Here is a 288358-nt window from a genome sequence, read left to right on the forward strand (position 1 = left end):
GAGAATAACGGTTTTAGATTTCTGAAAAAATGGAATAAATGCTATAGAGAGTAGCGGAAGAAATTGTTGAAGTTTGGTAACTTTTTAAAACAATTTTCATTTTCCAACCTACATAAATATTTTTCTTCCTTTTGGAACATGAACTCCAAACTTTTGGGGGAGAGCCTCTTTTTCTCTGTCTTATTTAGCTGTTGGCCTTACGTTTTATTGAGAATGAGGCCAGTCCATGTGGACTCTTCCAATATCTCCTGCGGGGTAACCCTCTCGTCCCTTTTACTACCTCATAAGAAGGCAGCTTGTTCTTTTTCTTGCCAAGAACGCTGCTCTTGGTTCTATTACTGCTCACCTCCTGTTGGCTTTGCCCCATCCTTTAGGTCCTATCTTTCTTCCATCACCAATCTTTCCTCCTCTGCTCGCAGATATGCTCAGGGTCCTGCCTGTCCTAGAGTAACCCTCCTCCCACCCTGCTTCTCGAGCAGGCTGCCGCTTGTCTCTCTCGCATTCACCACCAAACTTCTTGAAGAGTACAAATTCCGCTTTCGCTTCTTGTTGACACATTCACTTCTTTTTTTTTTTTTTTTGTGAGGAAGACCGGCCCTGAGCTAACCTCCATGCTAATCCTCCTCTTTTTGCTGAGGAAGACCGGCTCTGAGCTAACGTCTATTGCCAGTCCTCCTCCTTTTTTTCCCCCAAAGCCCAGGTAGACAGTTGTACGTCATAGCTGCACATCCCTCTAGTTGCTGTATGTGGGACGTGGCCTCAGCATGGCCGGAGGAGCGGTGCGTCGGTGCGCGCCCGGGATCCGAACCTGGGCCGCCAGTAGCGGAGCGCGCGCACTTAACCGCTAAGCCACGGGGCTGGCCCCACACGTTCACTTCTTAACCCCTTGTAATATGGCTTCCATCTCTACCCCTCTGTGGAAGCACCTTTTGGAAGGTCACTAGGTATTTCATTCCCAAGAAACCTAGTAAGTTTTTCTCAGTCCTCATTCTCCTTGTCCTCTTTGCAGAAATTTCACTTCTTGGAGCTGTCTTCGCCTGCGGCCTCTGTAATACCATAGTCTGCTAGTTCTTTCGTCTCTCGGAGAAGTTGCCTTCCACCTCCTTCACCACCTGCTTTTTCTTCCTCTTCCTGCTCCATAATGAAGATGTTCTCTTTTCCACATTCTTTATGCATTGCTTTACACATGAATTTTTTCAATCTTTTTTCCTTTCATCTTGAAATCTCTCTCCTGATGATTCCCAAACCTAGCAATTTCCAGCTGTCGTTAGGATTTTCTTACTCAGATAATCAGCCAGGATTTCAATCTCAGTGCCTTTAAAACTAAGCTCATTAACTTACAGCCACCAAACTCCAAACTCTATCTGATTGTCTTTGTTTTTATTACTGATGCCACCGTTAATGAGTCATCTTTCAAAACTCACTAGTAATTTTTTATTCTTACTTCTCGTGCTCCATGCCTAATAAATTGTTGTGTATTGAGGATTCTATAGGCTTTGTGGCACAGACAGTGGGAAGAGCCTCTATTTTGGGGCCACGTAAATCTGGGTTCAGATCATGGTTTTGCTACTTACTATCGTTTTGGCCTTGAGCAAGTTGCTTAAGCTCATGGAGTCTTGGTATCCTTATCTATAAAACGGGGAAAATAACATCTCCTATATGGCCAATTGAGAGGAGTGGAAGGGAGCTGCACATTTTATACTTCCTCCTCAATAAATAGTAATCTCATTCCTTTCCCTGACCCTAGTTATGTCTCTCATACCCACTTTTCTTTTCCACTAAATGGAACAATACGTATCAAGGTCCTTCATGCAGTTCGCAACTTGTAGGTGTTCATTGCAAGTTGTCTTTCTCCTTCTTTCCTCTGTGTTGCCTCTGCAGTCCAGACCTGCATTGCTTCTTGTCTGGACAAGTGGTGTGGCTCCTACATGGCCCTGGCTCCTGCCCTGGACATTTGGATTCACCCCACGCACTGCTGGTCATTCGCCTTCCTCAGGCATGCTCTGAGGAGGCCACCTGTCTGCTCAGAAACCTTCACTGCTTCATTATTTTCCCAAAAGTGAGATATGGTATGGTCCAAGTTATCCTCAGAGACCTACAGGTCACAATTTTCCTACACACAGCCTGTGTTTGGCCAGGTAGTACCATTCTCTGTTCCGTTAACACATTCTTACTTTTCTGTTCTGTTGCCTTTCCTCCTGGGTCTGGAAGGATATATAAACAGTCTCTGTCTGCCGAATCCATTCCCACCATGATGCTCTCTCTGATCACCCAAACACTGGGAACTCCTCTCTCCTTTGACCCCACAAAGACGTACTTCTCATCCTCGCTTTAGTCCCCATTTTAGTGGCTATTTATCTACTCTTCACACTTACCCACTCCTCCCTCTGTGAGACCATAGCTTTTTGAGATGTGGTCTAACCATTACAGCCATTTTTTGAGAAAGCTAGTCTAGTAGGCCTCCAATACCTTTTGGCTTAATTAAAATAAAATGATACACAGACCCATTTGTGAAAGTGAAAATTTTATAGACAACAGAACCACTGTTTATGAGAGGAGAAAGACAGAAGAGGAATAATAATAAGAAGGAGAATAAGAAAAAAGAAAGACAGTTCACTTGGGGAATGAGGTAATTATCTTCTGATTGGGTCAGAAAAGTAGGAAACGCAAAGAAGTATGAGTTCCAAGAAAAGTGGCAATAACTAGGATATGCTCACAGAGTTGAGGGGGTTTTGAACGAAGTCTCCATTCTAATCCCATTCGAATTCTTGGCATAGTATAATGATTAATATTTCAAGAAAGAAGACATGCTGGCAAACTGCCCTGTGTTTGAAAATAGAGGAAACACCCTGGAAAGAATGAGGTGGGTAAAGAGAGGAAATGACAGTGTACTGAAAGGGCGAGCTCTAAGTCATCACAGGAGCACCCTAAATCTCTGCCTGTGTTAAGAAAGCAGATGGGATCCTGGTATCCCTCTTGTCACTGGGTAAAGTCACTTGTCACTTTGACACAAGCAGAGATAAAGCAGCCTATGTAGGTGGTGGGGGTCTAAGGTTTTAGGACTGTTAAGTGTTGAGTACTTAATGGTGAACTATAAAAGGCTGTTATTGATGGACTGCAGTTTAGACAGAACTTCTCTAGGGTGAGATCTGAGAGCAAGGTAAGCGCTTCAGAAAATGCCTTGGTTTCCCAGATCACTCGATAACATTGGGACAAGTAGGCTTGCCTTGGCTAAGACAAGATAATAGCCGTATCTTCCTCCTCTGGAAGCCATTTGTTTCACAGCCTTAAATCCTCCGTGAGAACTTGCTGTATTCCAAGAAAGTCTTTGATCAGCTAAATTAACTATGCTTTTAAAAAGTTCTTTAAGCTGAAAAATAGCAGTTTATCCCTGACGAGGAAAATGTGTTCTCTGACCAGGCCTTTCTTCTAGTTAAGAGAGCTTACAACTATGTGTAAAAAAATTTATTTACCCATCATTTTACTATCAAAAGTACCATCACATATATAGCAAGCAAAGACCAAGGAAATGGCCAAATTATTAATATTGATGTTTTAATTCAAATGCAGGTTAAAAAATGTCTGATTAACTTCATCTTCCCAAACAGTTGTTTATGTTTTTCGAGCCATAAAAATGAGTTATGTGACATGCAACTTTTTGCTTGGCTTCCTCTGTTTCGCTTAGTTTCTGCTTGTAAAGAGGCTTTGCTATCTAAGGGGGTTCTAAAATTGCCTTTGAGGGAAACCTGAAGCAATTTCTATTTAGCATTTTTGATTGTGTTTTTTCATTGAATTCTGGTGTTCTTCCTTAAAATTTGCATAACTGGTTTTTAAAGAATTCTGCTAGCCTCATGGTCTTGGACAATTATTATTCCAGGATTTCTTGAACAAAGGTCACAAAACTTTATCAAATCTCCGAAATACTGAGGAAAACACTTTAAACTCGCATGTGAGAACAGCCTATGATTGCCTTCTGTTGATTTACTGCTTGTTTGACAGGATATTGCAATCATGCTTCCCACTACCAGGTTCATGTGGGAAATCTTAGGAACTACTCCATAACTGTCACATCTGTGGACAATTTCAGGTTTTTCTGAATTTCCCTCAGTATCTTCTGTATTTTCACTGGTTTCAAGGTTACTCATCAAACTTCCTGTTTTTAACCGCTGATCCATGCTCCCAGTTGAAAAGACAATTTGAAACTATTCACTTGAAAAAGTTAAGTGTAGTATAACTTTACAACACACAAAACCTCAGAATTTGGGGTTATTTTGTGTTATGGGAGAATTCACTGTGTTTAGAGAAAGAACTAAACACAGATATATATTTGTAAAATGAAGTATTTTAATCTCATAATTGCAGTGGTAGTTTAATCTATGGGAATTATTGCATGTGTGTGTGTGAGTGTCTGTGTGTAGGCAAAAGTTAGAAAAGCCCCACTGATTCTTAACAGGACAGACTCATTAAAAATATTATCAACTGTAAAGACTGTGGACTTGCCTCGAGATTATGTAACCTGACACACTTCACCAGTCTTCCCGCCAGGTAGAGTGACACTCCCATATGCTGTTCTCATCTTAGGAGTGTTTTCAGCTTTCCTTACTGTAGGAGCCGTGTTTGTACTCTGTGATGTTGGCCATTTTGATTGGAGCAGAGGTGGTAACTTGACAAGCCTGGGCCAATCAAATATTCTTTTCTATTATTAGGGAATTGGGACTAAAGCTTTCTAGTGTAGTCTAGTTGCGTTTTGTTGCAGTCAGAATTCTAAGCTGACCCCAATCTCCCTTCAGGCTGGTGCAGTGCTAACCTGCAGCTACTTTGAAAACGAGGTCCGGGCTGCTAATACCCGTGAATACCCTCTGAGCTGTGGAGAACAATCTGCTCCTTTGCAAGATGAGCGTAGACCACCATGTCTTTTTGGGTTCTTGTATTTACCCTTGGTACTTTTCTGACTCCTCTCTCAGGCTTTTAGCCATCATTTCTTCTTGCAATCTGATGCCCATGCAAGAGGAGGAGAGCAGTCATGATTCTACCCAGTTCTGCCCCTTCTGGACCCATATTTTCTATGCTGGCCCTTCTTAACTTTTTAGTTGAAGGTGTACCACAAAGACATCTGATCATCGAGAACATACGGATTTCCAAACATATCTTGGCAGAGAGGTATCCTTTTTCCTTTTAGTTCACTTGCAATATGTTGGAATCTTCCAAAAGGAACTCTGGCAAAAACTAAGGGTGGCGTATGCTGGGATTGGAGGAGTGGGATGGTGGGAGAGCACAGAAATCAATGAATTCACAAGGTGCAGAGTTCTGGTCTGTCTCCTATGTCCAGCCAAGATCCAGTGTGGCTAGGATAGCTTTGGAGCAGGTAGTCCCTGGTCCCTGGACTAGTTTTAAAATTTTTTTTTTATTATTTATTTATTTTTTTGGTGAGGGAGATTGGCCATGAGGTAAATCTGTGCCCATCTTCCTCCATTTTATACATGGGACGCTGCCACAGCATGGCTTGATGAGCAGTGGGTAGGTCCGCTCCTGGGATCTGAACCTGTGAACCCCGGGCCACCAAAGCAGAGCGCATGAACTTAACCACAGTGCCACCCAGCCGCCCCCTAATTTTCTTATTTTTTAAGTAATATTTTAATTGAGGTATAACAAACATGCAGGGGAAAACACAAGTCATGACTACACAGCTTGATGAATTATCACGAAGAGAACACAAACCAGGACAAAAAATGTGTTTTCCCAGCATCTGAATTGCTCCACGCATGCCCCTTCCCAGCCAATAACCTGAAAGTAAACACTCTTTCTTTTTTTTTTTTTTTTTTTTTTTAAAGATTTTATTTATTCAGTTTTTTCCCCCCAAAGCCCCAGTAGATAGTTGTATGTCATAGGTTCACATCCTTCTAGTTGCTGTACGTGGGACTCGGCCTCACGTTGGACGGAGAAGTGGTGCCTCGGGGCACTCCCGGGATCCGAACCCGGGCCGCCAGCATCAGAGCGCGCACACTTAACCGCTAAGCCACGGAGCCGGCCCTAAACACTCTTTCAACTTTTATAAACATCAATTAGTTTTGGCTGTTTTTGAACTTATATAAATGCCACCTTGTTATTAACTAAGCAGTCTATATATAAAAGTTTGTTAATTCTTATACTGCAATGAATGCTGTTATTCATGATTCCTAACATTACTATGACTCTAGTATGCTTTGTGGTTCTACCTTTTCTATTCTTTCCTTAGCAGCAATATAAAGAATAGTAAATGATTGAATCAATATTTTCCAGTTACTAATCGAGCAATATATATTTTTTCTATTCGTTTTTCTCTTTCACAGTCAGTAGTTGTTTAAGACAAAGAAATATAGTGTACCAGTTAAAAACTTTGGCTCTGGGATCAGACAGACCAGGTTTCAAATCCTAACTTGGCCCCTAATTATCTGTGTGACTCTGCAAATCCCTGAACTAGTTTTAAACCTCTCTGTATTGTGTATATATAATTGAACGAGTGCAAAACTAGAAAAGAAGACACTAAAAGCACAAGCTACAGAAGAAAAGAACCAAATAAATGGGACTTTTTTTTTTTTTTTGTGAGGAATGTCAGCCATGAGCTAACATCTGTGCTAATCCTCCACTTTTTGCTGAGGAAAACTGGCTCTGAGCTAACATCTGTTGCCAATCTTCTTCCTTTTTTTTCCCCAAAGCCCCAGTAGATAGTTGTATGTCATAGTTGCACATCCTTCTAGTCGCTGTGTGTAGGACGCGGCCTCAGCATGGCCAGAGAAGTGGTGCGTCGGTGCGAGCCCGGGATCCGAACCCCGGGCCGCCAGTAGTGGAGCTCACGCACTTAACCGCTAAGCCACTGGGCCGGCCCTAAATGGGACTTTATCAAAATTAAGAACTTGATGCTTCCAATGACACCATCAAGAAAGTAAAAAGACAACCAATGGAATGGGAGAATGTATTTGCAAATACATCTCTGGTAAGGAATTTGTATTCGGTATATAAAAAGTACTTTCACAACTAACAATAAAAAGACAAATAATCCAACTAAAAATGAGGAATGGAATTGAATAGACATTTCTCCAAATGATGTGCAAATGGTCAATAAGCACATGAAAAGTTGTTCAATATCATTAGTCATCAGGGAAATGCAAATCAAAACCACAATGAGATACCACTTCTCATCCACTAGGATAGCTAAAACAGAATTAAAAAAAAAGCAACAACCAGACAATAACAAGTGTGCGTGCACATGTGCATGTGTGTGTAGAGGTGTGTAGTTTTTGCTGGACTGCTGTTTCTTTGTAATACTCTGCATAAACTGGGCCACATGGAATATTCATCATGTTTGAGTTTCACTGCCATAGCACTTTACAGTTTACTGTGACCTCTACCGTGCACTATCTACCTTATTTGATCCCTGCAACCACATAAGGTTGGCAGAGTAGTTCATCACTTTCTCTTCTTTTGGAAGATGAAGCTCAGGCTCAAAGATATGAAGGGACTTGGCTAATCATCCCATAAATGGTTAAACTAGGACTTAAATTCAGGTTCTCTTTATAAGATACCATGCTACTTCTCAAATAATACTGCCTTACCTTTCACTGCAATGTTTAGATAACTTTAAAATAGTGCATTCATCTAAATTACTTCATTTTAAACTTCACAACTACCCAGTGAGGTGAGTAGGCCAGGAAATATATAAATAAATAACACTTATTTTACAGTTGAAGAACATGACAGAATGATCAGAAGTTTTATTTTAAGCTCTGCCACTCACCTGGGACAAATTATTTAACTTCTCTGATTTAAGCTTTGTTATGTGTCAATTGAAGGCTCCTACTCGATGATCTCAAAGGTCTCTTCTAAGCCTACTATTCTGCTATTCTGTCATTTAGTGTGTCCCTCCATTAGCAGTGTATGTGCTGTGAGCCGCTTTTCCAGCCACGGTGAGTGAGTTTCTGCTGGATGACCTGTACTTGCTCACTGAGTTATTTCCTGACCCTAATACACATTCTTGAAAAGACTGGTCACGGTTGGGGAGCAGGCTTTAGCTGTGGAACAGTGCCTATGCAGCTGAACACTATGGGCATTAAATTTATTGGCTTCATTGACTTGGGCTCAAAACTAATTAAACTACTCACAGACTTCCTAGAATGTACTGATTTCATCTAATTGGACAACAAAATCCTAACACATCACAGTTAACCTTTTATGGTAAATACTGTGTCTAGCATTTTTATAACAAAGAGTTTCTGCTGTACTAGCACTTTGCAACCTGGCTGTGGAAAAAAATATTCTTAATTTCCACCTCAGCAGGAAGGGTGCATCGGAAGAGATTTTTCTGCTATTTCCCGCTTACTTTCTGCACTATATATCATTTGTTTTCATTTATTTACAATGATAATACAATAATAATGGATTTTAAAAGATACATTAAAAAACACTTTTCGTATTTACACATTTTCTTGGCATCTGAAAATGAAGTAGTGAACTAGAGATTTTCAATATGCTTCTAGCTCAAGAGTTCTGTGACCTTTCTTCACTGATAATGCAAAGGTAAATTTCAGCTCTTTCCGGGATATTGGTTAAGGAGAATTGGTGGGTGTGAATTTTGCCTAACAGTTTTTAAGTTGTGTACATAATCTTTTGATAACAATCAATTAAGTTTCAGATTCTGTCAATATTTCCTCTACAACCCAAGACCCAGTGATCTTATGGAGCAGTTACAGCACTTAAAAAAATCTCCATCTTTCTCTGTTTTTTCCTCTCTCTTCTGTTAAAATAGGCTATAAATACACTGATATTGCTTACTGTTCATTGACTATGTGGGAAATTATCATCCTTCCACTTTCCCAAGAATTGAAAGAAGTTCCGTGAAAGAAGAGGGCTCTCAGTGGTGGGCTGAATTAAACACAGGAAGTCAAAATAGATGGGAAAATCTTGAGAAATTGAAGAGTCAACTTCGGGACAGCTTAATTTCCGACATCTTCCTTTTGATGTCTCTAGAAAGGCCACCAAGATTCAAGAGTAATAGTTCTCCCACTAAATGATAGTTTAGTGATAAAGCCCATCAGGAGAGAGAAGAGTATGAGGCTTTCTTTAAAAAGTATGTAGAACTAGTCAAAAGTATCATACTAAATTTCCAACACAGTCTTGCAGAGCCAGGAAGCCAAATTTAATTTTTACAGGGGCAATGGCTGTTTCTGATAGGTGTTTACAGAGCTGCTGCACTTTATTCAATAAGAGAGTCAAAACCTATTTCACCAAATCATATTATGAAATATTTATTTCAATTAGTCAGACCTTATTTATTTTATTTCATGAAATGTATAAATTTCTCTTTCTAACAATAAGAAATAAAATTTAAAAACCTATAATAAAAAACTAAATTTAGGGGCCAGCCTGGTGATGTAGTGGTTAAGTTTGTGTGCTCCACTTTGGTGGCCTGGGGTTCGCAGGTTTGGATCCTGGGCGCGGACATATGCACCACTTATCAAGCCATGCTGTGGCAGGCGTCCCACATATAAAATAAAGGAAGATGGGCACGGATGTTAGTTCAGGGCCAATCTTCCTCAGGAAAAAGAGGAGGATTGTCAACGGAGGTTAGCTCAGGGCTAATCTTTCGCACCAAAAAAAAAAAAAAATGTAAACTTAAATATGTAAAGAGATACATAGTTAAAAAAAATCTTTTAGAGGGATTGTGAACTAAAAAGTTTGAAAGCATGATTTAAGACTATGCTGCACTAGGACAATTGGGGCTGAGGTTGTTTCACAATATTGTGGGCTCCCGAATATTTTATAACCTAAGCTTTCAAAAGATGGCTTTCTTGGATCTCTTCCACAGAACATATTTCACTAAAGGTTGAACATAGTTCTTCAAATTTTCAATATCTATCTTCAAATATACTGTTACTATTTGGTATTTAATGATTATTTGAATATATGAATACATGAAGCATTCTGCTAAGCACTTTCCACATGAAATCCTATGTAATAGCACCATGATCCCCCAACTTTATTGAGGTATAATTGACAAATAAAAATTGTATATTTAAGGTGTGTGATGATGTTTTGATATGTGTGTACACTGTGAAATAATTGCCACAATCAAGCTAATTAACATATCCATCACCTCACATAGTTACCATTTTCTTTCTTTTTCTTTTTCATGGTGAGAATTGTTAAGATCTACCCTCTTAGCAAATTTCAGGTATGCAGCACAGTGTTGTTAACTACGTTCATATTGCCGTACATTAGATCTTCAGAACTTATTCGTCTTGCATAACTGAAACTTTGTATCCTTTGACCAACATCTTTCCATTTCCCTCTCCCGAGTCCCTGGCAACCACCATTCTACTCTCTACTTCTATAGATTCCACATATATGTGAGATCATGCAGTATTTGTCTTTCTGTCAGCTTATTTCATTTAGCATAAGGTCCTCCAGGTTCATCCATGTTGTTGTAAATGTCAGGATTTCGTTCTTTTTAAAGGCTGAATAATATTCCATTTTGTATATGTACTTTACTTTTGTTTTATCCATCTGTCAATGGACATTTAGATTGTTTCCATATCTTGGCTATTGTGAATAATGCTGCAATGAACATGGGAGAGCAGATATCTCCTTGAGACACTGATTTCGTTTCCGTTGGATATATATCCAGATTGCTGGATCATAAAGTAGTTCTACTTTTAATTTTTTGAGGAACATTCATACTGTTTTCCATAACGGCTGTACCAATTTACATTCCCACTAATAGTGTACGAGGGTTCCTTTTTCTCCACATCCACGCCAGCACTTGTTATCTTTCCACTTTTTGATAATAGTCATTCTAACAGGTGAACTCCCATGGCATTTGGTGAGACCACTGTTGTTTCTGTATCACAGTTCAATCTCGCCTTCTGTCCAATCCTTCATTCTTCACCCCCTTACAGATATTCCTGAGACCAATAAAATCCTGATGCAAATCTCCATCGTAGTCTTTTCCCCAGGGAACATGACCTACACTAGCTAAGGAAGAGTTTTAAGTCCAAAATGATTTCTTCTTGTCACTAATTCAGCATTCTTCTGCTATATCTCCCTCCTTCTGACAGCTGTGTACTCTGGGAAATCGAGCTTTTTGATAGTTAGCCTAATTACAATATAAGTAGGAAGGCAAGTGTATTAAAAATAAAATTTAAGGGGCCGGCACGGTGGTGTAGTGGTTAAGTTCACGCAGTCTGCTTCAGTGGCCCGGGGTTCACAGGTTTGGATCCCGGGCATGGACCTACACACTGCTTATCAAGCCATGCTGTGGTGGCAACCCATATAAAGTAGAGGAAGATGGGCATGGATGTTAGCCCAGGGCCAATCTTCCTCAGCAAAAAGAGGAGGATTTGCAACAGATTTTAGCCCAGAGCTAATCTTCCTCACCAAAAAAAAAAAAAAAAATTTAAGAGAAATTTGGATTCTTGTTAATCCTTTCCCTCCGTTAGGACATTTAGAGATATTCCCACGTAATAGTACATGACCAGAAAATTGAAGCCATTCATTCAATTAATATTTTGGGTGCTACTATGCATAAGGTATTATGAAAAATTAGAAAAAAGTAAGACATGGCTCCTGCTCTCAAGGAAAAGAAACAAATAACTATAAAATAAAGGAAGAAAAGGGCAATATTAGTGTTTCTAATAAATTGTTATGAGTTCTGATTAGGAGGGAATGAATCAGTTTTAGCTGGGGTAATCAGAGCAGATATCTGAAAAATGTGATATTAAGAGGGCATTGCAGAAGGGCACAGTGTAACAGAGGATGAGAGCTTAGTCTACTCAGCATTTTAAGTCAGTTAACTGACTTTTTAGAAACTCCTGACTCTGATACTATTGTTAAATCTTGTGGGTCTAATACGAGTCAGTCGGAGTTGATTGATTTTGCCAATGAGCTAGGGTCAGATAATATTTACATGGCTCCACACTCCCATTTCATTCCTTTCCTAAACCACAAGATCAAGTGACCTTTCAGTAACTTAAAATTTCAAAGTTTGCCAAAAGTGTTTTCATTGGTTCCTTGTAACTCTGTGTGGGATAAATCATGAGAAAATTTAACAAGGACTTAAGTGTGACCACTTACGTTGGTGAATCATTGGCTTCGAGCTCTGGAGTCCCCACTTCCTCCTGTGTCGTTGACTCTAATTGTTAGTGAGTGATTTTGTCTAAGTTATGCTGGAAGCAAAAGATCTGGTGAGAGTGGATCATGTCGTGAGTGAATGAAATGTCAATTGAAATGAGAAGCTAAAGACGTGACTATAGACACCTAACCTATATTCTTTCAACTTGAGACTTGAACTTCTCATTTTCAAGATACAGATGCAGTAATCTAAGTTGGAACCAGTTCTGAGTTAATGCCATATTGAGAGACCTCCTCAACAGAGTAGGGGATTTAACAACAATCTGTCAACTAAATAGTAATCTTTGAGATTTTCCCCAAAGCATTGTTTCTGTGCTTCTTAGATATATCTTAGGGTATATCTGTACCCAAAGCAGCCTAACGAACCTGACCAAATTGGTGCATTTGCCATTTATGCTGCTTTGTGGCCACAAATAGAAACCCCTGGATCTATTAGTGGACCCAGGTCAGCTGTTGTGATTTGCCAACTGAAGGAACATATCAAGAATGAAGAACAACTTATCTAATTTACGTGTAATTTTAGTTCTTTCTTTTATTTCACCTAAGCTTTTATTGAGATTTTGGAAACCATGGCAGGAATAGGGACAGGGGTAGGGTTGCAGAGCAGAGAGAAGAGAAGAAAACCTGAAAATAGAGCTTCCCTTCCTTGCTCACTTCTTGGCGTCCTGGGGCATTGGCTTCTGTTCCTCATCACTTTATTCCAAACAATAGAACCAGTCAGGCCTGTAGTGCTGTATCTCAGACATCAAATCCTACTTGGACAAACACGTGGACAGATAATAGTCATGTGGCTTCTCTATTCTTTCTTGAAGCACTATCTCTTTATTATTGGAGCTTGGAAATTAACTGAAAGGAACCCTCCAAAGAATTAAGGCATTTAAGTTACCTGTTTTAAAAGCTTATATTTTGTTCTACTTGGCAGCAGGAATGCTCTAAGGATTTCTGGGTAATCAGCTCCACGGAAAATCATTTAAACTTTAAACTTCTTTAAAGTTTCTATTAAAAGAATTTACATTAAACGTTTACATTTTACATTAAATAGATCCCACCATTGAAGGCAAAACTGGTGTGTTGTTTATATTTAAAAGATTCAGTCGCCTCTGGTAGCAAGCATTATGGAAGGGAATATTTTTGAAATGTCTGGGGTTATTTTTTAAAAGAGGAAATTGAACACATATAATGATGGTAAAAGTTAATTTTTATTCAGCTCTTATATGTACTGGGTATAGTTCCATTTAATTGTCATTAAACACATTAGTTTGATATTATTATTATCCCTATCTTTCAGCTTAGGAAACCAAGGCACAGAGAAAGTAAGGAGGTTGCCTGAGGACCCACAGCTAGTAGGTTGAAAAGCCAGTATTTGTTTCTAGGCAGGCTGCTTCTAGAACTATGCTACACTGCCTCTAGCAAGCTGTCATTTTATAGATGACAAAATTGAGATCCAAAGAGATGGAATAAGTTGCCAAGATCATATGCCTCTTATGTGGTAGAGTTGAGATTTGACCTCAAGTCCCTTGGGTATCTTGCCAATGCTTTTGTTTTTATTTCAGGTTGACCCATAGGTCAAGTTAAAGAAACTGGAATCATTCCATCTGAAGAACACTGAGGGGAAGTTTGACTTTTTTTTTTCATTATGCTAGACAAATGAAACCTGAAAAACATAGACTTTTACTTCCATATATCCAAATATAATAAAATTACATGCTTGGCATCAGTTTTTCCCAGCCAAGCTTCTTGATTTAGGTCTCTTTCATGGACTGAATGTTTGTGTTCTCCCTCCAAGTTCATATGTTGAAGTTCTAACCCCCAATGGGATGGTATTTAGAGATGGGGCCTTTGGGAGGTAATTAGGTTTAGATGAAGTCTTGAAGGTGGGACCTCTGTGATGGCATTAACGTCCTTATAAGAAGAGGAAGAGATACCAGAGATCTCTCTCTCTCTCTCCACCATGTGAGGACACATTGAGAAGGTGGCCACCTGCAAATCAAGAAGCAGGCTCTCACCAGGAAGCGAATCTGCTGGCACCTTGATCTTGGATTTTCCAGCTTCTAGAACTGTGAGAAATAAATGTCTATTGTTTAAGCCACCCAGACTATGATATTTTGTTATAGTAGCCTGAGCTGACTAAGACAGTCTCTGATCCATATATCTTTGATGTCTTCATTGTCACCTGCCCCCACCCAAAGATGGCCAGGCCTGAGACCTTGACTGTAAAAGTGAACAATTAAATGTACTCAGGTTCTACTGCTGAAGAGCATCTCTAACTGCTCATCTGTCTAGTGCTAGTGGGGCAGCTGTGAAGATAGTCCCGAGAAGTCATGTAGGACACCAGAGATGTTGCACAATGGTCAGGTCCTTAAGAAATTTGTTTTTAGTATTATTTTTATTATGGTAAAATGTACATAACATAAAAATGACCATTTTTAATACCATAACATAAAAATTTTAACCATTTTTAAGTGTACCATTCAGTGGCATTAAATACATTCATAGTGTGGTACAACCATCACAGCCATCCATCTCCAGAAATATTTCATCTTCTCAAACTGAAACTCTGTATCCATTAAATAATAACTCCCCATTTCCCCCTCCTCTAGACCATGGTAACCACCATTTTACTTTCTGTCTCTATGAATTTGACTACTCTGTGTACCTTATGTAAGTGAAATTGTACAGTATCTGTCATTTTGTGATTGGTTTACTTCACTTAGCACCATGTCCTCAAGGGTCATCCACGTTGTAGCATGTGACAGAATTTCCTTCATTTTTAGGGCTGAGTAATATTCCTTTGTATGTATACACCACATTTTGTTTATCTATTCATCTGTTGATGGACATTTGGGTTGTTTCACCTTTTGGCTATTGTGAATAATGTTGCTATGAACCTCGGTGTGCAAGTATCTGTTTGAGCCCCTGCTTTCAATTCTTTTGGGTATTTACCTAAATACCCAAATGCTGGATCATATGGTAATTCTATTTTTAACTTTTTGGGGAACTGCCAACTGTTTTCCACAGTGGCTGCACGATTTTACATTCCCACTAGCAATGCACAAGATTTCCATATCCTCACCAGCACTTGTTATTTTTCATTTCTTTTATAATAGCCATCCTAATGGATGTGAAGTGGTATCTCATTGTGGTTTTGATGTGCATTCATTTCCCTAATGATTAGCGATGTTGACATCTTTTCATGTGCTTAGTGAACATTTGTATATCTTCTTTGGAGAAATGTCTATTCAAGTTCTTTGCCTATTTTTTTTTATATTTTATTTATTTATTTATTTTCCAACTATGTGTCATAGTTGCACATCCTTCTAGTTGCTGTATGTGGGACGCGGCCTAAGCACGGCCGGAGAAGCGGTGCGTGGGTGCGTGCCTGGGATCCAAACCCGGGCTGCCAGCAGTGGAGTGCTCGCACCCAACCGCTAAGCCACGGGGTCGGCCCCTCTTTGCCCATTTTTGAATTGGGATGTTTGTATTTTCATTGTAGAGTTGAAGGTGTTCTTTAGATAATCTGGGTGTTAGTCTCTTATCAGATAAAAGACTTGGAAATATTTTATCCCATTTTCTGGGTTATCTTTTCACGCTTTTATTTATTCATTTTTATTTATTTATTTTTTTGTGAGGAAGAGCAGCCCTGAGTTAACATCTATGCCAATCCTCCTCTTTTTCTTGAGGAAGACTGGCCCTGAGCTAACATTTGTGCCCATCTTCCTCCACTTTATATGGGACGCCACCACAGCATGGCCTGACAAGTGGTGCATAGGTGCACGCCCAGGACCTGAACCTGGGCCACCAGCAGTGGAGCGTGCGCACTTAACCGCTATGCCACAGGGCTGGCCCCATCTTTTCACTCTTTTGATAGTGTTCTTTGATGCACAAAAGTTTTTAATTTTGATGAAGTCCAATTTATCTATATTTTCTTTTGTTGTCTGTGTTTTTCGTGTCATATCCAAGAAATCATTGCAAATCCAATGTCATGAAGATTTTCCCTACCTTTTTTTGGTAAAGAAAAGTCTTAAGGGAAATAGAGAATAATTGAGATCAGTGTATAATCATTTCTAATTGAAAAGGTGGCAGATACTAAGTCCATCGTTGTTCAGAGAAGAGAGAGAACAATCCAGGTCACTGAATAAAATCTCAACTTCACACCAATTTACTTCCAGCAAGAAGAGACAAACTGGAAACACAGGAGACACAGTGGTTGCCAACCAAAGAGGAGCTCCAGGAGTAAGCCAAATACTTGGAATTAAGTGACAGTTGGGTAATCATTTTAAATAAACAATTTGGATTTACGTGGCCCTTTGTATATATTTATTTATTGCTTATGCTTTTATCTCCCAAATCCAATTAACCTTCAAGAACAGGAAGCTTGTCATGAGGTGGTGGATTGATGGTGGATGGGTGGATGGGTTGTGAGCGGCTTAGCAATTTTTGCAAGCAAGGAGATCTAATTTTGCAATCTGGTAGACCTTTCCCTTTCCACTGAAAATATCTGTTTGTATGGTTTTGTTTCATTGATGAAGAGAAACTATTTGCTATGGTATCCACGTGTCCTGAAGTTTCCAGGCCACTTGCAACTTCAGATCGTTTTGTCCTGTTGTAAGACTAGAGACTTTGATTTTTGGTTTAGAAAGGAAGGATTTCCACCATAGTTAGGTAATATATATATATATTTTTTTTAATATTTTTTTTTAACGTCATGCCAATCACCTTATCAATGACCTTTCAAGTCAGAGTGTGAATTTGTAATTAAATGCTTAGTACTTTCTTGGAATGGTCTGGGTCTGTTAAGAACACCAAACTGAATTTTATTGCTACCCTAATACCTGAAGCCTAACTCTCAATTTCTGCTTGTTACGTAATTCTTTGTTGGATTGGTATTCAAACACACAATCCCTGTATCTTTATCCTTTATTTCTGGGGAGCTTAATTTTCTTCTTAGACCTAACTGATCCTCAGCTTTAGGAGAGGCCAGATCATGAAGGGTCTTGTGTGTCTTGTCAGGATGTGTGGACTTTATCCGGCATAGACTGAGAAGCTACAAGGCTCACCCTGGAAGCATTATGGGAAAGGGCCTGGAAGCAGGTGGGCTGGCTGATGGTTTTGCTCTTTCCTTCATATTTCAGCCTCACTGGGGAGAGGAGCCTTATGTCAGGTATCATAATCCTGTGAAGAAACAAGGAGAAAGGGGTTTGAGAAACAGAAACACAACCAACACCCAAACACAAACATGTTCCCATGGGGTTTTCTTGTCAGAACGCTGAGATGTCCTTTGTAATGTTTACTAAGGAGCCAGCTGATCAGCCACTAACACGCAGGCTCACCATCACTGCTTCCCCACTCCCCTTTATTTCTACCAGGCGCGTTTCCTTATTTCCAGTTCGCTGATGGTCCCTACAGGGCAGCTGGTCGGATGCTGAGCCTTGGGGATTGGGACAGGCAGTTTATATTCTGAAACGAAGGCTATATATTTGTAATTTTCCCTTGAAGAATTTCAAATATACACAACAATAGAGATAATGGTATTATGAACCCCCACACACATTCCTATCACCATGTTCAATAATTAGGAAGATTTTTCCATCTTTGCCTTATTAGTAAACCCACCTTTTTTGCCGAAGAATCTTAAAGCTAATTCCAGACCTTGTGTCATTTCGCCCCACATACTTCATTAGGGACCTTTTAAAATAGAAACGTTTTCTCACATAACTACAATTTTATTATCACACCCAGTGGTATTAACAAGAATTCCTTGGTATTCTCTGATATCCAGTCGACATTCAAATGTCTCGTATTGTCTAAAAAATGTATTTTTTCAGTTGGTTTATTGAACTAAGATCCAAATAAAATAAAAGATATTTTATAATAATTTCATTATACTCCAGGTATTAGGTTTTTTCTGACAACTTCCTTAATCCCCAACTTTTTTGGTTTGCATTTGAGTGTTTTCATGTAAGCCACAATTTGAGAAGATGCTACGCTATTGCCTTTGAAGGTGCAAGAAGAGGCCACAAGCCAAGGAATACAGGTGGCTACTAAAAACCGGAAAAGGCAAGAAGAAGGATTCTCCCCTAGAGCCTTTAGAAGGAGCATGGCCCTACTGACACCTTGATTTTGTCCTAGTGAAGTTGATTTCAGGCTTCTGGCCTCCAGAACTGTAAGAGAATAAATTTGTGTTGCTTTAAGGCACCAAGTTGATAGCAATTTGTTACAGCAGCTGTAGGAATCTAAGACATCATGGTTCAAAGGTATTTATTAAGAAGGAATTCCATTCTCTGTAGAAGATGAAATAATTCAGAGGCCAGTGCTACTGGAGAGGAAGCAGGCAGTAGAGGGAAGAGTAAAGACCTGGGAAATGGATTCTAGACCCCTTTCTGCCAGGCTTTGGGCCAAACCACTTGGCCTGTCTGAGATTTGATTCCCACATATATAAAAATCAAGGGAGAGGGCTGGCACCGTGGCTTAATGGTTAAGTGCGGCGCTCCGCTACTGGTGGCCCGGGTTCGGATCCTGGGCACGCACTGATGCACTGCTTGTCCGGCCATGGTGAGGCGGCGTCCCACATACAGCAACTGGAATGATGTGCAACTATGACATACAACTATCTACTGGGGCTTTGGGGAGTAAGAGGGAAAAAAAGGAGGAGGATTGGCAATACACGTTAGCTCAGGGCCAGTCTTCCTCAGCAAAAAGTGGAGGATTAGCACGGATGTTAGCTCAGGGCTGATCTTCCTCACACACACACACACACACACACACACACAAATCAAGGGAATCGATGGGATAAACAATCCTTGACGGCCTTTTAGTCTCGTACTTTGTTTCACCAGATGAAATCAAGTAGAGTGGACAGGGCAATAAAACAGTAGGGCAGAGGAAAACATCAGAGGACACTGAATTCTTAAAAAATGCCTTGCAGCTGAAGGGCATGTAGCAAAGATAAGGAGGGGCAGCACCTCAAGGCAATCAAAGCCACCTTATTACTTTATGTTGGTGTTTGTGCCGGCATTGGGTGTGTTTAAGTGCTGTGGGTGGGTCTGCTGCGGGTCTTCCGAGAGCGGGGCCCTGGTCATTCTGCCTTTCCTTCCCTGAGTCCTGACACAGCCACAGCAGCCTGATCTCCAAATCCAGGGTGCACAGGGCTCCAAATCTCAAGGCCAAAGGCCATTTATTTGAGTTTCCTCATCCCAGCGAAGTCTCTGAATGCAGAACTTGGGAGCCTCTGGGCTTCTTATGCAACAGCTTTCTTAATAAACCTGGGAAGGTCCTCTGACTGGGAATAACAACAACATTTATTGAGAGTTTAATGGGCCCTCTACTGGGTTAAAAGCTTTATGTGTAAAATCATTCAACCTTCACAAAAATCTCTATGAAGTAGTTGTCAGCACCTCTGTTGTATTGGCAAAGAAACTAAGGTTTAGAGAGGACGTGACTTGACTCTAGGTGACATAGCTGGTAAGCGGCTGTGTCTGAAATTGAACCTAGGCCATCTGGAACCAGAGGCATATATGTGAGATGCTCTTCTCCTTGAAAGGTACTTGAAGCGATGGGGATTGGCACTTAAGTCTAAGGCAAGGCAGCCAATTGTGTCTCAGACTCGGAACTGTTGCATTTCAAAGTTGTCTTCTTAGATTAAAGAACAGTGTGAAGGAAACCTTTGTGCCTCGGCTTAGGAAACTGCCCTAAAACGGGTTTAGCCCCGTCTCACCTACCACCTGGGATCACTTTATCAGTGCCTCAGAATTTGGAAAAATCTAAACTTGTACCACGCTAGTAGTTTATAACATATACTTTAGTATTTACCTAAATACTTGATTCTTTTCTCTTGGATATTGTTCTTTTTTTTTTTTTTTTTTTCCCCCCAAAGCCCCAGTAGATAGTTGTATGTCATAGGTTCACATCCTTCTAGTTGCTGTACGTGGGACTCGGCCTCACGTTGGACGGAGAAGTGGTGCCCCGGGGCGCTCCCGGGATCCGAACCCGGGCCGCCAGCATCAGAGCGCGCGCACTTAACCGCCAAGCCACGGAGCCGGCCCGGATATTGTTCTTAATTCTTCCTCAGATGATATGTTCTTTCAGTCCAAGAATGATTTCATGGCTTTTTTTCCTATAGACTCCCAATTCTCTAGAGCATTGCTGAACATGTGAAATAAGTAAATACCCTTTATACTTAAAAGTTTCAATGAATCATAGAAAGGAGCATGGAAAAAAACAATGTTTTTCTCCTATCTTAAAGTGGGGATAATGATGTTCACCTTACGTGGTGATTGAGTTGGTATATATAAAGTGCCAGGCACAGGTGTTTTTATTGGTATTGAAATAAAGGGATTTCAAGATATTACCTAGTTTAGTGTTTCTTAAATGGAGTCCATGAGTATGTTCTGTTTAAAAGAAATTTTATTTTGATGACAAAATTATTTTCCTAATTATAAAGACTTCAGTTTCTTAAGTCAGTGTTTCTGAAACTGTAGTCTCTGGATGTATCTCTTGGGCTCCATGAGAATCTTTTCCTTTAAAAGGGGTCAGTACATTCCCTGAGGTTGAAACTAATTTAGTTTTTACCCAGTTTTCAGGATAACAGCCTATAATTGATCAAGGTGGATCTGTACGTGCTCTCGCACACGCACACACACACCCACCCACCCACACTCCTTCACGCTCATGCTATTATTTTTCTGAACCAATTGAGAATAAGTTTCAGGCGTAATGTCTCTTTACCACTAAATATTTCACTATTTCCTAAAAACAATGACATTATCTTATATAAATAGGTGTGTAATATTAAATCAATGGATTTTATGTATAATCATTAATACAGTCATTGATATAGTGCTATTGTAATAAGAACAGACCTTATTCAAATTTCTCCAATTATTTTACTAGTGTCATTTATAGTAAAAGACAAAAAATAATTTATTTTCTGGTCCAGGATCAATTCAGAATAACATGTTATATTTAGTTGTCATGTCTTTTTTTTTGTGACCTTTAATCTGGAATTGCTTGAAGTTTTCCTTTGTCTTTCACGACCTTGACTTTTTTAAAAAAAATTATAGGCCATTGTTTTGTAAAATTGCCGTCAATTTGGGTTTGTTCAATTTTGTCTCTGTGATTCGATTCAGGTTATGTATTTTTGGCTGGAATACCACAGAAGTGTTTTCCTGTTCTTTTTAGTCCATCATATCAAGAAATGGATGATAGCTATTTGTCCTATCACTGGTGATGGTAACTTCAATCATGTATGAGTCTTCATATTATATTCTGTATATAATTCCTTTGTGGGTTATGTGTTGCAAATATCTTTTACTCTGTAGCTTGTCTTTTCATTCTCCTAATAACTATCATAGAACAGAAGTTCTTGATTTCAAAGTTGTAAATTTAACTTTTTTCCTTTTAATTGCTGCTTTTGTGTCCAATTTAAGGAATCTTTCCTAATTCCCAAGGTCATAAAGATATTCTCATATAGTCTTCTAGGAACTTTATTTTGCCTTTCATGTTTAGATCTGCAATCTATGAGGAGTTGATTTTTCTGTGTGGTGTGAGGTAGGGGTTATATTTGTTTTTTCCATATGGCTATCCATTGTCCCAGCATTATTTAAAAAGGATATCCTTTTCTAACTGCTCTGCGGGGCATTTTTTCACAAATCAGGTGTTCATAAATGTCTGGGTCTGCTGCTAGACTTAGTATTCTGTTCCATCATTTTATTTGTCTGTCTTTGTGCCAATATCACCTTGTCTCAATTACATAATCAATTCTTTCATTTTTTTAAGTTTTGTATATAACCTTCCAGACTTTTATGTATATTTAAACATATATGCATACTTTGAGTGAAACCATACATATTGTTCTATATTGCCTCCCCCATTCCAACATACACATATTGAGCACATCATGGTTATTTCTGCAATGTTAATTCATGCAGATTTACCTCATTCTTTATATGGTAGCTTAGCATCCTGTTGGATGAATGTAACTTAATATAAACAATCCTCTTCTAATGGACACTTAGGTTGTTTCTAGGTTTGTGCTATTATAAATAATGCCTTGACAAACACCATATTACAAATATTTTGACCAGTTATCAGATAATTTCCTTAAATATTCAACAAATATTGTTGTAAAATTCTAGGAAGTAACTACACTGGATTAAAAGGTATGCACATTTAAAATTTCAACACATATTAATAGACAGCCCTCCAAAAATGTTATAATTGATTACAACCTCACCAAGATCATACAAGAGGGCCTGTTCTCCTCACTATTAAAACCTCTAGGCCAGTGTTTGTCAAAATATGGTTTAGGGACCACCTGCCTTAGGTGGTCATACATGTACATCACTGGGCCTCATAGCTGGCCTGCTAGGTGACAACTGAAATGAGTTGAGTCTGGGGATCTCTATTTTTACAAGTTTGATAAACATTATCCTGGCCATGCCAATTTAAAAGGTACTTACTGAACAGATGGTTAAAGATATCTTTTAAAGGACATTTATTTGTGTATATCTTTTCATATATTTATTAATTATTTCCCTGTCTCAACTGTCAGTATATCTATTTTGTCCGTTTTTCATTTGGGACGGGGTTTCAATTTTTATTGATTGATATAATCTTATCATATATTAAGGATATTAACTTTCTTCTAGTTATATATCTTATAAATATTTGTTTTTATTTTTGTTACTTGTGTGGTGAGATTTTTTTTTAACCATGTAAAGTTTATGATTTTTGTGTAGTCAAATCATTCAGTTTTCTTTACATTCTCAGCCCCTCTCCCCACTCAATATTGGAAACATCTTTTAGATTGTCCTTTTTCTACTTAAAATTTTTTTAACCAACCTAGAACTCTTTTTTGGTATATATTTTTTAAACAAAAAGCTAATTTTCTAAATATCATTTACTGAACAATTTTCTAATATTGCCTTACCTGAAACACCGATGCTAGAAATCTGATGCTGCTCTGATTTTCTTTTCCTTGTCTATAAGAACATTATTATTTTTTTAAAGCTTGGAATTCAGAAATTCTACTAGAATAAGGATACATTAATTTATTTAGCGCTTGGAAAGCTTGGTCAGTATATATTAAAAAAGTTTCTTGTCCTTTTTTTTAACCCCACAGATATTTTCTAATAGTTTTAAAAAAATAGTTCTTTCATTTTCTCTGTTCTTTTTATAATTTCTACCATGTAGAAGAAATTTGATGCTATGAGGCTTTCTTCCGTGTCAATGTATTTCTAAAAGTTTACCCATAAACTTTTAGAAGGTAATATTGTCAGAAGAAGTTTATGCACATAGGTGACCATCTATGTTATTATTTATACACACAGAAAAGGGGAAATATTATTCAATAATATTGTTCAGCCAATAAATAAAATATGCGCATGAAGAGCTAAGGTAACATAAGAAAATACTTTCGTTTCAATGTTCAGAGGAAAAGGGGATACACACTTGTATGTAGTACAACTACCTGAAACGGTAACAAAAACCATACAAGAAAATACGCCAAACTAAACTCTTAACAGTTATCATCTGGACATGAGACTGCGGATGACTATTTTTTTCTGTTGCTTCTCTGAGTGCATTTGTGTGCTTCTGTAATGGGAAAACTCAGTACGTATTCTTACTTTAAAGCTCATCATAAGCACCAAATCAGCATCTACGAATCTTTGGATCTGAAGAAAAAACCACATGGTGGTCTGGCAGGCTCTGTCTGTGCTGAGCCTTGTGGAGGGCATAGATGGGGCTGCAAGGAGTGAAGGGGCCTTGCAGGGAAAGAGGGAGAAAAATGACAAATGCAGCCCTGAAATCACTGAGACGTCTCACAGACGTGACCTGTTGATTCTTTCTATTAAAGCTTTATTTTATCAATTTCTGCTCTTGTCCTTACTGTTCCCATTATTTATTTTCTTTTGCTTTCCTTGGCTTTAATTTGCTGTTCTTTTTACTTTCTTGAGATGATCATTGATTTTCACACTTTCTTTTTTCCTAATACACATTTAAGGTTATAAATTTGCCTTTAAATATATAGTTTTAAATACATCTGATAACTTTTAATATACCATACTTTCATTATTACTAGTTCAAAATATTTTCTAATTTCTAATGAAATTTTTTTCATTGATCTGTAGGTTATTAAGAAGTATATTTTAAATTTCCAAGTATGTGGAATTTTCAGTTATCTGTCAGGTATTAATTCTAGTTTACTCGAACTGTGGTCAGAGAACATTTTCTGTATAATATTAAACTTTGGGATGTGTTAAGACTAGCTTATGACTTTATTTATATTTCATATAATATTTGTATTATGACTATATTTATATTTCAATTTTTATAAATGTCTGTTTATACTTGAAGAATGTATTCTGAAGTTGTTAGCTATCCTCTGTTAATTAAATGAATTTCTTTATTATGCTGTTCAGATCTTCGATATCTCTACTAATATTTTTATATGCATTTTCTATCTGTTACTGAGAAAAGTAGATTAAAATCTTCTGCTAAGATTGCGAATTTCCCTATTTTTCCTTTTAGTTTTGTCAATTTTTTGCCTTTTGTTTTGATGTTGTGTTATTAGGGGTATATGAATTTATTATATATTTCTTTTGAATTGAAATATTTATCTTTATAGAGCGTCCCTCTTTATCTCTAGTGGTGTTTTTTGCCTTAAAGTCTATTTTAACTATGTATTAGATCCTGTTGATATCCTCATATTTCCTTGGCTCTCACCATTTCTGTGTGCAATAACGGTTTCCGACTGCAATCGCCTGTGACTCTCCACCTGACGGCTTTCTCTGGTAACCTTGGCCCATATGTAGGACAAGCAGGCCAGAAGTTCTGGGGAGTTGATACCCCAGTAGCAGCCCCTAGTGACAGATGGGAACTGGAGGATAAGTACCTTACCTTCATCATCTATTGTGCTATTACATCTCATCTCTCAGAGGTCCTTAGTGGGATTGAGTCCCAGTTGCCCACAGAGTAACTTGATCACTACTGCACCACTTTTGGTTTCCTTTTCTTTCTTTTATCACCCTTCATCCTTCCCAATTCTCTCACTGGAGATTTCTGGGATTATTTCCCAAATAAACTATATGTTTTCACATATTTGTCTCAGGTCTGCTTCAGAGGAAACACAACCAAAGACAGTTTTATATGTTTTGGTGTTTGCATGACATCTCTCTTTTTTTTGACTTCCCGTCTTTCTGTATCCTTTTATTTTAAATATGTCTCTAGTAAGCAGTATATAGTGTGTTTTTTTCTCTTTATTTAATAATACAATCATTTGTTTTTAATTGGATTATTTAGTTCATTTCCATCTAACGTAATTACTGATACATTTGGGTTAAATTTTAATCTTTGCTTTCTATTTCCCTTTTTATTCTATGCTCTGTTTTCTTCTTTTTTTCACTTTTTGTTTTAGATTGACTTAATGTTTTTCATTATTCCATTTAGCCCTTTATTAGTTTGATATTTGCACACCCTCTTACTATTTCTGATTAGAGATTACCATATCCATCCTCAAGTTATCAAAATCAACTTTGCTAGTTGAAGCTATGACTCATTGTTTATAGCTGATATTCACAGAGGTGTAGGTTTTATTCCTATCAGCATCTCATGTCAAATCTTTGTTAGCGTTCATTGCTTTTTTCTTTTTATTTGGGCAGAGCTGACCAATGATCTTATAGGGATCTTAAAGGCAGGAGTGGGCCGGCCTGGTGGCTTAGCTGTTAGGTGTGTGTGCTCCACTTTGGCAGCCCAGGGTTCGCTGGTTGGGATCTTGGGCATGGACCTATGCACTGCTCATCAAGCCATGTTGAGGCGGCATCCCACAAGAGCAACTAGAAGGATGTGCAACTGTGACATACACCTGTCTACTGGGGCTTTGGGGAGAAAAAAAGGAGGAAGATTGACAACAGATGTTAGCTCAGGGCCAATCTTCCTCCAAAAAAAAATAACACACAAAAAAAGAGGCAGGAGGGAGTAATGGTGAGAACGGTGAGGCTGGAGATGAGGGGAGGTATCATCATGGAACCAAAGAAACTATTTTTGGTTTTGGGGGTTTTGGTGACATCACCTTTTCCTTTGCTCCAGTTATGTTTCCTTAGAATTTCTCAGCCTCTGGTTCTTTGCCACTGACCTTCCTATAAACTTTCTTCCATCTCTACCCTTCCTGCTGTCTCTTTCTCTGTTTCTTTCTTTCTCTTATACTGTTTCTTTCTCTAGCTTTGTATTAGTTTACTAGGTCTGCTGTAACAAAGTACCACAAACTTGGAGGCTTAAAACTAGTTTATTGTCTCATAGTTCTGGAGGCCAGAAGTCTAAAATCAAGGTGTTGGCAGGGCCATGCTTCCTCTGAAGGCTTTAGGGAAGAATTCTTCTTTGCCTTTTTCTGGCTTCTGGTGGTTGCCATCAATCCTTGGCATTCCTTAGCTTGTAGACATATCACTCCAGTCTCTGCCTCCGTGTTTATATGGTGTCCTTCCCTGTGTGTCTCTGTGTCTTCATGTGGCATCCTCCTCTTTCTGTGTCTATATTCAAATTTCCCTCTTCTTTTCAGGACACAAGTTATTGGTTTAGAGGCCACTCTAATCCAGTATGACCTCATCTTAACTTGATTACGTTTTCAAAGACCCTATTACCAAATAAGGTCACATTCTGAGCTTCCAGGTGGACGTGAGTTTTGGGAGAACACTATTCAACCCAGTGCAAACTCACTTACCCCAAATAGTGTGGTAAAAGTAGCACTGGCCTAAAAGTTAGAAGTCCTAGGTGCTAATTCTGCCTGTGCTACTCATTGTGTGAGTACCGAGTTTGGAATTCACAAGCAGGGTTTTAAATCTCAGCTCTGTCTTTTAACTTCACTGAGCCTCACTGTCTTCATCTGTAAACTGAGGATAATTATACCTCTCCTTTAGGACTAAATAAGATCATGCTTTATAAATGCTGGGTATAGTGCTTAGTACATTGTACTACTCCTTAGTTTCTCCACAGTGAAATTAAGTGGGTTTATATTCTAGATCCTTCTAGCTTCAAGGTTCTGATTGTTCCTTTGAGCTACTTCTTCATACTCCGCCTTACCCATTTCTCTCATCCTTTTCCTCTCTAACAACTTAGCCTCTTCATTCCAGTGTCTTTTTTTTTTTTTCCCCATTCTCCTCCTAATTATTTTCTTCCCACTTTTATTACTTGTGGCTAGGATGACATATATCCGGTTTTCCCAGGAACAGTCCCAGTTTATTTATGCATGTGGTACCAGTGTGAATTATTGATAACACCCTCTTTCACTCTCGAAGCATTCTGGTTTGGATAATGGGTTATATAGTTGCCCTTAGAGTGTTCTCATTGCATTTAGACCTGCTCTACCATTGCATGATCCACAGTGTATCATGTTGTATTTTAATTGTTTTGTGGGTCTGTCTCTTTGGCAGGATGGAGGGCAGTAATTAGGAAGGATTTTCTTTGTTTCTCCAAAGTCTACTGCACACCTGGCACGTGAGAGGTGCTCAGGAATCTTTGCTGGACATGTGAATATTTTTGAAAACTTGCTTCCTTTATTCTGTGCATCACAGGTGCTCAAAAAATAATCTTTATTATTATTATTATTTTTTGTTTATTACAGTAACATTGGTTTATAACATTGTATAAATTTCAGTGTACATCATTATACTTCTATTTCTGCATAGATTACATCATATTCACCACCCAAATACTAATTACAACCCATCACCACACACATGTGCCGAATTATCCCTTTCACCCTCTTCCCTCCCCGCTTCCCCTCTGGTAACCACCAATCCAATCTCTGTCTCTATGTGTTTGTTTGTTGTTGTTATTACCTACTACTTAATAAGTGAGATCATACAGTATTTGACCTTCTCCCTCTGACTTATTTCACTTTGCATAATACCCTCAATGTCCATCCATGTTGTCACAAATGGCTGGATTTCATCGTTTCTTATGGCTGAGTAGTATTCCATTGTGTATATATACCACATCTTCCTTATCCATTTGTCCCTTGATGGGCACTTTAGGTTGCTTCCAAGTCTTGGCTATTGTGAATAACGCTGCAATGAACACAGGGGTGCTTGTATCTTTACGCATTGGTGTTTTCAAGTTCTTTGGATAAATACCCAGCGGTGGAATAGCTGGATCATATGGTAGTTCTATCTTTAATTTTTTGAGGAATCTCCCTACTGTTTTCCGTAGTGGCTGCACCAGTTTGCACTCCCACCAGCAGTGTATGAGAGTTCCCTTCTCTCCACATCCTCTCCAACACTTGTTGTTTCCTATCTTAATTATAGCCATTCTAGCGGGTGTGAGGTGATATCTCATTGTAGTTTTGATTTGCATTTCCCTGATAGCTAATGACGTTGAACATCTTTTCATGTGCCTGTTGGCCATCTGTATATCTTCTTTGGAGAAATGTCTGTTCAGGTCTTTCGCCCATTTTTTGATTGGGTTGTTAGTTTTTTTGCTGTTGAGATGCATGAGTTCTTTATATATTTTGGAGATTAACCCCTTATCAGATGTATGGTTTGCAAATATCTTCTCCCAATTGTTAGGTTGTCTTTTTGTTTTGTTGATGGTTTCCTTTGCTGTGCAGAAGCTTTTTAGTTTGATGTAGTCCCATTTGTTTATTTTTTGTATTGTTTCTCTTGCCCGGTCAGACATGGTGCTTGAGAATATGTTGCTAAGACCGATGTCGAAGAGCGTACTGCCTATGTTTTCTTCTAGAAGTTTCATAGTTTCAGGTCTTACATTCAAGTCTTTAATCCATTTTGAGTTAATTTTTGTGTATGGTGTAAGGTAAGAGTCTACTTTCATTTTTTTGCATGTGGCTGTGCAGTTTTCCCAACACCATTTGTTGAAGAGACTTTCTTTTCTCCATTGTATGTTCTTGGCTCCTTTGTCGAAGATTGGCTGTCCATAGGTGTGTGGGTTTATTTCTGGGCTTTCAATTCTATTCCGTTGATCTGTGTGTCTGTTTTTGTGCCAGTACCATGCTGTTTTGGTTACTATAGCTTTGTAGTATATTTTGAAATCAGGGAGTGTGATACCTCCAGCTTTGTTCTTTTTTCTCAGGATTCCTTTAGCTATTCGGGGTCTTTTGTTGTTCCATATAAATTTTAGGATTCTTTATTCTATTTCTGTGAAAAATGCTGTTGGAACTTTGATAGGGATTTCACTGAATCTATAGATTGCATTAGGAAGTATGGACATCTTAACTATGTTAATTCTTCCAATCCAAGAGCACGGAATATCTTTCCACTTCTTTGTGTCTTCTTCAATTTCTTTCAGCAATGTTTTATAGTTTTTGGTGTACAGATCTTTCACCTCTTTGGTTAAATTTATTCCTAGGTATTTTATTCTTTTTGTTGCAATTGTAAATGGGATGGTATTCTTAATTTCTCTTTCTGCTACTTCGTTGTTAATGTATAGAAATGCAACTGATTTTTGTATGTTGATTTTGTAGCCTGCAACTTTACCATATTCGTTTATTACTTCTAAAAGTTTTTTGGTGGATTCTTTAGGGTTTTCTATATATAAAATCATGTCATCTGCAAATAGTGAGAGTTTCATTTCTTCCTTTCCAGTTTGGATCCCTTTTATTTCTTTTTCTTGTCTGATTGCTCTGGCTAGGACTTCCAGTACTGTGTTAAATAGGAGTGGTGAAAATGGGCATCCTTGTCTGGTTTCTGTTCTTAAAGGGATAGCTTTCAGTTTTTCACCATTGAGGATGATATTAGCTGTGGGTTTCTCATATATGGTCTTTATTATGTTGAGGTACTTTCCTTCTATACCCATTTTATTCAGAGTTTTTATCATAAATGGATGCCGTATCTTGTCAAATGCTTTCTCTGCATCTATTGAGATGATCATGTGATTTTTATTCTTCATTTTATTAATGTGGTGTATCACGTTGATTGATTTGTGAATGTTGAACCATCCCTGCATCCCTGGAATAAATCCCACTTGATCATGGTGTATAATCTTTTTAACGTATTGTTGTATGCGATTTGCTAGTATTTTGTTGAGGATTTTTGAGTCGATGTTCATCAGTGATATTGGCCTATAATTTTCTTTTTTTGTGTTGTCCTTGTCTGGTTTTGGAATCAGGGTAATGTTGGCTTGGTAGAATGAGTTAGGGAGCTTCCCCCCCCCCTCAATTTTTTGGAAGAGTTTGAGAAGGATAGGTATTAATTCTTCTTTGAATGTTTGGTACAATTCACCAGGGAAGCCGTCTGGTCCAGGACTTTTATTTTTGGGGAGGTTTTTGATTACTGTTTCGATCTCCTTGCTGGTGATTGGTCTATTCAAATTCTCTATTTCTTCTTGATCCAGTTTTGGAAGGTTGTATGATTCTAAGAATTTATCCATTTCTTCCAGATTGTCGAATTGGTTGGCATATAGCTTTTCATAGTATTCTCTTATAATCTTTTGTATTTCTGAGGTGTCTGTTGTAATTTCTCCTCTTTCATTTCTGATTTTACTTATTTGAGCCTTCTCTCTTTTTTTCTTGGTGAGTCTAGCTAAAGGTTTGTCAATTTTGTTTATCTTTTCAAAGTACCAGCTCTTGGTTTTATTAATTTTTTCTATTGTTTTTTCAGTCTCCATTTCATTTATTTCTGCTCTGATTTTTATTATTTCCCTTCTTCTACTGATTTTGGGCTTTGTTTGTTCTTCTTTTTCCAGTTCCTTTAGGTGCATTGTTAGATTGTTTATTTGAGGTTTTTCTTGTTTGTTGAGATAGGCCTGTATTGCTATAAACTTCCCTCTTAGAACCACTTTTGCTGTATCCCATAAATTCTGGCATGTCATATTTTCATTTTCTTTTGTCTCCAGGTATTTTTTGATTTCTCCTTTGATTTCTTTGTTGACTCAATCGTTGTTCAGTAGCATTTTGTATAATCTCCACATATTTGTGGCTTTTCTTATTTTCTTCCTATAGTTGATTTCTAGTTTCATACCATTGTGGTCAGAAAAGATATTGGTATTATTTCAATCTTCTTAAATTTATGTAGACATGTTTGTGGCCTAATATGTGATCAATCCTGGAGAATGTTCCATGTGCATTTGAAAAGAACGTGTATTCTTTGGTTTTTGGATGGAATGCTCTGTATATATCTACTAGGTCCATCTGTGCTAGTGTGTCACTTAAGGCCAATGTTTCCTTATTGATCTTCTGTTTGGATGATCTATCCATTGGCGTAAGTGGAGTGTTAAAATCCCCTACTATTATTGTGTTACTGTCTATTTCTCTTTTTATGTCTGCTAATAATTGCTTTATATATCTAGGTGCTCCTATGTTGGGTGCATAGATTTTTACAAGTGTTATATCCTCTTGTTGGATTGTTCCCTTGATCATTATGTAATGCCCTTCTTTGTCTCTTTTTACAGTTTTTGTTTTAAAGTCTATTTTGTCTGATATGAGTATTGCTACCCCAGCTTTCTTTTCATTGCCATTTGCATGGAGTATCTTTTTCCATCCCTTCACTTCCAGTTTGTGAGTGTCTTTAGGTCTCAAGTGTGTCTCTTGTATGCAGCATATGTATGGGTCTTGTTTTTTTATCCAATCAGCCACCCTATGCCTTTTAATTGGAGCATTTAGTCCATTGATGTTTAAAGTAGCTATTGGTAAGTATGTACTTACTGCCATTTTTTAACTTTTTTTTCCTCAGTGTTTTAGTAGTCCTCTATACAGAATTGATGGTCTCTTTAGTTTGACTTCTGTCTGAAAGCTCTACTTTTTAACTCCCTCCTCCCTCATTTTATGTTTTTGATATCATATCTAACCTCTTTTTTGTTCAGTTGTATCCATTACCCTCTTATTGTGAAAATAGATAATTTTTCCTATTTGTGATCTTCTCTTTTCCCCTTAAATCAGTCCCTTTAACATTTCTTGTAGCACTGGTTTCTTGGTGACAAACTCCTTTAATTTTTGCTTGTCTAGGAAACTTTTTATCTCTCCTTCCATTTTTAATGATAACCTTGCCGGGTAGAGTATTCTTGGCTGTAAGTTTTTTCCTTTTAGCACTTTAAATATATCGTGCCACTCTCTTCTAGCCTGTAAGGTTTCTGCTGAGAAGTCAGTTGATAGCCTTATGGGGTTTCCTTTGTATGTAACTTGTCTTTCTTTTGCGGCTTTTAAGATTCTCTCTTTATCTTTAATTCTGGACATTTTGATTATGATGTGTCTTGGTGTGGGCCTCTTTGGGTTTATCTTGTTTGGTGCTCTCTGTGCTTCCTGTACCTGGATATCTGTTTCCTTCCTTAGGTTAGGGAAGTTTTCATCTATTATTTCATCAAATAGATTCTCTGCTCCTTTGTCTTGCTCTTCTCCTTCTGGGACACCTATAACACGGGTGTTAGTGCGCTTGATGTTGTCCCAGAGGTCCCTTAGACTGTCCTCACTCTTTTTAATTCTTTTTTCTTTTACCCGTTCAGCTTGGGTAATTTCTTCTAGTTTTTTGTCCAGCTCGCAGATCGGTTCTTCTATATCCTCTACTCTGCTTTTGAGTCCCTCTAGTGAATTTTTCATTTCTAGTATTGTATTCTTCATTTCTGATTGGTTCTTTTTTATATCTTCCATTTCTTTGTTGATGTTCTCACTGAGTTCATCTATTCTTCTCCCCAGATCAGTGAGCATCCTTAACACTCTTTGTTTGAACTCTCTGTCAAGTAGGTTGCTCATTTCTGTTTCACTTAGTTCCTTTTCTGGGGTTTTGTCCTGTTCCCTTACTTGGAATGTATTCCTTTGCCTTCTCATTTTGCCTCTTTCCCTGTGCTTGTGTCTGTGTATTAGGTAGGTCAGCTACGTCTCCTGCTCTTGGATAGGTGACCTTATATAAGTGATGCCTTAGGAGGCCTGCAGTATGCTTCCCTCAGTTCTCAATGTTCCAGGAGTGACCCCTATGTGGGCTATGTGTGTCCTTCTATGTGGCGTGTTTGCTCTCCCTGTAGGCACCCAGGGAGGCCGAATTATGCTTCTGGCCAGCTGTTGTAATGCTCAGCTGCTTGTAGTTGTTGTGGGCCCTTCAGTCTCTTTATAGGGTGTGGGGAGCCCAGCACAGTTGGCTACAAGTTCTAATACCACATTTGTGTTGCAGTATTTCTTTTAAGTGAGTAGGCCCCCAGCGTGGCAGGTTGTTAGGCTCAGGGCCTTAGAATTGCTATAAGCCTCCAGCCTTTAGGTCTCTTGTCAGCTTTCTGAGGATTGCAGCTGGGTGGAGCTGGCCTCAGGCACAGGAGCACCCAATTGTTTCAGGCTTTGGAAGGTGTGGCAAACCCCCATGTGGGTCTTTGAGAAGCACAAGTCTTCTGCAGCTAACAAGCCCTGCCCCCCACAGGTCCACACACACAGTCAACACAGCCCTGCCTGGTGTGCGTGCCCTGACCTCCCGATGTGGACCCAGTTTCTCCATGGCGGGAGCCCCACACACTCCACCACTGCCCCACACTCTCCCCCCGCTCCTTGTGCATGCCCTGCCCCACTGAAGTGGGCTCAGTCACCAAGCTGCAGAGAATCCAGTCACCAATCTATGCAGGCCCACAAGTTGCCTGAAGGCTTGTTGTTGGGTGGGGCCAGTCTCTAGGGTGGGCTGCCTGCCCTGGCTGAGCTGGATTAAATCGGTGCTCTAGTGGCTGGGGCAGACCTGGGCTAGCAGGCCTCAGGGAGAGCTCCAATGGCGTCTGTGTCAGCATGCCCATACCAGGCCACAGCAATGGCCGCTGCCAATGTCCCAGTCCCTGGAGAGGTCTCACCTCTCACTGAGATGCACTCAGAGCCTATCAGGTGAGTCTCTTTTCCCCAAAGGGCTGTGCACCTTTCTTTCTGGTGATTTTAGGTTGCTGTCTGAAATGGGTGAGTTTGCGCATGGGTCCTTTAAGAGCCGGTTTTAATTTCTTTGTGAACCAGCTTTACTGGGGGTCCTCCTCAATGTTTTAGTAGCAGGCAAAGTCAGATATTATGCCACTCATCTCGATTGTGCTGGGTCCACAAAATTCCCACAGGGGGAGCGCTCCTGGCTCAGGGCTCCGCTCCTCCAGGGAGGGCTGCTCACCTGTGGGCTGCTCCTGGCGGCCGTGATGCTGGCGGCTTGTGAAGGTGGCATTTTTCCTCTCCAGAAGGGAATTTCTGCCTCTTCCACCTCAATTAAGATTGTCCTTTGTTGCAGGAGTTCCTCTTATCCAGTTTTCAGTTCTGTCTCAGGGGTAATTTTTCCAAGAGTAGTTGTAAATTGGCTGTGTCTGCGGGAGGAGGTGAGTTCAGAGTCCGCCTATGCCACCATCTTGACTTTTCTCTAAATAATCTTTAAATTGAAGTAGACTGCTGCCCTTTATGAAAGTGAGAAATGAACCCAATAAGAACACTCCTCCTCTCTCTGCCTTCCTTTATTTGTGGTCATTAGCTTAGAGATCTCATTTCACGTCTGGATTGGTGACTCATTGCTTCCTCTTGCCTCACTCCCGACTATTTTGTTTCTTTGCAAACTGGAGTTATCCTTTTCAAGACTCCTGTGAGTGCTGTGGTGACCTGCTTCCTGGTTGCTGGGCACTTTGGGCAAGTGAACCTCCATGACTAAACTCTCCTGAGCTCCCCAGCTTTCTCTGCTCTGTGGTCTGTTTCAGAAGCACCTTATCTGCCATCTTGTTTCTACCTTCCAGGCCACACCCTTTGTTGATTGCTTCATCCTGAAGCTGTGTCTATACAAGTGAAATTAAGTGGATAATCAAATCAATGATGGGTTTAATTCAGGCCTCAATGTCACTTTTCATTACGCTTCTTGCGTAAGGCTCACAGCCTCAGTGCCACCCCACTCCACTTTTTGTTTGTGGGTTGGGATCTTTTATGCCACAGGAATATTTTCTGTGGCCTTATCATTTAGTACAAATGGTGGAAAACATCTCCCTTTTCCAGGAATTACGAAATTGAATCCACCTGGATTGAGTAAATGGGTTTCTCTTCCTGCTGGTGGCTGAAAACCAGCACTTCAGCATTCAACACACAATTGAGAATTACTAAGCATAAGTAGTTGTACCAATAGCTACTGTCTTCAGGAGTTCTGTAGAGGCCCTAGAGGTGTGCTGCTCACGTCGACTTTCATGAGACCCTCCTGTGAAGAGTGTTAGCTCATAGTTAGGAGTTACGAGCAGCTCATAGTTAGAGGAGTGTTAGCTCAGCAGCACCTGTGGACCAAGCCCTGCTTTCAGACTGCCAGGCCTCACTCTTCCTGGGCTTCTCTTAGCTAGTGACTGAGCATGGAGAGGTACTAGAGCCAGGCCATTTCTGCCCAACACGGGACTCCCTTCATGGAGAATCTTCGCTTGAGGACTCCCAGTCAGCATGGCTTAGACTCTCTCAGAGCTCTACTTCAGTCTGACCCTTCTATGACCCAGTCCTTTCTTATCTCATCTTCTTTCCCAGGGGTCAGACCTGCATCATGGTCTGAAGACTCTCCCCACTTATGCTGGCTGCCTCTTCTCTTAATTCTTCACAGATGTTTCTCCTAAGAAATCTCCTGCATGACTAATTTCATCCTGGCATCTGTTTCTTGGAAGAGTCAAGCTGACACAAGTTCTCAGTCCAGTAGTGTGGATGAAACATGTGCACAAGTAACACAGAATACTCTTCATTCCATTCATCTCAAACACTAAGTGGTGGGATTAAAGTACAATCTTAGATTAAAAAAATATATATATTTCTCATAGTATGTCATTTCCTTAAGGGCAAGGACCATGACTGATATAATTCTTTGTTCAGTTTTCAGAACACCTGTCATGGGTGATAAATAAAAGCACTGCAGAGGAGAAAAATAATAGTAGTAATAATAATAATTTGAGAGCCCTCCCTATGTCAGGCATCAAGTACTTCTTACGTTTTTTTCTAATCCTCCTAACAACCCCACAAAGAAGATATTGTTGTCATGCTCATTTTGCAGATGAGGAAAACGAAAACAGAGAGGTTAAGTAGATTGCTCAAGGTCACCCTAGAGCTGATGAATTACTGTTCTGGGGTTGGATTCATGGGCCTCTGATGCCCTTGAGTTTCCCATGATATCATGCTCAGTTTTAGAAGAGATCTTTAAACTTAGGCCGGACCTTAATCAACCTGCGAAGTTTGAGCAGTGTCCTTTCCTATGGGCTGGAGATAGGCTAGACCAGAGTCTTGATCCATAAGTTATATATTCTAAGCATTTCATATGGTATTTTTAAGAATTTTTGGAAAAGAAAGGTGACGTCTTTAAGATGGATTTCTCCTTTCTTATTAGAGTCTGTGGTCTGGTGTTGCAGAGCAAGAAAGGAGCACAGAAAGAAGCCAGACGCGAAAGGTCACATATTGTATGACTCCATTTATAAATAATGTGCAGAACAGTCATATCCATAGACAGGAAATAGATTAGTGGTTGCCAGGGGCTGAGGGGAGGGGAGAATGGGAGTGCCTGCTAATGGGTGCAGGGTTTCTTTTTTGGGTGATGAAAATGTGCTGAAATTAGATAGTAATGATAGTTGCACAATCCTTTAAATATATTAAAAACCACTGAATTATATGTATACTTATGAAAGGGCAAATTTCTATGATATGTAAATTATCTCTCAATAAAAAAATTATGTGTATATTTATCGCAGAAAGCTCCCAGACTCTCTCTTCAAAAACTCAAACTACTGAGTTAGATGAAACTTCTCACATTACAAATGTTTCATGTTAAACTAAACAATGATTCATGATTCTTATCTTCTGACGGGATGAATGGACTTCTTAGTCTAAAATGTGTGCATACACTCCATCCTTTTAGACTACTTCTTTTCAAGGTTTCAAAACAATCTATTTGGATGTGGGTGTCTGAACCAGTGGCCAGTCAAGTTCTCCACTCTGGACTTGGTCCTGGATCTAGTTGTCAGACTCAGATGACGCCCCAATGACTACAGCAGGCAGGATGACCTAGACAAGACTCCTGTTCTCATAGGTGGAGCTTGAGCAATTTCTGTCCCCAGGTGAGTGGCAGTGACATCAATTAAGACATCCTTGCATGGCTCCTATTTGGAGCCAGGAGGTTGTGCTGACTGCCAACACCATGCACTCAGTTGGCTCCCACGGGTGTGGGAACTTCCTGTTCTTGGCAAAGGGTAGAGAAGCTTTGACTCTCCCCATAATTCTCCTCTGCTAGGTGTGGGGTGCCTCTGCAGGGCTGGGCCCCAGACAGGGAGTCTTTCCATCCATGGTCCACCCTTAACTCTGGCAGCTGGTTGCTGTAAGCTTCTGGAATGAGTTGGTTGTAGTATTTGTCTCGATTTTTCTAGCTGTAGAATGAGGTTAGGGACAGTGGATCCAGATGTTGTGTTGTGTGGGGTGAGAGTTTGAAAGGACCTTATGAATCATTCTGTCCAACCACACACTTAGAGACAGAAAGTGACATACGCAGTTCATAGCAGAGCTGGGACTAAATTCAGGTCTCTAAATTCCTAGTCTAGGATTCTTTCCATCTTGCTTTGACCTCTCATAAGTAACGATGTGATCAGAGAATTGGAAACCAAAATAAATAGAGCATGGACTGATTTATGAACTCAGAACCTTCTGCTTTGCTATGTTATACATACAGCACAGGAACTAGTGCTCCTTCTACAATTCTTCTAGGCAGATTTTAGCATTCATACATAGGAAAGTCAGCTCCTGTAGGACCTGAACTAACCTAACCTTACACAACTTTTAGGGTCAAGGTTTTATTGTATTTTTTTCTGACTTGAGATATCCTTTTCCTTAAGTCTATCATTATGGTGGTGCCAGAGGAAAGATGTTTTAAGACTTGAGCTAGAGAGGTTTCTAAGTCCTCGTTTGATGTGAACTCTTATCTTCTTTTCCACTGTTCTTCAATTCTGACCCATGAACTACTTGTTATATTTAAAAAAAGAAAAAGATCTGTTCAGCTTACTTTTCAAATCACGTTGGTCTACATTCTTTCCATATTCAAGGATCACTACACCTACAGCATGAGCTAAACTAGTTTTCATACAAGGCAGATTTTGAAATCCATGGTTGAAAAAGCTGAAATTGTATACATTTCCTGACTTCAGCAAGAAAAATTTAGTAACAGCCTTGGTCAGGAAAAGTAAAAATTAAGTTTAAAGCTAGCGGAAGAAGCAAGGAAAGGAGACTGGTACTGTGTGACGTTCTGGAAAGCTGGTAGGACCATTTGATTCATGTGTTCAGAGCTGTGAAGGTTTTGTGCCTCATTTTTTGTGGTCACACAGCAGTATCTTGGGTATCAGCCAAGACCAGCTTTATGACCAACTGGTGACTGGAAAGACTTCAGGAAGGGTTTCTCTACACCTGAAGTCTTACCATCAAAGTTTCATTCTTTTGAGTTTAAGAGATTTTTTCAAGAGTTTTCTTTTTAAAACATAGTTACCCTTTAAAGTAGTAGCACATTATGCTCTTAATATCTCAATGATTGGCTAATAATTCATTTACCATTTTATTGGGTAATAGGTTCAATTCTTGGACTATCAAGCAGAAGTGACCTTAGGTATCACGGAGTCCAACCCTCTCACTTTCTAGATGAGGGAATAGAGGCCCTGGGAGATCAAGTGATTTGCCTAAGATTAATTAGGAGAACAGGAATGAGAAATCAGGACTTCTTATTCTCATCCATTCTTTTGAAAGAGAATTTTTATTTTTTTACTTCTTGTACAAGAATACATGAATATATATATATTATGCATATATATATGTGTGTGTTTTCTTCATACAGAATTATATAATATCAAACCATAAAGAGTAAAAAGATTACAGTCCCCTTTCTCCTTTTCTATCCCCCCGTGTGAATACCACTGGAATACTGTTGGACCCTATGCACATATGCACATGGATATATACATAGTGAAATAATGAAATCTAGTTTTTTATATTAATGGAGCTCACGTTGTATGTGTTTTGCAGCTGGCTTCATTTTATTTTTAAAATTTGTATTTTTTTGAATAAGTAATATATACATATTTAAAAATTCAAAACATTAAAAAAAAAAAGTGGAAGGTCTCTCACCTCCCTCCGTGTGTCCCTCACGTGGTTCTTCCTGGAGGCCGGCAGTGTCACCAGTTCCTCGGGTGGCTGCCCGGAGAGAGTCCGTGCTCACACAAGTCTTTATCCCCCTGTCTTTAAAAAACAAATTGTAGCATACTGTACATACTTATTTGTACCTTACTTTTTAAAAAACTTAGTATTTCTTGGAGATTATTCCGGATTAGCAGATAAAAGCCTCCTCTTTTTTTTTTTTAATGGTTGCAGCAGTGTGGCATGCAGTACAGTTCTGGGATAATGTATTTTCTGGATAGTATTTTATGGTATTGCATTATATGGACTTCTCATAATTTATTTAACCTGTCACCTCCTGATTTAGTTTGTTTTCAATATTTCTCTATTTAAAAATCGTGGCGATACACAACTTTGCATATAGAGTAGTTCACACATATAAAAGAAAATTTATGGAATAAATTCCTAGAAGTGGCATTTCTGGGTCAAATGTGTGCATTTGTAATTTTGACAGATATTACCAAATTGCCCTGCATGGAGATTATATCAAGTTACCTCTCTCTAGCATTATATGAGAGCAACTTGCCTTCCCATGACAGTACATAGAAATTTTCTACATTCTATTTTTTTTTGTTTTTCTGGCTGACAAAGATTTGCCCTGAGCTAACATCTGTGGCCAATCTTCCTTTTGTTGCCTGAGGAAGATTCGCCCTGAGCGCTGACATCTATGTCAATCTTCCTCTAATTTTTTTTTTTTTTAAACTGAGGGAGGAGAGATGACAACTACTTTCTTTTTTTTTTTTAATTTATTTTTCCCCCAAAGCCCTAGTAGATAGTTGTATATCATAGTTGCACATCCTTCTAGTTGCTGTATGTGGGACGCGGCCTCAGCATGGCCGGAGAAGCGGTGTGTCGGTGCGCGCCGGGATCCGAACCTGGGCCGCCAGCAGCGGAGCGCGCTCACTTAACCGCCAAGCCACAGGGCCGGCCCTCTTCCTCTAATTTTTGTATGTGGGTCACTGCCACAGCATGGCTGATGAGTGTATAGGGCCGTGACCAGGATCCAAACCCCGGGTTGTTGAAGCAAAGCGTGCCAAACTCAACCACTAGGCCATGAGGCTGGCTACATTCTTTTTCATGCCTTCTTGGTCTTCCCCAGAATGGCTGGCCCATGGTTTAAGCAATCCCTTATTGATGGACATTTATTTCCAATTTTTCAGTATTGCCAACAATGCTACATTGAACATTCTTGTGCCAGTTTGTGAGCATCAATCTAGGTAATACCTAAAAGTGGAAACCCTGCTTCAAAGTACATGCACACATTTTATTTTGACAGATAATGCCAAATTTCTCCGTGAATAGGCTCAAGCAAATCATGCCCCCGCCAAAGTACAACAGCGTATCTGTTTCCACACATTCACACTAAAATCAGGTATTATCAATTCACTTAATTTTTGCTATTCTGATGAAAATTAAGACAGGGATTAAACTGTTATTTCTCTGATACTAGTGATGTTGAACGCATATTCATATACTTATTGCCCGAAAAGAGTAGTCATTAAGAGCAGTCTCTGGAGCAAGATGGTCTGGATACAGACCCCAGTGCTCACACTTGATGACTCTTTTTAAGCAACAAACCCAGGGCAGATTACTTCCCCTCTCTGTGCCTCGATAGGGATGTTATGAGGATTTCATGAGCCAATACTTGCTCACTGAATGTTCACTATTGTACTTGTTGTTAATATAGTTATTTCTATTTCCTCTTCTTTGAATTGCCAAATTTGTATCCTTTGCCAATTTAAAGAAAATGGTTTGTCACCTGTTAATTCACATATGCTCTTTTGTATTCTGGTTATTTAGCTTTTTTTCTTTTGATGTCTATGTTGCTAATATTTTCTCCCAGTTTGACAAGCACGTGTACTTCATCACTACCATACATATATTTCAGAGGCTCATGCTGATTGTGTATGCCTACATCCTTCTTAAGTCTTTAAGGGTAAAATCTACAAAGGATGCCACGGGTATCTGCTGTGACACATATTATATATTCCTATTGGTTAGAAGACCATTTTGAACCACCTATTTGGTGTGATCAAATTTTATAATTAACTACATAAAATAGGATAGTTTCTGCTTTTCTTCCTGCTTTCTCAGCTTGGGGAGATCTTACTTGCTCCATCTATCCTTAAAGTACAAGTGCTTGAGTCCGATTCACAACTAGCTTTTAGTCCTTGTACATTCACCTCATGGTTTCAAAATGGCTGCTATAGCTCCAAACATCATCACAGGCAGTAAAGAAAGAGATGTGCCACCAGCAAGCTCTCTTTGAATATATGTCTCTTATCAGAATGCAAAACCTTTTCCGGAAGCCCCAGGAAGAATTTCTCCTATGACCTATTGGCCAGAACAGAGTCAGATGACCACTTCTTGTAGTGAGGGAGACTGGGAAAGTAACTACATGGAAGAAGGAATGGGATCACCATAGTTGGCGAAATATACTATTGCTCTAAACAAACAAGAACCAGAGTTCTACGGGAAAGGAAGACGTGTGTGTGTGTGTGGTCGTGAGGCCTCTTGGGTAGTCAATCAGTGCTGTATCTTTGCTCGGCTTGTTAGTTTGCATTTACAAAATTGTATCACTATATATATATCTATATATATGACATTCATGGACTTGATGTAGATGAGAATCACCTTGGAGCCTATGTGAAAACTACAGCTATTAAGCTCTATACCAAGCCTACTGAACCTGCTGTGCAGGGTCCACATGCCCGTGTCCTGAATCCCCTCCTTTTACTTAATGTTATATTTTAAGCTTTTCCAGTGCTATTACATTTTTTATGCATATATTTATTACACAGTATGATTCTTAATGGTTGTGCAATTTTTCATTCCACTATTGTCAGGCATTTAATTGGTTTCCAGCTTTTATAACATTATAAACAATTCTGATATAAACTTCTAAATGAATTCAAGCTTTTTACATAATTAGCAATATTTAATTTCCTAGGAAATCTCAAAAGTGGGATTATTGGATCAATGGGCCTGAATATTTTGAAGATTCTTTATGTATTGCTAGAATGATTTCTACAAGCGATTATAAGATCTAGAACTTTTATGTGTTAATAAAAAGGGACATTTTCTCAAAAAAGCAAAGGCAAGTACAATAAAAATGGAATATAAATATAAAAAAATGTAAAGGTCAACCTACATTGTTTTCTTCTCATAATTACCTGCATGGCTCTACCTCAGAGGGATGCTGTAATTGATGAACTGTAGTCCAGCAGGCAAAAAGTGATTCCGAAATAACTCGTGTTTTTTTTGGTGAGGAAGATAGTCCCTGAGCTAACATCTGTGCCAATCTTCCTCTATTTTGCATGTAGGACGTTGCCACAGCATGGCTTGAGGAGCAGTGTGTAGGTTCAACCCAGGATCCAAACCTGCGAACCACAGGCTGCTGAAGTGGATTGCACGAACTTCACCACTGTGCCACTGGGCCAGCCCCTCAAGTCTTCATTTGTATTTCTCAAGTCCCGGAAGAGGACGCACCACCCAGAGCAACACGTCTTCCTGCTCCCTGTCCTTTCCCAGCCTCTTTCTTTGCGCCCTGTGGCGCTTCTCTTCTCCGACTCTGGAGAAAACTTTCCTCCATCCTTAGGGTTATATCCTGTGCCATTTCCTTCTGATTGTGCATCACAAAAGAGAGGATGAGTCTGGCTAAGGCAGAGCAGTCCTCAAAGGGCAGGGCAGGGCAGGGGGAAGCCAGACCCTGGTACTGATGAGCAAAGGCAGGGGAAATGTTCAGTGTTCTTAGCTCAGATACCCCCGGGGCTTGTCTGATTGTCAAAAGGGTTGAACACACTAGAATTAAACAGAAAATAATTTTTAATGAAAGAATAAACATTCCTGCTATTTAGTATGAGTTGTTGTGTTGATAGTTTATATTTTTCGGTTACTTTTATTACTATGGATCATAGCACCAGAGCCCGGTAGCAGTATAATTAGGAGGTCTGGATTCAAATCCTAGTTCTGATTTTAATAAGTTTTATGACTATGTTGTTTCACCTCTCTGAGGCAAGTTTCCTTACTATAAGTAAGGGAATTAGACTCTGCTACCTTAAAGTCTCTTCCTACTCTAAAATTTGATTATTCTTTGTATTTTCAGAAGATCTAATGGTCAAAGAGCCTGACCTGTGGGTTGGGGCCAAGTTATCACAAGTTCTTTAGAAGGAAATCCTAGGAACATAGCATGCAGTGAACAAGAGATTAAAAATTCATCTCCCCCACAAGGCTCCCTAACAAGATGTGCACTTCTTCTCGGGGAAGTTATTGCTCATTTTCTTCCATAAATTCATGACCAGTGCATACCCCAGAGACCTAGTTGAAAGCCCTTCTCTGGAAGGCATCCCCTTATTAGCCTCCTTGACGTGGCAAATGCCATGTTGGGGGAGGGAAGATTTCCTTCCTCCAGCAAACCACTGTCCAAATCTCCACACGATGGAATGTTGAAATTCATCACTGTGGGGAAGACATAGAATCTGATAGAGTTTAAGTCCCAGGACAAACTTGGAAGAGGCCTGAAATAAAATGCCTCTGTGTGAAACTTGGGCCTGAGACTTCTTTCTGGGGCTGGTTCGGTCTAAATGCCGTGAATATTAAGTCAACCCAAACTGAACTGAGTAAACAATCTCTTTTTATAAAAGTGGCCCACTGAAACACCCTCATATTGCATTTACAATTTTATGTTTGAATCTGTAAACATTTAACTGAGTAAAGGCTGTGGTGGAGAAGCTTATCGGAGGAGGAGGCACTGCAGAGAGTAGAAATGGGGCAAGGGTGTGACCCCAAGGTATAATATCCCCTCCTTTGGAAGAGAAACCTCTGGGTCTTGGGGTAGAAGTAGCAAAAACTTAGTTGCTCTGACAGCTGGGAAGTGCTTGGTTTGGCGTTTGCCCTGGGCCGTTGTCCCCTCTCCAGAGCAAGAAAGTCAAACAGATGGGAAGGACCCAGTTAGGTGTCTGAGGGACAGAGAGAATGAAGAGCAGAGGTAACAGGGCAAATAGGACAGGCAAGATGAGTGCAGAATAATATGCCACACCTGCTGAGGCGACAGAAGAATGAGGAAAGGAAAAAACAGCGTGATGGGTGGGACCCACATAATTTTTAATCAACTAAATCAGTGCTTTTCTTGGAGCGTAGGCTAGATGTTATCTAGTCAGTCACCTTTAGCTTCAGCTGGGCTTTCTCTTTCCTCCTCCTCATACCTTTTCCCTTTTTTACTAAAACCCTCCACATTTTTAGATCATCAGCCATGTGCTATTTACCATTACAGTCTCTGACCTTCAGGTGTTTACAGTCATGTACGCAACCAACCAGAACGAGATGATGCCTATGCAAATCCAGTGCTGTGGTCTTGCAGGGGAGGGAATTCGTAGTAATGCTTAAAGTTAGAGCTCTCAAGGAAGATGTGGAAAGGGAAAGGTGGAACAGCTGGTCTCTAAAATCCCTTCTGTCTCTTAGCGCTTACATAATTTCGCTAGTTTGTATCTTCCCTTTCCAAGGCCCCTAACCTTATGCATTTATTAGGCGAACACTTACATGTGGCTGCCATGTTTCAGGCACTATTCTTCAGGCAATACAGATGCCTCCTTATTTAATGTTCATAAAAACCCTTTGGGGGAGGTGCTCTTACTGTCCTCATTTTATCCATGGAGAAACTGTGGGGCAGAGAAGGTAAGTCACTCTCCCAAGGTCATACGGCTAGTAAGTGGCAGAGCTGGGATTTGAACCAGGGACTCTGGCTCCAGAGTCTATGGTCTTAACCATTTCACCATGTTGCTTGGTTTTGAATTTGAATCGATATTCACAAAAAAAGAAAAATATTTGAACAATGAACACATCCAATTTTTAGCTAATTTCCCATTAGAGAGGAAAAGAGTTCGTTTTCCCTTTTTTTAAAAGTAAGAGCCAGTTGCTTCTAAGTAATTTTCAAACCTATGTCATTTTAATTTTTCACTGTGCAGGAAATGACTTGCAATAAGTGAATTATTTAGGTGTCCATTAGGGTTTCTTCCAAAGATCAGACTATTTCTGGGAAGCCAAAAGAAAAGAGGCTGTTCTTGTGTTCCCTTGGGCTACCGTGATCCCCAGATCTGCTATTCTCTAGGCTGTTGGGCTCTTTCACTCATTAAACAACTCCTGACGGGATACCATTTATGCACCCACACCGTGCCAGTTGAGATGGGGATACATGGAAATAGAGGTGTGGTACCTGCCATTAATGAGCGTAAAATTTAACAGAGGAGATGAAACACGCCCATGCACATGCACACCACCTTTAAATAATGTTTATAACCTAGTGGTAGGTGAGAAAGCACTCAAACAAGGAATTCAGGGAACTGAACGATTAGTGGGTAAACTTTATGGAAGGGCTGGCTATGGCTGGATGGGGAGATGGCATACTGAACTTATCTTATACACCTCTGTAGGTTCTCTTGACCTCATCTGGTTCTAGGACCTTCACCTCTTCCACGCATCCGCTCTACCTCAGCTGCTGAGCCTGATGGAGTCTGTGGTCTGTGAGGTTCTACCATCTGAGACCGGCCAGCTCCAGGCCTGGAGTCTTCGGCTCCTCCCACCACTGTGAGACTTGTGTGAAATATCACACCATTAAGCCTGGGCTCTGGCTTCCTAAGCAGCTTCCAAAGTGTCCAGAAGATACATCCTAGAAATGTGGGAGAGCTGACTTCGGCCAAAGAAAAACATGAGCTGGAAAGAACTTGGGCAGATAAGTACTCTTTCCCTTTCTCCCTCTAATAGACTCATCTGAGACATAGTGTCTCTGACCAGCTTGTCTGGAGACATCCTGGGTAGCTGAGAAGGTGACCTGCCAAGTAACTGGCCGAGATTCTTCCAGCTCGCTGTGACGTCAAGGCCACCGTTGTTACGTTTATCTCATGTTGCTTGCCATCTTTCCCTGGCTCACTTTCCTCTTTCTTCACTCTCATTCTGGGGTTGCATCTCCCTAAGTGAAGTAATGCTTTGTAATCTTTGCCTCAGTTTCTGTTTTCCAGAAGTCTTGGAGTAAGACGAAAGAGAAGACAATCTTTGATGAGTATAGAATATACAAAGGAATGATCTGGGTTGACAACATTTATGTCGGAAATAGCCAGGGTCAAATTTTAGAGGGCCCTGCTGAGAGACCTGTGGATTCTTTGAAGGCTTTTGAGTAGACGAGTGCCATTATGGAAATTGGGATTCAGGAAGGTAGATCAGGTTGAAATAGAAAATTGGAGTGATGGAGGTGGGGAAAAATGGAGGCAGGAAGACTAGTTATGATTTAAATGTGAGGACGAGTCTAGGCCCAAGCTGTAGAGATTAAATGGTAGACGAGGAATCTTTACGATGGCTTTAGCCGTCTTGGTAAAATAGGAAGCAAGGTCATTCGCTAGAAGCGAGTAAGAGGACGGTACAATTGGAGAGTTGAGGAGGAGAATGTCAGTGTACCCTCTGGAGTCGCACTCCTGAGCATCCATGGTCCAGATTGGGTCATGTTGCTTCTTGCTGGGCCTGGCTGTGTGGCTGTAGGTGTTTCTGCTCTCCATCAATACACTTTTAGGCCACCCACAGGATTTCTCATTTCATGATTAGTTTGTGTACTGTGAACAAATTGCCAAAAGACTGATAAGATATTGACATGGTCCATTCAATTTGGATTTTGTTAATTCTGTAAGTTAGTTAACAGATTAAAATTAACTTGCTAAATTTTGTTAATAGTACTACTACTATAGAAACTGTTGTTTACAGCACTTTTTGATGAGCAAACAGATGAGTTGGGTTTTCTTATAAAGCCAGAGTGACCACAGAGACTCATGTAGTCGTGACTTTTGTCTTGATCTTGCAGTTTGTGAGAAGGCAGAAGTGGGCTGAGCAAGCCATGTATTCATCCTGGATCTGAAATACAGAAGCGTGTGCTCGGTTTTATGTTTTTTAAGTCCTCAGCTACATTTTAAAATATTTGTGAATACTTTTAGAATTTGTGAGTACTTTATACATCAGCCAGTTCCTGCACACTTGGGTTTGTGCTGAAGTTCTCTGAGTCCAAGAGAGTTTGTTTGCCTAGAGGAGAGAATAATTCATGTTCCAAAGCGTGACTTAAGTACAGTAGATAGGCTGAGGCCGGTGGGCGGAGGTAAATGATGAACCAGAGGAGTTGATATATCTACACAGGCTCTGAGTTGAGAATACTCAAAGAATCCTTAAGTTAAAAACACAAACAAACCAGAAACATGAAATGGTTTCCCCTAAAGAAAAAGGCGACTTGTTGTGCATGTTGTGGTTTCCAGGGACGGAGGGTGTTGTGTGGCTAGTGACTCAGGCGGGAACCTGATTTTGACTCAGCTAGTTGGTCTTTCTGTGGTGGTACAGGTGCCAACGTGGGTCCTTTCTCTGGGGGTGGTACCCTGACAGCGGTGCCCCGTTTGTCTTCAGCATTGAAGGGGCAATCCTGCGGCTTTTGACGGGTTGTCATTTCCTCTGAGCCCTCACGATTGTTCTTGCAGGGATCAGGCCTCACCCAGAGACGAGTGTCTGCTGCTTTTTGGCTGTGTTTATTGGTGAAGAGTCAGCTGCTTGTCATCGGGAGCTAATTGGTTTCAGTTTCATCACAGGAAAATGTGAGCCAGGAACAGCATTTAGAAATCAACCAAAGGCTTGTGGGAGTCTGACCCGTGTCAGGGGTGGAAGGCTGAACAAGGGGAGTTTCAGAAATGGGGGGAATTTCAAAAGCAGGGGAGCATCACATTTTGAAGTGATGGAGGATGGGCAAAAATAAAAGCCATCTCAGCACGGAAGTGTGAAGTACAAGGAACATATGGAGGAAAATTGAACAAGACACAGACTTTTTTCTTTTTACTCTTGCACGCAGGAGAAAGTATGCACTACGAGCTGGCTCCTTTAAGCGTACCAAGAAGTCCAGGCCAGAAGCTTTGAGCACTGCTTTACAAATTGCCACAAGGTCATGGAGCCTCTCTAGGCTAAGTTTCCTTCTCACTTCCGGTCTTTCCATGCATCGACTTACTTCAGCCACTGACGTGCGCGGCTGTCTCACTTGACCTCAGCCCAGTGGGATTCAGCTTAGGTCTATTTATCATGGCTCTGGCCCGGCGGGCTCATACGATGCTGCCTGTAATAACTGTCTCTTGGCATCATAAATCTCATTCATGGACTAGAAGTTTCCTTATCTGAGCTGCCCATGTCCCAGGACACAGATGTCCAGTATTTATCCAACAGGCCTGTTGAGAAAGCTTGCTTTTCTGTGAAAAAAACATAAAAACAAAATAAAACAAAACTCGACCAATCAACCAATCAACAAACCCACACCCAAATCCCCAAAGGTCCTCACCTGCAGGGAGTGATTGCAGGCTGCCTGCATTCCCAAGGCAAATACCCTCTGAAGGCGTCTCCCAGGCTGCAGCCACTGGTCCCTGCTTCTGCTTCAGGGGCCAGCACGTGGCTGAGCCAGCGCTGCTGCACAGACGCTCAGTGACCCCTGAGCCTTGTGGTGCCGGCTTCTGAAGGGACCTGATTATGTCTCTGAGTTCAGAACTGACAGTTGGCAGGTGTCTGAGTGGTGCCCTACAAAGTGCTGGTGTGTGCTTTGGGTTCAAGGATTTGTCATTCTGTGTCTTTTTTTAATATAGGAGAATGAGGCAGAAATGGGGCTCCCACCACCACCCCTTGACAGATAATTGGTGGCCTTCTTGCCAAATCCAGTGGTGTTTGTTTAGTTCTCCTCGAATCCCCTCCCTGGGAATCTGCCGTGTACACTGTCTTTTTCATCGCTCCTCTCTTTTGTCTCTTATCTAGCGGTGTTCCTAAAGCTTGGCCCTAAGTCCTCTGATATTATCTGTCTCTACTATCTTTCTTCCCTGGAGAACAGGTTTATTTTGATCTCAGCTCTCACCTCTCTGTAGATAACGCTGGCCATTTACCCAGCCCCAGATTTTCACCTGAGCATAGTACTCACAGAGAGCTGCCTATGTACATGCCTTCACCAGTCAGAAATCAGTATGTCCCAGGCCGAACTTACCTTCCTATCAAACCTCCCCGACTTGCTCCCAGTTTTACATTTCTAAGCCTAGAATAGATGGTTTGTCTTTCAGTCCCTGCATGCATTCATTAGCTTGTCCTAGCAAATTTTCTTTTAAATAGTTCTGTACTTATTTTGTTTTCCTTTCTGTTCGTTTTCACTGCCACCCTCCAAGCCTCATGTTCTTAAATAACAGCCTCTTAACTTATCTTCCTAGTGCTCGATGTAGCATCCCCAAACACGGTTTATCCTATAGAACTATTTGTTGCTCTCCAGAGCCTACATGGCAAAGCAAAACCTCCCAGCCCAGGCTGCTCGAGTATAACCCGCATACTCAACCTTATGTTGCTTAGCAGGTTGGGGAGAACCTGGATTCCGGTGGCTCACAGAGAAGTAGGCTTGATAAGAAGGAGATGGAGCATGTCATAAAGGCAGCTGTCACCTCCCCAGTGCAGGTTTCTAAAATTTCGTATTGAGCTGGGTCACTGTTCCGTCGACGTGGGGAGAAGGAATTGACTAGAGACCTGGGTGAAGTAGCCTGGGGTAAACTTCAGATGAATACTTGGTCTCTGTTGTGCTGATGCCAGATGAAGTGAGAGGGTGGGAAACAGAAATGGGGCGATGCTACAGCGGCTGGATTCAAGTTCGACAAAGGAGAGAAAGTTGGAGAGATGCAGGGCCGTGGGACCACATAGAGGCGACTTTCCCAGTCCTTAAACCAGCACCGCGGCCCTGCCTGACAGGCCTGTGCCCTCCCCGACCTTTTCCCCAGAGCAGTTATTCCATCTGACACGGTCTCTATTTTACTTGATTGCTGTGTCTCCCCAACTGGAACTCAACTCCAGGAGGGTGGGGATTCTGCGCCCGTGTTGTTCACTACTGTCTCCTCACTGCCTAGAACCATGACTGGCAGAAAGGACAGGCTCAATACTTACATACATGTTTGTATATAGTTATAGATATTTGTTGAATGAACGGATAGACTCTAGCATAAAAGCTTATTTATTGGTCAGTCTGATTGCTTCTACCCTCCAACATATTAAATTTATTTCTCTTCTAAACAATTCCTTATGCTATTCACCTGCTAGAACTTTCTACTTGCTCTTCAGCTATCCAACCTCCACCCCTACTTGGGGTCCTGGTCAGGTTGCATTACCACAGGGAGGCTTCCCCACGTGCCATGTAATCGCTTCTCTCTCCGCTCCCCTGAAGCTCCGGCTATCTGTACCGTTCCCCTCTGGAATTATCACCAGCTCAGATGATGGTGTGCTTTGCAGTTTAATGCCTCCCTCAGACCCTGATCTCGCTCTTTCTGAACTTCACCTTCTCTTACTATCCGTGTTATACTCCTTAGCCTTCACAGGTGTCGTGTATTTTGCTTATTCATGCATTATTTATTCATTCAACACACATTCATCTGACGCCCACTGCGTGTTACACCATGGGAAACAGAAATAAACCAGGCCCAATACAAGCCCTTAGGAAAATAATAGAATCTAATAGAGTGTAAACTAGTTAGATTTTGATCTCCCTGAAGGTGGAAGTATTTTAAAATATTTTTTTGTGCGTTCCCACCGTACCTCAATTAATGCTAGATACTTAGTGAGCTCAATCAATGTATCAAAATTATGGATGTGTGGAACTTTAGCATTGACAGAAATTTAGATTATTTTAATCCAGTCACCTCATTTTGTGAGTGAAGATACAAAAAAGAGTGGTTCAACAGCTTGCCTGTCACAGAGCTAACTGGTGGAGGATCTGGGCTGAGAGAAACCAGGGTCTTTGATTCCCAGGTCAAACACATTTCTGCTATGTCTCCGTATCAATCTCAGAAAGACAGTACAGAAAACCAGGCTGATTTATGTAAAAATACCTGTGTTAAAAAGAACTGATTGAAATTCCAGAGGGCTGATATCAATAAAATGTAATATCTAATATGAAAGTGCTTAATATTCTTGGATGCTCTCTTTGGTTAGAATTAGAGCATATAAAGGATTCTTGGGGAGTAAAGGCATCACACCAAATGTCAAATTCTCTGTGGTCACCAGCATGTGATGCTGCACCTCTGGTAATGACCCAGCAATTACCTCCGGGACCGTTGCTTGAGGTCTCTAGAAACATTCTGGTGCCCCTATCTTGGCTCTTCCTGGCTGCCACTCCCTGACCCCATCTCCTGCCTCATCCTCTTTGCTTCTATTCAGTTAACAGACATTTTTGGGAAATGAGAGAATGGAGATTCACGGGACCCAGCTCCCTGCTGCCCCTTGGGAGATTACCACAGTAGCAACCACAAGAATCTTGCTCATCTTGGTTTGCACACTCAGTCCCTCTTCTGGATCTAGGAACTTCATTCTCAGCAAGGCTAGACCCTCATTCACTCCATATTTCTTTTAAGTCCCAGGTGGTGTCGGTATACGACAAAGGGAAGGATTTGGTGACAGAAAGTTTCTTCAAAGTGGAGTTTAAGAGAAGGGTTTAGAAGTAGATATCCCCATTGAGCCAAACTGACTGATTCTGAGCCCTCAGTGAGTTGTGGTACATCTTTGAATGCATTTAACCCTAGTAGAACTTTTCTGACAGGGATCTTGTATGGAATAAAACAATGGAAGACTCAATATATTTGCAAATATAAAATCATACATGGAATATTGCTGGGAGCTATAAGTTTTCCACTAAAGAGTAGGATTAAAAATTATTAGCTGACCACAGAGACCTGGGAGTAACATGTGAAAGAGAATCCTGGGGGAGCCACTTGCAAACTAGAGGAATGTAGTATCATTTTTACTTCTTTCCCGTGGCCATCACATAATGTGTGACACGTAAGGATTGACTTCCACACAGAGGTGGAGCATTTCCCAAAGCCATTAGGGAGATTAATTTTGCATTGATCTAGGCTAGGCTGGTGCTCTTCCTCCCTTCGTTCAGTGCTTAGAAAATGGCTTATAGAACATGAAAAGACACATGCGTAAAGATACGTGCACCCCTATGTTCATTGCAGCGTTATTTATAATAGCCAAGACTTGGAAGCAACCTAGGTGTCCATCAAGGGATGAATGGATAAAGAAGATGTAGTATATATACACAGTGGAATACTGCTCAGCCATAAGAAACGATGAAATCCAGCCATCTGTGACAACATCGATGGACCTTGAGGGTATTATGCTAAGCGAAATAAGTCAGAGGGAGAAAGTTCAAATACCGTACGATCTTGCTCATAAGTAGAAGATAAAAACAACAACAAACAATCACACAGAGACAGAGATTGGGTTGGTGGTTACCATAAGGGAAGGGGAGAGGGTGGAAGGGATGATTAGCCACATGTGTGTGGTGATGGATGGTAATTAGTCTTTGGGTGGTGAACATGATATAATCTATACAGAAATCAAAATATAATGATGTACACCTGCAATTTATATAACATTATAAACCAATGTTACCACAATAAAAAAAAATGGCTTATGATTTTTGTCTTCAAGGACATTTGGTTGCTTTCCATGAACCCACCAGGCCAGATTTGGCCTAATATTCTGAGCAGCTCCAGCAGTGGCAGAGATAGAACAATCCATCACCCAAGGGCACATGAGGCTGCACCAGATTTGAAGCATAGAAGTCAGGAACAATCAGAGGGTATGTAGATACTGGGGCAAAGTACTGATTTGGAAATATAAGTTATATGTGGGTGTTCCTAGCCTGGCATGTAGAGAGGCTTCCTGGGGCAAATTTCATCCTTCTATCTTTGAGATATACCATGTGCCAGGCTCAGTGGGCACCTTCCCTTCCGGATGAAAAGAAACTGGCAGAACTTGGGTTGGTGACTTGCTCGTGGCTAAAAAGGCCCACCCCCAGTCTTGGGAACTTTAGTGATGGTGGTGAGATGAGGAGAAGCAGGTGCTCCGCACGCTGAGCTCCTCGCCTCCCCGCGTGAGGTCAGCAGCAGCCTTTGAACCTTGGTCCTTTTCAGATCAAATACTGGCAATTTCACTTTGATCACAGGGCCGATTACTTTTTCCTGCTGTAATTTTCCAAGTGTTCAACCATATTCTGTAAAATTGCAATTACAATTTGTGAATCGTGTCTCTCCAGACCGAATTGGTCTTTGCTGGTGCTCAAAGGCTGTAGAAACATTCTAGTTTTTAGTCCTTGGATGAGCTAGAACTGACGGTGACTCTGTAGCTAAACCCAAACAAACTGTCTTCATTCCAATTGGCGTTTTATAGAAAATGTCTGTTTATCTTTCCCATGTTATTAGAGTTAGCAGTTAAATTGGAGGCAAGATGGGGGCGATAGCAATGCATACTTATTGATTGAGGAAGAAGTAAGCAGGTGACCTCCTTTGTATTCTTATCCTTATGGTGTATAGTGAAGAAATAAACGGTGTGGAATCAATGTTACAAACCCTGGTGCTCCATAACGTATTCCAAGTGTCTGACAGGGATCTGGGTCTAACCCAGACATGGTCTGAAGCAAAGAGGGGAGACATCTAATGTCATCTTGTCACTCACCCCCACCATTCCTTCTTCTTCTCACGAACAGAGGAATTTTTGAATCCAAAAGTAGGACTCACTTGTTTGAATCTGGGATTCTGGGTCAGACTATACCCACTATATTTTCCATAGAGCAGGTTCAAGGCCCAGGACATCTGTGCCAAACAGATTTTTTTGTTTTACCAAGAATGGGAATGATCCAGAATTGACCAAAGCTTGGACTTGCCTCTCTAGAGCAGGGCCAATCCCCGAGTTAAGACATAGACTCTCAAGTCTGGGAATCCGGCTTTGCTCTGCTGCTTCTTGATGTTGAGAGAATTTATGAAGCTGAAAAAAATACATTACCCTAGAAAAAATTGAAGTTGTACTTATCTTGCCCCTTGCCCCTTGGCATACCATTCCTCATAGGATTGTCTGTTTCCCTAAGGCAGGGTGGGAAAAGTTTTCTGAAGGCAGGTGGGAAAGATGCTCCCTGGTCAGTGAAGGAGGGGCGAAGGGTCTATAGAGGGCAAAGGAGAAGGACCACCTTAGGAGCTGTCTTCATGGGGAAGGAACCCAAATTATTACCTTTCCCTGTTGTTCATGTTTTTCCTTGCAGATACCTTCACTATGAAAAATAATTTTAATAAGAAAGACAGTATGAGTTCTGACAGGCTGGTTGGGAGCTGTGACAAGCAGAAGAAAAATGAAGTCGAACAGCATAGCAGTGTGTCATCACCACTGGGCTTTACCTTGGTCTACCTTCAGTCACCTGCTTCCTTTCAAAATGCCAGGCACTCATTCAGGAAACAGCATATGTATTCTGCCTTTGAAGTAATGGGTGAACCTTCAGGTGCAGTCTATGGATATAAGTCTCATTACTTTCTTCCCACTATGAATTCATTAATACATCCATCCATTCAAGAGTCATTTATTGAGAGCTCACAATGTGCTTGGCACAGTGGTGGGTACTGTAGGTTATCAACCACTTATTATCCAGAAATTTTATAGTAGGGAACAATTTATTTATTTTTTTAACAATTTGCTTTTATTTTAAGACTTGTTTTGGTTTCATGACTTATGCTAAAGGCTTAAAAACAGGAATCCCTGAATGAATAAAAAAGGAGGTGATATTTGTGATGTTTTACAGCTTTTTAGATCCTATTTCAGTAGACCTGTAAAGGCACTGCCATATTCACTATTTGCAATATTGTCCTGTTATTGCGAGCCAGTTGTGAGTAGGAGAGGATTCTGATTGACCCTAGAGATGCCCTAGCTGTTGCTCAGAAGTAAAGGGACTAGCCTTCTGGGTGCTTATCCTTCTGAATAAAATTTATAGCAGTAAACTGTTATATTTCTCAGTATGGATTTTGTGCCTATTATTATTTACTGTGTAAGGCTACAGTAATACCTGCATAAACTCACAGGCATGAATGTAGGAAATGTGATAGAAAAAGGAGACTGGATCAAAGAAGCAGCCTTGAGATAAGACAGAAAGAAAGTCACTGACACAAACATAGGAGAAGTCCTTGTTATAGGAGAAGTCCACATTACTATAGGAGAAGTCGTGTTATTATAGGAGAAGTCCACGTTATTATAGGAGAAGTCTATGTTATTACAGGAGATGTCTGTGTTATTATAGGAGAAGTCCATGTTATAGGAGAAGTCCGTGTTATTATAGAAGTCCATGTTATTATAGGAGAAGTCCATGTTATTATAGGAGAATTCCACGTTATTATAGAAGTCCATGTTATTATAGGAGAATTCCATGTTATTATAGGAGGAGTACACGTTATTGGGTGGGATGGTGGAGGAGGAGAAACAAATTTGTGATCATCAGTGAAAGGAATTATGAATAAGTTGCTCTTCTGGTAGTTACAGTGACAGGCATGTAAGTGATGAGGGCCTCCAGTGGAGAAGAAGCATGGCAAGCAAGAGTTAGTAGGTGACCCGTGCCTTCTAGTACCTGGGAAGGAAAAAGGTTAAAACCTGAGCAATCGAAGCCAGGGTCAGTGTTCACAGAGAGGAAAGGTAGTGGTGTAGCTGTGAGGCTTCGGGAGGGTTTTCCTGGTTCTCCAAGGCTTAGTGTGTGCTGTGCAAGAGGGCGTCCTGTGGAAAGAGTGGGCCGGCTACCCGGTGAAGATGTGGATAACACGCACGTGGGAGGGGATTGGAGATGTAATTTGCGGTGATGTCCCAGGAAATCCGAGAGGCTGAATGCAGGTCTTGTGCATCTGCTGGGGAAAGGAAGAATGAATCTCTGGTTGTAGCAGTGGAGAGAATTTTTGTGCACTAAGGTTAGCTAGGAAGTTTTAGCATCTACGTGCAGACGATCACTTCATATCTGATTTCTGTGATAATTTGGAGTTTTAGTTAAACACCTTAATAAAACTTCCTGGTAGGAGGATTTGTCCCATGTTTCAAATGTTTCCCGACTGCTGGGAAATGGAAATTTCCACTGGCAGCATTTTGTAATCCTGATTACCTGGGAAAATTAGTATAACAAATACAGTGATTTAGGTTTTATCGTTGAATTACACATCCCCCTGCCCCTGGAAATATCACTTTAATTGTTTTTGGTTACTGAAGAGTCAGTTTTGTAGAAGGTTGAGCTGCAGCACAGCTTATATATGAATGATGTATTTTGGAGAAATCTAATGTGAGCTCCATCACTCCTCTCACAGTCAAACCTTGGAGAATCAGAAAAAGAACCTTTGAGTTTGTAATAAACAATCAAATCTCAAGTGAAGACTATAGGCATTTGAAAACACTCTACTGTCCTTTCTTCAGAGGTTCGTGCTAATAAACATCTTGGGCTGTCTCTTGACTGCTGGCGTCATAGTGCTGGAATGGTCATAATAACTGGCCAGCAGTGCTTGTCTGAACACAGTCCCTGAGAGCAGGTGCTGTGAAATACAGAAGCCAAGGGAGACACAGGAGACCAAGATGAATTCACCCCCAGGAATGCTCGGATTGGGAGAAATACTATCCAATAACTATGGAAGACAGAAGAGAAAGGCCATTAGCCCATCCAAATGATGGGAGAAAAGCAAAGCATAGTGCAGAAGTGAGAAAAACAACCACCACCAAATTGAAAAGGAAACCTTTATAATGAAAACTAGATTGATGAGTGACATTTAGCTGTGGAAAGATAGCATTCTGACGAATCAAGAACTGAAAGGATTTCTTCTGAGGGCTCATTTACATTTTTGGTTTTTCGGTCTTCAGCGTATTTTAGTAGACACATGGTTCAGCATGGTTAGTACCTTTGTCTCTCCGAAAAAGAAAAATGAGTCAGCTTACACACCTGGGTGCAAGCAGTCAAGTGACCCCTGTGGGAGACATGACTAAGGCCAGAGCGAGCCTTGTTAGGACAGGGGGCATTTGGGGGCTTGCCCTGAGGTGGTATCTTATGATTTCATTTATGGAGGGATTTCCCTCCCAGGCTGAGCACGGCTGACACTGAACTTGCTGCAGGGGAACAGGACCCTTCTAAGAGGCGGTGAGGAAATTTGCCTGATACAGCCCAATGGTACTTGACTGGAGGACATTTGTGGTGGGCAAAATGATAGCTCCCCAAATATCTGGACACTGTGATTACATTACTTTACATATGAAAAGGGGCTTTGCAGATGTGATTAAGGTAAGGATCTTGACATGAGGAGATTATCCTGGATTACCTAGGTGGGTCCAATCTATTCACATATGTCTTTAAAAGCTGAGAAACTTTCATAGCTGGGTCAGAGAGAGATGTGATGATAGAACAAGGGTCAGATAGATGCAGTATGAGAAGATTCATCCCACGGTTGCTGGCTTTGAAGATGGAGGAAGGGGGCTGTGAGCCAGGGGATGTGAGTGGCCTCTAGAAGCTGGAAAATGCCAGGAAGTGGATTCTCCCTGAGAGCCTCTGGAAAGGAACGCAGCCCTATTGATACCTTGATTTTAACCCAGTGAGACTCAGTTTGAACTTCTGACCTCAAGAACTATAAGATAATACATTCGTGTTGTTTTAAGCCACTAAGTTTATGATAATTGGTTACAGCAGCGCTAGAAAAGTCATACAACATGGCATTATGCCAGCACTATCCCTTCGTTGTCCATTGCTAGTTTGCTTTATGAATTCCGTCCAAATAATGAAGCTGTGATGTTAGGCTAGCTCCCTAAGGAAAATCTTGAACATCTGAACATGATTTTAAAGGCTGAAGCAAGTTAATAGGCCTACCAGTAGATACATTAGCAATTTAACACATTCACCTTTTTCATTCACAAATACTTTTTGAGCTCCTATTATCAGGATTTTATTAGGTTCTGGGATTAAAACCTGAATGAAGACAGATTCCATCCTGCCCTCAAGGAGGAGTTTATAGACTTTTTGGGGGGACTGACTATCAAACAAGCAATTCCAGTGTGAGGAGAGGTGAGCTCCCTTCTCTTTGTTGTCCTCACTATAGGTATTTAGAGTTTACGTTCCTCTAAGTCACCTCTCCTTCACCCAGTTCCCATCTTCCTCAAATTTGTTTAAATCTATGGTGTATTGCCACTTGTCTTGTCTTTTCGTTTGTTCCTGCGGTCATGTGGCTTATCTCTTGTGTGTTATTGACCTTGGTTTTCTTTGAGGAACCTGGTACGTCATGACCCTGCATTATCCCTCCGAAAAAATAAACCAGAAATCAATCCTTCCGTGTGCTAAGAGTAGGACAAAGGAAATAAACAAGTCCACTTCCTGAGCTACAGCCTTGATTCCAGGAGACGAGCTAGGTACAGCTAGATCTTGCAAATAATTTAGCATTTCTTTCTGCAGAGGTAGTTCAGAATAAGTTGGAATGATGAACAGGAATAATGTAGTAAAGAAAATAATTTAGGTCATAATTTTTTTATTGCCACCCATTATCTTCTAGAATCGTATATCGTAAGGGTGTTGGCAGATTCTCTTGGTAAAGACATAGCCTCCCTTGCCAGTGATCAGTATCCTAATCATGAGAGATACATCTGCCCGGGCGAGTACCTGGACCAGGAATAACTAGATTAACTCCCCAAGAGTCTTTTTCTCTCCCTCTTCATTTGCGGACTATACTAATAAAAGGATGATATCAGGCAAAGGGAAAAACACATCTATTACCAAGTAAAAATGTTTGGGAGACTTAAAGGTGTAGAATTCTCTGCCTGTAAACATCTAGTCAAATATTTTTTTCTGGAGGAATGGTCTTTAATCCCCTCCCTGTATTTTAAGGGGGTGCCCTTTTCAAAACAAGGCCCTGATTTATACAGATTAAATAGTGTTTGAAGGGGCCAGAAAGAGAATGTGAGAAATGGTTGTGTCGTAGCTTGTTTGTTTGTGTTTGTCCTTCCTTTCCATTTCTGAGATGGTATGGCTCTGTGGCAAGTCTGACATCTTTGGCTCACCTCTGTAGGAGGGGTATAGTGGCTATTGGAAGGGAGCATGCAGAAGCAGCAGATGAGCGACAAAGTGTGTTGCGTTAAATCTACTCAGGGAGGAGATTTATGGGCATATGATAAAATGGACGGATGTTAATTGCTCTTCCTCTTCGCACGCATGATTGCTGTCCTACCCCGCCCGTGTGCCTGCAGAGAGCATGTGATAGATGTTACAAATAGGAGGTACAGAGAGGGTGTAGTGTGAGAACAAAGGCACTGGGAGTGGGCGAGTGACAGATCAGAGTAAGAGCAGGCGGCAAGTCTGGGCAGAGAAAAGAAGCAATCTTCAGGCTAGGAGGGCAGACAACCAGAGCCTGAGAACATCATAAAGCCCCAAAGGCAAGACCATGGCCTGATCTGGGATGTCCCTGGCTTCCATCGTGCACATGAAGAAATCATCTCACCTACTCTGAAGATTCAATTGTCTAACCAGGAATTCCATCTGGGTTGGAAAAAGTCAGAATTCTTCTCCACCCTCTAACTGATTTGTTCATGGCAATTCCCATCCTGAAGCAACATGTCAGGTTTGGCACAGGTTACATGGGTCACCTAGAGAGACAGAATTCCCAGGACCCAGCCCTGGAGCACTTAATATTTAGATATCCTGAGAAGATGAGGAGCCTGTGAAGAATACCTAACAGGAGAAAACACTGTGGGATTGGAGAAAAATTAGGAAAGAGTGGTCTCACAAAAGCCCAGAAAGGAGTTTCATAGAGTGAATTGTGGACTAATGTGGAAACAGAATAACATATATGGAGAGATGTGTCTACTGGATTTGGAAACATGGAGCAGCTTCATTGGCATGACGTGGAAGGAAGCTAGATTAGAATGGGTTTTTCATTAACGAATTCTTGTCATCCACACAAATTTTTTTTGAGTGCTTGGTACATACCAGATATTATTCTGGGTGTTGGGGATTCATCAGTAAAAAAACAAATATGATTCCTACTTTCATGGTGGCTTGCGCAAGGGGACAAAAAAAAAGAAAACAAAACAATAATCACAAAGGCAGAAATGACCTTGAAATGTTGGAGTGAGAGAGAAAATGTCGTTTTATCAGAGGCATAGTGATTGAACAAAATGGAAAAATTAAGAGAAAATATGAAATGATTGGGGGCCAGATCACATAGGGCTTTGTAGACTATGTGGTAAAGGATAAAATTTTATCCCACAGAAAACAGGAAGACTTTAGAGAAGTTTTTGTGTGGGTGCCTTGTTTGTTGATTTTTGTTTTGAAGAGTTGAATGAGAGGTGAGGAAGTTGAGACCCCACAAATATAGCCAACTTCCTCAAGATATTGTGCTGGATAGAGTAGTCACTAACACTTATTGAATGCTTGCCATGAGCCAGACAATATTTTAAGTATTTTTACACATCACTAATTTAATACTCATCATAACCCAACTGTGTTGGAGCAATTATTAGCCTTACTTTACTTATAGATGAGGAAACTGAGGCACAGAGAGAGGACTCAGAATAATAGTGGAGTTTTTTTGTTTAATGGTACTTGCTTGTTTTTAATCTGGACAGAGGTAGAGTTTCTATTTTAATAAGAAGGAAAATAGAGAAAATGGACATAAGTTCAGGTAGGTTTATTGTTGGACAGAAGATGTGAGTCTTCCCCTCTGATAGCATCAATATTCTCCATGTTCCTCGGTTGAGGAAGAAAGAGCAGGAGGGGCAAGGGTGAAAGTGATTAGGTGAGAGAGGGATCTCTGTGGGTGAGGAAATGTATAATGGTTTGTTTTCCTCTGAAAGCTTGTCCTTTACAGTTAGATCTACAATGTGTATGTAGTTAATTTTTTAGTGTGGTGTGAGGTAGGGATCAAAATGTATTATGTTTCACATGGAAATCCAATTAGCTCAGCACTGTTTATTAAAATGACGATTCTTTCTCTGCCTAGAGCACAGTGTCACCTTTGTCAGTCATCAGTTGATTTTGTATGTCTGGGCCTGTCTCTGGACCCTTTACCCTGTTTCATTGACCAGTTGAAACCTCTGTTTTTCACTAAAGTTTTCAATCTCTACAGTGAAGGCTCAGGTAAGACCTCTTGGCTTACTTTTACAACCGCCAGGAATTGTACTGAGGTCGAGTACAGATGTCTACATATGACATTCAAGGTCCCCCCAGTACCTTCTCCAAATACAGTGTGGAGTGGATGGAAACTAGTGTGATGCACTGCCCAGATTCTCCTGCAAGATGGCGAGTCTTATTTCTCTAGCTGCTGAGAATGCTGTCAACATTCAGCCCAGAGCCGCCATCCTCTTCAGGATTGCTGAAGAGAGCCACCTCACCCAAAGTCACCCGACATCAAGTGACTCCTCTTATTGCCTGCTGATGTCTTGGGATGGGAAGCTGAAGGGCTCAGAAGGCAGAGGTACTGTTTAGATTAGTGGGACTTTTTCTGCGTCCACTGTCCAATGTTTCCCTCTTTGGGAACCAAGACCTCAAAACCTACAGAGCTCTGAGTTGCAACAACGGGAAGCTTCAACAACTTGGGGAAAATCCCCAAGTAGGTCACCGGGAGTGATGGTAAGTGGGGCCACTTCTGCCTCCACTTTTCAGTTCCTGGACCCATGTGTTCTATTAGGGACCTATTAGGAAACTTATAAACGTCAACCATTTAAAGTACTACATCCTGATGGATGGCACTCCTATCCTTGCGAGGTATTGCCTCTGATCTGGCATTTTAGCTCATTCTGCGGTGTGCAGTATGTGATATGACTAGTAGATTCCACAGTCATGTGCTAACTCCTGCACCTCCTTTGCTGTTGTTCCCTTGATATGAGGTGATGTTGTTATGTGGGATGCTGGGACAGTGTGTCAAATACGGTCTAAGCTCATAGGCCTGCAAATAGGAGAGGCTAACCCCTACTTGGAATATTTGCATATTACTGTCAAATGAATTGTTGCCTTTTCCAAGGTGGAAGGGATCTAATGTAGCCAATTTGCCAGCAACTGCCTGTTTGGTCTTTATTGTTGTGTAATAAACCACCCCATAACTTAGTGGCTTAAAATAACAGTTCAATTTTACCCATGACTTCTTGGTTTAGAAATTCAGGAAGGTCTCAGCTATATGTCTCTGATCTACATGGCATCAGCTGGGATGTCTGAGGCTTGAGGATTCACCTCTAAGGTGGTTTCTCCCTTACAAGTCTGGCGTCTCAGTGTACCTTGGCTTCTCTCTCTCTGTACATGAAGTCTCATCCTTCAAGGCCTCTCTAGATGGTGTGGTCTTCTCACAGCATGGTAGTCTCAAGGTAGAAGTCTGACTTCTATGACAGCTAACTTCTCTCAAACAAGAGTTCCAAGAGCTCTGGGTGGCAGTCGCAAGGCTTCTTACAACCTAGCGTTGGAAATCCCAGAGTGTTTATATTTCTGTTGGTCAAGCAGGTCACTAAGGCTCAGCCTGGATTCTAGGGAAAGGAGGATTAGATTCCACCTCTTGATGGGGGAGTGGCATGTGCACACAGGGAAGGAAGGAATCGATGGTGGCCGCGTTGAAGACAGCTACCATAGGGGTGCTGTAACAGGGATTTAGGGGTGATCTCTCTTGTTGGAAGGTAGGAGATTGGCAGTAGCAGTAGCTAGATCAGCTTTGGTAAGTGGGCACCCATGCCTTTCGGCAAGTGCACAGCTTCCGTGTCTGCCACCAGGCTACTTTGTGCATGTGCCCATGGCATGGGGCGGCCAGTGCAGAAGCTGACTGACGGCCGCTCGTTGAATAATTTTGTCTACCTGTGTGTTTAGGGCTTTTTCTGTCATAGGTTCTCTTTGGGGGCCATAAGCAATACAAAACCTTCAGACTTTGAATCCACTTCCATATGTCCATCCACGTGCTCCTACTATAGATTTCCTTGACCCATATCTTTCAATTTTTCTCCTTCCAGAACCTTGATCAGCTGCACTAAACCATTCTCCAGTGACCACTCATTTTGCCACCTCAAGCAGATGACCATGTGTCCCACTCAAAGCTCTGCCTAAGGGGAGGAGTTCCTCTTACCACTCTCTTTCAGGGCCACTTCTGAATACGGAAGTAATTCAGCCACTGTCTACTTTGGCTTACACCCATGTACTGAGCTGACCCAACCGTGGACCAAGCTTAGGCATTTTCCCCTTTGTGAGTATACTAGTCAGTGTTCTTTAGAGAAACAGAATATATATAAAGAGATTTATTATAAGGAATTGGCTGATGTGATTATTATCTGCAAATTAGTTTGCCAGAACTAATGTTTCATTTTGAGTCTAAAGGCCAGAAGTTGCTGTAGATCCAGGCAGAGGGGATGTCCCAGTTTGAAAGCCAACAGACAGGAAGAGCTGATGTTTCAACTTGAAGGCTGGAGAATTCTCTCATTCAGAGGAGAGTCAGCCTTTTGTGCTATTCAGGTCTTCAACTTTGGATGAGGCCTGCCTACATTATGGAGGACAATCTCCTTTATGCAATCTACCAATTTAAATGTTAATCTCATCCAAAAACACCCTTATGGAAACACCCAGAATAATGTTTGAGCAAATATCTGGGCACCCCGTGGCCCAGTCAAGTTGACACATAAAATTAGCTATCACAGTGAGCTAGTCATAAAGTAACACATATGTGGCTACATGTGTGAGCTGGGACAACAGTGGTAGATGACAATGACATGCATCTTATGATGGCCTGCTGCTGGGCCCTCTGGCCTTATGATTTTGTGGGTCTGACAGCTTATGATCAGCAGTTCTGGCCAGTTGTTCACTTGATGTCCCAGAAACAAGCTCTCCATCTCTACTATAGTTCAGCAGACCTGTTGCTGGTAAGATGTATGATTCTCCATTGCAGGGGGTATGGCTTTGCTCCCTCGCTAGTGCTGTCATAAACTTCACACAATATCTTTTCCCCCTGCTTACACCTCCAATGAGATAGCGATGCTGGTCACATGATTCAAGAAGCAGGGCCTGCTCTGTTGCTCCTTCCTGGTTGGGCCCCACAGTAAATGGGTAGAAGCAACACCCCAGGTATGGAATATACTTCCTCCAGAACTCACAGTAGCCTGTTATGTGTTGTACTTCCTGGTGGGAGGTACAAAGTACAATAATCTACGCTTCACTTTGGAGGATATGTCCAGCATGCTTCAGACCACTAAGCCCCCCAAAATTTAATTGATATGACAGGCCCTGAGCTTATCTCCCATTCTCTTATGTTCTGAGCGATGCTCAGGCGGTTCGGGAAATGTATACGGTCAATATCTGCTGCTATCCATTCTAAGTGAATGGGAACTGTTTCTGATAGGATTGGAAAAGAATGCATTTACCAAATGCATTTGTTGTCCCAACAACTTATATGGAATATTTCTGTATTTTGCTCCTTATTAAAAATGTCACTTCATATATGCGTGAGTCTCATTGGGAATCTCTATTTTGGTCTACTGATCTATTTGCCTATATTGGGGCCAGGGCCGTGCTTCTTTAGATTCTGTAACATTATTTTATGTGTTGATACCTGGAAAAAAGGCATGTTTTTCCACACTATTTATTTATATCTATTTCTTAAATTTTTGGTTATTTTTGCAAATTTACTCTACCACAAACACTTTGAGGTTAGTTTGTAAAGTTCCATAAAAGAAAGCCATAGTGGAACTTTTGTTGAGATTCAACTGAATTTATAGATTTCGCTGTTGAACAAATGATGCTGAGAGAATATAAATGCATAAAAGTGAAGAGGGTTAGAGGAAGTTTGAGTCATAGATACACTGATCATTTTTGATAGAAATAAATAGGCAAAACCTCATCCTTAAGTAAATGTCCTAAAACTCAGCAGCCAGATATTTTTCCTCTGATGTGAACATTTGTTGTGAGCTACAGAGTACATTTCCAGAATTTCTATTGAGGGTCTTTTTTTGGTGAGGAAGTTTGGCCCTGAGCTAACACCTGTTGCCAATCTTCCTCTTTTTGCTTGAGGAAGATTGTTGCTGAGCTAACATCTGTGTCAATCTTCCTCTCTTTTGTATGTGGGATGCCTGCCACAGCATGGCTTGATGAGTAGTGTAGGTCTGCGTCTGGGATCTGAACCTGCAAACCCTGGGCCGCAGAAGTGGAGCACGCCGAACTTAACCACTGTGCCAGCACCCTCTCTTTTTTTTTTAAATCGGAGTAACACTGGTTTATAACATTACATAAATTTCAGATATACTTCATTGTATTTTGATTTCTGTATAGACTACATTGTGTTCACCACCAAAAGTCTAGTTTCTATCCGTCACCATGCAAATGTGCCCCTTTACATTTTTTGCCCTCCCCCCCACCCCCTTCCCCTCTGGTAACCACCAATCTGTTCTCTGTAGCTATGCATTTGTTTGTTTTTGTTGTTTTATCTTCCACATATCAGTGAAATATGGTATTTAGCTTTTTCCATCTGATTTATTTCGCTTAGCATAATACCCTCAAGGTCCACCCATGTTGTCACAAATGGCAAGATTTCATCTTTTCTTTTTATGGTTGAGTAGTATTCCATTGTGTATATATACCACATCTTCTTTACCCATTCTTCCATTGATGGGCATTTAGGTTGTTTCCAAGTCTTGGCTATTGTGAATAATGCTGCAATGAACATAGGGGTGCCTATATCTCTTTGAATTAGTATTTTCATGTTCTTTGGATAAACATCCAGAAGTGGAATAGCTGGATCATATGGTAGTTCTATTTTGTATTTTTTGAGGAATCTCCATTCTGTTTTCCATAATGGCTGTACCAATTTGCATTCCCACCAGCAGTGTATGAGGGTTCCCTTTGCTCCACATCCTCTCCAATAGTTGTTATTTTTTGTCTTTTTAATAATAGGTGTTCAGATGGGCATGAAGTGATATCTCATTGTAGTTTTGATTTGCATGTCTGTAATAATTAGTGATGTTGAACATCTTTTCCTATGCTTGTTGGCCATCTGTATCTCTTCGGAAAAATGTCTGTTCAGATCCTCTGCCAAATTTTTAATTGAGTTGTTTGTTGTTTTGTTGTTAAGCTGTATGAGTTCTTTATATATTTTGGAGATTAACCCCTTATCACATATATGGTTTGCAAATATCTTCTCCCAATTGCTAGGTTGTCTTTCCATTTTGTTGATGGTTTCCTTTGCTGTGCAGAAATTTTTTAGTTTGGTGTAGTCCTATTTGTTCGTTTTTTCTTTTGTTTCCCTTGCCTGAGGGGCTTATCCACAAAGATATTGCTAAGACTGACATCAAAGAGCATACTGCCTATGTTTTCTTCTAGAAGTTTTATGGTTTCAGGTCTTACATTCAAGTCTTTAACCCATTTTGAGTTAATTTTTGTGTATGGTATAAGACAGTGGTCTAGTTTCATTCTTTTGCATGTGGCTGTCCAGTTTTCCCAACACTATTTATTGAAGAGATTTTCCTTTCTCTATTGTATGTTCTTAGCTCCCTTGTCGAAAATTAGCTGTCCAAAGATGCATGGGTTTATTCCCGGGCTCTCAATTCTGTTCCATTGATCTGTGTGTCTGTTTTTGTGCCAGTACAATGCTGTTTTGATTACTATAGCTTTGTAGTATACTTTGAAATCAGGGAGTGTGAAGCCACCAGCTTTGTTCTTTTTTCTCATGATTTCTTTGGTTATGCAGGGTCTTTTGTTGTTCCATATAAATTTTACGATTCTTTGTTCTATTTCTGTGAAAATGTTGTTGGTATTTTGATAAGGATTGCATTGAGTCTGTAGATTGATTTAGGTAATATGGACATTTTAACTATGTTAATTCTTCCAACCCATGAGTATGGAATATCTTTCCATTTCTTTGTGTCTTCTTCTACTTCTTTCAACAATGTCTTATAGTTTTCAGTGTATAGGTCTCTCACCTCCTTGGTTAAATTATTCCTAAGTAGTTTATTCCTCCTGTTGCAATTGTAAACGGGATTGTATTCTTGATTTCTCTTTCTGCTAGTTCATGTTAGTGTATGGAAATGCAACTGATTTTTGTATGTTGATTTTGTACCCTGCAACTTTACTATCTTCGTTTATTATTTCTAATAGTTTTTTTGTGAATTCTTTAGGGTTTTCTGTATACAAGATTATGTCATCTGCAAATAGTGACAGTTTTACTTCTCCCTTTTCAATTTGGATCGCTTTTATTTCTTTTTCTTGCCTAACTGCTCTGTCTAGGACTTCCAATACTAAGTTGAATAAGAGTGGTGAGAGTGGGCATCCTTGTCTTGTTCTTGTTATTAGAGGGGTATCTTTCAGTTTTTTACCATTGAGTATGATGTTAGCTGTGGGTTTGTCATATGTGGACTTTATTATTTTGAGGTACTTTCCTTCTATACCCATTTTATTCAGAGTTTTTATCCTTAACGGATGCTAAATCTTGTTGAAAGATTTCTCTGCATCTATTGAGACAACCATGTGATTTTTATTCGTCATTTTATTAATGTAGTGTACCATGTTGATTGATTTGTGCAATAAATCCTTGCATCCCTGGAATAAATCCCACTTGGTCATGGTATATGATCCTTTTAACGTATTGTTGTATTCGATTTGCTAGTGTTTTGTTGAGGAATTTTGCATCTATGTTCATCAGTGATATTGGCCTGTAATTTTCCTTTTTTGTGTTGTCCTTGTCTGGTTTTGGTATCAGGGTAATGTGGAGCTCTGAAGGTCTTTCTTAACGCATTATTTCTGGATATATATATATTTTTTATTCTGTAATTGATTTTAACAGTTCATGTAGTAGATTCATGAACAATGTATGTAGTGGACATTGTGACGAATTGCTTAAATCCTCCTTCCAGAGTGAATTATTATCTGCTTTTGGAAGTGCTGTCGGAAAACACCCCTTAGCTGTCAGCCCACTCTGGGGGAAATGCCTCAGTTGGAGGGTCACCTCCTTCCAGAGCATGATCCCTTTCCAGGGAAGCCCACACTTAAGCGTAAAGGACTGTGAGTGTAAACACCCTCTCACCCCAATGAGGGGCAATCTTAGTTTCAGAATGCCTCCTGGTTGGCTGAGGCTTTCATGTGGAATTTATTGTAGTATAAAATACACGCAGAAGAGTGTACAAAAAAGAGTATACAGATAAAGTGAGTTATTACAAAGTTAACACCCTGGTAGATTACCCCAGTGGCCAAGAGCTCACCTCATGTCCCCTCTCCAGTAATATTCCCTTCCTCCTCCCCAAAGTTAACCACTACTCTGACTTCCAATATCAAAGGTTAGTTGGAAGTATGATTTTCGTATCATGAGATGCACAGATATTAAGCATATAGCTCAATAAAATTTGGTAAATGCATACAGCTGTGTAACCCACAACCCTATCAACCTATCATAGAATGAGATGGATGTCTTTCAAATGGATGCCCAGCAATCAAAATCTGAATGTCAGGCACTTACACTACAATAAAAAAGTTTGTCAGGTACTTACATTACATATGTTTTTCAAAAAATTTGTATATTTCATCAAAGTTGTCAAATTTTTTGGCAAAAAGTTGTTTGAAAATATCCCCTGATTATTGTTTTTAATATCTGTAGGATCTGTAGTAATGTACCTTCTTTCTTTTCTGATATTTGGAGATTGTATTTTCTTTCTTTGTTTCTTAGTTGCTCTTTCTAGAGATTTATCAATTTTATTAATCTTAAAGAATACCTTTGACTTTGTTGATTTTTTCCATTGCTTTGCCATTTTCTACTTTATTGATTTTTACTCTTATTTTTATTTCCTTTCTTCTACTCACTTTGAGTTTTATTTACTCTTTTTTTTTTAAAGTAGCTTCTTAAAGTAGAAACACAGATTTTATACGTTTCTTCTTTTCTAAGGTACTGAAAGTAATATGATTTCCCTAAGGACTGTCTAACTACATCCCACAAATTTTGATATGTTGTGATTTCATTATTCAGTTCAATATGTTTTAAAATTTCCCTTAGTGTTTCTTATTTTACTCGTCCTTTATTTAGAAGCATGTTGTTAATTTTCAAGTCGTTTTAGATTTTGAAAGAATCTTATTGTTACTGATTACTAACTTCACAGTGAGGTGAGCAGAGAAAATACTCTGTTAGATTTTAGTCTCTTGACATTTATTGAGACTTGATTTATTGCCCAGCATATGGTCAAGCTTAATGAATGTTCCATGTGCACTTGAGAAGAATGTGTATTCTGCCTTTGTTAAGTAGGGTGTTCTTTCAATGTCATTTACATAAAGGTGGTTGATAGTGTCCTTCAAATTCTTTAATATCCTTGCTGATTTGTTGTTTACTTGTTCTATCAGTTATTGAGAAACAAGTTATATCAATTAGGATTCAACTAGGAAAGTAGAAACAGTGCAAGTGATATGGAATAAGGGAATCAGATCTTATGCAACTTTTAGAAGATAGACTTTATTTTTTTATGTTTTTTTATTTTTTTTGTGAGGAAGATCAGCCCTGAGCTAACATCTGCCAATCCTCCTCTTTTTGCTGAGGAAGACTGGCCCTGGGCTAACATCCGTGACCATCTTCCTCCACTTTATATGGGACGCCACCACAGCATGGCTTGACAAGCAGTGTGTCAGTGTGCACCCGGGATCCGAACCCTGGGCTGCCACAGTGGAGCATGCTCACTTAACTGCTATGCCACTGGGCTGGCCCTGAAAGTAGACTCTATTTTTTAGAACAGTTTTAAGACCTCATGCAATTTTAAGGGCTGGTGAAGAAGTCTATGTAATGTTTTTGCCTCTTTTTCTGTAGGTAGGTCTGAAGTCGCTATGGATCAGCAGGGCTAATAGTGAGGAATAACAATTGGATGTGAAGCAGAGAAGAGTGAGGACAAATTGGGTCTTGTGAGGACAAACTGGACCCCATGAGGATAAACTGGAACCTGGATCTGTCTTTACTTCCCCAATCTTGATGAAGTGAGTGACCTACAGACGGAACTGTCATCCTTCACCACTGAGGTGCACATGTGCATTGTCCAGGACTCAGAGAAACTAAAATAGGAGACACAATGGGAGCTTGAGATGCTGCAGGATCTGCTGCTGTTCTGTGAACATAAGATGAGCCAACAGGTCAGTGACAACTTGTGTGACCTGTAACAGCACTTGGTGCTCTAAATCAGCCTTCAGAGTATAATAGCTGTTGCTTCACTTTTGTTCACTAAATCTTACTCAAATTTCTCCTGTGGCCAATGCTGAGAAAAGGGAATTCTGGGAAACAGTTTTAGTTTAGCTAAGTTGACACAGTACAAATTACCATAGGGATGTTAAGGTCTCCAATTATGATTGAGATTTGTCTATTTCTCCATTTAGTTCTGTCAATTTTTGCTTCACGTATTTGGTTGCCTTTTTATTAGATGTATACTTATTTAAGAGATTTATGTCCTCTTAATGAATTGACCAATTTATTTTTATGGAATATTACTCTTCATGTCTGATAATACTCTTTATCCTGAAGTCTACTTTGTCTGATATTAATGTAGCCACAACAGCTTGCTTTTGTTTACTGTTTGTATATCTTTTCCTTTCTTTGCTATTTGTCTCTTTATTTTTAAAGTATATTTCTTTTCAACAGAATACAGTTCTGTCTTGTATTTTTGCCCATTCTGACATCCTTGCTTGTTAATTAGTTTTAAGTTTATTTACAGGTGTCATTATTAATACGTTGGGCTTAATTCTACCATCTTCTTGTTTGTTTTCTATTTTCCTTTTATGCTCTATTTTCTTCTCTTCCTCATTTTTTGCCTCTTTTCCTAAACTGAATATCTTTAGTATTCCACTGCACCTCCGCTATTGTTTTTTTTAGTTATGCTACTTTATACTAATTTTTAGTGATCTAAAGATTACAATACATATCTTTAATTTATTACTGCCAACTTTCAAAAAATGTTCTTCTACTTCACACGCTTTGTAAATACCTTATAATTTCCACTCCTGCCTTTTTTGCTTTTGTTGTTATATAGTTTATTTCAACATAGACAATAAACTATACAATAGAGTGTTATTATTTTTATTTTTAACAATCAACAATCTTTTGGAGATTTAAAAATATTTGTATAAATAATTTTTTAAAAGGTCTTATATATTTTCTAACATATTTACGCTTTTTGGTGTTTCTTTTTTTTTTTAATAATTTTATTTATTTATTTATTTTTTCCCCCAAAGCCCCAGTAGATAGTTGTATGTCATAGCTGCACATCCTTCTAGTTGCTGTATGTGGGACGTGGCCTCAGCATGGCCGGAGAAGTGGTACGTCGCTGCGTGCCCGGGATCTGAAACCTGGCTGCCAGCAGCAGAGCGTGTGCACTTAACCGCTAAGCCACGGGGCCGGCCCTTGGTGTTTCTCATCCCTTTTTGCAGAACTAGATTTCTATCTGGTATCATTGCCCATCAGCCTAAGAAACTTCTTTTAGCATTTTTTGTAATTCAGGTGAGTTTGGGATTCATTCTTTCAACTTTTGTGTGTTAGGATATTATTTCACCTTCACTTTTGATGAATAGTTTTTCTGATAGAATACTAAGTTAACAGTGCTTTTTTCTTTTGGCACTTAAAAAAAGTTCTATTTTCTTCTAGATTCCATTATTTTGGATGACTCAATCATTATTCTTATCATTGTTCCTTTGTATGTAATGTGTCTTTTTTCTCTTGATGCTTTCAAGATTTTCTGCTTATCTTTGTTTTTCAGCAGTTTGACTATGATGTAATAACATGTGGTTTTATTTTATTTAATCTGTTTGAGTCCACTGAACTTCTTGGATCTGAGGGTTGATATCTTTCATCAATTTTGAAAGATTCTCAACCATTTTCTCTTTAAATATTTTTCTGTCCTCTCTATTCCTCCTTCTTCTGAGACTCCAATTATTTCCATGTTAGACCATTTGCTATTGTCACACAATTCTTGGAATCTGTGTTCCACTTTTTTTCACTCTTCTTTTCTCTTTATGATTCAATTTTGATAATTACTTTGAGCACAGTGATTTTTTTTTCATCTGGTATGTCTGGTCTGCTGATAAACCCATTGAAAGGTGCCTTTATTTTTCTAATTTTATTTTTTATTTCTAGCATTTGCATTAGCCTTTTATATAGTTTCCCTCTGCCTGCTGAAATTCCCCATCTGTACATGCATGTTGTTCACCTTTTTCATTAGCTCTTTTCATATATTCATTATGGTTATTTAGAAATCCCTATCTAATAATTCTAACCTCTGAGCTATATCTGGACCTGATTTTATTGAATGTTTCCTCTTTGTATTAGCCAGCTAAACTGCTATAACATGCTAGAGATTGGTGGCTTAAACAACAGATATATTTTCTCTCAGTTCTAGAGGCTGGAAGTCCAAGATCAAGGTGTCAGCAGGGTCGGGTCTGATAAGTACTCTCTTCCTGGGTTGCAGATGGTCCACCTTCTTTTTTTTTTTTTTTTGTGAGGAAGATCAGCTCTGAGCTAACATCCGTGCTAATCCTCCTCTTTTTGCTGAGGAAGACCGGCTCTGAGCTAATATCTATTGCCAATCCTCCTCCTTTTTTTTCCCCAAAGCCCCAGTAGATAGTTGTATGTCATAGTTGCACATCCTTCTAGTTGCTGTATGTGGGACGCGGCCTCAGCATGGCCGGAGAAATGGTGCGTAAGTGCACACCCAGGATCCAAACCTGGGCCGCCAGTAGCGGAGCGTGCGCACTTAACCACTAAGCCACGGGGCCGGCCCCGATGGTCCACCTTCTTGCTGTGTGTTCACATGGCCTTTCCTCTGTGTGTGTCCTGAGAGAGAGTAAGGTCTCTGGTGTCTTGTCTTCTTCTTATGAGGATACCAATCCTATCAGATTAGGATCCCACCATTATGACCTCATTTAACTTTAATTACTTCCTTAAAGGATTTATCTCCAAATACAATCACGTTGGAGGTTAGGGCTTCAACATATAAATTTTGGGGGACAAAATTTAATTCATAGCACTCTCCTAGGAATGGGTTACATAACCTTCTTCTTCGTATGTCTCATAAATTTTTATTAAATTTTAGATTCTGAGTGTAAAGAACAATAGATATTGAAGTAAATAATATTTTTGCCCATAAAAGGCATATCTCTTCTTTTGTCAGCTACTAGGGGACTGAGTTAATGTAGTCTGTAGTTGAGCTGGGTTTGGATTTAGTGGTTGCTTTGGTTAGATTCAGTTCACCAATGTCTTCAAATTATTTGAAGATAGGATAAGGATCCTTTAGCTTTAGCAGGTTGGGATCGAAATGCCTGGATCTTTCCTTGCCTTTAGCATTTAGCAGGTCCCACAAGCCTGCATGTCAAGGAGTCTCTCTTAGTTACACTGCTTTCTTCAAACACAGGAGGCTACCGTTTGTACTCAGTGTGAGGTCCAGTGTGAGTGATCAGAGTGTTTTTCTCAGTTCTTCTGCCCTGGCATCAGACTTGACCTGACCCCTCATATCTGCACCTCAGAGGGGATCTCCCTCAGCTGTTCTGCCCTTTCTTCAGCTATAGATTGCTGCTGCCTTTACTCAGTGTAAGGACTAGAGTTCCTGGAAGCTTTCTTTCAGTTCTCCTACTCTGTTCTCAGACTTTAGCAGGCCCCACATGCTTGTGCCACATGGGGGTTTCTCTCGGCTCCTCTGCCCCATCCCAGCTACAGTTGACCACTTCTTCACACTTAATGAAGGCCTAGGGACCTCTCTGGATCCAGTAGGATCCAGACGGGTATTCCCTGGACCTCTATAGAATTCTCCTGTTAAATAGCTCCCTCTCAGCAGTCATTAAAACCAAAGATGTTGAGAGAGGGAGTCAAGATGGCGGCGTAGGCAGACTCTGAACTCACCTCCTCCCGTGCACACAGCCAATTTACAACTACTCGTGGAAAAATTACCCCTGAGACAGAACTGAAAACTGGATGAGAGGAACTCCTGCAACAACGGACAATCCTAACTGGGGTGGAAGAGGCAGAGACTCCCTTCCGGAGAGGAAAAACGCCGCCTTCACAAGCCGCCAGTGTCACGGCCGCCGGGAGCAGCTCACAGGTACGCAGCCTCCCTGGAGGCGCGGGGCCCTGAGCCGGGGAGCGCCCCCGCTGTGGGCATTTTGTGGACCCAGCACAATCGACACCAGTGGCATAATATCTGACCTTGCCTGCTACTAAAGCATTGGGGAGCACCCCCAGAAAACCCGGTTCACAAAGAAACTAAAACTGGCTCTTAAAGGGCCCGCGCACAAACTCACCCGTTCCAGAAAGCATCCTAAAATCACCAGAAAGGAAGGTGCACACTGCTTTGGTGACAAGAGACTCACCTAATAGGCCCTGAGTGCATCTCGGTGAGGGGTGAGACCTCTCCAGGGACTGGGACATTGGCGGCGGCCATTGTTGTGGCCTGGTGTGAGCATGCTGACACAGACGCCATTGGAGTTTTCCCTGAGACCTGCTAGCCCAGGGTCTGCTCCACCCGCTAGAGCACCGATTTAATCCAGCTCAGCCAAGGCAGGCAGCCCACCCTAGAGACTGGCCCCACCTAACAACAAGCCCTCAGGCAACGTGTGGGCCTGCATAGATTGGTGACTGGATTTTCTGCAGCCTGGCAACTGAGCTGACTTGAGCGGGGCAGGGTGTGCACAAGGAGCGGGTGGAGAGTGTGGGGTGGTGGCGGAGTGTGTGGGGCTCCCGCCGTGGAGAGACTGGGTCCCCTTGGGGAGGTCGGGGTGCTCACACGGGGCAGGACTGTGTTGACTGTGTGTGTGGACCTCTGGGCGGCAGGGCTTGTCAGCTGCAGAAGACTTGTGCTTCTCAAAGACCCACATAGGAGGTTTGCCCCACCTTCCAAAGCCTGAAACAATTGGGTGCTCCTGTGCCTGAGGCCAGCCCCACCCAGCTGCAATCCTCAGAGAGCTGACAAGAGACCTAATAGGCTAGAGGTTTACAGCAATTCTAAGGCCCTGAGCCTAACAACCTGCCACACTGGGGGCCTACTCACTTAAAAGAAATACTGCAACACAAATGTGGTATTAGAACTTACAGCCAACTGTGCTGGGGCTCCCCACACCTGATAAAGAGACTGAAGGGCCCACAACAACTACAAGCAGCTGAGCATTACAACAGCTGGCCAGGAGCATAACTCAGCCTCCCTGGGCGCCTATAGGGAGAGCTAACAGGCCACAATAGAAGCACACACGTAGCCCACATAGGGGCCACCCCTGGAACATTGAGAACTGAGGGAAGCACACTGGAAGCCTCCTAAGCCATCACTTACATAAGGTCACCTATCCAAGAGCAGGAGACGTAGCTGACCTACCTAATACGTAGACACAAGCACAGGGAAAGAGGCAAAATGAGGAGGCAAAAGAATACATTCCAAGTAAGGGAACAGGACAAAACCCCAGAAAAGGAACTAAGTGAAACAGAAATGAGCAACCTACCTGACAGAGAGTTCAAACTAAGAGTGTTAAGGATGCTCACTGATCTGGGGAGAAGAATAGATGAACTCAGTGAGAATGTCAACAAAGAAATGGAAGATATAAAAAGAACCAATCAGAAATGAAGAATACAATACTGGAAATGAAAAACTCATTAGAGGGACTCAAAAGCAGAGTAGAGGATACAGAAGAACGGATCAGTGAGCTGGAAGAAAGACTAGAAGAAATTACCCAAGGTGAACAGGTAAAAGAGAAAAGAATTAAAAAGAGTGAGGACAGTCTAAGGGACCTCTGGGACAACATCAAGCGCACTAACATCCGTGTTATAGGTGTCCCGGAAGGAGAAGAGCGAGACAAGGGGGCAGAGAATCTATTTCAAGAAATAATAGATGAAAACTTCCCTAACCTAAGGAAGGAAACAGACATCCAGGTACAGGAGGCACAGAGAGCCCCAAACAAGATAAACCCAAAGAGGCCCACACCAAGACACATCATAATCAAAATGTCCAGAATTAAAGATAAAGAGAGAATCCTAAAAGCCGCAAGAGAATGTCAAGTTACATACAAAGGAAACCCCATAAGGCTATCAGCTGACTTCTCAGCAGAAACCTTACAGGCTAGAAGAGAATGGCACGATATATTTAAAGTGCTAAAAGGAAAAAACTTACAGCCAAGAATACTCTACCCGGCAAGGTTATCGGTCAAAATCGAAGGAGAGATCAAAATTTTCCCAGATAAGCAAAAATTAAAGGAGTTTGTCACCAAGAAACCAGTGTTACAAGAAATGTTAAAGGGACTGATTTAAGGGGAAAAGAGAAGACCACAAATAGGAAAAATTATCTATTTCCACGATTAGAACGTAATGGATACAAATGCACAAAAAGAGGTTAGATATGATATCAAAAACATAAAAGGAGGGAGGAGGGTAGTTAAAGAGTTCAGCTTTCAGACAGAGGTCAAACTAAAGTGACCATCAATTCTGTATAGAAGAAGTAAGGAACAGAGAAGGACTACTTAAACACTGAGGAAAAAAAAATAAAAAGTTAAAAAATGGCAGTAAGTACATACTTATCAATAGCTACTTTAAACGTCAATGGACTAAATGCCCCAATTAAAAGGCATAGGGTGGCTGACTGGATAAAAACAAGACCCATATATATGCTGCATACAAGAGACACACTTCAGACCTAAAGACACTCACAAACTGAAAGTGAAGGGATGGAAAAAGATACTCCACGCAAATGGCAATGAAAAGAAAGCTGGGGTAGCAGTACTCATATCAGACAAAATAGACTTTAAAACAAAAACTGTAAAAAGAGACAAAGAAGGGCATTACATAATGATCAAGGGAACAATCCAACAAGAGGATATAACACTTGTAAATATCTACGCACCCAATGTAGGTGCACCTAAATATATAAAGCAATTATTAACAGACATAAAAACAGAAATAGACAGTAACACAATAATAGTAGGGGACTTTAACACTCCACTTACACCAACAGATAGATCATCCAAACAGAAGATCAAAAAGGAAACATTGGCCTTAAACGACACCTTAGAACAGATGGACCTAGTAGATATATACAGAGCATTCCATCCAAAAACCGAAGAATACACGTTCTTTTCAAATGCACATGGAACATTCTCCAAGATTGATCACATATTAGGCCACAAAACAAGTCTCCATAAATTTAAGAAGATTGAAATAATACCAAGCATGTTTGCTGACCACAACGGTATGAAACTAGAAATCAAGTATAGGAAGAAAATCAGAAAAGCCACAAATACATGGAGATTAAACAAAATGCTACTGAACAACGACTGGGTTAACGAAGAAATCAAAGAAGAAATCAAAAATACCTGGAGACAAATGAAAATGAAAATACGACATGCCAGAATTTATGGGATACAGCAAAAGCGGTTCTAAGAGGGAAGTTTATAGCGATACAGGCCTATCTCAACAAACAAGAAAAATCTCAAATAAACAATCTAAAAATGCACCTAAAGGAACTGGAAAAAGAAGAACAAACAAAGCCCAAAATCAGTAGAAGAAGGGAAATAATAAAAATCAGAGCAGAAATAAATGAAATAGAGACCAAAAAAACAATAGAAAAAATTAATAAAACCAAGAGCTGGTTCTTTGAAAAGATCAACAAAATTGACAAACCTTTAGCTAGACTCACCAAGAAAAAAAGAGAGAAGGCACAAATAAGTAAAATCAGAAATGAAAGAGGAGAGGTTACAACAGACACCTCAGAAATACAAAAGATTATAAGAGAATACTATGAAAAACTATATGCCAACCAATTCGACAATCTGGAAGAAATGGATAAATTCTTAGAATCATACAACCTTCCAAAACTGGATCAAGAAGAAGTGGAGAATTTGAATAGACCAATCACCAGTAAGGAGATCGAAACAGTAATCAAAAACCTCCCCAAAAATAAAAGTCCAGGACCAGACGGCTTCCCTGGTGAATTCTACCAAACATTCAAAGAAGACTTAATACCTATCCTTCTCAAACTCTTCCAAAAAATTGAGGAGGGGGGGAAGCTCCTAACTCATTCTACGAAGCTGACATTACCCTGATACCAAAACCAGACAAGGACAACACAAAAAAGAAAATTACAGGCCAATATCACTGATGAACATCGATGCGAAAATCCTCAACAAAATACTAGCAAATCGCATACAACAATACGTTAAAAGATTATACACCATGATCAAGTGGGATTTATTCCAGGGATGCAGGGATGGTTTAACATTCGCAAATCAATCAACGTAATACACCACATTAATAAAATGAAGAACAAAAATCACATGATCATCTCAATAGATGCAGAGAAAGCATTTGACAAGATCCAGCATCCATTTATGATAAAAACTCTGAATAAAATGGGTATAGAAGGAAAGTACCTCAACATAATAAAGACCATATATGAGAAACCCACAGCTAATATCATCCTCAATGGTGAAAAACTGAAAGCTATCCCTCTAAGAACAGGAACCAGACAAGGATGCCCACTGTCACCACTCCTATTTAACATAGTATTGGAAGTCCTAGCCAGAGCAATCAGGCAAGAGAAAGAAATAAAAGGGATCCAAATTGGAAAGGAAGAAGTGAAACTGTCACTATTTGCAGATGACATGATTTTATATATAGAAAACCCTGAAGAATCCACCAGAAAACTTTTAGAAGTAATAAACGAATATGGTAAAGTTGCAGGATACAAAATCAACATACAAAAATCAGTTGCATTTCTGTACACTAACAACGAAGTAGCAGAAAGAGAAATTAAGAATACCATCCCATTTACAATTGCAACAAAAAGAATAAAATACCTAGGAATAAATTTAACCAAAGAGGTGAAAGATCTGTACACGAAAACTATAAAACATTTCTGAAAGAAATTGAAGAAGACACAAAGAAATGGAAAGATATTCCGTGCTCTTGGATTGGAAGAATTAACATAGTTAAGATGTCCATACTTCCTAAAGCCATCTATAGATTCAATGCAATCCCTATCAAAGTTCCAACAACATTTTTCACAGAAATAGAACAAAGAATCCTAAAATTTATATGGAACAACAAAAGACCCCGAATAGCTAAAGGAATCCTGAGAAAAAAGAACAAAGCTGGAGGTATCACACTCCCTGATTTCAAAATATACTACAAAGCTATAGTAACCAAAACAGCATGGTACTGGCACAAAAACAGACACACAGATCAATGGAATAGAATCGAAAGCCCAGAAATAAACCCACACATCTATGGACAGCTAATCTTTGACAAAGGAGCCGAGAACATACAATGGGGAAAAGAAAGTCTCTTCAACAAATGGTGTTGGGAAAACTGGATAGCCATATGCAAAAAAATGAAAGTAGATCCTTACCTTACACCATACACAAAAATTAACTCCAAATGGATTAAAGACTTGAATGTAAGACCTGAAACTGTGAAAGTTCTAGAAGAAAACATAGGCAGTACGCTCTTCGACATCGGTCTTAGCAACATCTTTTCAAACACCACATCTGACCGGGCAAGAGAAACAATAGAAAAAATAAACAAATGGGACTACATCAAACTAAAAAGCTTCTGCACAGCAAAGGAAACCATCAACAAAACGAAAAGACAACCTAACAATTGGGAGAAGATATTTGCAAACCATACATCTGATAAGGGCTTAATCTCCAAAATATATAAAGAACTCATGCATCTCAACAACAAAAACTACCAACCCAATTAAAAATGGGCAAAAGACCTGAACAGACATTTCTCCAAAGAAGATATACAGATGGCCAACAGACACATGAAAAGATGTTCAAAATCACTAACTATCAGGAAATGCAAATCAAAACTACAATGAGATATCACCTCACGCCTGTCAGAATGGCTATAATTAACAAGACAGGAAACAACATGTGTTGGAGAGGATGTGGAGAGAAGGGAACTCTCATACACTGCTGGTGGGAGTGCAAACTGGTGCAGCCACTATGGAAAACAGTATGGAGATTCCTCAAAAAATCAACGATAGAACTACCATATGATCCAGCTATTCCACTGTTGGGTATTTATCCAAAGAACTTGAAAACACCAATTTGCAAAGGTACATGCACCCCTGTGTTCATTGCAGCGTTATTCACAATAGCCAAGACTTGGAAGCAACCTAAGTGCCCATCAAGGGACGAATGGATAAAGAAGCTGTGGTATATATACACAATGGAATACTACTCAGCCATAAGAAACGACTTAAATCCAGCCATTTGTGACAACATGGATGGACATTGAGGGTATAATGCAAAGTGAAATAAGTCAGAGGGAGAAGGCCAAATACCGTATGATTTCCTTCATTAAGTAGTAGATAATAACAACAATAAACAAACACATAGGGACAGAGATTGGATTGGTGGTTACCAGAGGGGAAGGGGGGAGGGAGGAGAGTGAAAGGGATAATTCGGTACATGTGTGTGGGGATGGGCTGTAATTAGTATTTTGGTGGTGAACTTGATGTAGTCCATGCAGAAATAGAAGTACAATGATGTGCACCTGAAATTTTTGCAATGTTATAAACCAATGTTACTGCAATGAAAAAAAAAAAAAAGAAAATTAAAAATAAAAAAATAAATAAAAAAATCAAAAAAAAAAAAAAAAACAAAAAAAAACCAAAGATGTTGCTCTTTAGAAAATATTCATTTGTTCTTTTATGGGGAACGAGGATATCGAATATGAAACTTGCCATTGCTACATTGCTGCTACAGTTGATTTTCCACTTGATAGCTATGTCAGCTCTTTGGGCAGGCTCATCTGCCGCCTTTTAAAAATATACATATTATATGAAAGAAAGTATTGACACTAATAGGAAACAACTTCTAAAGAGGAAATGATGAAGGGAAAGAGGAAGTTGATGGGCACCAAAAGAATGGTGTCAGCAGTTTTGTGCGAGAGTAGTATAATTAATGTCTTAAGCTTCTGAGGTCACAAAGAATCCAAGAGAGAAAATCCCTTATCCATTCTTCTTCCTCTTCCCCAGCAGGATAAAAAATAATTTGGGAGCATTATTTCATAGTTTATGGGTTAGGTTAGAGGTTGTGTGTGGGGAAATCTCAGTTATCATTTACTGTAACTGTGTTCAGAAAAAAAATTCTGAACAGCATTGCTGCCTCCAAAACTGCTAGAATTTCTAGGTTAAATAAAGTCTGAGTATTTCAGGGCATTATTCTAGCCACAAATTGAAGAATACAGCTATGGGTAAAACAACTCTGGTATTTTCCTTCATAGAGAAGATGGTAAGTAAATGTCTGAATCACAAAGATCTATTATTCTTTCTATGGGGGGGAAGTCTTTTTTGATGTACTTTTGTTAAAATAAAAATAAAAGTGACTAGCTCCCTTCCCTTTTATAAAATAATATATATTAACTGACAAGCCCAATGAACAACCAAAGCAAAACAAAACAAAACAGATGACTCACAAAACATATTTAGATTGTACCCAGAATAAGACTTCGTGTCATCTGCATAACCGTTTTAGTCAGGAAAAAACTAAAGGCTGGCCTTTTACTGAAATATGAAGTTCTTGGGGTTAGAAGCAAGATTCATCTTGGAATCCTTATGTCTTGTACAATGTTTGAAATATAGTAGGTTTTTTAATGAATGTTTGAATAAATACATGGATAAACAAACTGGAAACAAAGAAAATCTAGAACTGACTATTATAAGATAACATGTTGCCATAGGAACTGTGGAAGAGTGAGACACTCCCATAGTCATCATGGCCAGGTGAGCGCCTGGTAATTCTGTTGTTGGCAAGGCCCAGCGTTCATTGTTCCATGGCAGTTGCCACCAGCCCCACCCACCAGTAGGACAGAGATTACATAATCTAACCCTAACCTGCCTTTCCAGCTGTATCTCTCAGTATCCCCAACGTGAACTCTCTCCTTTGGTTAAACTGTGGCACTTATGATTCTCTGAACACCTCATACTCTGTTGACTCTCTACGCCAAGTTCACATTGAACTTGGAATGTATTTCTCTGCCTCTTTGCTTACAGAATCCCACCTATTCTTCCGTGTCTATCTCAAGCACCAAATACTTCAAGAAGACCCCTCAATCACCCTCACTCTAAATAAGATGGCCTTAGAGTGCTGATCGTCTCTTCAACCACAGAGCGTTGATTACATACGCTCTTGCAGTGTAGTTATTTTAGAGAGCAAGGAATCCATCTGACACACCTTTTTTTCCCTTCATAAAGCATTGAAATTTGGTGAATTGACTGATTGATTAATTGAGCATTAAGTGTTTATTGATTACTTTTATCATTTACCATGTGGGCATCATGAAGAATGCAAAGGTAATTTGAATGTGAAGAAGTTTACAGTCTGCTAAGGGAGACAGGATATACAAAAATCGCTGCAATACAAAGTAAAAAGTAAAGAAAAAAGAACGACACAGAAAGTATTATGGGATTAAGAGTATTGATAACATACTTCTAGGTTTGCTGATGACAGGAAAGCTAAATTAAGAGGGCGAATTTTAGCTGGCTTTGAAGGAAGGATAGGATTAAGGCACAGAGAAAGGCATTTCAATAAAAAGAAACAGCATAAACCACCTGGGGGTCTGAGGTGGGGAAACACTGATTTTTTTGGGAACAGAGAATGTTTCAATTAGGTTTAGGTCTGGGATGTATGATGAGGTGTTTTAGGAAATAAAGGTAGAAAGTCTGTGACATTTTATACACTAAGAAGTTAAGACTTTTTTGGTAGTCAAAGGCATTTGAGTGAGGAGTTGTATTTGATAAGGGCTGTACTTCCAGATTAGACTAGCACAAATGGGACCATGCTTTGAAGAAACAGAGAGACTGAAGGACCAGTGGACTGCCCTAGTCTATGTAGAAGTAACGAGGGCAGGATAGTGGCGTGGGAATGCAGAGGAGCAGACAGTTTTAAATATAAGACTCAGATTTGATCAGCTGAATGAGGTCACTGATTGTGAGGTGGCAAGGGTGGCACCAGAGTCAAAGAGAATCAAGAGGCTTTGATCCTGGGTGACTGGGTAGTTGAGTATGTTGTAAAATAAATTACAGAATACAGAAGGGAATAAATTTGGAAAGAAAAGTCTTAACTTTAGTCATTGACATAGCGTGAGATGTTTTACAGGGAAATCTAGGTGGAGATGTCTCCCATATCAATGGAAAATGAGGGATCTAAATTTAGCAGAAACTGGAGGGCTGGAGATAGAGAGTCAGGAGCCATATTTCTAGAAGTCATAGTTGAAGCCATGATATTGGATGAGAATGTTGAGGGAGAGAATGTAACTAAGAACAGGAAAAAGCTACAAAGGTTTATTCTTGGTGAAAGCCTGCATGTAGGGGTCAGGGGCAGAAAGAGGAGCCTGGTAAGTAGGCAGAGAAGATTGGGTTGCAGATGTAGGAGGAATGCTGCAAGAGTGTTGTGTCATAAATGCCAACAGAGAGAGACTTTCAAAAGAGAGTGATCTGGGGCCGGCCCCGTGGCTTAGCGGTTAAGTGCACGTGCTCTGCTGCTGGCGGCCTGGGTTCGGATCCCGGGCGCGCATCGATGCACCACCTCTCCGGCCATGCTGAGGCCACGTCCCACATACAGCAACTAGAAGGATGTGCAGCTATGACATACAACTATCTACTGGGGCTTTGGGGGACAAAAAAAGGAGGAGGATTGGCAATAGATGTTAGCTCAGAGCCGGTCTTCCTCAGCAAAAAGAGGAGGATTAGCACAGATGTTAGCTCAGGGCTGATCTCCCTCACAAAAATAAAATAAAATAAAATAAAATAAAATAAAATAAAATAAAATAAAATAAAATAAAAGAGAGTGATCTGTCATGTCAAATGTTGCAGGGTTGTAAAGGTGGAAGAGGACTTGGTTTGTTACTACTTGATCAGATAAGGGCCCCTATAGTCTAGCTTCAGACTAGACTGTGGTGTAGTCAGTTAATAGGGGACAAAAGCCAGATTATAAGGAGTTAGGAGTGAGTAGGGAAGGAGGCTGCAAGTATTTGAAAAAGTTTGATGGCGAGGGGAAGGAGGGACATAGGACACATTTCAGGAAAGGAGGAGGATTCCCCCGACCTTTTTTGTTGTTGTTGTGTTGTTATTGTTATTGTGTAGTTTTGTTTTGAGAATGAAGATACTGTTGACAGGCCTAATGGAAGGTAAGGATGCAAGAGAGAAGGGTCAGTGGAACAGAGCGCTCTTCAAAATGTTGCCTCACAGAGAAGACTTCTACGACTATCCATCAACAAAGCAAAACACACCACCATGACAGCAAAGGTCTTTCAGTATTTTACAGAATTAACTAGAACACTTACTAGTTGTGTCCGAACATTTTATTTGTAAAAAGACAAGTTAGAAGGTGAAATCACTCACCTTGTAAAGGGATTTCAAAAGTATTGTTGGGTTAAGCGCTAATTTTGCAAGTGTTTCTTTATAGGTCATCAAATGCTCAACAGTGTAAAAAACTAAAAAGTATAGTATTCCAGGCCAATGCTGATTAAGTGTCATCAGAAAATAAGATAAAATGAACTGAAATAATGCTAAAAAGGGGTATTCACATTGCTGGTTTAAATTTTTTTACTTTATCAAAAAGGAAGTTAATCACCCTTCTATCTTGTTCAATATAAGATACTTGGGACCCTGAATGAGACTAGCTACTGGTTTTGTGCCTGGTGGGAAAGCCCCATCAGAAAAGTCATTTGAACCACCTGAGTGGGCTGGAACGTGGCAAGGAGATGACTTGTCACTTTAGAAAGTTCTGAATGTACGTCATCTTCAAGAAAATTAATGATGCACCTGTAGTCTACATTTTACTGTGAAAAGTGCTATATGAAATAAAAACAAAAATCCTTCACGTGTATAACAGTTTTTTGAACATCAAAAGAGATACATCACCTACTTAGAGAGAACACTCTGTGATTTTAACTACTGTGTACACTGCTGGAAGCACCTTAAGGGATTAGCAACAACATAGGGCTGAGGTATTTGACAGGAATAAGAAAACACTTGGGTCCCTTAGAATGAAAGTAGAAGGTATTTTCAGATATTCGAACTCTGCAGAACTGCAGAGGGGCCCATTCAAGTATTGGTTTGAGTTCTGACCAGCACTTGCATTTGAGGAAGTTATTCAGGGTTGGAAAAAAACCACTTAAAAGGAGCAGATAGAATAGATCCTGTACTCACACCAGGAATAGTGTGTTCCCACTAGCCAGACTGGCAAATGTCATAATTCATAGGTAGAGCACCTAAAGATTCTTGCTTCTATAGTTAGAAATAATTAGCTCTAGAATAAACACAGGTCTGATCCTGCCTAACAAATTTTAAAAGCAAGACCTGAAATGATCAAACTGTCCCCAGGTAACTTAACTGCGTCCTAGGACAAAGCTCAAGAGGATTTTCAGAATACCAAAATATTCAGCATTCAATAAGGTAAAACTAACAATGTCTGACATCCTATCAAAAATTACCAGACATGCAAAGAAGCAGGGAAATATGACTCATAATGAAGAGAAAAATCAATCAAAACCAATCCCTAACTGGCATGGATGTTAGAATTAACAAACAGGCATTTAAATAGTTATTATAACTGTATTCTATATGTTCAATAAGATACGTAAGGACAGAGAAGACATAAAAAAAGTCCCAGATCAACTTCTAGAGATGAAAATTACAATGTCTGAGATGACAAATACACTGGATTTGATTAATGGAAGATTAGACATCACAGGAAAAATATTGAACTTGAAGACATAGCAACAGAAACAATCTGAAATGAAACACACAGAGAAAAAGGGAATAAGGAACGAACAGAGCATCAGTGAACTTCAAGACAACTTCAAGCATCTTAATATAGATGTAATAGGAGTTCCTGAAAAAGGAAAAGACAGAAAAGTATTTGAAGAAATAACGGTTGAGCACTTTCCAAATTTAGTGAAAATTATAAACCCACAGATCCAAGTACAATGAACCCCAAACACACACAACTTGAAGAGAACTACTCCAAAGCACATCATTATCAAATTCCTAAAAAAAGTTGATAAAGAGAAAATCTTGTAAGTACTAAAAGAAAGATGGCATGTTATGTATAGAGCAACAAAGATAATGATGATAGCAGATTTTTCATCAGAAACAATGCAATTGAGAAGACAGTGATTCAACATCTTGAAGTAAAATGAAGAATGAAGGAAAATGAAAAATGGTCACCTAGAATTATATACCCAGTAAAAATATCTTTGAGAAACAAAGGTGAAATAAGGATTTTTAGACATGCAAAAGCCTAAAGAATTCATCCTTAGCAGAGCTGCACAACAAGAAATCTTAAAGGAATTTGTTCAAGAAGGAAAAAGATAGATGGAAATATGGTTCTACATGAAGAAATGAAGAGCACTGGACATGGTAACTACATGGGTAAATATAGAAGATATTTTTATTACTATTAAGATATTTTAAAAGAAGAGTAAATATTAAAAAAGATAATGACAACATAGTGTGAGGTTTATAACCTATTGCGGCAGACAGAATTCTAAAAATGGCCCCCTGAGATTCCACACCCTAGTCTCTGGGATCATTGAATATGATGATATCACTGTTCCTATGCTATGCTATACTATATTATGCATTTTCTGCCATGTTATGCTCTACAGCACAGTTGACCTTGAGATGGGGGACTATCCAGGTGGACATAACTAATCATATGGGACCTTTTAAAATCAGAGTGTTTTCTCCATCTGGTAGCAGAGGGAGAAGGCAAAGAGATTGAAAGCACACGGAGGATTTTGGTGCCGGCTTTGTCGATGGAGGGGTTCATGTGCAAAGACTGGAGAGTGGCCACAAGGAGCTGAGAGTGCCCCCTTGTTGACCATCAACAGGAAATGGGGACCACAGTCCTAAAACCACAAGGAACTGAATTTTGTCAGTAATAGGAATGAGGCTGGAAGAAGAGCCCATGCTCCAGAGGAGAACATAGTGGGCTGATATCTTGATTTCAGCCTATGAGACCCGGAGCAGAAAACCCAGCCAGGTCATCCCAGACTTCTGACGTACAGAACTATGAGATAATAAATGGGTGTTGTGTTAAGCCTCTACTTTTGTGGTAATTTGTTATGCAGAAAACTAGTTAGAAAACTAATAGACATATGTAGAAGTAAAATGTATGACAAAAATAACATGGAGACTGGAAGGGGCAAATGAAAGTATTGTTGAAACAAAAGTCATGGTTAATATTGTCAACAAAGGAGATAAAATGCAATCATAAAAAATATTCAATTAATTCAGAAAGGCAGAAAATAAAAAAGAGAACAAAGACTATATGAGACAAATATAAAAAAAAGCAGCAAGATGATAGGTTTAAACCTAACCATATCAATAGTCACATTAATTGTAAATGGACTAAATACTCTAGGTAAAAGGTAGAAATTGTCACATTGGTTAAAAAGGAAGATCTAACTATATGTTGGCTACAAGAAACGCACTTTAAATATAATGATATGAGAAGATGAAAAATAAAAGGTTGGAAAAAGATATATTATGTTAACATTAGTCAAAAGAAAGCTGAAGTGGCTATATTAATAACAGACAAAGTATATTTCAGAGCAAAGACTATTACTTTGGATAAAGAGGGTCTTTTCATATTAATAAACGTGTCAATTTATCAGGAGGAAATAACAGTCCTAAATGTTCATGCTGATCTCAATAACAAGCTTCAAAACACATGAAGCAAAAACTGATAGATCTACAAGAAGAAATAGATAAATCCACAATTATAACCAGATATTTCAATATAATACTCTCAATAATTGGTAGAACAAGTAGACAGAAAACCAGTTAAGATATATGACTGGAACACAACAATCCACCAGCCTGACCTAATTGACATTTATAGAACACTTCATTCAACAATGGCAGCTTATTTTCAAGTGCAGACATTCATTTTCAAGTGCATATAGAACATTTACAAAGACCATATTCTGGGCCATAAAACAAGTCTCAATAATTTTAAAAGGATAGAAGTCATACAAAGTATGTTCTCAGGCCACGGTGGAATTAAATTAGAAATCAATAACAGAAGGATCTCTGGAAAGTCACCAAATATTTGGAAACCAAACAGCACATTTCTAAATTACTCATGGGTCAAAGAAGAAATCAAAAGGGAAATTAGGAAGTACTGTGAACTGAATGAAAATAAAATCACAACATAGAAAAATCTGTGAGATGCTGCTAAATCAGTAGTTATAAGGAAATTTATAGTACTAAACAAAGAAAAAAAAAGGCATTCAGGTTGGAAAAAAAGAAATAAAACTGTCTTTATTCACAGACAACATGATCTTCCATGTAGAGAATCCAATGTAATCTAAGAAAAGCAGCTAGATCTAATAAATGAGTTATCAAGGTTGCAAGATACAACATCAGTATACAAAAATCAACTATATGTGTATATACTAACGATGAGCAATAAGAAATTGAAAAAAATGCAGCTTAAAATAGCATCAAAAATATGAAAATACTTAGAGTTTTATTTGACAAAAGATGAGCAAGACTTGTATACTGAAAGCTACAGAACATCATTGAGAAGAACTCAATAGTGGAGAGATATACAGTGTCATAGGTGAAGAGAGTCAATGTTGCTGTGATGTCAGTTCTCCCCCAAATGATCTAAAGATTCAAAACAATCCAATCAAAATTCCCACAGGCTTTTATATATAAATTGCAAGGTGATTATAAAATTCAAATGAAGAAGGCAAAAGACCTAAAATAGCCAAAACAACTTAGAAAAGAACAAAGTTGAAGGACTAACATTATCTGATTTCAAGTCTTATTATAAATTACAGTATTCAAGAGACTGTGCTAATGATATAAAGATAGACAAATAGATGAATGTAATAGACCAGAGTCCAAAAATAGACCCACACATATATGGATAACTGAAGGTGCAAAAATAATTCAGTGGAGAAAGTTATGGGCTTTTCAACCAATGGTGCTGGAACAATTAGATATTTTATATGCAAAACAGAGAACTTCAATTCATATCTTGCACCATCTACAAAGCTTGATTCAAAATGGACCATAGACCTAAATGTAAGAACTAAAACTATAAAATATCTAGAAGAAAACATAAGAGAAAATCTTTTTGACCTTGGGTTAGGCAAAGATTTTTTAGATATGGTACCAAAAGCCCAATTTATAAAGAAAATGTTCATAAATTGGACTTAAAAACTTCTGCCTTTTGAAATATACTGTTAAGAGAACAAATAGACAAGCCACAGATTGGCATAAAATATTTGCAAATCATGTCTATATTCAGAATATATAAAGAACTCTCAAAATCCAACAATAAAAAAAACACAAAACAATAAAAAATGGGAAAGGGATTAGAACAGGCACTTCATCTAAGAAGATTTACAAATGGCAAATAAGTACATGAAAAGATGTTTGACGTCATTTATGATTCAAGAAGTGCAAATTAAAGTGACAATGAGATTCCAAGATAAACCTATTACAATGGCTAACATTAAAATGACTGACCACAATAAGCATTGGTAAAGGAAATGGAGGAACTAGAACTCCCTTATACTGCTGATGGGAACGTAAAATGTTATAAGCTCTTTGGAAGACAGATTAGTAGGTTGAATTATTGCCCCTCAAAGATGTTCATATCTTTATCCCTGGAACCTGTGAATATGTTTCTTTTCATGGTAAAAGGACTTTGTGATTAAGATGTGATTAAGTGAAAGATCTTGGAGATCCAGGAGATTCTCCTGGATTATCCAGATGGGTATAATATAATCATAAAGGTCCTCATAAGAGGGAAGCAGGAGGTTCAGAGTAAGTAGTGGGAGATGTGATCACAGAAGCAGGAAGTTAGAGTGTTCTGAGAAAGAGGACATGAGCCAAAGAATGCAGGCGGACTAGTGGCTAAAAAAGAAAGCAAATGGATTCTCCGCTGAAGCCTCCAGAAAGAACACAGCCCAGCCAACACCTTGCCTTTAGACATTTCACCTCTAGAATTGTAAGAGATAAGTTTGTGTTGTTTTAAGCCTCTCAGTTTTTGGTAAATTGTTACAGCAGCAGCAGGACTGGCAGATTCTTAAAATGCTAAACATATGTCTGCGATGTAAACTAGTTCTTCCACTCTTAGATATTTATGCAAGAGAAATGAAAGCACATGCTCATCCAGAGCCTTGTATATGAATGTTTGCAGCAGCTTTATGTGTAATAGCCAAAACCTGGAAACAAGTCAAATGTCACAGGTGAATGGATAAACAAATCATGGTGTAGCCAGACAATGGAATATGGAACTAGGCAACAAACATGGATGAACTATTGGTAAGTACAACAACATGGATGAATCTCAGAATAATTATGCTGAGTAAAGAAGCCAAAAAAAGAGAGTAGGATTCAATTTTTTAAAAATTCTAGGGGCCAACCCACCCCATGGCTGAGTGGTTAAAATTCTGTGTGCTCTGCTTCGGCAGCCTGGGTTTGTGGGTTTGGATCCCGGGTGCAGACCTACTCCACTTGTCAGCCACGCTGTGGCGGCGACCAACATACAAAGTGGAGGAAGATTGGCACAGATGTTAGCTCAGGGCTAATGTTCCTCAGAAAAAAAAATTCTAGAATTCCATTTTTTAAAATTCTAGAAAATGCAAACTAATCTGCAGTTACAGATCAGTATTTGCTTGGGATGGGAAGGAGGGAGAGAAGGAGGAGTGAAAGGGAAGGATTATAAAAGGCCATGAGGAAACATTTGGGGGTGATGGATATATTATTTATCTTGATTGTGGTGGTGGTTTCAGAGGAATATATATCATTAAAACTTATCAAATTGAATACTTTAAATATGTGCTCTTTATTGCATGGGAATTACACCTAAAACAACAATAAGAGCAGCAGCCAAGAGCATATACCTCAGAGGGTTGTTGTGAAGCTTAAATGAGATGCTATGCACAGAACACTTGCTATAACTCCTGGCACATAGTAAGAACTCAATAATTTCTAGCTACCGTTATTTCTTAGTTTAGAAGAGGGAGTTCTTGAGCAATAACTGGTTGTCAAATATCAAGGATCTTTTGAAAGAAATGTCAAGTCTAATTTTCCCACAGTACATGCTGTGTAAGAAAATGAGGAACAGACTTATTAAATGTAGCATCTTACTAAATACACTGCACAAAGGTATGATGCAACCAGGCTGTGGCTTGATAGTGGTCTTTCTATTTTGGAGTAAGAGCTGTGAAATCCTTTGTTGTTCTTGGAATATGAAGTTTGCTTACTAAGTGACAAGGGTTCTATCATATTCTTTTTGGACATAGTAGCTGCTTAAAAGATATCTGCCAAATTGAACTGAATTAATCATCATCTTGCTTCTCTAATTCAGGAACCTGAAATTCATGGCCACCTGTACGTTGTAGGATAATTAACCTCAACTCAATTTTGGAGATTCCTCGCCTCAAGATACTTAATCTTCCCTGATGCAAAATATTTAGGTAATGATTGACAGGAAGCAGTGACTTATGAGGAGAACATGCCTGGGGAACTCCAGAAAGTGCAGGGGAGTGTCTAGGAGAGGTTGGCTGGACTGCGCTGTGGCTGGCAGGGTACATCCGTTTCCCACAGCTTCCACACGTCCTTTCCTGAGTGGAGTAGACTCTTCACCAAGCAATAGATATTTGCGTTTACTTTCCTATTCCTTGTTCTTGCTGAGTTAGGTGCTGATGCTGCTGTATGGGATGACAATTCTTTCTTCCACAATTGTGTCTACTCCTGAAGTGAGTCTGTCCCTTAATGTGCACTGAGCAACTCCATGCTGGATGTGTGGAAAGGTTTAACAGCCACAGTCAGTCCCAGACAGAGCTAGTTTTACAGAACATCATCGTCTTGAGAGTGTGTTACTTAATCAATCAAATCCCAAGGTACAATTGTTTGAAACTGGTCAAGTTCATCATCTAAGTGAGGATAGGACTGTAAATCTCCAGTGTTCTTCAGGGTTGACTGAAAAACTTTCCTATATGGACAACAGCTAGCTGTGGTATAGATTTTAATTAAAAGAAAAGAAGATATTTTCTGATTATAAAGGCACTATAGGAATGGGATACTTTTCATATATAATTAACATATGAAAGATGCTCATTCTCGTTAATGATCAGGGAAATGCAAATCAAAATCATAATGAGATACCATGATGTTGGCAAATTTTAATCTGACAATATCAAGGGTGGTAAGGATGTGGAGAAACAAGACCGTTCATACGCTGTAGGTGGGAGTATGTGTAAACTGATGTAACCACTTTGAAAACAATTAGGTATTGCCAAGTAAAACTGAATTTGTGTGCATTCTATGACATAGCAATTTCACTCCTGGTTTCTTAACCTAGGGAAACTCTTCTCGCATGTGTGTACCAGGACATAACAACAAATAACCAAACACCCCAAACAACCCAAATACCCACCTCAAGTCACATGGAGAAATAAATTGAAGTATATTCATTTAACAGAAAGTAAATGAATTATAGCTACATGCATCACCACGAGTAAATCTCCAACATATACAGTTGAAGGAAGGAAGAAGGTCATGGAAGCATACATAAGTAAAGGCTGAGTTCCTTTCTGGACATGTTAGGTGTGAAGTGCTGACTGAACATCCTTGTGGAAATACCCAGGTTGTGGTTGGAAAAGCAGAGTTGAAGCTCGGGATTCAGTTAACATAGTTGGGTGGCATTTGATGCAGTGGAAGCTGAAGCCATTGGCGAGAATAACAAAGGAGAAAGGTAAGGTGGGTGATGGTTGCCCACCATTATAATGAACTGAATTTAGTGAGTGAAATAGAAAAGAGAGGTTAGAGATGTAGGAAAAGGAGAATGTAGTGTCGGAAGCTAAGAGAAGAGTCAGGACCAGCTGCATATTTTGCAGGGCCCAGTGCAAAATGAAAATATGGGGTCCCTGTTAAAAAATTAAGAATTTCAGGGGGCTGGCCCAGTGGTGCAGTGATTAACTTTGCGCACTCTGCTTCAGCGGCCCGGGGTTCGCAGGTTCGGATCCCAGGCACGGACCTATGCATCACTCATCAAACCATGCTGTGGCAGGTGTCCCACATATAAAGTAGAGCAAGATGGGCACGGATGTTAGCCCAGGGCCAATCTTCCTCACCAAAAAGAGGAGGATTGGCAACAGATGTTAGCTCAGGGCTAATCTTTCTCACCAAAACAAAAAAAAATAATAATAATAATTAAGAATTTCAAAACAGAGACAGAAGAGCCCTAAACAGAGAACAGAGTCTTCCTAAGTGTGGGACTCTATACACCTGCACGGCTTGCACACCTCTGAGGCTGGTCCTGGGAAGGGTTTTGGGGACTAGCGATCAATAGAGTCAAATGTGTCAGGGGGACTGAGAAAGAGGAGTGAGGAAAAAAATACTTAAATCCTTTTTTGCCCCTCTGATTGTGAAAGTAATACTCATTAAAGAATATTTGGAAAAGACAAAAATGTATAAAAAAGTCCATAATTTGATCTCCTTGCCAGTAACCCTTAAACTGATAACTATTAACATTTTGATGATTTTTTTCCCCACTTACTTTCTGAACAGACTCACACATTAACATGCATATCAACACTTTAAATAATATAAATTGGGACTATACTCTATAATTTTGTTACTTTAAAAAATTTAACATTATATCATGGGAATTTTCCCATGTCCTTAAATGTTCTTTGAGAAAATGGTTATTAATAAAAAAGATTATATGACCAGTTGGTCATTGGTGACTTTGGAGAGGCTGACCTTGTTGGTCAGATGCACATGATGAGGAGTAAGGAAACTTGAAGTGGAGGCATCAAGCACAGACACTTCCAAGAAGTTTGAGGGTTGCAAAAGGATACAGGAAGGGTGGTACCTCACGGAGGTAGGATGGTTGAGGGAACATTTTCGTTTGGGAAACCCGGATGTAATTGTAGGCTAAGGAGGAATGCCAGAGAGGAAGAGATGGGCGTGATGACGGATAGAATACATTCTTAGAGGAGTTGGGAAAGGAATGCACACATGTAGTCAGCACGACAGAAATGCCCTTCTCTGATAAAAGAGTAAGGAAGGAGAGGATGGATTATACATGCTGAAATTTTAAAGCACAGAGAAGGGAAAATGATTAAACTCACATCATATAGAGTGCTATTAAGAAAATAGAAGATGATAAGGAGGGTAGACTTTCAGATTAACGATAACAATTTGATATGACAAAAGTGATAGAGGCTGATTCAGAGATAAATTCCTAAACTGTGAACAGCAGTGAGTGCCCAGCTGAGGTCAGATGGTATGATTTTGGAATGAAAACAAGTGACCCACATTCAAGATTTTCTTTAGTAATATTCAGCAGCCTGACACACAAGCAGACATAGTGAATAATAGAGTTTGCTCAGAGCTGGGGCTTCCGAGGCAAGTGTCATGGGAGCAGGAAAGCACAAGGGATTCTGAGGTACTAATGGAAATAATAACAAATTGTTCATCATCAGAACCAAGAATGGATAAGGAGGCAAGTAAAGGAGGAAATGAGGTAATGGAGGAAACTGAGGAACGAGCAGGCTGAAAGCTGTGATGGGGTGATTGCAACAATTTCAGTAGATGTGAAAGGGGAGGAATGATAGATAGTGGTCAATGAAGGGAAATTTAGGCTGAAAAACCTCATAAGGGAGCAATTCTGCAGAATAACAGATGGAAAGGTAAACAGGTGCTTCAAGGGAGGTGCAGAGGTGGTGTAAGAATGTGGAGGCTAGAGTGAGGGGAAAGGGCCATTCATATGGGTATTGAGACTAACAAGACATTGCCATGAATCATTTGGGAGAAGACTATAAACCAAAGGCTAACTATTGAGAGAGATACTGAAGAGTCCAGAGGTTGGTAGAAAACAGCAGCAAGGAGGGAGCTGAGACTCAAAAGGCTAGGCATATAGCTGAGAGCTGGTGGTAGAATGAGGGTATGGGAGTGGCTGGGAGGAGGTAAGAGTATGTTGCCTCCTAAGTTATGATAATTCTGAGGAGTAGCAGGAGTAGACACTGCTGGGGAGTTTGGCCTGCTGTCAGGTCAAGGTCAGGGGAGGAACAATCCAAGAGAAGGCCAATGATGTAGGTGAGCTAGTTCACAATCAGTTGGATTCCACAGGGCACAAGGCTAGCGTTGGCTTACACACCTGGGGGTCTATGGGAGTCCTTGTCCCCATATCTATCTCCAATCTCTGTCTGTACAGCACCTCTACTACATCACCATTAAATACCCTCCTCATTTAATACTCTTCGAGTCTCCCAAGTTTCCCAAATTTTCACTACATTCCTGGGAACTCAATGAGTGTGACAGGCAAGATTCTACCAGAATCTGCCAGACAGGTAAATGAGTTGACCAGAATAACAGAATAAGTCAGTGTTGAACCTGGGAAAGGAAAAGACAATAACAAGGGACAATGGCAATTACCTCAAGGAACTCAAATCTCAAGGTGGTGACGAGCATAGATGAGTCTAGAACTCTCACACTTGTTTCTCCCTTCCAAGTATCTATGCAGTATTGGCAACAGTCAAACTGAAAACAAGATTCTCTCAAGCACTTTGTAGCATCTATTTGCTGTCTTTGATGTCTATGGGAAATCACTACCTTTAATTACAGCAATTGAAAACCAGAAATAGCAAAGTCAGGAAAATAAATTTTCAACCAGTTGTTAATTTTTCCCTTGGCTTTATCTTTAAGCACATATGTTATCCATCAACGTTTGAATTGTAGGCTATTTCTCTTTATATTTGTCCTTTACTCTCTTACTCCAGGATACTTTTGAGCATGGGTTTATAAAAATGTCTCTAGCAACGCTATGCAGCCTGGGAACAAGAATGGAGAAGTCAGATGCAGGAGTTTAACAAGGGCTGGGAATTAGTAAAGATACTACTCTTTTCTATTTGAAAGAAGTTTAGATTACTGGTTTGAATGAATTGTAAAATGTAAACATTTTAAACTCTATACCTTTTTATTATGTTGTAAAATCTGCTTTATATCACCAAGTACAATGTCTTGAAATGTGGAACCCCTAAAAGAATACGTGGTACGTGAAGCACAAACAAATTGTGGAATTCACAGGTATGTATGATTCGGCATAGATGCTAGAGCAAGATAAGGTTACTTGATAGCTTTCCCAATAAAAGAGTAAACCATGGAGGGGCTGGCCCGGTGGCACAAGCGGTTAAGTGCGCGCGCTCTGCTTCAGCAGCCTGGGGTTCACAGGTTCGGATCCCGGGCGCGCACCGACACAACGCTTGTCAAGCCATGCTGTGGCAGTGTCCCATATAAAGTAGAGGAAGATGGGCACAGAAGTTATCTCAGGGCCAATCTTCCTCAAGAAAAAAGGGGAGGATTGGCATCAGATGTTAACTCAGGGCTAGTCCTCCTCACAAAAAAAAAAAAAGAGTAAACCATGGAGACTCCCTCCATATACCAAATAAAAGTGAAACTCTTCAATGCATTGCATATATTTTTTTATGGTGTTTTTAAATAGGATCCACATAACTTTGTCAATAAAAGGCAGATTTTGTTAATTGGCAAATCAGTGATCAGCCATCGATTGTTGCTTGATGGATTATTATGTGATAGATATTGAGTTAGAAAAAGATCTAATCCCATTCCTGGAGGAATTTACAATCTAAGTAGAGGGACAAAGCACACAGACACACACAAATCAAAAATTATATTGAGAAAGGAAAAGGGACTCACAGAGACCCCTAAAATATTGGTCTGTTTCCTGTTCGGGTTCCAAGAAATTGGAGCAATTGGGTCTTTCAGAGATTTCTGTTACATTTGGATTGTCTATATAAGAGGCCTAGTTTCACTGAGTTTAATTTCCCATGTTATTATTTTTGTTAACTTTAAGGTTGACTATTTTTACTTTCATTTATATACGACGCTTGGCATATAGTCATAGAATCTCAGAGCTTCAGTAGACCCTGGAGCCACCTAGCTCTACCTATAAGTGCACTGAATCCCAGAGACGTGACATGACTGGCTTGAGGCCTCATAGCTCTGCTGGGCAGTTGCAGAGACAAGACCTCTGGAGGGATCCTTAGCAGCACCTACGATGTTGGTCACTAGACTGTTCCTGGTGCAGCGATGCGAGGCTTTGTGCTTCTGTGACGGTGGAAGAGAGAAGGTGAAAGGAGAAATTAAAGCCTACCCTTCAGTGAACTAGAGGAGGGAAACCGGAAGTTGATGAGAAGAACCACCATCAAAAAAGTGCTAAGGGAACAAGAGGCCCTAGGTCCTTGATTTGGTTATAAGTTCAAGGAAGGGACTTGTAATGGAAGTTGAGCGAGTTACCAAGATTTGGTATTGAAATAATCACTATCAGTTAAATATTAATGAAAAAGCTACCAAAGTGTTGCCCTTCTGTATTTTTTTTTTTTAGATTGTTGGCTTTGGAATATGTGGTCTGTATATCTATTACTTATATATTTAAAGATATAGCTCTATTTTACTTACCAAATAAGAAAAGCACACTTATTTCCATCTCAGGTAAACTATACCTGAAGCATGGTTAGTGGACTGAAAACCAAGAGGCCTGACAGGGAGACTTTGGGCAAAAACCTTCTCTAGTTTGGTAAAATGTAAAAAGGAGACAAGACGATTTCTGCTACTCAGGCCATAGAGACATCAACGTCGTCTGTGGCTTCTTAACTTCATCGCAGGCACAATACATTAGGATTTAAATAACCTCTTGAGTAATGACAGAAATATCAAAAATATAGCTATAATTTATTGAGCACCGTCTATATACCAGATTTTTGTCTCATTGCTTTATATACATTATCTTTCATCTTCACATCAACTATCTTGTGAGGTAGATCTTGTCGCCTCCATCTCACATGCTAGTACCTTAGGCTCAGGCTCCTTCAGTGATTTGTTCAAGATCAAGCAGCTCGTGGCTGAGCTCAGTGGATTCCAAAGATGACTCACCACCCTGTCACTGTCAAACCTAAAATGTGGAGTGATGGCGGCAAAAAGTACTTACAGCCTATTAGTAGTTTCAGATTCTTAATGTCTGGTTCTCTTGTCGCTAATATGTACCGTCAAATGCATCAGAGTCCTCCTCTTGAGTTTATACAGGGAGAGAAGAATATGTCTTTTTCTCAAAGAATTCTTTTCTACCCAAAAGATTTGGAGACTAAGAATAACCCCCAAAAGATTAAAGAGAGTTGATCATATATGTTTGCAAGGTGTGTATATATGGGGGTCTCAGGTATTTAAAAATGTATAAGAAAACAAAACAGCTTTTCTGAGGGTTGATTCTCTTTAAAAAATAAATATGACCAAATTCTTGAGGTGGTTCTGGGTTTACCACGGCAAGGAGATGGGGCCCTTCTCGCTGCAGGATGGCTGCTGATGCTACAGGAGAAGTGTGGAAAGAAACAGTTAATTTCTAGGGAGATTCATAAATTAACTCAACAAATATTTAATAACAGCTTCCTAGGTGTCAGGCACTATTCTAGATGCTCAAGGTACAGCAGTGAGCAAAGCAGACCAAAACCCCCACCTTCATGGAGCTGATATTAGATCAGTTGATTCATTAATATGAAGGGGGAAAAATGTAATGCAGGGTGAATTAATCTCTTAGGGCCGGGGGAAGAGCTGACCACAAGAGCCCAAGATCGTGGCCAGGTAGAGACAAATAAGAAATGGGATGTGGGAGCTAGGGGCTTGGGAGGCAAGAAATGCTGATGGAGATGGGGGGCTCTGCTTGGGGGCCTTGACTCAGGAAAAAGGGGCTGGACCCCAGGAGAAAGGCCAAGGAGACGCTCCCAAGGCAGGACCTGAAACAGTAGTGGCAGGTAAGCAGGAATGTGAAGCCTTAAGGTGGACCTGGGGCCCAGACAGGAAGAGGTGGCATTTCCAAATATCTAAGGATGGGGAAGAGAGCATCCCAGCTCTCCGAATGGTGATCTCCCTAGGGAAGGAGCCACTGAGCAACTCTTGGCTGTGTAATTCACTGGCAGCCCCATTCCTTTACTATTGATGGGATTGTCTTAGTGCGCCTTCAGCGAGGCCATCGTCTGCAGGTGGATTTTCCTTATGGCCCAGCAGTCCACAGTGAGGGGCTGGTGATGCCCTCACCTGGTTGTGATAAGGGAGTTAGTGACTCACTTTCCCTCAACCCAAAACACACTGAACCTCAGTGAAGGCTTGCATGGTTTTATACTGGAGAGTTTAGGTACTTTTCTCAAAGTTCTACAAGTTTGTGGGCGGGGGAGGAAATTGGGCACCTTGCCCATGGTGTGTCTCCACAGCTCCCTCGCTCTCTTGCTCCTACAAGGACTGAGGCTCTCTGCTTAGGCCTTGGGCACTGTCACCCAGGGACAATCCCTTTCTTAATACCTCTCCCTTCTTTTCTTTCTAGCATGTCCTTTAACCCCTTCCCTGTTGGTATTTTTGACCTACTTGCACACTTTTTCCTAGGACTCTCATTATAATAGTCAAATTTCTAGTCTCTCAGTCCTTTTTGTGAATTGCAAATTTTGCAGCCTCAGACATTACTGACTGTCAATGTTTAACATAATACTCCGACCTTATATTCTCTTGAATGAATAATTCTGGTTAATATTGCTAACACAGTATTCACCAATTCTGTGGCCCTGAGTTACAGTACGATGTGTTCTCACACTGGCTGATGAGAAATGATGTCTGGTTCCAATTGCTCCCCTCTAATCCTTAGATTCACCCCCATCCTTAGGAACAAGAAGGAGGTGAGAGATGGTTCAGATGACTCTACTAGAGTAGCTTTGCAACCTGAATATACTCTGAACATCCCTCAGTCAGGTGGCAATAGCTGCTACTCCAACAGTTTTCCAACTTGCTTTAAAAGTAAGGTTTTTAAGCTCAAGGACAATTAGAAGTGGAGAAAAAGGAGAATAGTATCCTTTGCTGATTTTAACACAGAGGTTGGAATTTGGTAGAACATTGTAGTAAATTTTGATCACGTTTTGTCTCCTCCTACCACCTCAAGCCAGCCCTCTTTCTCCTGTTTTGAAATTAAACCTTTAAAATACTTATAGAAAGATAATGAATAAAAAAAGGAAAAACAAGACCATAGTAGATGATAAGGCAAGTATGACAAATTAAAGGGGAGAGGATAGAGTAATCAATAAATGATTGCGAGACTTGGTTATTTAAAACAAAAATGCATTTGAAGCCTAACCTCACACCACACTCAAAGATAAATTAGAAATATCTTGAAACATTAAATGTAAAAATTTTAAACTATAAAAAAATAGTAAAAGTATCAGTGAATTTCTACCTACATTTTAGCTGAGAAAAGTCATTCTAAGTATAAAAGCACTGAAAAAATTGCAAAGGAAAAATATTTGGATTTCATTATATAGTAAAGTTTAAGATACAAACAAACAGAAAGGCAATTTAAGGGTAAATAACACATTGGGAAAATCTAGGAGATAAATATAACAGATGAAGAGTTAAAAAGTTAGAGATGCCTCAGCTTTTATGAGAGAAATATGAAAGCAAGTCTTTATTTACTTCTGATATAAATACTTTTTAAGATACAGCTCATTAGTTCATCTTGCTGAGAACTTCTTGGAGCTAATTGTCAAAATTTTGTCCATATAATTTTAAGTTGGGCCAATTTGATAACCATGATATTTAGGTCCCCATAGAAGCTCTTGATAATGTGTTAAGTAGCACAGAGCTGAGAACGAGCTCCGTGTCAAGTGGCTCAACTCCCTCAGGTGGGCATGGATCCTGAGCCTGGGGATGGGGTAGCCATTCAACTCGAAGAGAAGTCACTCAACTGTACTGGCATCCAGCCCATACTTCTTCATCAGGATTCATGAAGATTATGAAAGACAGCACGTTTCACGAAATCTAGATACACAGTAGTCATGGAGTTCTCCAGCTCTTGCAAGAGTTGAATTTTCAAAAATGGAAATGAACTCAATTTCATAGACTTGTTCTTAGTGCATACGTGATATCTTCTAGTGAGCCGTAATTTCCTCTTTGGTTCATAAACCATCTGTTTATTAATGTCTTTGATAATGTTTTCATTATTTAGAGTTTGTGGCCTTTAATTTCATTCCTCTTTTGAAAATGAGGACTATAATTTGCTTTTTCTAGTTGTCTGGCACACCTTTCTTTCTCTGCATTTCCTTAAAGGTTCTTGAGAGTCTTTGCCTTTCCATTCTCTCAAAATAAAAAACCCAGGAAGCATAGGTGAATTATCAGTAAGGCCAAAGAACATTTTATTTAAGCTTGCAGGTTTCCGGTGGGAATTACCATTTCCAAAGGGAGTGAGTGAGTGTGTGTGTGTGCTGGGGAAGAGGCTGGGAAGAAGGCAGGGCAGAGGGAGGGACTGTGGCTTGTTTTTCTTCTCCTATGGATGTCTGGGACAGGGAAAGTGTTAGGAGAACAAAGCTCCAAGAATGGGACATGTGCAGTTAGGATTTTACTATGTTGAGCTTACTCTTCATTTTTTTTCTACCTCATATTATTATTGGGTTGAATATAGGCTCAATGGGGGAGTCTTACAGAAGGAAAAAAATCGAGAATCTGCTGCCTTCGTAGAATTCCTTTCTACAGTGCAAATCCTTGAGCATGTTGACTTCAAGACCAATTCAAACAGAACCAAATTAAACTAAATAAACAGATAAACAAAAAACCCTAAAACAATAATGGTTATTTCAGACCAGAGAGAGGATAAATAAAAGCTTGAATGCTTAAAACCTTAGTTTTTGACAAAAATCATTACAGTTGAGGATGCTTCTGCCAAAAATCCAGAATGCCATAAGGCTTGGTAACTAACAATATGGCTTTTCCCCCAGTTAAAGTTTTCATCTTTAAGTGATCTATGAATAAAAAAGACTGCATAGTTTTTATCTTTTGAAAATGCCACCACATTCACTTTTGTTTGTTTGTTTTAATGGCAGCTAGGAGCTATTTCATAAGCTTGTCATTATAAGGGTTCTTCTAAATTAAGCTCTGGGGTTTGTTATTTCGGGCTTCCTGCTCAGTAAGCCCCATGCCTCGTGACATTACTTCTGCTCTGTTTACCAATAGTGTGAGTCAGGGCTTGTGGTTGTGGCAGTCAGACCCACAGCAGCTTTATCTTCTCTGACTTAAGGGAAGGCACCAATGAACTGGAACGGGAGCCGGGAAGATCCAGTGGTCTGAGACATATCATCTCTGCATGGTAACCTCTGGCCTAATGAAGTTTAGAAACTACAGCCTGGATTGTCCCCGGCTTTGGCCTGAAAGAAGGTTTCTGTTCATGAAGTAATTCTTTTCTGAAATGGCACACAATCACTACTTCACAGCTGAACTTTGGTATTAGCTGCTTTCTTTGTGTACAATTTTTAACCCATTCAGCAATAAAAATGTCATCAGATTAATCTTTCTAAATTATGGTCCTGATTGTCAAGATGGTGGCCACTCCCAACCCCAACCCTGGATTGAATTTGCTTCTTATCTGGAAGAGTGAAGAAAAAAACATATGCCCACTTTATAATCATTGAACATTTTCTTGATTGGAAAAAAGTTTATAGATAAATATTATTTCTTGGTAAATAAAGCAGTTGCCTTTATAATAAGTCTTAGAGCGAAGAATACCCAAACAAGTACACGATTCACAAGGTAATTTCAAATTTTATTGAGTTGACGTTTGTTGAAATCATTTCAATTTTGTCTAATTTATGTCTTGAATTTTTTTCATAGAAAGAATTTCAGTATAATTCACAATGTGTGGACTTATAAGCAAAGCAAGAATGTACGTACAACTAATGCTAAGTAAAGATATTTTCTTCAACATTCCATATAGTTACCCTGAAAGAGAGAACTGTTTCTAAAAAAAATTAAAATTATTATAAAATCCATTTTGTTGTGACTTAGAGAGCTAATGCTCACCAAATATTATGTTTCCCTTCATTTCCTAGCCTCCTCTGGCATTAGGTTGGGGCCACGTGACTAGTTCTGGCCAATGGATAGTAAGTAGGAGACACATGTCTCTTTTGGGCCAAGGCAAACTGGGAGGCCACACATTCCAGATGGTGCAGGCACAACGGGTAGAACCTCTGTCAGCCTGGGTTCCTGGGACTCTGTGCCAGACAGCATTCCACAGACCAGTGCTGAACATGAAATTAGAGCAAGAAATAAACTTTTTGAGATTTGAGAGTTAACTTCTTACCCCACATAATCTAGCCTCTCCTAACTAATAGAGCAGCTCAACAATAAGCACCAAGTGTCAGCTACTCCTGCAAGTGTATTGAAACAAATGAAGGATGAATTCCTTTCCCCTGCTCCTGTGGTTTTCTGTGCTGTGGAGGACACCCGGCTCCTTGCTGACTGCCAGTTGAGACATCTTGCCATGTCATCTTGAAGTCCTGGTCCTGAGCGTATTCTGAACTGAGGCTGAAGATGACCAAATGCTTCAATACTGCCTGGCAGAATCTCGGCTGATGCTGGTCTACAGGGCAGGACAAGTGCTAGGCCCCTTGCCGCCCTCTCTTGTCATGAAGAAGCTGCCTGCTCATGGCACTCAATCATGTGCACCAAGAATCACAACTCTTTTGATTAAAAGTCACTGTGCCCTCTGACTGCTTTCCATAAGGAAGTCTCAAATTTTAGCCTGACCTCCCAAAGTCTTTTCCCAACCTACCTTTCAAATCTTAGGTGTTACCACAACCCTTCCAAACCGATTTCCATGGACTTCCTGGACTTGTCTGTCTTCCTCTACATCTTTCAGTCATGTCACTGCTTCTGTCTAAATGTCTTCCCTCCGTTACAAGTCCTACTTAGTCTTCAAGGTGCAACTCCCGTTTCATTTTGTTCTGATACTTTCTCCGAGCCATGCTAAGCTTTCTACAGATTCACAGTCCCTTATTTTCAATTCTAAAATCCAAGAAGCTCTGAAAATGGAAAGCTTTTAAATAACTCATTTGGCAGCAAAACCTAGACTGATATGAAAAAATTTGGAGACAAAACTTGAACTGTGCTGACTTGTCTTTGTTTTATCTCACATAGTGTTTCTGTTCATATTCTGTTTGATGTAATGTGCTCCCTTAGACCCTTCTGGGGCTATTATACAATATATAGTATTATGTGTCTAAAATCTGAAATATTCTGAGATCAGAAACTCATCTGCCCACAGGGGTTTTGGTAATAAGATTATGGTTCTGTTATTGTCCTTATGGAGAAACTACTGTGTTTCTCTGTTTTCAACTTTACGATCTATCTGAATGTGCTTTAATAAAACTAACTTCTTAACCAAAATATTTATTATTAGTGTTTTGGGTACAAATTTTTACAAGTCATAAATTCAGTTGCACAAAAATGTGCTTGCTTTATTTTCTTATAACTGAACAAGCCCCCATCTCCACCTGCAGAAAACATCAGGTAAATTCAGTTAAATTAGTGACTACTCAGTCGTTTAAGGTTTTTACTCAGTTCAGGGAAATGAGCCTGAAATTCCTGCCCCACTCATAGGGCCCCCATTTGGCCACTTCCCATGCTCCTCTTGGAGGACAGGAGGCTTCTGGCTACTTCTTGCAGTCCCGCTCTGCCTCCACTGTTTTCACACGCCTGTTGCCAGACCACCCTGATGTGGGTAAATGTACCAAAATCTGCACCAGGTTTGTTGTTTCCTGGATCTGTGCATGGCAGCGAGGCCCAGCTTTCAGAACTCCCCAGACCAGAGGGAACTGATCCTTCTTCGCTCCCTTCTCCCAAGGGGTAGGAATGGGACCACGCCCATGTCTTCCAGAAAGATTATTGATTAATTAACTGTTATTCTCCTCTTCAAGTGACTAGGCAAGAATTCTTCTACACTTATTTTTTATGCTGATGACTCAGTTTTGGATATTTAAAAAGCCACATCTCACAAAGCTATCGTATATGACATGGATTTACACAAGAACACTTTAAGGCTTGAAATATGTAAAACTAGAACATATGTGACTGGAATTCTTTGTTCTCTGCCTGTGATTGTTTTGGCTCGAACCCTGAGGAATTAATGTTATTTGACTCCTGGGTAAAGCCTCGAAGACAAGGAACAGGTGGGTGGTGGGGTGGGTGGCGAGGACCTAGTTAATATGGTAGAAGTTCATTCCATTACATGTGTACTCCCATTTGGCATCATTCAAACTCCAGACTGAAAAAGCTGCCTCGAAGACAAGGAACAGGTGGGTGGTGGGGTGGGTGGCGAGGACCTAGTTAATATGGTAGAAGTTCATTCCATTACATGTGTACTCCCATTTGGCATCATTCAAACTCCAGACTGAAAAAGCTGCCTCCTGTGCAAAATTAGAAGCCTTATTTATCCTTGCATAAGTAATTTTCAAACTGGTTTCCAGAAGGAGCACAGAGGAGGCTGTTGAGAATTTCTTTCCTTCACGCCCCTCTCCCCATGCCAACCTCAAACACATCACATCCATATTTAGTCAAATAGTTCAGCCTTTTACATCTTTTGTATATTGTGGATCTGTGCATGATTTAATTTAAATAAAGAATACTGCTAGGAAAAATATTTTGAAAATCCTTGTATCTAAATAGGGTTATACAAATAATTTTTTGAACATCCAGGTCCATTTAGGAATCTATTTCACCTGTAATCAATCACTACTTAACCAGAACCAGCTTCTATTTTTAGCTGTGAGTAACAATTTGAGAAGACTCTTCTAACTCAGAGATGGACGCTCCCTAGTTCTCACGAATGGCGCCTGCATGGCTCAGGTTCTGGGTAGTGTAATTTCAAAAGCCCTTGCCATCAGCTTCCTTTCAGTGCTTGCTCCCTGCAAAGCTGTACAGAACCTGGGCTGCTTGTTTAGAGGGCCCAGGGCAGAAAAGTGTTATCATTTTGGCTGCTGTCTCTTTTCCTCTTGGGAGACACAGAGAGAATTAAACAAAAAGAAGCCTTTCCTAGGCTCACTTGAATATCCCCATTCCTGCTGACTGAGAACACACACAATCAGTTTGTATGTTTTGGCCAGTTTCAGTGCACCTCCTCAGAGCTCGGTGCACACACCCCTCGTGCGTCACCTGGAACCTTGTACTGGCATCCAAACCGGTCTCCTTCCCTTTATCGCTCCCCGATCTTGTCCACTTCTAAAGAGTCACCCTAGTGTTCTTTTTCTAAAACGTACATCTAATCATATGGCTTTTAAACATTTTTTAAAGATTTAAGGAAAATCCTGTGTTGGCTTTGCATTTTTATAGGATATAATTCAAATTCTTTGACTTGGATCATGATTTATGATTTATCCATATTATGCTGGATCATGATTTCCAGCATAATACTGGACAGTTGTTATTAACATTATTAACTGGACAGTTATGAACAATTATGTGTTGATGGCTAGTCAATGTGAGAGGACATCTCCGTTAACCTCATTTAACCTTCACAACAACTCTGTGAGGTTAGATTTATCTCCATTTTTTAAATGAGAAAGCTGAGCGTAGAGCGACTAAATAATTTTCCCAAAGACAACGCACAGCATATTCTCTTCTATTACTGTTCTTTCCTATGCACGCTCAAGTACCCACAGCCCTGCAGGCCTCTCGAGAGCAGTGCTGAAATACACACTGTTACCCATCATGCCTCTCGACCTCCTCATGCTGGGTCCTCTGCCTGCACTGGGAAGAAAGCTTATTCATGGTCAGTCTTGAAGCCTCAGATCCAGATCACTGGTTCGTTCTCTGTTTAACTATTTCCTGCCTTGGAGGTAAAAATGGTTAGATGCCCCTCCCTTGTGAACCAGCGACCCTTTGTGGACATGTCACATCACTAGATGGGGAATCCTAGATATGAAAAGTATCCTCTACCTCACTCCTCACTCAGGGACTATTGGTTCCAGCAGAAGACAATTGTTTCAGGAAACCGAGGAAGAGTAGACTATAGAGGAACTTTCAATCACTGTGGTATTCCCACTGTAGACCATCTAATACCTGCTGATTTTTTCCTTCTTTTAAAACATGTTTTTGATATATTGAGACCAATGTGCTTGCACAGGAAGGACTTGGTGCCCATGTATTCACATGTCCAACAGAGAGATTTCTCTTGTTTCCTAGGTGTGCTTTTTTTAATGAAAGAAATGTTAATGGTGGTAAAATATGAATAACATAAGATTTACCATCTTAATCATTTTTAAGTGTACAGTTTAGTAGTGTTAAGTAGATTCACGTTGTTGTGCAACCATCTCCAGAACTTTTACATCTTGCAAAACTGAAACTCTATACCCATTAAACAACAACTACCCACTTCCCCTCCTCCCAGCTCCTGACGACCATTCTACTTTCAGTTTCTATGAGTTTGAGGAGTCTCGGTATCTCATATAAATGGAATAATACAGTATTTGTCTTTCTGTGACTGGCTTACTTCACTTAGCATAGTGTCCTCAAGGTTCATTCATGTTGTAGCATATGTCTGAATTTCCTTCCTTTTTAAGGCTGAATAATATTCCATTGTATGTATATAACACATTTTGTTTAACCATTCATCTACCAATGGACATTGGGGTTGCTTCCACCTTTTGGCTATTATGAACAATATTGCCATGAACATGGGTGTGCAAATATCTCTTTGAGATCCTGCTTTCAGTTCTTTTGGATATATACCCAGACGTGGAATGGCTGGATCATACGGTAATTCTATTTTTAATTTTTTGAGGAACTGCCATACTATTTTCCATGGTGGCTGTGCCATTTTACATTCCCACCAACAGTGCACAGGGTTCCAGTTTCTCCACATGCTCTCCAACACTTTTTATTTTCTGTTTTTTTTTTTTTTTTTTTAAATAAAAGATCTAATGGGTGTGCTAGGTGTGGTTTGGAATCAAGAGAAACTCGGAAAGATCAGTTAATTACTTTGTACTATGGACCTCTCGGGCTCAGGGGTGATATATAATAAAAGATTGAAAATTATTGTCCTCTGCTATTTTAATTAAAAAAAGATCATTGTTCATAGAAAAAGCACAACTGAGTGAAAAAAAAAAATAAGCTAAGATCTTTGTGCAAGCTAGTAACACCTATGTGAAACCAGGCGGTCTGGCCACAAAACCACAGCCCATAAACTACTCTCCTCCTGGAGGCATCTTCCCTTAGGTGTTGTCACACTGTCTTAGGGCAACTAAGCGGTTTCTAGAGTGTTAGTCTTAGAAATCTGACTTTATAAGGTATTAGCAATTGTTAAACTCCCCAACTCCTCTCGGTTTAGCCGAGAGTTTCTGGGGCAGGAGTTGTTCCTGTAAATTTTTGTATACTGCCTGGCATTGTGCAAGGCCTGTGGCATTTCATTAAAAAAAAATACTTATTTGGTGCCTGCCACGTGCCAATTGGTTATCCTGGGAGTCACTGGGGATATGGCAGTGAACAGAATAGACAAAAATCTCTGCTCTCAAGAATCTTAGAAAATAGTGGTGGGGACCAACTATAAACATATGGGTATAAATGTAATAGGTGTGTATGTATATGAATGCTATGGAAAAATTAAAGCAGGAAAGGAGAATAGCAAGTGGCAAGAGGGAGGTGGTTGCAATTTCGAACTGGGTTCAAGGAAAGCTCGCTGAAATGTGGCATTAGGGCAAATACCTAATGGAAGGAAGAGAGTGAGGTATGCGGATTGCTTTCTGGGGGAAGTGTGTTCTAGGTAGAGAGAACAGCAGAGGCAGAAAGCCTGAGGTGGGAGCGTGTTTGATGTGCTGGAGAAGAGCAAGAAAACCGGTGTGTCTAGAGCAGAGTGGGCGGGAGGTAGGAGAAGGAGTCGGATACATAACAGAGAACCAGACTGCACAGGGCCTCGTAGCCACTGAGACCTTTGGTTTGGAAACCTTCGAGGAAGGGAGAGGGTGGGTTCTGAGCAGTAGAGAGACAAGATCTGACCTACATTTACATGCATCCCTCCGGCCACTGTGTTGAGAATAGACTAGGGGCCAAGGGTGGAAGTAAACTCGCAAAAGATATTTATTGGTTGATGGAAGTGGAGTCCATGGTGTTTGGACTTGGGTGTTACATGAAAGGTGGGCAGGGTTGCAGCCCTCACAAAATGGACTACACAAACTCCAAAGAGGCCAGGCCCTGGGCACTGCTCATGGATAACCTGGTTATCCGTGGGGGGCATGCTCCAGAAAGGGTGTGCTCCAGAGAGTGCAGCCTGATGTCAGCGAGGGTGGCCCGGGACCTGCAGGGCAGGGCCTGCTGTCTGCTTTGGGGTTAGGAAAATCAGTCTGTTGGAGGCCCTGTGACCTGAGCAGCATGTTGGGGTTGGCAAAAGGGACAGCTTCCCACAGAGGAGCTCTTTCTTTCTCAGTGAGTGGGTCAGAATCACCTTTGAGGAATTTCTGCAGGGCCTAGGCTGGAGGGAATTTGAGCAAAATGCCAGTGGGTTTTCAGCAGCGGCCATGGGTGGTGGACCACAGCTGCGTGGTTCCCACCAGAGAAATTCTCCTTTATTCCTTCATGAAACTCATGCTGGTGAAAGGAAATCACATGATGAGACCACAGCTGTTTCGCCGAAAGTGCTGTTTGCTCAAGCTGTAAAGCTGTTCGTAACACTTAACCTTGGACCTGTGCCTCAAGGAAATAAACCCAAAAGAAACAACCCAAAGAGTAATTTGTACAGATATGTTTTCAATTTAAAAGGGCGTATAACTGAGAATGATCCACGTGTTCAAGAAAAAAGTGATAGCTGAACGAATAATCAAAAAGTCATTATAAGGAGATGGAATGCTCCAAAGCCATTCTGAATAGGAGCTCAGCGGCTCTTTAGCTGCACTGAAAATTACATGGGAGATTGTTTAGGTGAATAATGCACAATGCAAAATAGAATATTTGTATAGTTGTAACTATATCAAAGATGTGTACCCACCCACAAACGGATTCAGAGAAATGGAAATAAAGTTTGTAAATGAATTTGGAGAAATGAAAATTGAGTTTAAGCTCCTTGGGTTCTTTTACTTAAAGTGGTTAGATTGTAGACATAAAGAATAAAGTCTCCACAGGCAATGGTGGGGGCACTGAAGGTGCAGAAGAAGGCTGCTGGTCTTTTGTCCTCATTCGCTATGTCAACTTCTATTACTGTTCAATTTCTGTGCCTCGTCTTCCCTAACACAGCCGGTTCCCTGTGTGCTCAGAAGACTCAGGAAGGAGCAGGTAAGGTGGGAGCATTCGACTGTTGGCCTCGAAAGCCCACCTGAGCAAGGGGGAGAATTCTAGGTTTCCTGTGCACGTCGTCATTGATGAGTCACTAAAGGCCATATGCAGCTATAAGAACGGTCCTGCCACTTGACTTCAGGGTGAAAGGTCAGAAAGCTGCCTCTGTGTGGCTACTCTGTAGACAGGCCAAGACATTTACGTTGTGGTGGTTAAAAGTAGTACCCAATTTTACTAGCAAACTTCCTCTGTTTAGCAAAGATAGTGATATATATTATAAGAATACACATTTTTTTCTCCAAGGGGCTCAATAAACTTGTAAAGAAAGTGTTCTCTGAAATATTTAAAATACAGACCACCATAGATAGTAGGATTTATGGTTAATTTTACTTTCTTCTTTAAATATTCCTGTATTGTTTGAATTTTTTGAAACAATGACTATATTATTTTCGTAACAAAAGGTAAATTTGTTCTATTTGAAAGAAAAAAAGTACCTAGTCAATATTTTTATTTTTCCTAAATTGGTCCTTATAAAGAGTACTAGATCAGACTACATAAAATTGAAAATCTCTATGTGACAACTCTCCTCAATCCCACATAAATAATATTTAAAGATAGGTGATGAACTGATAGGGACTATCAGTTAATATCTCTAATACACAATCATATTTTATAAATCACTAATGAAATAATGAGAAAATATCCAGAGATATAAATAGGCAATTTACTGTAGAAATGGCCATAAATATGAAAAAAGGGCTAACCTTATTTGTGGTTAAATAAATGCAAATTAGAAGAATAACTAGCAATTGGTTTTCATGTTAGTGTGGGAAAGGCTAATTGCTAATATTTGTTGTTGCCTACAGTCAGATACCATGAGCATTCTTGTGCATGCCGGTGAGAATTTACATTGGTACAAATGGAGGGCAATATCTATTACAGTTTTAAATGCGAATCCTTTGACCCACACGTTACACTTCCAAGAAATTGTAAAGTTTTACACAGGTCTTATGATTGGATTGCTTGTTATAGAATTGCTATATTATACAGCCACTAAAAATAGCTTGAGAATTACAAAACGGAATGCCTCCCAGATCCAGATTGGAGGGGCAGTAGGGAGCGGGAGTGTGGGCAGACCTTGAGCACACACCAGACGCAAAAGGTGTTGCTGCCCAGCTCAGCCGTCACCCCTCAGGACTGGGCTCAGTGTTGCCAGAGCTTCCAATTTTTCAAAATAAGGATTTTTACATAACAATTCCCGTATTTAAAAATGTAGGCCACTTAGTCAAAACTTTTAAACACCATATAGACCAACACAATAGGGCCAAAATCTAGACTTTGGCCCACCTTTTTCAACCTACTTATAATTTTTATTTCTAAAATTTGTGTAAAGTATGTACAGAAAGGTGAAAATAACATATGTCATGCTTGAAAAATTATTTAAAAAAACCCAATCATGTTACTACTACCCACCCTGAGAAACAGAACATGCAGGACCCCTGTGTGCTCTGCTGCTGTCACATTTCACTCCTTCCCTTGGGAGGCAATCGCCTGAGTTTTGTTTGAATTCTTTGTTTTTAGCACCTTATCTCTCTAAACACTATATTGCTTAGTTTTGATTGTTTTTGAACTTTGACAAGGAAATTAGACTGTAATGTACTTTTCTGAGACTTTTTAAGATTCAGCTTTTTTGTCTGAATAAATCATGCTTTTAGATTTAATGTAAAATGTGTTAAAGTTTATCTGTATGCCCAATTAAATTACTTCAGAGCATGAGTGAAGGGGAGGGGCTGTCAGCCCAGCTGGTTTGCTACCCCCCACCATCCTCTGCCATGTAGGGTCACTGGCCCCCTCCTCACCTAGGGCATCAGGGCCTCCCCGGGCACGGGCTCTGGGTTTGGTGCTCTTCAGACACTTGCTGATGGTTGGCCTCAGGATGTGGAGTCCTTTCTGGTCACCAGCCTCCTACGGCTACCATTGCCTCCTCGGAGACCTCCACAGTGCTGCCTGCCTGGGCCACCATGGGCCACCCCATCCCCCAGTGCACAACCTCTGGGTCCCCGTTGCTGCAGCTGGGACGGGCTGAGGGCACCCCCACCCCCACCCCACCCCGGCTGCTCTTGTGTTCCATTTATGCCTTCATGCCTGGCCCAGCAGGACATGAGACAGTAATGCGGAGAATGCAACTGGTTCTCATGTTCCCTGCATCAAATCGAAGTCCAGTAGGGAGTACTCAGGCCAGACTGCCTGGGCCTGCCAACACCACCCCCAGGAACCCGTTGGTGCCTCACTGGGTGGACTCAGGAGGCAGGCTCCTCTTCCTGGTCCTGATCCCCAACTCCTCAGCCATCCTTCAACCCAGAGTGAAAGGCGCACTGGACACCCTTGGACAGAGCCAGAGGGACTGGCGAAGGAAAGGCGTCACCATCCACTGGCTGGAGAAACCACATGCAGAAGAGAGCAATGACTTGCTGACCACATCTGTCTGCGCCATCCATCTCCCTGGTCACCAAGTTGCATCTCTTTCCTGTGCTTCCCCTGACATCTAATCCATCTCCAAGTCACGTTGGTTCCTTCCTCCAAAATATCTGCTTGCATTTGTTCCCTTGCTCCCATCGACCTGTTCAGACAGCGTCCCGGGCCGAATGTACCTTTGGTCCTTGCACAAATACTCATGGAGCAATGACTGCTTGCAGGCGCAGGGGTGAACAAACCTGAGAGCCCCCGCCCTCTCAGATCTGGTCTCACTCCAACAGCCTCCTGCCTGTCCCGGGCCTCTGCACCCTCCCACCCTGTTCTGCCTTTGCTAAGAAGGCTCAGACCATGCCTCTCCGCCTGGACCTCCACCGGCGGTGGGATGCAGCCTCTCTGCATCTTGCGCATCCTCCCTGCCTCCCTCACTCGCGCACAGGCCTCCCTTCGCTTCTCCAACCTGCCCCTGTGCCTTTGCACCTGCTGTTCCACCTGCAGGGGCGCCCTTCCACTCAGGTCTTGGCTGAAAGGTCACCTCTTTGGAGACGCCTCCCCTTTCCCGCCAAATCGCTTACCCTGTCTCATGCTGCCGGTTTCTTGGCCGCACTGCCTGTCCGCCTCACCCACGTGGCTGAGTTGTGCGGGCGCAGAGGCCGGGTCTGTGTGGTCACTCTGCACACCACGGGTGATTTCTGACCGCACGAATGAACCCACTGCTCGCGCCGATCCCAGGCTCTGAGCCTCTTGGCCCTGCGCGCCCGGAAGTCGCTCATCTCCCACCGCCCTGCAGCCACCCATCCATATTCTGAAGATCCATCCGTGTTGATATGTGAAGCTGTATTATATTTCATTGTATGAACACACTACAAGTGATTAATTCATACAGAGACCCATACTTTCTGGCATAAAAAATGACAAGTGAAGGCAGATGGCAACATACGTAGAATTATTCTACTTTGGTAAAAAGTGGAGATATATATCTATATATATACAGATATTTCATGCACACACCCTCACACCAGTTTTGGAACACTGTGATATCACAAATTGTGACAATGATATGATTAAACCTAACCTGAAATCCAATACTTTGGCCTGGAAAGAGTCAGACATTTTCTCAAAATGTTTCCTAGTTCTTGGGAGTAATTTCCCATGCTTTCAAATTCCTAGCTTTCGATGTGCTATCTCACTCAGGTTCAAGGTCATGAAATTCAAAATTGTCATCAGTTCCTGTAAAAATTTCCTTGTACTCAAACATTTCATGAGCTTAGTAATTTTGTTAGAGTGACCTAAGGGAGTCGTGGGGAAAAGGTCACCTTCCAGGACAAGCGCTCTCTGCCGTGTCCCTCCTTTACTCTCATCCTCTTCCTAAGTTTTCTCATTGCTCTGGGCAACAGAGAATTTCCTGCTCTTCTCGCACAGAGCGAGGGTCTGCTCAGTTCAGGGCCTCTCAGGATTTTCCCTTATATCGTAAGACCCATCACGTATTTTCTTCCCCATATGCAGTTCTGTAAGAGAAATTCTGATATATCCAATGTCTATCCTTTTTACACAAGAAAATGAGCAGTGGGATTATAAGTGATTTTAAAAATCTTTAGTATAGATTTCTGTAATGGAACAATTAAACATGTGTTTTATATGTATAATTAGAAAAAATAAATTTACATTTTAGAAAAAAATGCTAAGGAGGAGCTGTAACATTAGCCTAGAAATTGGTAACAGTGGCTTTCAAACCATTTGAACATCATCCACCGTGAGAAATACATACACAGCTACCTAGTAAACTCAACTGAAACAAAAGTTTCATGAAACAGTGTTTATCCTTGTTATGTAAATTGATTTCACTAAATTGATTTCACAATCCAGTAATGTATATTTAACTGAATTTTGAAAACATGGATCTACTAGTTTCTCCAAATTTGTGAACCTAATTTGAAAATTAGAAATATATTAATCCAATGATTTATTTCCCGTTATTCAGATAAGAAAGCTGATTGAATGTATTTCTTATTTTCTTGCTGCTTGTTATGACGTCACGCAGACCCAAACTCATGAAGAAATGTGGTATGTGCTCTGTCTAAATATTCCCCTCTGCTTTCTCTTTGCCAAAAGGAATATTTGTAAGATTGTCTGTTCTGATTCTGCCTGTGTGAACTCATAATCACAGTGTCCTTTAAGATTTTTAATTTCTGGGAGAAGCTTTTGTGTTTGGAAAAGACTATATGTGGTCTTAAATTAGTATTCAATTTATTAAAGTTTTAATTAAAGAAACATTTTTCTTAAGCTTTTAAGTTTAATCTTCAAATTTTTATTCTATAAATGGAATAATTTTTCTATAAAAATGAACAGTTATTTCCACTTGTTCTTTGATTACAGATTAATCAAACACTTGACCTCATTAAAGATTTAGTACTTTGAATTCCTTTAAACATTAAAAAACATGTGCAAAACGTTAGTATCCTGATTTTCTCAAACACTTCAAATGCCCTCAAGCAATTCTTGTATATCTAATAAAACAGTTTGTAACTCTAACAATTCAGGTTTTCAACTTTCGAATGCCATTCATAAACAAATCAAAGGATTCTATACTTTTTGTATTAAAATCTCAAATAAATATCAATTACACACTTCAAATTGAAATCTTTTTTTTTTTTTTCTTTTTGGTGAGGAAGCAGCCCTGAGCTAACATCCGTGCTGAGCCTCCTCTTTTTTGCTGAGGAAGACCGGCTCTGAGCTAACATCTATTGCCAATCCTCCTCCTTTTTTTTTCCCAAAGCCCCCGTAGATACTTGTATGTCATAGTTGCACATCCTTCTGGTTACTGTATGTGGGACGTGGCCTCAGCATGGCCGGAGAAGCGTGCGTTGGTGCATGCCCGGGATCCGAACCCGGACCGCCAGTAGCATGCATGGAGTGTGAGTACTTAACCGCTAAGCCACGGGACCGGCCCCTCAAATTGAAATCTTAAGGATTATATGTCAGATTGTTTCAAATGAAATAAGAAGTGCTCCTAGATTATCCTGATGATTAAAAACGGTATTGCTAAATCCAGAGCATGTAAAACTATGGGCAACACATCACAGTTGCCTTAGTTATTTCTATACCCTCACAGGGTTGAAAATTTACTTCCCAAACTAAGGAAAGGCTCTACCATCTCATGTGGGCAGCGGTAATTGTGTTGAAAATTTCAGAATGCAGTGCAGATTCAAGGCTGAGTTACAGAGTGAATCTTCCAAAATCACCAGTGAACAGGCTGAGCTGAGTCGGGCACTCTCCGCTGTATCCACAGAGAGCCCACCCTACACCTTCCAACTGGCCTTTAGTTTTGCAACCACGTGCATCATGTGTGGTCTACGTCTATTATTTTAAGTTTCTTTTTTCTTTTTCTTCTCCACATTTTCAGTGTAAACTCTCAATGTTTTAACTTCTCTTTATTGGAGAATTTTAAGCACACAAAAGGGATAAGAGTGGCATAGTAATCCCCCATATACCCATTAACTAGATTTGCTAGTTATAATTCATGACCAGTCTTCTTTTAGCTACACTCTTACCTGTTCCCTTCCACCTTGTTTATTATTTAGAAGAAAATCTCAGACACTATGTCCTTTAACAACCCACTTGGGTCGCTCACATTTCTCTAGAAGATAAGGCCTTAAAAATAAAAAGAACTGCGATATCATTATCTCATCTAAAAATTAATAATAATTTCTTACTTTTATCAAATATTTATGCAGTGTTCAAATTTTAAATTGTTTTATATGCAAATTATTATTATTATTATTTTTTCAGTTTGTGTGACTCTGTATCCAAATAAGATTTCTGTGATTGGTTGATATTTTCCTGAAGTTTCTTTTAACCTATTGGTTTTCGCCTCCATCTCTTATTTTTTTCCTTGATATTTATTTGTTGAAGAAACTAAATTTTTTGTTTTATAGAGTTTTCCAGTTTGGATTTTGCTGAATTAATCTCCATGGTATCATTTAATATGTTCCTTAAGCCCCTGTTTTTCCTATAAATTGACTGTTTGATCCAGAGGCAGATTCAAGTGTGTTCTTATTTTGTGTGTGTGTGTGTGTGTGTGTGTGTGTGTGTGTGTGTGTAGCCACAGCAAGACTAATTCTGAGGTAGTGGAGTATCCCAAACATTAATAATAGTTAGTCGTCTTTTCAACCTTTTTAAAATCAGCTGACGTGGGTAAATCAAATTGGGCCCCACACCCAGGTTGCCCCTAACTTGGTCGCTGAGGGATTAGAGTTATTTGAGTTCTTCTCTGCTCTTTCCTGTTTGTAACACTTTCCTTTTCGTGGGAGTCCCGTAGGAAAATTCCTCATATGTTTTGTTTTACTTTATCACGTCTTGTAAACCACATTTTATGGTTATTTTAACAACAAACTACCACATAGGCTGAGCTTCATTCTCTGTCAGGAGAGATGAGCCCAATGCTCCTTTTTGTGGAACCCAAATAATCACTGTACAGGTCATGTATTTGAGGCAGGTGGAGCAAATCCCCTTGACAACAGGTGAGTTTTAACCTTACATGTAGGAAAAGTGGGTGACTTTTAGGACTCTAGGGAAATCCAGCTCTCCAAAGGACCTCCTCTGTGACTTAAAATTCTGAAAAGGAATTCTTCATTTCTTTGACTTAGGCTTGGGTCTTTTTAAAAATATGTTTAAGTTATCAGTACTTTATCATATCTCAATGTGAATACATTTTTTGATGATTTCCTGAGATCTGACTTTGAAAGAGCAGGTTAGAGGTCTTGCTAGGAGCTAGTCTTTATGATGGAAGCCTCATAGAGAAAGTCCGATATGGGCTATGAATAGACTCAAGAGTCACCTGTTGGGTAGATGAAGCAGACTCTAGGGCAGGCCTAGAGGAAAATAAAGAGGGAGCTGATGTGATACTTTGAATTCACCTGGATCCTGATTTCGACTCTTAGATTATTCTTGCACTCAACCTGTCTCTCCCAGGTTTACTACCTTTGAATCTTGAGTGATAATTCTCTTTTGGTCTATCAGCGTAAGTACTCTGCTCCATTAGCAGTTACACAAAAATCCACCTACCTTAGACAAATTTATATGTTTATTAATGTTGAACAATTACCAATAGTCAAGTGAAACGTTCCTTTTGGTTGGCAATGCTGTAGAATAACAATGGCTGAGAAACATGGCACAAGGATCAGTAATAGAGTACGTTACTGACTTCAAAATTAAGGGCACTGCGATTGAATTCTAAAATGTAATGGTTGAAAGTAATTTCTGCTGTTTATTTGACAAAACCTCTTTCTAGGGAACAAATAGCTACTGACATAAATGCTTAAATGGCTGTTATTTGTGAGGCAAACCATCCTTAAAAGTTGTTCTTTCTTTAGTGTTCAAATGAGTGAAATCCAGTTTAACAAAGTTTCCTCGCTGGATTGGTAATAGAATATATCATTAGGGTTTTATGTCCTCATTTTTATCCTTGCAGACAACAAATTTGCAGGAGGCGGGTAGTTGAAGAGTCTCTTTCATGTACCATCAAAAGTATTTCTGTTGGAGGCAACAACAAAAGGATTTGAACTTTCTCTTCTTAGATAACTATTAGTATGAGGCATTAAAAGTTTCTTGGTAGAAATGAACCTAAAGGCAATGACACAGTAACACTGCCTACAAAATCTTGATTGATGTTATGGGTTGAATTGTTACCCCTCAAAATTCATATGTTGGAATCCTTATCCCCAAGACCTCAGAATGTGACCTTATTGGAAATAAGATCATTGCAGATATAATTAGTTAAGATGAGGTCATACTGGAATAGAGTGGGCTCTAATCCAAGATTGGTGTCCTTAGAAATGAATGCCAGGTAAAGAGAGAGAGACATGCATAGACAAAAGATGATGTGAAGGCACAGGGAGAATGCCACTTACAAGCCAAGAAACATCTCAGGCCACCAGAGGCTATGAGAGAGGTGTGGGACAGATCCTGCCTCATAGCCCTCAGAAGGAACCAACCCTGCTGGCACTTTGATCTTGGACTTCTAGTCTCCAGATCTGAGACAGTATTTTTCTGTTATTTAACTTGCCTAGTTTGTGGTATTTTGTTTTGGCAGCACTAGCAAACTAATACAGTTGAGAAGCCCAGTGAAATAGAAATGTACTCTTTGAAAACTGGGAATGGGCAAGAGAGAGTGGCTGGGGTAAAATGATGGCAGATAGATCTCAAAATCTTTAAATAAAGACAGACAAATTTTCATTAATAAAGGATATAGTCTGAGACCTTCTTGAATCTCCAGGTCTTTTTTCCCTTCATATCTTCCTAATGTCCTTCCTAACCTCCTCCCTCCCTCCCTTTCTTGGGGGCATCTGTACTGCATGCAGTAAAACACAGAGTCCCCACCGTGTGCCGGGCCCCATGCTGGACAGTGAGGCACACGGCGCTGACGGAGCGCCCCGTCCAGAGTGGGTAACGGTCCTGCAACCTGGCGCTCAGGTACAGGGTGGTAGGTGGCAGAGGGACTGCGTATGGAGCTTCGGCCACTCTCAGGAAGGACACCTAATCTGATTTTTGTTAGTCACAGAGAACTTTCTGGAGGAATCGACTCCTAGGTTTGTTGAGACCTAAAGGATGAAGGCAAAATGGGCAGGGAAAAGCGTTCCACATAGAGGCAACAGCACGTGAAGAAGTCTGGAGGTGAAGTTCAAGGCTCTGAGAGTTGTAAGTTAGCAAACACTGAGAGATGAGTCTGAAAGGGGGACAGAAGTCAGACCACAAAAATCTCTGAAACCATAATAAGCCTTTTGATTTATCCAGAAAGCATACAGGAGCTGTGAAGGGACTTATGCTGAAGAGAGCAGTCACATTTGTGCTTTGACTGGCCACTCCATTGACCTGGAGATGGCAAATAGGAACATCAACAAATTGAACAGTCAGAAATCCCCCTGCTACTCTAGACATAGAGAAATGATATCAATATATTAATATTTTATTATTAAATGCATTTTCATGCTTGAAAACAAGAAAGAAAGGGAAATCTCCATAAATCTGAAATCCAGAAGTTTGCCAAAAAATGAGGGGAGGAGAAGCAGGCAGGGACCCATAGAAGTAAGAAAAGTCTGAAGCCATTGGGCTTCCAGGGGACTAGGATTGTAGGACCTGAGCCCTCCAGCATTTGGGAGCAGGAGTGATACTATTCCATCTACCCATGGCTAGGGGCTGGGAGGGACCACCTGCTCCTAGCAGAGTCCTGGAGATCCTCTGCTACACAGGTACAGGGTCTGGAAAGGGTGCCATCCTTTGTGCACCAGGTCCAGGCCTGGTCTGAAGCTGTCCCTGATGCAGGGCTGGGGATGAGGCCCCTGCAGGACCACCCATCAGGAGACTGTCACAAGGCAGGGTGCGCTTAGGAGAAACCCATGAAAGAGGAGCTTATAGAAAAGGATTACAAAGTATCTGAGGAAGAGCAGAACCATGAGACATAGACAGCAAACAGAATAATTGGGATAAGTTGGGATACTTGAGGAGTTAGAGATAATACAGGAATAAAGAAAGGACTTTAAAATAAATATTTATGTAATTATCCAAGAGACAAAGTAAGGAATGGCAACTGTAAGACAAACTGAAGAGCAAATTACTAAACTCGATGATGAACCTGAAGAAGTCTCTTGGAATGTAGCATGAAGAATATAGAGAAGAGAAATACCAAAGAAAGTTGAGATAGAATAGATTCAGATGATCCAATGTGCATTTACTAAACTACATAGGAGAGAATTTTAAATAGGCAATACAGAAATGAGAATTTTCCAGAAGGAAAGACAAATATTAATCTTTGAGTTGGAAAAAACCCCATAAAATACTAAACAAGGCAAAAAAAAAAAATTCCTATCTAGACACTATGTTTAAAACTTTGGAACATTAGATATAATGGGAACAGCCTAAAATTTGCCAAAGACACAATATAGGACAAAAGAATGAGCGTTAAAATAATGTCAGCTTTCTCATCAACAATGTTAGATGCTGTAAAACTAAAAACACTGATTAAAAAAACCTTTTAATAGAGAAATACTTATTTTTCCAAACTTGGCATCAGCAATTAGGGTTACAGATATTTTCAGACCACAGAGATGCTGGAATTTATCGCATGTAGACCCTTGCTGAAAGACCTTCTACAGTGTACATACTCCAGCAAGAAAGAATGGCTCCAAATGGTAAGGAAGAAGTTGGTAAAACACATTGATGAATTAAGATATTTATTGATTTTGAAAGCAACATTAGGGAAAACATGGGTTTAATGACAATCTGGGAAGAAAATTCCACTGAACTATTGCATGGTCAGTGTAAGCAGGAAGTATTGAGGGAATCGAAATCACACTAAGTTTCTTATTTTGTTCAGGAAGAAGACAGACATAGTGAATAAATTTAAGCTTTATTAAAAAAGTATATTTAAGAACATGTGGTGAAAATTTAAGGGCAATTATTAAAAGAATAGGAATATATAGGGGCTGGCCCCATGGCCCAGTGCTTAAGTTTGGTGCACTCTGCTTTAGTGGCCCAGGTTCGGTTCCTGGGCGTGGACCTGCACCTCTCGTCGGTGGCTATGCTGGGGCAGTGATCCACATACAAAACAGAGGAAGATTGGCACAGACGTTAGCTCAGGGCAAATCTTCCTCAGCAAAAAAAAAAAAAAAAAAAGAATAGAAATATATAACAGCCCTTTCCAAGACATTTAATGAAAAAAATGTAACAAAGTAAGATGGGTTAAAATGACAGAATGCAGGAAAGGAGGAAGAATAGGAACAAAATGAAGGCATGGTAAGGAGAAAATGCAAAATAATTAATTAGAAACAAGCACATATAGACCAGTGATCACAATAATGTGAACAGGTTGACCAGCTCTGGGAGAAGAGGGACCTTGTCTTTCCTATTCAGCCCTAAATCCTTGCCATCGAGTCTGGCATGTGCAGGCATTTGTTTTATGAGTAAAAGACAGAGTCTCTTAGATTGGATTTTTAAAAATCCAGCTATATGTGGATAAAAAGAGACTTAAAAGATTCCTGAAAGATAGAAAATTCAGGGATGAAAAAAGATATGCCTGCTGCTCAATTTTGCTGTGAAACTAAAACTACTCTAAAAAATAAAGTCTATTAAAAATTATATTAAAAAAGAGGATAGATCTCATGTCAAGTGTTCTTATTCCTCCTCAACCCTAAAAAAAAAAACCCCACAAAGGGTCACAAGGAAACTTTTGGAGGTGATGGATATGGTGATGGTTTTGCAGGTTTATGCATATGTCCAAACTCATCAAATTGTGTATGTTAAACATGTGCAGTTTTTCATAAGTCAATTATACCTCAGTAAAGCTGTTTAAAAAAGATAAGCCAGACAATTACTAACAGCAACAACAAATATCTAGTACAGCAATATTAGAATCACAGGTAATAAAATTCAGGGCAAAATGTGTTAAAAGGGACAAATTGGTATTTCGTATTGGTAAAAGGAACAATCTACTAAAAAGATACAACAGAATTTAACTGTTATGCACCTTAAACATGGCCTTAAATTATAAAGAAATAAGATCAGATAGAACTATAGTTGGAAATTAAAAATTACAGTAGGAAATAAAAATGAGACTGTACTTCAACAACAAAACCCCAAACAGCTCAGTTAAAAAATGGGCACAGAACTTGAACAGACATTTCTCCAAAGAAGATGAAGATATACAAATGTCCAATAAGCACATGAAAAGATGCTCAACATCGCTAATCACTAGGGAAATGCAAATCAAAACCACGATGAGATACCACCCGTTAGGATAGCTACTATCAAAAAACCAGAAAATAACAATTGTTAATGCAAATATGGAGAAATTGGAACCCTTGTGCACTGTTAGTGGGAAGGTAAATTGCGTGCAGTCGCTATGGAAACAGTATGGCAGGTCCTCAAAAAATTAAAAATAGAATTACCATATGATTGAGTAATTCCACCTCTAGGTATAGACCCAAAAGAATTGAAAGCAAAAACTCAAAGAGATGTTTGTACATCCATGTTCATAGCAGCATTAGTCACAATAGCCAAAAGGCACAAGCAACCCAAGTGATCACTGACAGGTTAATACATAAACAAAATGTAGTGTGTATGTAGACACACACACACACACACACACACACACAGACAATGGAATATTATTAAGCCTTAAACACGATACATGCTACAACATGGATGAACTTTAAGGGTATTACATCAAGTGAAATAAGCCAGTCACAAAAGGACAAATACTGTATGAATCCACATATTTGAGGTCCCTAGAGCAGTCAAACTCATAGAGACAGAAAATAGAATGAAGGTTGTCAGGTGCTGGGGGGAGGAGAGAATGGGGAGTTATTGTTTAATAGGTATAGAATTTCAGTTTTGCAAGATGAAAAGAGTTCTGTGGATAGATAGTGGTAATGGGAGGAGAACAATGTGAACATAATATCACTGATGGCGCATTTAAAGATGGTTAAGATGGTACATTTTATGTGTATTTTACCAAAATTAAAAATAAGACTATTTTTGGTGTACTTGGGGAATGGTTTAATGGGGGAAACAGGATGGAGAGAGACCAGTGGAAAATTTTTCTGCAAATCAGAGAAGAGGTAATGGGGACTTTAATTCAGGTGGTATAAGTGGGGTTGAAGTCAAAGGGTGGGACTGAGAAATAGTTAGAAGGTAGTAACAAAAGGATTCCGTGATTGGCTAGATGTGAGTAGAAAGGGAGAGACAAGCCACTTTTGATGCTTGCTTTCAGGCTTGGACAACTGGGTAGATGCTGGAGCCATTTATTGAGACAGGACACGCAGGACACTGGGGGACAAGATGGCAAGTTTAAGCTTTGATGAAGATGAGGGTGATACGTCTGTGAGACACTAAGAGACCAACGTTTCTTTCTGTGACTGCTTCACACTCTTTACTTCTACAACTAACACACACACTTGGTTTTCTTTCTCTGTATCCTTTACACAAAGAAACAGAGTTTTGTTCCCTCCAGGAGTGGGACTCTGTCACTACAGCATTGAGTTAGAGGTAGATCCTGGGATTAGTCAAATGTGTGCTTATCTCAAACAGGATCTGTTTCCTTAAGGTCAAAGAATGCCTAATGCAATGGGACAACAGATTATGTTTCCAAGTGACACTCGAAGCCCAGAGGCGGAATGCTGACAAGAAGCTTGCACAGGCACAAGACCAAGTTCATTTCATTCTCATCCACTGTAACGTGTCCCTTCTCGAATTTCGCTGATGGTGTAGATAAAAAGATTCACAGCTGTCACTGGGACCAGCCAACTGTTCCTTTTTGCTCTGTTTTCCTTCCTACATTTCTATTTACATAAAATATTTTTGCGAAAGTAACATAATGGGTCTCTAAATTTGGCTTGTTTATATTTAGTGATGAGTTGTGATGCTAACAGAGCATATTCAGGACACGATACTTAATGTAGAATGGTCGTGAATCCATCATGTTTTGATGTTTTCCATTTGGTAGCAGACATTGTGTTTTTCTTGAGTGCAAGTGCAATGGAGAAGGCAAGGGCCCTGTACTCTGATGAACTGGGTGCAGTCCTGGCCAACTGTGGGATCCTGGGCAGGTAATGCAACCTCCCTGAACCTTAGTGTCTCCACCTTTAATTAAAAGAGGGATAAAAGCACCTGATTTGTAGAGTCATTATAAACATTAAATGACATATATGCAAATGTATTTATCATGATACCCAACATATAGTAGGCATTTAACAAATATTAATTTCTCTCCCCTGGTGAACTGTTTTATCATTAAATGCCACATTTCCTCAAGCCTTCCCAGCCCGAAGGTAAAAAGGGGACCACAACAATAGCATAAATGTTCGCACTCTCTTAGGTAGAGCCTTACCAATTCTCTTCAAAGAAATCTTCCGGAATTTGTAGAGTCCCTAGGACTAACTCACATCTGCTTGAGCGCAGTGTTCTCAGCTCACACCCGGTTGGCCATGTCTATCTCTGTTTTGGCTGTACATGACCATTTGCTCCTGGATCTGCTGATCCCGTGAGGCCAATGCAAAAGGTGCCACGAACCTTCCGGTGCCTTTGGGAAGATGTTGGGAAATTCCCTCCTGCCGCTGCCAGCTTCCACATCCTGTCGTCGAGGCTAGACCTTGCACAGGGTCACTGCCATTAACTGGGCCCGGTTACCAGGATTGCTTCCACAGTGCACCAGAACCACTTCAATTTCTTCCCTGAAGTGGAAAGAGTCTCTTTTCTGGCTTCGCATTAAGTTTAATTCTTTTTGTTTCTATGTTCAGCCCTTTTCTCCTTGGAGACTCGGTCATGAGTCCATGGGGCCTGGGCCAGAGGAAAATTTGACAAGTGGTGTCACACCAACCATCTGCCCTCCTTTCTAACACTGAAGCTTTATTATCAGGCCAGGCTTTCACATGAGGGCCTCTCTTCTCTGAGGAGGAGTTGTTTTCCATCTCTCATGCAAGTCAAACTCCCTCCCCCCACACCCCTTAGGGACATCTCAACAGTCTTCCAGATATTCTAAGGTGAATTCTTCTTATGCTCTAGGTGAGAGTCCTGCTACAGTTTCATATGCAGCTAGGGGAATTTTTAGAAGACTTTTCCTCTGAGGAGCAGGAGGGAGACTAGAATGAAGAAGAAGGAGCATTAGGAAATGATAGTGTGACGTTAGGACGTGAGGTGGGGGCCTAAACTGAGGTAGTGGTCATGGAAAGAAAGCAGTAGCTGTGAGAGGCTTGATGAAAGAACCGACAGAGATAACCAGTAGCTGGGCTGGAGAGAGAGGCTCCAACAGTTGTCACGGATGATTCCGAGTTTTCTGAGAAATTTGATTTGTTTGCACACAAAAGTTGAAATTCTAGATCCCTAATGGAAGTTTTCAGGATCCTGTATCCCCATCCCTCTAATCTATCTTAAAACCATGATTTCCTTAAATTTCTCACTGTCTACATTGGAGGCCTTCCTTCCCCTAAGCACCAGACTTGTGAGGGAGTTGCTGTAACTTGTGTGTTCATCCACGTGTGATGGTGACATGCTAGTCCTCATGAACTCACTGGTGAACTGGACTCTGAGGGCAATCTGTCTGTCAGTTTTGGCAGTATTGCCTGTTCCCAGCATGAGAGGGATGGCAGACCCCTGGGATTCCTCTGGGACTGAAGATAATGTTTTCAGCATTCCAATTTGCTTTGAATGAGCATTCTTCACGTGCCCATGGTCAGGAACAGTTTAAGGGGCATTTATAACCAGAGTTGACTGGATTTTCCCCTACTCTCTTCACAGTCTATGTTTAGGCTCCAGCCTATTAAAATAGTTTAAGAGGAGTATATGACACATTTCTGAGATATTAATCTGAACCTTTAAGTAAATGAACAAGAGCAGGGAAAGCTTGGGGCAGGAACTCTGAGGGGGTCTTCAGCACCCCTGTAGTTGGCTCTTTCTTCTTCTTTATCAGTGTCCTCAGGCTGGCTCCAGGCCCCTCGGAGCTCTTCCCAGGGGAATTCACCAGGACTGGCCTTCAAGATCCCTGTGGCCGAGCCTTTCCTTCCCCAGATCTGATATCACATTGTCATGTCCCTAGAGGCCTGCAGATAATGGGAGGTTTAATAAGTAATAATAATAATAAATAATAGATATGGTTTATTGAATGCTTGGCATTGTGCTTTACACATTATCTCATTTAATCCTTATACCAATCTTAGGAGATGAGTGTTACCATCCCTCTTTACAAAAGAGGAGAGACTGAAATCTGAGAGGGTAAGTTGTCAAAGGTCGTGCGCCTTATAAGTGCCTGAGACGGAACAGGATTGCAGGTCTCCTGCATAAGTAAACCACTCCAGTCTCTTAATTCCAAGGAACGATTTCTTCTCGGGACTCCAGGAACCAGGCAGAGGCTCTGTCTTTGATAAGGGCTTTATTTCAGGGGGCTTATTCTCTTAAACTTGCTTTTTAATGAAGTAAGCTCTTTGCAAAGCTCTCTTTGGCAGAGAAAAACCACCTGTCATGGTTCAAAATGTTCTTTGAAATCTCATAAACTGTATTTTTTTCAGAATATGGGGGCAGGTGAGCTGTTTACCTTAAAAATTTTTTTTAACTTTTTCTGTTTTTTTGAATTCAAGTCCTTACCACCTCTCAGTAAAAGTTATTTCATCATATTGTGTTAAAAAGACTGAAGAAGAAGGGTGGTCTGTAAACTATTTGCCATCTTTGGCTTTTCGGTTTCCTGATTCTGAGTAAGTCCGAGTGTTGTTTGTCAAACTCCTGGGTACCCCTCTTACGGGGGTGGGGTGGGGGGTGGGCCCTGGGCAAGATGGAGAAGTGCCTGACGTTTGAGAACAAGCACGCAGTCAGAGCTCCCGGCTTCTTCCTTTCCAGTCTTTTCCCTGCCTTTTAAAAAAAATAAAACGCAATAAGACAAACTTTCCCTTTCCCCTCAACCCAGAAAGGATCTTCAGACACATTTTTGTGTGATTTAAAGTAAATGTGATTTTTAATCTCATGGTATTGGCACTTCAGCTATATCTTTAATCATAGAAGAAAAGATTTTTTTTTTGGTTTCTGGTTGAAGGAATTTCAGGTTGAGGAGCCTTGGGGGTGGATAGATGGGGGACACCAGAAGGAAGATCTCCGGGTAGGTGAGCCCCGTACCCCTCGCCTGCTCCCCAGAGCAGATAGGCTTCACGAGAAAAGACTTGAAGGTAGCCATTTCTTCGCTTATTTTCTTCCTTTGGTGGATTTTGGTAGCTCTACTCTGTCAGACGATACTTAAGACCCACTTTTCACTCTGCGAGATGGGGAAAGAATGAGGTTTAAAGGAAATAGAGCTGTCCTCTGCTCTGGGCTTGTTGATCTGGGCAAGGTCCTTACCACCTAGTGCCCTCAGGGGATGGAGGGACTAGTTCCTGCAGCAGTTCTGAAAGGGCTTAGAGAATGAATCAAAGTTTACAAAGTGCATTCACTGAACAGTCAAGTGGAGAAGTTTTTAACAAATACAAAATATTATTAAAACAGAGTGTGGGTTATATGGAGTAGCTTTGATTTGAAACAGCCTCTTAAAAATTGAATTATCTTTTTTTCCTCTGATTATACAAATACTTAATTGCAATGCCATCTCGCCCTGCCCCCACTGCACTAGGGTAGCAGAGAACAGCGCCAAAGGGCAGTGATAAGCATACGATGGCTTGTATGGGGTACCACAAAGAGCTTGCAGTATTGTGCTGTCCACCCTATAGCTGGTACGTCAGGAACTGATCAGGAAGATCACTCTTACGTTCTTGCCCAGTCAAGTCCCCCTACCTCCTATTTTCTGGCTGGACTATGAGTTTTGTGCTAGCTTGAAGTTTCTCATCTCTTTGGACCATGCAAAAAAGCAATCCCATGCTGTGGCTGTTGAACCATGTTCATTGAATTTATTGAGACCTGAGGGCTCCCATCACACAGGGGACCATCATGAGAAAATCTACTATGATCTCACCTTTGTGTTCCATGGTCACAGCTCACTGCTCATCCCTCATCTCCTTAATGAGATCCTTTCCCTTGACCCAACAAAACAATCTGGCTCACAGCCTAATCATCCTACAGCAAAGTTTACTGTCAAGTCTTTCCTATTTTCACAGAATTTCTAATCTGCTTGTTTGTGTCTCAAATAAGTTCCTCCTAAATGTGAATGGAGAGTTAAAGATCCCTAGATATTTGAGGAAAAACTTTAACATGAAATGAACTCAGAGGGAGCAAAGACAATGTAGGAAATAAAGAAAAAAGAAAAGACCAAACAGATTCTCAGAGAGAGAAGAGAAGATAATGAATCCATAAGCAAGAACAGGATACAAAAAAAATGAATATGAAGAGAATAAATAAGAGCTCTAGGTATAAAAATTATGACAGCAGAAATTTAAAATTGAGCCCAAATGTTGATAGAAAAGTTGAGTAAATGGTAAGACTGAATTGTGTCCCTCCACCAAATTCATATGTTGAAGCCCCAACTCCCAGTACCTCAGAATGTGACTGTATTTGGAGATAGGGCTTTAAAGAGGTAATTAAGTTAAATGAGGCTCCTAAGACGTGCTCTAATGCAATCTGACTGGTGTCCTTATAAGAAAAGGAGATTAGAACACACGGACGCCGGGGGTGTGTGTGCACAGAGGGACGCCCATGTGAAGGGGTAGCAGGAAGGTGGCCATCGGCAAGCTGAGGAGAGAGGCTTCAGAGGACACCAATCCCACCAGCAAGTTGACCTTGGACTTCCAGCCTCCAGAACTGTGAGAAAAATAAACCTCTGTTGTTTAAACCACCTATTCTGTGGTATTTTGCTATGGCAGAGCTAACAAACTGATATAGTAAATTTTCCAGAAAATAGAATAACGATAAAAAACAAAACAATAAGATGGAAAGCATGAGATAAAAGAAGAAAATGAGGCAAACAATTCAAGTAGTTCAAGATTTCGTAAAGAGAAAACAGACAAATAGAAGGAAGAGAAGCATAAAATGAATCATACAGGAAAATCAGATTAAAAAGTTTTGCCAAGTGCCTAGTATAACAATTGAAAGAAACCACACACCAAATCATACCACTGTGAAATTTCAGAACACTGGGAATAAAGAGATCTTAAAATCTTCCAAAGAGAATGAGAAAGAAAAAGAAAGGTCAAAAGTTGATTGCACATCCAATGAAACAGAAACCAGAATGATGCTGGACTTCTAAAGAAGAGAAAGTGTATGTGAATAACTGTAGGTGAGTAATTGTAAACTCACGTTGTTAATTGGATTTGTTTCTATGACAGTATCTTACAAAACTTCAAGGAACTTTTCTACTAATATAAGAACTACTTATTTTGTGTCTAACCCAAATTATTAAACACCACTACACTTAGTAAGTTGTGGTGTATTCTGCATCAGTGCTCAATAAAAGTTAAAGGAAAATAAAAGGATGGACTAAAGGTGATATGGCAGCAGGGTATGCTGCCACCAAAGAACTATGCCATTGTGTTCGTCAGATGACATTTGGATAATAGGATTCTCCTCTAAGCCACAGAACTAACAGAGACTTTTTCAGAAGACAGAGAATAGGAAAGCAAAATAAGTTGGATTCTACTCATACAAGAAAAGAACAAAAGAACTAAGGATGTAAAAGCTGAAAAAGAAATGTTTTAGTGAGCCCAAGCTTTGTTCTTCAAATAGTTAAAGTGCCTTCAGGTGGAAAAGGGATTAAACGTATTCAATGTAGACCAGAGATCGATGACTGGAAGCTTCGGGGAGAGATATTTTGCTTCAATAGAAGATATATTAGTTTTCTTTTGTTGCTGTAACAAGTCACCACAAATTTAGTGACTGAAAAGACCACAAATTTATTATCTTACAGTTCCAGAGGTCAGAAGTGTGAAATGGATCTTACTGGGCTCAAGTCAAGGTGTCGGCAGGGCTGCATTTCTTCCCGAGGCTTCCAAGGAAACAGAGAGAATCCGTTTCCTTGCCTTTTCCAGCTTCTTGAGGCTGCCTGCTTTCCTTAGCTCATGGCCCCTTCCTCCACCTTCAAGGCCAGCAGTGTAACACCCTCCAATCTCTGACTCTGACCCTCCTGGCTCCCTCTTATTAGGACCCTTGTGATTACACTGGGCCCACCTGAATAATCTCCCCATCTCAAGATCCTTTACTTAATCAGATCTGTAAAGTCCCTTTTGCCACATAAGGTCACATATTCACAGGTTTTGGGGATTAAGATATAAAATCGTCGGAGGGCCATTATTCTGCCTACCACAGTAGGTAAGAACTTTCTAATGGCCGTGGTGGTTTAGAGATAGAATGGATTTCTTAGGAGCCAGTGACTTACATCCATTGCTGGGAATGTCCAATCAGTAGGAATGCTGAGGGGGATATTATGGGCAATTGCACTAGGTGACTCTTAAAGTCCTAATAATCTTGACATTTTAAAAAATAATTATTCTGTTATTCACGTTGTAGAAAATTAAGTCTGAGAGCGTATGACAGTAGGGCAGCTGGATGAAAAGAAAAAATTAAATTAATATTATTATAATCTATGATACTTGCATGGAATTTGAAATTTTCACTCATATTTTAGAATTATGCATGCACAACCTAAAAGTTACGAAAGAAAAATAGTTTGATGTTCTACCATAAAGAATCAACAAGTGGACAAGAATGATGGAATACAAGCAGTGTCTTCCACTGCTCAGCTCTAATGATCAGAAAGGCTTTTTAAAAACATGTTTCCTTATAACTTCAGCTCATTGGTCCTAGTCTGCTTTTTGGAGCCCCACAGATTAAGCTCTGCCCTTTTACATAAGACAGCCCTTCAGATGTGCAAAGACGTCTGTCACATGCTCCAAGTTTATTCTTCACTCTAAACATCTTCTCGTCTTTGAACAGAGGCTTCTGTCACGCATTGCATTTATTTCACACTAGTTCTGGACATTACATGTCTTTTCAATTTAATCTCACTGGTTAAATCAATTGGTTAAATTGGTTAAATTTAATCTCTTCGGTCCACTGTTGTGGCCAATAATATATTTTTAAAAATGTATTCATTCACCAGGATTTTTTTCAAATTTGAGATTCCATGAGCAAAATATTATTTTCATGACACTTGTAGTCGGGTAGGGATCTTTATTTGTTGGGATTCATTCCTGCATTCATTCCTGCTCGCATATATTTCTCACAGTGGCCTGTGTATATTGGATATTCAATTATTTATGACTCATTCCTTTATTCTCAGCCTTGCCCACTCCTAGTAATATCCTTTAGAATTCAGGTTTTTTTCCCAGCAAATCTCTGAGCGTGAATGAGTTTAATAAGGCAAATTTATTCTCTAAGTTTTAGAATTAAGCTGAATCGGATGATTGAGAAAGGTCTTGGACAGTAACCCTAAAAGAGGGAGTTGGAAAAAGGAGCTGGAGATTCCCAGCATCCACCTATTGTCCAGGTGTGCCCAGTACCTGCCCTGTAGGATGGTTTGAACTGTGAACTCCCTGCCCCAGGAGGCATCCGAGCTTGGCAACCGGAGATAATTGCTAGGGCGGTTTGACAGTCCAGGAATAGATGATGAATTTGGCATTTTGAATACATACAACATTTAAACATAAAAAGGTCTAAAAGTTAGTTAGCATTTGGGTCAGTTTTAAAATATACACATACATAAAACCCTGAAGAAATAAACAGTGTACGGCAACTGAGTCATGGCAGAAAAACTAGGTAATTTAGACACCAAATATTTACTTTTCTTCAACTTTCTGGCTAGTTTAGATAAAATATAAGCTCATTACCCTCATTGCTCAGATAATCCTGTTTCCATTAACTTGGCATTTTATTCAGTAGATAGAAATAACATCTGGTTTATTTTAGAAATGATAATTTTATGAAGCTATCTTGTTTTTAAATGCAGCCAATTCACCAGACTCCACAGAATGTAATGAATAAATGTTACATAATTTTTTGTAGACTTTACTGAAGATTTGGAGGGTCCTAAAGAAGGGTCACATCACACACGGCAATCCTTCATTTTCTTTGCCCTCGTTCCCCTCCTCTTTTTTGATTTGCATGTTCCCAGTGATTAGTGATGTTGAGCATTGTTTCATACATCTGTTGGCCACTTATCTGTTTTCTTTTAAGAAATGTTTATTCAAGTCCTTTTGCCCATTTTTTTTTTTGGCTGCACCCCAGGGCCCTATGCGAATGGTTTCCCTCTTCTTGCCCAATTTTTAATCGAGTTATTTATTTTTTTACTATTGAATCGTAGGAGTTCCTTATATATTTTTGATATTAACCTTTTATCAGATTATGTAGTTTGCAACTATTTTCTCCCATTCCATAGGTTGCCTTTTCACTCTGTTGATTGCTGTGCAGAAGCTTTTTAGTTTGATGTAGTCCCACTTGTCTATTTTTGGTTTTGTTGCCTGCATTTTTGTTGTCATATCTAAGAAATCATTGCCAAGTCCAACGTTATGAAGCTTTTCCCTTATCATACTTTTAGGTTTTTTTTGAATTACCAATTAGTGTGGACAGTAGACATTATTAGCTTATTCTTGAATCTCTCCCCTTCCTTCACCTCTACTCATGGCTAACATCACCAGCTTGAATCAGGGCTGCTTATGTGCATGATGCCCCTTAGGTTGGGCAGTGCATTGCCTGTACTGCTTTGAAATGTGGCCTCAGATGGAATAAGTGTGAAATTATTTGGTATTTCTATCTTCAGGCAAGCTGTTGCTAATTGGAACCCATAATAACACCCATTAAACAAAAAGCCCATTAAACGGGAAAAAAAGGGGACATGAGGTGTTTGTAATGATGGAGTGAGGCTCAGGAATTGTTATCTCTCTTTGCAAGAAGTATACTTAAGTCTTTTTATTTTAAACTCTCTCTGGACCACGTAGATGACTATCTCTGTATACGTGTCAACCAAAAGAATTTAAGTTTACAGCCTCCACTTAATCCCCACCTGCTCACTTCTTAACCTCCTGTAGCCTGACTTCTGTCCCACAAGTCATGAAGAGCATGTTGCTTCCAAGAACACTACTGACGTCCTAATCACCGAGTTCTCTGTACGTCTCCGTTTGACGGCAGCTCTTTCCTGGAAAGCACCTTCTCCTTGCTTCCAAAGCTCTGTTTAACTCAACAGCAGCACATCTTTACCGAGTGCTTATTGTGTGTCAGGTACTTCCTGGACTATGGAAACCCAGCTGATAGCTGAGAGGTGATTGAAGAAACTGTAGGTGTAACTGTGATAAGTAAAGATTAAATCAACTGACAGGAAGAAAAAATAATGTTCTTCCAGAGCAGCACCGTTCAATAGAAACATAATGCAAACCACACAAGTGTTTTTAAACTTTCTGGTAGTCACGTTAAAAAAGTAAAAGGAAATAGGGGAAAGTAATTTTAATGTATTTTGTTTAACTCTATATATCCAAAATATTATCATTTCAATATACAATCAGTAAAAATTTATTAATGAGATATTTACATTCTTTTTTTGTACTAAGTCTTCAAAACCTGGTGTGTATTTTATACTTAAAACCCACCTCCATTTGGACCAGCCACATTTCAAATACTTAATTGTACATGTGTCTGGTGGCTGCCATATTGAACAGTGCCACTCCAGAAAGTAGAAATAGGACAAACAAAGAGAGAGATTTTTTGGCTAGAAGTAGAATGATTTTTACTAGCAATTAAGAATTATGACTGGCCAGCAATGCAATGGATTTCCTTCCATAGGAAGCTCTCTAGGGTGAATAAAGCTCAAACTAGGAATACATTAGTTACCTTTTAATGTCTCTCAATAAATCAACTTTTTTTAAAAAGACATAAGTAAAGCATTTTGGGGCAACAATTTAGACAATGCAGTTATTTAAAGAAATGTTTAATAATTTCCTCTCTTCCACTCCCAGTCTCTGAGTTATCAAATATTAACAGTATGGTGTGTATCCTTCCAGACCTTCCTCTCTATTCATACAAAGATATACAGTAAAATTGCGCACACCCACACAGTGTTTTTAATTTTAAAAATGAGATTATGAAATATAAGTTCCACAGTTTACTTTACTTGCTAATATATTATTGACATCTTCCTAGGACAAGATATGTGTATCTCACTCATTTTAAAATAGCTGTATCATCTTCCATATAAGTGAGACACCGTAAGTTATTCCAGGATTAACCTACTGGTAGATATTACATCAGGACTCTCGTGACACATCCTCGTGGCCACCTCTGATTTCAGCCACACTGGAAGTGGACAGTTCCGTTCAAATGAAGAATCAGCTTGAGGTGACCGCATGTTGCTTCAAGCGCTGCCTTGAGTCTTCCTGCTTTTTTCCTCTGGAGCTTCTCTAAGGCTGTGCTCCCACCCCCTGACCTCCCAGGACCATGCTGTAGGTTATTCAGGTGGCAGAATCAGGGGGGGATCAAATTCCACTCTTAATTTGGCTCTTCAGTCTTCCCATCTCACTCTTCCTGCTCTCTCATTCCTGTCTCTGGAATCAACTTCCAAATACACTGTCTGCACACGAGTCCTTCTCTCTGACGACAACCAAACAGATGAGTTTTACTGTTTGGATTTTCACTGTTTCAGTGCTACTTGAAACTTTTCTTTTTAAAATTTTACATAGCAAAGCTTTTTAAAATTTCTAAGTGTCAGATTCTCAAAACTAAATGTGTTGTCTGATTACATTTCCAAAGGCTATAGCAAATCACAGGCCTGGCAGCAGTCATATGAATGCCCATTTGCTTACGTGCTAACCAGCTGTTACCTATAATTTTCGAACAAAATGATGCGTCACAATGCTGTAATTTTCCTTTCAGTGACATTAGGGAGGTAAGCATCTTTTCATGTTCTTAGAGATTTATTTACTTCAACCCATGTAACAAGAAATAAATCCCAGGCTGACTAAGCATATAAATGAAGAAACATAGCAAAAATATTCTAAGATAACTTAGGAGAAAGTTTGTTTAACCAGGTGTGAGAGAAGACAATCTTAAGTATAAAAGAAAGACATTCTTATCTGTAAAAAAAGATGGACAGATTTGACTACTTTAAAATTGCATTTTTCAAATTTTAGTTGAGCAAATAATACTGAGAGAATTTTAATAAAAAAATGCAATTGTCAAAAGACAAATGATGGATTGGCAAAAATATCCACAAAACATTTAACAGATGCTATGAATTGATATGAGAAAGTCAAACTATCTTATAGAAAAACAGGCAAAGAATAAAAACAGAAGAGAAAAGGCATGGTGTCTTCCCTTCTATTAACAGTGTGATTTTCTAGGTTATTTTTAAGTTCACACACACACACACACAGAGGCCTATGAGCTCAGAACCAGTCTTTTCATGAGAATTTGCCCAGACGGAGCTTACTTTGACTTGGGAAATACAAGTCAGATGCTCTGGAATTTGAAGGCCTTGTCTATGTAATACAATGGAAGTTAGAAATGGTCTAATACATTTTGTCTACTTAGACCTGAGCATAACTTCCTTGTATTATCCGGACTGCTCTGCAGACACTTAAATTCACTGGGCCTGCATCATTCAACTAAGCGCTCCCAATGTACTGGATGAGGTAATTTCCAGACCTTATAAATCCATCTTATTGTGTGTATGGTTCTCCCCATAATTCCAGCCACCAAATAGAACCCCCAAGGCACCACCAGTCTGCAAATTTATTTTAATATCTTAAAAGCATTTTTTAAAATATCTCATTTTACACAGAACATAAACTAGATATATTGCAATACAGAGGTGCCAGGTCGGTTAACATTTCCGTTTCTTCTTTACTCAATGCTCCATGGTGAAATAAAAGTATTTCTTTATCCTTGTTTGTACTGACTGAAATACCATGAATTGTGGCTCTGCTCCAAAGCTGGTGAGTTATAGAGCCATAATTCTGCTCACACACAATTAAAATGTTTATCTGTATTTGGCCTTTGGACATCACTTCAGTGGGGGAAGTTCTCAGGAAATCTCAGATCTATGAGCTGTATCAGGTGTGTCAGAGGTTCTGTCAACGTGAGCTTTCTAGATTGATTCTAAGTTTAAGATTTTAATAGTCCAGTGAAGTACAAAAGTTGGAGCCAGTTTTACTTCTCCACTGAATTAATCACTTTTTGCCTGCAGTCTGTTTATTCTAAGTGTAACTAGAGAGAGGAAAAAGTCTGCAACGCAAGTGCTCACTGGCAGAGAAGGATTAGTTCTTCCTTGTGTGGTTGCTATCATTAAATTCCAGATGAAAAGATGGTTAGCGACATTAGACTGAAAAGTGACTTCAGATGATGCTTTTAGAGCCTGAGATAAACAGAAATCTGATACAGTAAACTAGATATTCAAAAAATTGAATTGATTTCATGGAATTTTTACCAAATTGCATAAACCCTTAGCTTGGAGGATATTTTTCAGTAGCTTAGGTTCAAACTAAAGTTCCTTAAAAGCAACTAATGCATATTTACAAAGAGAAATAAAACTTCTCTAAGTCTCTCTACATAATTTATTTTATGTTCGGAGCATGAGGTTAGGTGTGTTGTCCACGGCTGGTCATATGACTCATAGTTCACAAAGATTTAGTGTGTTGTGTAGTTAACCGGTGACTGCTTGTGAAGTCCAGAGGGGTATTTTTATGGTACCAAAAGACCACAGACAGGTTTATCTGTGAGGCAGTTATGGGAAGGTTATAAAGTAATCTCATTTGACTACTGTGTCTTCCATTGACGTAAAGAGCATTTCATAGTTTGGTATAGTTTTAGATTCTAAAGGCATGGCTTATGTATTTAGTAGCATTAATTTCTGACTCACAGATTTATTGTTAACCCTTATCATCTGTTTTGAATAGAGAAGCAGCTATGGATTGGCAAAACTTCCCCACTCTTTCAAGTGGTCTTTTTACCCAGAAAAAGAGGTCATTAAATATTTCACTCACATGCTATGAAATTAGGGGGCTTTAGTAATAAATTTAGAAAGAAAATGTGATAGGGGACATGGACTCCCACAATGCAAGTGCAATTTACTGTATTTATACATATTCTTCAACTCTTTGTGTATATATGGATATATATATGTAAAACCACCTATATACATAGACTTAATATATATATATGTAAACCATATAAGGGCTATCTTTCAAAGTTATCATCTTAGGAAGGTATATACTTACTCCAATGGTGCAACCTTTGCTTAAAAATATTTAGATTAGAATTCTAAAATGTCAATGTTTCTAACAATATTTGGCTTTAATGATGTAAGGCAGTTTCTAATTTTATGTATCCATATGTATCCAACTGGGATCTGAAAAGACTGAAGACTGTTCGGTGATAACTCAGCACACTCTCCCTTCCATCCCATTTCATTGTGTGAAGAACCAATTAAGATACTTGATGGAGAGCCATGGGGTGGGATTCCCAAGAGGGCTCCTATTTCTGGCCCTGGAATTTGATTTGTATGACCTTGGGTGAATCTTTTAGCTCCTGAGCCGGATGTAAAAGAAAGACATAATGTTTGCCCCTGGGAAATGCTATGAAGTTTTTGATAGTCACAGAGGAAAAGTTTCATGTAAAAATAGGTTATAGTATTTGTCTTCTCAAGAAGCTGATATGGCTAGTCTTTTGTGAAATGGGTGGATAGATAGTCATCAGCTGACAATGATCACCCTGAAGTACTTTCACTTTGTTCATTTGAAGTTTCACAGCATTTTCTAAGATACAAGATAATAAATATTTAACACCATTACCACTGAAATACTCTAGGCCTGGAGGTGGAAGGAAGACATACAATGGGCTAGGCACCTTATTTTACAGGTTAAGGACAAGAAAGGGTGCTTCGTGGTTGTAATAACTTTTCTATTTACCTTAGCAGAGTCCAGACCTTAGTGTGTCATACCCATTATTGGTACATACAGGTTAATCCCCACTTAGCCCTGCAATCACTTCTGGTAACAAATAATGCTGACCACACCACATGGACTGTGAGATAATTAAGCTTATGCAATAACTCTTTCACAGAGTCCAGAAAATTGTGTCACTCAAAATTGATTGGCTTTATTTTAGTAAAAGGCTATTTCAATATTATATACCCTGGGTTTATTATTTAATTTCTCTCAACTTTTGTCTTCCTATCAGAGAAATGGTTTATAGAGTGTTTCTCATAACACATACAAATCCAATAACTTTTTAAAGAAATAAATAATAGAAATAAGAAAGAAATGCAAATTCTATAGGATAAAAATACTATAGCTATTATTTCTTGACTGCTTATTGTGTGATAGTCTCTGCGCTAAACATATTTAAGCCGCTCAATAAATATATGAGATATCTACTGTTGTTATCATCCCTAGTTTCCAGGTGAAGAAATAGGCTTAGAGAGGTTCATTAAGTTACACAAAGTTGGTCACACAACTGGTAGGTGACAGAAGGGGGTTGACACCCAAACAGTATGGCTCTAAAGTACTCCTTTATTAAGTGAGCACATACTGAGAACTATACTATACAAAGCAGTAGCTTATAAACAACGATGAAAGGACAGAGTCTATCATTTCGTTCATACTGAGCTGGATTTCCTCAGGGCCTTGATTCCTGGTGGTCAGTAAGTATAGCTGGCAGCCAAGGCCAGTCCTGCCAATGCGCTGGCCCAGAGTGGGCTGAGCAAGTCAGCATTAGGAGGCCATCCGACATAGCTGCCCCTTCTCGTCTATTGGCCTAAGAAGTGCAGAAGCGATGGGGCCTGACCAGCCCTGGCCTGGAACCCTCAGGGGTGTGTGATCAGGAATACCAGAGAACTGTTGTGTGCTCAGTCTGATGACTAGTTCTCCCATGGAGCCCAGGCTGCCCTTTGCTCCTGAAATGACTTTCTGGAAAGGTCTTCTGCTGTTAGCATTAGCTATGATGGCTGAAGACAGCTTAAAGGGCAAGTCATCCATTTGTAATCCTAAACCCTGATGTTGAAGACGATGGAGAAGGATGTGTACCGTGTGGTATAAACTATTCTACACTGTGCTTCCTAACTCCTGTGTGGGGCAGGCTCTGAACCTCTCATTCCTGCCTCAACCCTTGCAACACTCTTCCTTCTACCTAATATCCACTTTGGGATTCTGTGTAAGATTTCACATGCATACCATATTTCCAGGTAAAAATACATCTACAGTCACTAGTGTGGTGCTGGAGGTGGACTCATCATTATTCCATCAGGGAGATGATGAACTCAGACCCAAGGGACGCATTTATTATTGCATCCTTTCAAGGGTCCTGAAAAGATTCACATGAAAGATACAATTAATAAGATACTAAGATATGGCACTAGGGGCAGCCAGGTGGCTTAGCGGTTGAGTACATGCGCTCCGCTGCTGGTGGCCCAGGTTCGGATCCCGGGTGCGCACTGATGCATCGCTTCTCCGGCCATGCTGAGGCCGCGTCCCACATACAGCAACTAGAAGGATGTGCAACTATGACATACAGCTATCTACTGGGGCTTTGGGGAAGAAAAAAAGGAGGAGGATTGGCAATAGATGTTAGCTCAGAGCTGGTCTTCCTCAGTAAAAAGAGGAGGATTAGCACGAATGTTAGCTCAGGGCTGATCTCCCTCACACACACACAAAAAAGATATGGCACTTTTGCAACTTACAGATTTTTATTTTAAGCCTTTTTCATGTTAGGATATTGAGTCTAAGAAAGATTTGAAGATAAAGCATTTAGAATGATTTTTAAAAATTCCTTTAGAGGAAAGGGAACTCTTTCATAAGTTGGTGTAAATGAAAAAAACTTTGGCTCTTATTCTGGAAAAAGAATAATGCATGGAAAACCCCCAATTAAAAGATCACTTTTAACTGAAACTGAAAGAAACAAGTTCAGGATGTAAAACCAGGGACAGAGGGACAAGCTAGTATTCTTTAAGCTGAAAAGAAATGTCATACTTTTGTGATGTGTTATCTCTGGGAAAGTTATGAAGTCATTTGCCATTTTTCTTGATATGAATTGTTGGATCATCTGTCTAGAAAACAAAACTAAGTATTTCTTAAGACCTTTGAGGAGAATGAACCTAGCCTTACATGCAGGGAATCCTCTTTTCTTTTTGGTGTTCCTTTGAGGGGAATTTTTATTGTTGAAGGAAAGGCTCCATTCACATTTTACATGAAGTTCCCTTAAAAGCGGGTCTTAGTGGTGGGGGCTCTATCACCACTGTTAATGTCGGCTTTGAGTATTTTCTCTGTAATTTGTCAGTAGGGACTACTTCATCTTCTGGGGTCCTAGGATGTCTGGGGAGATGATTTGTATGTGGTTGAAAAGCAGTTGTGGTCTCAGAGTTGTATATTCCTGGGTTCTCTTCTGCAGAGGATGGGGTTTGGAGGTTCGTGTACCTGCTGGAGTAATTCTGGTACCAGAATTGTCTGCTAGCCCTGGCACCCTTACATCCCTTAGAAACTCTCCCCTGCGGTGCTGCAGCCAGGAGCTTGGGAACTATTTTTCTTGGGCTGTTTTGCTAGCACGGTTCCAAATTGGCATGGCTTTGACAGCGAGATGCTCTCGCAGGGGACTGGAAAGGCAGAAGAGGGAAGAGAGCAGGCATTTATTTTTTATGTCCCCTGGAGGTGGTGGTGGGCTGAGGAGGAGGCTCCCAGATGTCCAGATGTGGGTGGTTGCCCTTTCCCCCATTTTGGAGCGTGAGAAGCTGAGCTGGCAGCAGCTCCTGGAATGGTTCTGATTCTGGGTGGCAGCTGCTTCCTTTCTATTGTGGCCACAAACCTGAGACTTAGGGCAGCTCTTCCTGACTTCTGCTCCTCCAGTCTTTCCAACAGTCTTATGAGCACTTACTTCCTTATCTTGAATCCATTCCCGGTTAAAATACTTAGCACGGTGTCTGATTTCCTGGCAGAATCCTGACTGTCATAGGGGATTTTTTCCATACTTACGTTTTTCCGGTGAAGAAGACTTTCATTCCTGGCTGCTGGAGTCCAGTAAGCTTTGGAAGAGAAATTTTTATATGGGTCCCATCTTTAGCAAGGCCATGAGATTTGGTTTTATTTTATTTTTTAAAGTCGATTCAGGAGACTGTAAAGTTTTTAATCAAAAGGATACATGGTTAATGAAATCTCTTTCTAGCTGAATTTATAATGCAGTTTGTGCTTGTCTGTATTTTAAAGAGCTCATTAGGCTGTAAAACAAATGCAGCTGTAAAACATGTATGGCATAACCGAGTTTGTTTTGTTATATTGTCTGTGCAGTTCCTTTTTTAATTGTGTGGTTTTTTAAACAATAAACAGGAAAAATCAAACATAGCAGCTGGGACCATCACTAACTAGTAATCAATGTCCATCTGAACTTGACCCAATGGTAAGATCATCCATCATCACTCACGGCCAATGGCTTCAGGGTAGAGAGTGCAGGGCTGGCAGAGAAGGGGGAATCCTAGAGCTTTGTCAGGGGTGGCATGGGGGCTTTTTCCAGAGGGGCCCTGGATCCGAGAAGTTTCTCCCCCCATAGCCCCAGCCTCCACTGAAGATTCTAGGGATGTGTCCTCCAGCGAGTTGCCCATCTCAGCCTCTGGGCTGTGGCTCACGGAGTGTCTCTGTAAAGCTGTTAATAGCTTCTGCTGTTGCAGACAAAGAATGAGAGCCTCGCTGGTCTTATTGCAGGCTGGGATAGGGAGGGCCTTGTTTCTTCTTCCCTAGAGGAAGTAGAGCGTAGAGGTGGTTACAGAGTGTGGTCCAGCTTAGCAATTTTCAGCTGCTGCATCACAGCCTCCAGGTGACCTCCTAGGTAGTAGGAGAGAGAGGCGGAGTAAGGTAGCAGTGATCGCCTGTTATTGATGGGTATGTCGTTTATATAAATTGGGTGTCCCCAGAGAACCACTACGTAGGTGATTTTAAATATCTCTTTCAACTCTGAAAACCTGGGAATCCACAAAGAATGGTTGGATGCACAGGGAGGACCACTTCACTAACAGGCTGAAGACCAAAGTTCTGGCTCCCACTTCCTCTCAGAGGGGCCTGAGGAAGGCACACATCCCTGCTGGCTCTAGTGGCCCCAAGCAAAAAGTGCTTTTGCTGACAGGGGACTGAACAGGTGATGTCTGAGGTTTGTTGTGGTTTAGGAACTATAGTTCTGTGATATAAATGTTTGGGTATACAGCCAAGGTCTTGTATTTCACTCCTAGTTTTGTTACTTACACTAAATGAGTTAATGTGTATAATGTGCTTAGAAGAGAGCCTCGCACATAGGAAGCGCCACATAAATGTTTGCTGAATAAATGGTCTCTTTCATGATTCAGGCAAGTCAAGTGATAAACTCTGCTTCGTTTCCATATCACCCAAATGATACCCCAGCAATTCCAGCCTTTTTGTTAAAGAATGAAGCAGATCCTGAGCGTCATATCAGAAAGGGATACATTGGCATCTGCTGTGGGTCAGGTGCCAGTGGCTTCGGGTGCCATCACTGTGCTAGGAAAACACTTACTGCCTTACCCTTGGCAGTTAGAGTCAGTAAACGTCGAGAGGAGGAGATGAAGAGGCCTCCTGCTAAATTAGCAGTGCTGCCCCTGCCAAGTCAACCAATGCCCTTCTTCTCTTCTTCTTCAACCAATGCAGGGGCCTTTTGTCTAATAACTGTCAGGAACAGAGATGAGAATCAGAAAAGAAGCAAAGACATTCTGAGTAACCCAAATAGATGCTGCAAAGTCCTTCCATTAAGTTCTATTTTCCTTTTTCCCATAGCTTTATTGAGGTATAATTGAGAAATAAAAATGTATATATTTAAAGTATGCAACATGATGTTTTGATATATGCATACATATATTGTGAAATGATACGTATTGTGAAATACGTATATTGTGAAACTTACACAATGAAACTAATCAACATATTCATCACCTCTCATAGTTAGCTTTTTTGTGTGTGTGTGTGTGCTGAGAACTTAACATCTATTGTCTTAGCAAATTTCAAGTAAAAAATACAGTATCCTTAACTATAGTCACCATGCTGTATGTTGGGAAATTATTCATCCTGCCTAACAGAAACACGGTACCCTTTGCCGAACATTTCCCCATTTCCCCTACCTCCTCCCCCTGCCCCAACCCCCATCCCCTGGCAACACCATTCTACTCTGCTTTCATGAGTTCAGTTTTTTTAGATTCCATATATAAGTGAGATCATGCAGTATTTGTCTTTCTGTGTCTGGCTTATTTCATTTAGCATAATGTCCTCCAGGTTCATCAGTGTTGTTGCCAGTGACACTCTCTTTCTTTTTTGTGACTGAATAATATTCCATTGTGTGTGTGTGTGTGTATACACAAATAATATTGTAATATATATACACACACAATATTATTTGTATACTTATTCTGTGTATATATTGATATTTTCTTTATCCATACTTCCTTCAGTGGAAACTTAGGTTGTTGCTATATCTTGGCTATTGTGAATAATGCTACAATGAACATGGGAGTGCAGATATCTCTTTGAGATACTGATTTTGTTTCCTCTGGATATATACCCAGAAGTGAGATCGCTGAATCATATGGTAGTTCTATTTTTAATTTCTTGAGGAACCTCCGTACTGTTTTCCATAGTGGATGTACCAATTTACTTTCCCATCAACAGTGTACAAGGGTTCCCTTTTTTCCACATCTTCACCAACACTTGTTATCCCTTGTCTTTTTTTGCATTCTTTTTTTTTTTTTTGCAGGGGAATATTCGCCCTAAGCTAAAATCTCTAGCCAATCGTCCTCCTTTTTTCTTCTCCCACCCCCATAAGCCCCAGTACATAGTTGTGTATAGTTATAAGTTCTTCTCATTCTTCTATGTGAGCCACCGCCACCAGAGCATGGCTACTGACAGGTAGGTGGTATGGTTCCATGCCTGGGAACCAAACCCGGGCTGCCAAAGCAGAGCGCGCTGAACTTTAACTTCTAGGCCACTGGGGATGGCTCTCTCTTGTCTTTTTAATGCAACCATCCTAACAGGTGTGAGGTGGTCTCGTTGTGGTTTTGATTTTCATTTCCCTGATGATTAGTGGTATTGAGCACCTTTTCATGTACCTGTTGTCCATTGTATGTCTTCTTTTGAGAAATATCTATTTAGGTCCTTCTCCTATTTATTTATTTCTTTTTGTTATTGAGTTGTAGGAGTTCTTTATATATTTTGGATATTCACCCCTTATCAGATGTATGGTTTGACAATATTTTCTCCCATTCCATAGGTTGTCTATTTTCTCTCTGTTGATTGTTTCATTTGCTGTGCAGAAGCTTTTTAGTTTAATGCAATCCTGCTTATCTATTTTTGCTTTTGTTGCCTGTGCTTTTACTGTGATATCGAAAAAGTCATTGCCAAGACCAAGGTGAAGAAGCTTTTATCCTATGTTTTCTTCTAGTAGTTTTACAGTTTCAGGTCTTATGTTTAAGTCTTTAATCCATTTTGAGTTGATTTTTGTATGTGGTGTGAGATAAAGGTCCAATATCATTCTTCTACACATGGATGTCTGGGTTTCCCAACACCGTTTATTGAAGAGACTATCTTTTCCCCATTGTGTGTGTTCTTGGCATCCTTATTGAAAGACATGACAAGAAAAGAAAGTTACAGGCCAATATCCCTGAACAACATAGATGCAAAAATCCTCAATGAAATACCAGCAAACGGAATTCAACAGCTACATTAAAAGGATCATTTGCCAAGATCAAGTGAGATTAACCCCTGGGATGCAAGGATGGTTTAGCCTAAACAAATCAATAAATGTGATACACATTTTAACAGGATGAAGGATAAAAATCATATGATCATCTCAATAGGTACAGAAAAAGCATTTGAGAAAATTCAACATCTTTTCATGATAAAAACTCTCAACAAATTGTGTATGAAAGGAATCTACCTCAACATAATAAAGGCCATATATGAAAACCCCACAGATTACATCATAGGCAATGGTGAAAAGCTGAAAGCTTTTGTCTAAGGTCAGAAACAAGACAAGGATGCCCACTCTCACCACTTCTACTCAATTTAGTACTAGAAGTCCTTGCCAGAGCAATTAAGCAAGAAAAAGAAATCCAAATCGGAAAGGAGGAAGTAAAATTGTCTTTGTTTGCAGATGACATGATCTTATATATAGAAAACCCTAAAGATTCCACCAAAAAACTGTTAGAACTAATAAACAAATTCAATAAAGTTGCAGGATACAAGATCAACATACAAAAATCATTTACATTTCTATACACTAATAACAAATTATCTGAAAAAGAAATTAAGAAAGCAATCCCACTTACAATAGCATCAAAAACAATAAAACAGGAATAAATTTAACCAAGGAGGTAAAAGATCTCTACATGGAAAATTATGAGACATTGATGAGAGAAGCCGAAGACACAAATAAATCGAAAGATATTCTGTGTTCATGGATTTGAAGAGGTAACATTGTTAAAATGTCCATAGTACCCAAAGTGATGTACAGATTCAGTGCAATCCCTATCAAAATTTCAATGGCATTTTTCAAAGAAATAGAACAAACAATACTAAAATTCATATGGAACCACAAAAGACCCCGAATAGACAAAGCAATCTTGAGAAAGAAGAACAAAGCCGGGGGCATCATGCTTTCTGATTTCAAAGCTATGGTAATCAAAATAGTATGGTGTTGGCATAAAAACAGACACATAGATCAATGGAACAGAATAGGGGGCTCAGAAACAAATCCATGCTTTTACAGTCAACTCATGTTGGTGACTCCTGCTACAAGAGGTCAAGGCAGACAGGAGCTTATATCAATAGAACACTCTTAAATTTCTAATCATTGCAAATTTGGATACTCTAGTGGTCACATGATACGTTGCAGAGATGTTCTTTTTTACTTTTTTAATTAATTACAGAACTATTACGTATGATTCTTTGTAACGGTTGTAGCTCAAGGAGATTTGAATGTAGTGGAAAGATTAACTGCATTTAAATCAAGAAAATAGATGGTAAGTATGACAGTAACTGCATGAGAAAGTAAGTTAAGTTGTTTTTAACTGCAGTGTGAGAAGGAAATTCATTGCACCCTAGGAGATGAAATCAATAATGTTTGTAATAATTGTGAGAGGCTCAAGGGAAAGACAATGAAAATACAGAATGTCATATAATTCATGTTAAAAGGATTTTAAGAAAATATATTTTGTTTCTGGAGAGAATTTTAGGGAGTTGATGAATTTTACATATTTCTAGAGCAGATTGAAGTCTAAAATGTTGCATGCTTAAGGCCTCAGTGAAATGACCACAAAGTTTCCAGGCCGTACTTCTAAATCTTGTACTCAACAGCATTAAAGGTTTGCTAGAAGACCCCTCCCTAATCCCTTTTTCCTCTCTACTTAAAACTTCATCTTAGAAACATTTACCTTTGAGAAGATAGAAAGAAAATTCCCTAACAGTGTAAAATTACTCCCACTTTTTGGTTAAAAGCATCATTTTTTTTTTTTTTTTTTTTTAAGAAGGAGACAACTTTGCTATGTAGTTTATTTCTGGTAAAATTTTTGTAAAGATTTTAAAACCCTTTCCACGCCATTACTTAAAATTTTTTTTAACTAGAAAGAGAATAAGATGTTAAGAAAAATCTTTATTTCTGAGCTTGCTGGCCTATTCAAGGTGAGAATATAGGACCTTTGTAATGCCATGAAAATTCAGCTTCCTTATGAATTACTCCAGTTGACAAGGAATACATAATTGAATTAAGACTGGGAGAAACAGTGTGCTTTGAGAAGAAATGGAATTCCATTTAAAAGTAAGACTGCTAGGATCTTAGAGATTACAGAGTATTTAGATCCTGTGAGGATTAGCTCTGTACTTGATGGTATTCAGGCTGCAATGAGACTGCTGGGAGACCTTTTACGTAAATGCCAGTCAAGGGAGCCTAATGGTCTGAGAACCAAAACAGTCTTTGACCATCACAATCAAGCCAAGCTATTAATGTTTATCGTTAGGCTATAAGTGAAAAACTGAGCCAGCGTGGTGAATTTTCCCTGCACATTATCTTTGTAAAGACAAGAAGGAAAGGGTAAATATAAAAGAATGCTTTACTGTCCAACTATGGTAGTGAAGGGGAAGATTAGAAGAAGAAAAATGAAAACAGATGCAGTTGGTAGGAAACACAACTTCTGTGGTTAAATCAGGAGAGGAGCTAGACATGGCAAGCGGAGTGTCAGTGGGAATTCCTGCTGGGTGGACTAACCAGGGCAGCTGGGGCCGAGAGACAACAAGCATTTTTACATCGCTCACTGCCTCACTTCCAAAGCCTGAGGGTATTACTCTTACTGTCTCAGCCAAGTGGTGTAGAACCACTGTGGGGAGGAGGGATCTTCACGGCAAGGGGTTGGAACAAGCAGCTCAGAGTCAGCAGCATCATAGAATCTCCTCATATCTTCAGGGCCTGTCTGAGTGAGGTCCCCTCAGCTGAAAGACCACTCAGTCAATAGATTCACTCCACCGTGATGTTATACTAGCTCAAAACAGAAACAAGAAAAAAAAGTCATTAAGCCACACTACTTCCCAGTGCTACTTGGAATTTTCCCAGAATTGCCATTCCAACACCAAGACATGTTAATTAAAATATGATCAAGTAAACAAAATACAGAACATTTTGAGGTGAGAGAATGGTAAACTGCTTGATCGTATTTTATTTACAATAGTCTAGTAAAAATCTTCTGTAGGATTTCTCTTTTATTTTTAACAAAACAGGAAAGGAGTATACTACAAATACAGTGTTTGTTTTCACATAGTACAATCAGCTCTATTTCCTATTAAATTCTTTTAAAAAATCTGATTGTGCACATCAGGGAAATGCAAATCAAAACAACACTAAGATACCACCTCACGCCTGTTAGAATGGCTATACCACCAAGACAAAAAACAACAAATGTTGGAGAGGATGTGGAGAAACAGGAACCCTCATACACAGCTGGTGGGAATGCAAATTGGTGCAGCCTCTATGGAAAACGGTATGGAGATTCCTCAAAGAAATAAAAATAGAGATGCCCTATGATCCAGCCATCCCACTACTGGGAATCTATCCAACGCACCTGAAATCAACAATCCAAAGAGGCTTATGCACCCCTATGTTCATTGCAGCATTATTCACCATAGCCAAGAAGTGGAAGCAACCTAAGTGTCCCTCGACTGACAATTGGATTAAGAAAATGTGGTATATGTATACAATGGAATACTACTCAGCCATAAAAAAAGACAAAATTGTCCCATTTGCAACAACATGGATGGGCCTGGAGCATATTATGTTAAGTGAAATAAGCCAGAAAGAGAAAGACAAACACTGTATGATCTCACTCATATGTAGAATATAAACCAACACATGGACAGAGAAAACTGGACTGTGGTTACCAGGGCAGTGGGGGTGGGCACAAGGGGTGAAGGGAGTCATATATGTGGTGATGGACAAACAAAAATGTACAACCCCAAATTTCACAGTGTTAGAAACCATTAAAACATCAATAAAAAAAAATCTGATTGTGCATACTAAAATACCAATGTTTTCTAGAACTTACTAGGGTACTCTTTTGGACATGAGGGATTTTATTGACACTTTTCACTTTTTGGAGGGGCAAGTAATTACATGGATGTCCTTATGTTTAGCCTCCTGTGTAAAGCCGTAATTTGGGTGTGATATCCTCCACCCACTCAACAAATGTTTATTGAGCAGTGAGTATGTGCCATGGAATGTGTTGTTTTGAGGCTGCTGAAATGACTGGATATGGAGCTGTCAGATAATCTCCAGGCTTGGGATCAGCAGGCACATAGGGTCCTTAAGAGAGTACAAAGAAAGAGGTGAAATGTATTGTTCAAGCAATACATTTTATTTAACCCACCATATCCCAAATATTATAATTTCTACATGTAATCAGTAAAAAATGTATTCATGAGCTATTTTACATTCCTACTTTTCTGGTGCCGAGTCTTTGAAATCTGGTGTGTATTTTACGTATATAGCACATCTCTGTTTGGACCAGCCACATCTCAGGTGCTCAGTAGCCACGTGTGTCTAGTAGTTTCCATATTGGACATTGCAGATCTAAGACCGTCTTTTCTACCCTTCCTATTCCTGATGAAAAATGATGATAAATTGTCAAGCATTAAAATTCCCCCATTAAGAATCTCCAGCCACCCATTAGCCTCATTTGTTTTCAGATCTTGTTCCCAGTAGAGTGGATCTGGTTGCTCTATCACTAAAACGACTCTCTCTTTTCTGCTTTTACCCATTTTCACACACCCCTCATCTGCCGATCCACCAACATTACTGGGTTCAAGACCTCAATCCACTTCTTCTCTCAGGAAACCTTTATCAGATCTTGCTCTCTGCTCTCTTTGTACTAAGGTTGATAATCAGGTTACCAGTCAATACCTACCTGTGGATGTAGTACCTAGTTCATATCGTCTCCTCAGCCAGAACCTTTTGACCCTTTTATAGCCTCTCTTCACAAGAGGTCAAAATGAGCATTCATTGATTGGCTGCCCAAGATTTGGTGTGCTGAATTTTATAGAAGCATAAGTAAATTAAACCCACTGTGCCATATTTCTTATTCTATGTAATTTCACTGGTTCATTCATTCATTTATCTACCAAATATTAATTAAGCACTTATTCAGAGTCAAAGACTGTGCTAGCCAATGGCAATACAGTATTCCCAATACATCATGTACATCTTTCAATGTCACATTCTGAATTTTACGAATGTGGAAACTCAAGTTCATAGAGGTTAAGAGAATTAGCTGGATTGTAGAACTTATTGGTGGTGGAGCTGGGACTAGAAATAAAATCTTATTTTTTTCTCCAGTACATTTTGCTTCCTCTGCATTGTGGTCCCTGGAACTAGCACACGAGTTTACAAATCCCATGTAACAAACCTAGATTTTATAGCAAACAACACAGCTAACGAACACTGTTGCATACTGGAGCCAATTTTCCACTTGAAAAATTTCCTTTGCCTTTAGCATTTTTCCTTCTCTTTACTGTGGCAGACTTTCAAAAGTGCTGCAATTTTCATGAGCAAATCTTAACTTGTGGACTAGAGGCAGTTAGAGGGAAGACAACATGTTCCCGAAAGTTAATTACAGATTACATTTTTCCGTAACTTTCTGCTTCCAAGATTCTGACTCATCAGTCAGTAAAACTTTTGTGTGCCTCTCACCCATGGGAAGGTCTGCAAGAAAATTTGATTAATGCTACTTCCAAAGATAAATTTCAGTTTAGCCTAGAACTAGACCTCAAATGATAAAAATGCAACTTCACAGTGTTATCTTCCACCTTAACAAGTGACAGAGTAAACAGAGTTTGTAATGTTGACAGATGTAAGTAGTATATATAATATTCTTTAATTAATATCTGAGTCTATGTTCACAGCTATGACATTTCTTAAACAAAAGCTATTTAACTTTTTTCTGCTTTGAGTATTTTGTATAAGTGTTTTCCTTAATTGGGGTGCTATTTTTAAAGCTGTCATTGTGGTAGAATATTTTCTTCGCAAAATATGTTTATTAAATTATTTAAAATGATATATTAAGGAATAGTCTTTGTACTACTGTGTTTGAATAACTTTAGGTGCTTATTCCTGGTGCTCACCTCAGACGTACTCACCCCAGATGAAATAAATCTTTCAGATGGATTTTAAGCACATGAAATTTTGAGAACCTCTGATTTGAATGGAGAGAAGAGTATAAGTTTAAAACTATTTCTGTCCCCAAGACACTGATGTTTTCCTTGCCAGCTGTTTTTCCATGTTATGTTACTAGAAGTGAAATCACCTGCTAGCCATTAAGTTGATTGACGTGACCAGGTATTCTGAAGAGTCTAGCTGAATCATTTGCTCAGTTAAATGGATGCATTTATTTAGTTTATTTGAATTTTAATCAATTAAGTAATCAATAACTATTTTCAGAATAGCTACTTGAGTAAGGCTCTGCAGAGAATAATCAAATGTATCACAGAGCTACGTTGCCACCGCACTTTGCTCACGCTGCCATCGTATAGTTGTTCCATTGCATTTAGCAAGGTACTCTGTGGCTACGTCTATCTCCCTGCCTGCATGTGAATTCCATGATAGTTGGGCACCAAATCTTACTCATTTTTATGTCTCCAGATCTCAGGACCATGCTTGGTATGTTATAATCACCTATTATATGTCCATATTTGAATTTTGAAAGAACAAATATGCCACCAGAATATGTTCCAGGAAGTGGAACAGGAAGCTCGAGTGGTTGACTTGTGTTCAGAGACCACAGGTAACTGCAGAGAAATGCTGAAGGAAGGAACTATAGGTGGCTTTCAATTTATGCTTATTATTTTAATTAAATGTAGTGAAAATATACTCTTAAATTTCATATGATACTTTTCCACATATTATCGCATAAACATTTCCCAATGCTATTTAGAATTCTCTAAGCAGTGTTAGTGATTGTGTAATATTTAATTGAATGAATGTACATATTTTGTGCTAATTCCTCAGGGTTTTTCCTAATGCTTTCTTTTTTTTTCTTTTTTCTTTTATAAAGAATGCTTCATTGAGTATCATTTTACACAAAGTTCTTTTCTGTCTTTTGAATTATATATGGTCAAATCATATATTTTTGAGACTATTAAAACATGAGATCAAATCACTTAAAAAAGTCATATATACATCTTTCTATATAAGAATGAATGACTAAGGCATTTCTTAAAGATATTTCTTAAACGAATTGCTTGAAATTTAGTGATTTCTCATAGAAATGACATTCTAAACTGCAGTTGGGTTCCCAGGCTGCTTTCTGAATTTTATTTTATCCTTAGAATTGGCTGAAATATTATTTTTAACCCCAAATCCTAACTTACCTAAGACATTCAAATATTGAAAATTGAACCTGATTGCACAATCCAAGCCAAGTCCAGAGGCCTCACACTCCCCATCCTTTGACACTTGAAAACATCTCTAAATCTTTACTTCCTCTGAGCCCCAAGGGAGGAGCGGAGAGAGGATGTGGTCGGTGGGTGGAATCTCCCAAGGCTGAGTGGTCCGGTCCCATGGCAGCTTGAGGAGGGGCTGGTGGTGGGGGGCGATATGTAAGGACGGGTGGAGTGAAAGTGTCTACGAAGGGACCACTCATGCCAGCGGCTGCACATCTGGAAAAATACAGTTATATTGGACCTCGACTATTGCCCCCACAAATCTGGATTTTACTCTGTAGCAACGGGGTGCTGCTGAAAGTATTTTCTTTTTGTGTTTATGTGTGGTTCAAACACATGATTGAGATGAAATTGAAAAGGAAAAAAACTCACCACGTGGATGCTTTTAATGCTCTGCCCAGATCTCCTTTGGTCCTTTTTACTGCTTCTGTGACCCCTTCCCCAGCTTCTGTCAGCTTTCTCTTCTGATGTTTTGATATATGTTTACATTGTAAAAAGATCGCCACAATCAAGCTAATTAACATCTCCAACCACCTCTACATAGTTACCACTGTGTGTGTGTGTGTGTGTGTGTGTGTGTGTCTGTGTAACACCACTGCACCTGCCACTCCCTTCAGAGGACTGCCTTGGGGCTGCAGGAGCCACTTTGCCACAGGCAAGGGGAGCCTGGAATGCTTGGGAGTTCTCTCAGCCTCGAAACTCACCAGGCAGCTGTTAGCTAACGACTGACCCCGGTTCCAGGATGTTGAGAGCTCAGCACTCTTGCCTCGAGTAGGAGAAACTGTGAAGTGTAACTGTGCTTCAGAATTCCCCTGCAGAATCAGGCTGAAACACCTCTGTGAGAGACTTGACCCAAAAGTTGCACTGCACTTGGCTTCTTCCCTCCATTTAGCTGCTCCCCCCACTCCTTTTCCAATGTCTGCTGGGAGCACTTCTGCAGTAGATTGTTTGCGTGCAAATCCTTGTTCCAGGGTCTGCTTTTCGGAAACCCGACCTAAGATACCCTGCCATCAAGTAAGTTCAGGTTTTTATACTCTCTCCTATTCTTTTAAGATCTAAAAACATCTTTTTTTGAAATCATACCACGCACAATCTACTTTTCTCCCATTCAATATTATTCCAATTTTGTCATTAGTGGCTACATAATTCTTCCACTGGTATCCGAGTTTAACAAACATTTTTGAATTGTCAGATATTTATGCTGTTGCTTTAACTTAATAAATAATGCTATGGTGAATAATTCAGTCTTTTTCTTATTGTATTACTCTAGGATACATTCACAAAATGTATGAACATTTTTATAACTTGAACTTTGCAAAAGTTAGACCAATTTAAAAACATACTGTTATTATCTACTACTTAATGAAGGAAATCATATGGTATTTGACCTTCTCCCTCTGACTTATTTCACTTTGCATGATACCCTCAATGTCCATCCATGTTGTCACAAATGGCTGGATTTCGTCATTTCTTATGGCTGAGATGTACACCTGAAATTTTTACAATGTTATAAGCCAATGTTACTGCAATAAACAAAAAATTAAAAAAAAAAAACAAAAAAACAAAAAAAAAACATACTGTTAATGAACGAGTGCACTAGTTTACCACCAGCTTGGTAATGCCGAATGAGAACATGGTAAGTATTACGTTAACTGCTTAGGTATCACTTGGTAATAACCATAGAAGCAGTAATCATCATCATAACAACCATTTATTAAGCACTTCCTTTGTGTTAGGTATTTTATTAAGTGCTTTGCCAAGATTATTGTATTTAATCCTTCAAACAACCTTATGAGATGAGTATAATCATATGATGGTGGAACTTTTCAAATTAGTCAAAGCATAAAATATTATGCTTCCAAAGAGCTGATATGCTTTTCTATTTTTTAGAATTTTTGTTTAGATTTTAAAAATGTTTAATTATTTAATCTAAATTGAATGATATATATATACATATAGTCTCCTTTTGGTATACGGGCCATTTTAGTGGCATGAGGAGTGAACTGATACAGTAGTGTAGTGTTTTAGCAAATGAATGTGGAAGTAGGATGGGGTTGTGTGAGGGAAAGGGTTAACGTGTATGGAGTGTGTGCTATGTGCTCAGCATTTTGCGTATGGGCATGGAATCTGTTAGGGGACTTTCCTTTTAACCCCCCACTCTGGATGTGACAAGAGCCTAAAGTAGGGTTGTTGCAATACGAGAAGAAAAAGGGAGCAGTCAGGCAGGCTCAGATAACTGCTACATCTCTCCTTTTCTCTTTATGCCACACATTTAGTATCTAACTATATCAGATGGAGAATTTCGAAGAATTCCTAGTAATTTTTGGTTCTACATAGGACAATGTTATTTTCTGGTAAAAATAGTTATATGAACAATTCAGATAAAAGCAGGTTAAATTTTTTTTTTTTTGGTGAGGAAGATTGGCCCTGAGCTAACATCTGTTGCCAATCTTCCTCTTTTTGCTTGAGGAATATTGTCCATGAGCTAACATCTGTGCCCATCTTCCTGTATTTTGTATGTGGAATGCTACCACAGCACGGCTTAATGAGCAGTGAGTAGGTCTGAGCCCAGGATCCAAACCCGTAAACCCCCTGGCCTCTGAAGCAGAGTGCGTCAACTTAACCACTATGCCACTGGGCTGACCCTAAAGCAGGTTAAATTTTTTGGACCAAGTTGTGGGTTTTTAGAAATGATTTTAGCTGAACAAGCTATTAATCATGAGATTATTGTCTACTAAACCAAAGAAGCCGTGTTCACATCTGTCTGTAGTGGACTTAAGCATTTTTATGGATTTAATGCTATTAGGAAGAGACTGTTGGAAGTGAATTATGTACTTCTGTTCTTTAGCTGTCATCTGTAGCCAGTGGCTCATCTTCTGGTTTCTGTGACTTGTTCCAAAGGCAGTTCTTGTGGTGTTAGAAATAGGAGAACAGAGTGCAACCCACAATTGGCCCCACTTAAAACTAGTCAAACTAGTTAACCCAGTTACTTGTACAGTTTGGGTGACAAAGTTTTATAATATTTGAGGCATATAAGGAGACAGTATGTATAATGATGGCTAACATTTGGGTAGAATCTTACTGTTTACACACACTTTCACAATATGTTATTTAATTTTCATAACAGCATAAGATGAGTTAAATTGAACCTAGAACTTGACTTCAGTTTCCATGCATTACGCAATGCTGGAATTAGTAGACAAGAAGATTTAGAATTGTCTAATAACAGGCTTCAAATACAAAGCGTTGTGACACAAAAGAGATTCTCCATCTTAACTTAGGAAAGGAAAATTCCAACCCATGGACAAACAAAAGGAGAGGGGCGGAAACGGAAAAGCAGATCCGAGGAGAAATTCCTCATATTGAAAACAATGTCTGAAGGGAGTTTCAGTGTTTCTTCTCAAGTTTAAGTCTACTCTTTGGAATGACTTGTAAATGTTTATGCCTGACAGCTAGAAACTCAATAATTGACATCTCCAAATCACGTGAGAGATTTTTAAGATGTGACTCTCCATTCTTCAAGGTTGATGGTGATGATGATGAAAGTTAATGTTTATGAGACTTACTGTGGCTCACATACTGTGCTGACAGATTATATGAAATATGTCATAATCCTTACAGTAACTTGATGAAACAAACCCTCTTACCCTTATTTTCAAACAAGGGAAAATGAAGCATAGAGAGGTTGATTAGCAGCCAATAAGTCACGGAGCTGTGATTGGATATCAGCTGTGGCTGCAAAGTTTGCATATTTAATGATTATACTCTACTGTAGGACAAATATTGGGGACATCCTACTGGAGTTGCCTGAACAAAAGTATTGCTATTTAGCAGTATATTCTAACCAGATGAGCTGCTCAGCCCAATTTCACACGATAGTCACTGGTTATTCACATTAGTGGCCTTTGCAAAGGAGCCTGGAAAACCTGGTATGCAGGATGTAGGGCTGAGTTCACTTCTCCACTGGACCACTGAGAAACGCCTGGTGTCTTCAGGAGGCAGCCGACACAGCCAGAAGTGGGAAGGAGGGGGAGCCCACTCAGCAGCAGCTCTATCCTCTCAACGTTTGGCTTTGCTCTGTTATTGATCGTGCCTATTTTAGAGATGAGAAAACTCAGGTTCAGAGAGATTTTCCTGGTTTTAAGAAATGTTTATCCTTTTAATTGCAGGAAGAACAGGAAACAATGTTTTGGACTCGAAGAGGTTTTCATTAAACATAAATGGTGTGGAAGATAAAGATCTCAACATCTCTTCCTTTGGAAAGTTACTCTGGAAACTCAAGAAACTCCGGAATATCCATCAATCTAGATTATTTCTTTAGGGAGTAGAAAGCTTTCTATATTTGGTTCAGTTCTAAAAATACTAGGCTCTGATAGAGATGAGATATTTCTCTGGTATGAAAATAAAGTTTGTTCTTTTTTTTCTCAGAATGGTAACTTCCTCGTTTCTTGCCTTTTCAGAGATTGTGTGTTCTGTCAGCAGCTAAGAGCACAGATCTGGGTGCTGATCAAGACACTGTAGGAGGCCTGAGAAAACGCAGAACTAAGGTAAAGAGTTCCTGGAAACGCTGTCAAGCCTGTCACAATGTTCTGTGGTGTTTCAAGTGCTTAGAAAAAGGCGAATCTGAGGTGAATATGAAGAAGGTAAAGGCTCAGTTTAGTCTGAGAAATGGAAAACTATGAAAAGCAAAATGTGAATTTTTATTTTCAGAGTAATATAAGGATGGCTTTTTGCTCTTTTTGTTAAAATGGGGAAACATTAGTCTACTTAAGTTTGGGACGCGCTTTGGATAAAATGTAAATCCTTTGTTATGCTCCTCAAGGCTTTTCATCATTGGCTTCCCTGAGCACATGCCTGCCATTCTCCCCTCACGCATGGCACCCGTGGCCCACTGGCTATCCTCATTTCCTCGCATACTTGCTTTGGCCTGAGGACCTATGGCATTTGCCATTCCCTCTGCCTGAAATGTCTTCCTTACTCTTTTCACTTGGTGGGTTCATTCTCATGCTGCAGGTCTCCTTAGAAAGCCCTTGCCAGATGGCCCTAGTGAGCCCTGTGCTCCCCGCTCCCGTATGCTGTGCTCGTCCACAGCCCTCCTCTCCTCTGGGACACGTGGGAAGAGCGTACTTTCCTGACGCCCTGGAAGTCGGGAAGGACTCTGGGACAAGTTTTGGCCAGCAGGACATAGATGACAGTGACGTGAAGGTGCAGCCTCATTGGCCTTGGTGTTATCCAGGTGTGAGAACATGGAGCAGAGCCCTCCTGATGCATGGTGTATGTGGCATGCATACGGAAAGAACTCCAACTGTGTTGTCTCAGGGCACTCAGATTTTTGGGATTGTTTGTTATTGCAACGTAACTACCCCATCTGGTCTAAAACACCAACCTTCTGTTTTATTTTCTTCAGAGCACCTGTCTCTCTTCGAAAGGTCTCGATTATTTGTTATTAATCTGTCTGCCCCTTCCACACATTGCCAGGTGCATTACTAGTACATACTACACTAAGGGATGAACTTTCCATGTTGTCTGTGGATCCCCATCAATCTCAAACAATCTTAAACAAGTCTTTTAGAATAGCCCTTAGGTCCTCTGCTAACTGCTTTGGCATGGATCTGGTAAACAAGGAGAGATCCACGAACGGCCCTTGCTGAACTAGGCTTGGTGCCCATGACCTCGATGTTCTCCCTGCCTTGGCCCATTTTTCCTGACAGAGGGAAGTGCCTAACTTATTCTGGAAAGGTATAAACTGAGTAAGACCAGACAGAATGCATACTGTTTCCCATTCCTAATGAGGGTCTCCTCCAAACATGTACACTAGGAAAGAAGAGGATGTGTTTTTCCAGAACCTTCACAGATTCTGTTCTCCCCATACCCCACCGAATTCACGTAGACAGAACCGATATCCCCCCAGGCAAGGGCAACATGGTGACCCCGACTATTGCAGCCCCCTATCCCTGCCTTGGATGGGAATTCAGGGTAGAAAACCTTTCAGGAATGTCTCCATTAGAAAATGAAGGGGTTGCACTGCATCAGCAGTGTCCAAACTGCATCCCCTGAGGTGCCGCAGGGGTTGGCAAGAAGAAGGGCCGAGACTGACAGTGACTGGACCTTTGTCTGCTCTTCCCTTGCTTGCTCCCTCTTCAACCAAATCATCTCTGTTGTTTCAATCTGTTTTGTACATTGAAGGTTCTACATAGTTTTCATTTGAAAAGGGACTTGTTGCTTTTAAACAAGTTTCAAAAATTGGACAAGATATTTTCTAAAGCTCCTTCTGCTTCTAAAGTTCTAGGAATCTAGGATCCTAGCATGGTCAAGGTACTCGCTGGGCACAGGGCACAGTGGGGCACATGGAAGAAGACATCACCTCTGACCTCTCAGGAACTGATGGTTTAGCAGAAGAAAAAGACTCTTGCATGAATAATATCAGGACATGAATAAAGGTGGGGGAAGAGGGGAGGAGAGGAGAGTACCAAGTGTGGACTGTCTATGAAAGTCACCACCCAATGCAGACCCTACTGTTATGAGCCCTTCCCAAGCCCATCCCAGCAGCACGGTTGATGACAGGGAACCCTCTCTTGCCCTAGACACAGGACCTCCCTGCTTCTAGATTGACTTTGGTACCCCAGTTCCCTCGCACTGAGCTTCTTGCTTTGTTTCTTTATTCATCCATGAGACTTTTTGTCTGATATATTCCAGGTCTTTAGCAATCTTATTTCTTAACAAAAATGTTGGTGACACATATCCTGGCAATTTCAATTAGAAGTTAAAAACTATAAAGATATAAAACTTACTCCAATGTCAGTAGCTTCAGAGATGAGACATACTGACAGCTAAGGCATATCAAATTTATAGAGTTCAGTGGCACTGGCCCCCCTGCCACCTGTGATGACGTGGCTAGGGAGGTGTTACTGTGTCTCATTCAGCAGAGTGGTCCAAATGTCCATGGTTCCAGTGCAGGCCCTGCCACAAACGGCCTTTGGCTTTGAGTTGTAATTTCACCTCTCTTGGCTTCAGTTTCTTCTGTGCACAGAGAGGTTAGATCTTATAGTTTATCTTTTAATCATTCTCTTCTTTTTGATCATGCATTTATTTATTTAAATTTCTAATTTTTAAAATAGGCAATATATTCATATGCCTTAAAATCCACATGCTACACACATACATATAGTCAGGCTTCTCACTCCCACTCCTGTCTTCTATCTGCCCAGTTTCCATCCCCCCTTCCCCAAGGGTGACCATTTTTATTACTCTTATTGGGTCTTCTTCCAGAAATCCTTCCTGTAAACGCAGTCATATAATAAATATCTTGTCCCCTCCTCTTATTAATACAGTAGGAGCACATTATATACACTCTCTGTACCGAAAAACCTATCTTTTCTATAGATAGAATGTGCCTTCATTCTTTTGTACAGCTGGTTAGCATTCTGTTTTATTGATATCGTTTAATTTATTTGGATAGTCTGCTAATGATAGCTATATGGGTTGCTTCTTATCTTTTGCTATTATAGCTATGTTGTAATAAATAACCTTGTGCATATGTCATTTCTAATGTGTGCAAATATAGCTGAGAATAAATTCCTAGAAGTGGGATTGCTAGGTCAAAGGGTGTATACCCTTTGTAAATTTGTAAATTTGATAGCTATTGTCAAATTGCCCTCCATAAGCATTGTACTGCCTGACCCTTCCATTAGGAATGTATGAAAGTGCCTGTTTCCCCACAGCCTCACCATCAGAATGTGGTGTCAAACTCTTGGATTTATGCGAATCTGGTAGGTTAGATATGGTATTTCAATGCAATTTTGGTTTGTGTTAATCATCTTTTAAATATTCAAGAACTATTTATATTTCAAGATTCTGTTCTTGATCCTGAGATTTATCATAACCTTATGGCAAAACAACACTTGTCTTGTTTATCCACAGCTTCATCAAGCCACATCCCCAAACTATGGATGCCCACAGTGTTGTCTCTATGCTTCTCATTGATTTTACACTGGGAAACACTCTTAGCCTATCCTTCATCTTCCCCTCTTCATCTATTTGTATTTCAACATTACACTTATCTTTGGCCTTTGTATGGGATTGCTTTCCAGGAGCAACTCTCTTAGCCAAAGCACTTGCTGATACATTCACTAGGATTACCTCATTACTACACAATTCCCTACCGTCTTATTAACCATAAAAAAAAAAAAAAAAAGAACAACAAACAAAAAACTAAGACTTTTCCCTCTTTGTGTTCAAATCCAAGAACACTGGATATTTTTTCACTGAAAAGAGCGTGATAGGTATCATCAACGTGTGGAGTTTTCCTGTGCTTCTGGCCTGATAAGACTATTTGCACATAGATACTATGTAAAGGCATATTTGCATCTGGATGAAAATTCATGGTGGAAATGTAGAGAGACTTGGCATAGAGGATTGATATGTGGGAGCTCTTGGCAAACACAAATGCATGCAGAAAGAGATCGTGGGGCATGGCGGCATCTGACCTCTACATCCTGAAGTTGATCTCTCTATCAACTTTGTTGGTTTTAAAGTGTCTGGGTTATTTGGTATCGGACATGGCACAGTATCCACGTCCTCTGGCTAAGAGCTTTCAAAGACAAAGCACAGCGTCCTAGCTTTCCTATATACATAGTAAGCACACGATCGCATTATCTATATAGTTACTAGCATAATGCAGATAATTTTGACAGGATAGATGCGACCCAGAGCTGGCTTCATGGGTGTGTGAACTGTGCAGCTGCATAGAGCCCTGTGCTCAGTAGGGCCCCATGCTTGGTTTAATGCTTTGCTGTCACCATTGTGAAATTCTTAATAATTTTTTGAACAAGGGGGCTGGTCCCTCATTTTCATTCTGGCTGAGCCCCACAAATTAGGTAGCTGGTCCTCATATGACCTGAAGTTAGATTGCCTGGTGAATCAAGTCAGTTTGTAGAGTACGGTCCTACAGATTAGTGTTATTTATGAAGCATCTGTGAATATCCTTCCTTCTATTTAGGTAATTGACACTTCTGTTTGTAAATTTCGATCTGTTATTGGTTTCAACAGAAAAAGATGTGTATTTATTTTAATCTTTCGTACCTTACTTTAAAAAGCAGACCAGATACAGCCAGGAAGAGCAAAAGGACGAGTAAAATATTTTCCCTGTGCTCCTGTGAGTCAATACAGAGAACACCATTAGATCCATTTCAAAATTGTAAGTGTAGCCATTTCTTTCCCATATAGACATGCTAGGTCTCATTCCCTCATATAAATTTAATTTTAAAATCTTAGTTCAAGTTATTTGCAAAGAAGACATCCAAAAAGACTTGAAGATTCAAATTTGCCTCTTTGAGCCTAGAGTTTTAACCATCATTTGATAAGTGGTTACAAAACAATCCGATACTAAAATAACTTTCCAAATTAAGATACTCAAAAGTTTAACCTCGAGATATTCTAAATAATAATGATAATACTCATTTCCCTTCTTTGAGTCTACAAATTTAAGAGGAAAGTGAGTAGTCTGCATTCAGGGGGTAAAACCCAAGGCAAGCTTGTGTTGTCCTGGGTTGGGATGAAAGAACAAACACAGCCTTTAGAAGCAAAAACAAAGTTAGGCTGACTTCGATGTTAGTGTTGCTGTTGCACAATCTACTCACTGTGTCATAAATGGAAGTGTGAGAACCTGTTTAATAAAGAGGATCCTCTTCTGTCTTGGAGCCCTAGAGAAGGGAGGAGTACATGTAAAGTCATTTTTGTTTTCACCAACCAGGACCTCTGTGGTTTGGGGACAACCACTGTGCTTCTGCATATGGCGGGAAGGCTGTGATTTAGACAGAGTGCCTTACTCTGAGTGCTATTTTGCTCTGTGAGATTGACAATCATAACACCTTAAGCACGGGGCCATAGTTCAATTTTCTAATCATCACTTCTAGCTCAGATGTAATATTCTTTTTTTTTTTTTTTCATGAGGAAGATAAGCCCTGAGCTAACATCCCTGCCAATCTTTTTGCTGAGGAAGACTGGCCCTGGGCTAACATCTGTGTCTATCTTTCTCCACTTTATACGGGACGCCGCCACAGCATGGCCTGACAAGCCGTGCATCGGTGTGCGCCTAGGATCCGAACCTGGGCCGCCAGCAGTGGAGTGCGCACACTTAAACCCTTATGCCACGGGGCCAGTCCCTCAGATGTAATATTCTTTTTGAAAACTCCTCAAATATTACTGGAGATTCCAGAGAGCTCCCTTTATGCCAATGAACTGAAGATATAGGTCATTTTCTTCATCTACAAAAGCAACATGGCAAGTGTGGTTGAGCTACTGTCTCTAGAAGCTGATCCTTTTAATCTATCTAAATTATTCTGAATTTAAATCACTTTTAAACTTGGATAATTCACTTTCTTAAATTTTAACACATTTCAATTAGTAGTTTTTTGGTTGTCTTTTATTATCTCAACAAGAGATATTGCTTTTCAATTTCCTGTAATTTTTAGATACGTCTAAACAAACAGGAGAGTGAAGGTATTGACTTAACCTGATTCCATCAGGCTCTGTGTATAATAATAATTAAGAACCTATTGCTTTAGTCTTTGGAGATTGATCAGTCCAAGAGGAGCAGTTGATTTCAGGAGCCCTGAGTCTTTTTGTTATTGAGAATCTGTCCTTGAATGAGATTACATTTGCTAGGTCATTTCAGTGAGGCTACTCTTGGGGAACTTGACCAAAGGATCACTGGTTTCCATCAATCTGAGCTAAAGTTGGAATAGCAGGTAGAGGAAGTTGGGGTGGTGGGAAGCTCAGTATTATGAATTTAACAAGTTGTTCAAAATCCAAGGCATAATAGTAGTGCCATTTATTAGGTTTCTTGTGCACATTAAGCCCCCTACATACATGTGTTCATCTAACCACTCCCCCAATAACCTCGTATAGTATTAGGATCAGAGAGGTAAGAACTTGTTTGAGCTCATCGAATATAGCAGTTTTGAAGCTGTCCTGACTTCAGGTCTGACTCCAAAAATCCAGGTTTTCTTTTGAGGAAGATTGGCCCTGAGCCAACATTTGTTGCCAATCTTCCTCTTTTTTTTTTTTTCTTTTCTTTTTTCTCCCCAAAGCACCCAGTACATAGTTGTATCTCCTACTTGTAGGTCCTTCTAGTTCTTCTATATGGGATGCTGCCTCAGCATGGCTGAAGGAGCGGTGAGTACGTCCGCGCCCAGGATCAGAACTGGGGAGCCCCTGGCCGCGGAAATGGGACGCGGGAACCTAACTGCTGCACCACCAAGCTGGCCCCCAAAAATCCAGGTTTTAACCACTCTCTCTTACTTAAATTTTAATACAGAAGCCAAATGATTTTATTATTGAGTCCTATTACGGTAGAATTATTTACTTCAAGTCCTTTGGTAAATAAATAATAACTTATCGTAGGCCACTTAGGTTCCAAATAGTGTCATCTGTGGTCTTTTATCCTTGGTTTGCCTTATTGGTTTTTCTAGAAGACATACTCCAGACACGTACATTATCACTCTCAGGGGAGAAGTGTACTTCTTGAAAATGCTAATTTCACTTATTACAAAACACAGAATATGGCCATCACTAACCATCTACCAGAGTATCATTTCCATTGCTGGATATAGTGAACTTAGGGACAGTTATGCAATTCAGGGCATCATCATCACCATCATGATTAATAATAGCAGCAATGTTTATTGAGCATTTACTCTTTGCCCAGCCCTACTCTAAGTGATTTATAAATATTGCATCTAATCCTCACAGTGACTGTACAAAATAGGTCACCCTGATCTTCTCATTTTGCAGTGGGGGAAGCTAAGATTCAGAGTTAAATAAATTTGCCCCAGATAATGGAAAGAACTCATGACTTAGAGTTGGACATCTTAGATTCACATCCATCTCTGTATCCTACCAACTTCTAACTCTATAGTTTCAGTTATGATATTTAATGTCTCTAGGCTAGTACTTTTGCATTATGAAAGTAATAAATGTTCATGGTGGATAATTTGGAAAATACATAAAAAATACCAAGGAGAGGAAGACAATCACCTAGGTTCTGCTACCCAAACACAGTCACTGTTAACATGCTGGTAGCTTTTATTTGTATATTTAGTAATGAAGAGAGTTGTTTTCCTTTTTCTCTTAAAAATAGAGTGGTAATCTCACCACATGTAGAATTTTTAAAAATAGACTTTATTTTCTAGAACTGTTTTAGAGTTAAAGAAAAAAAGTTTGGAAGATAGTACAGAGAGTTCCCAGAGTCAACTTCCCCTGTTATTAGCATCTTACTTTAGTATGGTGCATTTTTTATAATTAATGAGCCAACATTAATACATTATTATTATAGTATAATAGTATATGTTGTATATTATATTATTATATTATAATAGTATATGTTGTATATTATATTATTATAATGCCCATAGTTTATTCTGACTTCCTTAATTTTTTCTAATGTCCTTTTTCTGTCCAGGATCCAATCTAGAACACCACATTCAATCTAATTGTTATGTCTCCTTAGTTTCCTCTTGGCTTATAACAGTTGATCAGACTTACATTCTTTTAAATGACCTTGACAATTTTGAGGAGTACTGGTTAGGTATTTTGAAAGGGTTTGCAAATCTGAATGTTGATCGTAATTTTAAGGTAGGAGAGTTCCCAGCGATAGGGCTTGTTATCACACTAACATTTTGATTTTGGGAAGGATATGGTAGCCTTAAGAAGTTCTTAAATAGGTGACAATTATTAAATATATCTAGTGGGTTGCAAATTGGTAGTTTGTATAAAATATATTTAGAAAATATATAAAACAGTTTGTGTGATCAGACAAAAATTAAAGTATGGGGGTTTCACAGCCTATCTCCCTCCTTTTCATTCATAGCCAACTAACCCCACCCTAATCTTTGAGGATAAAAAGGGCAAAAGTGGTGTGAGTGGGTTTTCTCAAGAAAACTAATCAGAGAAAATAGGAACTCCATTCCCCTGGGGCCTGCACCCAGTGAGGGGCTGGCAAATATTAGCAGTGTTCAACATAGTTAATGTAAACATTTTAAAGTCTAATGTGTTTTGTCACACTGTTGATCATGTTGATATGCATATATTGGCACCAAAAAGACTCAGAAGGATAAATTAATTATGCCGAGGCAGATATTGTTACTGTGTAGAGGTGGGGCCACAGAAATAGTAACTAACCTTCTTTAGGATAGAGAAATCATCCATCTTAGCTCAGGTTGCCAAACAAAATATCAGAGACCAGGTGGCTTAAACAACAGAGGTTTATTTCTCATAGTTCTAGAGGCTGGAAGTCCAAGATCAGGGTGTGGGCAGGGTAGGTTTCATTCTGAGGCCTCATCTCTTGGCTTGTACGTCACGTGCTCACATGACCTCTTTGTGTGTACATGGAGAGGGAGAGAGCAAGCTCTCTTATGTCTCTTCTTATAAGGGCACTAATCCTGTCATGAGGGACCCACCCTCATGACCTCATCTAACCTAATTACCTCCTCAAGGCTTCCTCTCCAAATACCATCACATTGAGAGGCAGGGTTTCAACATGTGAATTTTGAGATGACAACATTCAGGCCATAATAACATCTGAGATTTAACAAAGCATACTTGTGGATGTGTACACACCACACACATACTCACCACATATTATATGTTGTATATTATATTATTATAATATAGAACATATATATATGCACAAAAGGGAAGATACATGGTAGATCACGGACAGCATATTAGTTACTCATGTTAATTCCCATTTAAGCTACTATATCAGTGTTTTTTTTTTAAAAAAAATCAGGTGCATTTAATAGCAAACATGAATGTTTGTAATTAACTAAATAGTGATGATTTTCTCACGTAACAAGAAACCCAGAGATGGGTGGTTGCTGGTGTTGGTTCAATAGCTTGAGGCTGTTGGGGCTGAAGGTTTCATGATTCTCTTGTCTTTCTTTCATGGCTGCAAGACGGTGGCTGTAGCTGCCTTTCCAGCCTCTGTAACCATATTCTAGGCAAGGGAAGGGAAAAATGGGGAAAAGCAAAAAGGTGTATGCCAACTGAGTCATTTAAGGACTTTCCTGGAAACCCCTCCCAATGACTTCAGCTTACATTTTATTGACCAGAACTATGTCATGTGGCTACCCTTACCTGTAAGGAAAGCTGGGAAACATAAATTTTGTCTGGGAACATTAGTATACCCTCTAACAAGTAGATTCTGTTAATAAGCAAGAAGAGAAATGGATATTGGATGGAAGCCAGCAGTACGAGCCACAGCTACATCCCAAGTGCTAAAAAAAATGTGAATTGACAGCCCCTCCCTCAATGGGTAGATAGTCCTCTCACACAACGAAAGAGAAGTTCAGGAAATTCCTGCCCCAAAGAGATGTTTAAATAGTATATCTCAAAAGGAAACCTTATTTAAGGGATCGGAGAAGGCAGCATGCTTTGGACACTGGAGTCTTTACTCAGCCACCAGTTTCCTCCGTTAGAACCCGAGGACATTTTTTGGTAGTTGCCAGATGTGCTGCTTCAAGACTGCCTTTTGGCTCTCGTGGTGATTTCCGCTTCCGATTTCCTGTGATTGGAGTACACTGTTTTCTTTCGTTCAGAGACATCTGGTTCTTTTCTGAGTCACCACACCATTACTCATCCTGTATTGACTCCTTGCTGGGGTTTCCATAAGGTTATCCAAGAAGTTAAGGGACACGGAAACACTGAACTGCTGAAGATCAAGGGTAGAGTAAGAGATGTGCACTACTTGTAGTTCTTTCGGGGTCACACGGAGCAAGTCAAGGTTTTTTAATTTGTAAATCAACGAATAGCTGTTCCCCTTTCTGACAGAAGAAAGATGGAAAGGAAATTCACTTGCTTCTTAAAAAAGCTGGGGTTCTAGATCACTGTGGTCACAACGCATAACATGAGTCATGTGGAGGGTGGAATAGAAGCCAGGGACACTCAGATGGGCATTGTTGTAAACCAAGTGAGGGGCTACGAGAGAAAATAGGAGATTCATGCAAGAAACGTAGCCAGGACAGAAGGCACAGGGCGTGGCTACTGATTGGATATACGAGAAGAAGGAGAGGGAGAAGAGAAGGCAGAGGGAGGAGTGACAGTTGCTTCAGGCTTCAGGACTCTGAGTCTGAGAAAATAGAGCTGCAACAAGGATAAGAAAAGCTCGGAGAGGGATGTGTTTGGGGTTAACAGTAGGGATGATGTGTCCTGTCGTTGTCCCCCGTAGACATTGTGGGAGGTAGAAGATGAAGTCTGGCTGAACAAACAGACTGAGAGAGGGTCTGGTATGGATATTAAAGTGCTTAGTTGCAAATCTCTTCCAATCGCTTTGTGACAGCATTCGATTTGAATTTTGAATTCAGATCCATTAGACGATGTGCATAAAACTACATTCTACATTAAAACTCAGTGAGAATTCGTATTTCCTCACTATCCCATCTCCTCCCTAAGCCTGAATTATCGTATACTCCAGAAAGAGGCAAATTAAGCTTAATGTTTTAAATACTTTTTTCTTTAAAAATTTAAAATAATAGTGCCTATTTCAGATTTAAGGCAACATCTTTTTATGTTTGCCAAATTGCCACCAGCTTTACCAATACAACAGTTTCCAACTGGCTTTGATAACTATGAACAAATTGCTTTAATGGCAGCCTACACATATCATGTCGATGGCAATTGTCTTAATATATTAACTTTGTAGAGTGATTTCTGTTAACATCGATGAACCATTGCTAAGTGATATAGAGTATTTCAGATATATGAAGATGTGTGATGCCTCTGATAAGCACCCATACTAATTACCTCTGTAAGCTTGCCTTTGACTCCCTAGGTTCCATATTTAAGTTGGTCCAAGGAGTTGGTTTCTTAGAGTGTTCCCGAAGCAGGGAAACAGAATTGGAGTTGATTTCTTTACTTCTTTACTCTTGTCTCATCTTTCGATAGGCCTCTACACATGGGCCATGTAGTGGGACAGCAGTATATACATGGCTCCATCATAATTGTGCACTTAGAAGATAAAAAGGCTAACATTAATAGCAATGAATTTTCTCTGTCCCGTCACCCCTTCCAGATCAGGGCACATCAAAACAGGATGCTATCTCTTTTTGAGGACCTTTAACTTCTTTATTATATAGCTCAGTCAGCAAGTGTGTATATTCTTTAGCTCTTTCTTGGTTCCATTTTATGTTCCTATCCTTGTTTATTTAAATCTATTTAAAATAATATTTTATAGATCATATTTCTTACTGGAAGCATCTTTAAATGATTATTGGAACAGGAAGTACCTGTATATGCATCAGTGAGGTCCCAGAAGCTCCCTCAAGTCTTTCTGGAAATGGATTCCATGTCAGAGATAGAAATCTTTTCTGTTTTTGGTGAAGTTATTTCTTCCATGTATTTTCTTAGATGTCACCAGTCAGTGGATACACATATCAGTCAAAAAACAACAAGAAACAAACCTAGCATTTGTTGAGCATTTTTTATGTGCCAGAAACCCTTCCAATGTCTTTACTTATTTAACCCTCACAACAACTCAATGAGTTAGGTCCTACCATTATCCCCATTTTGCAGATGTGAAAATTGAGAGCCAGAGATGTTAGTGAATTGTTTGCACAACGTCACGCAGCCAGTTAGCGTGGAGCCTGAATTTGAACCCAGGCCATATGATTCCTGAGCCCACATGACTAATAAGAACATGATCTTGTCCCATTATAACAGGAATAACACCAGTTACACAAGCCTTGGCCCCTCTGTTCTCACAGAACCTCAATTCCTTATAATGTGCCCCTGAATATTTTTTTGTCAACAGGGATTGTGTCACATGTGCTCACAAACCACTTAACTTTTAAAGGGCACCACTGCGGATACTTCCATGTCCTCCAGGCACTAATGGATCCAGGAATCCTTGAGAAGCCACTGCTGTGGGGTGGGGTGGGGTGTCACAATGGGGAGAAAAGCCCTTTTCCTGCTGTGTTCACATTCTGGGAGCAAGGCCTCCAAACTGCTGAGGTCTTGCTGAGTTTAAACCCCCTTTTCAGATTTTTATTTACAGCCTCCCTCCTCTCTAGGACTCAAACGTGAGTCCAACTGGAGACATATCAGAGTAATAGCCACCATGCTGGGCTCACAGTTCCCCATCTACCTCTTCAAAAACCCGTCTTTTTGATTAGTCGGCTCACTGTGCATGGCACCTCCGTCAACGTGAATGCTCTCCATAGAGGATTCTCGGGTACACAAGAAATGAGCTTCTATCAGCACGTTCTTCAGTTTCCTAAACATAATCAGCCATGTGTGAATTGCACATGAGGCCCATCCCAATCCTCAGTACCATCCCATGAGCCACAACCAGTTCCCACAAATCATGGTCTTCCTTCTATCTTAGACTCCCACAGCTGCCGTGAGCTCCATCCAGCCCAGAAGGGCAGGGAAAAATCAGGCTGCTTCTCTGATTTGCACCTACTCAAGCCAGGGTCTAGGGGCCAACACTCCAGACATCATCATCTTCTGGGTTTCCTCTGACATGCTGTAATGATCAATCTGTTTTGCCCGTCTGTCCTAACCTGGTAGTAAATACTTGTGTATGTGTGGCTCACTGAGCCTTGAGGCTTGTCGGGGAAAGCAGAGCTGCCTTCATTCCCAAATCTTTCACTTGTGTGGACACGGTTTTAGATTTCTTGACCACATGCTCATTTGTACATTCCACAAAGGCAAGAGTGACGCTTTTGCCGCGATTCAGGCACTTTGCGCGTTTTCTTGTAAAATACAGGATGGCTGCTCTCCCTTCACCTCCTGTCACTGAGTAGCCTCACCAGGGGGGAGAATCCGGCTATTCTTCCGGCCTCCCTGGAAGCCCGAGCTTCCTCACAAGCTTTCCCTGGGAACACCCTTTACAAGCCTTCGAGGCAAGTGAGTCTCATCTGCTTGCCATTTTGCTGCCTCCTTGCCTCTTCTCTCCTTTGACTGTTTTATCCTTAACACAACTACAAGCATGTTCCCCGCCGCCTTGTGATGTGCATTTAGAAAGGTAACTTAGTCTCCTCTATGCTCTCCAACAACCACAAGTGTCCTTTGGTATGAGAGGATGGTGACAGAGGTGTCTTAGGTCCTCGATGCTCTCAAGTACCAAAGCCTTGGCACACTTTGGTTTATTTTCCTTCTCTTTCTGCTCACTGTCATTTACACCCCCCACCTCACCCCACACCCAATGACTTGTGCAGTGGGGGCTGCTGTCTGTCTATGGCACTCCCTGTCTATTGGCCAACTGGGATGGTTTTGGCACTTTTTAGGTTAGCTCAGCCTGCCAGGGATCTTGCACCACTTTGAGGAGTCATATAATATTTTTACAAATTTAATGCCCATAGAGGAGGGCTACAAATAAACTCCCAGGGCTTTCTCGTGAGTCACTTTGGGAAGGAGCTTGCAATATTGTGCAATCTTGGACAGGTCATTAAAAATTGTGTAGATCTTCCCAAGGTGCATCTGGATACACTCATCCCTGTGGATTCCAATGGTCCCTGCAAGGTGGTTTCCATAACTCCCTCTCACTTTCCAGGGGATAGCACAGCCCCACATGCATCTTTTGGCATTGCTTGGCCTTTAATTTGGCAGGTTATTGAGGAGGAACTGACAAGCCTTAATAATAATAATAATACTACTAATAATAATAACAGCTAATAATAGGTATATTTCAAAAGCATCTACCATGTTCCAGACACTCTACCAGAGACTTTCTGTACGTTATCTCATTTTGTCTTCATATAATGGGGTAGGTATTTTCCACATTTTACATATGACTAAACTCAGATTAAGTAAACTGTACAAGGTCACCCAACTTCTCAGTGCCTCAGCGGGTGTGGCTATAACCTCATGCAATTTCCACTATGGTCACGTCTACTTGTAGGAACCTGAGTAACGGAGATATGCAGACAAACCACCCCGCTAGTCCAGGAATTAATAATGGTGTTCTATTGGAGCACTCCCAAATGAGAACCTGAATTTTGGGATACTACTGGGAAATAGCCTTTTGTCTCAAAAACCCAGTTTGAGCCTTCCACCAATTAGATAGGCTTTCTGCAAACTGGAAATTGGAGGATGGTAGGATGGAATCTGCTGGATGGAATGGCACTTTTTGGTGGTCTACCTTGGGACCTGTTGCCAGCAGCTACTGGTTGTTCCTTCTTCCTCCTCCTTTCTGATTTTCTCCATGAGAAAGTAAACTTCATGAAGGAAAACTTTGTTCATTGCTGTGTACCCAGAAAGCACAGTGCCAGGCACAGAGAAGATGATAAATAAATATTTGTTGAATGAATGAAAAACTGAATGAAAAGATGATTGCCAGATGTCTGAGAACCAGCTGCTCCTGAAGTTGTGTCTGCCAATTTCCTAGAGACCCAGGTGATCTATTGGGTAACTGCTGTTTGTTGATTGGCTTGATCTTACCATTGCTGTGTAGCAGGCGAATCCTACCTTCTTCTGGACCCTTGTTGAGACCCCTAAACAGGCAAAAAGCCAAAGAGACCTGCAGGGCTTGGGCTGGAGGGTGATGGGCTAGGCCTCATGTGTCTCTCTGCATCTCCATGACTCGAACTCTTCCTGATTCCCCCGTGAAAGAGGGAGCACCCAGCAGCATTCATCACATCTTGCCCGAGAACCCATGCTCTATGAGAAGTACTGTGTCCTTTCAGTTAATCCCAAATGTGCTGGGGACTCTGATTCTTTGTTTCCTCATTCTGTAAGAACCAGCCTTACTTTTCCTAACTGAAAGTTTCTGGTACTAAAAAACAAAAACAGAAGCAAAAAACAAAACCAAACCCATCAACGATAAAATATAGATACAATCATATTTCTGCACCTTGCCTAGAAGCAAAAGTCCTGTGGTAGAAGTTTCCTCATCATTTAGCCCTATTCATTAGGCAGGAGTCCTGACTTCCAGGATTTCCTGTAGATTAACTGCATCTATGGCATTGGGAGGAAACAGGTGCATCTCCCCCATTACTTAAATAAAATAAAAATATGAACTTCACATAGTCACAGGAAGGAGATGCCAAGTGCATTCTCTAGATTTTATGTATTTACTGTTGTATAGAACCTTGTAAATATGGTGACTAGGTTTTTGATGTGCCAGGTTCTGTTTCACTATCAAAGTGGCTTTTAGGAAAGTTCTGTAAATGGACATAAGCAATATATATACTTACATCTGTTGGTGTGAATGAGCAGAGCCTTCTGGAAGGAGGGTTCCTGAGGAGTTAGTTCCTGAGCCTTGGGCTGGGGTACCCTCCCCCACCGAGCCAGCCTCCCAGCCCTGGGGTTGCAGATGGGGCCTGTTGGTTTTGCAAGTCAAACGGTAAGTTTCCTTGGTTTCTCCCATAAGGCGTGGTGTTGAAGATGGCTATCGGAAGGACAACTCGAACAACTGTTTCAGGAAGAATGAGTGGACTATAGTGGAGCTAGGTGGGGAAGGACACAGCACAGTACTTGGCACATGTAGAAGCCAATATGTGTTTGTTGAATAAATAAACAAAAGAATGAATAAATGAGTTTGAAACTGGGACTGTTTGAGCTGTTGGCAACCCAAGGCTCTATATGGAGGCTCGTTTCTTGATCTCAATTTTGCCATCATTTGGAAAGCATTTATCTGAGTAACTTAGTAGGTGGGGGTGCGGAGAGGAGAGCCATTGCTTTGTCAGCTGAATGAGAGGTTTTGAGGCAATGCGTACCCGTGACGGGCAGTGTAATGGCAGACCCCTCAGCGATGTTGATTTTCTAGCTTGTGAGTTTGTCTTCATGCTTGAATGAAGTGGGCTGACATGCAGAGTGTATGTGACTAGTTTCAGTTTATTGGTAACGTGAATGCAGCAATAGAAATGCTTTAGTTTTTATGACATTCCATGGTTTTCAAGATGTATTTAATTATTTTTACAAATGTAACATTTTTCTTATTCATGTGCTTACTCCATCCTACCTCTCTCCTTCTTTCTTTGGTTTTGCTGTTCATATTGATACACAAAATATGTCAAGTTCTTCAACAACAGAAATCAGTTGTTTTTCTCTTTCTCTTTCTGCACACACTGTGTGACCATGAGTGTACTTCAAAAAGGGAAACATAAAAGAGAAATTAATCAGAATATGTTTGTTTCCATAGCACCTATAAAGAATAGACTTTTCGTGGATAAAATAAGCTTTAGTTTAAATCATCTTCCCTTGAGAGATATCGGTTAAGGTCAGCCATGCACTTCCCCGCTAGAAGGCAGACCCAGAGTACTGCTACCAGGTTAGGCTGTTTATGAAACCACATTCTCAGGGTTGGCTTAGTACTGTCGGATGGCAGGTATTTCTACAGCTAGTAATGAAACCCATACTTGTTTTGGTGTAGGAAGTTAATCATATCCGCCCTCCATCAGAGATCAGTATTTTTCTGCTATGAGAGAGCTGGGCCTGTCATCCCTCTAAGCTGCCAGCTCTTTAAGGTACAGCTGGGCTTTATTCATCCATGCATCCTCCCTGAAGAGCATGTACTTCTTGGCATATAGTGAGTCAGTGTTTCTCTAACTTTTCCACTAAAGTATTCTAAGAGCAGTGTGAATTTGTATTCCTTGGGCATTGGTGGGGTCTGGGGGCAAATTTAGAAGCACTTTATGGCCCCCATGACATTTCTCTGCTATTTTATCTTTAAAATTCATTTGTAGTTTGTGTTCTAAATAATGATGTATCCCTTTGTTTTAATTTACAAAATTCAAATAAAAGTAATGCCCTTGAAGATGCACCATGTTTAAACTATGGCTTTGGGCACCTACTGGCTCAACATCACATATTCCCAGAGGTACAACAGATTTCAGGTTTAAAAATAACCGTAGAAAGTATTTGTCTTAGTCAGTTTGGGCTGCTATAACAAGAATATCACGGATTGGGTGACTTAAACAATAAATGTTTATTTCTCACAGGTTTAGAGGCTGAGAAGTTCAAGACTGGGTGCTGGCGTGGCCGGGTTCTGGTGAGGACGCTCTTCTTGGTTTCCTCCTCTCCTTATAAGGGCACTAGTCCCATTTCGGAGGGCTCCATTTTCATGACCCAATTACCTCCCCAATGTCCCACCTTCGAATATCATCACAGTGAGTGTTTAGGCTTCAACATATGAATTTTGGAATGACACAAATATTCAGTGCATAGCAGTATTCAAGAAATACTTGTGGAATGACCAAATGATAGAGACTTAAGAGTTGGGAGGACATGTAGAGGTTAGGGACACAATCTCTGCAATTCAAAAATTTCTTCTGCCGTGTTCCCGACAGCCATTCTCTCAGCCTCTACTGACAGTAACAGGCAGATCACTGCCTCTCAGAGAAGTTCAATGTATTTTTGGATATTATTTCTTTTAACTAATAGACTTTCTTTTTTTAGAGCAGTTTTAGGTTCACAGCAAAAATAAGCGGAAAATACAAAAAATACATACACCATCTCCCCCGCTATCAACATCCCCCGCAAGAATGTTACACTGTTATAATTGATGAACCAACGTTGGCACGTCATTATCACCCAAAGTCTATAGTTTACATTGGGGTTCACTCTTAATGTTGTATATTCTATGGATTTGGGCAGATGTATAATGGCATATATCCATCACGATAGCATCATACGTCATAATTTCACTACCCTACAAATCCTCTGTGCTTAGCCTATTCCTGCCCCCCCTTTCCACTAACCCCTGATCTTTTTACTGTCTTCATAGTTTTACCTTTTCCAGAATGTCATATTGTTGGAATCATACATTATGTAACCTTTTCAGACTGTCTTCTTTCACTTATTAATATGCATTTCAGATTCCTTTATGTCTTTTCATGGCTTGATAACCTCATTTCTTTTTAGCACTGAGTAATATTCATTGTCTGGATGCACCACGATTTGTTTATCTATTCACCTATGAACGATATCTTGGTTGGTTCCAAGTTTTGGCAATGATGAATAAAGCTGCCAAAACATTTGTGTGTAGGTTTTTTGTGAGTTCAATGTAATTTTTACTTGCTCTTTTCCCTTATACTAGGGGGAAGTCTGACCCCCTGAAACTTCTCTGCATCAGTGACCTGATATGCTGTCTAGTCTCTCTTTTGTACATGAAGACAGCTATTTAGGAGTTCCTACATCTTTTCAATTTTAGGCTGAAGAGCATCAATTCTACCCATTTTTTCTTGTGTTGTAGGATCTTCTGTCCCTTCAGTTTCCTGGTTACCCACCTCTGGGCAAGCTCCACTGTGTGAAACAAGGAGACAGTGAGCAGATACAGAGGGATCAGCCCTGTAATACAGAGGGACCCTCACTCCCCCGTTCAGGGCAAGATATCCTGTTAATGTGAATTAAGTAAGTTTCTACTCACTCTTTTGGAAATTGTCCTACTAAATTCATTTAAAGACTGTGTGTTTATTTGACCAAACGTATTGTTAGGCCAGCCTTCTCCAAACTGTACTTTCCCAGAGGACTTTTAGAACGTAAAGCTAGACTGTCTACATATACCTATTAAACTTCCTCTTGTTAATTTTGGTCCATTGTTCTAGCTTGTTGAATGTCTTTTCTCCCATTTGAATGTTGGTTCTTTTATCCAATATATTATCCATTGTTCCTTATTTAAAATGTTGTTCTTATGATAAAGAATCATCTATTCATGACAGAACTTTTAGAAAGTATAGATGAGCTAAAAGAAGAAAGCAAAGATGTTCCCTAATTCCTTACCAGAGATAAATATTATTAGCATCTTAGTGTAACTCTACCTACTCTTCTGCTCTATGCACAGATGTACGTCCCTGCATGCACACATATGGTACATATGCATTTATTGCCATACCTTATACATATGATATATATGATCATGCCAGACAGTTTGTTTTATAATTTTCTTTTTTCCTCACTTCATTCAAGTTTTATTTGATCTATATTTTAAATACTCATGAAGTGCCTAGCATTATAGGGGTCACTGGGAATACAGCGGTGATCAATGCAAATGGACTGCAGTTTATTTAATTCATCTTCTGTTGTTTGACATTTAGATTTTTCCTAATATTTTGCTATAATTAACACATAAGTAGCTAGATCTTTGTAAACATCCATGACTATTTCCTGAGGAAGTGGAACTGTGAGTCAGGGTAAGTAATATTATAAAGGGTCTCGGTGTGTTTTAGCAAATTGTCCTCCAGAAAGTTAAGAAATACTCTCACTGTTATTTAATTATTTGAAAACTTGATAACTGTTCTTTTCATTTGCCCAGAAAATTATTGATAAAAACATTGAGCAAGAGAGGACCAATGACAAGATTTTGGAGAGAACTGGTAAATCATTCTTCCCCCAAATCTATTAGTTCATTACTCAACATTCTGTGGGGACAATTGTTTGCTTAATTGTATTATATCATGTCCATATTTCTTTACTTTTATCAAGTAGGGTTTCATAAGAAATTTTGTTGGATGTTTTGCTGAAATCAAGATAGTTTATATCTAGGGACTCCCGGTCTCCAACAGTTATAACAATCCTATGAAATGGTAGAAATTTTATTAGTTCAGGGTAAACTTCTCTGTAAATTATGTCAGTTCCTAATGCTCACTGCTTTCTTTAACAGCACTGTCCAATGGAACTTTCTGAAATGATGGAAATGTTCTATGATCTGTGCTGTCCAATATGGTAGCCTCTAGCCATATGTGGCTTTTGAGCACTTAAGATGTGGCTAGTGTGACTCAGGAACTAATTGTTTTTTTTTAAGTTTTAAATAATTTCAATTTAAATAATGAAATGTGACTAGAGGTTACCATATTGGACATCACAGCTTTGCATTATCTGATAAACCACCTGTCTAATAACTATTGTATAATTTAATTGGAGTTTAGTATTAAGCTGAGACTCATGGTTCCTGAAATGCATGGGTCTCTCTCTCTTTCATTCCATTTTTAGCTGCAATTTTTTTTTTATTGCACCAACTCATAATTTCTTAAAGATCTCTGACAGTGATTCTGTGTAAAGGGCTCATCTTAGCAAGTTGTGTTCATACCCTGGGATATAATTGAATCTAGTGGTAACCATTTCTTTCAAATAAATCAACCTGGTTTCATTTCCTCTAACAAGATTTTTCTATCCTTTATAATGTGAACATCATTCTCCTTGATAGAAAAGATGTAAGCAAAAAAAAAAAAAGTTGAGTAATTTTATTTCCTACTTTTCATTTTTGACATAATTCTTCTCTTTCCCAAACAGTGGATTTTCCCCTTGCTTTATTCTTCTTGAAGTTGATATAGCTAAGGCCCTTTCTGTTGTCAATAGCATTTTGTTTATCAAGCCTAGATCAATTTGGTTACTAGCACTTCTAATAGAATACTTGTAGCTATAAACCACTCCTTTATGTCCATCCATAATCATATGCTTTTGTTTCCTCCCTAGTTTTTTTAATGTCGTTTTAAAATTTGAGTTTGACAGGAACATGTGTAGCTGTATGGATTTCTTTGCTGCTCCCTTTACATCCCCTGGGAATCAGATTTGATTATATTTTAATTCAGTTCAACCCATCCAGGGGTGTTGACTGACCCTTAAGTGCCAGGTCCTGAGTTGGGGCTAGGGATTCCTAGGTGAATTAGACATGGACTTTGTCATCGAAGGACTTATACCCAATTAAGAGAATCAATCTTGTCTACTACAAGCCACATGCAGTGCAGTATACACTTATTAACAGTATTCACAACGTCCTGGGGGAACATAGCAGAGAGACAGGGTTGATTCTGCTTGCAGTGCATGTAGAATGGGATAGGGAGGTTGTGAAGAATCAGAGAGGTCTGTCTGAAACAGAAATGATGTTTGAGAAAAATGATTAAGAATTTGCAGAACCGAGAAGCTGCGTAACATGGTGTCCTAGTCATGAGTGAATAACATGAACAGAAGCCAGGGTAGATGATATATTCTGGGCTTCATAATTAGTCCTGCAGCTGGAGTGTAGAGAACTTAGTGGGGCGAACAGAGATGAGGCTGAAATTACAGAGCTGCTAAATTGTGAGAGACCATGTGTCTTATGCTAAGGAATTTGGATTTATTCCAAATGGATTAAACTTGAGTGTTCTTGAACAGAGAAAGGAAGTAGTTAGATTCCTCTTTTAGAAAAACAGTTCTGGGACATCAACTTAGGGTATGTTAGACATCGGAAAACTTGTGGACGGGAAATCATTAGTCAGGAGGAGGATGAAAATACTGACTAGTGCAGCTCGGAGAAGTTCAAACCGAGCGACATTTAGGAGGTGGAATTGATAGGATTGGGTGGCTGATTGGATGTGGGGGAGAGGTAGAGTCAGGAGGATGGCTCAGAAGTTCCTCATATGTTTTTTTGTTTTTATTAGAGTGCACTTTTTCTCTTGAATCACTTTCCCTTCAGGATCTCTGGATATGAGATCATGTCTGTCTTTTCTCTGAACTTTTGGAAACTTTTCCCAATGGTGAGTGAGTGTGTGCTGATTTTATTCAGTGTTCCAGTCCTCCTGTCTGTCCTAGGAATTCCAAGATGTGCTCATCACATTTTTTTAAACTTCTTTATTTTGAGACCAGTTTAGACTTACAGAAGAGTTGCAGAAATAGGTCAGTGAGTTACTATATATCCTTCACCCGGCTTCCCCTTGTTAACATCTTACGTAACCATAGAATGATATCAAAACCAAGAAATTGACCTTAGAACTAAATTACTATTAACTGAATTACAGAATTTATTTGGATTTCACCAATTTTTCCACTAATGTCCTTTTATCTATTCCAGGATCCAATTAAGGGTCACACATTGCATTTAGTTGTCACATTTCCTTAGTGTCTTCCAATCTGTGACAATTCCTCAGTCTTTCCTTGTCTTTTATGACTTTGACACTTTTGAAAAGTACTGGTCAGTTATTTTTGTAGAACGCCCGTCAACTTGGGTTTGTCTGATGTTTTCTCATGATTAGATTGAAGTTATGCTTTATTGCAAAGGATACTACAGATGTGATGTGCCCTTCTCGGTGCTTCATATCAAGAGGTATATGATGTTGATAAGTGTTACTAGTGATGTTAACTTTGATCACTTAGCTAGGATGATGTCTTCCAGGATCTCCACTACAAAGTTACTATTTTTCCCTTCTTACTACTCAATGTTTTGTGGGAGATACTTTGAGAATATGCTAATATCCTATTTTTGCTTAAACTTTCACCCACTAATTTTTGTGCATGTGAAAATAACATTCAAGATTTACTCTTTTGACTTTCAAGTATATAATACAATATTGTTAACTATATTCAGCATGCTGTACCTTAGATCCCCAGAATTTATTCATCTTATAGCTGGAAGTTTGTATCCTTTGACTGACATCTCCCCATTTCCCCCATGTGCCTCCCCCACACCAGCCGCTGGCAACCACCATTCTACTCTCTATTTCTGAGTTCAGCTTTCTTAGAGTCCACATGTAAGTGAGAACATGCAGTATTTGTCTTTCTGTGTCTGACATTTCATTTAGCATAATGCCCTCAAGGTCTATCTATGTTGTTGCAAAAGGCAGGATTTCCTTCTTTATTATGGTTGAGTTATATATATCTGTATAGACTTATATAGATATATAGATATATACACACACATTTATGGTTGAATAATATGTATATATAATATCTATCTGTCTCGCTTTTTCTTTATTTATTCATCCGTCAGTGCACACTTAGGTTGTTTCCATGTCTTGGCTATTGTGCATAATGTTGCAATAAACATGGGGGTGCAGATATCTCTTCCAGATATTTTTTTTCATTTCCTTTGGATATATACCCAGAAGCGGAATTGCTGGATCATATGGTAGTTCTATTTTTAATTTTTTGAGGAACCTCCATACTGTTTTCTGTATTGGCCGCACCAATTTACCTTGCCACCAACAGTGCACGAGGGTGCCCTTTACTCCACATCCTCACCAACACTTGTCTCTTGCCTTTTTGATTATAGCCAATCTAATAGGTATAAGGTGATATCTCATGAAATCTTTCATAAGAAAGAGTTGTCTTTTCCTCCCCATTTCTTTATTTATTCATTTATTTATATCAGGGTGGATTCATGGATATTAATTTTATTTATTAGGGTTATAATCCTACATTACTGTTACTGAATTTGTTCATAAAGTTTTTCCAACTTTGGCCATTGGCTGCTCTTTCAGGCTCCCATGCCCTTTTCATATGCTTGATCCTTTATTTTGGGGCACTTCTTTATTTTCTAGGACCACAAGATGCTTTGTGCTCTTGCTGTATTTCCCTGCCCCAGCCCTGGAGTCAGCCAGATCTCCATGGAGCACTCACAACTTTTTAACATGTTCCTATCACTTCCGCTTCACCAAGCAGTTCTTCATTGTTGATTGGAATTGAGTCAAAAATAACAGAACGACAGATTAAGGGTTCTCTTTTGTGCTTCCTCAAACTTTTGAGAGAGAAAAATTTTCAGTAAAATGTGTTGAATTTGCATTCAACAGATATTTATTAAGAGCCCACTCTATGTCAGTGCTGGGTTAGGTGTGAGGATGCGCCCCCTCCCGGCACCTGAAGGAGTGTTCTCTAGGCAGCTTTTTCCATATTTTGATACCTCCTACTGGTAGGAGAGCTCTTCTTTAAGGAACTCAAGTTTGCTTTTTGCCTCATCTGATAATGCAGGAATTCATTAATCTAAAGTGTCCCTCAATTCCCAATGTGCTGAGGTGTACTCCGGGGGTGTCTCATATGTGCTCTAAAACAAGACCAGTGAGTCATGTTCAGTTTCCATGAAGAAGCCTCTGTTTGTTCCTTGTCCTGTTCCAGCTCCCTTCCTCCGTTGTGAGTCAATACAAAAAAATGTTTTCCCCTTTAAATAACTTTTGGTCAGTATGGCTCCAAAGTAGGGCTGCTTTGCTCCAAAGTTTCATAGACTTGTTAGTGAAAATGGTACTTTTGGTTGCTACTTATGGCACTCATCCATCTACCTACTCACCTCTCTTTCTTAAGATCTAGTCATGAATCTCATGTGGGGCTGCATCATGGTGCTGATCACCATGCATTTCTCAGAGTCCACTCTCCCCCCAGCTGAAGAAGGCTGTGTTCTAGAGTCAACGTCTTTGTGTCTACTGTCCTCTTCATTTACAATGAAGGCAACCAGGAGCTTCCTTAGTCTCTCTTACAAATAGACTTGGACATGTCCCTTCAGTTCGGCAGACAGGCCTAACTCCCAGTGGTATGTTGGGCTTTGAGCTCAAGCTAGGACACAAAACGATGCTTACATTGAACTGAAAACAATCACTCTGCATTTATGACCCAAAAGGTCTTCTTATGCTCCCTAGGGCCACATGGCACAAGCATAATTCCCGTCTAACATGTCCACCTTCTAAGGCTGAAGTCAGCTCTCTTTTCCTGCTCCCCTCAAAACTCTATTTTCCAGGTTAAGCACACTCAGGACTTTTTGTCATTCTTCAGATGACATATTTCATATTTTCTCACGATTTGGGTCCCTTTCCTCTTCATACACTCTGGCCTATTTGTGACCTTCTAAACATGTGAGTTCAAAGAGAATATGTGCCCAGGCAGGGAAGATTGGAGTAGACTGTCATCTCTGGTATTCTGCCTACTATGCATCTTGTGGTAGTATAACACACAATTCTTTCATATTGGATTTATAGTTAAGCCATAGCTCTACAAAGAACTAAGAAGAAGTTCAGGATTTAAAAGTAATTATTTAATAATAAAAAATGTGACAAAAAATAACCATACTGATTTTGATTTTTTTTTTTTTTTTTGTGAGGAATACTGGCCCTGAGCTAACATCCGGTGCCAATCCTCCCCTTTTTTCTTGAGGAAGACTGGCCCTGGGCTAACATCCATGCCCATCCTCCTCTGCTTTCTATGGGAGGCCGCCACAGCATGGCTTAGCAAGCGGTGCATCAGTGCGCACCCGGGATCCCAACCTGCGAACCCTGGGCTGCCGCAGAGGAGCGTGCGCACTTAACCCCTGCACCACCAGGCCGGCCCCATTGATATGTATTTTTAAAAATAACTTAATTTCTTAATTATGTCTAGTTACATTCCTGAAGATGTAAGTGTTAAAGAGAAATGCTAATAAAAACCAGAAAAAAAAGTGTAAAAAAAGATAAGTTACATAACTTTTGGATGTCCTAAAGTATAAGCATGTGTTCTTGAACTTTTCTCAGCACAAATAAAAGACAGGTATGTCTATTGGCTGAGCCCAAGCAGAGTCAGAAAGCCAGGGAGTCCGTTGATGCTGTCCACATAGGCCCACGTCCCTGGTCACAAAGCAGGATGCAGAGTAGTTCTGCGCGGTCAAGCAGCACATATCCAGAAAACTGCAGGATCACAAAAGGACACTGGAGGACAATAGACTTCCACATTCTGTAGCCTGACTCTGAGAATTCAAGAATTAAATTGTTGGTCGTTAATATCATATTTCAACGGTGCTAAGTAGCATTATTCTTAGAAGTCTTTGCTCTTGAAGAGCAAAGGTTAAGAGTTCAGTTTTGGAGTTGGATTGACCTAGATTTAAATTCTGGCTCCATTCTGTATCTTGTATTTCCTTGATAAAATTATTAATGTTTTTTAATCCTATAGTTCTTCAGCTAATAAGAGTATCTGCCTCATTGTTTGTTGGGAGGCTTAAATGAGATGGTGCACATGAAGTTCTTGGCACAGAATATCTCACATTAGTAAGCATTCAGTAGTGTCAGCTATTGTTATTTTGAATTATTGCTTACTGAAATAATAACAAGCATTTTTCCTTTACGTATTGCAAAGAATATTCACACAATTTATCTCATCTGTTTCTTGTGAAGTAGGTAGGTAGATATTATTATTACAATTGGAAGAAGTTAAGTGACTTGACTTAACTAATTAGTAGAAGAACAAAGACTGGAACCTCGTCTTCAGACTCAAAATTCCATGAATTTTCAAAAAAATAACAATGTCAGTGTAAACTCCATCCATGGGGAACAGACAGAAGAGCTGTTGTATATAATGTAGAACTGCTAATATTAGTATCTGACAAAGACATAAAAACACAAAATGTATATAGATAGTGTTTTTCTAGGGATACTCCAAAGATTATATGAGGAAGATGTTCCATTGAGTTTCCTTCTGTGGAATGCATTCTTGTCATTAAATGTGAAGATGATTGATAGTCTACAGAGATTTTATTGGCAGAAGGAAATTAGAACTCAGAACAAATAACTTTTAAACAACTACTTTTGAGATTTGGTCACTAGAACTGTGTTCTGGGTTGAGAGAAAAATAATTATTTTCTTTAAGTAACAGTGTTGTTAATATAAAGGACCTAAATTATATAATGATGGTAAAAAGATATAGCATAAAAGTTCTAGTTAACCATCCTGCATGGGTTGTTTTGGCTGCTGAATTACTTTGGTCACAGCCTCTACCTTACTAAGGAGAACTGGATCCAAAACGGACTGAGGTATAGCTCATTAGTGGAGCAAAACTTCCTTGGGCAGTAAGATGTAATTTGAAGGTTAATCTTAACTTGAAGGCTAAAGAGCACCTAAACCGTTCAATTTAAAGGTTACCTTGCTTCTTTTAAAAACTTTACAGAGAAGATTCAACAGTAAAGGCATAAATAGTTCACCAACTAATTGTCAAAATACAATTTCTCTGTACCTCCATTTCTTTTTTAGTAAAATAGGAATAAGTTATCCTGATTACAAAGCTTGATAAAAGCCACAAAAAAAAATTCCACACAACTAATTTCATGCAAAATTATAAATGAAAAAAAAAAAACTAGACAAAATACATGCAAATCAATTATAACAGAATATTCTACATATGCAAGTCAATTATAACAGAATATTCTACAAATAATACACAAATCCCAAGAAGGATTTAATCCAGGAATGTGATGCAAACAAAGTAATCTGATGATAGCTTACAGGAGGAAAAACATATTGATAAATGAACAGGAATTTGACTTCATTAAAGACCTACTGTGAAACTCTTGGTACAGTAAGAATAGAAGAAGCAGCCTTTTCAGAATAAATTGAAAAGAGATTCATGGACCAATGACGAGAAGTGTGTCATGAGCAAGGAGTTTTGATTAATTTCATGCCCTAGGTTGAGAGAAAAGGCAAAACAAGTTAGAAACCAATATTAAAAATTATATTAGCTGTTTAAAATTTAAAGATATTCCTACCAGTGTCTGGAGTAAAATAAAAATATTTTCACTGTCAACATAGTTTTGAAGATTCTAGCCAATTCCATAAGCGTGAAAATAAAACAAGAAATATGGATTCTATACAGGAAGAAAAAAACTATCATTTTCAAATGACATGTTGTGTGTTTTTTTTTTTTTTTTTTTTTTTTTGCTGAGGAAGACTCACCCTGAGCTAACATCTGAGCCAATCTTCCTCTATTTTGTATGTGGGTCACTGCCACAGCATGGCCACCGACAAGTGGTGTAGGTCTATGCCCGGTAACGGGCCTGGGCCCCTGAAGCGGAGTGCGCCGAGCTTAACCACTAGGGCATGGGGCTGGCCCCACAAATGACATGATTTTATACATAGAAAATCCAAGAGACTATACATTAAAAATATTAGAAGTAAAAAGAAGCTCAGTTCACATTGGTGCATTTCGAGATTATTATGTACAAATAAAAAACATTCTCATATCAACAATAACAAATTATAAATGTAATGAAGAAATGTGGTATATTTAAAATGACCACAGATTCTTTTCCGCTCTTCCCACTGAGCAGTCACACTGATTTCCCCACCCCTGTAAATCTGGGCGGGACTTGGACTTGCTTTGACCAACAGAATGTGAGGGAACTGATGTCATGCAACTTTGATCCTCATTTTCAGGAGGTCTTGTAGCTTTCACGTTGGCTGTTTTGGAACACTACTCCAAAATGTGAAGAAGCCCCATCTCTAGTAGAGCATAAAGGTCGTATGGAGCAGAGATGAGCTGAACAGCTGATACCCACTAAACTAACCAGCCCACAGCCAGCACCAAGCACCGGCCGTGTGAGTAAGGTTGTCTGGGACAATCCAGTCCCAGTAAGCCACCAGATGACCAAGGCCACATGAGTGACCCAAGCGAGCCCAGAAGAAGTAGCTTCCCCCCCCCAGTTGAGGTGCTTAGCCGAAATTTCCAACCAACAGAATTTTAAACAAATAAATGGTGTTGTTTTAAACCACTACATTTTGGGTGGTCTGTTACTCGGTTATATATAATTGGTGTAAAAAAGATCCAGGATTTATAATAGCAACAAAAATTAGAAAATGCCTAGGAACGCACTGAACAAATATTGTGTAAGACGTTTAAATGAAGAACATTATAAAACTTTAAGGAAGGATATAAAACAATATATGAATAAGTAAAAACACATACAATATTTTTGGAAGGAAAAATGATAAAGATATCAACTCTCTCTACAAATAATTTATATATTGAGTAATATGCGTATCAGAATCTGCCACTGACAAACTGATTATAAAATTCACATGAAGAATGCTGATGATTAATAAAAAAACTTAGAAAGACGAATAATGAGGAATGACTTGCACTATCAGTTATAAAAATACTCTAAAGCTGCACTAATATGGTAGCCACTAACCACATATGGCTATGAAAATTTTGATTAAAATTGAATAAAATAAAAATTCCATTCCTCGGTCATGGTAGCCATATTTCAAGTGCTCAATAGCCCCATGTGACTTGTTGCTACCATGTTGGACGGGTAAGACGTAGAACATTTCCATCTCAGAAAATTCTATTGGGCAGCACCGCTCTAAAGCTATAGTAGTTAAAATGGTATAATGTAGGTACAGATAGGTGAGTGGATGAGAATAGACACTACAAAAGTAGGTGTATGTATATATGAAGATTTAGTATATGGAGACTTAGTAGCATTTTTTCAATGAAAAAATTGCGTCAGTGGGAAAATTATAAATTGTTTAGTAATTTGTATTGGAGCAATGAGATGATCATTTGGAAAAAATAAACCTAGATTATATTTCACATCAATTACAAAAATAATTCTACATAGATTAAGAGATTTAAATATTAAAGATTAAAAATTAAAAAAATTATAAAGGAGTTAAAAGTAATTATAATTTATAATTCTGAGATGGGAGAGGTTTTTCTTATTTTGTATAAGATCATAAATTAGAAGAAAAAGATTGATAGATCTGGCTCCAATTTGAAAACAGAAACCTTCTATATGGCTATTCAAGTTATTTCTTACTGCCTAACAAAATGCTTCAAAATTTAGTGGCTTAAAACTGAAACTTTCCTTCACGAATCTGTAATTTGGGTAGGGCTTAGCTTAAGTCTTTTCTCCAGCTGCCATCAACTGGAGTGGTTCAAGTGGGGCTGGAGGATTCACTTCCAAGATGGCCCACTCACCTGGCGGGCTAGCAAGTTGGTGCTGACTGTCTGTGAGCTGGAGTTCAGCTGGGACTGTCTGCTGGGGGCCTCAGTTCTTCTACACATGAGCCTCTCTGTGAGGCTGCTCGGACTTCCTCATAACACGGTAGTTGGATTGCAAGAACAAGTGTTTCAAGAGGCAGACAGTAAAAGCTGTTAGTCTCTTAAGGACTGAGCCAGAAACCGGCACAGCCTCAATTCCACCATATTCTATTGGTCCAAACAATCATAGAGCCCACCCGTGTTCAAGAGGAGAGAGCATAGAGCCCACTTCTTTGTGGGAGAAGCACCAAAGAATTTGTGGTCATCTTTAACCCACCACAATAGCAAAAGACATTATAAAAAAATAGAAAAATGAATCAAGAGAGAAGAACTATTTTTAAAAAGACACCATAAATCAATAAGAAAAATTTGGATAACCTAATAGAAAAATGGTCAAAAATATGAGATAATTTACAGTAGTCATATAAATGGTCAATAAGTATATTGAAGCGCTCAATTTATCTAATCAAAAAAACTTAAAATAGTATATAGTATTTTTTCTCTTATCAAATTAGCCAACTTTTGGGGAAGCAGGCATTGTCATCCTTTGGGTTACCATGTAATTAAAAAAAAGTAGCTATAGGAGGCCGGCCTGGTGGTGTAGTGGTTAGGTTCAGCATGCTCCGCTTCGGTGGCCTGGGTTTGTGGGTTTGGATCCTGGGCGTGGACCTACACCACTCATCAAGCCATGCTATGGCAGTGACTCACATACGAAATAGAGGAAGATGGGCACAGATGTTAGCTGAGGGCCAATCTTCCTCACCAAAAAGAAAAAGTAGATATGCATGTAATAGACATGGGCAAATTTTTACCATATGTTATTAAGTAAAAATCAAAGTGAGAAAAACGTCATATTATATACATTATATGATCACACATATGCATATATAATATGTAACCAAAAAGTGTGGAAAAATATAAGCCAAAGTTTTAGAGTGATTATTTTGGGAGGCTGGTATCATAATAAAAAACCCTGAATATATATTTGTATTTTTTATAGTGAATATTGATTATTTTCATTTTCCAAAAAAGTAAAGATATTTTTTTTAAGGGATATTTCAACAGGAAGAAATGAAGCATTTAAAACATTGAAGCAAAGCCCTGATGAAATAATGTCTTTAGGCAGGACCATCACTGCTGCTAGACAGAGATAACCAGGTATCGCGTGCCTTCTAATGCAAATACACATTACCATGGGTGAAATACATACTCCAGCCAAAAAATCAAACCTTCTTTGTATCAATCCTCTATCTCTCCAAAAATAGAGTCAGATCTCAAATTTCAAAGAGGCAGAGATTCAAGAAATTTGGTTGTGAACTTAGCTGAGTCATGTTACTTTCCTAAGTCTCAATGTCCTCTTTCTGCAAAAACAAGAGAGATGGACTAAAAAAAAAATCCCTGAGGCCCTTTTCATAGGCTATATCATAAGATAGCCTATGATCCAACTGCCCTATTCACATTTTCACACAGAAGTTTTAATACTTTAATATGTTTTCTATTGGTTTAATGTTTTAATGTGTTCCTCTTTATTTCTAATTTACAGGAAATATAGGGAATGAGGGACATGTTATAAGACAAAATGGGGATGCAATCAGTAAAGTCCAGAATATGGAAAACTCTAGGGGTCAAATGACCTGGTCCCTTCAAGAAATAAGTGGAGGTGGGGATCAGGGTGGGAGAGGATGGATCTTATATTGTATAGATCAGGGTTTCTCAACCTTGTCACTACTGGCATTTTGAGCTGGATAATTCTTTGTTGTTGGGGCTATCCTGTGTGTTGTAGGATTTTTAGCAGCATCCCTGGTCTCTACCCACAAGATGCCGTTGGAACTCTGAGCCCTTGCCTCCAAGTTGTGACCACTGAAAATATCCATAGACGCTGCGAAATATTCCCTGGGAGCAAAATTGCCTGCAGTTGAGAACCAGTGCCGTAGATGAAAAGAAAGGAGACTTAAATAACACAGCAGAAAAAAATGCACCTTGTTTGCATCTTGATTTATATAAACCAACTATAACTAAAAATTATGAGACAATTGGAAAAATATCATCAAAACAGAATATTTGATGATATTTAGTAATAATTGTTAAATTTGGAGGTATAATAACGGTATTGTGATAATATGTTTTTTTTAAAGAGACTTTTTTAAAGTGATGTACATTGAGTGATATATATTGAGATATTTATGGTTAAAATGATATATACTGTAGTTCCTTAAAAAGCATAGTTGGCATGGGTGGGTGAATAAATGGCCAGGTTGCAGATGAAATGAGCTTGCCACATGTTGATCATACCTGAGACTAAGTGATGGGTACGTGGGGGGGTTCATCATGCTGCTCTCTAACTTTTGTGTGTGTTCGACATTTTCCACAATGACAGGTTTTTAAAGTGATAGTAGTATAAAAATGGTATTTAGACATATTCAGGTAACTACCAGAAGAAATAGTTAAAAAGAGATGGCAGTGGTAGCCTCTGGGGAGGGTATGGAGAGGCTAGGCTCTGCTTTTTTGTCACAAACCTTGTAGCACTCCTTCCCTATTAAAGCGATGCACATCTAATACTTTGATGAACAAGGGAAAAAAAAAAGAAACCCTGGAATGCAAAAATAAGCAAACAAAACACTGAAGAGATGCCATGGATTTTTTTCTTGTGAAGACGAAGTTTCGCTCAGTTATATAAAAATTTCTATTTCTAGCAGATCAAGGTAAACGGCATCACGTGGAAACAATCAGCTGAATCCAGAATGTGGGACATTGTGTGCGGCACAGGACTTCCTCCTGAGGCAGGTCTGCCTGTCCTTTCTCCTTCACTTTTTTTCTTGAACACGGTGAGAGAGCCAGGGCCTTTGGAGGAGGTGGGGATTTCTCTTGACTTCTTGCAGCTTGTGGTGAGCAGGCGAGGAAGAGCTGTTCCCCAGGCACAGCGGCCCATTGCCTCTCTCTGACCCCATGAATGGACCCACAGGGCAAACTGGGGTCTGTTTGCACACCTGATCATCTCTTACTTAGAGGGCGAGAGGTCTTGTCTGTCTTTTTTTTTTTAATGTCTTCTGGCTGTGGAGGAAGAGGGTGAATGCCCCTCTGCCCTTTCCCTTAAGGTTCTTATGGCTGGCCAAATAATTAACAAGACAGGTTAGCAGGAGAAAATAATACCAAGTTTAATAAGATGTATACATGGGAGAAACCAGGGACACTGCGTTTCTCAACACAATAGCAGAAATTCTCGTCTTAAATAGCATCTTCAGCTAAAGACAAAGGAGGATGTTGGGGGTAGGGGGAGTCAGTTACAGGAGATTACCACTAAAGCACAGTAAACAAGAGTAAGGTTATTATGCAGATTTAAGGCCTCATCTTCCACACTGATAAGTTTCTAGAAATGAGGTCATCCCCCCTCTTCCCAATACAGAGAGGGAGATACCTTTACAAATGGAGATTTCCCTTATAAATGTAAATATTTGTCTGGCAACTCCTTGCAGGGCCATCTAGAGAACGTGGCCAGAGAGACAGAATTTTTGATAAGATGGGCTTGTTGGTGCCTTTCCTATTGTAACATCTATTTTACAACATATTAACTCCTTCCTAGAACAGATCTTCTATGTCAAATTCTTTAGGCAGTTAGTGGGGGAGGTCAAATGTTCATCAGAGAAAACAATCAAGGTAAAGAGATATATTTCAGGGTGGCCAAATCTTGATCTCCTACATGGCCTAAACTGCATTTACCAGTTCAGTTTTTATCGGAGCCCTGTGTTGAGGCAGAAGGGAACATTTGTCAAGCTTATTTCGATATTAATCGTTGTTTGTGTGATGTCTTGCCGGGGAGCCCAGAACGGACAAAGAGTAAGTGGATTATGATACCAAAACCCCACCCTGAACTCTAACAATTTTCATGGTTGCAAGCAAAACCAATATACTTCTTCTGACCTACCGTTCCTTGTCAGATGCATAATGCTACCTCTTTTGTGGTGACACTTAGGGATAGCCAGCTCTCCTAGGAGACAAAAACAACAGAGCGACCCAAGGCCATTGTAGGTGAGCAGCCTGACAGGATAATGGGCTTTGACAAAGGCTCTTGCATTCTGTGGTCTGTTCACCAAAGGTTCAGGCTACCATGGTGCTTAAAGCCACCACTTTGAGAGTCAACCCTTTGTGTTGTAAATGCATGACATCTCCAGGAGCTTTCTGCTAAAATACAAATGTGTTACTCTGGAGAAAGAGCATATCAACTCTGTGCATCCACAAATTGCCTAAGCACGAATTAGTTTGTCAAGTTATTTAAGTTGAGAGGAAGAGCTTCAGGAAGGAACTACAAAATAGTACTTTCTGTGGGGAACCATGAGAAGGCTCAGACAAGCTATGAGAGTAAGAGAAGTAGAAGGAAGAAAAACATGGGGAGATGCTTGGGAAGGCATGGCCTGGGTGGGGAGAAGCCTGGCCAGAGGAGGATAGCAAAAACTCTATGAGTTTAGACCTACATTGTGAATTAGAACTTTCTGCAATGATGAAAATGTTGTATACCTGCACTATTCAATACCGTAGTTATTAGCCACATGTGACTATTGAGTACTTGAAATGTGGCCAGTGTGACTGAGGAACTGAATTTTAAATTTCATTTAATTTTAATTAAAATTTAAATGGTCACATGTGGCTAGTGGCCCCCATATTGGACGGTGCATGTCTAGATGAAGGATATGGAGGGGGTGGCAGGGAAAAATCACAGAAAGGCAAACCTGGGGGAACCAGAGATACATTTTACTTAATTCACACTTCCTATGGTATCATTTTGTATTTCCAGGCAACAAGTAGTTTACAAATTACAAGTTATATTATATTTAGCCAATTAACTTGTATCATGCAATTTTGTGTAGATTGAATAGATTGGCTGTAGTAAGCTGTATTGATTAGGTTTGCCATGTCCTTCATGATCTTATTTTACTCATATGAACCCAACCAATGAAGGAAAGGAGAACATGGATGCAGAATTGTCAGAATGGGGATTCTTTGCTGAATATTCAAGAAAGGCTGCAATTATTTATCCTAATATGTAATTGTAAGTTTTGCTATATTTTTTCTTTTTGAAGGATGATTGTTTTTTTTCCCACTGCAGTTGCCTAGATCAAGGCACTTACAAGGGCCACAGTCATATTCACTGGACCTCCACTAGGGTGGAACCAGAGGCCATTCTCCCTGTTGCCCTCAGAGGTATGGCCACTTCTTGGAAGAATCACTCAACAAAACAAAAAAGCCCAACAACCTCTCTTTTAATGCTAGTTGGACATATTGGCATAGAAATAGAATTTTCCTTCCTGGTATTACTGAGATGCATAATGAAAGTATTTTTTTGATTGTTTGTTTTTTATCAAGGCTAAGCTGTTCAGAAAGTATTAATTAACTGGCACCAGAAATTTTGCCTAAACCACTTGGTGGCTGTTAGGGGCCATGGAACCTAGATAGGAATGCAGATAATCTCTTTAAGCACAGCGTAAGCCAGAACAATCTTTCTGTTGTTGTTCGGGAGGAGACAGGATCCCCTTGGGAATCTTTGGAAGGTCCTCCTAATTAACGTGGTGATAGCTGGCATGTCATTCCCATGCCAGTTGGTTACCCTAGAGATAGAATTTTGTCAGCTCTCCATTTCAAGCCACGTGAAAATCCCTTGCCTCAAGATTTCTGCCTGTTTCTAGAATTCTTATGTTTTTGTGGTTACCCAGGACTCCGAAATGCTGTTTCCTCTGAATTAATTGGCTGGATCCTGAATCATCTCGCCATCCTATAGCTGGTTTCTGTTCTGCACCGTGTCAAAGCAAATACAAAACTTATTTCTTTACTTAGTCTCCACAGATTCTTGCCGTCACAAAGCATGGGCATCAGAATTAAAGATTTTATTTATGTATAAGTTGAGACCTAGGACTCTCTCTGAAGATTGCCTTGATGTCAGTGGAGGTGGAGGATCCTGTCTGTGACACTTAAATTGGGGGGAGACCAAAGAACTGGTGACATTCATCAGGGACAGGGTAGAGAAGTGGCCCATGGCCATAAGCTAGCAAACTTCAAAAAAGCTTTTTGAAAGGGGTGAAGATGTGTTTGAAAGGAGTCATATTATATAAACAGTAAATACAAGGATGTAGCATTTTACTGAAATTTTCTTCCTCTCACTACCAACATGTAATGCTGTCTTAACATGGAGGGGCCAATTTCCTTACCAGTGGAACCCAGGGTTCACTCTTTTTTTTTTTTTCTTTCCTTTTTTGTGAGGAGATCAGCCCTGTGCTAACGTCAGCCAATCCTCCTCTTTTTTGCTGAGGAAGACTGGCCCTGGGCTAACATCTGTGCCCATCTTCCTCCACTTTATATGGGATGCCGCCACAGCATGGCTTGCCAAGCAGTACGTCAGCACGCGTCCGGGATCCGAACCGGCGAAACCCGGGCCACCGCAGCGGAGCACGCGCAGCCAACCACCTGCGCCACCAGGCCGGCCCCAGAGAGTTCATTCTTTTAATAAGGGCACTTTTGTTCCGTGGTGACCTGTATGGAAGAGAGGTGCAGGTGAAACATCATGAAGCAGAGATAAAAGTGAATTCTACTCATCCTTCCCAGCTGTCTTGGTGAGCTGTGCCGGCACTCTTGTACTGTCTCCACAAATTCACCAGGAGCATCTTGGAGTTCTTGAGAAGTTCATTCCATTTTCAAACCCTAAGTCAGGAGCTAATTCTCCAAATATCAGTTCTATTCTTTCTACCTCTTCTGGCTTCTTTCGTGGACAGTTCCCCACTAGACCTGTTTGAAATTTTATTGAGGACCTACTTCAGAAAATTTATAAAGTTAGGACACCAACTTAATCCTAGAGCCCAACTTTTTAAAAAAAATCAGTGTTTAATTATACAAGTAATTAAACATATTCTCTCAATGAAAAGAATGGCCTAGAAAATTGATTTCGGAGTATGCAATTTCTTGGGGAGGACAAATAGAGTAGGTTACTAAGGAATGGGAATATATTCTTCTTGGGACGTTCAGTAACAACTTATGCAGAGGGTTTAGATGTGTTTATATTAGGGAGCTTAGAGCCTGGACTCCAAGATTTCCGAAGCTTAAATGGCTAGAAGTAGGAACAGATTACTAAATAATCTCTAAGATAAATTTATTTACGGTGAAATTCACAAATCCTAGGTATAAAATTGAATAAGTTTTGATGAAGGAATACATTTGTCTACCACACAAATCAAGATATAGAACATTTCCGTCACCTCTGACAATCCCTATACCCCTTTTCAGACAATCACCACTCTTCACGGGTAACCGCTCTTCTGAGAAATAGGTTAATTTTGCATCATGTAAACAAAATAATGAAGAATGTGCTCCTTTATGTCTCCCTTCTTCGTTCAACATAATGTTTTAAAAATTCATCCACATTGTTGCATTCGTCAGTACTTTGTTCTTTTTTTATTGCTGAGTAGTATTTGTCATACATCTTCATTTAATTAACATTTCCTTTATTTTTTCATCAGTGTTCTGCAGTTTTCTGCATACAGATTCTGCATATGTTTTTTTAAGATTTATACCTAACTGTTTCTTTTATTTTTTTTATTTGTTGGAGCTGTTGTATATGATAATTTCAAAAATTTCACTGTCCAATTGTTTATTATTACCATATAGAAATACTATTAATATTTGAATGTTGGCTTTGTATCCTGAGATCTTGCTAAATTTACTTCTAAGTTCTGGGATCTTCCCCTCCTTTTAAAAAAATTCCTTCAAATTTTCTGTGTAGATAATCATTTCATTTGCAAATAGGGATGGTGTTTTTTTCTCTGTTTCTAATCTATGTGTCTTTATTCATTTTTCTTGCCTATTGCACTGGCTAGAACATACAGTACAGTACTGCATAGGAGTGGTGGGAGTGAAAATCTTTGCCCTGTGCGTGATCTTAGAGGAAAAGCATCCAGTCTTTTACCACAGAGTATCATGTCAGATTTTTGTGGACGTGTCCTATTAGGTTAAGGAACTTCCCCTCTATTCCTAGTTTGTTGGAAGTTTTTATCATGAAAGACATTTAATTTTGTCAAATTCCTTTTCTACATTAATTGATATGATCATGTGGTTTTTCTTCTTTAGCTTGTTAGTATGAGGGATTACATCAGTTGATTTTCAAATAGTGAACCCACCTTACATTCTTGGGGTAAAGCCCCTTGGTAGTGGTGTATTATTCTTTTTATATATTTCTGCATTTAATTTGTTAATATGTTGTTAAGTATTTTTGTGTTTATGTTCACAAGGTATATTGGCCTGTAATTTTCTTTTCTTGTACTGTCTTCTGGTTTTGCTATCAGGGTAAGTCTGGCCTTGCAGAATGAGTTGGGAAGTGTTACTTCCTCTTTTATTTTCTGGAAGATATTTGCAGAATTGATGTTTTTTCTTCTTTAAATATTTGGTAGAATTCACCAGTGAAATCATCTGGGCCTGGAGTTTTTAATTTAGAAAGGTTAATAAGCTACGAATTCAATTTCTTTAATCAATATAAAGTCATTCAAATTATGAATTTCACGTTAGGTGAATTGTGGTAGTTTGTGTTTTTTTGAGAAATTAGTCCGTTTATCTACATTGTCAAATTTATGTGTGTAGAGTTGTTTGTAGTTTCTCTTATTATCCTTTTGGTGTCTGCAGGGTCTGTAGCGATATCCCTTAATTTGTCCCTGATATTGTTAATTCGTGGCTTCTCTCTTTTTCTTTGTCAGTCTAGTTAGAGGTTTATTAATTTTATCATTGTTTTCAAAGAATCTTATGGGATCATTTTCTTTAGCTCCATCCTGACACTTTCTGGCTGCCAGTATCCACCCCTTATCCCCATTCCTCTGGCAGGAAAGCTGGGGCTTTAGTCTCCCCACTCTGTTGCACATTTCCTACAACTGCCTCTGCTTCTGGGGTTAAGCAGCAATAGGATAGAGAGGAAAAAAGCAATGGGATTCCTTGCACATCATTGGCACCACTGAGAATCAGGCCATCTGGTAAGAGAGAAGGGTTCCCCTCCTTCTGCCTAGCCCCTACTGCCATCACCACCACCACTACTGTGGGATTGCCTGGGAGCTGGGGTTTGCACATGTAGTAATTTAATTTCCTGCCAGAAAAAGAAGTCAACACACTTCAGAAGAAGAGGATAGAATCCACAGTCTCTATAATTTATCATTCCCTATGTCTATCTAGTATATAATAACATAGTAGGCAATTAAATTACTGGACGATAAACTGAAATTTGATTTTAAGGTTGTGAGGTAGAAGATTGGTCTTCAGTTTTGTCTGGGTGAGTGTGTGGGAAGCCCAAGATGTTTACCAAGCCCGTATTCCAGACTTCAGATTCTTCCTCCAAATAGAGTGCAGTTGATCAAATCTCTGCTAACTACTTTCAGTCTTCCAGTTGTTATTTTCCACTAGGATCCTGGGAGCCAAACTCTATCTTCTGACGGCTCAAACCAACAAGCCTGTAGGTTTCTGTTTGAATTCTTGGTGAGCCGTGCAGACCAGGGAATATCCTCAGTGGAAAAGCCTTATATACTGAGGTTACACACGATATGATTCCTTCCTCCAGTTTCTACCTTCTTCTGGTCATTCTACAGTGACTTTGAATTGTTATTTCTTATATCTTGTTCAGAGTTTATGGTTGTTTCTATAGGAGGTTGTTTCTATGTTTCTCGGCTACAAACTACTTTGCGAATACCAGAACTAGAACTGCTAAATATCTTTATTCATTCATTTATCTACCACCTAGATTTATAATATGTTAATATTTTGCCATGTTTGTTTTCATGTTTTCTTTTCTTTTTCTTTTTGTGAGGAAGATCAGCCCTGTGCTAACATCTGCCAATCCTCCTCTTTTTTTGCCGAGGAAGACTGGCCCTGGGCTAACACCCGTGCCCATCTTCCTCCACTTTATATGGGATGCCTCGACAGCATGGCTTGCCAAGCGGTGCATTGGTGCACGCCTGGGATCCAAACCTGCGAACCCTGGACCGCCCAGCGGAGCACGCGCGCTAAACCACTTGCGCCACCGGGCCGGTCGCTGTTTTCATTTTCTTTTTGAAAATAAAATCTTATAGAGTTGAAGCCCCATATATAGCACATCCTCTATCCCATTCTCCTCTCTTTTTCCCCAGAGACAACCAATATTTTAAGATTGATGAAGAGCCTCCCTGCTCATGTTCCTATAACTTACTGTCCATTTGTATATTTATATAAAATATATTTACATAAATTATTTCATACTATTATTCGACAACATTCTTTTATTTTCCAGATCTATCCAGATTGTAGACCTAATTTATTCATTCAAACTATCAGGTTACTATTTTAAAGCTGTTAGTGATTTTCTCTGTTGCTCTAAGGTGGGGGGGGGCATAATTATCTTTTGGTCAGGGTTGTGCCTTTCTTTTGGGCAAAACCTTAATGCCCCTTCAAGTTATCCATAGGTAAGTCCAAAATGTCATTTGGAATGGACAAGTTACAGACAAGGAGAGGCTCAGCTGTTCTATAACAGCAAACCTTGACTCTGTTGTGGGCAGAGTGGTGTCTCTGCAAATTTTATGATCTCATGTTAATTAAGTGGAGAAGTAATGGAAGCTGAGGGCCTCTTTGAGATTCTTCTGTCTAGGTAAGATGGACCCTGCAGATGGCAGCAAGCTACGACACTAAAGAGAAGATGAGTTGAGAGACTTCCAGTGAAGACGTGACCAGTTCTCCCTAGTAGTAGGAATAACTGATATCCAATTTTAAACTTTCTTTGTCTGACTTTAAATTTCCCTTTAGAATGTCCTTGTCTTCAGTGAAGTTGCCTGGGCTTTGGAGAGGTGCAGCAGCAGAGATGCCTGGAGCCTGAACTGACAATGGATGTATGACAACCTACACAGACTTGCAGAACATCTGTATGCAATCATTGGGACCCTTAAGAATACATGGAGGGAGGATCCTGTAAAAGATTGAATATCATGTTCTGCAAGTGGAATGGGAGACTTTGATTATTGTTATTTGGGGGAGTAAAGAGAAGATCCCTGAAAACTGCAGTCCTTGTAATGTGTTTAATAAAAGGACAGAAAGTTAATTGTCCCCAGGAGCACAAAACAACCATCTCCAAAATTGTTAATCTCACCATTTAATTTCATTTGGCAACCTCAGAATGCTCAGTGCAATACTTGAATTACAGCAGGTATTTCTACAAGTGAACTTTTTACAGAATCATGAAATAACAATGCTTTACTCCCTTAATGGGTTCAAGTTCTGAGTAGAGGTGACAAGTCCATATTTAGTAGTTACCAGGGCCAACTGCAGATCACAAATTGCCTAAAAAAATACAATTCAGCAGGAAGAAGGAAATGTTTAATTTTCAAATATCTTTTAAATTGGAAAATACATTTTTCAGTTAAATGAATTATAAGCACTTTGTGGTGAATCCTACAGCAGTTTTTTCCTACTAATTATTTCTTATTGTAGACATTTTCAAGCATTATTGCCTAATGTTCACATTTTTCAGGCTGCTCTAATGAACACTTCTAGATAAGAGTCTTAGAGCCCTGTGGGTTTATGACTGAGAAACAACCAAAAAAAAAAAAAAAAAACCCTCATGATAGTGGTTTTCATTTTTATTTTAAATTAAATGAATTGCTTTTTATTAAATGATTTTTAGGATCAGTAGTTTCCTTTTTCATCTGATTTCCAAGGTATTCATGTTAATTGAACCAGGTCATTATTTTCAAATGTTTCTTAAAACAATATTTTTTCTCATAGAAGAGATGAATATTTTTCCTCAAGTGATAATATTATTTTCACTTATAACTACTCAGAAAATCTGGCTATAGATTCTGTTACTGGATTGTTTATTGATCAGTTGGTTTTTGAAAAAAAGCTTTTTATTACTATTTTTATACCTTAGAGGGCTGGTCATTTAAGCTGAGCTTTAAATCCTCCTTACAACATAAAGTTAATTGAATTAATTGGAAGCTTAATGTCATGTTAAAATTTAGATTTTACCAACTCTCCTACAGTTTAGAAATACGATAATAAGAAAAGCTTTGGCAGGCTGGCTTGCATCTTTAACTTGTAAGCAATAACTGTGAGGATACTTGCTATGCTCTGGAGGAAATTGCAGTTGCTTTTTTCTGTCAGGAGATATAAGTTAATCATCTCTAAGTTATTCTAAAGCAATGTCCATTGTCCTTGGAGTCTTAGGTTCTGATAACTTTTTGATTTACTTGAAGTACCATTAGTTGGTCGGTTTATTAATCTCCTCATTGCTGTTCAAAGGATTCATTAGAAAAATGCCCTGGTCATTTTTGCTCTGGACAAATTAATAAGACAATTTTGGACAGAGATAAAATAATGGTGATAATAATCAGAGAGATGAGATGTAGAGTGATTATGTGGCCCCTTCACATAGAGACTTGGAGGAAGACTTCTCTGAGAGGGGACCTTAGAGCTGAGACATAAATGAAAACACGGGGTGGCCTGTCAAAGAAGGAGCTGGAGGAGCAGTGTTGCAGAGACGCAGAGACAGGAAAGACAGAGGCCCTGAGGAAGGAAGGGGCTTCCTGTGCTTGAGGAATAACAAGGAGGCCAGTTGAAGTGTGATGACCGAAGGGGATGAGGTTGCAGGTGAGCCAGGAGAGGAAGGCAGGGCCGCATCACATCAGCCTTGCTGCGGGGAGTTCTGTATTGATGAATGCGGAATTATGCCTAAGATACAGTGGAGTGAAAAAATTTGTTTCAAACAGCCTGCGTGGAAAGACCCCTTTCGTGTAAAACTGTATATTCATTTCCATGTGTCTCTAGGCACAGAAATACATTGGGGTGTGTGTTCAGGAAAATGCTAACACTGGAAATCTCTGGGTGCTGGACTTCGTGTGGTATTCATTCTCTTTTTTGTATTCTTCCGTATTGCTTGAAATGTTTACAAAAAACAACTGAGACATATCAAATATGCATTCATGAAGAATGAGCTTTGGTTCTTTTGGACTAAGATTTAATATCGAGACAACATTGACATTATTGTGGCTTCCAAACTCATGCAAAATGGGAAAAAGACAGATTTATAAAGAAGAGTTTGTTGAACTTCATTAATAAATGTAGAAATAAAATGACCTATACACTTTTTTTTTTTGGTTTTCATGGAATATGGAAGATAGAAAAAAGCTCAAAAAAAATCTGGAGTGTACAGAACAGTCAACAAAAGCTCCCTCATTATGTACCAAAATAAGTTTTCCTCATACAACTTGCAAAGTGCAAAATGAATGTAAAACATCAACAAAATAAAGGATAACTGAAGGAAGGAAGTGGAAAAGTAAAAAGGATAGATAATATTCAAGCCACACATTAATTCAATTACTCATTCTTCCAATACAGATTTTAACATAATCTGTACTAAATAAACTAGGGTTATGTGCAAGAAATTGAGTTGGATTAAATTCTCATGGGTGTAAGAATAAAATGTGACCACAAAGGGCATAGAGGCTGCTGCCCTCATAACAGAATGGTCAGACTCAGTCAGGGTGCCAATATTCTACCAAAAAATAAATGGAAAATCCTCCTTAGCTTTATTTCTTCCATCAAAATCTTTCCACTGTTTCTGTCTATGCTACTCCTTTTCACTTCTCCACATTTATCTTTTGTTTCCATCCTCATATTTCTGTGGTATCCATGGAGTTCCGGTACAGAGAATTCACTTGAACTGGCTTTGTATTTGATGTGTAACCATTTTCCATGGAGCTTCCAACGTTGGAAGTTATTGTTCCAATGTTGGACTCCTTCCATAGATAATCTGATGAGAACTTAATTTTTTCTGCCTATAAAAGTAGCTTAGGTTCCATTCCATATATGGAGAACAGCCTTTCTGTCTCGATTCAATTAAGCAAATACTTGTCTTTTGGCAAGGAAAGAAGACAAGCATTAATCATTTCCAGTTTATCCATATCAGGATGTTTACTTCCCAAAGACAAAGATTCAATTCTTATCTTTCTTATTATGACTTCCAGGTATTTTTCTCAAGATGGATGATTCTAGAAAACTAGAAAATGTTATTTGTAGATACATCCTTGCTTAGAAGAATAGCAGGGAGGCAGTAGCATAAGGATGCCTTGAAAATGCTCCCAGATAACATGCTGTTTGCACTGGTGTGCCATGACTAGAGTCTTCCATTTGTCGTAATGAATCAAGTTTGATGGTGGTCTTTGAGGCTTCTGGCTGCTTTTGCCCCCTTTCCCAATCTCCACCCCTCCAAAGGTACTAGATTGCTGTCAGAGTTGGATCTGATCTCTGGCCATATCTCCACCCTCCACTCTTCAACCTTAGCTCTGTTCCTCCATCCTGCAAGATTGCACCTAACTTTTTGCTTATCTGGGTTTTATGGGCTTAGATTTGACTCTCAATTCTTGCCCCAGTAGCTGCTTCAGTTGGCTTGGCGACCACTGCAACCTAGTTCCCTCTTGGACTCTGTTTCAGCAACAGTATGAGTAGAGCTGAGGCTGGCACCCAGACTACAGGAGAATGATCCAGGTAGAGGCTGGTCTGGGCTACATGGAGAAGAGGTAAAACTGAAGAAAAAGAGAGTGGAAAACATGAAAATCCATGAGCTAATATGTCTTTACACATATTGTCATTTTGTCATCAACAGAAGACAACAGACCATGCTTGTGAAGGGCTGGACTGGTCACCAGTGACTTTCTGTAAGTATACTTCCCTGACCACCTCAGTGTCAAGATGAGACAGAATTTTCCCATCAAAGGCTGCGGGTATTAGCTGGGTATGCCTTTTTTCCTAGCCAGTTCTGACCACCAGTTAAGAATCTTTAAAGGGACTGTGATATTTGAAATTACTCGATAGCATTTCTGATTTGCAGATTCTATTTTCAGGAGGTTAACTTGCTTTTTTTTTCTTTTTGGAGGGGAAGATTTGCCCTTCACTAACATCTGCAGCTGATCTTCCTCCTTTAGTTGTGTGTAGTTGTAAGTTCTTCTGGTTCTTGTATGTGAGCTGCCGCCACAGCATGGCTATTGACAGACGAGTGGTGTGTTTCTGTGCCTGGGAACCGAACTCAGGCTGCCAAGGCAGGGCGTGCCAAACTTTAACTACTAGGCCATCAGGGCTGGCTCTCACTTTTTAATTAAACTAATTAGGCTCTCTTTTGGATAGTGATGGGTTACCTTGATTACATTCTGGAACTAGGCGTAATCTTTGGTAAACTGAGATAACATATTTCCTTATCTTCTAATTTTCTTCATAAAAAATTTCTTTTTTAAACACAAACAATGCAGCAAAGCTTATTTAAAAGAAAATATTTAAAGTAATATATATTTTTAAATAAGAAAATGTGTACTTTTGTTACTAATCCATAGCTGTTGATAAACACAGTTTAATTTGACCTTGTCTTTATTCTTAGATTTTGACTGAATATTTCCTTTTATCTCACCCCAAATCCTTTCATAAAGTTGTTACATAGAATTCTGGGCTCATAAAAGTTAGTTTGGTTTTAAAAGTCATTGTAGTTTCTCAGGACTGCTGTAACACATCAACTTCCAAATAAGAGATTTTTTTTGACTACCATCTTTTATAATTTTGTGCTGAAAATTTCTTTCCTTCATATAACAGAACTAAAAAAAGAGAAAAATATGGAGGGCACTCGTTGCTGATAATACAAAAACTTAATACGTTTTTATATAATCACATGGAAGTGACTTTTCTCTCTAGTCTTAAATAGATGAGAAATATCTAATTTCCATCAATTTATTAGTTGGAAGCTGGAAGCTACATGTTATTCAAAATTCAAACATTATACAGGTCTTTCACTCCTTTTTTTTTTTACCTTACGTGTTCTTGAAAATATATTCTCAAGTTGACTGTGTGGATTCAAACAGTACTTACTTATGTAGGGGTTGGATCTACGTCCAGAGAGAAAAAAAAACAACAAAAAATGCCCCAACTCCTGCTCTAACCAGGCTGCCCATCTAGGGGTTAGGACCTGTCCTTGCTTTGAGTACCTGAGATACTGTGTCCCATTAATCAGTTCTGATTTATATATAGCGACAGAAACTTGGCATTATCAAAAAATCAATTTTATGGCTCCCTTGAGGAGTCCTCTGGATTTCCTTTTGATCACATCCCTTAGTTACTTGTCTCCCTTTTCTGTTGTCTGCTCCTTTACTCCAATCTGGGACCACATCGAGAAGTCTTGTCTCCCCATAGAACTAGTGCCGACTGCTCTAGTATTCCACATACTGGCACACTGGAGGATAGTTGGAGACCAGATCCTTGGCATGAGGGGTTGGTATCCACAAAATAAACAGTGGCAGCAGTGAGTAACTCCAATGGAAGTAATGTCTTATTTCCTTTTCCTAAAAGAAAATAATTTATCTACTTAAAATATTAAAAAAGATCACTTATGAGCATTTTTTCTTATATAGAATCAGTGACTATAACTGACAGGAAATAAACAAATACAATCAAATCCAAGAAATGATGGTATGCATGTATTATTCTACAGCAAATGTTCATACTTAATAAAAGATATAAAAAGCAAAAAAAGAAACCCTCCAAAAATGTCAGGTATTGAGTTTTTAGCTATGCTTTTATGTATCATACTCCTTCCTACTATGAATGACAGCAAGGTGAGTACTTGGCTCATGGGTTAGGGCGTTTGCGCTGTGTGTAACGGCAGTTTGCATTTGCTTCTTTTTTTTTCAGGAGTAGCGAGAGGAAGAGTTTTGCTGGAGTGTACCAAAGATATGAACAACTTAGGCTAAATGCTTTAGTTTTCCTCTCCAACAAATAATAAATGGAAAAAGAAATTGAGGTTGTGACTAAATGTAATGCATCAATAAACGGGTCCATGATATCAATCCTGTGCTCACGCTATTCCTGTAATATCGGTGGTGATGGTCCCAGCGGACAAAGTGATTAGAATTGAAGGCCACCCAGTTCAGGGGTTAGCTCTAGTCATGGTCTCAATTATTATTACTGTTGTTATTATAAAAGCCGAGTTGTAATCATTGGAGTGGAATGGTTTTGGTTGGTATCATGTCAAGACAGCTAAGATGGTCAAATTCACCACATGAAGCACCCATTTGGCAGCTGTGATCATCATCACTCACAGTGTACTTACTACTAAATGCTCTTTGAGTAGATAGCTATGGCCTTTGAGATAGCTAAGTGGGCCTCACTTGACTCTAATTGAGGAAAAAAAAGAAAAAACGTAATTTATCTACTGATTTCTTTCCAGGTTTTACAGAAAATCAGGGCCAGATCTTAGTAAGTTTCCTGGAGTTTACGGGGAGCCTGCTTCTTTGCCACAGTACTGAATGCTCATTATCTAAAATCAGCAAAAAGGACATGGCCTTCCTTATCAGCTTCTCAGTTCCTGGATTTGCTGTTTTTAGAGCAGGAAGTAGCTAGGTGCCCAGAATCCACAATCTGAAGGGCTGCTGGAAAAATAGGTCTTTCTTGCTTCTTTAAATGAAAGGGAGATATTCCTTGGCTTGCTGGCACACAATTTGAGTTGTCTTTATATCTGTTCATACCAGTGAAAAAAATGGTTCACTCTTATCTTCTAGTATGTTCATATATCTATTTGTGTATGTGTATATATACCTGGGTGTATTTCCAGATCATAGTCATGAATATATTTTTGGAATGTTGATTCTAAAGATGATTTCTGAACATTGCACTGGTCTTATGACATTTCTCTTCTTGAAGCTCCATAATACCTATTATCATACTCAAGACTCTAGAAAGTCCCAAAGTGAAGAGACATTTGAACTTGGTTTGACCCAGAATTTCCCCAGCTTCATTTGACCGTGAAGTCCTTTTTCAGGTAATGATTAATAATATCTCAGTTCTGTAAACATATTTGGGAAATGCCGAATTAGATGATTTTTCTGAAAGATTTGGATGGCTACTACAGCCTGATATACTAAGATGTACAGAGGAACGTGAAGATGTAGGCTGACACTGGTTTCAAAGTTTCTACTGGCTTCTTTAAGCTGAGCTTAGTCAATCCCACTTCTCAAAGCCTTGATCTGCTGAAGCACTATCAGGCCACCAAACTGTAAAATTCTTTCTACGCGAGTAGCAGCTGATAAATGGGCTTACTAAGGTTTTTTTTTTAAACGTAACTGGAACGTTCCTTTTCCTGAATTAAGTTGGCCAAACCAATTCTATTAGGCGAATCAATAGTTTTCATCTGTCACTATACATATGTGCCCCTTTACCCCTTTTGCGCTCCCCCCACCCCTTTTCCTCTGGTAACCATTAATCTGTTCTCCTTATCTCTGTGAAAAAGCAACATTTAACATGACAAATCCTTTTGGTGCCTTAAGTTACTCAGTGAATAAAAATTTGGGGCTGTTTTCTCTAAAGCTAAGGAGAAAAGTTCTGAATTTTTTTGACCTTTGCCTGATGTTGGAAAAAAAGGGTAGAGGAAAGGACAGGGTTTTTAATTAACTTCTGTAAAAGACACATTTTATTTGATTAATGGTACAGAGCTCAATTTAAATTAGGGCCAGGTATGCTGGATAATTAAGTGTTTACCTAGATTATTACCAGGATACCCTACCAGGAAATTTACTAATCTATAGGCTACTTCTCATTTCCTTTTTCCTCCATCTTTTCCTCCCCCCGCCCCCTTTTGTTAAGTATAACTGATGTTTTTAAAAACGTAACTATAACTTCAAGAAACAACAAACAAACACCACCAAAGAACAAGTCTAGTGGAATAAGGCTGAAATCTTGAGTAAGGACCCAATGTAAATAACTTTAGTGTGCTTTAAGTTAAAAGCATAGATATCTATTCCAGGTTGTGCTATATAAGTATAACTTTCTGACTGACTTACCATAGAACGTAACAGCAGTGATTTAGAATAGTCTGGATTAAATGAAATGGCACAGACTGGTGATCTAGACAGTAAAAATTCCCTTTTCTCTTCCTTATTTGTCATTTCAGGCAAAAATCCTATTTGGAGATCTGCTATATGAAGATAACTATTGCCTTAAAAAACTATTTTCTTTTAAATTTTTTATTATAGAAATGTTTTAGCACACAAAAGTGGAGAGAATAGTATAATGAACTCCCACGTACTAATCAGCTAACTCAACAGTTATCAACTTTTGCCAATCTTTATTTGCCAACCATTATTCCTTTCCATTCCTCTTTTTTTCTCTTGAGTATTTCAAAGCAAATCCCAGAAATCATGTCATTTCACAGCATGCATCTCTAACTGATAAAGCTTTTATATTTCATAACAAGCATGTCATTGCTCAATCTGACAAAGCTGAAATAATTTCTTAATATCATCTAATACCTGAGTCCATATAAACATCCTCTATTATCCTCTCAACTTCTCCCCTGACCTAGCTGTACATCTGGGAATGAGAATATCAATAAAGGGGACGAGTGGAGAGCATCTTTGCTCTTTTTTCAGTCCAGAGCTCCAACTTAAATCCATCATTTCCCAGTTTCCCTACTTCTGAATTCTGCTGCACTACTTAGAGCAGTGCTTCAATATCCAAGAAGTGAGAACAAGGCCGAGCTATTTTGGTGACAAGTGAGAGATGAAATTCTAGAATTCATTCTGCCTAGAGTCTCCTTCCCAAGCCCTTCGGGAGGCACATGAGCAGGAAGTGGACTTAGCTGTTGGTTAAAAAGCAGGATTTCCTCATAGGGAGTAAAGTGTTTTCTTTTCATTAACATGATATGTCTGTTTACCTTTTCAAGTGATCTATAGTAGCCTTAGTTGTAGTGGGTCACTAGTTCATGCCTTCAATAAACTCTTATTTAGTGCCAACTGTGTAAGGCATTGTGCTAGTAAGGAAAATACAGGATATAAAGCAAAGGCCACTGTACAGAAAATAAAATACAGTGGGAATTCAGAAGCAAAGTATTTTTTACTTGGATTGACAACAGACAAAAGGAGCATTTGACCTGAACCTTAAAAGACTTCTAGAATTTAAACAACTGGAGAGGAGGAAAGGCCATTTGGGGTAGAGGAAAGAGAGGGAGCAAAGCCACCAAGGTCATGAAAGCAAAACATGTTAAGCAAATACTAAAGAGGTCCGTCTGGTCCATATGACACTCTTCGGGTCAAACATCAGGAAATATTGTGACTCGCTGGGCAGCTAGGTGTAGCTGTTATGTAATCACCCAGTAAGCAGATTCCAGGAACTGCTATCAGCCACTGCTGCCAGGAACGACTAATCAGGCCGCATGTTTAGAATGTCAACACGATGATTGTTAATATGTGACCAACCAAGAGAACTGATGCATGGTGGAGGCATCCAGTCCAATGGGGTATAATAATTAATCTCACTGGATAATACTTTACCTCCAAATCCAACCTAGTGGATGGGTCAATAGGCAAACACTGTTCACTTGAGGAGAATTTCTTGGCAACATCAGGAGGCTTGCCGAGTGCAGTCTCCATTAAGTGAAGCATCTTTGCTGTGGGGCTGGATCTTCCTTAGATCTTTCATGTGGCAACCTCATACGATTTTTTGCTTTCTTTCTAAAGATGAAACACCAAAACTATGTCATTAACATAGAAATATCAAAATCTTCCGACCCCACGCCATGCTTGCAATTGCTGTTATCTTTCAGCTAAAGAATGGAGTCGAGTGACGGTAACACGGCTCATTGGGTTTGCTCTGCTGCTCTCAGCACTGAGCTCAAATGTCCGGATCAGATAGTGACCTCATATCAGATTTGTCCAAGGTCCTAGTCCTGGCCATCTGCTTTATGGGGCCTAAGAAAAAGCCTCTTCTCTTATTCCTCAACATTAGCTAGAAAGGCGTTTTTAGCTAACTTTTACCGTGTGTTTATCACGTGCAAGGTACTGTCAGGTGTATCCCAAGCATCATCTGACTGAATCTTCGTAACAAGTCTATGACCGAGGTTAATATTATCTCCATGTCAGAGATGAGGAAACTGGGGTTTAGAGAGGGTTAGTAATTTACACCAGGTCACACAGCTAAAAGTGGCAGGGCTGGTTTTTGAGCCCTGCTGGGCTGTTACGGCAAAGCCACAGGACGCTAAGCAGGGATGGAAGCCTGTGTGGTGCGATGGGAAGCATGTGAGAAGAGCCCATTGCTTCCCTCTGCCCCTCTGTCTCTTCAGTTTCCACCCTGCTCTTCTTGCTTCCTTATTTCTTGCTATTTCTTGCCTCAAGTCCTCTATCTCCCTGTTCCTTGTATATAATTTTTAACAATTTACGTATTAATTTATTTTCTCCTTTACTCATTGATTTACCTCTAGGGTGCCAGGCCTTGCCTGCTAGAAAATTACAAGGAGTGCTAGCAAGTGAGTGAATGAATATAGCACAAGACAATGAGTGCTGGATTAGGGTTGCTCTGAGGACACAAAGAAGAAAAGAATAAAAATTTGAGGCCTGGGAGAGGGTGCTTAAGTTGTGTCTTGAAAGAAGAGGAATTGGACAGGTGAAGAAGTAGGAAGAGCTGTCCAGGCAGACACACTATCATTTGTCTAGTCACTGAGTTGGGGCAACAGCCAGCGACAGCGGAGACCTATTGGCCATTGGGGAAGGCCAGAATGAACGCAGGGTGCTTCCTGGGAGTGTGGAGAGGCGAGGCTAGAGAGGAAGGCAGGGGCCAGACCATGAGGCACTTGTGTACTAAGTTAAGAGTTTGAATGTCAGCCTGAAAGTTATAGGAAATCACTGAAAGGTGTTAAGGTAGGGAAATGCATGATTTTGTATTTTAAAAATAGCATTCCGGCTGTAATGGTCACTTGCACAGCCAATTTCTACGCCTGGAAAAGAGGCCCTAAGTTTGCACCAAGACTGTACACTAGCTGCCCTGGGAGACTTCAAATCCCTTCGTCACCCTGTAATCTTCTCTGATGGAAGAGCTGAGTCTGCCCTTCTACCTCCTGACCTCAGAAGTCCCGCGCAGCTGGGTGCAGGGCAGCCTTCGTCAACTGGTCCTTGAAGATGGGGTTTGCTCTAACCACTGTAGCCTGTTTGCTAGGCACAAGGTGCTCAGGTTTTACACGGACCTTCAAATCCCACTTCCTCTCAGAACTCTCCCCACCCGCATTCTCATCTCTCTCTAGGTTCTGGGCTACTGAACACCATAAGTAGGTGTTTTTTTCCATATGGTTTTTCCAACAAAACCATAAGGTGTTTTTTTTTCTTTTTTATGCTGTTAGTCCTGAAGTCTGGGGGAATCCAGGTGAGCTGTTCTGCGAAGGGCAAGCCAGTTGAGGCTGTCAGGGCAGGAGCAGCAGGTGGCGTCACATGAGTGGTATCCAACAGACAATCTGAGTGCCTTTAGCCAACACACAACCGCAGGCAGCTTAGAGCCATGATGGTCAGATGGTTTTGCTCACAGACTCCTTAAAATACTTGGGCAACACTATTCCTTCTCATACATTTTGAAGTTGACACCTACACTTTTCCACTGTGTGTTTAAGTAGTTGCAAATGTAATTTCTAGTGTGTTGTACATAATGACATTTTAAACTGTTATAGTTCTACCAGTCTGTTTTAAGCTGATAACAACTTAACTTTGAATACATACAAAAGCTCTACTTTTTTACACTCCCCTCCCCACATTTTATGTTTTTTTAAAAAAATTATTTTATTGAGGTCATATTGGCTTATACCATTGTGTAAAATTCAAGTGTACACCGTTATGTTTCAGCTTCTGCAGAGACTGCATCATGTTCATCACCAATAGCCTAGTTTTTATCCGTCACCATACGTATGTGCCCCTTTGCCTCTTTCGCCCTCCCCCCATCCTTTTCCCCTCTAGTAAACACCAATCTGTTCTCCTTACCTATGTGTTTGTTTGTTTGTTTATCTTCCACATGTGAGTGAAATCCCACAGTTTTTGTCTTTCTCTGTCTGACTTATTTCACTTAGCATAATACCCTCAAGGTCCGTCCGTGTTGTCACAAATGGCAAGATTTAATCTTTTTTTTATAGCTGAATAGTATTCCATTGTGTGTGTGTGTGTATATATATACACACACACACACAATGGAATGTTCTTTATCCATTCATCCATTGAGGGACACTTGGGTTGCTTCCAAGTCTTGGCTATTGTGAATAATACTGTGACAAACATAGGGGTGCATATATGTCTTTGAATTGTTGATTTCATGTTCTTTGGATAAATACCCAGAAGTGGAATAGCTGGATCATATGATATTTCTATTTTTAATTTTTTGAGAAATCTCCATACTGTTTTCCCTAGTGATTGCACCAGTTTGCGTTGTCACAATTTACATCTTTTATATTGCATATCCATTGACAAAGTATTTTGGTTATATTTTTAATACTTTTGTCTTTTAACCTTTATACTAGAGTTATAAGTGATTTAACCCACAACTCTTGCAATCTTGGAGTATTCTGAAGTTAATTATACGTTTACCTTTACCAGTGAGTTGTATGCTTTCATATGTTTTCATGTTACCAGTTAGCATCCTTTCGTATCAGCTTGAAGAAGTCCCTCTAACACTTCTTGTAAGGCTGGTGTAGTGTGCTGAGCTTTGTCAGCTTTTGCTTGTGTGGGAAACTCTTTCTCTCTCCTTCAATTCTGAAGGACAGCTTTACCAGGTGGAGTATTCCTGGTCAGCAGTTTTTTTCTTTGAGCACTTTGAATATGTCATGCCACTCCCCTCTGGCCTGTAAAGTGTCTGCTGAAAAACCTGCTGATAGTCTTCTATGGGTTCCCTTGTACTTAACAAGTTGTGTTTCACTTGCTGGTAAGATTCTCTTCTTTTCTTTAACTTTTGACAATTTGATTATAATGTGCCTTGGTGTGGGTCTCTTTAGTTCATCTTATTTGGTACTTTTTGGGCTTCTTGGATCTGGATGTTTGTTTCTTTCCCCAGGTTCAGAAAGGTTTCAGCCATTATTTCCTTGAATAAACTTTCTGCCCCTTTCTCTCTCTTTTCTCCTTCTGGAGAAGAGAATATTGATCTGGTTGATGTTGTTCCATAAGTCCCTTAAGCTGTCTTCACTCTTTTTCATTCTTTTTTCTCTTTGTTCCTTTGACTAGATGACTTCCCCTCCGCTGTCTTTGTATTCATTGATCTCTTCTTCCACTGATCTGTCCTGCTGTTTGCTGTTGAACCTCTCTGTTGAGTTTTTCAGTCCAGTTACTGTATTCTTCAGCTCTACAATATCTGTTTGGTACATTTTTATATTTTCTGTGTCTTTGTTAAAATTCTTACTTTGTTCGTGCATGCTCACCTGACCTAGATGAGCATCTTTCTGACCGTTATTTTGACTCTATTGGGTAAATCTCTGTTTCATTAAGATCTATTTCTGGAGATTTATCTTGTTTTTTTTTTTTTTTTTTCCTTGAAACATGTTCCCTTGTTTCTTCATTTTCCTTGACTCTCTGTGTTGGTTTCTGTGCATTAGATAAAACAGTCACCTCTCCCAGTCTTGTCAGACTGGTGTTGTGTAGGAGATGAATCTTGTCAATCAGCTTGGCCGAGCTCCTGGTTGTTTCTCAAATCTTTGTGGTTCTCCAAGCTGCCATCTTTATTCTTAGTGGCTCCAGAGTTGAAGGTGTGTCAATACCCTTCAGTATCCCCCCCTTGTGGGCTGTCAGAGCTAGGTGATTTGGGGGCTGGTCTTTTGGGTGGCAGCTGTAAAAGTTGCAGGGCTAGGTGTGTGGATGAGCTCCTTCTAGGGAGATAGGGTGACTTGGTTTTTTGTTGGAGGGAGCAGAAGGGAGAAGGTGGGGAAAGTGCCCACCAGCTCTTTAGGACTCCAGAGAAGATGCAGTCAGCATCTAGACACATGCTAATTGGAAGCTGGACCGTTAGGCAGCAGGTTGTGAAATGTCAGACAAATCCCTTCCAGTGAAAGACTAGGAGATGGGCATTTTCGCCTGTTCCTTTTGTGCTGAGCCCTGGGGGAATAGCCACTGCAAGCAACAACTGCTTCTTTGTTTGCTATAGTCCTGTGGGACTCAAGCCCTGTTGGCTTTCAGAGCCAAGTGTTTTGAAGGCCCATCTCTCAGGTGGTAGTCATCAAAGTTGGAGGGCTAGATGTATGGTCCCAACCCTTCTCTCTTCAGGGAGAAACCAGGAGTTGGGAGTTCCCTCCCAATTGTATGGCACTGTGCTGGGGGATGGGGTTTATGGCAAGATAATGTCTCAGACATTCCTATCCATTTCGATGTGGGTATTTTCTCTTCCACCCAATGTGTAGGCATCACTCAGTTTCTGGCTTTCTCTCAGAGGGAATTGCTCTGTATGTAGATGCACATTCAGTGCATCTGGGGGAGAAGAGAAGTTCAGGGGCCTTGTATGTCACCATTTTGGTCCCTCCCTCCATCTGATGTAATTTTGTTAGCTTCTTAAAGTTATATTTATATTCCACTCTTCCTTTCTAATGTTATCCTAATATATTATCTTATTTTTGAAAGTCTTGTCTTAATTACCTTATCATACTTTTCTGTTACAAAAATATGTACTGAAACTTAAATTATTTTTTAAATTTCCTCTGACTACAACACTTAAATGCAAAAATTAAATAGCATACAAATGACCAAAAGAAAAATAACTTGAAACATTATTATTTAACATAAAAGTAAAATCTTGTTGGAAATGCATCTCTTACGGAGCTGGGTGGTTGCTATCTTTTTCCCCAGTTGGTTCCTGTGTCTATAGATGATTATGATCATTTTCTAGAATGAGATGGGGTTCAGCATTCATTTAATTCCTATTTTTCATTTTCGTAAATGTAGGACTAAGTATTGAGAAAATTTGTCTATATAAAGTAAACGGCAGTGGAAGGAGTTTCATTACAGTGGGTTGGAGCAGTGGGAGATGCACAGTGTTGAGGGCACGGCACTGACTTCTGCTTTTGACATAAAAATGACATGTTTTTGGGCAAATCACTTGCCAGGACTTGGTTTCCTCATCTATAAAATTAGAGAGGTGGCCTAGAAGAGTTTTAAGTCTCTTTATAGTTCTATCATTCTATATAATATGAAAAAAGGCAGATTAAAACCATTTAGGCATTATTAAGTAGGAACTATAGGTATAAATAAGTATAAATAAATGGAATTTATATAAATATGAGGTCAGTACTTGCTTTTAAGGTGATTATAACCAAACTGGGAAGCAAACAACATTAAGTGGGGAAGAAATCCAGCTTGCATGAGGTTAAGTGCTGTGAGACAGACAAGGTCAGTTACAATAAAGGTTCAAAGATGGATCTGTTAATAGGGGCTGAACTTCATGCAGAAGGTGCAATCTGAAGAGGACTCTGATGGTCCACATGGTAAAACAACACAAAAGAAGGCTAGAGGAACCACAGAGTGGAGAAGCATGCTCTGGTTGTGACAAGGTGACTGGAGAGTATACTGTCTGCTAAGGGGAAGGGGGACTGAGCTAATAGGCTTAGTGCAGTCAGATTACTAAAGTCCTTGGGAAGCAATTAGAGACAATTTATAGTCAATTCTAATTATTCATGGTAAACATGTTCTATAAATTCACCACAAACACTGGATTAGTGCATACTGAACCATTGCTTGTAGGGGAAACACAGTATTAAGTTCCTATGAGCCTCTGGTTGCAACATTTTCTTCAACTGATCGATATATAACTTTGTTTTATGTGTGTTTCTGTTTAAAGACATCAAGTGTAATATATATTGTTGATTCATCAACATTGAACTCATGGCCAACAGCATTATAGCTTGTGCCTTGACAGAGATTATCTAACACATGTATTTCTCCAGAAGGTACATCACAACCTTCTCATGCTTAGGAACTCTAGATAGCACTTCAGCACTACACTTGGGGGCCATTTTAAACAACAAAATCACCAACAAACAGCACAAAAATGTGAAAAACATAGCACTAAATAGGATACAAAAAGGACACTTGATAGTCTGACAGCTAAGACGGGAAGGCAGAGTATCACCTTGTTCAAACTCGGCTGGGAGCACGCATGATGGGCAACTCAAATTTTTTGCTGCTCTGAGAATGTCTGTGAATGATCTTGAAAGTGCCTGAGTATTGATTTTGGGATTACAAATAAATTTTATCGAGTAGGCAAATTGGCAAATACAGAATGTGTGAATAATGACAATCAACTATATTTTGATGAGATAGGCTGTAGTCAGCCATTAAGGATACCTGAGCAGAGGAATGATGCAATGAGTAATATTTAGGAAGCTCATTCAGTTATTCACTCACTCAGTCATCAAACGTTAAAGGAGTCTCACAGTGTGGTAGACGTTGCTCAAGGTGCTTGGTACACGTTGCTCAAGGTGCTTGGTACGGGAATGAATAGACATGGTGCCTGAACTTAAGGAACTTACATCAAGCAGAAGTAGCCTAAGGGAGAAGGCTAGGGGCAAAATGAGGCAACCAGAAGTCTTGTTGTCAGAATCATTCCAGAGGTGATGTGGACCTGGTTTTGCAAAGTAGCAATGGGAGTGAGGAGGGAGGGCCAATGTGAGGGGGAGTTAAGTGGTTTCATTTGTGCTTGACGGGTTAGAATGAGGGAGAACTCCCATATATTTCAAGTTTAAGATTGAGGAAAGGCATGCCAAACATACGTGCTTGTGTTCCAGCAAAAAAGACGTTTTCCTCAAAGTAGGAGGCTTGTGGAGGCAACTGGTCGCCTTTTATCCTCAGGACTGCTGTGTGCTTCAGCTGTCGTTGTCATTACGCTCAGAATGACGACAACTGCGTTCTTAAAAATTAAGAATAAAATAAAATAAAACCAAAAGACAGATTTACTCCTGCAGGCAGAACACACAAGTTTTCCAGATTCCACAGATCTTGTTGATTTCTATTTGGATCGGTTCTGAAAAGTTCAGTAACTATTCTCTCTGTTGACCTCAGGTATTCACATTGCCCAGTACAGTAACCTTGGTGAAGCAGCAAAGAACTTAACTGTTAACCTTCCCTTGGTACATGCATGGCTACTTTAATTATTTGTTGTCTTTTTTCTGATGCTTTTTGAAAATAATTTACCTTGACTTTACAGCAAGAAATATGACATGTCTAGATTTATTAATGAATAATATCCTCGTTATGCTGCTTGGGAAGACCTGGCAGTTCTTCTGGGTCTACTATGCTGACTCCGTGTACCCCACTAAGCTTCTGCTCTTCCTGGGGGTGTCATAGGCCAGATGGGTGTTAATTTTGACTCAAGTCAATTCATCAAATAATCGTCCCCTCCCTGGCATTGTGCTAGACCTGGGGATGAGAAAGATGGGTAACGTTCCTGTCTTCAAAGAGCTGGTGATTGTCAAAACCTATAGGATTCTCCAGACATTGAAATATGACTTAACACTTCAAGGTGCAGATGCCTACCTCTCAGCGCTAACGTAAAAGGGGCAGCAAGAAGAGACAGCCTGTCTTCTTTGGAGAAATGTCTATTCAAGTCCTTAGCCCATTTTAAAATCAGGTTATTGGTTTTTTTTCTATTGAGTTGTAGGAGTTCCTTATATATTTTGGAAATTAACCCCTTATCAGATATATGGCTTACAAATATTTTCTCTCATTCTGTAGATTGCCTTTTTGCTCTGTTGATTGCTACCTTTGCTGTGTGGAAGCTTTTAGTTTGATGTAGTCCCAGTTGTTTTTTTTGTTTTGTTGCCTGTGTTTTGGTGTCATCTCCACGAAATCTTTGTCAAGATCTGTGTCATGAAGCTTTTCCTGTTTTCTCCTAGGAGTTTTACAATTACAGGTCTTGCGTTTAAACCTTTACTGCATTTTGATTTGATTTTTGTATATGGTGTAGGATAAGAGTCCAGTTTCATTCCTTTGTGTGAGGATATCCAGTTTTCCCAACACCCTTTGTTGAAGAGACTATCCTTTCCCTACTGTGTATTCTTGGCTCCCTTGTTGAAGATCAGTTGACCATATGTGCTTGGATTTATTTCTGGGCTCTCTATTCTGTTCCATTGGTCTATATATCTGTCATTATGCCAGTAATGCATTGTTTTCATTACTGTAGCTTTGTAATATATTTTGAAATCAGGAAGTGTGATGCCTCCAGCTTTGGTCTTTTTAAAGATTGATTTGGTTATCTGTGGTCCTTTGTGATTCCATATAAATTTTAGAATTGTTTTTTCTATTTTTATAAAAATGTCTGTTGAGATTTAATGCAAGTCATTACCACAATGAGATATCACCTCACACCTGTCAGGATGGTTATTTTATATATATATATATAAAATACAGTATATAATAAATATAATAATACATATTATTATATTTATATATATACATATATATATATATATACATATATATATAAAGGAAAGACAACAAGTGTTGGTGAGGATGTAGAGAAATTGGAACCCTTGCACACTGTTGGTGGGAATGCAAACTGGTGCAACCACTATGGAAAACAGTGTGAGGGTTCCTCAAAAATTAAAAATAAAAATGCCATTTGATCCAGCAATACCACTTCTGGTATTTATCTAAAATAATTGAAATCATGATCTTGAAGAGATATTAGCACTCCCATGTTCATTGCCTCACTATTCATAATAGCCAAAATGTGGAAACAACCAAAATGTCTATGGATGGATGAATGGATAAAGAAAATATGGTATATACATACAATGGAATATTATTCATCCTTAAAAAATAAGGAAATTCTGCAGTATGCAATAACAGGGATGAACCTTGAAGACATTATGCTAAGTGAAATAAGCCAGTCACAGAAGGACAGATACTGCATGATTCCACTTACATGAGGTATCCAAAATAGTCAAATTCATAGAATCAACGAGTGGAATGGTGGTTGCCAGGTGTTGAGGGGAGGGAGAAATGGGAAGTTACTAAACAACAGGCACAAAGTTTCAGTTAAGCAAGATGAATAAATTCTGGAGGTCTGATGTACAACATTGTACCTTAGTCAACAATACTGTCTTGTACACTTAAAAATTTGTCAAGAGGGTAAGTATCATGTTAAGTGTTCTTACTATAATAAAATAAAATTAAAAAAAAAAGAAAGGAGAAGAAGCCTGCTCAGCTGAGCCTCTGCTTTCAGATGCCTCTGAAAACCTTTTACACTCACTGTGCAGCAAGGACTATCAAAATTAATCCTCTACCAGGAGACGGAAGTTGGAAATCAAGTTCTACTTTGGGAGGAAGCGTCACTCAAGGCAAATATCTCTCCAGAAAAAGTTTTCCCACTTCCCTCTTTTTGTTCGTTTATTTTTTTGTTCTCCGAAATGTTTAGCCCCTGGAAACACTCTTTGATTCTCTATTTTATACCGTGAGCACTTTCTTGTTAGGCAATAAACAGCAAGATCAGTGCATTTACAAGTAATGCAAATTTGCATACAGAAGCATAAATGATAGTAAACACTACAGGTTGGCTTCTCCTGAGAGCTCCACTTAGGAAAGAGTGTGATTAGGGAGTGTTCTGCACAGTATTTTACTTGCAGATACATGCTCAGGGTTGTTCTGTCCTTGGTTACCTGGAGATTAAATTCTCATACACTTCCTTGGCGTTTATTATCAGACAACATGGTCTGTGTTTTGACAAATACTGGTGCCTATAGGGATTATTCTAGGAAGGCCACGATACCAAAGTGTTTTAGGCGGTCTCTTTTGCAGAAAAGTTAAACCAAAGAAAACTTGTTCAAGTGGAGAATTCTGTAAATGCAATATTGTGGGAATTGTTGAGAAATGTGTACAACAGGCTGTTTTAGTCATATGCCTCTTCATGTAGCTGCTGAAAGCAATATGAAATCATTTGGTCCCATCTGTGGAATGTGATGGGGCCTGTCTGCTGCAGGAAAGGGAAGGTAGCTGCCTGTGGGTGTGGCGTGGGGGGAAAGGGCCCACCCACTCTAAGTATCAGTCTTTCTGGCCCCAAAGTCCCAGCTTTCCAGTACTAAGAGTAGAACACTAGAGTAAGTTCAATGACACTTGAAGGGCTAGTTAAATAGAAATTTCCTACTTGGTGAAATTGCAATAATAGTGATTTCTCTCATAGGATTGTTGCATATTTGAAATGAGATCATCTATGTAAAGTACATTGTAAATGTGTGTATATTAGCTGCTGTTATTATTATTATAATAATTATTGTATGCACCAGAAGCCCTTGCACTTCTCATCAGGGTCTGAAGAATTTGCTGGTCAAAGCTTACTTCCTCTTAAGTGATGGCTTTTTTTTTTTCAAACAACTTTATTGAGGTATAATTGATATACAAAAAACTGCACATATTTAATGTATAAATTTGACAAGTTTGGACATGTGCATTCATTTGTGAAACCAGAATGCTTGGTTCTTTGTTTTGACTTAGCCCCACGCCATTGGTACAAGTCACTGGCTTAGCTGTGTTCAGCGGAGTAATGTATATTACTCACTGTAATATTTTTCACTCTTGATGACTGGACGAAACAAGATCAATGTGAAATAATTTGAAGTCTAATAAATCATATCCCATTTTCAAGAGATGATTCTGGTTAACAAACTCCTTTCTAAGATGTGAATAAGCTTGGTCTCATTTTTTCACCCAAAGTTGATAACCAAGATCAGCTAAAGCATGAGGATGTGTTAATGCCTGGAGTGGGAATCTCGGGCTTGGGACCATTGGTGAAAGACTGACTCTGTTGGGAGGAATGGCCCCGTGGGGTGCCCAGCTCTGGGCGCCAAAGGACCAGGCTGAGCGAGCTGGAGGGAGGAGGATGTGGGAGTGTACTTTGCTGAGGGCGGGTGAATGGTTGATGCGTCACTGAAATTCCCCAGCAGGCTGCCTGTGGCAATCTGGCTGTGGAGTGGGTTGCCAATGCCTGAGGAGGAGCCATGTCAGGACTAGTTTAGAAGGCTGCAAATTAAAAATGATTTATATTTTTGGCCAGCATAATCTCTTCTCATCCAGTTTCTACAGTTAACCCCAGTTCAGCCCAGTATCTCTCCTCTCAGTCTTGGCTTCCCCTTCTGGAAGGTGAAATTAAAAAGGTATAGAAAATGGAAGATGTGGGAAAGGGAAGAGCATTTTCTTCCTTTTCCTGGTGGAAAAGTGGATCAGCCTTCTAGATCCCTTGTCTCTACCTTCTTTTTTTCTTTACTATGTGTATAAACCAGGGTTTTTATTCCTATTCCTAGGAATGCTTACAGCCTTTTGAAATTTTTTTCAAATTGATCTTCTATGAAGAAATGGCCACTTTCCCTAACTGCTAATGGAAATAGTATACTTTCAAATATTAACGTTCTAGCCTCTCCTAAATATAGAGGTGGGGATAGCAAGTCATCTTACGATCAAATCTTTATACTTACTTGAAAAATCACAAGTGGTTCCCTTCAGTTATGTAAACACAAGAGTTTGATATTTTAAGGAAAGGGTCCCAAGGAGTCTCTTGGGCTTTATAAAGGCAGCATCTCTTGGTGTCACCTCTTGGTCTGCAGCTGTCTTAGGAAAACCAGCTGGGATTTAAGTGATAAACTACAAAAGTAAAATAGACATAACTGTGTGTGTACCTCAGGCTGAAGTGGGTCAGACCAGGTGTACTCCCCAGGGGGTTATGTAAGTCAGCTTAGGGCACCTGAGTGAGGGACCACTTTGAGGAAAATCAAAGTGCATCAGACGGTGTACACCAGGCTCTCAGGGGCATTCCTGTTGACAACAGAGAAATACAGCAGGTTCAGACGACATATCTGAATGCACCATGTACTGGGAATGCTTTTGTCAACGTGGAGAGAAGGATCAGCTGAACTCTCATGGAAGATACCAGACACAGAAGGCATGCCCAACTCATTCTTGGAGGATGCAAAGAGAGGCGCTCTCTGTCCGCATGGCCTACGAGGACTCCTTTTCCCTGCCCGTCTCCCTCACCCATCCCCTTACCACTCTTGAATGAGAATTCCATGTGAGCAGAAGTTTTGTCTGTCTTGTTCATTGTTGAATTCCCAGGGCTTAGAACAGTGCCTGGCTCCCAGTAAGCACTCAATAAATTACATATTTTTGAATTAATAAATAAATGAATTTAAATTTGGGGGAATATTGAAGTTGTCGAATGACAGAGTTAGGATCTAGAGAGATCTGCTAGAATTATAGGCTGAATCTACTAAGATAAAATTTAATAGGAAAAATTGGAAAACCCTGCCCTTGGGTTAAAAATGAACTATACAAGGTCCCCAGATCGGGAGATATAACTTGGTGATATCTTATGTGAAAAATTTAGTTGACAGTAAACACATTAGTTAAGATATGATATCTAGAATACAGAAGGTGATAATTCTTGTCTTCTTTCTGCTGACCAGGTGGTATTGGAGTACTATGTTCTATTCTGTATACTACACTCAAAAAAGATGTAAGTAAATGAGGGTGTTTAATGGAGACCAGCCAGAGCAATGAGGGGACTTGGAAGGTGAAGACAAATTGATAATATTGAGGACATTTTTAGTCAGCTGAAGAAAAGGTTCAATGAGCTGCAATCTTCAAATATCTGAGGGGCTATTCTGTGAAGAGGTATTAGATTTGTTCTCTGTGGTATCAGGGGCTGAAGCTAGGTCAACTGGGTGGAAGTTTCAGGAAGACAGATTTTATCTTACTGCAAAGAAAAGTTTCTAAATTTGTCTGAGCTCTACCCAGCCTCGTCGGGAAGTGAATCTTCTGTATCTGGAGGTATCCAAACAGAGGCCGCACACAGACTGCATGAAGGCTCGAGAGCCTGGTTGAACCTGAGGATTTGTAAGACGTCTTCATTAGAGAGAAGCTGTGTGTGGGGGGAAGCTGCCAGCAGGGCTGAGATGCTTCCCTGATTTCAGGGCCAGCCTGACATCGGAATTCTTCCCATGAAACACGCCGCTGGGATACACTCTAAAAGTATTCTAATTTGTCTGATCTGGCTCTGGGACACCTGAATAATATAACTCAGATCACCTGGAATTTGTAAGTGGGTGCAATTATTTCTTTAACAACTATTTATTGGGTACTGGCTCTGTGCTGGGTACTTGCTAGGGGTTGAGATAGAATAATGAATAAGATTGGGTCTCTGTCCTCATGAACCTTCACGCAGAGTGCTCACAGGACCTCTGTACCACAAGACCAACATTTCAGCGTGGAGGCTCCATTCTCAGACTTCACCGAGTATTTGGTTCACTTCCTTGTAGAATCTAATCTGTATGTTTATTCGTTCTTCAGACAGACCAGCATTTCCTTGAGGGCAGAGATTGTTTCTTATTGTCCTTGAACTTTTGCAGAATCTCAAAGCACAGTGGTTGGCATAACAGTGAGTATTCAATAAATGCTTGTGTAAACAAAACAAACCATATAAATCACCGCCTGGCGAATGAGTTGAGAACCAGAAGAAACCCTAAGAAAGACCAGTGGAGGGACAGGGGCTTAAAAACTGGAGGAATCATTAAGAAATCTCCTTCTAGGCCTTGGGGATGGGAGCAGGAGTGGGTTGGGAGTGGGTAGGAGCTGACAAGGCCAGGTTGGCTGAAGGATGATGGTATCTGAGCCACAAAGCCTCTAGATGGGCCTTGACAAAGAAGTTGGTCTTTACTAAGGAGTCTCACCAGCTTCAGGAATCTTGTAGTCAGATACATCATTCAGCACCAAATAGCACACACAATGATGAGTTGTGGAAGCATTAGAACCTTCTGGGTTGGAGTCATCTAGAGAGCAGGAGGCAAGTAGTTTCAGAGCAGTCAGAAGCTCAATGTGAAGGTAGGGAAGTACCTTCCTTATTGCAGGGGATGAGCTGGGCTCAGCGGACCAGATCAGAACACTCGAGGAGTCCACTATCAAATGCAGAGGCTGATTTTAATACTAGAGTTTGCAGAAGTTGAGGAACTGGTTGGATCTGGGAGCCAGGTCTTCTTGGGCAAAGAGTCTGCTTGATTTGGTCTAGCACCCAGAAGATAGGATTGTGGTGAGGAGAAGGAACCAGCTGGATGCCAAGCCAAGCTGGCCAGGTTGATGCAGGTGGACACTGTTACATTTGAACAAACAGTATGTGCTTCGTAGCTTAATCCATGCTTAGTTTGAATTTTGTTTTCTTTTCACATGGATCTCAGTAAAAATTCTTTTTGCAAAAGCCCATACTTGCTGAGTCTTTTCATCTGAGTGTGGAGCTAAGGGCACAAGCTCTGGACTATGGAGACAGACTGTGAAGTCTGACTGTTAGCTCTGCCACTGACTTGCTGGGTGCCTTTGACCAACAGTCTACCTTCCTAGGCTTCAGGTTCCTTGTTGTAAAGTGAAGGTAATGATAGTTCTTACTTCATAGATTTGTTGTGAGGATTAAACGAGATAATTTCCATAAAGCTCTTAACATAGTATTTGAGTTCAACCCATGTTAGCTCTGTGTTTATTAATGTTACCAAGATGCAGAGGCAGGACACACTGTGGGATTTCTGTCTGCAAACTTAAAGGGAGACATCTTCATATTTGAGAAGGAAGAGGGATAAGTTCTGCTTTGGGCATGTTGAGTTTAATGAGTCAGTGGAAAATCTAGGTTGAATTATAGCTAAGGGTCTAAAATTCAGGAGAGAGGACAAGGCTGAAGATTTGAATTTGTGTGTCAAAATGCAGACGTGGTGAATAAATGAGAATCTCCTAGAAAAGTGTTTAAAATGAGAGGAGAGGCGGTGTTTCTAGGGGACTATCTTCCATATTCAAGGGTCATCAGGAGAAAATGGTTGTGAAGAGGATCAGAGGGAGCAGCCAGAGGTGGATGGAAAACCAGGCTAGAGGAATGTTGAGGAAGTCAGGGAGGAGTGTTTGAATACGGAAAGAGTAACCAAGGCAGGTAAGTCAAGTGTGCCAGGATGGAGGCGGCCATTAGATCTAGCAGGTATGGTGTCCCTGCTTTCCCGGGTCAGGGCAGGCGGCGGGACAATGGAGAAGCTGCTGTAGGTGGAGAAATAAAAGGGCATATTCATGATCTAGTGAGGGAAAAATCAGATTACAAAGTCCTATGTCGAGTATGACCCATTTTTATTAAAAAACGAAAAGAAATTAAAGAAGTCTTTACACTAGTGCTGACCTTTGAAGCATGATAATTCCTTGGGTAATAGCAACCGCTGACTGTTGGTGCAGAACAGAAGCCCAAGCTTCCCCCCGACTGTTCCTTCGGTTCTGTGCTGCTCCAGCCAGCGTCTGACTTTCAGACCCTGCACCCAGTGTTCTATCTGCTCCAAACTCCAGGGTCAAACTCTGCTTCCTGTGCCTGATTTTCGGTGCTCTCCAGAGCCTGAGCAATTACGCAGCCCTGGCCTTCCTGTGGCAGACTGTTTCGTAACCTACGCCACCTCCACCCATCCAGCCTGACTCCTGGGACACAGATCCCGGCAGAAGGATGTGCTCATGCCAGCCCGCTTGAGGGGCTGAGGCCAGGGTACTGTGCTTAGGAGTCACGTGGTGGAGACATAGATATTTCTAGGGAAGCTCTGCTAATAGGCAAGTTGAAGCCCCAGTGAAATTGAAGTCTTCTATGGTTACCAGAGGAAACGTTCCCACAAAATCACTTCCCACTTTCCCATGCTGAGTCACGTCCTGGTTTCAGTTTCTCAAGCCAGATAACGACTACCGTCAATGACACAAAGCTGTGTTATCACTGATTAGAGAGTTTTATACACTTGAAAAAAATTTTATTTTTAAGCTCAGTTATGAGAGAAGAAGCCAGCTGTGAGTTTTTGGGAATCAACGTTTCCACTCACTTCAAGCCTTCACAGCGCCCCCCTGGTCTGTGAGACTTTGGACAATTCTGAACATTTCTTTGCCTTAGTTTCCTCATCTGTGAAAGGAAATTATAATGCTAACCTTACCTATCTGTTGTGAGAAATTCATGTGGTAATGGTGCACAGGGCCAGCACAGTTGATTGCTTCTTTGTAAGCTTTCTCCAACTCTCTCTCATTTTACTCTCAGAAAGCACCGCATCTTTTTCCTGATTGAGAAGTTCCAGCTCATGAAAAGGGAAACATCTGAGAAAATACAGCCATTTAGTTGAATAGTAATCTCTATCTCAAAATGTTCCTTTACTCCCAAGCTTTCTCCTCTCCTCTGTAACTCTGAGCTCAGCCTGCCACCTTCTCTCAGAACTTGATTCTGTGGGGTAGGATATTTTTGAAATATTAGCCAGTGTTACTTTTTTCCTCAGGTACTTCCTTTCCTCTCTTTGTCTCTTTCTTGCCCCCGTAAAAATAACTAGCCCATAGTCACCGTCTCAGGAGAGGGAGAAGGCTTCGAGATTTTGTTTTCCCCTTAGGGGTGAGGGGAAGAGAGACCCAGAGAGAGGTGGCTTCAAGAGTAAGGAGTGGAACTTCTCACTGTTTGCCTCTCTCACCGCTAAGGATTCCTTGGGCTGTCAGAATAGAAACAGATGAGGAAAGGCGGGAAAGATTGGAAGGTTCCTGAGGAAGGTCCTGTGTCCAGCTCTGGGCCACGCCTGGGGCTTTGGCACCAGCTCCAGAGAGCTTGTGGGATCTGAGAGCAGCACGAGCCTATACTTCACCTCCCTTAGGAGCGCTGGGTAGGGAGTGAGACAGTAGAGAAATGGCTGTGGTATTATTCTAGCTAGATGGGACTTTGGAAGCCACGTAGAGTTTCTCACACCATGTTGTGGGGAGGGGAGTAGTAGATGATACCTTAGCACCCAAGAGTGGCCCAGAAGGAGTCTCCGAAGGGACCATGCAAGTAGAAACAAAAGACATTTCTGCAGGCAACAGATGAACCTGCCACCAAGGACGAGGTGTGACAATGGAAGGGTCAGCAGAAGACAGTGTGGAGAGATGACTTTGAGGTTCAAATGCAAGTACTCCTTCAATTCCCCACCCCCACTACAGACACACACAGACACGCAGACACACACACACACACTCCAGCCTCACATGTACACATCAACCATACACATTTCATACATACCTTAGCACTAAGTAAGATTCCAGAATTTAGATGAAAACAAAACTCAGGAAAAATTGGAGTACAGTTCTACTATCCCAGTGGAATGGGGACCCAAAAAAGGGATTGTATTCTAGAAAAAAATAAAGTTATATATCTCACACATCAGAATGTGTGGACTAGGATACTTATCTGCCACGCTTTATTAGCTATCCTTTCTTTTTCTTTCTTTCTTATTTATTTTTTTACTGAGATATAATTGATATAACATTATATTAGTTTCAGGTGTACAACGTAATTATTTGCTATTTGTATATATTGAGAAATGATCATCACAATAAATCTGGTTAACATCTGTCACCACACAGTTACACATTTTTAAAATCCTTTCCTTCTTCCTTTGTTCTTTCTATTATGTTGCATTATCCCTCTCTGTCACTTTCCATAGACTCTTTTGCCTTGGCTTATGTACATGCCCAGGCCCCTTCTAATATTACTACCAAAAAATGGTAAAACCCAAGGTCCACCCCTCACGAATACCATCTGCCTGGAGCCCACCAGGAGAAATCTCATTTATTCTCTTAACTCCTGTTTGTGTCAGTTGCTGTAAGAAGCCCCAGACTCTCAGTCACCCTTTATCTCCACACTTACATTATCATACAACTTTGCAAATCCCCCATTTTTTACCACGCCCAATTCCTCCCCAGTTCCTGAAATCCTCCCATTGGACCCTTTGAAATGCATGGGACATCACAGCCAAGTCTTCACGGCATCAGCTGTTTGGATTCCTGTGCCTATTTGTTTTCAGGTCCGTGTCCCACTCTTCCCCTCTGGTGCTCTGTATTACAGGTGGCAGAGTTCCTCAAAAGCTCCCTTGTCAACTGGCTGCCGTCTAGGTTCAGCCAATAGGAAGCACTGGCGGGACATTAAGGGTGGTAGGGAAGGAGAGGCAAGGGAATTCCTCTCTCTGCCTCCCCTTCAATCTCCAGCAGTGGCTACAGCTTCTCTTTGGTTCTGGATCCTTCTGGATGACCTTCCTCTGTGTCCCAGTTCCCACTTGTTCTAGTTCCTGCCAGGCGGCCCAGCTCCTGGGCTCTTGTACCATCACCTCCTCCTCCTGGCTCTCTAGCCAAATCTGTGATAGGGGCCAGCCCTTGCTCATCTCTGAGTTTCTTCACTGCACCTTGTTGGGCTTTTCAGCTCTTCCAATACTTTTGTAACCAGTTCTTCAAATAAAACAAGCTAGCGGGGTTGGGGGGGGGTGTCTCTTCTCCTGAATGGTACAGTTTTGTTCACCTTCCTGCTCTGCCCAAAACCAACACCTCCTCTGAGGATCCTGCTTCCTCTGTAGCACTTTCCATTTGGGATGGTTTTTTCCTCCCAGTGGGTCCAGATGTGAGTTAGGTATCCCCCTGTTTCTTATTGCCATTTTCTTCTTCCATTCTCCTTAAACCTTTTAAGCTTTGACTTTCATTTCATTAGACTGTATTGTCTCCTTCATCTTGTACTCCTAGGGAATTCCTTTCTGGAAGATTTTAGGTACTGGCTCTCTATTACTCTCTTCAATACTATTCCTGCCTTAATTCTTGGTGATTTCAGCACACATGTAAATGGTGCCTCCAACATTCTGCCTTTCCACTTCTGAAACTCCTCTCCACTGGTAGTATTGCGTTCTACTCTACCTTAACCATTCATTTCCTTGGTAATATCCTAGGCCTTATTATTTCCAATAACTACAACCAGTTCATAATCTTAATTTTACATATCCCGCCCTCTGATCACTCCCTCTAGTGCCCTACATTTCCAGCTCACTCTCTCTGGTACTCAGACTTCGTCTATCCCTCCACCCCAGTATGGGTTTCATTTTATTGATTCTTCCACATTTTCACTGTTTATTACTCCCCACGCCTTTGTTTCCTTCTTTATCTAGATTAAATTCCATGTCCATTATTATTCACTCTCATGCATACAGCCTCAGATACCTTGAGCCCCTCTCTTGCTTCAGTGTATTCTCTTTTCAAAACTTCAACCTTGATTAAAATCAATTTTCTGTCTACTCTGCACCTGAATCTGAGCAAGCGCATAGCTCTGGGCAAAATATAGCCACTTGAGTCAGGAACATGACTATCAAGAGGCCCTTGATGCTGACTGAGAAACTCACTGTATTTTCTTGGCCATTCATTGCCCTCAATTCCAGGTGATTATCTCACACCTTCTGCTCTCCGCAAACCTCGTGGCAGCCCTGGAGTTGGGTGTGCCACTCAGATCTCCTGTCAACAGCACCTGTGGTGCGTAGATGATGAAAGCCTTTAGCTGCTGCACATTTGGGTCCACTGTGGCGTTCATACCAAGGTCACGCTTCCCCCTGGATGGCTGACAGCCAGTGGCTGAGTCCAGTGGTAGCACTGGAGCTGGGACACCCCTGCCCGATGTAGGACTTCTCTTTTGGGAATCTTTAGTTGGGGACACTTCATTGACGTGGTTGAGACTTTCTCAGAACTGTACTGCAGTCTGAGCCTCTTCCTACTCAATCCTTCCTTCTTTTTTCTTCCTTAGGTGGAAGATGTTTGAAGACTTGTCCCACTGCCTCTAGCTTTCTCCCCCATAATTACTCCCAGATGTTTCTTCAATAAATTTCTCATATATTTACTTCCATCTTGATGTCTTGTTTCTTAGAAGATCAGAATTAGTTTTGAACATGTGAATACTGTCTCCCTATCTTCCCTCTTAGCTGAAGACTTTATTTCTTACATCAATAAGAAAATCGAAGCTATCAGAATAGAATTCCCACAAAGTCCCATCATTTTATTTATCTGGAGACCAGCATCTGTAGCCTTGAATTCTGTCTTTCCATTTGTTACCGTGGAGTGCATGTCCATCTTATTGTATAAGACCAAGCTCTCCATGTGGGCACCAGGTTCCAGCCCAACTTTGCTACTCAAGGAACTTTATCCAGTCAATTTCTTCTCTTGTCTCCATCTCCTCTCTTTTCTACATCACCAATTTACCCTCCTCTATCATTCCCATCAGTAAACAAACATTATTATGTCTCCCATTTGAAAAAAAAATCCTCTCTTATCCTCTCTTCTTCTCTACCTACTGCACATTTCTCTTCCCCCTTTTCACCTAACTTGCTCTATGCATTTTTTTACACTTCCATACTTCCAGTTTCTTTCCTCTCAATATCATAAGTCCAATTCAATCCAGCTTTCTCACTCACTCTACCAAAACTACTATTGTTGAGGTTACCAATGGCCTCTACAGGATTAAATCTAATTTTAATGACCTATCTGTACTATTTGATACAGTTGACCACTCCTTCCTATTTTTTTCTTTTATTTATTAACATCCAGGGCATTGCACTTTCTTTCTTGGTTTACTTCCTTCCTCACTGTTTACTTCAACGTCTCCCTGGACGTATTTAGTGACAATGGAGTGCTCCAGAGCTCTGTACACTTGCTCACTGATGATCTCATTCTGTTCCATAGATTTGATTGGCAAAAAAGTCAATGTATTGGCAAGTTGCAACTCCAGTTTGCATCTCCTTGAATTCCAGACTTTATGTATCTGTCTTCCTACTTGATATGTCTAGTTGGATGTCTAACAGACATGTCAAACTTAGTATGTCCCAGCCCTAAACCTTCATCTTCTCCCACACCAGTGCAAATGGACAACCAAAATTGGCTTTACTACAGTTATTGGCTTTTCAGTTAATGGCAATACCATTTGTCTAGTTGCTCAGGTCGGAAACATTGGAGATTTTCTAGACACTTCTCTTTCTTTCACATCCAAAATCCAATCTATCAGTAAATCCCTGTGGCTCTACCCTCAAAATATATCTAGAGCCCAACAAACTTACACTACTCTCTCTGCTACCATCAGTCCGTCTCTCATCATCCGTCACCCGAATTATTGCAACATCCTCTAATTGGTCTCTTGGCTTCAGCTCTTGATTGCCTAGTCTTTTGTTAATACAGCATACAAAGAGATTCTTTAGAAAATCATGTCAGCAGTGGCCCTTAAGAAATAAGTTTCTGGTTTTAATCCAGTTCCTTAATAGAGAACCACCTACATTACACAATCCATCACCCAAAGTGTGAGCAGTTAGATGGAAGGAACAATGGCCAGAAGTGGTCCTGCACTTGCATTATTTAATATTTCAATTTCCTAAATGACAGCACAAGGAGCATACTCAGTGAGTCTGCATAGGAAGCCAGGTCGGAAGGAGGGCAGTGGCTAGCACCTGAGAAAATACTAGTCAGCTCGCTGTGACCATGTCTGATTGGATCCTTGATCAAAAGCAACACAACAAAACTCAGCAAGGAGAGTACAGACAAACGAAGATATGATGGAAAAGCACTGAACTAGTCAGAAGCTCTGAGGTCAAGACTTACCTCTGCTGTCTACTAGATAAATGTATATATCTGTTGGATAAATTCATCTTCACAATGACCCTGTGAGGTAGGTAATAGTATCCTCCCCACTTTACAGATGAGGAAACTGGGTTCAGAGAGTTTAGCACCTTGCCGAAGTTACAAGGTTGTGAGTGACAGAGCTGGACCTTGAATCCAGCCGGAACTTGCTCCTGCCTGCAGCCTGAGCCTCTGCCATGGTTATTGATCACCTCCCTCATACATACAAGCTGCTGTGAAGGCTGACACAGAGGCCGAGTAGGCCTAACACAGAGGCACCACCAGGCCCTGGGGAGCCAAAGGCTTAAATTGCTGACTCCAAAGCAGGTGACATGTAGAGAATTCCATGTGGAGAACAAGCCCTATTATGGCCATTGAATGTTTATTCTATGCTTCCAGGTGCTAGGAATAATGAAGTTAACAAATTATGATGGCGAGGGATGTCCTGGGACTACTGCGTCTGTGACTCTGGGCAAAGGATAGTTTTACCTCTTGAGTCTGCATTTACTATGAACACCTCGCCAATCTCAGAGTTAATAACCCGCATGGACCCCTTTTTGTCTAAACCACTAAAGTGAGTTCTTTCCTACCATATGTGAGGTATTCATGAATAACACCTTCAAAAGAGAGTATGAGAATATAAGTATTTAAACCTTAAATATTAAAGGTTTATTTCCAGGCTTTCTGAGTGAACTGTGTAGTTAATAAAAAACATTTATAAAAAAACTTAACTCTGCCATCTACTAGATAAATATATATATTTTTATATAAATATATATTTGTGTAAAAATGTGTATATATACATTTACTATATATATATATTTAAATCTTGATCACATTACTTTGCTTGTCTGTACTTTAGTCTGTCAGCTATAAAATGGGGATAAAAATGTCCTATTAACCTATTTGCTGGAGTTTTGTGAAACTCAAACTGCATCTGCTCGTTTGATTTTTAATATAAAAACATGAAAAAATGCATTCCAGAGAAAATAACCTCAACTCTCTGCTATAGATTTTGTTCAGTAAAAATGTAAATAATGTCTGTCCAGTAGAACACAAAGGTTTTCGTTCATGGCCCTGTTGGACATTAACCAGTTTCGTATCTAATCGAGCGATCTGATAAATTGCAATAAATCCAATAAAAAAAGCAAGTCAGTCATATCACTTTACGCAATATCCTCTAATAATCCCCATTTCATCCAGACTAAAATCTAAGTCTTTCCAATGGCCTGGAGATTCCCCATGGCCTGGGCCTGCCCCCTTCATGGCATCACTTCCCTTAGACTCTGCTGCAGCCACCGTGGCCTCCTAGCTGGTTCCCCCCAAACCAAGTACATTTCTACTTTAGGGTCTTTGCACTGGCTGTTCCCTCTGCCTGGAATTGCCTTCCAAATGAACCACTCACTTCCCTAAAGTCCTGGCTCAAATCTCACCCTCACAATGAGGCCAAGGGGACCACTTATTTAAAATTGCAATGCTCTCAGCACTCCCTCCCCTGTTCTTTTTCTTTTTTTCCCCCGTGAAACTCATCACCTCTTAATATTCTGTATAATTTATTTGTCTGTTCATTGTCTGTCCAAATAGTATATAAGTTCCATGTGGACTTTTGTGTCTCCAGTAAAAAGAAATGTTCCTGGAACACAATAGTTACTCAGTGATGGTGACTAAGAGGAAAACGTGAAGGTTAGCGTACAACACTGGAACACTGTCGAATAACTCAGAGAAAAGGAAGGCCTTCAGGCTTCTTGGACGCAAAAGAATGTCCTCTCAGGGTGGGAGATTTCTACTTCTCAAATATGTGAGGTAGATCAGTGCTAGCAGTGGGGACGTTTTAAGGGACAGAACTTGGAGTGTCTGGCCTTTATCAGGTCCTGGAGCAGTTCCTTGTGCCTGTGGACCTCAAATTAACCCCTCAGAATGTTGTCTGGCAGAAGATTTAGCCAGAAACTTCTGCCTGCATTATTCCCTGGGGGCTTGGTAAGAATGAAAATTCCCATCCCCTGAAGGTGTGGCTGTGAATCTGCATTTTAATTTAGCACCCCTGTGATTGTTTTAAACAAGAGCCACAATTAAAGAAAAGAAAACTGGCCAAATTTATTTTATTATTTGGTTTATTTATTTATTTTTTATTGAGAGAATATTGGTTTATACCCTTTTATAAACTTCAGGTGTACATTGTTATATTTCAGCTTCTGTGTAGACTGCATCGTGTTCACCACCAGTAGTCTAATTTCTGTTTGTCACCATACATATGTGCCCCTTTACCCCTTTCAACCTCCTCCCCCCCTTCTCCTCTGGTAACTACCGATCTGTTCTCTGTATCTTTGTGTTTGTTTGTTGTTGTTTTTTTATCTTCCATATATGAATGAAATCATATGGTATTTGTCTTTCTTCATCTGACTTATTTCGCTTAGCATAATGCTCTCAAGTTTCATCCATGGCAGGATTTTATCCTTTTCATGGCTGAGTAGTATTACATTTTGTGTATTTATAGCATCTTCTTTATCTATTCATCTATTGATGGGCATTTAGGTTGTTTCCAAGTCTTGGCTATTGTGAATAATGTTGCAATGAACACAGGGGTGCATATATTTTATTGAGTTAATGTTTTCGTGGTTTTTTGGATAAATACCCAGAAGTGGAATAACTGAATCATATGGTATTTCTATTTTTAATTTTTTGAGGACTCTCCATACTGTTTTCCTGCCAGGGTTTTAAAGACATGTTTCAAGGCTGCTCCATTCCCAGAAGGGGGTGGGATGGGCTTCCCTGTGCAGTGAGGGACATCTTGGGACCATCTGTTTGACTCCCAGCTTCCAGGAGGCTCTCTTCAAAACCTTTCCAGACAGATGGATTTCAGCAATTAATTTTCAAGATGAATTGAGTTCTGGGCATTCCATGGACGATTTTTAGCACACAATTTCATCTCCATCTCTCAAAAGAGTTTCTGAGGAAAACCTGAGAGATTCGGAACAGATGGTTGAGTGACAGGAATTATTTTGGCCACATTAAGTATCTTCAGCTCCTGATTCTGAGCCAGTAAGGCATGCTACAGGCAGACCTCAGAGATATTGCGAGCTTGGTTCCAGACCACTACAATAAAGCAAATATTGCAATAAAGCAAGTCACATGAACTTTTTGGTTTCCCGTTACACATAAAAGTTATTTTTATACTATAGTATAATCTCTTAATTATGTGATAGCATTATGTCTAAAAAAACAGTGTGCATATCTTAATTAAAAAATACTTTATTGCTAAAAAATGTTAACCAGCATCTGAGCCTTCAGCAAGTCATAATCTTCTTGCTGGTGGAGGGTCTTGCCTCGATGTTGATGGCTGCTGACTGACCGTGGTGGTGGTTGTTGAAGGTTGGGGTGGCCGTGGCAATTTCTTAAAACAAGACAACAATGGAGTTTGCTGCATCCATTGACTCTTCCTTTCATGAATGTTTTCTCTGTAGCATGCGATGCTGTTTGATAGCATTTTATCCACAGTAGAACTTCTTTCAAAATGGGAGGCAATTCTCTCAACCTTTGCTGCTGCTTTATTTATTTACTTATTTTTTGCTGAGGAAGATTTGCCCTGAGCTAACATCTATTGCTGATCTTCCTCTTTTTGTACAGGAGCTGCCACCACAGCATGGCCACTGACAGACGAGTGGTGCAGGTCCGTGCCTGGGAACCAAACCTGGGCTGCCGAAGCAGAGCATGCCGAACTTAACCACTAGGCTACTGGGGCTGACCCCTGCTGCTCCTTTATCAACTAAATTTATGTAATATTCTAAATCATTTGTTGTCATTTCAACAATCTTCACAGCATCTTCACCAGGAGTAGATTCCATCTCAAGAAACCACTTTCTTTCCTCATCCATAAGAAGCAACTCCTCATGTGTTAAAGTTTTATCATGAGATTGCAGCAATTCAGTCACATCTTCAGGCCCACTTCTAATTCTAGTTCTCTTGCTATTTCTACCACATCTGCAGTTACTTCCTCCACTGAAGTCTTGAATCCCCCAAAGTCATCCATTGGAATCAACTTCTGCCAAACTCCTGTTAATGTTGATATTTTGACCTCTTCCCATGAATCATGGATGTTCTTACTGGCATCTAAAATACTAAATTTTTTCCAGAAAGTTTTCAATTGACTTTGCCCAGATCTATCAGAGGAATCACGATCTATGGCAGCTATAGCTTTATGAAATGTATGTCTTAAATAATAAGACTTGAAAGTTGAAATTACTCCTTGATCCATGGGGTGCAGAATGGATGTTGTGTTAGCAGACATGAAAACAACATTAATCTGGTTGTACATCTCCATCAGAGCTCTTGGGTGACCAGGTGCATTTTCAGTGAGCAGGAATATTTTGAAAGGAGTCTTTTTTTCTGAGCAGTAGGTCTCAACAGTGGGCTTAAAATATTCAGTAATCCATGTTGTAAACAGATATGCTGTCATCCAGGCTTTGTTGTTCCATTTACAGAGCACAAGCAGAGTAGATTTAGCATAATTATTAAGGGCCTTAGGATTTTTGGAATGGTAAATGAGCATTGGCTTCAACTTGGTCACCATTAGCCCCTAACAAGAGATTGAGCCTGTCCTTTGAAGCTTTGAAGCCAGGCACTGACTTCTCCTCTCTAGCTGTGAAACTCTTAGATGGCATCTTCTTCCAATGTAAGGCTGTTTCATCTACATTGAAAAATCTGTTGTTCAGTGCAGCCACCTTCATTAGTTATCTGAGCTAGATCTTCTGGGTAACTTGCTGCAGCTTCTGCATCAGCGTTTGTTGCTTCACCTCGCACTTTTATGTTATGGAGACGTTTTCTTTCCTTAAACCTCATGAACCAACCTCTGCTAGCTTCAGGCTTTTCTTCTGCAGCTTCCTCACCTCTCTCAGCCTTCGCAGAATTGAAGAGAGTTAGGACCTTGCTCTGGATTAGACTTTGGCTCAAGGGAATGTTATAGCTGATTTGATCTTCTATCCAGACCGCTAAAACTTTCTCCATATCAGCAATAAGGCTGTTTTGCTTTCTTATCATTTGTGTGTTCACTGAGTGACACTTTTAATTTCCTTGAAGAACTTTTCCTTTGTGTTCACAACTTGGCTGTTTGGCACAAGAGGCCTAGCTTTGGGTCTATTTCAGCTTTCCACATGCCTTCCTCGCTAAGCTCACTCATTTCTAGCTTTTGATTTAAAGTGAGAGACATGTCACTCTTCCTTTCACTTGAACACCTAGAGGCCATTGTAGGGTATATTAATTGGCCTAATTTCAATAGCGTTGTGTCTCAGGGAATAGAGAGGACTGAGGAGAGGGAGAGAGACGGGGGAATGGCCGATCGGTGGAGCAGTCAGAACACATACAACGTTTATCGATAAAGGTCTCCGTCTTGTATGGCTGTGGCTTGTGGCGCCCCAAAACAGTTACAATAGTAACATCAAAGATCACCGATCATGGATCACCATAACAAATGTAACAATAATGAGAAAGTTAGAAATATTGTGAGAATCACCAAAATGTGACACAGAGAACAAAGTGAGCAAACGCTGTTGGAAAAATGGCACTGATAGACTTGCTCGATACAGGGTTGCCACGAACCTTCAATTTGAAAAAAAATGCAATATCTGCGGGAGCACAATGAAGTGAAGCACAATAAAACGAGGTACGGCTGACTTTTCTGAGATTGCCCAGGATTCCTGTCTCATTCCTTGCAACCTTCATCTCCAAATCCCTACCCCCTGCCGCTTTCTCAGGTAACTTGCAGAGGTTATGTTTGATATTTTCTGTGTCACACTCACGCCATATCTTTAATGTCTGTTCAGTTTTGTCATCTTTTTTTCACATCCTTATTTTAAAGAAAAAAAATCATGTAAAGATTCTTCAACTGTAAGCTTATTTGCAACATTTTACTTTCTTTAATGGGGTCCTAGAAGAGCTCACAAATCCACTCTCAACATCATGAACCTTTCCTCATTGTGGGTCTTCTCTCTCTTCCCTACCCTTCCCCTCATTCTATTTCTTATCTCCTGTTCCTACCTCCTTCACCCTTTCCTGGTCAGACATCTCCTTCTCCTCTATTTCCAATGTTCCCTCTGGATTTGGACCTCCTTTTCTCCTGGGTGCCTTAGACTCAGATTGTTGAGGCAGGTCTTTAGAGATCATCTGCTTCAAGACTCTCACTTTTAAGGTAAAGAGGCTGAAGCCCAGAGAGGTAATGTGATTTGCCCAAAGTCCACAGCAAGACAGAGGCAGGAATGAGCCCCCTCTGCTCCCAGGTCAGAGACCCTTCACGTTGGGTTCTCCTTTCTTCTGTTTCCTGAAGGCAGAGCTTACACATGGCCAGCTCAGGGGCCACGTTTCACCCATGGACAAATTTTATTTGGCCTGCATATAAGTAAAAAAAAATTTATTTGTTAATATTTTAAAATGGAGGATTTCAGATGAGATCTGGAGGTAGACAGTGTAGTGGTTAAGAGCGTGACTCCTAGAGCTGAGAGCCCAGGTCAAAGCCCAGGGAGACCTCTTACTAACTGGTGATCGTGGGAGAGTTAATGCACCAAATCACCCTTCATTTTCTTCACTTATAAAACGGGGCCGACAATAGTCCTTACCTCATCGGGTTGTTAGAGGAATAAACAACGATGTATGTAAAGTGCTTACAAGAGTGCCTGGTACTTGGTGAATGCTGTTTGTGCCTGTTGTTGCCTACCTTTTATCATCATGGTCATGCTGTTGCGTGTCTCACTTGGGACCAGGAGGCTCTGCCCATTTGCGTTACCTTCCTGGCCCATGTGGGCCCCACCGCACTCACCTGTGTACACACTCTCCATCCTCCAAGCACCAAACTCCTGATTCTGGGCTCTCCCACAAGACCTTTTAGGAACAGTGAAATTTTGCAAACTTGCTCTTATCTGAAGGGACAACCTGTCTGAATTTTAAAAAGTATGGAATAATATAATATCAAAAAAGGAAGAGTTGTGTTCCTTCAAATACATAGAATAATGCTGTGGCCAGTGGATGCTGAGCTGGGCTACAGGTGCCAGAGCAGTGTGTTTCAGAGTGCAGGTGTAGTAGACTCATTAGCAGAAAGGGAAGTCAGTTCAGGAAGCGGTGACTAGAATTTTAAAAAATGGAATAAAATAGATATATTGTATTATGTTCTACATAACAAGGGCAAAAACTGTTTTGTGAAATCCTTTCCAATTGCTTATTCATGTGTATATTGGGATAGGATGTAAAATGCATTTCTCACTGCGAGTTAAAAAGCCACCACACTAGAGAATCCTGTATTTTAATAATTAGATAGGAATAATTCCTAATTGACATACTAACTGACTTAATGGAATACTGTCTCTGAATTCTTCTCTTTTCAGAAGGCTCTTCTTTATTTTAGCTATTTGCTTAACAAACCACTTGGTCAAAAGTTCAGAGAAAATTCCATCACCAGAGGGTTGCATAAAAGGCTTGTCGTCAGCAGATTTGCTGAATTGATCTAATCACGACACATTCTCAACAATAATAATAACCTTGTACAATAAACGCCTTTCCTGGTTCTTGTTCATGTACATGAGGAAAGTTCGAGACTATACATGGCTAATGTTAGTATGGTGGAGATATTTAGCTGTTAATTCTTTACTCTACCGTCGGTGCAATTTCCTCATCCCATTTCAATTAGTGCTCACCAAGGCCCATGTTGTGGCTACCTGGCAACAGATCTCTTAAACATAGTCTACATGCTGAATGTTCATGACACCCCCTGTTCTTCCTTGTCGCTCTAAGGCTGTCCTCTAAATTCACTGTAACTTGATTTCACTTTCTAAGCAGAGGGAATGAGGTCCTGAAGGACTGGTCAAGGGGGAACATGAGGCTTTAAGCCTCCACCCCGCTGCTTGAATCTCAGAGGCATTCCATCAGATAAAACAAATTAGCCAACTATCCCCCAAATATATACTTATTTCATATGAATATGCTACTAAACTGATATATTCTATATATTATAAAACACATACAAGAGTAGAAGTAAAAAAGGATATGAAATAAGTCATATTTAAAACAATTTTGAAGTAGTAGAAATAATCTTGCCAATAATAATAATAATAATAATATTATAATAATAATAATTTTTGTGGTTGAATGTCTTTATTATCTTAAAACGATGTGATATTGAGAATCAAAGTACTAGTTGCAAGTACAGTTAATTTGAATACTTGGTTTTAGTGGCATAATGTTGTAGGTGAAAAAGATACCTCACATGGATATGTAGATCCAAATGAAGACGTATGTCATTAGCTGTTATTGCTTTATAGAATGCTCGCTTTTAAATCTCACACATCAATTATGCTAAAGTTTTATTGAAATTCAGTTTCCAATATCTATCGTCCCTTATGACAATCGGTTAGTCTTGTAAAACTCATCAAAATGGATTCAATATCTACTGAAACACTTCATTTGGAGGATTTTTATCTGGGTTAAATAATTCTGTTCCCATGTTTTAAAGGGTGAAGATATGAAAGTTGTTATAGGTGATTCACATCATTTATAGCAACATAAGCTCATAATAGTGAACATATTTCTTGGGATCCACTTTCGGAATCTTTTCTTTTGAAAATAGCCACTTCTTCAATCTCACCTCAGATCATTTTAAATCTGTTCTCAGACAACATATCATTTTATCTGTATATATTTCAGTATGCACCTCTAAAAATGACTAATACAACACTAAACACTTAAAGATTAACAACATATTTAAAATATTGAAGCATCACTTGTAACTTTAACAGACAGGTTTTGTTTACTTATTTATTTTAAAAATTATCTGCAAGGGTGCTTTCTACTGATAGGCACATGGCATTAAAGAAAAGTTCAGCAAATTTGGATCACTTGCCTTTTGTAGAAGAAAAAGGGATGTTTCATCAGTAAGTTTGATATCTGTTAAGTACTTTGCTCTGGAATAACCAGGGGAATTTCATGAAGTACAAAAGACTTTCATGGTTACTCTCCAGCTCATTACAAAGCATCATAGAGATCTTGTTTTGTAAAATCAATCATATGGAGGACATTCTGTAGCACTTAGTGTTGCTTCTGTTTCACCTTTGCTGTAATTGCTCGTTTCTGAATGATAGAGTGCAAGCATTCACTGTGAGTTGCTCTCTCCACAACTGACTCTATAACTGTTATGTTTTTTTATTACATTCAAAGCTTCCGCTCCATCAAGGGTTAGCTTAAACGATTTTCATACATACATTAGAGAGGTAATTTACTAAGCAGAATAAGTCTTTGAATACATTTTCCTTTAGTTGTTCACAAGAAAGTTAGTGCTTCATATATGTCATTATTAGAAAAAATCTGGAATATACCATGAGCATAGACGTGGAAAACAGACAGACTTTCATCCAATTGTATAGCAAACTTCCCACACTGGGTAATATACATTTCTTCAAATCTGCAATGTTTTTGTATCTTCTAGTAGTATGTTCTGAAAAAAGGATATATTTAATTTGTAGCCGTATTATTTCCTATGTATTTTTTCAACTGTTTTTACTGCAGGAAGGACAATGTTTCCCAAAGGTATATGGTTTTTCTTTTGTCCTTAAGTAGGAAATTTAATATGTATTACATATTTAGTGAGATATTGTAAAAGCCTGGGTTAACTATTGTGTGGTATTTTGAACCACTACTAAAAAAACTGTTGACCTTTGTCTTCATGTTCTGCATGATTAGTGTGTGTCTTAGTAATTATGATGGCTTTCAAACTATCATTAACTAATATTTAAAGGTACAATATCTACTTAGAGCAAGATTAATCTTTAAAAAAGGTGGACATGTATATTTTATAGAGTTTTCTTGATAATTTTGAATTATTTGGGGAAAACTCTTGTTAGGTTGAATTGCCATTGTTTTTACTTCTTAATAAAGCTAGCAAACAACTTACTTGGAATAAAAGTATAAAGTCTAACATTGTCTTATTGCCTTACATTATTTGAGGCAACCCATTTAAAAGTTTTTCCATAACTGTATTATGGAACTTTGCAAATGTGCCAAATAGAGAGAAGAGAATATGAACCTTGTCTGCCAGCACCCAGTTTCAGTAATTACCACTGCATGGTTTATCTTATTTAATCCATACCTCCCCACTCACCCTTGTCTCTGATTATTTTAAATCAATTCTCAGGTAATGTATCATTTTATCTATATATTGGTACCTGTAACGTACCTGTATCTATATATAGGTACATTTCAGTATGTACCTCTAAAAATGACTACAATACTAAACACATAAAAATTAACAATACATTTTACATATTATTCAATACTCAATGTTCAGATTTCTTTTATTATTTTATAATTTTACTTTGGTTTTGAAGATAGAACAATGGGTTGAGGATACATTTGGGGAGTAGACTCTACAGTACTTTCTGTTTGATTGGTTGAATGTGGGAGAAAGAGAGAGGAAGAGTTTAAAGATGAAACTCAGTATTCTGGGTGAGTAGGGGTGTTGTACACTGAAATGAGGAAGACCGTAGAGGCAGTTAGGATGAGAAAGCTCAATGTTTTTTTTTTTTTTTTTGAGGAAGATTGGCCCTGAGCTAACATCTCCTGCCAATCTTCTTCCTTTTTCCCTTTTTTCCCCAAAGTCCCAGGAGATAATTGCATGTCATAGTTGTACATCCTTCTAGTTGCTCTACGTGGGACGCGGCCTCAGCACGACTTGATGAGCGGTGCATAGGTTTGTGCCAGGGTCCAAACCGGCGAACCCCGGGCCGCTGAAGCAGAGAGCTTGAACTTAACCACTAGGCCACCAGGCTAGCCCGCCAAAGCTCACTTTAAAACGTGCAGAAACATCAAGTCGACATTTGGATGAATAAATCTGGAACTCAAAAAGGGGCTTGGCTTAGAGATGCAAATTTGGGGATAGATGTAGCATAGGTAATATTTAAAACTGTGAGCATAAAGGAGAGAAACAAGGACAGACTGACTGAAGGAGAGTGAGAAAATAAGAGAGCTCAGAACCAGGAGTGGCCAATCCTAACCTCCTTAAGGAGAATGAGAAGAAGGGATCAGAGACAGTAGAAACATCGAGAGTGTAGTGTGGTGGAGACCCTGAGAGGTGATTCAAGAAGCAGTAGGAGGTCAACAGTGTTGGATGTTGCTGAGAGGTTTCATGCAATGAGGATCAAAAGCCCCTCAATGGGGTCGAGACCCTGCTCCTCCAATGCGTACTGTCCGCTGTTCAGAGTCACTTAACATATTTGAGTCAATTCCATCACCTGTACAATGGTGCTTATGAAAGGTGGTGACAGATGGTGGGGCAGGAAGGGGTGAGGGTCAAGGAGGGCCAGGCATTTCATCCAGCACTGTGAGATGGTTAAGTGTGGAGGAAAGAGTGGAGTAGAGGATCTCCTACCAGCTCTAAAATCTATGAGGACTGAGAATACGCCTAATGATAGTTAACCTCACAGAACAGGTGAAGGGATTTTCTGAGTCACTCCGTACACCACCAAGTGCTAGGTAAATATAAGGTGTTACTTCTGTTTACTGAGGCTATAAATGTCAAAGAGAATTTTTGTTGGATACTTGTGGCAGCAGTGCTTTAAGGCAAATGTAACCATGATGGCGATTCCATGCAGAAGAACCTGGAGCCAGGACTGTAGAGGCTGTGATCCTGAATGTTAGTGCCTCAGTGCCTTAGGAGTTTAGAGGTCCCTAAGGCTTTGAGATTTGCCTGCCGCTAGTGTTATTAAGTGATAACCACTAGGCAATTCTGCCTTTCCTCATACCGCAGAACTATCTGGAAATTATGAATAATCTGAGGCCCCCAGTTAGGCAGTCAGGTCAGGACCCTGTACGCCCATCCCCTCAGCATGACTCTTAGAATCCCCCACCCCTTCACCTGTTATTTGAAGCTGTGTAGGGGGACAGAAGAAAGGGGAGGAGGCGCCCCATTCTCCAGGTCCTTGCCGTGGAGATGGCACTGAGGCTCCAGCTCCAGGGCTGGTTCATGCCTCGTGCAGGGAGTAATCATCAGGGCCTCCAGAAGCAATCCCCGCATCAGGGAAGAAACTCAGAGCACTCCCGGATCAGGAGCTCAGTTGAGTGTGTGTTTCTCAGTTCAGGAACCTGACTCTGGTCCTCACTCAGAACCTCGTGTGCAATGAATGCTCAATACATGCTGTTACAAAGGAAAAAGAGAAAAAAAAGACTGACAGCCATTTAGTGTGCATTAATGGGAGGCAAGACCAGCCTCTGTCATTGGTCTATGGTGTTGGCTCCGTGGGATGATTTTGAGGATGCTGTCAATCATCCTCACTCCCATTATTACCTTTCTGGACGATTACAATTCTACTTTTGGAATCCTACCCTTTAATAGGGCTTGTTCTCTGACAACATGCAAGTGTGCCCAGGAGAGCAAAATCACACCATCAGATTCTATCTCACTGCATTTGAGTTCTTGGGATCTTTTGGATCTCTCCTCTTGCATTTGACTAGGAATGCTGAGAAGAGAAAATGAGAGTGATGGATTGGGGGGGAAACTACACAGACAATGGTAGCTACAAAAGTATCTGATTTTACAGACTGCACAGCTGTGCCTGGAGCTGGTCCCGATGGGTAGCTTGACAGGCAAGTATCCAAGGATGAGGTGTCTTCCCTCTCATTCATTTTTTTCTTCTACATTCATCCCTTTCCACTTTGCTCTGAATACATTTTATGAGTCGAATGCCAGGTACACAGGCAGTCACATGTTGTTACACCTAGATGCATAAAGACGAGGCAGGTAACATTTCTTAGTCTCATCTTGCAGTTCTAATTTCATGCAACTGATTGATTAGCACAGCAACATGAACAAACATGAAGCTCAGAGCTTCAGGTGACACATTCAATTAACATTCAGGCAGGCAAAGAAAGATAAGCATTCTGGGACCAGGCAATTGCAAATTACAGATTAATGAATGCTAATTTCTGGTTTCAGAAATTTTCCTATTTATTCTATAACACTGGGATCAACATTCATCGTCTCAGAAGGGTCTGGGTGCAGACCTGCCAGGTGAGACATTGATCTAAGGTAAGATTTTGCATGTGCTCGATAGGCATGCCACATTGGATAGAATTACCAAGCTTAATCTGACCTCTAGTGGCACCTTGTAGTAATGAACACACTTGAAACCCACTTAGAAGCTTTGCTGTGGGAATCTTGCCTTCATTTCCTCTCAAAACTGGAAGACATCTTAAAGATGATCTGCTTGGGAAGCTTCCTGCCTGCTGCCCCATTCTATAGGTGAGGAGACTGAACCTGGAGATGTTGGGTAATTTGATCAAGTTTGAAGAGCTAATTGATGGAAGAGTCACTAACAACAGAATCCAAGTTTTTAGATTTCTGTGCTGTTAGGACAGTTCCATCAGAGAAAAACCAATAGGAAAATGTGTTAAAGGTTGACAAGGGGGGCTGGGCCCGTGGCTTAGCGGTTAAGTGCGCGCTCCGCTGCTGGCGGCCCGGGTTCGGATCCCAGGCGTGCACCGACACACCGCTTCTCCGGCCATGCTGAGGCCGCGTCCCATATATAGCAACTAGAAGGATGTGCAGCTATGACATACGACTATCTACTGGGGCTTTGGGGGGAAAAAAAAGGAGGAGGATTGGTAATAGATGTTAGCTCAGAGCCAGTCTTCCTCAGCAAAAAGAGGAGGATTAGCATGGATGTTAGCTCAGGGCTGATCTTCCTCACAAACAAACAAACAAACAAACAAAAAAACCCCAAAAAACAAAGGTTAATAAGGATAAGCTTAGATTTATAAAATTAATGGCTTTCTGAATGCTGTGAGTCAAGGGCATCAAACATTTTCATTTCAATATCTGAATATTTTAGCTTATAGTATATTTTTGGAGTTATCTGAGTCAAATTTACTGACTTCAGTGGCCATACTTAAATGGTGAATTTCTGTGATGTTTTTCTCTTTGAATCAGCTGTTTAGAACCATCATGGCAATAATCAACAAAAGAGGCAATTATAATGATTTAATCAGATCAACATCCAGTCATCCAATTCAATACTCAGTTCTGAGTTTTGGGAATGTTCAAATTGGGACAAGACATGAATCTGTGTGTGCTCAATTCCAGAGTCTTTGATCTAATTTCAGGCAATGTGAAGTAGTGGAAAGAACACAGGCTTCAGGTTTGAGCAGAGCCGGGTCAGGATCGGGCCCCTCTCTGTGTTCATTTCCATTGCTGCTGTAACACATTACCACAAGCTGAGTGGCTTACAACAACACAAATGTGTTCCCCTACGTTTCTGGAGGTTAGTAGTCCAAAATGAATCTTAAGGGGCAACAAGGTGTCAGCAGGGCTTGTTCTTTTTGGAGGCTCCAGGGAGATTCCATTTCTTGCCTACTCTTCTACGGGTTGCTGGCATTCCTTGGCTCCTGGCTACCTCACCCCAGTCTCTGCTTCTGAGGTCATATCACCTTCTCCTCTTCTGTAGTCAAATTCCCCTTTATAAGGATACATATGATTGCATTTACAGGACACCTGAATAATCTAGGATACTCTTCCCATCTCAAGATCTTTAATTTAACCACACCTACAAAGTCTCTTTTTCCATATAAGATAATAGTTACAGGTTCTAGGGACTTGGGGGCCACTATTCAGCCTGCCACATCTCTTACCAGCTGTGTGATCTCGGTCTAATCATCTTAATGTCCCTTATGGAATTGGTTGTGAGGATTAAAACAGAGGATAGATAAAATATATCTAGCGAGCTGCCTGGTGCTCAGTAGATGCTCAGCAATGTTCCCTTCTTGTCTTTTAGTTTGATCAATAGATGGAATCTCTAATAACAGATTATGCACATAACAGAGGAGACTTACATTCAGTGTACTCCAAGATCTGGTTTCTGGAAGTGGGATTATCATCTGGTGGGCGAGGTGGACACCACAAACCCTGGAAATGTAGCTTTTCTCAGTCCTGTATGTCTCAAGAGATGGGCTCCTCTCCCCAGCCTCCTGAATGGCGCGTCTTGCATTCTGATTTTGCAAACTTGGTTACTTTCTTTTGGAAACTTGGTTAGTTTCTTCATCCCATTGCCCTTCTCCTAGGTTGCATAGGTAATTGCACAGATTCATTGTTGGTAATCAAATTATTTGTCTTTTAAAATGATTATGTCCTGTGGCAATCAATTACACAAGGCTACCACAGGGCACATAAAGACAAGTGTGCCATTCAAGTTTACCCTGTTTTAGGGTTTCTGCTCTGCCACGGGCTTGGTCTACCTGGGAGAGACATTTTTAAAATGTGCTATTGGGGGCTGGCCCTGTAGCTTAGCAGTTCAGTGAGTGCGCTCCACTACTGGCAGCCCGGGCTCGAATCCCGGGCGCGCACCGACGCCCCGCTTCTCCGGCCATGCTGAGGCCGTGTCCCACATACAGCAACTAGAAGGATGTGCAACTATGACATACAACTATCTACTGGGGCTTTGGGGAAAAAAAAGGAGGAGGATTGGCAATAGATGTTAGCTCAGAGCCGGTCTTCCTCAGCAAAAAGAGGAGGATTAGCACGGATGTTAGCTCAGGGCTGATCTTCCTCACACACACACAAAAAATGTGCTATTGTATTTGGCCCTATGTGTTTTGCTTTCCTCCTCTTTTTATCCTTCCTCTTCACCACAGACTTAGAGAGGATAGGTGCCATAGAACTTGGCTTCCATGATTGGACGTGATTCACTGATAGTCACTCTGGAAGCCTAACTCTGGAAATCTCCCTTGGTGACACCATGAACTACAGGTTGTGACCCGGCTGCCATCAAGGTGAATGGGGCTTCAGAACAGGTCTTCTTGGGCAGCATAGAGGTCACAATTTTTAAGTTTCATGCCTTCAGATGGGCAAACGCTCTGCAGTTTGCCCAGTGGTAATGCCTACCACTTTGTAGGCCACTGTGTGTGTGGTTCCAGACATTTTTATCACCCACCAGCTCTCTAAAGGCATTTCTCCAGGACAGAAACTGACATCTGGAAAAAAAAAAAAAAGTAACAAAAGAAAGACTGATATCTATTACTCCTTAAAAAGATTTCTCCCCTGAATCCAAACCTTATGTCTTATCTTAAAGTCCTGTGGACATTGCTGCATAAGGCTGCCTTTACCCTGCGACGGCCCTTCCTTTTTTCAGTGTTGCTGATTTGCGTCAGAGCTGTCTGCCAATGGCTCTGTAATTAAGTGGTTTTATGACAGTAGGCAAATTATTGAAAGTACCTAGATCCTATTCGTAGAACGAGAGAAGTGGAACTAGGTGATCTACAAAAATATTTTTGCTCAAACATTTCTGTGAGTCTATGTTTTAATAGTTTTGTCAGTGGAAAAGCTAACTTTTTGCTGTTGGAAAAAAAAAAAACCATAATACACATGGGGAAGGAGGAAAGCGCTGGACAGGTAGGTGGAATGACCTGGAGAGAAAGGAGCGAAGAAGATAGAGCAGCTCCTAGAGTCTGCGCTGGAGACTCTGGCCCAGAACTGAGTTCTTTGGTCCATATCTCTTGTCTTTCCTTTGCCCCGCTTTAGTTGTATCAGACGGTCGCTAAGGTTTCCTCGGCTCAGCAGTTCTTCCATCCCCTAGTACTGCATCTCTGTTTGACTTGTGTGCAAGCGAGGTCCCGGGGAGCACTCGGAGCCAGGCTTATTTGTTAGCAGCAGTTCTACCTTTTGTGTCAATTCTCTGTGCTTTGTTTTTGTGTCTGTTGCAGTGCAGCAAAAATTCTGCTAGATCAAAGTACTCTAAAGTAGTATTTTAATTATGAAATACTATAAACACCACTTTTACCCTCACTGCTAAATCAACATGTTCAGAATGTGCAAGTTTAGCCCTGGGCAGAACGGATGCCTCAAGGTATTGGATTTCCACAGCTAAACGGATACTCTGCCCCATGAGAGGTAGGAGTGTTTTCCAGGAACAGCCCGAGCTGATTGCGGATTACAGGAAGCCAGGGCTGCAGTTGACTCTCCATCCGCTAGATGGAGGTAGAGGAGCACAGAAAAAGACTATCTTGGGCTGGTCAATTGACTGCGTAGACGCTAAGGGGGAAGCTGATCTGTCATTAGGTAAGATCCACAGGTAAAATTTATGAATTTCATAAATTTTCAAACACTAGTGGAAAACAGTGGCTTGAGGCATAAGGTTGTTTGGTTGTTTGTAAGACCTTGTGATTTTATGCAAAACTTATACTCCACCACCGTCAAATAGCAGTCCCTGCCTTTGCCTGATTTGGGCATGTTTCAGATTTTTACTGCTAGATCTACTGATGGGCTTCACTTTCAGCCCAGTGCACCCCCGGTCCCGAGGCCATGCTGCCAGCAGCGGGAAGGACAGCCCTGCCTCTGCGCAGCTGCGTTCGATCGGCAGAGTTGAGGTCACATATTCGAGGGGCCGGCATGTGCAGCTTCTGGAGTGGGATTACTTCTTGCCTCTTACCAAGATTCCTGTGGTGAGGAATTCATCCCACAGGAAAAGGACTTGGATGCTGGGTCAGGCAGCAAATGACCATGATACTGGAATGTCGACCAAGACTAAATTCAGGTGGTCACCCGCCATTGGTGAGACAATGAAGCACTAACTAGTATCCCAACCTCCTTCCTTTCTCTCTCCCTCTTCCTCTTTTCCCTCTCATCTCTCTCCCTCTCCCTTTTCCCCTCCTGTCTCTTCCTCTTTCCTCTTCTCTTCTTTAGTGAATCCTTGGTACCCTTCCAGCTTTGGATTCTCTAACTCTTCTCTGGCTTTGCCTTGCCCAGGATTCTTTGCTCAGTCCTTGTGCAGAACTCCACCTGATCATGGAAGCCTTGGTACCCAATCCTTCATCCTCTGCTTGGGGGCTATAGTCCTAGGAACACGAACAGCTCACCTAAATAAAACTGACGGCTGCCATGTCTTGCCCATATGCCTCTGCCCCTAGAATGTATGTCCTAATGTGGGCCGTTGTCTGGGTCACACCTGAGCCTTTAATAAAGTGTAGAGCCAAATAAATACCCCTGGGAGAGAGAGGAGGGGGAGGAGAGGAGGCAGGCAGAGTCTGAGACAAAGCCTCAGGTGGGACTCCACCTCAAGAAATACAATTTTTTTTGGTGGGTTCTCTTTTATTTAAAAAAATGTGTGTAAAATTTGCATTATGCTAATATGCATCCATGTTTGTTTTAATATGTTAAAATGTATTACATTATTTCACCAGTGAGCAAAATTGCTCCAGGAAGATGCGCCATGTTTATTCAGTGACTTGGAGTCCGTCTGGCCACATCAACAATGACCCCTGCATTTGAACTTTCCAGTTAAGCTCAGGCAGGAGCAGTGGTCAAGATGGTCAGGTCTGGAGTTAGACTGAGCTGGGTTTATCCCGGCTACTGTAGTTTACTAGTGGTGCACCCTTAGGCACAAATAGGCCTTTCTCAGCCTCATTTTTTCCCATCCATAAATAGGAATAATTGTGACTGCATAGGATTACCGTAGGGATTAAATGGTAGAATGTGCACAAAAGGACAGAGTATATAAAGCACTTAGTATAGAACCAGATGCACAGTAAGCACACTTAATAAACGTTCTCTGCGGTTGTTATGAGTAAGCCATTCAGGTACTACATCGAACCACTCATTTGTCCTCATTTGCTGCATGTGAACTTAGTCTTGTCAACAGTGCCGGGTTAAAATATGGCTTCTTATAAAGCAAAGCCAAGCTGCAAAATATCAGCGTTTATTTCATATTGTTCTGTATGGTTTGTGCCTCTTTCAGTAAAGCAACCTACAAAAATAAAACATCTTCAGTTTGGAGAAGAGGAGTGGAGTGGGATGAGGACAGGGCTTATTTTTCACTCCCATAACTTAGCTATTTGGCTCTGAGTGGATGGGGTGACTTGGCAGTTGGCAGCTAGTTGATGCCATAAGCTTTTTAGGAACCTGGGCAAGACAGCATTTCAAGGAAGACAGAGAGTAGCAGTTGGCTCTGGCTCTGGAACCCGGTTTTAAGTTTGGTTTCTAATCTCTTGCAGTGACTATATTCCCTTTATCACTCTTTGCTGCCAGCAAAGCAAGGACAGAAGCCCTGAAGGGTTAAGGGGGCTAATTCTTCATGTCGACTCAGTAGATTTTGGGAGAGGATCTGAGACACGGTCATCTTAAATGATCTCTTGAGTGGAACTTACTAATGTAGGAGAAGGAGGGAAATGTGTTTTGGTTCTGACCTGGTTCCAGTTTGTGCAGCAGTGAGTAGAGACATGCTGCCAACATCAAACACGAGTATCGTCTGGGTACCTACTGGGTTGAAGGCATTGCCTTAGATTCTCCAGGAGATAAAGAAACCTAACCCCCTGGTCTGGCCCTCAAATATGTTACAGTTGAGTGGGAGAAACAGCATATACTCATGCAGTGCTCTATTTAGTACAATCACTGATGTAAATTCCCTTGGCATGAGGACTCTCTTAGTCAAATAATTAATTCAACAAATGTAAAGTATATCCGAGGTCAGAAGCAACGTGGTGTGGATTCGATTGAACAAGACATGGCTCTTGCACCTAAAGATCTCATAGTTTAGTTGGAGGGAGACACGTACAAACACATGACTGCGATGCAGCCTCCGAGGGGAGGTGCTAGCTCTGCCTGAGGGCGTCGGAGCAGGCCTCACGTCCGAGGGCCTTGATGGAGTCATGTCTTTGGAAGGTATGTGGTAGTTGTAAACAGAGTGGATTAGAAGAAGTCTGAGGATTGGGCCTGGAGATAAAAAGGAAAAGATGATTGCTAAATGCATTTTAAGCTTTAGAATCTAAAGAAAGGCTTGCAGGTCTCTGACTTACTGGGTAAAGAATTCCAGGAGAGGGACAAGTCCATGATGATTCCAAGGCACAGAGCTGGGTGCCCAGTAGAATGGTGGTTTCGCGGACATGAAAGGAGAACAAAAGAAGAAAAAAAGTCCCCAGCTAATTAAAAGTAAGATAAATTTAGGGTTTACAGTTAACTTTGAGATGTAATTTCCAGGTATATATTAAGGAACTTATTAGTAGCTAGGGCTGTTGGGGGATTATTAATAGATCCTTACTCTCAATATCCACTAACAGTGCCTAATGTTTAAGTTTGTAAAATTGAAGTATCCTTGTGAAGTGTGATCAGAATATGTGAGAAAAAAAGCTGGAGTGAATAAAGGGATTTTGCCACGTATACTAAGATGGACGTAAATCAAGGAGATGTGGAAATGCTCATTGAACAAGCAAGTGAGAAAAGTTAAAGATAATTGACGTAATGCTTCCCTAGAAGTCTTTTGTGACAGAAATCTTTAATTTTCCCAAATTTTCTTGCCTTTATTTCTTGAAAGTCTCTGAAATCTGTCTCCGTGTCTTCAGTCATGTTTCTATGATTTAGTTCCAGTTTTCTTTCTTCATCTTCTGTGTTAGTCAGAGATGATTAACTTTCCTCCCTGCTTCCAATCCCAGCCCACCCTCCCCACTGTTACCCGAGTGATCATTCTGAAGGACACGTAACCGTATCACGCCCTCTGTTTAAACTCATCCGCTGGCTCTTTTTTCTCTAGCATCTGATCACTCTCTTAGAGTCTAATATTTGCACTTTTCACAGCTGACTTGGTCCCTAGAGAGTTGTACATACATCCATCTCCCCATATGTAGGTGTGTACTTTTTGAGGCCAGGGATAATGTCTTATTCATTTCTGTATTTCCTGAGTCTAGTGCCATCTCTCATTTTAGGTTCTCAATAAATATGGGTTGGTTATGGACTTAATTGTGTTCCCACAAAACTCGTATGTTGAAGATCTAACCTCTAATGTGACTGTATCTGGAGATAGGGTATCTAAGGAGGAAATTAAGGTTAAATGAGGTCATATGGGTGGGGCTCTAATCCAACATGACTAGTGCCCTTAGAAGAACAGAAAGAGATACCAGAACTCTCTCTCTCCTTGCACACACACAGAGGAAAGGCCACGTGAGAACACAGCGAGAAGCTGTTGTCTGCAGGCAAGGAGAGGAGTCTTACGAGAAACCAACCCTGCTGGCACCTTGACTATGGACTTCTAGCCTCCAGAACTGTGAAAAAATAAATTGTTGTTTAAACCACCAGTCTGTGGTATGTTGTTATGGCAGCCTGAGCTGAGTAATATATGGTTGAATTAGGCAGACGTGGTGGCTCGTCTCTAGTAGCCATTTCCCATGAGAGATCAATATCAGTCCCTTTAGGGTGCTTGGTGTTGCAGACCATCTCAAAGTTTGTATGACAAAAACAGACCAGCAAGAAAGTAAATCTTTGGCTGTGGACTGGAGGCTGATATTAGACATTTATCCCCCAGGAAGCATCCAAGAGAATATTCAGGTATTTTAAAGAAATGCACTCTGTAAGAGGGGCATTTTATTTCTCCTGCAACCCTACTTTTTCTACCCAGACTGCTGGGATGTGATGATGACCCAAGGGAAGTTGATATTGTTAGAAGAAAGAGCAAAAGAAGAATTGCTGGGAATCCAAGAATATGTCTGTATGTGTCAGGACCCATAGGGCTTTATAGGCTCATGAATCAAGCCTGTGGCTTCCCAATTTTGATTTAAGATTATCCACTGGGGAGCGAATTTTGTTTGAACTTTTCTTAAACCTTCCAGAGCAGAGAGATCCTTCAGATATGCACTGTGAACTTCCCTGTACGGCAACGCGGGACGCCTGAGGGCCAGATGTTTCACAAAATTTACTGCGTGTGCCGGCCAGACACACATCACTGCTCACTGCACAGTGGAACGGTGTTGAGAGAGGTGCTGCTGGCAATCTGGACTTGTTTTCTGTTTGGTTGCTGCTCCATAGTTATTCTGGGAATTAAGATAGGAAGAAAATCAGAAAATTACAATGAAAAAAGCAAGGATAAGAGGCTTCATTAAGCCGCTTCACAGTGAACCATCAAAGCAAAAATTCGTGGGCAGTATCAGAGCTGAGTCTTACTCTCGAAGCTGCCATAAGTTTTAACTTCTGCTCTGTATTTCCTCATCTAATTTATTTCATCAATGTGGCCAAATTGTGCGTGTGTGTTTGTGATGGAGCTCCCCTCTACAATGATGTTTGTGATGTAACTCTCCTTATTAGAAGAACAATACTTGTGTAGATTTGCATGAATTACAGTTTTCAGAATGCTTTCCCATCTTCCGTCTCGTCTCGTTTGATTTGTACACTGGCTACAGCAGGTTTCAAGCAGATTCAAGAAGAGGACTTGTTTTCTTTACTTCACCTCCCAGTGCTACACGGCCCCACACTCCACACTGATTCACTGATGATTCATCCAACGATGGTGGTAGGTGTTAGAGAAATAAAAATTCTAGGCTTATTGCAGATAAAAGACCAAACATACGCCATAGAGATATTTTCATAAACACCCGAACTGTAGGGATCTCAGATAACTGAGAAACCACATGGTTTAATACCTGCTCTTTTGTTTTGTTTCATGATTTTGTCATTTGTTGAATTTTGCTTTGATTTTTGACTTTGATTGAGTTTCATCTCTCTTAGAACAACTGAATATTATGTATAAGACTCAGATGACACAAGGGTGTTTGATTTCTTGTCAATTAGAAATTCTCAGAAAAATAGAACCCATGTAATTATCTTGTGTGATATATAATTGGGAAGTTTGTACAAAAACAAGAATTAGTATTAGACTATTTTTATGGTTCACAGAATTACAATAAATAGTGGTGATGCTATCAGTTTCTTTCTTTTTTTTTTTGTGAGGAAGATCAGCCCTGCACTAACATCTGCCAATCCCCTCTTTTTTTTTTGCTGAGGAAGACTGGCCCTGGGCTAACATCCGTGCCCGTCTTCCTCCACTTTATATGGGACGCCATCACAGCATGGCCAAGTGGTGCCTCGGTGCGCGCCCTGGATCCAAACTGGCGAGCCCGGCCCGCCGCAGCAGAGCGCACGCACCTAACTGCCTGCGCCACCGGGCTGGCCCCTATCAGTTTCTTAATATAATTCCATCTTAGTTTACTGCTTTTTGGTTGAAATGTAGCCTAAATTGAAACCTGTTTCATTAGATAGGGTTGTGGATCACAACATTAGGCACAGAAGACACCATTGTCAAGACTTAGCCCACCCCTGAAAGTGCAAAATAATTTATTTTTCCATAATTTTGCTTATTATCTGCAAGAGGAGAAGTATGGGAAAAAATAGAAAAGCATACTATGATTTAATTTACTATTGTCTGTTAAAGCTGGAGCTGTGTCCTAGAGCTTGTGACTGACACTGAAACCATGAAATCAAACAACCATGTTGGTTTATTTTATCAGCCATTTAATGCATTTTGTTGCCCAGAATTTCATTTAATGCTAGGGGGAAAAAACAACCATAAGTTAATTGAATTCTATAAATCAATTAAAATGTGATTAATATCATTAGTAGGAACATGTCTGTGGTGTTACAGCAATTTATGAGCACTTCTGCAATCCATATCTGTCGTTTCCATTAACAATGCCTACGTGTTCTGATGGCTGCATAAACAAATATTTGGAGAAAGAAGTCATTGCTTTAGCTGCCACTTGAACTTCCTGTTCAATTACACTTCAAGGTCAATCACACCGTGAAAGAAGCTAAAAATGGCTTGGTTTGGGTAAGAGGCAACCTAAAAAGGTGTGTGGATCTCAAACCAACATAAAGGAAGAGAAAGGTAAGATTTCTTCTGCCAGGCAATGGCCACCAGATGCCAGTGCACCTCAAGGAATGGGGGGCAGACGCTCTTCTGGACCAGAGCTGCCAGAAATGCAGCAGGAACACTAACTATCTGCTCTAAGCTAGAGACAGGGATGAAGATCTGAAAGTGTTCAAATATTTCAAATCTTGCAGAAAACCTTGGAAAAACAGCCTCTTGCCAGCTGCAAATACTTGATTGCTGAGATTGAGTCTTGGATGATTCTGAATGGAACATTCATTTATCAGATGCAGATGTCTCCAAGGCAGGGCTGCCCTCCTCAGAACCAGCCGCAGCCCAGCACGGGGTGTATTGTGGGGCTCTGCGGGGGCCTCAGCTTCTTGTCTTCTGTATCCTGTCCTCTCCTGAGGGGCTCTCATTGACTCTGGTGCTTCAGTCTCATCTACACCCCTGGTGATGACCCGCAGACTATCCGCTGCTTGAACGCCTGCACGCGAGTATGTTTCACAGACATCTTCACTTCCCCCGGTCCCTAACTTAACTTTAATGCCTGGTCCCCCAACCCACTTCTTTTACACTGTTGGCCAGTTCACCCTCCGACCAAACCCTAAAACTCGAAATCTGGGAGCCCTTTTTAAACTCCTCTTCTTTCTCACTCTCGATGTCCATTCAGTCGTTGGGCCTGTTGAGTCTCTCCACCTCCAGGTTCTTTACTACTCTGCCCACTTGTACTGTGCCTTGATCCTGGCCCATGGTCCCACACAGAACTTCTGAAATAACCCCTGTGTGTAGACTTTTGCCCCCTTCCTGTCCATTCTCTGCCTCCAGAGTGACCTTTGAAAATGCAGATCGGGTGGTGACACTTTTGGCTTTGCCCTTCTCTCTGCCCTTCTGTGCTCATCTCCGGGGGCCAGTCACACTGACTCTCTTTCAGTTCTTGCTTTGTTCTTCCCAACCTCACAGGCTTGGACCATGGCACTGCCACCGTTTGGAATGCTATTCCTCTCCTCTTTCTCTAACCAACGTCTTTTCTCTCAAACCTCACCTCAAACATCACCTGCTCAGGAGGCTTCCCTAACCCAGAAGATGAGGTGAGGACTTCCTGTGGGATGGTTTGCTCCTGCCCCTTGTTGTACTTACCCACTGACAGTCACCTATTCATCGTTTCCTGCTAGACTCTCAGTGCGATGAGGAAAGAGAGCGACTGTCTCGTCCATCACTGTATCTCCTGTGCCTGGCACAGTGCTGGGATATGGTTGTCATTCAATACCTATTTGTAGAATGGATGACCTCATGAATGGAAATATTTGTGAGAATTGAATGAATGAGTTAATAGACATAATTCTTTTTAGTGGTGGCCATTTTGGTAGAGTATTTTGGGTGGGGTAGGGATGGAGTGGGCATTCTTCAAGACTCTCCTGTAAAGGGAGGATGTGGGGCAATGTTAGAAAACTCTATTTCTCCTGGGGTGTGCCCTGGGTCCATGGTCTTCCTACAGCGCTAGGGGAGGTCTTACTAGCTCCTAATCCTGGGGGAGGAGGAGGAAGGAGGAGACTCTTGAGAATAATTTTGTGGTTGGCCCACGATTTTATCTTACTGGACTTAAGTCAGTTGTGGTAAGAATAGTAACATGATAAAGAAAGACCCTTTGCCTCTTTTCCTTCAGGAATTTAGGGGAGGAACATAGTCTATTTGGAAAGTCTAGAGTAGCTCCTTCCAATAAAACTTTCTGTGATAATGGACATATTTTATATCTGTATTTATATCCACTATGGTAGCCACCACTCACATGTGGCTTTTGAACCCTTGAAATGTAGTAAATGCAAATTGGAAACTGGATTTTTTATTCTGTTCAATTTAAACGAATTTGTATCTAAATTTTAGCTAATTTATATTTAAATTTAAACAGCTCATGACTTCTGCATCAGACTGTATTAGATAGGTCTAGAGGATGTGGGTTTTGCTGAGATGAAGATGGCTGGATGTGTCGAATGTTTGGTACCGGAATGCCATGCATTACAAAGAATCTGAGTTATGGATTTGACATGCTTTTATTTATACTGATGCTCCCTTTCCAACAAGCATGTAAAATCAAATCTTTCTGGAGAAGAAGTAAGATGTGGATGTTTTCTCGATAGGAAAATGTAAGGGGCTATTTTACAAGCCTGGCTTCCTCTCATTCTTGGAGTTTGCTATCATCTTCTAATTCAATGTGGTGGCTTTCGTTTCCCATCAGATAAAAAGATGTACCTCAAACCTATTCCAAAAGTCACTTTCAGAAAGCAATTGGTTGAGCTCTTTTCCTGGGATACCAAATAGTCAGTCTTCGAAACAAAGCAGCAGCTCTGCTACTTCTAGAATTCCACTGTGTCTTGTTAGTGTTGATATCGGACCACTTGATGCTTTTAGGACATGCTTCATGACATCAAAACACTTTACAAAATTGAATTCATGTTTCTGACTCTTGTTCAAGTCCACTCAGTTGGCTAGAACAAAACTTGTTATTTAACCTTTTTCATGTAGAGTACACGAAAAGTACTTAACCCTTTCCTGTGTGTGCAGAGACCGCACAAGAAATTCCAGCCTGTGTTTGTATGGCTCACCAGGGTAGTGGACAAGGCTGCATATGGCTGGAGGAGGCTGCCCAGGGGCTTTGAAGGGTCCAGGCTCTGCCCGCCTCTCATGAGAGCTGAGGAAACTATTGACCCACCACAACTATCACCCATTTGTTGCACCACACTTGGGAAGCCCTGTGGACGTGGTGCTCGAGAGCTCTAGGATGATCCTTCTTAAAATTGAATATACTCGTGAGTTATCTGGACATCTCATTAAAATGCAGATTCTAAGTCAGTAGCTCTGTGACTGGGCCTGAGATCCTGCATTTCTAACAAGCTCCCAAGTGATGCTAATCTGCTGGTCGACTGACTTCACTTTGAGTTGTAAGGTGCTAGGGCGTAAATTTGATTTACAGTTTTACATTGAAGAGTATTCCCCCGTCACCATAAAAATTACTCTAAAATTCTGCCAACTGTGATGTTGCATTATCAGTCCATAAGAGTGCATGAAAACATTGATTCAAACTCTTTCCTGGGGCTGGAAAAACAGCTCAATGCACACTGACGGGTAGTTGGTGGCCATGTGTTTACGTTACGTTTGGCAAACAGTAGACAGGTAAGAGTAGCATGCTCATAAGCAGGCAAACCCAGGGTTCATTAGCTCGGGTCCAAGGCCACCTCTGATGCTTAGGTTGGAGGAGCTGTGGAATAACTCTGGACAGGGAATTGGGAGACCTGCGTTCTGGATCTAACTCTCCCCGACTGACTAACTGACTGTACGGAGGGCAGTAAATTCCTTTGAGCCTCCAATTTCGTCTTTCAAACATGAGCCGTGCTGACTGTGGGAGGGCAAATTCCCTTCACTTTTCTTCCTAGTGCACGTATTTGAGCATCATGTGTGATGGGCGACTGCTACTTAATAACAACCAGCAGGTGAGTTGGGCCATCAGTCGCCGGAGAAATGACAGCTTGGTAGAAAAAAAGGATCAATTAAAATAATAGTAATACTAGGTTTGTGCTTCATGGTTTTGTAGAGCCACTTACTTAAAATCCAATCTGTTAATTCCATGAGTATTGGGACACTTGGCCTAGTGCCAAGCACAGGCGGTACTTAACAAATTCTTGACAATGGCAGCAGAAAGCATTCTGTGATGGTAGCCCAGAGCTGGGCACATAGTAGGTGCATGAAAACATAGTTGAGAGACTGAATGAATCTGATCAATGATGGCTATTGAGCCAGACTCCTTTTCTCTGTCTGAGGAGAGCAGTAGAGAAGTTGCTTCACCCTCACTGTGATCTACAAAATTCTTACAGCAACATGTCTGTCTTCCAGCCTTTCTCTTCTTCCTCTCTGCCTCTCAACACTTGTGAATTTTCCAAAATTCTCCCTCAAGTTTGATGTGCTGGTGAGAAAGGCCTGTGTCCTCATAACCACAATCATGTGGCAAACGAGCCTGGGTTATTCAGGACTGTCAATCTTTTCTTCAGCTCTCAGTAGGATCTGTAAAATTATGACCTTAAACCATAACTTTCCAGTTAATAATAATCTCTTAATTGCTTATACAGTAAAACAAACAAAACCAAGGGCTACGCATTTGCACTGATAAGTGTGGACATTTGAGTCAGCACATACTTGTGGACATTTAAACAAGAAAAGTGGAAAAGAAGGAGATCAATGAGGCATATGTATGGACTGTCCAGGGTCTCCCTACTCTCAGATTTAAAAATAAATTTTAGGGCCTATGAGGACTTTCACTTTCCAGCTTTTTCTCTTTTCCCATCTCCCTCCCTTTAAATGAAAGAAGATGTCTATTTTGGTAATTGATGTGTAATTAATTAAATAATTTTTGTCTTAGCAGCTAAGATAATGCTGCATCTCCCACTTTGTCTCTACGTTGGTAAAACCTTGTTACAGTTGACATTAGGATGCTCTCGATTTGAAGTAGCCGCTAGATTCTAGTCAATAACTTATCATTCTCTCACAGATTTCTCAGATAACACAAAGCCAATTAATCCAAGCCTGATTAGCTTTTCACAGAGGTTTTCCTTTCAAAGATAACACAGCTTAAATTTATATAGCTCCTTCCCTTAAGGAATTCAGACTGCTCATTCTTTTCTTAAAAATAATTTAATTGCATTATCATTTCTTAAAACCTGCTCCTCCACCGTCTTCCCGAGCTCGGTTCACTGCTGTGTCCAGACCAGGGCTCCTGCATCAGCAGCTCCGGGGGTGGCCAGCGTGCGTTTTTACAGGAACCACAGGCAGCTGTGAAGCCCACTCCTTTCTGACGCGTGAGAAGCAAGTTCTGCGCCATCACTTCCCACTGGGTTGCCTAGCAGAAACCCGGAAGCAATTCTTTCAAATCCCGTTCCCTGACCTCCCACATTAAATTTATTTGCTCAAACCTCCAACACAGCTCTCAAAAATCCTTTTTTCCTCTCCATTTCCACAACCACTGCCTTAAGTCAAGTCCTCCTAATTTTTCTCCTGGCCCACGGCAGTGGCCTCCAATCAGCTATCGCTGCTTCCTTTCTCACCTCTCCAGTCCAGACTCCGTACTGTGACCAGAGTAACTGTAAACGCACGTGCTTTTCCCACTCTACATGGCAAGGGCCCTGTGTGCCTCTGAGTCCACGCTTGTGGGCATGGCTTATAGGTCCTTTCTCCACTGACTCTTCCCAGCCTCGCCAGTCTCCTCCTGATAACCCTCAGTCCTTCCTGTCGCTTGTATCCCAGGTTCTAATTGCTCCAGGCTACATCAGATGTCTCAAATACAACGTGTTCTTTTATTTGTCATGCATTTTCGTGTTGTTCTCTCTGCTTCACTTTCTTTGTCTACTTGGCATCCTCCTAATGACTTTTCAAGATCCATTTCACAGGTCACTTTCTTTCTGGAACTTTATATCACTCCCTCCCGTCCATCTTTCTCAGCATAATTAATTCCTTCCTATCTGTATTCCCAAGGGACCATGTACATAGCTCTGTTATAGTGCTTATCATAGAATGAAATTTATGAATGCATGAGTCTGTTTTCTTCAAGGCTTTAAAATCTCTGAGGGTAAGGATCAGTTTTATTCACCTCTGTCTCTCCTGTTGTTGGCACTTAGTGAAATACTGTATAGTTGTGTGTTGAATTGGGTGTGTCAAACCTGGTCGTTTTTCCCTTTCATATGTGAGGCAGAAACCATCACCTCTGTATTATATAGGAGGGGAAGTTCTTGTCCCAGAGCCACAAGCAGGCCAGGCAGTGGCATCAGGAGGGATGGGGAGTAATCAGTGCTGAAAAACTGACCTCAGTGCTGAGGCAAATAGCAGCTCCATCCACTACCCTGAGAGTATCTGTGATCTCCCACCCCACTTGCCTATGAGCTTCTTGAGGGCAAGGACCACGTCTCTTCTATCTTCCTGTCCCCAGAGCCTAGTAGTATTAGTTCATTAATTTTCCATTGTTGCTGTAACAAATTACCACAAATTTGGTGGCTTGAAACAACACAAGTTTACTATCTTATAGTTCTGGAGGTTAGAAGTCTGAAATGGGGCTAACTAGGCTAAAATCAAGGCATTGGCAGGGTTGAGCTCCTTTTTGGAAGCTCTAGGGTAAAGAATTCACATTCTTATCTTTTCCAGCTTCTAGAGATTCCCACATTCCTTAACTTGTGGTGTCCATCCATCTTCAAGGCCAGCAGTGGCTGTTGAGTCGTTCTCCCATTGCATCACCCTGACGCTCTCTTCTCTGCCTCCTTTTCCATTTATAAGGACCTGGTGATTATATGGAACCTCTCCAGATAATTCAGGATAATCTTTCCATCTTCAAGTCAGCTGATTCCCAAACTTAATTCCATCTGCAGCCTAAATTCCCCTTTGCCATTTAACCAAACATATTCACAGGTTCTGGAAAGTAGGACCTGGATATCGTTTTTTGGGGTGTGTGTGTGTGTGTGTGTGTGTATGTGTGTGGCATTATTCTCCCCACCACACTAGTATAGGGTCTGGCTCACATGAGGAGATAAATAAAATTTGCAGAATGAATGGACAGAATCTATGGTGAATGTGGCCTGGCTTCAAACCTCAGGGCTGTCAGAACAACTGTGAAAGCTACGGTGATTGGGGAGGGGTTGGGTGGTGAGGGAGAAATTCCCTCTAAGAGTGGAGGGCTTCAGCTACAGGGCCCTATGGTTGATTTTGCTATTAGGGGCCAGTGTGGCAGACTAACCCTAAGGTGACCCCCAGTGAATCCCTCCTCTTGGTGTTCACAGATTTTTGTAACACTCTCCCCTTGACTGTGGGCAGGACCTGTGACTTGCTTCTAAGCAACAGGATATGGCAAAGATGAAGGGATGTCACTCTCAGGATTAGGCAGTTTATATGGCAAAGGTGATTGGATGTCATTCCTGTGATTATGTTACATTATATGACTTCAGTCTTAGTAGATTGGAGATGGAGACTCTCCTTGTGGGCTTGATGAAGAAAGTAGCCTTGTTGGAGAAGGCCATAGTGAAAGTGGCCTCTAGAAATGACAGGTAGCCTCTAGGACCTGCAGGTGACCTTTAGCCAATAGCTAGCAAGAAGCCAGGGCCCTCAGTAATACAGCCAAAGGGAAGTGAATCCTGTCACAACTTGAATTTGGCAGCAGATTCTTCCCCAGTTGAGCTTCCAGATGAGAATGCAGCCCAGCCCACACCTTGATTTCAGCCTTGTAAAACCCTAAGCAGAGGACCCAGTTAAGCTGTGCCCAGACTCCTGAGCTACAGAAACTGTGAAATAATATATGTGTGTTGTTTTAAGCTGCTAAGTTTGTTTTAATTTGTGTACAGCAATACAAAACCTCTGCAGGCAGTTTGGGAATCACAGAAGAGATGGAGCGGAGCTGCTCTGCCCATGCTTATGGGGGAAAGAGTTCCTGACTGTACATTTACCTCTACTTTACAGCTGGAAAAAATGAGGAAGAGCAAGTTGAAACACATTTCTCTTTATCCAGTGGTCATCGAGAAAGGTAAGAAGAGAACGCATTGTTCTGACTTCTGCTGGGCTTCCTCCCAGCCCTTCCTGAGGCCATGGATTGGAACTGACATTCATAGCAGGGGACTTTTCTTCATTAATCCTCACAGCAGTGCTCTGAGAGAAGGCTTCTTGGGTTTCTATTTCCTTTCATACAAAATCAGAGAGGTCCCACTTGTCTAAAATCATAGTAAAGATTCAGGTAAATAGCTGGGCCTGGATGAATAGCACTCATTATGCTCAGCAGTTATTAAAATTGTGTGCTGGGCTTACTGAATATACCATTTAACACCCCTATCCCATAGCTGTAAAGATCAGTCAAAACTCAGCTTGGATTTTTAAAAAAAATTTTATTTGAAGAGGCTATTTTAAATTCATCCATGATAATAGAGGATAGATTTTCAGACATGTAAATGACTTAAAATCCTCTCGCCCAGCCACTCTCCTCATTTCACAGATGGGATTATAGAGTGTGAAAAGATTAAATGAATTTGTCCCCCATGGTCACACAGCTAATTCTTACTAGAATCTAGTTTCCAAGCTCAGAGTTGTGTGTTGTTTTCACAAATAAATCTAGAATCAGACTTTATGGAAGATAAGTCCATACTCCTCCCTTAAACAGAACCAAATATATCCGAAGCATCCCAGACATGTAATGATCTCTCTTTACAAAGAACTCCATAGGCTTCATTTTCCATTGATGTCTGCTGGAATTTTGAATAATAATTATCCTTATCTTCCTTGGTTAGGTATTGATTATGGTCTGAAGTGTGGTGCCATTTTTCACAGGCCTGTGGACTCTCTTATTTTGGACTGAGGGACCAAGGACACAGGGCTTGGGGTGGTACCCTCTTTGCCCGGGGTTGGGACACCAGGTAGGGATTTGGAGCAGAGCTAAAAGGGGCACTTGTCTGTGGATTAGGTATCCAGATAGGCTTCGACATGGAGTTCCTACATGGCAGCATGAAGAGTATGAGTGGTGCATGGATGAAGAGCTACTAGGTTGCTATGCTGGTTCAGAAAGCGGCAGGTGAGGTTCTGGCATAACCTCCTTCCCAGCTAACCCCGAAATCACAGAATGTTAAGAGCTGGAAGGCACTTTGGAATTTATCCCGTTCAACCACACATTTTGCAGATGAATGGACTCAGGCTTAGAAAGATGACTTGCCCAAGAACATATAGCTGGTTAGTGGCAGGCTTAGAGCTTGGAAGCTCCTAAGTGTCATAACTATGATTTGTTCACTTGTCTTTGTTTATTTTCCAATTTTTGCTGCTTATACATTTTTTATCCACCCTACTTACTTATTGACACAGCACACACACACACACACACACACACCCTTTTGCTTCTCCCCCAAACTACTGGAATTGGTGGGGGTGCTGATAGCCAAGGTCCACAGGAATGTTTGAAAGCTTCTTATGGTGGTAGTGTGGAAAAGCAGAAAGATCACTGGATGTGAGTTAGAAGACCTAGGCTTGCCTTCAGGTTCTCACGTGCTTATAAACACAGGAGAATCAGTTTGTCTGAGTCTTGGTGTCTTTGTCTATAAAATGCAGATAGAGAGTTAAAGGTGACAACAGTTGGGGCTTGGCAGCTCTCAGGGTGAGGCTGGGACAGTGGGTCCAGTGATTATGTTCTGGGAGTTAGGCTACCTTGAGGCTGCCTGAGAAAGTGCCTTGTATTCTCCAGAGTGATCTACAGATGTATTGTATTATTATTACTCCCACATACCGGGCACTATGGTGAATAAAGGAGAAATATTGCCTGAGATATAGTCCTTGCCTCCAATAAAGTCACATTAAAGTTATAACCTCCCGGTATAACAGAGCAGCATATGCTGAATCGCCAGTGAAGGGTGGGGACAAATAACTTAGAAGAGAGATGACTCTGAAATGGGGCACCTGGGGAGTCCTCGTGGGGTTACTTGAGCTGGGCATGAAGGAAACGTAGCAGACAGAAGGGACCATCGCAGGCAGGTGAACACACGGAGCCAAGGCACGGAAAAGCTGAAGGAGTGGTGAATATACGCACGCAAGGGGAAACTGAGAAAAGCACGTGCAGGGGCAGGACCGCGTCATCGCGGATGTCTACATGCCAGCCCCGCGCTTCCTTCCGCAGGCAGTAGGGCGCCGCGGGGGCCCCCTGGGCAGGTCCAGTTGTCGGCCGCGGAGCTTGAGGAGTCTCCCTCTTGCAGGGGCGTGGGCTGGCTTATAGAGGGGAGTCCAGGCAGAGGGAGCTGCTTGTTCTTCCTCCTGCTCAGCACCTCAGGACGCTTGTGCTGCTGACCTTTTATACGGACAGGGCTGAGAGGACACCAGGCTCCCCTGCGAATGGTTTCTGGAACCCCTCCGCCTCCCGCCCCTGCGTAGACCCCGGCGTCCAGCTCCTCACTGAACTGCGCGGAAGCGCGAGGCTCACCGCCTGGTCTGAGTTTTGAGCCAAATGGCTTTAATGACTAGCGATTACATTACAGAATGACTGACAATAAAAGGTCATTTTTTTTTTTCAAGGTACAAGGCGAGGAGATAGAATCTTGAGACCTCATAAGAGAAACGGAGAAGAGACCTATTAAGGTCATTGCATCCATTCCTGACGAAGCAGGACTTTTTCTCTCCTCTGCGTGTTTATTGTGCTTTATACCCTCTCATCTAACTGTCAGAGCAGTGGCTATTTTACCACTTCTAGTGGACGATTTTTCAATGAGTTAGTTGTTCCACTTACCACCGTTGACATTTTTCTGCTTTCAACCGCAACATTCACATAATAAAAAACTTGGTAATATTCCTGGTGCCTGCTATATAAAAAGCATTATTTGAGTGAATATGAAAGTGATGTTTTCATTTTAGGTGCTATCTCCTTAAAAGCTATAATCAATGAGAATACATTATTTATATTTTGAACTTTCTTCTTTCAAAAGCAGCCTAGTCGCCAATCCAGCATCGAATTGGGAGAAAAAGAATTAGTGTGCTTCCAATCGTTGAAGTGATGAATGAATATAAACATAATGGGGAAAGAGAAGAATAATTCGGTGGGATTTTATTTTTATTCCAATGAAAAAATAGAGAAAGACAGGGCTTCATTTTCTGTGTAATTAAAGAGGATTTTGAGTGGGAGAACACTGCTCTGTGATTCACAGAATACCCTTTCTCCCCTTTAGGAATCGTCAAGGCCTCTGGCTTAGATTTAATAATGACGCCTTCACAAAGGCAGGGAGCTTTTAAAATCAGAAAAATTCTTGAAGTGCATTCAAATTCATATAGACTTCCCTTTATTCTATATTACTTTAATGTTTTCCATCAGATTGCTCATTCTTTCTAGTCCTTCTTTGTTCATCAATTTATCAGTCTAAGTGTCTTAGTTGCCTCATGTGAAAAGTGAGATTGAAGCTACCAGTTCTCCCTTCAAAGATGTTGTTAGGAAAAAGTGGTTAAATGATAATGAGGATTGCATAATTTCAAAGTGCTCTGCATATTTTTAATGACAAAAATTAATTCATGTTACTCTGTCCCTGATAAAATACTTTGTCAACTGAGAACAGTTCTAAATGTTAAGAAATGGAGCCTATGAGAGGAGAGGTTGTTATTATTTATTTTTATTATTATTAATTTTTATTGTTTTCTGTTGCTTGTGTGACTTCGGGCAAGTCACTGAACTTCTGCACGGTGCTGACTCCTGGACCTCTTGTGAGGGCGTGTGCAGGTATAAACCCCCAGTTCTGGCGTGCTGACTTCCATAAACCCCAAATACTGGCCTCCTGACATTCCTTTACCAACGAGATGTGAGGAAGAGCAAGTTAAAAGAGAGTTCTATTGCACTATTTGTGCCGTGACTTGGCATCTCAGATGGGCACTCCATCCCCATCCCCATCTCAGACCTAGAGAGAGGAGCAGTAATGTCGTGTCTCCACATGCTTACACAGTTTTGCTTCACTTGCCTTGAGACTGGGGCTCGGAGCCCAGCCAGCCACTCATAGCAGCACAGGCTGTCCACGGTGATTTCCCATGTTTGGGCAGCTCTTCTGTGGCCATCTGTGGCCTTGGCTCTGGCATCAGGCAGCAGGGTATGGTGGTGGCAGCAAGGGAGTGAAGATCCTGAGCACCCCAGATCTCTGAAAGAGGAAAGACACCTTGGGGTGCTTCCTACCTTGAGCCTTGTGTTTATCACAAAGTTGGTGTGAAGAGCTGAAGAGGAACCATAGGCCAAAATACTTTCAAACTATTAACTGCTAGGGGGAGATAACATTGATTAAAAGGGTCTAATTTCAATGACAATCTTCTGATTTTCTTTTTGAGTTTTTATTTACTAGATTTGTAATGAAGCAGGAGTAACATTTGTTACTCGGTGAGTGTTGGCACCATGTCTCTGGCTTCCCTAGCACTCCAGAAGATGACTTTGATACCTCCCATACAGGTAATTCCAGGCCAGTCCAGGGAGAAGCTCAGAGCAATATTTGGCAATGGGGAGACTTAGAGAATGTGCCAGAACTATAACCTACCATAAGGGAAATCAGAGAAGGGTCTCCTTGGGTTCTAGGGAAAACGGTCAAATACTCATTTTACCAAAATGAACATTCAGCCTTGGGGAACCCTAGTTTGGAAATCTTTTTCTGAGCTTCATAGTTCTTTTGCTTTACTTCATAGCGAAAAAGAGAGAAATCAATATGCCGTAAGCAGTTTCTGAGGAGCAGAGAAAAGCATGAATAGAATTCCAAAATAATTGGTGGGAACTTTTTAGAGACATTCTGAGAGAATCAAGTGGCTTGGAAAGAACTGATTATTCCAAGATTACAGTTTGAGGAGAAGAGACAGAAACAGGGAAGGGAAGCCTTATAATGTAAATACTGGGGATCAAGTGGATTGAGAATCAACTGGAAGGACTGCTGTTTTTTCCAAGCCAGAAATTAATTTGTTTTCATGTAAAGTGTTGGATTAAGTCAGGGGAGCAAAAAATTTAAGTACAATATTTTAAACTTCCAAACAAAGCGGAACCCAAAGCATACTGAAAGAAATTATTTTCTATGATGGTACAGGAAGGTGATGTATATTAAAAATTTTTAATGGTGTATTTAGTTCAGACTTTCAACTGCTTTGTAGCCTCTGGCTGCTGAGAACCTATTGAAAAATCTTCTTTGTAATCTACGCTAGTAAATCTCTGCTAGCTTGCCTATCATGTGTTGTATAAAAAAGGCCAAGTGGATGGCTGGAATGTTAGAGCTGGCTGTTGCTTGCTCAAGAATGGTGTTGTAGACCAGGGTGTGTAGACTTATGAAGCTGTTTGTAAAGACTTAAACATTAACAAGAAAGATATGGTTCTTGTTCCCATCAACTGGTCACAGGTATGCCGCTTTAGCATCTCCCTTGACCTGCTGGCCATCTACCAAAGCTTTTTTTTCCTGATGCAAGTCAACTCCTCAAATTCTACATCACGCAGAAGGAGAATTTGGGTTAAGACTGTGAGTCCCCCAAGGTTTTCTCCAGTATTTGCTTTCCTCATTGAAGTATCCTTTATCTAAAGAATTTACAGACAACCACACAAGTAGAAAGCAAGCAGAGCCAAAAGTGAGATAAGTGATGGACCTGACGGGATTATCGCACACCCTCCCTTCCCACCCATCCAAACTCAAGCTGTCTTTCAAGGGTGTCCTAGTCAACGTTTTCTGCGCAGCCTTTCCAAGACCACTCAAGAACCTCCTGAACTTTTCCTCCCCTGAGTTAGCATCATGTTAGTAGTCTACCCCACACTACCAGGACTAGTTTGAGTCATGACCCCCAGTCTCTGGTGGGCGCATATTAAGTAGCTGTGTATCTCAGCTTGAAGTTATAAGCTCTGTGAGGACAAGGACGTCTTATTCTTCTCTTCCATCCCTGCGTGTTGCAGGCAAGTAATAAATGCCCTGGGGCGCTGGTAAGCACTGCAGACGCAGAGAAAGTCCTCAAAGACAAGAACTTATGTATCCTTAATGCATCTCACCCAGTCATGGGGGCATTTAACACATATTAAACATCACACCCCCGTGAAAATGAAGGGAACATTTCTCAGATTCTAACAGAATCCCTGTCTTTTCTGTCTTATTTTTGAACTGTATTTCCTCTTGCTGGAAGTAGTAGGTACATTGTTGGGCCAGACATGATGCTTCCATTTAAAAGCAACTGCTCTGAATCAAGGAAAACAAAATTAAATAAATCTGAGGAGAGAATGAGCGATAGTAACAGGCTCCACGCCCTTTTGTTAGGGGATTAAAGCATTAATCATCCTATTATCTGCTATTTTGAGCTTTGCTGAAGTTTCAGGAGGTCAATACGAATTAGTTGCAATTAAAGAACTTTAGAACTTCCCCTCTGATATCACCCACTGTTTTGGATTGAAAGAAGATGGATGATGATAACATGTTCCTGATAGTCTAATTGCAGTTTCTTTCCATTTTTGCTCAGAAATTGTAGAAAAGGTCACTTTGGATTTAAAAAATTAAGAGCCTCATTGTCAGAAAGTATCATTAGTGCATATAATTACTATTTTAGATTTTCAAGAAGATCTAAAGACAGACATTTTATTTTAATACTCGCCATTCAATTGCATTAGTGACGTTTGCTAATCACCTAAGTTACCTACTGTGGTGGTGAGTTTTGAGTTGTAAAGTTTCGAATTTTGACATGGATGCCAGCACTGTGTATAATGCACAGAAAGACAGCAAGAATCAATAAACACGTCAATTTAAAAATGTTAAAAACCTGAAATATTCCCCAAAAACTCCATTAGGAAAGACAAAATGTAATGAATGGTAGCAGTTATTCTTGACAGCCTGCCCAATAGACTGGCTTGAAGAATTGCCACAGTTCACATTCAAAAAGTTGGGAGAATCCTGGCAGATTCAGGTTGGCAGGTAAACTAATTCTGCCAAGTGGTAAACACGGGTAGGTTAATTGCTGAAGCTTCAAGATAGATCCTTCAGAGCTGTGCTTCCTTACCTGGTGCATTGATTAAAAAATAAACATTTCGGTGTTCTTCCAGCCTTTAGAGAACTACTTTGTATGATGAAGAAAATATTGGGTAGTTAATTATTCAGTCTTTCATATTTTTCAGTTATTCCTCAAACATCCTTCCTTGGCAGTGAGACGACAGCTGTGTGTCTCATCACTAGATGTTAGGTTTATTTGTGCATATTATTAAAACACTTAGTGGCCAGTTTATTTTGTTATTTGGGGAAGAAGAAAGGTGCTTCAGTCTAGAAGTTTCCATCTACTCTAGTATGGTGCTTTGGCTCAAAGAAGGTGCTCTCAAGCCTACTGTAGAGATGAATCTATTTATTGTACAGAGCGGGATTTTAGGAGGATGCATTTAAAAAGTTGCTTTATTTTTCTGATTATGAAAGTAACAATGTTCATCATGGAAAATTTGAGTTGAAAAGGAAGGATAAATTACTGAAAATCTCATCATATGAAGAAAACTATTAACATTTAATTGTATTTTTGTCACTTTTTTTTGTACACAGTTATCCATCTCTTTGTTCAGTTTTGGACATTGTTTTCAGCTTAACATAATAACCTAAGAATGTTCCTGTATTGACTCAAATTATTAATTGATATGTGAGTTCTATTGAGTGGGATTTCCATAATTTACCTAGTAATTATCATTTTGTTAAATATTTGAATTTTTCAATTGAAAAAATTTTCACTTTTCAACTGCAAAGTTTTCAAGTTTTCACTATTTTAGTGGAGCTGCAATAGAAATCTTTGTGAACACAGCTTTCTTTTGGTATTTTGGAGTATTTTTCTAGGGTTGATTTGCTAGAGTAGAATTTTTTTGTGTGTGTGTGAGGAAGATTAGCCCTGAGCTAACATCTGTTGCCAATCCTCCTCTTTTTCCTAAGGAAGATTGGCCCTGAGCTAACAATTGTGCCCATCTCCCTCTATTTTATATATGGGACACCTGCCACAGCATAGTTTGATGAGCAGTGCATAGGTCTGCACCCGGGATCTGAACCTGCGAACCCCGGGCCACTGAAGCAGAGTGTGCAAACTTAACCACTAGGTCACCAGGCCGCCCCCTATAGTAGAATTTTTAGTCAAAGGGCATGACAATATAATGGGATGATAAAATAGAAGTTTTGGCCGAGGTAACAAAGTACAAGAAATAATATATTCCGTAGAAAACATCAGGCAAGATGTCAAATTTTAAAGAGATTATTAAAAGCCAGTTACATTTGTTTTAATTCTCTTATAATATCGAGAGTATAAAAGGGTCATGATTTGCATATTGGAGGGAATTTTGGATGCAAGTTTTCTTTGCTGTGAGTCTCTTTTCCTGTCTAAGGAAAGGGATGGGGTGTGCCTGCACCTCACCTCACCTTAGATCATTTAATAATGCCCCTATTGGTTTGAGTGACATGTTAGACAAGTTTCTTACTCAAACCTGAGAGATCTAGGAGGTGAATGACTGTCTGGCTAAATGCTGCGATGAGGGCACAAAGGAGAAACTGCCAAATGGGACAGTTTGAACTCTCCAAGTTTGTCCAGGGAAGGCTGTGTGAGAGTTTCTCATGGGCCGCGTGTTGGCAGTTACATGAGAGAAAGCCAGTGTAGCTTCATCTTTGGTCCTGTCCAACAAAGCTATCTGACGTTGTAGCAGATTCCTGGAGGCTGGAATGGTAAGTGACATGCCCGAGAAAAGATACATTTGCTATTGTTGAAGATACTGCAGGTCTCTGAAAACCTGTGAAAGAGAAAGGAAGAAAAGGGAAAACAAATACGGTGGCATAAGAAGAAAAAATGTTACATTTTGGATATGTTGAGTTTAAGGTATCTGTGAGACATCCAGATGGAAATGGCTCACAGGCAGTGGAGTGCACAGGTTGGAGCTCGAGAGGCCTTGGCTAGAGATGTGGATATTGGCTCAATCACATGTAGAAGAACGATGGAGGCTTGAGAGTCTAAAGAGTGTGTAGAGGGAGGTGAGAAAAGGGTCAAAGGCAGAACCCTGGCTTATATCAGCCTGGAAGAGGATGAGAAACTAGCAAAAGAAACTGAGAAAAAAAAATAGATAGATCCAAGTTGATCCGGGACTGAGCAATGTCGTCGAAGCCAAGGTGGGAGAGAATTCCAAATAGGGCACAGTCATTAAGGGGCCAAGTAAGCTGGATTTTAAGGTTAAATTGTTTTTGGAGAGTACTGGGACACTGGTAATTGTATCTGGCTAAGCATCATGATAATGCTGGAGGTAGGGGCATGACCACAATGGGTTGAATAGTGAATGGGTAGAGAAAGGAGTGAAGACCATTCTTTCTAGGATCTTGATTATGAAAGGAAGAGCAGATATATTCTAGTGGGAGAAAGGCTTAAAAGATCAAAAGAAAGACCTGAGCAGTGTATAGGTCATGGGGAAGGTGTCAGTGGAGTGCAGAAACAAAATATGGGAGAGAGGAGAATTAACTAATGGGCCTAGATCACAGAAAAGACCGGGGGAGATTAGATTAAGAGTCTCTGGGCCCTCTGAATTGGAAACTGTTAAACAATTTAAGGTACATAAAGCAAGGAATGCTATGCAACCCTAGAAAAGAATGATATCGTTCTTTAGCACTGATATGGGGCACTCTCGAATATATATTGTGAGTGCAAAAAGCAAGGTAAATAGTGTATTAGTATGCTAGCAGGGCTATGATGAATGGCCATGAGGATTGTGTACTAACATGTGAATGTCCCTCTGGAATTGTGCATTGCATGGTCCTCTAGGTGACATCCCCCTGGTGTGAGATATCACCTTACATTACCTTTGCTGGAGGACACCTTTCAAAATTCTTCCTATTCCTGTGTTCTGGCCAATATTCATAAGAATAATCTTTTGATCATTTAACTTCCCACTTACCTATTTATTCAAGGATATTCGCCAATCAGACTAATGGATCAGATTCTCTGTTCTGCTTGATAACTCTGTTTTCAAATTGAACATTAATAAAGTGGCCTTCCGATGATAGTTTGGTTCCTCATGTCACTTGTTCACAGGATGTGAATGCGTCAGCATGCTGATATGAGTGTTTCTGCCTGCTGGTTGAGCCTCTCCTAAATGAATAAATTGTCATTCTGGTGTATAATATCAATCTGTAAGAATGCGATTAATGAGACCCCACCCCTCAGAGTCAGACCTACTTCAGTGTGCTAACAAAACCATACATCTCCCCTGCTCCTGCAAGTTAGAGGCCAGTTCCTAGACTGTGGGGAACAGTAAGCTCACTTTACTTGTGCAGGCTCATTGCAGGCAGTCATCTGGCCTTTCCTGTTGATGCTGTTAAAGAAAAAATTACTCGTGACATTTTTTGAAGATGTTAGGGAAGACTTTATTCAAGTGGAGACTACCTTGAAAGGTGTAGGGACCACTGCAATGGGATTTTGTAGTTGGGGAGAGAGATTGAATTCAACCCCAAATGCACCATGAGCAAGTTGGAATTTATAGCCAAGGAGCAAGCTGGGGGGGGGGGGGGGGTCAATGGAAGGAAAATTACTAAAAGGAAACATCAAGAGTAACGGGGGCTTCTTGCTAAACTGACCTAACAGGATTCTTGTAGAAGGCAGGTCAGAGTGATCAGATATCACCTAGGTGATGGTGGAGGATGAGGAACCTGATAAGATATTGAGGGTGAGCAGATACTGGGGTTGGGACATTCTGGCTAAACTGACTTGGCAGGATTCTTGCTAAAATTGGACAAAGCAAGAGAAACATGCAAGACAAAAATTCAGGGTCTAGTTGAAATAAAGCTCAGAGCAGCCTGAGTAGAGTTTGGTTAAGGAGAGAATCTTTGTCAATGCCCCTTTGTTATATGGGCCATTGTCTATTCAAATGCAGTGGCTTTTTGGTCTCTGTCTTCTCTGTAAAGAAAGAGGAAAAGTCATGTACATTGGGGAGTGTGGGACAGTGGAGGGGTGTGAATGTGTGGAATGGGGAGAAACTGAGTTGGGATATGACAAGGATTGTTGAGCCTTGTTAAGGATGTAGCTCGATTGTCCCAGTTGGTTAAATACTCTTCCAGTTTTCAAGCTCTACATCCCATGAACCCCTTCAGTTCCAGGCAAACCAGGACCATTGGTCATCCTAGATGTAGCTGACATTTGAAACTAAAAATTTATAGAAAAATGAATCTGTAGGATTCAGTGATTTCCTCTAGAAGTTTTCAGCAGCCGGAGTGGAGCCAAGGAGATGGGAGTTTGGATTGATCCCACATCACAGAGACGTTACTGGAAAAAGATGACAATCAGGGATGTTGAGAGAGCTGAAATGATATAGATAGGGCAGGGCAGGAGGTGAGGACAGGTTGCTCACAGGTCTGGGTGACACCTTGAGTCTGCATCTCCTGAGTCTAGTCTCCTGTCCTTCTGTGCTGCAAAAGGAGGTGACACTAACTGGAGAGTAGCAGACTGTCCTAATCAGGTAATCTCATTTCTCAATCAGTTACAGTATGGAATAGTGCTCTGGTAAGAGAATTTAGGCAGGCAAGGGCAGCGGTCCCTCAAGAAAGAAGAACACCAAACAAGAGCCCTCCTCACATCATCCTTTAAGGCCCTGTAGAATCATGGAATGTGGGAACTTGAAGGGACCTCAGCATTCTTCTGGTCTAATTACTCTCTTGGACATCTGGGAAGGTTAAAGCAGTGTTTCCATTACAAGTGAGTATATTAGGATTCATTGACATTTTATCTATAATTGTGAGAATGATTGAAGCAATTACTGAGCAGTTCTATTTGGTTAAGAAGACAACAGAAATAACCACAACAAAAACTGCTAGCCAGGTTATTGCAGGTGTCTTAATGATATTGCTCCAATACTTGCTTAGTATTTTGATCCACTGCTAAGATCAGATCAGATTGGAGAACAGTTAGATTGATTCTACATACTATATAGTCTGAGATTCATACCAATCATATGGCTACTTATAAAAGAATGATCAATATTTTAAAAAACAAACTCATTGTTCAATATGGAATAATCTTATGATCAGTGTGTCTAAAATAGCAGTCTGAGTTGTTAGCAAATTCAATTCAGAGGCAATTATTAAGTGTCTGTAATTGTGGACTAATACTTAGATACTGTAGGGCAAAAATTAACAATTCAGTTGGCCTGCATGGGTTAGTCAAGTGTGGTAGGCAGAATAATGCCCATCTCCCCCACCTGCCACCCACCAAAGATGTCCGTGTCGTGATCCCAGGAACCTGTGAATATGTTATGTTACATGTCAAAGGGGAATTAAGGTTGCAGATGGAATTAAGTTTGCTATCAGCTGACTTTAAAATAGGGAGGTTATCCAGGATTACTTGGGTGAGCCCTATGTCGTCACAAGCCTTCTTAAAAGATGGAAGAGGAAGGCAGAAGTCAGTGTCAAAGTGATGCAATATGAGAAAGCCATTGCTGGCTGAAGGGTGGAAAGGATCACTAACCAAAGAATGCAAGAAGGTTCTAGAAGCTGGAAAAGGCAAGGAAATAGACTCTCCCCTACAGTCTTCAGAAAGGAATGCAGCCCTGCTGACACTTTGTTTTTAACCCACTGAGACTCATTTTGGTTGGACCTCCAGAACTGTGAGATAATAAATTTGTGTTGTTTTAAGCCACAAATTGTGGTAATTTGTTACAGCAGCAATAGGAAAATAATACAGCAAATAACACAAAGAAGTGAAGGGGTGTCATAGATACGAACACGGAGTGGTGGCACTGTGGAAGTCTGGAGAGTGTCTACCCAACCCTGACCCCTGTGCAGCTCCTGCCAATTTCTTGGAGGGAATAAAAGCTCAGAGTCGCCAAATTTTTCCATTTTTCAAAATAAGGTGAAAATACAGATTTCTATGTGAAAGTTACTGTTTTTACTTAATTTTTTGCAACTACAGTCATGCACCACCTAACAACATTTTGGGCAATGATGGACCACATATACAACGGTGGTCTCATAAGATTAGTACCATAGAGCTTAGGTGTGTAGTAGGCTATACCATCTAGGTTTGTATAAGTACACTCCAGGATGTTTGCACAACTACAAAATCGCTTAACAACACATTTCTCAGAACGTATCCTGGTCATTAAACAACGCATGACTGTAATTCAAATAACGAAAGCAAACTCTTGCAAATAAATATATGTGAGGATGTTCATCACAGTAGTATTTGTGACAGCAAAGAATCGGAAACGAACTAAATATCTATCGATTATGGGTATAAGTAAATAAATGTAAATATATATGATGAAAAATGAGTACTTTAGTCAAAAGCAATGAATTATATATTCTAAACTTGTTAAGTAAAAATGTAAAATGGAATGAGATACGTAACATGACACTTCATTTATAAGTATAAATATATACCCATAAAAATAATATATATAGTTTAGGGTTACTTATGTGTATAAATAAAGAGAGGAATGTGATTAAGGATGATAGCTGAGTGGGTACAAAAAGCCAGGATGAGAGAAATGCTAAAAGGGGAAATGCGCATGGACTCATGATGGCCATGTGCTGTGCGCTGAGGTGCCCCCCTCAACTTTGGTTGATCACTGTGTAAGCCAGAGCAGGGAAGACTGTGGGTCAGGTTAGACCCCTGGGTTTCCACTGGGCATACAAAGATAACCAGAACCTAGTTCATCCCTTCAAAAGTTTCATGGAGAATTGGGGAAGAAAGATGTGTAAATGAGGCAGAATAAAAAAAATGCAATTATTAAAAAAAGAACATTAATTCATTTGTTAATTCGCTCCTTCACTCATTCATTTATGTATTCAACATTCGTTCAAATATTTATCAAGAACCTGCTGCACTCTGAACAGTTTGTTTAACCACAGCGTGTCTACGCAGCACGGGGTTTGGTTGTAAGAGTCAGAGCTGTGTTCAATTTTGTTTTTAAATTCCACCCAGCTTCCACTCCCAGAGGAAGTCCAATAACAGTGGTGTGATGGTTAGCCTGTCTGAGTCCTGGATTCCTCCTTGGATAAAGGGCATTGCTCCTCTTCTAACTCCGTGTGTGTGGAAAGTAAGTGGAAAGCTCTTGTGTGGTGTGAAGCACTCACAGACGGAAGACACCTGTCCTGGGCTTCATTTCTCCTTCTCACAAGGCCCTCCTCCGTACCTGCTCTTCTCCTCTAACTTGTCCCTGCCATTACCTGGTCCAGGCCCTAATTGCCTGTGCCCAGGTCACTGCCATGGGCACTCAGGCTCCTGTCCCATTTCCCTTCAATCTGTCTTGTGATTTAAGCAAGACATATATTCCTAAAACACCTCCTTTATCAGCAGGTCATAAACTCACAAGGGAAGGCATTTAGATGGCTTCCTCAATCTTGCGCACATTGCAGGAACCCCAGAAGGCTCGCCTGGGAAATTTCCTCTTTGTATCTGCTTCCAATCTTTCCATTAAATTTTTCTAAATTGTCTGCTGTGGTGAGGATGTGGTCATAGTTTCCCTTTGTTCTAGACAATTCCTTTATCCATGTTTCACCAATTGAAATGATCTTCTCCCCTACAGGCAGTTATGAAGATTCATTTGTGGGAAAAACTTTCCTGGAATAGAAGTATTCATGCTGTGATGTTTCCTAGAAAAAAATTTATTCCTGATAATAGGCCTCAGAGTGTCTGAGTAATTCCCACCGACACACATCTGTTCCATAAAGAGACATCTCTTTGGAATCAGTGGGATTTTAGAACAACTCATCAAAGGAAGTATGAAAATCTGGTTGGGGGCACATTTTCACTTTGGAGCCAAATACCTCTATCAGAATAATAAAACAATCCATATGTTGGGATTTATTGCCTCTTATTGACAACTTAAAACCATAAGCTTTTGATGAAATGAAACATCGACCTAAAAGTTGTGTGAAATGGCTCTGTTTCATAGTTGGAGACCTTGAGTATCCGTGGTGTTAAAGCAACACATGGTTATGGGAGGATGTTAGCCATAAACTGAAGCTGTTTCCCGCAGGGAATACATTTTGCAATAACTTCCATTCAACCGAAGTTCTTTGCAAACCATGAAAGAGTTGAATTCCTCGTATTTACTTTTTATTGTTTGAAAATTGCTATTGCATTGCAAGTGTTATAGATGTTTGGAAAAGAAGAATGGGGCATTATTAGAAACATATCCCTGGGGCATAACTTAGCGTTATTAGTAGGAGATGGAAGAAATGGCTTCATACTGAACAAGCGATGTCTGAGAAATATTATCAGTAACATGCTACTAAAACTAAAGGTTGGGCTGATTAGAATCAGTGGGAGTTTGGCTACATAAAAACAGCATTATTAGAATGTGCGGAAGGAAAGGAACCAGGGAGTATCTGTGTTGATAAGGTAGGTTGTACTGGGGTGAGGAACACATTCCAAAATTCTACTGGAGGGTCAAAAAAGCGTTAATAGGCCCCTTTCAGAGTTGTTACCCATCAATTTATTTTCTAAAGGATTCAGTGTGCTTCACAAAGTGTAAATATGACTCATGGACCTCTGGGGTACTCTGCAAGTGGGAAATATTAGAAAGAGAAGTAAAATCACTAAAGTTTTGACTCACCTATGGATGGAGAAAGTCGAAAGTGAAGTTCGAACTTGAATCCTTGTTTTATTTTTTGTGGAAACTCTTTTATTGCCAAAGTGATACTTGAAATATTTTTTGTACAAACTTAGAATTCACTCCACAGAACATTTTAATTATAGTCTTGATGGTCTTCCTGTGTTTGTTCTGACAATATAAATTATTTTTATCTCAAAATAGTTGGAAGGAAAAAGAAATGAACTTAAGTATTTAGGGCAGTAAAACGATTTGATTTTTGAGATCATACCTTTTATAATCTGGGTTAATTAAAAAATATTTTTGTTATTTGAATTAATTTTTTAATTATATTTTATTTGAATTAATTTTTTAATTATAAAAAGTAAATCATGCACATAATAAAAAATTCAAATAGCCCATGATTAGTTTAGAATGGGAAGTAAAAATATCTCTTTCCCTGCCTCCTTTTCCCATGCCCTAGAGGTTAACTATTAACTTTCTTTTATATGCCTTTCTATGCTCCTGTAAGATCATTTTACTGTGTGTATGCAAGAATTATGTAACATATATCCCACGCCCCTTTGATTATACAAACTGAATGATTATCTGCATCCTGGTTTACGCATATCTGTCTTTTTCACTTACCGGAATATATTGGTCATCTTATCTTTCCAAATCAGTGCATGTAAACCTTTTTCTTTTTAAACGGTGGTACATTGTTCTATTTTGTGTTTTTACTGTAATTATTTAATCAGTTCTCTAGCGTAAACATTTAGGTCATTCCTCCTGCTGTGTGTGTGTCTGAGTGTGTGCGTCCCCGAATGTGCTAAAACAATGCACAGTTGATCTCCTTGTATCTGTGTTTGCACACTCATATGAGTATAACTGTGTCTGTGTTTGCACACTCATATGAGGAAAAATTCCTACATGCAGGGTTGCTTGGCAAAATGGAGAACGTGTATATTACATTTTACCAAATATTTCCAAGTTGTCCTTACAGAGGATGTGTCAGCATTTGCTCTCTATTAGAAAGTCAGGAAATGAACTGCTTGCTAATTCCTTCAATGGAATTGTGTATTATCAAACTATCTGATAGTGAACAATGGTATCCCATTGCTATATATAGTACATCTTTAATAAAGAGTGCAGTTGTGGACCTTTCTTTATGTTTGTTTTCTATTGAAGTTATTTTTCTCTGAGGTGCTCATTTATGTCCTTGGACTAATTTTCTAATAGATTGCTTAAAGATTTTTTTTTAATGAGGTAATATTGGTTTATAAGATTATATAGATTTCAGGTGTACATCATTATAATTCGACTTTTGTGTACGTTACATTGTATTCACCACCAAAAGTTTAGTTACCATCTATCACCATACAAATGACCTGCTTTACCCACTTTGCTGTCCCCACAGTCCCCTGTCCCCGTCGGTAACCACCAATCTGTTCTCTGTATCTATGTATTTGTTTGTTGTTTTTTCCTTTTTGGTATGTCAGACCTTTTTATATATTAAGGAAATTATTCATCACTCTCTCATATGCTTTGAAAATACTTTTTCCTAGTTTGTTCTTTGCGTTTTGACTTTGTAATGATTGTTTTTTGCACAATGAATTTCAAAATTTTATATACCAACATTGATCTAATTCTTCTTTTAGGATTTCTGGAGTTTGTTTGATGTTTAGATAGGTTTTCCTCACTCTAAGTTTATTAAAATATTCACTCACATTTTATTCTAGTTCTTTTACATTTTAATTCTTTTTATATTTAAATCTTTGATCCATCTAGAATATATTTTGTAATAAGGAATAAGATAAGAAATTATTTTAATTCTTTTTTCCACATGGCTAGTTTGTTGTCTTAGCTTACTTATTGAATAATTTATCATTTCCCTAAAGAAGTAAAGTTCCAGGTTTATTAGAAATAAAATTCCTCTGTATATTTAGCTTTAGTTGCATACTACCTATTCTGTCATATTTTTCTATGCTGTCATAGAAATAATTTCAATGACAGTTGCTTTAAAGCAAAGCATGCCAACTATCTAGTGGGCCTAGTTCCCCTCATTACTCTTCCTTCATGGGACTGTCCCAGCTAAACAGGTGGTTCATTTTTCTAGATGACCTTGATCATCATTAAGAGACATTGCAAAACATTCAATAGGATTACATTGATTTCATAGATTAATTTGGGCGAGAATCGACATCTTTGCAATATTGAATTTTCTTCATATTAATCTTGTGAGATTCTTAAGTTTATTTTTAGGTTTTTCTCTTTTTTTGCTGTTGTAAATGGGGTATTTTCTTGTACTGTATTTTGAATTTTGTATTCTGTTTAAGAATTACATTGGTCTGCACTGCTGCATGTATGTGTATAAACTATTGTCTGTCTATGTAATCTATTTTTGTATTTTTGTAGCTGCGCTATTCTTTGTAATAAGAGTTTGAAAATTTGCCTTCTTTTCCATGCTCTAGAATCTTTAGCTTCAGAATTATGTTTCTTGAAGGTTTGATAAAATTTATACCATCTGGACAATAATTTCATCCACATTTCAAATGTATTTGCATAATATAGAGCAATGTTTCCTCCTATAATTCAATTTCTCTGTTTACGTCCCATACTTTAAATTTTGTCTATAGTTTTTATCTTGATTAGTTTAATTATTTAAAAAATTTGTTTTTATTGGATTTTTGAAGGAATCAGCGTTTGGATATATTTCCTTGTCTAATCTATCCTTTTTCTTCCTTTAATTTTCTTTAAATTTTTTTGTTCGTTTCTAATTTTTTGGTTGAGTTATTAAGTTTTTTTAGTTGTCCTTGTTTAGTAATACATTTTAGACTATGATTGTTCTAGTAGAACACGCTGTAGGTGGGTGGTATAGGTCCTGATGTGTAGGGCCTTCACAATTGTTATTCGCCAGATATGCTACAATCTAAAATTCTGATATTTAAAAAAAATTTTCAAATGGTTAGAGTTTTCTTTTTGTTTCATTTTTTTTTTGTTACATAAGTGATACTTTTATTGTATTATGGCCAGTAAATGCTTTCTGTACTATTTACACTTTGTGTAAGTTATTGTGGTTTTCTCTGTGGCTTAATATATGGTCTGTTTTTGTACATGTTCCATGGACCCTGGAAAAAAAGATGCATTCTCTTTTTGGGAGATATAGAGTTCAGTGAATCATTCCTTCATTCACTCAGTAAGTAATTTATAAATGCATATTTATTCATTTTAGATGTAAGTATTTATGTGTGCCAGATTCCATTCTAGGCAGTAGTGATGGTGGAGTGAATAAGACGGAATAAATCTGTGTGTTTGCAGAGATTTCCTTCTGGTGAAGGAGACAGAAATTAACCAACCAAGTAAATCAGATACATTTTCGTTATTGACAAATGCTTTGAAGAGAAGTGAGTCAGGTGAGGAGGTGGGGAATGACTAGGCTGAGGAGGTGGGAGGGCCCTACGTTAGAGGGTCCTCAGCAGAGGCCCCTGTGCGTGGTGACATTTGGGCAGGAGCTCGCATGAAGCGAGTGGGGGAGCAGCAAGTCGTGAGAGGACAGCGTGCTGGGTGTAGGAGCTGGCGCTGAGCAGACCAGGGTGCTGGAGGAGAGCCACGCGAAGGTCCCTGTGACCAGCGGGGAGTGAGTGCAGAGCGAGGTGGCCGGAGGTAGGTCAGAGTGACAGGCAAGGGCCACGATAACGAATTCGGAGAGCCATTAGAGATTTTTGAACCAGAGGGTGACAGTCTTATTTACGTTTTTATAATGTCACTCTGGCAATTCCCTAAGTCTGCTCTATTATGATATTCAAATATTCTATGTATCTTTACTTTTATGCTTTTGTCCACTTGATTTGTCAAAGGTTCAGCGAGTTGGGGTTCAGCTCCTAACACTGGGGTTCCTTCTATTTCTTTCTGCTTTGCATGCCATGTTTTCTTTACATGCTTTGTTGCTCAGTTGGTTAGGGATAAAAGTTTCAAGCAGATTACATCTTCCTTGCGTCTTCATTGTTTTAAAGACCTCTTCTTTTTCCTGTGTAATAATCTTTTCCTTGAATTCACCCATTACGTGTTAATTTCGTTGGCATTTGCTTGGTATTCCTTTGTGTATCCACACCTTTGTTTTTAAAAAACATTCTGAGTCATATATATTTTTAAAAATTTATCTTTTTAATACAAATAGTTGGATTTTAAAATCCAGTCTATTTTTTCCTTCTGCTAAATGATCTGCCTTTGTTTTTTGTATTTTTTTCATTTTATAATTAGGAATATTTATAATCTGTCTTTAAGTATTTTGTAGTTATCTCTTTAAATCTGCATGTGTGCTAAATCAGTTTCTTGACTTCTGGTGGTGTGTATTGAATTATCACTCTGAAATTTGTAGAAATTGACACACTTACACTTCCCCTCTTAATAATCTACCTCCTTTAAAAATGTCTACATTCTGCTCTATAATTCTAATCCCTTCAGTCATTTAGACATTTCCAGTTTTTTCTTTCTACAGCAAATTTTCTGAGCTCTTTATTTTAATTATTTTTTGTTCTTACTCAAATAGGTTTTTCAAAAAATTTCAAGAAAGCCTCAGAAGTGTTTTATATCTATTGTATTCTTGCTTTTCTGATAAGGTCTGTCTGTTGCTTTTGTTTTTTTGGAAGGGAAAGATTCATTCTGAGCTAACATCTGTTGTCAATCTTTCTCTTTTTTTTTTCCCCTCCCTAAAGCCCCAGTGCATGGTTGCATATCCTACTTGTAAGTCCCTCTAGTTCTTCTATGTGAGCAGCCACCACAGCATGGCAACTGACAGGCAGGTGGTGTGGTTCTGCGACTGGGAAATGAACCCAGGCCGCTGAAGTGGTGAGAGTGCCAAACTTTAACTACTAGGCCATCAGGGCTGGCTCTGTTGCTTTTATTCTTAAATAAACCTGGGCTACATGTACAATTTTGGGGTCCAATTTATTTCCTGTAACAGTTTATGAACATTATTGTAGAGAATTGGAAAGAATTTTTCTCTATTATACCTTCGTGAATATTAATATAAGTACCGTGATCTTCCATGTGTCTCTTCCTGATCTATCATCTTCTCTCTAATTACATGCATCTTTTAATCTTCTTAATCTTGTTCTCTCTGACTATATTTTCAAAACCATCTTCTAATTGTAGCTGCTCTCATGTGGTTTTCATTTCTGTAATGATTTTATTTTATTTTTTGCTTCCATTTATCATCTCTCAAATTACCTCATTCTCTCTCCTTTGTTTTTTTTGTCCTCTTTGAGCTCTTTTTACCCCCAGAGTCCAAGTTATCTTTATTTGAAATTTACTTTCTTTGAAATTTTCTTCTGTGCGTTTCTTTGTAATGCCTCGTGTGATATTTAGTTTCTAACTAATTTTTGCTTCTTATGTTCTTCTCTGTCTTCAGTGTAGTACTTTAGCATAGACCTGGTACTGGTTTCTTTCTGTCTCTTGTTCATCTCTGAGAGAGGCCTCCTGGTCCTGGGACACCTGTTTTGCCCAGCAATGGTGGGGGAGGGATGGAAGGAAGGACCCTACCTGGGGTAACAGTCTCACATGCTTCCTTACCAAACTCCTCTGCCATCTTCCCTCTTGTGTGTCTGCCCTTAGTATGTGTGCTTCTCTTTCTGGGGATAAGCAGGAGGCCCTTGTGGGCTGTAGGGAGGGTGTGAATGTCTAAGTTCTCCATGTGCAATCCAGCATGTCTATAACTCTGCTCGTCTGACTTCCACTAGCAGTAGAACTGCAATGGCCCCTTGCCCTTTCCTGTTCTCTGCCGCTCCTCTGGCCTGCTTCCCCAGTTAGGCAGCACTGTCATTGTTTTTGGCAGATATTCTTCCCAGTTTAAGGTTTGGATTTGTGCACTCCTAGTTTCATTAGAGGTCATTTTTTTTTTACATTTTCCTGCGTTCAGTGTGCTTTGGGGAAGACGGTAAACAAAAAAACATTTACTCCTCTACCTTTAATTGGAAATCCCTACACCAGTGGTTTATTGTTTTTGCAGTCTAAACAAATCTCATTACAAATGTTTTAAAGCATTCACAGTGACTCAATTGTGTGAAAAATTTATCAAAATAGAAATCCACTAGGGAATTGCCAAAATCACTGAGAAAACCAGAGTTTTCCAGCTAGCAATAGTGTCCATGCAAGCTCATATTCCCAAAAACATTTATTATTGAATCATTAACTCATAAAATGGTGTGTTGGAATGTGTAAAAGCAAAGTTTTGTATCAGACAGGCAGGGTGTAATTTCAGTCTGATTAGTTTTAAAATTATTTAGTAGGGGATGAGGGAGTCATTGATGTCTTTACCAGAGAAGTCATTTGACTAGAACTCTATTTAAGAAAGATGGATTAGAGAGAGAAGAGGAGGAGGATTAACAAAGAGGAGACTGGTTAAGAGACATGCTTTTGGAATTTACATCATGTTTCTCATTCACTACTTCAGATTTACTAATCTTGAATTAAATAGAGAATAAAGAGAGGGAAATATTACTTACATCTTGGCAAACTCTCTAGTGTAAATGAAATTTCTCACACTTCCCCTCTTGGCCATTACTAAAATACTACAAGTTCTAATTTTTAGTCAGATACAATTGATAACTACCTGAAATATGTGTAGAATCTAGACCAAGATGGCAACACAGGAAGCTCCTGAATTTCCCTCCTCCATTGACACACTGAATGTGTTGCTACATATGGAGAGATTCCCTCAGAGAGAAATCCAGAAACTAGTTGAATGACTTCTACACATTGGGAGACTGACAGAATACCCACATCAAAATGGATAGGGGAGCCTGAGACATGCTCTTGCTATAAACCTCACCCCCAGCACAGCACCATATAGTTAGGAAGGAACTTCCAACTCCCAGATTCTTCCTGTGGAGTGAAGGGTTAAGCCACACATATTCCCCAACTTTTAAGGCTGCCACTTGGGGGATAGGCCCTCCAAATTACCTAGCTCTGAAAGCCAGTAGTGCTTGTGTTCATGAGTCCCACAGGACTAGGGCAAACAAAGAAGCAGTTGTTAAGAGACGTGCAAACACTTGCTGTGGCTATCCCCTCAGGGCTCAGTGCAGAGAAAGCAGGCAAAATGCCCATTGTATATTGCCAATATGCCAATATGCCAGTGCGTATTGAGGATACACAATGTAAAAATATGTAAATTGTGACATCAAAAACGTAAAATGTGGGAGATGGGAGTGTAAAAATATAGAGCTTTTATATGCATTTGAAGTTAAGTGTTATCAGCTTAAAATAGACTTATAACTGTAAGAGGTTTTATGTAAGCCTCATGTGTAACCACAATGCAAAACTTTATAGTAGATACACAAAAGATAAAGGAACCAAAGCATACTACCATCGAAAATCAACAAATCACAAAGGAAGAGAGAAAGAGAAGAAGAAAGTAACAAAGGCACTACAAAATAGCCAGAAAACAATAAACAAAATGGCAATAGTAAGTCCATACCTATCAATAATTACTTTAAATGTAAATGGGCTAAATTCTCCAATCAAAAGCTATAGACTGACTGAATGGATATAAAAACAGGACCCAACGATATGTTGCCTGCAAAGAGACTCATGTCAGCTTTAATGACATGCAGACTGAAAGTGAAGGAATGGAAAAAGATATTCCGTGCAAATAGAAACTAAAAGAAAGTTGGGGTAGCTATACTTATATCAGAAAAAATAGATTTTTAAACAAAGACTATAACAAGAGACAAAGGAAGTCATTATACAATGATAAAGGGGTCAATTCATCAAGAGGATATAACATTTGTAAATACTTATGCACCCAACCTCAGAGCACCTCAATAAAGCAAATATAAACAGATCCAAGGGGATAAATAGACAGCAATACAACAATAATAGGGGACTTCAATACTCCACTTTCAACAATGGATAGATGATCCAGACAGAAAATCTATAAGGAAACATTGGACTTAGACTGCACGTTAGACCAGATGGTTCTAACAAACATATACACAGACATATACACTCCATCCAACAGCAGCAGAATACGCATTCTTCTCAAGTGCGTGTGGAACATCGTCCAGGATAGATCATGTATTAGGCCATAGAATGAGTCTTAATAAATTTAAGAAGATTGAAATCATATCAAGCATCTTTTCTGACCAAAATGCTATGAAACTAGAAATCAATTATAAAAGGAGAACTGGAAGATTCACAAATATGTGGGGGATTAAACGACATACTCCTGAACAACCAATGGATCAAACCAAAACCAAAGGGGTAATAAATATCTTCAGAAAAATGAAAATGGAAGTACAGCATACCAAAATTTATGGTCTGCAACACAACAGTTCTAAGATGGATGTTTATAGTGATAAACAGCTACCTTAAGAAAAAAGAAAGACCTACACCTTAAGGAACTAGAAAAGGAAGAACAAAGCAAGCCCAAAGTTAGTAGAAGGCAGGAAATAACACAGATCAGAGCAGAAATAAATGAAATAGAGACTGAAATACATATAATGATACATTTGTTAGTGATATATACCTCCTTTGGAGAAGACACTGTTAAACATTGTGGAGAAGAAATAGGAAATAGAATATTGTTTTACCCTTGAGACGCTTATATTTTCTAGTGTGGTAGGCAGAAGAATGGGCCTCCAAAGATATCCATGTCCTAATCCCCAGGAATCGGAATATATTACCTTACATGGTAAAGGGACTTTCCAGATGGGATTGAGGTTAAGGACTTCGAGATGGAGAAATTAACCTGGATCATCCAGGTGGGTTCAATGTAACCACGTGAGTCCTTAAAGAGAGAACTTTTCCTTGCTTTGGCCAGAAAGGATGTGATGATGGAAGAAGGGTCAGAAAGATATGATATTTATGGCTTTGAAGATGAAGGAAAGGACTCACAGCCAAGGAATATGTGTGGCCTCTAGAAGCTGGAAAAGGCCAGAAAATGGATTCTCCCCTAGAGATTCTAGAAAAGACTGCCATCCTGCTAACTTGATTTTAGCCCAGTGAGACCCACGTTAGACTTCTGACCTATAGAACTATTAGATAATAAATTTAAGTTGTTTTAAGCCACTAATTTTATGATAATTTGCTATGGCAGCAATAGAAAACTATACCTGTAAGAAAAAAAAGTCTAATGTATGTATGTTAGTATTGTGACACAGAATGTGGCACTTCTCGTATTTTGCCATTCAATTTGGCTAATTTGAAGCAAAATATGGGAAGTGCCATATAGACATGACCAAAGCCCTGTAAGTGTTGAGAGCAAAAGTGGGATTGAGGAAGACTTCAAGAAGGAGGGAGAATATGATCTGGGCTTTTGAAGTTGAATAGAATTTCAAGAAGTAGGGGTGGGGAAGACAGTCCCAGGCAGAGGGATTGGGGTTAGCAAAGGCAAGCAAGTGTGGGAATACGCACTGTGTTTGGGAACATGGTGGATAGACCAGTATTGTGGTATGAGTGATTAGATTAATATTGCTAAAATATTTCTTTTTACTATTGAATATTTTTACTGAATCACAAATTTATAAAATATTCAGAATGCAATGATATAGAGAAGCTTAGGTTGGAACCAGGTTGTGAAAAGTTTTGAATATTAGGCAAAGTCTGTTAGTTTTATTTAACATATATTAAAAATAATATATGCATATACAAAAAATTTGTGGCTTTTTAATTGATTTTTTAATTAATTATTATTTTTTTTTGGTGAGGAAGATCAGCCCTGAGCCAACATCTGCCAATCCTCCTCTTTTTTTGCTGAGGAAGACTGGCCCTGGGCTAACATCCATGCCCATCTTCCTCTATTTTATATGGGAAGCCGCCACAGCACGGCTTGACAAGCGGTGCTTCGGTGCGTGCCCGGGATCTGAACCGATGAACCCTGGGCCAGCGCAGTGGAGCATGCACACTTAACTGCTTGCGCCACCGGGCCAGCCCCTGTTGCTTTTTTAAAGAAAATATAGATCCTTGGTCAAAGATTACTTTAAAAAGGAGAAGTGGGTGGGCAAGAAAGAGAAGAAAGATTAATTGGCAGGAGAATAGTTAGGAGGCCACTGCGGCTGTCCAGATGAGGTAGTGGCATCCATCTGAATGCCAGCACAGGTACAGTGAATTTTTGCACCCATTTTCCATAGTATTTCTTGCAAGGAATATTACTCTACAGTCAAGTTCCCCTACCTTGTGGACTTTTGGGTATATGTGAAATGCAAGACAAATATGCTTAACATAAAATCATATTTACAAGCAATTTAACTAACCTGAAGAACATTACTTCAATGACTGGCAAATGAAGCTGGTAAATCCCTTTCCACCGTACTGACATCGTTCTGATCTTCAGAGTCTGCCTGCTTTTCTTGGTTGGACAGGAGGAGATTCTCCTACATTTTCCACCTTCCTTGGTTTGGTAGCAATCTTTCCCAGTACTCTGCTATGATCCCTGTGATGGGTCTGCTTCCACCTTTATGAGATCCCTTTCCTGTGTCACTAGATGCTGCCTGCCTCAGCTGTGGGCAACCTGCACTTCACAGATCTTGAAAACTTGCCAGTTTCCCCAGGAGGAGTAGAAATGATTTCCTTGAGTTTCCTTTTGCTCTCTGCACCTTTCTTCCTTCCAACGGTGTCCTGCTCTTTCTCTTAGCATCTCCTATTTTCCATGGAGCTCTTCCCGCTCCAACCATTCCACAGACTCCTTTCTTTAGGCCACTTCTCACAAGGAACAGTCTTCAGCCTTATTTTTATGATGTCCTTGTTCACGTGATTGGAGTGATGATTGATTGGATTAGGATGAGAGGGAGGAATAAACAGATGATAAAGATGGTTGGGATGTTCCAGCCTGGGAATGGGTGCCTGGGAGAATGAGATTTGTTAACAGATATGAAAAGTAAGGAGGAGCTGGCTTGGGTGGCCAGGGTTTGGTTTTTGGACATGTTAAATCTGAGGCCCTAAAAGCCTCATCTAAGTGGAGCTGTATAGCAGACTTTGGAAATGGCAGTCTGGCTTGGCAGAGATAGAGTCTACAGTAAAATTTGCTGGGAGACGCACAGGGAGGATAATTTTAGAGGTGAAAATATATGAGTAGAGTGAGTTTGAGAGGACGCATGGAGGAGGAAAGAGGGCCAAAGAAAGAAAAAGTTCACGGAGAGCTTGCTTTTTCAGTATCTTGGACAATCTTCCTTCCCTTCCACTGGTGAGAAGTCTAGTTGACTCACAGAGGGTGTCCTTCCGGCCAACTTTTAGCAACTGGAAGTCACTGTTCTTACTCTTGGACATACTGCCCTTCTCACTGGCCTGGGATATGGGGATTTGACAAACCTATTCTCCAGTGGTCTATCTCATTAAATGCCATTTTTCCTCTAGAATTAGAAGTCCCCAACCTGAGCTGCATCTCCCAAGTAGATGTTCTGCATTTACACCGTAGCAAAGTTCCTCCAAGTTAATCCAGAGAGGGGAAACCCAAGTACTCTTTCCCTTCTGAGTCTGCAGCAACGAGCAGTAATGAAAGTGCAGTCTTTGTGATGAGAAAATGCCCTGCACCCATGTTGGTGTGCTCTGGGAATACTTCAGTGCTTCCAAATAATTTGTGGTCTAATATATTTCTTTATAGTAATGGCTATCTCAGCTGCACCCATGTGAAAAGCTTTTAATTTGGTCAAATTTATGCTAGGAGCTGTTGGAAATTGGAGCTTTGTAGGGGTTCCTCTTCTTTTCTCATTGTAATTCTCGTGCAAATTTCTCCCCTGTAAAGTTATGCAGCTCTCCATCTGGCCATATTACAAGCCATCCTTCTCGTAGAACTTTGATAAAATGCATCAGCTTCCTTGGAATTAGATTGACATCACCATCTGAGAACTTTCCAGGCTCTTCCTGCTGACAGGAGATGAAAGCCTCATAAATAAAAATGCTGCTGTCTTTGCATCTGTGTTGTGATGGACCCTGTGGAAGAGGAAGACAGTTAGCTAAACATCTTTCATTCGATGTTACAGGTAGTCTCTTCTTCCATGGCTTGACACTACCACCCTCTCTTCCGGTGTTATCTACTGTGAAGACCGTATAAGAGCACTGGAAAGTTAGAGAGCACCTTTCAAACTGGGATTTGCTTCTTCTAACTACTCCAGACTTCTAACTACTAACTTCTAACTACTCACTGGAGCATGTGGGTTCTTTGTGTTTCATTATCAATTACCATCATTCTAAATAAGGTAATAATGAATTAGTTTATTTTTTCCTCAGATTTTCATGTTTAAAAATAGTCAGTAATAATTGACAGTTTATTGGGAATAAAACACCATAATAAAGCCTGCATATGTTAGACTAGTAGTAGATTCTTAATTCTATGTCTTTATTTAACATAGGTTAATAATTTGTAGATGACATTCAAGCGCATAAGGCAATTCTGGACACAAGATTCAGACTTAGGATCCCCTTGACTTGAGGTGTCACTGAATAAATTTATGAGATAGGACTTGACTTCATCAATATGATATTGTTTGCAATTATTCTACTTTTGTATTAAAATGATTTTGAGGCAGGTGAGCTTCTTGTTATTATTATTAATATAATCCTGATAAAGTTATTGGTCATAATAACTCATATTGTTTAAGAATAAGGCAGTGAGGATCTGGAAGATGACTGTGGCTGTAAGATTTCAAGAAATATCAGAGTCAATGTCTCTGAAGTCAAAGTTAAAGAGATTTAGGGAGAGAAAGAGAGATACATGTTATCAAAAACAGAAGTCTGAAGGGCATCCCAAAGAAGAGTAGTAGGTTTTGGCTGGAGTGGCTCCCTGGTACCTTGGAAAAGTAGCTATGATTGAGAGATGAGGATGAAGACAGCTTGGTCACAATCAGACTGATTCAAGAAGGAGCTGATGGAGAGGATGTGAAAACGGCACTAGAAATAATTTTGTGTCATTGAAGGATATTCAGATGTCTCATCTTGGGATA

Source organism: Ceratotherium simum, chromosome 15, assembly GCF_057802395.1.
Source record: "Ceratotherium simum simum isolate JZ-2026a chromosome 15, ASM5780239v1, whole genome shotgun sequence".
NCBI classification, from domain to species: Eukaryota; Metazoa; Chordata; class Mammalia; order Perissodactyla; family Rhinocerotidae; genus Ceratotherium; species Ceratotherium simum.